The sequence below is a fragment of the Chrysoperla carnea genome, chromosome 5, assembly GCF_905475395.1.
Source record: "Chrysoperla carnea chromosome 5, inChrCarn1.1, whole genome shotgun sequence".
Taxonomy (NCBI): domain Eukaryota; kingdom Metazoa; phylum Arthropoda; class Insecta; order Neuroptera; family Chrysopidae; genus Chrysoperla; species Chrysoperla carnea.
Window position 1 is genome coordinate 8,305,795 of NC_058341.1, and position 217,757 is coordinate 8,523,551.

Sequence of the window (217,757 nt, forward strand, 5' to 3'; positions counted from 1 at the left end):
ATGCTCCAATTCGTCTCCAATTTACGATAAATTCACTCATCTAGATACACAAGCGAAACCAAATAAAGCTAATTTTTTTATTTATTTATTTTAAATAATTTATTTTATAATAATTTTTCGGCCAAAAAAGAAAAAATGCAACGAAATCATAATAAGATTGTGATTCGGAAAAAGTGTTGTGGAAATATGTTGTTTAATTGTGGATATATATTTTGTATTATATTTATTTTAATGTTATGTTGTTTGGTGACAAATGTGGATTCTGGACCAAATGAACGACAAACACAGGAATTATTGCTGTTGGATGCGTTAGGACGTAAACCAGTGCAAGGATTAAATTATGATGATCCATTAATTTCAATGTTAGGTCGAAGTAAGTGGTTTTGATGATTTTTCTTTTAATTTTTCATTTTTGATTTGGAGAGAATAATCGAGTACCATTTTTCTGGGTAGAAAGCTCTCTTACAACTAGGAAAAGTCAATTACAATAAGTAGTTGTTGATTAGGCTTGGAATGACAGAAGATACTTTGATTTTGAAACAACTGAGCTTATCTATCAGGGCCAGTATTTTGACCAAAGACTATGCTAATATACCATTTAATATAGAAACAATATACCCAAGTATATCAATGGGAAATGGCAAAGAATGATGACTATTTTCTAGATCAGTCGAAGAATATATGAATGTAGCGTGAGTCATATGAACACATAGTAAATGATTCATGATTTGAAAATTGAAAAGGAATTCACGCATTCAAATCGCAATTTTCCCATCATTTCATTCAGCGCTTCGAGGCAGAAGCAAGAAAATTGAACACCATAATATATTTCTCTTGATGTCGAAATGTATAACATCCTAAAAATAAATGTCACCATTTTAGTGGCATTGGCTGAAATTATTAAATTAACAAGTGAAAATAAACAACTGACTGTGTTAATTGTTTGAATACCCTTTTAGCTATCGTGCTTTACCTTTTTAGTTAACTTTATTTACTCTGAATATTACTTTGATATATTTCATATATAGTTAATACCCTAGTATGATGAATCACACGAAAATTGCGGCTTGAACTAAAGCTAAATCAAAATCAAGTCTCCAATTTGAAATCTTATGGACGTTCCCACAAAATCCCAAAAGTTTTTCTTAGGATCATCTTTAAATTATGTATATGCGTTAATGCCCTTTATATACAGGTGAATGTTTTAATACCCGTTACGGTGTTAAACTTATAGATTTGAGCTATTAAAGTTTGCGTTTTCAACATATAAATCCTATATTGAATTGTTTTTAAAGGTATGCTATAAAGGATACTTTTTTTCGTAAAATAAACCTGAAAAACTAATATTCATTAGTTAAAAGCATGACAAATATTTTCCTAAAAAGAAAATTATAGCAAGTGGCACTCTTTTTTCCATCAAATACACTTAAAGTGATGAAATGAATGGCATTTGTGTGTTATTTCTTCTATAAGTGATTTTCTCTAAATTTTTAGGAATTAATATTTCTAAAACTATGGTATATATCGAAAAATTTTACCTATTAATTTTCTCTTTATTTCAATTTCCAACAGAATCTCAAAATTTTAAACTTAAGACTACAATTATATCCTTTTTTGCAGTGTAAAGTTCTTACATGATCACACGAAGTTAAATATTTGTAGGTATATATCATATACACATGTATTCTAGAAAACGCATTGATATCTCTGACTGGATATTAGTATTTATCATTTGCTTTTCGAAGTCTATAGTCGAAGTTTTTGGTTATTTGAACTTATAATTACTTTTTTTTTAATATAAAATATCCAATATTTATATCTAAATATTTAATAATTATAATGAATATGTTAATTATAGATTAACTTCAATATATTTATGATAAAATACTTTCTACTTTCTTGCAAGTGCAACACAAGAACACTATAGTGGTTGGATGGTAGTGATATCTTTTCTTAATATCTATTTAACATATTAATTAATTATTGTTTATATTTATTTATTTATTTATTTATTTATTAAAAAGTTATTAATATTAATAAATAATCATTACTTTAATTTTTTTATTTTTTTTTTTAGTTTAAATAAAATTTCTAATTCTTTTTTATTTTTATATGAAAATAATAAAATCATATATAATTTTTATCTATTATTATTCAAAACCATTTTGTGTTACAATTTAATATAAAATATATAATAATTATTGTTTTATTGTTATTGAATATTTTCTCTTTTGTTTAAAATTTAAAAAAAAAAAAGGAAATTAAATGTGAGAATTATTTTTTTAGAAATAGATTGGTCACAAGAATTAACTTTCCTAATTATTTATATATTTCCAATTTCACGTTAATTTAAAAATTAGTCTGAAATCGATCCGAGAAATCGCTATTGATGTCCAGTTTTGGACGATATATCAGAAACTGTGCGTCTTATTATCAAATAAATGCGATTTTTGTATTTTTCAGGTTAAAATTACCTTACAAACTGAGTTTTATCGAAATTGCAGAAAAAAAAAGTTTTTCGATTTTTTGCAATTTTCTTAAGGGGTACCCCTTTGAAAAATTCGAAAAAAATCGAAAACAATTTTTTGCTCTGGAATTTGATAAAACTCGGTACTTAGACTAATTTTGACCCAAATAATACAAAAATGGCCTTCAAATAACGATTGGGCGCATATTTTGCATGGTATCACCTAAAATCCTTGACAATATCTTGAAAATTACTTCTTTATCCTTCAAATTAACTAAAATATTATGATTTTTAAATCTTTGCTCTAATTTGGTATTCTAAAAATAATGATAATAAAAATTTTGTAAGATATTTTTTTCAAATCGATAAAATTTCACAAATCCGGTATCGGTTTAATCGAAAAAATTATTAAGTTTATCTCATCATTCCGTGTTAATATTCGGTTTACATACAGTTTATAAAAAATTTATAAACTTATTCACAGAGAAAACAAAATAAACCTGAAATTATGATTTCAATGTCAATATCAACCAGATATTATAATAAAACAATTTTTAATCAGTTATCGATCTGCTTGTTTATCTCACAATAAATCACATACAATTTTTAACTGAAATATTTTATCGGTCAAATGTTTTATATTTAATAAAACTTTTAAGGGTTCAGGTTGGTTAATTTTTAAGTCTAGGCTAAGCTTTTTTAAGACTGTATTCAATGGTTTCATGAAGTTTAAAATAATATTTTTGAAGTGGATGCTAATTGAGTTGAAAGATTTCGTTTATTTAATGCAAAGATATTAAATCGTTAAAGACTTGATCCCAAAGCGTTTACTGACTCAAATCAGAAGTCGTAATTTTAGAAAAAAGACTTATTTTGACATAGATATCTTAAAAACGATGGAAAACCGTAATTTAACCATACAGATCTTTCAATTACCCAAATGCAAGAGGCTCTGTATGTTAAAACGTATCGCCGTAGAGTAGTATACCTCAAATCTGTTCAAAACCTGTTAATAAGATAAAGAACTGTCTTGGGTTACCCGGTAGAAACTATGTTCCTTTCATTACAAGCTATGTATTATTAAATAGCAAGCGCAATGAAAGAATGGTAATCAAATTGTATATTTAAAAAAAAAACTATTGACGTGTACAGGTTTTCAACATGACAAATTTTTAATTGGGTAGCGGGCACCCTAGAAACAAGACCATATTATCGCAGAATAGTATTCATATTTCAAAATAATATACTATAAAAAGTGGGGGACACTTCGCTTAACGAAAACTGGAACCACCCACAGCTCTTTTTCAGATTACTTGACCCGTGAGATCCAAGCCATACACTATATATATGTGGCAAAATGCTAGTGTTTGTCTTCACATGTAGACACAGCTGAATGATTTCCAAGGCAAATAATACGACTTCAACTAAGAATGATGGTAGAAAGTAAAAAGATTCCAACTAATGGGTTATGGAATCCTACAAACCCATAATATTTATAATAAAATAATAATAATAATATAATAAATATTTCGTTCTCTGAATGATATTAATACTTTTTTAATTGCACCCATATATGGGTATATTATAATGATTGTCATCAAGGTCACTACAGATATACATATAAATATTTCTGGTGTACGCGTATATAATGAGTCTAATTACTCTACTTTTTTTTTATTTATTTTTTAGTTCTGATGTGAAGATGTCTTACATATTTTTATTATAAAATATAACTTTTTTTTGGGTACACACAAAATGTAAGACGTATGTGTAATACAATTATGATTTAAAGATGATCATTTTAATAGCTCAAGTTAATGTTATGATAGTTTACATGCTAACGTTTTCATTGTATGATTCTCTCACGTGAATTCAACATTCTACTAGGGGAAGCCACTAATGATGTTACCCAATCTAAGATGGCTAGACCATTAAAAGGGTAGGCTATTTTTAATTAGACAGTTCATTCATACATTTGAACAGTATTGTTGTAAATTACTATAGTTTCAAAATATACATCTATTTATTCATCGCCTACTGCAACCTAGTTTAACCCAGTTTTATTTTAAGCCACCGGTTTTCGCAATAGGGGATAATCCTGATGTCGAATTGGCCATATTATCCATAAGAATGTAAAATTAGACTTGATTTTCCATGAAAATTCGAAAATGACATTAAAATTGATTAAAAAATGAAGAATTTATAAGCAATCGAAAATTGCATTCAAAGGTTGCCCATCTCCTTTTAGCAAAACAAAGTTTTTATATGTAATCTCTATGGCGATACCCACGTATGACGTCACTAGTGGGTATCTTCCTCTTTGTTTAATTAGGAATTTTAAACATTGATATCTTCCACACTAGTAATGGTTTTTAAAAAATAACTTCAATTTTCTATTCGTGAAGTGAAAATTCTTCATTCGAAGTGATAAAAAAATTTTAGTCCGAATTTTAATGATATTACGTTAGCGTGTGACTTGATACGGCATTAATTAAATAAAAACTCATTTATATTTAAATTTTTCAAATTATGAATTAATTATTCTACTCGTAATAGTTTTTCATAATTGTACAATTAAAATTTTGTCCCATTTGTATATTATGCCCTAATTAAGAAAATGGCACATAGTTATTTAACAAATTGGCTCGTTAAGAAATTAAATATCAAAAAATTCGTTTTCTTTTTTTCGATTCAGTAACGATTTTGTTACCGTGGTTATTTTTACTAACTAAATTCTTTGATAGAGCCTTAAATTGAAATATGGTTGAAAAGAGGAGATGATTTTTTCTGGCAATCGAAACTAAGAAAGTGATTATCCTATAGTTTGATTTAAGGTCCTGAAAATGGAAAACGTATTTTCGAATATGTTATTCACGGAAACTTCGATAATTGTATCTGTATTCTAGTCAACACTGAACTATATTTCAGCGCCATCTAAGTCAGAAAAGTCAGAAAATGACGTATATTTAATTACGGTTAAAAAAGGTGACATACATTCTTTAAATTCAATTCTATCTGCCTTACCAAATATTACAAAAGATCTTAGTAATGTTTAATCTACTTAAATAATTTTATATATAACAATACTCAAATTAAATAATTAATTATTACATAGAGACTTAATTATTTTTCTTTATGTCGAATTGTTTCACTCCAACAAATTCACAAAAAATCATTATTTGACAATAATTATTATCTCACCAATTTTTACGTTAAAATTACAAGAATTTAACGGCATCTGATTCATTCTCAATACTTAAATTTGTGAATCTATGAAATATGTGTCAATAGATATATAATTAATTAATTATAACGTAATTGTGAATTGATTGAACAAAAATTTATTGTTATTCATCCAGAAATTAAATCAAGCGATTTTAACAGAATTAATAGAATAAAAGAATACAGTTTGATCTTTTAAACTAAACCAGCATTTATTACGACATCTTGTTCTTCTTCGTATGCAGAGAATCGACTTGAAATTTTTACAGAACACGTATTAAACACTCATTAATTGTTACACAAAATTTCAGTTTTTTTGGTTACACTTTCGTTTTGGTATCGAAACACCTTAAAAGGGAAAACAAAAATAACTTGTTCGAAATATTTTGCCATTAACTTAAATAAATTCTTTGGATATCGAATTTATTTTGTATTTAAAAAAAAATTTATTACCTATTCGCACCGTGTGTGGGTTTTATTGGAGGCGTTTCCATGGTAACGATACACTACTTTAATTATAGAATTGTATGGATGCATATATAATTGCATGGATTGCATTTATGACTTATATTGAAAATTTAATATTATTGTCTCACAAATTTAAATAAATAATTATGATAATTTACATTTGAAAAATAATATTTGTGCAATTTGATTTCTTATTTTCACAATTTTTAATGCATTAAGTTTAATTAATTAGTGTTTTTCAATAATTTTAATTTGACATTTTCTATTACATTAACATGTAAAGAATTGCAAATTAGTCATAACAGCTTCTTTTATCGCAAAAATTTGTCACCGGAAGCGCTGGCATCGATTTTATTGTCCCTACCATGACAACGCACACAAAAAATACTTCTTTTAAAAATCTTTTAAACAAATATTTGATTTTCCGTCACCTTGTAAAGAGACTGAATTTACTTTTTTCTTAAAATTTAAACAAAGATTAATAACTTCCCCATACCAAAAAAAATAAAAAAATAAAACAATCCTTCTCTTTTTTCTTGGGAAAATCTTTAAGTTCAATAGCTTATTACTTACTTACGTTAAAACAAATTAATATAAAATTATACTTAAGTTTATAACAGTCAACGAACTAAAATTATAAAAAAAAATAAAAAATAAACGTTTGGGGTCGTTGTATATAATTTTCTTCCGGTCTTTGACAATCTCTTCAATTTTTTTATTATTATTATTATTATCATTATTTTCTTATAATAATAATTTTATGCATAATCAAATAATAAATAATGTAATAATCAGGGGCGTAGCTACCGCCATATCAGCCGTATCAATGATACGGGACTCCGGGCTAATTTTACGCAATGTATATTTGACCATGAAAACTCACAACAGCATATTAATGCATCCCTATCTTATAATAACTTGAAACAAGGAAATTCCATCCATATTTTATTGCTAAATGAAATCAATAGTAAAATTGCATTCTGGAGAGATGTATTGCATCGTTAATGTTATCATTACTTTGGTATCATGTAATCTACCTTTAAGAGACCATGATTCTGATTTTGAATAATTAATTTTACGTTTACTATCTAATTATGATGCTATCCTATTGCAAAAGAACTTCTTTTAAAACCGAAGGAGACTCAAACCTTAATTTGGGCCCCCAACTAATTTTGATACCCCTCCAAGGCAAGCTACGCCACTGGTAATAATCATTTTATAAATATAATTAATAATATTTTAGTAGTGAATTATAATTTTAATAATATGACCCAAATCAATTACATACAAAAATACAAAAATTACCCAAAAACACTTATTTTAAATATATGGATACATTCATAGATTAGTACTAAGGTAATTACGTCTAGATTGGGTCCAAAAAAATACTTAACCATCCCATGAAAGTCCCGATGGTGTTTTACATAACTTCCATTTAAAACAAAATTGGTTCACCAGAAAATAAAATAATTATGGTGGAAGAATTGGGAATATTCATTTGCATGTAAAATAGATATGTTTAATGTATTTATTTGCGCTCCCACCATAAAAGGCTTTTGTAGATAACAGAATATTTATGTAGAACATAAAATAAAAAGTTGAGTATTTTTTATACCATGCATATATGTAATATGCTAAGTTTAGTCCCAAGGTATGCTAAGTTTAGTCCCAAGTTTGTAACGCTTAAAAATATTGATGCTATGCACAAAATTTTGGGGTATAGGTGTTTATAAAATCACCTAATTAGTCCATTTTCGGTTGTCTGACCGTCTGCCCGTCTGTCTGCCAACACGATAACTCAAAAACGAAAAAAGATATCAAGCTGAAATTGTACGCTTTTTATAGCGTACTCTGGACGTAAACACTGAAGTCGAGTTCATAAAGGAGCAACATAGGTCCATTCGGTCTTGGGTCCGTAGGACCCATCTTGTAAACCGTTAGAGATAGAACAAAAGTTTAAATGTAAAAAATATTTCTTATAAAAAAATAACCAACTTTTGTTTGAAACATTTTTTTGTAAACATCACTGTTTACCCGTGAAGGCGCAAATTAGGCATAAATTATATAGTATGTATTATATGGGGATATCAATTATGATGCATGTGTGACATGTATGTATGTGGAATGTAATAGAATAATGAAAACTGTCTATGCATGGTATTTCAACAATTTACTCAGTCAATTGTTTGTTTTCATTTGTTAATGATGAAATCGAGTAATGAAGAGGATTTTTATGAAGAAATTCAGTGGTCACTACGAAAAATTATACGATTATACTTTTCACTTCTTACTCATGAAATCGTTTCTTTCACAAAGCCTTCTTAACTAACTCAGGACTGAAAATTACGTTACATTGATACAGGGTAAAACAGTTTTAATTATAAGAACCCGTTTTCTGATTTATAATATTTTTAAATAAAAATAAATTAAAATAATGGTAATTAATGATAATTATATCTGTCTGTGATACAAATGCATGCAATATATCATCATCCTACTAATTATATCCTTTTTTCTCAATCAACTGTCCGATGTAGCATGTTCAATGTCCTTTCATATCGGACCAACTGCAAAACTTAAAAATTCAATTATTTTAAGATATATTATATCATGTAGTGAAATATATCGGAACACATTTTCAAAAATTTTGTTCATTTTCAAACCACATTTAGATATTTAGAACACGCAATTACAATTCCAATTCATTTTTATTAACCCCTGGCGCAAAAAGGGTTGTTCATAAATTTGACTGCAATATGTGTCTGCCTGTGGCACCGTAGCCCTTAAACGAGTGAGCCGATTTGAATGTGTTTTTGTAATTTAACTTGTTTTTACTATGAGATGTAAGGCTCGTGGGATTATGGCTTTGTATAAATGGAATTATTAGACGATTGACCATTTAAGGAACATTTTTATCAAAATTTGGAACTTTTGACTGATTTCATCTTTAAACTTTTCATGACTTTTATATATATTACATAATAAATATCAGAAACGCCGTTGGTTTTCAACAGGTTTTTCGTATTATTAATAATTTCCAATAAATAATTATAATATATTATACTAAACGTTGAAACTGTTTAAAGGGTAAAACACTTTGCAATAATTGCTTCCAAAGCTTCCAAAGGTTTAAATTTTTATAATTTATGAAGTAGCATATTAATAAAAATTCTTTCTAGAACTTTTGTGGGATTTTTTCCCCGCTTGAATATACTTAAAGACTAGCCAATTTCTTTCAATATTTTATGATAAATTTTACGATTAATTTTTAAGCCTACGATTATGAAGCTTTTTAATTAAATTTTAATGATTTATTTGTTTGTTTCAGTGATACCACAAACATGTCGATACCGAGGCGAACGATTCGAATGTGGATTAAGTATAAGTTGTGTATTAGGCGGTGGTCGACCATTAGATTTGTGTTCTGGCGGAATGATTTGGGCATGTTGTGTAGATCGTGATACATCATCGAGTTCTAGCCATCATCGTCCCGAAGCAACTATTTTACCTAACGCTAGTAAGTTTTTTTCAAAATTTTAACCAGAATATATATGAACAGAAAGGTGATACCTCGAGAATCATAATTTGGAACGAATTTTAGCTGGTTTTTACCTGGCAAATACGATATCATCGGTTAAACTTCGTTCCATCATTTCTATTGAGATCCATTCAAAATAGGAATGCATTTACACTTTTTCAGATTTATTAAGATAGATTCAACGACAATTATAATAACTACAAAAGAGTTAAATTTCTAGCTAAATAATAAAATTTTGGAGTAATCATTTAATTTCAATTCAACTAAAACTGCAAAGAATTTAAACTTTTTTTTTAACCTGAGATATAATTAAACAAAATTGCTCTCTTTTTAAAAATAAAATCAAAAGAATTAAAGAATAAAAAACTTATATAATATTTTTTTTACATAAAACAATAAAAATTTTTAGTTTTATATACTTAAAAGTTAAACAATTGTTCTATTTGTTTTTTTTGCAAACTTTCATTTGCAAAAAAAAAAAAATATAACAATTTATTAAAAACTATACGCAAATGTTATTATTTCTGTCTCGCTGTGGGTTTATATGAAATTTTTACAAATGGTTAAGCACCATATTAAAAATGTTTATTTATAATTTTATATTGTTACTTTTTTCTTAACAATTTATAATTATATGGGATGTCTCACGTAAAATTACGACATTTCAAGAGTATTGAAAAATTTTAAGCCAAAAATGTACCATACCCTTGACCCATAAGCATCATGACACTTCTTTTTTGGGACAACTTCTTTTTGACAGCTAAATCGAGTAAGAATTTCATTTTCTGTCACGAAATACAATATACTAGCATTTTTATTCTGAATAGGTTTTCCGACTTAATAAGTATGCTAATTAGATAATTATTCAATATCTTTACCGCATTTTGACAGTTCTAAAATCTAATTTCTTTCACTGTTCAAACTTAATTAAATTATATAAAACTAATAAAAGAAACATAATAGTTTGAGTCTAGAAACTTCGAAAATCGCATTGTAAATCAATTATTTTATCATAAATTATCGTATACTTAATGCTTGAAAAGAAAGACGGCTGCAAAGAATGATAGCTATGAGAGCTTAACGGGATCTCCGTTAGGAATACTCGGAGTACAGAGTGGAAAATAGAGGCATGTCTAAGACACTTCGGACAGTAATAAATTTAATTGGATATGAATTCGAAAAAATTGTTGGCTAAAATAGGAATAGAAATACTGTTAACTTTGTTCTCGACTATCTTTTCAATTTATTGACTGAAGAAACTCAAAGACTAGACTCTCAGAAGCGTATTTTTTCGTGGGGGACACTCTGTACTTTTATATATATTTATTTAGGTATTTCATTATAATTTTTATTATTTACATTATGTTAAATTACTAGTTATTAATTTAATAAAAATTTAAAAATTATTATAATTTATTAGGGCCTATGAAATACTTTATTATTATTAAAATTCAAGAATAAAATTGGCAATATATGAACAGCAATCGTTTAATACAAAATTTAATATTACAAACAGTGTAAAATTCCGGATATGACAAAATTTTGGTGGTTATTTTGAAAAAAAAAAATTAGCAATTTTGTATTTACGATTGTTTATTACACGACTTGCCTGAATAATTATATGCCTGAAAATTAATGGCTTTTTGAATAAAAAAATGAAAAGTTTGTCGTGAGGCGGTTTGGTGGCTAAATCCGGCCCTGAAGCCTTATATAAAGAAAGAATTTGGTTATTTCCCGGCCTCAAAATTTCCTTTTTACAATTAATTAATACAAAATAATAAAAAATGATTATTCTAGATATTTCTGTCCATCAAATTATAAATTTTGCTAAAGTGAATGTGTTATACATCAAAAAAATGATATCGGTTCGTAAACCATGACGAAGAAGCATATTCTAGATACTCATATCTGATTATAAACTCATATCTGGGAGCCAGTTGGCATACGAGCTATCATAAGTTTTTCTACAATAACTACTATAATTGAGACATTCTCTTTAATGAAACCGAGAAAATTTTCAATCTCATAGACTAGCATAAAATTAATGAATATGGGCAGATGAATATGGGCAGATCATTGCATGCAAAAATTGTCTCAGACATTCTATAAAATGGGGTGTAGGATGTACTCCCTTTTATAAAAACGAAAAAATTTTCCGGGCTTGGAAAAAGAGTACCCCTTTTATAAAAAGTTATTAATTTCAAGAAATTTATCGATGTTATCTCATGCAACCAGGTTTTTAGCCACTGGCACCCAGACTATTATGCCAAAAAATAAACAGAAATTTTTGTAAAATATCAAATTCATTCATTCATTAGATGTAATGGATTTGATGTAATTATTTTTATATTTATTAATTGTATTACAAAATTAAATGTGTAACAACAATATGGTTTCCTAACAACAATTTTAACTTTTAAATTGCACACAGAAATTTTTTTTCTGGCTCGTTAACTAAATAAAACAAAACGCAATATAATTATATCATTCGATTTAAAATGAAAAGAGAAAAAAGTATTATGATTACTTCCTTAAATGATCATAAAATTTGATAACAGATTCACTTTTTAGATAAAAGGCGAATTTAAAAGTAAAATATAGATTAATTCAGCCAATTTGAAGACATGATTGAATGAAATTGTTACATTTATTCGAAAATCAATCCGTCCATAGTATAAAATGAAATCGCCACCCGCTTCTTTTTGTTTGTTTATCCGTCAACTCCTTCTAAGCCACAAAGCGGATTTTGAAACGGTTTTCACCATCATCAAGTAGATACTTTTTTCTAGGAGGTTTATATGTATAATACTTCTTAATTAAAATTTCGAATGATTAAAGAACAATACAGAGATTTTGGAATCAAGTCGAGAAAAAATTTACTTTCATGTAAATTTTGAGACCTTCTAAATTGTGTCCTTTTGTGTCTCCAAATCTAAAAACGTTGTAGACCACTTTCGCTTGGTGTTTCTTCTCAAAGTGAATTCCTAATCAGGGATAGTAAACTCGCCTCCGAAAGAAGTCCTATTAGTTACTGATAAACGAAAAAAACTGTCAAAATGACGATAAGTTTTAGAAATTTGAAAAAGTCCCATTGAGACCAAAAACACATGAAAATCTAAATTTATGTTGGGAAAATCCATAAGACAGTTTGGTTTAGACCTAAATCAATCAATAGATACAATGATTTATCTATTTTCTACATAAAATAGAAAGAAACCACTAAGGACGTCAACATTCCTCGGGTATTTACAGAAGAATGTTTGACGTAATCTTAAAAAGGATATTTTGGGAATTTTAAATATTAATCATTAAATGGGTCACGTCCAACTAAAAGAAAACTTTCCAGGCAGACAAAGAAAATATTAAGTGTGCAATTAGAACAAAAGAAAATTTTATTATGTTGTCTCTTTATGTTGTGAAATCCGTGTTGAAAGTGTTGATTGAGGAATGGTTTTTTCCACACCATTTTTCAACCCTTTTGACATAAAATTCTTTTTTTACCTTTTAACATAGTTTCACGTATTATGTAGTTATCTTAAAACGTACAAGAACAAAAAAACATTCGAATTCATTAACATAACACTCGGGTTATAGTACAAATCGGAATTTTTTTAATTTCCAAACTTACCTTTATCAATTCTCTAGAATTGCAGATAAAAGAACCAATGAATTTTCACTTCATTATTGCTTTTTGGTCTATAAATAAAAGCGTCTTATAAAACTTTTAAAAACTAATTTTAAGGGGCTTACATTTTTTCCACCTTGGTTATACTATTTTTTGGGAAATTATTTCATCAAATCTAATAAATATTATTAATACTAAAATCTTCTTTAACCCATTTGTCTATTTTTGGGCTATAACCTTACGCATGTTAAATAGTTTACTTTCATTGAATTAAAAATGTTAATCACAATAATAAAAATAAATAATAATAATATTAAATTTGAACAATCATTTTTACTTTCTTATGATATGAAGTGATGATGAAGAGAAAGCTAATAAATAATAATTTTATTTTAATTAACACCATTTAATTTTTTAATTTGCAACACAAGATCCTATAAATAAATATACGAACGGATTGCTATTGTTTTTTTTACCAAACAACCAAACTTTTTAGGAAAGCCTAGAAGATTTTATGTAATTTTCTTTACTATTTGGTAGCTAAACTCCCGGGAAAATAAGTTTTCACAACCCTTTCAGTATTAAATTTACAAGAGATTTTCGATTTTCCATAACATATTTAAAGAATGAATAGTTCTTTGTGCTTAAGGTAAAATTGGGGGATTTTGGGAATTAACTTTATTAGATTCTTGATTAAGATGTCGTGTACTGGAAAAATAAAATAGATATCTCTAAACCAATACTAAATCTTTGCTTGATTACCCATTTCGAGTCTAGTTCATCACTAAAGTCTAAACCTGAAAGATCTGAGGAAAGGACGGGTATTCAATCGCAGAAGCAAAATACTAAATACGGTCAAAATTTGAACAGTGAGTCGAATTTGAATGCGGTTTTCGGCATAGATAATATGCATTTTATAATTGCATTTTAAACGAATATACTAAATTCATAATTCGATTAATAGTGATGCAAATTATCGCTGGTCACCAATATCGCAGAATATCAGAATTTGTCTTCGAGGTACTCGGTGCCCTGAGTAACGGTATCCCCATCGCCTCCTGAAGTTTTCAGGAAATTCGTTATACAATCGTTCCAAACTCTTTACTGGGGGGTTTTTGGGTTCTCTGAGCACGAATGTCCCGGCAAAATTGATCTCCGAGGTACCTGATGCCCGATGTACCCAGTCCGATTTAGTCGCGATATTTGTGTTTAGACGAGGGAGATATCGTTTACCCTTTGCACCAAATCCAACAAACAAACTGTATATTTGAACTTTTTCAGATCAGCCTAGTTCTTGCTTTTATTGTTTTTTCTAATTATTAAATATTTTATTTTTCAGGATTTAAAAGCCTTAAGACATATTTCCAATATTTTCATTTTAAAAATAAATTATTAATTCTTTCCTAACCATACATATTAATTTTTAGGCGATACAATCCATTTGGTTGGTTATTTCCCACCAGATTTACGTCCAGATAATAATTACATACCAGAAGACAGTGGTGGTGGTGGAGGTGGTGGGAATGGAGGTGGAAGCATTGGTGGTGCCTCTAGTGGCAACAATTATTATCATAAACCATATAAACCTAATAATCATAATTACGATTTTGATCAAAATGTAAATAATAATAATAATGGCTACAAACCAAATTATTATGATAAACCATATGAAAAACCTTACGAAAAACCTTATGAAAAGCCTTATGAGAAACCTTACCATAAACCTCATATTTATTATGATGATATTGATCGATATAAACCACCCACATCATCATTTTCATCGTCATCGAATAATGGAAATGGATATTATAATAACAATAAACCTATAACTAACAATAACAATAATAACAATCCATCAACTTCGTATTTGGATCGACCATCCTCTACTTCAACGTCCATGAATCATAATTATAATCATCGGCCATCAAGTTATGATTTCAATACTAACAAATATTTATACAAAGGTTCATATACAAAACATATAATACCTCCTTATTTTCACATTATTACACATATTTTTGGTTTTTCCATTTTTTCCAATTTTATGGTTTTTTTTATTTCTTATTTTTCATGTATTAAGTTTTTGGTTGACAAACTGATCTGTTCAGATTTGAATGAGGAAATTTTCCGGGCACTATCTTCCAAAATTTCCCGCACTTAAAATAGACCCTTACAGACAACGTCACGTTATGATTTTAAATTTGGATTCTATGAATCTCTATATTTCGAGAACCACAATTTTAACCGGTGGTATTGTTTTTGTCAGGTTGAAATTGGTCTAAAATGATCTTGTCATGATAATTGAGGGAAATTGTATATTACGAACCTAGGCCAGAAAGTTGAGTTTTGCTTCGGCCTTTTTATTACACACGCCAGGACATCCAACATTCTGGTCGTGGATTTAATGCTATTTTTCAGTATCTCGTAGTTCAAAATTGTAATGGTAGGGGAGAACTCATTTTGACCAAGGTTAAGAACACATTTTATCGATTGATCTGATTCAATACGTGAGCAAGCTATTGGTCTTCCAAACCGTATATATTTCATAGCACGAAATGTGCCCAAAAAAAAAAAAAAATCAGTGTACAATCGGACCAAAGACGAAACCTACTTTTGACGATTAATTAAAGTAAAAAAATGGCAGTATGTAAGTCTTCCATTCGAAAAATGTTGTAAAATACGTCTTTCCAGATATTGCAGAAATTTCGGGAAAGATTCGGTATACAGAAAACATAAACTGACATTAGGAAGCACTAGCAGACGCTTCGCTTTGATCACTTAGAGCCCCACAAGAACATTATAAATGACCTTATTGTCGTACTTCATTCTCAAAAACTAGGTTTTCTCCGGCTCGAAATCAATGATTTTTAATTGGTATTATTAACCCAAAACTTAATACACCAAAAATACAACACTTTGGCAAAACTAAAACAAAACACTATCTAACATTTTAACTCTATTTATTTATTACTCTCTACCAAATAATACTCAACTTCTTTACTCATTTTTCAGCTCACATCGAATTTTCTAGAACTACAATTGAAATCTCATCTATTCGCTTTCTTATGCAAATCTTCTGGCAATTTATATTTATTTTAATTAATGCCACTCAAAACATGAATCAAATCAAATTAATTTATCGATTACTCTAAATTGTTTCAGGTTGTGGAGAATTATATACCAGAAGTAATCGAATTGTGGGTGGCCACAGTACTGGTTGGGGCTCACATCCATGGCAAGCAGCTTTAATAAAAACAGGTTTTCTTAGCAGAAAACTTTCATGTGGCGGTGCCTTATTGAATGACCGATGGGTGGTAACGGCTGCTCATTGTGTTGCAACGTTAGTTTAAATAGTCAAAACTATTCTATTCTAGGATATGGCGCATCAAAAAATCCATGAATCCTGAATTTCTACCGCGTAGTAAATAAGCTCCTGAGTCGATGGGGAGCCTTTTCTCTTGTAGGATCATTTTCGAAAGAGAGGGGGGAAGGGTGTAAATAAAATGAGTAAAATTTTCTCCTTGTCAAATTAGTTCCTTAATGGCCACATGGCCCACCGTGTATATGTCCTATGAGAGAAAATGCCACACATCGACTCAAAAGCATGGATTGTTTGACATGCCATATCCTACAGTTTGACAGTTTAGAAAAGATAGAAATTCATGTAATTCTTCTAATTTTATTTTCTAGCACAGCAAATAGTGCAATGCGTGTACGTTTGGGCGAGTGGAATGTTCGTAGTTCGGGCAACGATAATTCAGCAAGTTCTTTGGATACAGAACGTGCACCTCACGAAGAGTACGGTATAGAGCGAAAAGAAGTACATCCAGAATATTCACCCACCGATTTTCGTAACGATTTAGCGCTAGTACGATTAGATCGTCCAGTACGATTTAAGCAACATATAGTGCCAGTTTGTTTACCAGCACCTCAGGTAAGTAATTCTTTACGCCTTTGTCATGTGAGCTAACTTTTAATTTTTGAAATTTTTTTTTAGCTTAAATTGTCAGGAAAAATGGCAACTGTAGCTGGATGGGGTCGAACACGACACGGACAATCAACAGTACCGTCAGTGTTGCAGGAAGTTGATGTAGAAGTGATACCAAATGAACGTTGTCAACGATGGTTTCGTGCTGCTGGGCGACGTGAAACCATTCATGATGTATTCTTATGTGCAGGATATAAAGAGGTGAAGTTTGACTTTAAATGATACCTATCAAAGGCAGAAATTTGGTTAGACTAAAACCAAATTGACTAAAACCAGTTGACTTTTGAGTTCAACAAATTTTGTTGGAAACACTTTTCTGTATCTAACTCATTTTACAAAATATTTCTCATTAAAATGTAGCTAAGGACTTATGGAATAAGTTTTTTGGACAAGTATTGCGTACTTTCAATTTCCATTCTTGGTAGCATCGTTGCAGTTGTCTGATTTTCTCAAAGACAAGTCTAACACTTTTCAATTTTGCAATTATTTCATCAACACTCGTAATATTGACCTTTGTCCAAATTTCCACATTTAACAACATTTATTTTACAACCACTTAACATTTTTGATCGTAAATTTTTAGGGCGGTCGTGATTCGTGCCAAGGTGATTCTGGTGGACCATTAACAATGTCAGTTGATGGTAGACGTACATTAATTGGGCTTGTATCATGGGGCATTGGATGTGGACGAGAACATTTACCAGGTGTATATACAAATATTCAAAAGTTTTTACCATGGATTGATACAGTTGTGGGTTAAAAAAAAAATGAACTTATGTGAAAATGCAATCCAAAAAAATAAAAAAATAAAAACTTATAAGAAAAGACTGAATCAAGTCCAGTGGCATAAAAAAAAAACTAAGACAATAAGACAATTTTTATGTAGTAAATTATATTAATTGATAGAGTTTAAATTAAACTCTAAATAATTGAAGAATATTATTTTATTTTACAAATTTGTATGTTTTTGTTTGTAATTTTCTATAAAAAAAAATCAGTATTTTATTTAATTTCTATCTGCATGAGACGATCAAGTTCGTATTCGTCTAGAAAAATGATTCGGTTAAATGTCTGACGAAGGATTACAAGATTGTCCGTCGAATACTAACTTATCGTCAAAATGAATGTTTAATGAATGTCTTCAAAAAAAAAGTCGATCATAATTTTTGCATTTACTTATTCCAAAAATACAAATACAATGAACACCGAAATACAATTTCGGTTTGTAAAGTAATACGAGATCACTGCGGTGACGTAGGTAACGAAGTTACTGTGAAGAAACTTGGATTTCATATTAGAAATGAATACTTCTCTAGAAAAATTGGGAAAAACTTTTTACGAAACATTTTGGAAAAAATCTAAAAGTTTGTTCTTTTAAAAGATAATTTTGATCCTAAAATTTTCAGTCCATTTTAATTTAAACTCTTTGAAGCTGATATCTCCAGAAGAGTTATTCAGAAGCAATTTTAGCCGCGATTATCATCGTTTTCACTCAAATCAAATAAGCATATTTCAAAGTTTTCGTGACAATCAGAAATAAACATTTTTTAATGAAGAACTGAATTTCTGTTTGAACTCTATTCAGCGGACTTTAAAAAAGCGTCTGTTGGTTATTTATTCCGTCCAATTAACCACCTTAGAAAATTCCTATTTTCAAGTTCTTGTAATTTATAGTTACAGTTATTAAATATTATTGTATTGTATTTTTGAAAAACCAAAATAACTTAAATAAAATGCAAATCCTAAAAAGAATTTACGGCAGGGAATTTGATTGAGTAAATCGTAATTATTTATAACTAAATAAAAAAATGTATATATAATAACTAAATAAAAAGTAATTTTTTTAAAACCTAAAAAAAATATGAGGTTGTTAGAAAAAGTATGTATTTTTGAAATATAACACAATTTATTTAAAAAAAACTATTATTTGTATGTTATTTCAAACTTTTATACCACAAAAACGTAAAACTTCAGTTTAAAACCTCATAGTCGCAGCGGGATGAAAAAAAATGGTGCAGAAGAATAGACGAAATCAATTTCGTCTATCAATTCCATTTCATCAATGAATTCACACCACTCCTTTTCCCGAAGGAGTGAGGTTTTAAAATACAATTTTACTCACAAAATAAATTATAATCGATTAAAAAATGTAAGTACTTATTAAATATATCTAATTATTTTTAAGCGTAAGTATTTTCCAACAATATAATCTCAGTCTCTTTGGCAATAAAGAAAAATTAACTTACGAGATAATTATGGACTCTTTCTCAAAAGTTTCTCAAAATAAAACCTTTCTTAAAAACACATTTATGTCCTATTAATTAAAAAATAAAAATTAAGCTTGATTTAATTTAATTCTACGCAGTGTTATTTTACATTATTCAATGTTTCCAATACGCAAGTTCCTCGTTTCAAAATCTTTGCTGAGATAATACTGAACTAAAAGGTTCGATTTATACACTCTACTGCCGATTGATTAAACTAAGGTTTTCTCGCAGAAAATGCAATCTCAATAAAATTACAACCAGTTTAAACCTATTTTTTTCATTTCAATAAATTTACAAACAAAAAATCGGCAGTAAAGGATAATTCGAATCTTAACTATGACTTACATGAGTCGGTAGTACTGAAAAAATTTAAGTGTTGCCGAAAAGGGATGAAAGTGGGTGATTAAACGAAAAGGGTGAAAAGATATTTTTTTAATTGATCTAGTTTGGAAAAAACAGAAATATAGGTTTTAAAGAGGGTTGAATAATTGGTAATTTTTTCCGTTTAATATATGTTTAATCCGATTAATTTCAATCTTAATTCAATTGAATTTTTTTAATAAGTTTAATTTAAAGCCAAGGCGAGTTTGCAGCATTCTTTTTTGCAGCCACGAAAGTTTATTTCAAGATACTAAGAAGGAAATCATCCATTTTCGTCGGTTTGAAAAATATATGGTCAAGCCTCTTTCAGTTAAAATGTCCAACTCCTTGCAGTTCTAGAAAAATCGTAATTTTTCGACTTGTAAACGCTCCATAAATCCACAAAATGTATATTTAATAAATTATGTAATCACTCTTTATCAGCTCCTTGATTAAATTGAAATAATATCACCAAGTATGTTGTAACAGCTCCAGTGATCTGAAGAAGAAACATAATTTTCAATTATATTGCAATTTATGGTAAAAGCTAATTCTGTTCGGCTTTTGGTAGATACTAGTCGGTAGGAACATCGAATGTTCCTGACTTCTCAAACTATAATATTCGAGCAAGCTCGTTGTTGCTACTGGCAAGTATCTGGTAGAAACCGAAAACACTATAAATCAATTACACTTCATAGTTACCGCAGATATTAATCGTCGATCTAACGTACATAATCCACATGCTGTGAATTCAACCGTTCTATGAATTAATTGTAATGAAAATATTTCCAACTAGAAAAACATGAAATGATAATTTTAACAAAAATTCATTAGTTTGGGGTATATCGTTTTTTTATCACCTCTTTCCTAAGTTTTTCATCCAAATTTGCGCAACACAGTAAATTACACACTTGGACTTTGGTTATTTTTGACTAAAACAATGATAAAAATCACATGTTAGTAAAATACGATGCATAGAAGAAAAATTCGGATACTCGTTTTGTTCGAACTGGAAAAAAAAGTGATAAAGAAAGAGGAAAATTTTGTCAGTCAACAAAGAAAAGTCAGTTGAAAATGGACTAATAAAAAATATTGAAATTGGTAGGGCTGCCACTTATTCAGATTAGATTAGGAAACTCCAGAAACCGTGTAGTTTCTCCAGACTCCCGATACCAATATAAGTCCTCCAGAGTTCAGCAAATAAAGAGTTTTTTTATTATTTTTCGATGATATAATTATATTATTTTTAGTATTTCTCGACTTTCTGGTTGATCCCTCAACCTCCCGAAACTTTAAAGTGGCGTCCCTAAAAACTGATTACCTCATTTATAGCATCATTTGCTGGTTGTATAATAATAAAAATTCGTAGGGAATGTATTCCAATCCATAAAATTTGTATAATCGTAAACAAATGATCATTACGTCCCGTTATCTCTATTAACAAGAAATAAGGTGTTTCTATTAGATGTAATAAACAACTTATTAAAATAATCTAAAAACAAAATCATTGCTATTAATAAATTAATTAACCCTTTTTCCTCTGTTTATTAAAAAAAGATCCCCTAGATGGCAGGATATATTTGTGCCCCCCCCCCTAGTGTTGCCATCTAGTGGAACTTTTTTTAACCTTCAGAGGAAAAAGGCTTTCCAGCCTTCTATTCATTATACAAAAAGCTGTCTACATGGTTGCATAAACGTAGATGATTGACATAGTTACGATAATGATTTCATTGGTGTAATGACTAAAAAAGGGCTTAGGAACTCGTGAGAATTGTACTTACAAGAACACAAAATCCAAAACCTTCGTTTAATTGTATAACCGCTTCACATAAAGTACTATGCACTCGACATAATTGCAAAACATAATCTTTAGAATTCGTAATTAAATTATTTTCTGCAAAAAAAAACCTAATGTCATTAATTTTCCTAAAAAAATTGACCCTCCGAAATTAAACTGACCTTTGAAATTAAACAAATCATCATTTATTTTATTATTACGTGACAATAAATCGATAACACTACCCAAATGTCTTGGTTCCGTTGTCGACGATGTTGGTTTTACAGAAACTTTCCATGATTGTTTATTATTTTTATAATCTGATATTTTTACTTTTTCTATTTCATTTATTGCTAAATTTTCATTTAATCTGTAAACAAATGTGAATTTTGGAACATACCTTAAAAATACTTTTATGACATTCAAGGATTCAGAGAAAAAGAATAAAATATACTCCTACTGGCTTTGAAGAAGATAACTTTTGTATGGGAAAGTGTACAGCAAATTTCGCAGAATTATTCCCAAACATCTACAGGTAAGGTTCGAGCTCTTTTGAAAGATTTTCACAGTTTTTAGAAACTCAATCATTTGGGTAGATTTAGGGGATTCCGTTTCAATCACCATAGTGAAACACGATTACAAGTTTGTAATCTGTTCAGTACATTCTCGAATGCACAGGAAAGCAAGATTGGAATGAAAAAGAGCTAATGGCTTCTAATAGTATTGGTAGTGCTTAAAACTTTGCTCCGTTCAAAATCTTTGACTTTTTGAATCTCAAATAATAAAAAATACCCTTATATTTTCAAATTTGTATGCAAAAACGAAGTAAATAAGCGAAAAAAAATATGAAAGCTCACTTTTTAAACCGATATTCGATATGTTTCGCACCATGCGCATATTGTAATTCCAAAACCATAACCACATAATAACAACAATAAAATGGTAAATAATTTCGTACAACAAATTCACCTTCATTATTCATTTTAGCAAATCGCATCCATGCATATAAATCTATACCCAAAACGAATGTCACCAATAAAACTGTTCCACTCAAATAATAATAACTAAGATTACGAAATTGCTTTACTCGTATTGGTGGCAAAATACTATCAATCTAAAAGAAAAAAAAATCATCATCAAACAATTAGGAAAAAAGTTTAAGGACGTTCTTCGGGAAGGACCCAAAAAAGTCTCGTTTCTTTAGGAAAATCTTTAAATCGTGTAAAAGCATTCTCATTAATGCTCTTTCTTTATAAGCAAGTAAATTTTTGCATACCTCTTACGGTTAAGTTTTTTTACTTTAATTGATTTAATTACCTGAACTAAACTTTCATAGAATTTTCGGATATTCGGTAAACGAAACGGTGCTCCAAATATTCCAAGACAAGCTAAAAAAAATATCGATGCAATATCAGCAACTGTAACAATACGTGCTGTACGTTCCTTCATACGAATTGAATTATTACCAGCCCATAAATCATTTAATACGCCTAAAGTGCCCAAGACAACTGAAAAATAAAAAATCGATTAATGTTTAGCCAAAATTCTAAGCGCTTTTTTTGATACCTCCAAATGTTGCAACTGTAAAACTATAAATACAAAATATAGCTGATAAATTAAATGATATTTTTCGACCATCTTTTTTCTCAATTGAACATGGTGCTAAACCCAAAAAACGTGATATATAAAATATTGGTCCATCTGTGATCGCCATTTGTTCTGTTAAACTTGTGGGTGTTCTCATTTTATAAGTTTTCGCTTTTAATTTAGTATTAAACATCATTTTTCTTCTACGAGTAACTTGTCGTTTTCGTTTCATACACTGGAAATTAATGGAAAAATGTTTTTAGGACATAATAAAGATGAAAAAACAATATTTTATTTCAAGATAATAAAGCTTTTACAATGATTAAAGATTTTTCTTATCATATCATTTTAATCAAAATCAGGGGTTTTTCCTATTTTAATACATTTAAGAAAATTGTCAAGAATTGATTGAATGATAAAATTATTTTAAATTGAAAATAATTTGATTTTTATTTGTAGCAGATGAGCTGAGGAATCATTTCTTAATTTTTTTTATTTTACATAACAGTCTTCTAAAAATTTCCCTTCTTATTTTCTTGAGGCCATTAAAGGCCAGAAATCTGTACATAATTTATCGATGGCCTTAGAGAGGTGCATGTAATGCCACTGCATCGGACTTACTACACCGGAGAGGGACAAAAACGTAACTGATTCAAATTTTCAATTTAAAAGGAAATCTTTGACAACACTGAAAATTGCATCCTTAGGAGTATGATGTGCAATTTTTGAAAAACCAGCTTTTCTGACAGCTTTCTAATTACCTGATATCTTAGAAATGAATCTAGATGATGAACGAGGCTGATTTTCTCGAGTTTCGGGTGAAAATCACTTTAGAAAATGAGTTTTGAAGGAGTCTATATAATTATTGTTTTTTTCACAATTTTAAAATTTTTTAATATTTATTTTTATGATATTTATTAAATTTACAGACCTACAAAAAGTCCATCAACTTTTTTTAAACCAAAAACACTGAATAAAACTTCAAATAGACTTAAATTTTTTCGTTTAACGTAAATTAAACTTCTAGCAGAAGCAAGTTTAAGAAATTGTTATTTACATTTTTGAAAAAAAACTATATTTTTAATATTTTTCACTTAATTAACTATTTTCTTCAAAACAAACAAAAAAAAAAAACTATTTAAAATATAAATTACATATTTAATTACTAGTTAAAATAGACAAGTTAAACGATTCTGTTTTTGTTTATTTCATGTTAGAAAAGAAAATAAAAGTACTAAATTAAAATAACGAAAAACAAAATTGATTTGTTATTTGTAGTTTACAAGTTTATTCATTTAAGTTTATTTTTGTCCTTATAGAAAGCTACTACGAATTTCGAATAAGCTATTAAAACATATTCATAGAAAACAAATAACTTAATTCTATATAAATATATTTTTCGAATATATTCGTATATAAATATTATTGTCTTTAATATACCTACCTGTTCGAAAATAGTACAAGAGATTTAGATGATAATTACGAAACATCGAGGTAGTACACTAAACAAACCTAGAATTTTTTGATTCTTACCAAAAATTGTATTGCTGGGTGTATTGACTTGACGGTTTTTTGCATTGGCTTCAGAAAATTACCCTTAAAAAAAGTCTATATGGTTTAAAGCGGAATTTTTTAGTTTTAACCCACGCGCCATTGGGATGAAGGGAGTTTAAGTAAATCAGATAACTTTAAAGATTTTAAAATGGTGTGAAAGTGTTAAATTAGCTAGAATTATAAGATATTTTTTTATAATAAACTCTTCTTTGCACCTCCCCTTCCCTTTCAGAGTCTGAAAGACTCTCAAAATGAAATAAACCATTTCTTTGCAAGTTAAATAAACCATTAATTTTATGAAACGGTCGATGTTAAAGTTGACTTATTGACTTACTAAATTAATAAATAGGCAACTTGTATTACGTTAATGTTATACATGTATAATTGTTTTTCGATTATTTGACATATACGTGAAACAAGTTGCCTATATTCCAATTTTTTAAGTCGCCTTTAACATTTCAAAAAAAGCTGAATTTTATTTTTAATTTTCGAAAGATACCATTTCAATTGCACCCCCTTATGCCAATTTATCGCCTTTTCACGCCTTGACTACATTGTAATAGTAAAATAAACATGAAACATTAAGCGAAGACTTGTGTTAATGATTATGATAAAAAGGGATAAGTTGTTTTTATTATCGTGGTCAAGTGTAATAAAAACAGTGTCGTTTTTCATGAAAAATTCAACTTTCCATGAGCTATTACATTTATTTCTTTAAATACACTGAATGAGCTGGAAGAAAGTTTCGATCGTGGATAAGTTGGAGAACAGCACCGATTTTATCGAATCGAACTTTTTGTAGCGTATTTATAGGACTCCAAGGAACATTCATGCAACGTAATCTAGACATATAGTCCAATCATAGAGTTCATTGTAGTCCAAAATTTTTTCGAAATGTCTATTCTGGCCAAAAATTATTATCTAGTATGTGTTTTTGGTCGCTGAATACGAATCTGATGCCAGATTGCACGAATTCTGTCGCGTATCTTGAAAATCATGCCATTTTTTGGCACAAAATAACACACCCAATAGTACCTAGTAATATTGTCGTTGGAAATACTTAATTTTCCCCGGAGCGAGAAATTGTGGCATCCAAAATCTTTAATTGGAAGCGTACTTATCACTGCCTTAGAGTTAAACTATCAATATAGATGTCCGAGGTGTGGTTGAGAGGTGATGTTTTCTTCATTAGAAATAAATAATAAAATACGCCACTGATTGGCGACGCTATCGCGTAGTTAACGTGTGTGTTTACGTATATTTATGTTTTGTTATTTTGATAATAATATAAGTTAACCACTACAGAAACTATCAACAAATATATATAACATATGAGGGATCATTCATAAACAAGACAGAATGTCCCAATCAAAGTGTGAAAGGGGTAAAAAATTATTGTAAAGAGGGCTTCCATTTCGGGCTTCCAATCGATATCGGGGTTTCAACGGTAATACACGTTTTGAGAGTCCCTGATTCCAAAAAAGTGGTTTTTAAAAAATGTCGCGTCCGTTGGTATGTCGGTATGTTTGTTACCAAGCTGGAGCCTTCAATCTTCAACCGATTTTTCTCAAACTCGGTACATCGGTTCAGTTTGCTCATAATTCCAGACTATTTTTTCATTTGTTGCCTAAGCCTTTTTTTCAAGGGTACTTCCCTCTAGACCAAAATAGGATTTTTGGAGTTTTCTCAACAGCTCTATGGATTTCGATTAAACTGGGCACAAGGCTAGACCTTAAGATGTTCCTAGAATTGGTATAAGCCACATATGCGGGAAAATTCGAGAAAGCCCACACCCTAGGGAAAACCTTTTAAAATACAGGAAAATGGGATTTTCTAGAGAGAGGTTGAGGGGACAGCGGTGAAACTTCGTATCAGGGTTTATATCGACAAGGTCCTAGGTTTGATATAACTCCCCTCTGGGACCCCTCCCCCTGGAGCCGTGGAGCTGGTGAGGATGAAATCGTCAAAAGTGGTCAAATCAACCCTACCCAAAATTGATCAAATATTATTTATACTGCCTTTTTAAGTAACTTTTGTAACTTGATAATCTTTGCTTTACTTCACCCTTACCAAACTACATCCTTCTAAATGTTATATTAAAACCAATAAACACCTAGGCCTGTTCCTCATTACTTGTTTTTAAATAATTCTTACAATTGGCTGCTTTCAATAAAAATATTACAAGAATAATATATCAATTTTATGATATAATAAACTCTTGTCCGATGTTTCGTGCTGTCATCCGATAAGTGCTTTGAAGTTTGTTTTCTTTTGAACATTTTATATTCCAGATATTTGTGCTTTGAACACCTTGTTGGATTAAAAAAACAATACATGTAGGTATTTTGTTTTTTGTAATTAAAATTGTTTTTACAATGGTTATTAATCAATATGGTAAATGGAGACGTATTTAAACACCGTTCATAAAACTATTATTTTTATACAAAAAGTATAAATAATTAGAAATTATCAATAACATATTTGTAATTTATAATATTCTAAATAAAACTGTCTTTAATAAATTATGACTCAGTTTTACATTGATTCACCCTTAACTTGCACTGTGTGGAAAAGGTACACCTCTTAGCGTAGAATAGTAGGTTAGGTTAGGTAAGAGTGGCTGTCCTGGAGTGGGACACACTTAGACCACAGGGTCCGTTGTGATACCGTAAAAGGGTTGGCCCATCCCCGGTCACTACTCCATAACCATTTGGAGCTGTTTAAGAACAGCAGGAGAGCTTTAACGTCAACTGACTTTAGGTCGGGGAGGTCGCATCAAAGAGAGACTGGCTCAAGTAAGTCCATCTCCTCATGACAAGAGTTGGACAGTGGCAGAGAAGATGAGATATCGTCTCCTTCTCGTCAGCACTGTGACAGCTCCTGCAGTAGTCGTAATACACTGCAAGGCCGGCAAGGCCCTTGGAAGTGATATAAGAACTTCGGAACGCCTACTCAGACCATATCGTAGAATAGTACCTATTTATGAAAATTCCCGTAGGTCAATCTTTCTCAATAAATCATTATTGATAAAACTATGCAAGATGGAGCAATTTTGCACTGAATACTTTTTTAAATATCCTATTTTTTTAATTAAGGATATATTTTGAATTAAATGCCATCCAAAATTCATTTCTCTTAACACCAATTTCTTACAGAAATTGACATTCCTTTTATTAAGAAAAAGTCTTTCCATCACCCGAAAGCAAGTTTGAATTAAAAAAAAATTACAAAGTCTTTAATGGGATACAAGAGCAATCTTCATATACCTACCCACATAAAACTTTTTCCTCGCTGTCGACAAACTGTTGAGTGACACTTGACACCACGAAAAAGATATGAACATATAGCACCCTCCCGATGTAGATTGAATTGGGAGAAGAAAACGACTAAAGTGTGGTTTAAATATTTATTTATTTTTAAAACTAAATTCGTCTACGAAACTTAACTTTCACTGGTTTTTTCGTACGTAAAACTAAATCAACAATCATTATAATTGTGTCAGGTGTATCGACTGGTTCCAAAATAAACTCTCGAATTATTTTCGATGTAAATGATTTCATTTCTAACATTGCAAAACGTTGTCCTGTAAGAAAATATACAATCAAAAATTACTTCAACCTGTTTAAGAAAATATACAAGTTATATAATTTACCAATACAATTTCTGGAACCAGCACTAAATGGAATAAATGCAAATGGATGACGATTCTTACAATTTTCTGGTAAAAATCGATCTGGATCAAACTTATTTGGATTTGGCCAAAATTTTGGATTTCGATGTAAATCATAAATCATTATATTTGCAAATATGCCAGATGGCATTACCAATTTATCTGTAATAGTCAGAATGTCAGAAAATCGTTTGTATTAACAGAAAGAAATTGTTATCTTTACTTACTTTTGAGCACAATATCTTCATCTAAAGTACGTCCAATAATTGGAACTGGTGGATATAATCGTAAAGATTCTTTTATACAACGCTCCAAATATTCCATATTTTGTAAATCATCATAAGTGGCTTTACGCTTTGAATCGTTAAAAATCTTTAATTGTTCTTCATAAATTCGATTCTAGACGTAAAAGAAAAATAGAAATGGTTTCAAATAACCTTCACAAATGTGTATTTAATTACCTGTATTTCTGGATGGTTTGCTAACAACATTAACAAAAATGTCAACCCTGCGGAAGTGGTATCATGTCCCTAAAAACAATCAATAACATTACTGGAACTGTCAAAGATTTTATCCATAAAATATGTACGGAAAATATTACCTCAAACATGAATGTATCAACTTCTTCTCGTATCCCTTCATAATCAATACCACCACCTCGTTTCATTTCCCCAATTAATAAATCCATCATTGGTAAAATTTGTTTGCCAGAAGCTGAATATAAAGGCTGTTTACCTTCTAAACTCCAATTTAATAAGCGTCCCTCAATGACGCTCAACGTAAATTTATGCATTGCTTTTATTAATCTATCTTGATTTCGTTTTATTTCGGATAAATTGTAAATAAAATCTGCAGTTAACCAAGGTCGCATAAGACGACTAAAAAATACTGAACCAAAACTAAAAAATTAAGCAATACAAATTGTTTAATTCTGATTTCCTGAAAAGTGGTCCTTTTCCGCAATATCCCAAAATGAAGAGAGTATGGATAATTGCCATTCCTATTCCTACTGTTAATTAAATTCTCTCCTCATTTCCTAACACTTGAATTAATTATTTTATACTCAAAGGAGGGTCAAAAATTATAAATCCTGTGAGATTTTTTCTCCAGCGACCCCTTCCACTTCCCTCTGGATACCTTGCTGGACAGTCATTGCGAATACTTACTTGTGTAAAGCATCCTTATACTGCTTAATATCTGGATCTTCCATATTTACCGAAATTCCCATTGTAGTTTCTGAAATGCAAAATTATCGATTCGAGCAAATAAAATAAAGAGAAATTTTCTAGAGCTTTAACTAAAAGCTAATGGCTTACCACATAAAGAATGCATAGTATGGTCAACTGCAATTTCATTTGCATCCAAATCCTTATTGCAATTATTTTTAATATAATTCGCTGATTTTTCACTATTGTCTTCAAAAACGTTCACAAATTCATTTAAAATGTTAAAATGAAAAGCTGATGTTAAAATTTTCCTACGAACTTTCCACTTACTACCTATTCGAAAAATAATACAAAGTAAGAATTGAAAAAAATAATTTTGTTTTGATTGGGTCCATACTTGACAAAAATTTATTTGAAATGTAAAATAAAAAGAAAAATTGGACCTTACCAGAACTAAGTAATAAACCATTTCCAAGCCAATCATGCATATACTGATAGCCTTCACTTTTTGCTAAATTCCTTGTACTTAAAAGTAGAATCTACGAAACACATTAAAACAAATTCATTAACCAATTGCTCATATTGAATCATCTGAAATTCATATTTACTTCACTATCATCCGGTTCCAGTAAGAAAATACCACACCGATTTCCACCCCACAATCTATACATTTCTGGATATGTTTTAGCCATTTTGCGAAATTCATTCCATATATGGTCTAAAAATAAATATTTTTTTAAAAAATTCAGTATATTAAGATAAAATCTAATGTTTTTGAACAGGATTGGAACATTTCTACCCCGATAATTGTCATTCAAGTTCGAAATATAACGATTAAAACGTTTTTTTCGTAAATCTGAACGCCATTTATGCCATTATATTAATTATTACTAGTACAATGAAACTAGTAATTTACTTTATTTTTATTTATAGGCAATTTTATTACAGATATGATATTCAAGTTACGTAATGAACAAAGTTAAAATTATTTTTCTAGCCTGCTTTTTTTTCCTCAGCGGTAAATTTTTAGACCGTGAGTCTCTGTTATGTCAGTAGTCAGCAGGGGAAAGCTTGAAAATGAGAGGGAAATCGTGGAATTTGATAAAGGAATAAGAAAGATATCGAATAGACCGGAAAAAACTGGCAACTCCAAAATGGATACAATAATGTCTATAAAATATAATGAGAAAAAAATTGTCTGTACAAAATTTGTTTACCTAATGGTCCAAGCAGGGGTATCGTACATCCTAAAACGGGAATACACGGTGGTCCAGGGAAATGTTTAACATGTTTAATTATACGAAGGTTCCAATGCAAACGATGTGACCACAAATATTTTATAATAAATAATATTAAAATTATAACAAAAAAGATTGTCACATTTGATGCCATAACTGCTTTGATTGATACTGAAAAATTATTTTAATCTCTGCTTATTATTAAGTAAACATTTCAGTATATAAATAAATGTATTGTTCAGATACGAAGTGGAAAACTGGTTGAAAACAATAATAATCCTTTTTTTCCATGAAATATCAAGGTATACTAAGTTTAGTCCCAAGTTTTAACGCTTGATCCTGTGAACTTTTAATGTAGGTGTTCATGCAACCGCCTTATTAGTTCATTTTCGGTTGTCTGCCCATCTATTTGTCCGTCTGCCTGTCTGTCCATCTGTCTGTCAACCCAGGACATAAAATCTAATGGGTAAATTCTACGTATTCTACGGGTAAATTGTAAGTATTATTATGGATGTGAACCAAACTAATGAAAAAATATTCTAAGCAACTTATATCTCATAGTTTTTTTCGATATCTTTAACCATCTCTGAAGTTAGACAAAATATTAAGAATCAACCCTATTTCTCAATTTATAGTTGGGTGAGTTTAAGGCTCTGATTTCGGTTAAGTATCTTAAAAAATGTGTATATATATATACAAAATTTCAAATCGGTATTACTATTAATAACGAAAATATGAGGATGTCTTCATCTTAAATGCAACATACTGTATATGACATATCTCTATATTTTTTGAGGATTCAATGAGGATATCAAACAGAGAATTCTCAAGATAATCATATTAATATAATTGATAATTTGTTGATTGTTAGTTAAAAATTATTATTATTAAATATAAAAATATAATTTCTGATAAGCTTATAATTTATTATATTGTATGATGAACTTAAACTTAAAAAAGAAACTTAAGTTCACTGGCTTATTTACAAAAAGCATATCATGTTCCAACACGTGTCAGAACACAAGCTCGAAAGATTTACTCAACATCTTTACTAATCTTTAAAAATTAGAACTTAAATAATAGAGATTATTAAAATTATCGGAATATGCTAGAAAAGTTTTTATGAAGGGGGTCTAATAATCGAGTAACGATCAGACAACTCATTTATCGGGCTTTGTAAGCTAGAAAAATCAGGTAAAAAATAAATGAATTAATACTGAAACAATCAATTACAATTCCTGAAATGAGATATGGAAAATTTTTGCTTAATTTTATTACGTGCACGGCAATTGTTTTAATAATTTCTACTGATTGATTTCGCCTACGAAAATCGGCGAATTTTTCTATGTTCAAAAAGTCAAAAACGATTTAAAAAATAAATCTTTGTCTAGGATTTTAAAGGAGTTGAGGTAATTGATTTAATAAAAAAATTAAACTTGGATTAAACTAAAAAAATTTATTTAAAAATAACATTAAAACCGTCTACGAAATTTAACTTTAATCGGATATTTCGTACGTAATACTAAATCAGCCTGCATTATAATTGTATCAGGTGTATCAACTGGCTCCAAAATAAACTCTCTAATCAATTTCGATGTAAATGATTTAATTTCTAACATTGCAAAACGTTGTCCTGCAAGAAAAAATTTAATAGACGGTAAAATTATTTCAATTGAGTTTAGAAAAAAGAACACATAAATTACCTATACAGTTTCTGGAACCAGCGCTGAATGGAACATATGCAAATGGATGGCGATTCACACAATTATCGGGTAAAAATCGGTCTGGATCAAATTTATGCGGATCTGGCCAATATTTTGGATTACGATGTAAGTCGTAGATCATCATATTTACAAAAATTCCAGATGGCATAACATATCCGCCTAAAAAAATTAGGTGAATTTTCGATTACCAATTATACATTTTTTCTGTACGTGTTTCGATTAGTTTGAAATTTTTTAGATTTATATGAACGAGAGTAAAATCACTTATATTTACCACCGAAGTATCCAAATTCATGATTAACCCGTCAAGAAAACTTACTTTTGAGTACAATATCTTCATCTAAAGTACGTCCAATTATTGGAACTGGTGGATATAATCGTAAAGATTCTTTTACACAACGTTCCAAGTATTCCATATTTTGTAAATCATCATAAGTGGCTTTACGCTTTGAATCGTTAAAAATCGTTAATTGTTCTTCATAAATTCGATTCTGGACGTAAAAAAAAAAATGGTTAATGGTTTTAAATAATCTCCATAAATATGTTTTAAACTACCTGTATTTCTGGATGATTTGCTAATAACATTAACAAAAAAGTTAATCCTGTGGAAGTGGTATCATGTCCCTAAATAAAATTGAATTAGCGAATCAAATTTTTCTTGACTTTATACATCAAATATGTTCGGAAAATATTACCTCAAACATGAATGTATCAACTTCTTCTCGTATCCCTTCATAATCAATATCACCCCCTCGTTTCATTTCCCCAATTAATAAATCCATCATTGGTAATATTTGTTTACCAGACGCTGAATATAAAGGTTGTTTACCTTCTAAACTCCAATTTTGTAAGCGCTCCTCAATTACGTTCAACGTAAATTTATGCATTGCTTTTATTAATCTATCCTGATTTCGTTTTATTTCGGATAAGTTGAAAAATATATCGGGATATAACCAAGGTCGGGTTATACGATTATAAAAAGTTGTGCCAAAGCTATAAAGTAACAGATAATAGTTTAGCTAAAAGGTTTTTTTTAATGTTAAGAAAGTAGGTCAAATAAATCTATTAAAAAATAGCCCACTATATGAGTGGTCTAAACGTTTCATAGACTACACGGTAAGAAATTTTTTGTATGGATATCACTTTTTGTGGATTTAACCATTGAGGGAATAGTAACATTAGCAATAGTTATAGCGGACGAGTCAATGTAGTATGGACAGCAAGTCCATACTGATTAGCGATATCCACGATACTTCTGGTGGATAGCCCTATTCAATACTATAATATGACTTATGCTAACATAGATACTATAAGTATCTGTCTCTATACCATACCAGCATTGTAGTAAACGCCATACATTTCTTACCGTGTACTGCAGTTTTTTGTAGATTTAAGCCTACTTATGACAGATATATTTGATATACTAATATGTGGTTAAAATTTCAGCTTAGGTATCCGTGCAAATTTTTAAGAAAAAAGTCATTAAAAATCGATATAAAATACATTGGCTCTTATGGAGGAATCTCAAAAAACGACATATTTTGGAAGTTTTTGATAATTTTCATTTGGAATGAATGAAAACAAATTCAAAAAAAACTTTTTAATAGAAAGTAAACATATTAGCAATGAATTAGAAAAGAAAAAAACTAAGTGTCACCGTCCATATAAGGGATGTAAGAGCAGGGTAGATTAAGGGTTAAAATTATTTTTATCTTATTTTCAACTTTGATGATAAATTTTTATTATTACTTGACGATATAAGACGAAAAGTAAGAATAAAATTTTTCGATATGTGTCTTGGTTTTCGAAATATCGAAAGCTAAATAATTAAACAAAATTTTCAATTTTCGATATTTTGAAAATTAAGCCAGATATCGAAAAATTTTATTCTTACTTTTCGTCTTATATCGTCAAGTAATAATATAAATTTATCATCAAAATTGAAAATATCTATTTTTAAATTTGTGCCCCCACTACCATGCTCATACATCCTTAACGTGATTTTCCCAATAGGTACATAGGAGTTATTTCATACTTACTTATGTAAGGCATACTTATATTGCTTAATATCAGGATTTTCCATATCGATGGAAATACCCATTGTAGTTTCTAAGAAATGACAAGAGAATTTCTTGGATGAAAGTTTGATAATCGAATTTCAACTAAAAAAACTTTAATCTCTTACCACATAACGAATACAAACTGTGTTCAACTGCAAGATCGTTTGCATTCAAATCCTTGGCGCAATTATTTTTAATAAAATTTGTTGATTTTTCACTATTACTCTCGAAGACATTCACAAATTGATTTAGTATATTAAAGTGAAACGCTGGCGTTAATATCTTCCTACGCGATTTCCATTTACTACCTATTCAAAAATAAAAATTCTTTTGCATCCAAAAATCAAAAATTTTATATCTTAAGGCATAAAATATCATCTATACACTTTTCCTCAAAGACCAAGGACCAATAACTTTCTTTCCCAAATCATCCAAAAAAAGCATATATTGTCCAAATAATAAGCAGGACGTATTGTGTGGTTTTTCTTTTTCTAGAATTTATTTGTAACCCATCATGAGAGTCGAAAAGTGATTAACCTCGGAATTTAACAGAATAAGCTGAATTTTTGTACAAACCTTTATTTTGATAGTACAAACGTTGCCTCAAAAGTCACATATGGTCACATATGCGCGTGTTTTGACTTTCTAGATCAGAGATCGTGAAAATCAGTTTTTTGAGAATAGGTCGTTTTTTTTTTTAGAATATCACGAGACCATATGTGACTTTTGAGACAATGTTTTATTACTATCAAAATTAAGGTTTTTACAAAAAGTCAGCTTATTTCGTTAGATTTCAAGATAAAACCTAGATAATTGGAGTATTGGGACATTTTGACCCTCAATCATAAATGTATACTTAGAGGATACAATTGTGCTTACCACCACTTATCAATAATCCATCACCAAGCCAATCTCGAATAGATTCATAAGCATCATTTTTCGCCAAACTTTTTGTACTCAAAAGAACCATCTATGAAAAAGTTGATTAAATTAAATCATTTAAAAATTATTTGATTAATATATAGTTTTATAAATTTTATATTTACTTCAATATCATCCGCATTCAATAAAAATATTCCACAACGATTTCCACCCCACATTTTGTAAATGTCTGGAAATCTTTTGGCGGTTCTTCGTAATTCATCCCATAAATGTTCTAAAAAGTTGAATATTTATTAATTTGAGTATAAGTTAGAATTATTCTGATATACTTGAGTTCCCTAAGCTAATCTTTTGAGGATAAATTCTATTTTTTCGCAACGTTCCTTGCAAACTTGCATGAAAAAATCACGTGGAAAAGACAAAAAGGTGTTTACACAACTTCCCAAATCGCTTAAAATCAAATTAAATTTCATAGAAAAATGAACTTTTTTTACTCCTTTTCTTTTAACTCGTAGTGTCTGCATGTCTGATTTTAAAACCTTTTCACGTGATCCAATCGAGCTGAAACTTTTTAAGCAGGCTCGAGGCGACGATCAAAAAAAAAAAATTTTAATGAAAGGAAAATGATAAAAATTTGGTTTTTCTGGGTTAGTTTTTTAATCACCTAAAGACAAATTTAGACTTTTTTTAAATCACGTAAAGTGTCATAAATGTCATGAAAAACGATAGCGTAAATGAAAGATAGGGGAAGGTATGCAGCTATGGCTGACTTTCTTATTCAATTTTAGGTTCTTTAAGGAAAATGCTCATTGATTCAAACAAAAAACAATCACTACGTTTTGAAAACAATCACGATTACTCTAAAAAAATATTAATACACATATTTTGGAAAAACAGTTAGAAAAAAAATTTTACCTAAAGTTCCAATAAACGGTAACGAACATCCCAATAATGGAATATTATATGGTCCAGGTATATGTTTAACACACTGATAAATACGATAATCCCAATGTAATCGATTTGCCCAAAAATATTTTATTAAACATATGATTACAATTATAACGAATAAAATTGTAACGTTAGATACCATTATTATAGTTTAATATTTATCACAGAATTTCGATGTTTAATTTTGTAATTTTTGTAAAATTTACATTATACTGAATGTGGTCAAATTTGTAATCTAATTGAAGTGAGATACGTTTTCGTTCAAATAATGTATCAATATAGTAAGAATTGATTGAAAATGCTGTGCTTTTATGAACTGTAACAGATTTGTACTTAGACTATAGAGAAATATTTGTATAATCTGTTGATTAAAACTATAAATTAAAGATTAATTTGATAACAAAATTATATAAATAACAACAAAATGTAATTCTTTTAATGTACTTTCTGAGATAAGATTAAAATTCCAGCAAAATCAAGTATTTTGAAGAGAGGTATGCAAATCGTTCGTGTGTATGACTCCTTGTATGAACTCGCGATAAGAATATCGTCGAAATAAATGAATATCGAATCAGTATTTTTGAAAAGTTCCGCCATAAATCGAGAAAAAGTTCACCCTGTATTTCTCCCCCCGAAATGGCAGTTTTCGCAATGTCATTTTCTTCCATGCGAATTTGATAATAAGCTTTTCGTAAATCGATTTTACTGAAAAACCTTTTATCATGTAATTTATTATTGAAATCATTGAGAATTGGAAATATGTCAGGTATGCTCGAAAAGAACCGTCAAGAATTCTTTTCATAAGCTAAAGGTGAAGACCATTCACTATACGATCGCCTGCATACACCCAAATCTATCAGTTCTTGGAAATGACTTCGTGCAGCTACCAATAATGACTTAAGGGGAAAAAATTTTTACAAAATTTTAAAAATTTATAAAATTGTGTATTTTTAAAGATTTTCGTATTGATAACTAAGTAAAATAAAATAAAAAATAAAATAAATACACGTGCCTTGATATTGTTTGATTATTTAGTAAATTATACAAATACAAATTGCGATAACCAAAGCCAAGAGGACGACCAATTTAAGTAGCCCAGGACGGATTTAAGCCTAAATACGCCACTGCGGTTATACCACAAAACTTCAATAAGTAAATTTTTTTTTAGCACAAAAAGGTCAGTATTTAACATGTATAAATTGCAAATTTTTTTTTTTGGAGGTCTTGCATAAATATGTATTTAAACTTATCTCTTTTTTTTTACATACAAATTAAAATCACCCAATTTAATCTTGACCTAAACAAGATTAAAATTATTAAAGAAATTATTGCTGATTTTTTTACCACGAATAAATTTTTTATTTATCTTAATTCTTATGTAACTCTCAAAATTTAGGTACAAAGTATTCATTTATTCAGTTGCGTAGCTAGGTGGACAAAGGCCCCGGTGCATGGTGAAAAGAAACCGGGCCTTCACTTCCTATTTCCACGAAGCTTGAAATTATATTGACCAATTGGCTCTCAAACTTATAGCTAGCGAGAAAAGGTCACATTGACTTGAACTTATTCTCAGTCGGATAAAAACAAGTTCGAGGTTTGCTAGCTTCGGAAATTGGCAGCTCCTTTCTTTTCAAAGCTTAGGTGGCTCTCTGAACTTTGGGGCTTTGCTGTACAACACCATCTTGTCCTACAATTTTTGCGCCACTGCATTTGCTAAAATTACATAAATATACTTTGTTCGATTCATTAAATTTTCAATACTTCTACTTTTCTAACTATTGATAATTACAAAAAAAAAGGGAGAATACGACTCTGACTATACTCCAACGCTGCAATAAAAAATTTTTTTTTACATTTAGCATAAAAAGGTCGCTAATTTACACAGGAAATTTTTGTTATCTCTTTAAATTGCAATTTTTTTTTTTTTAAATTTTCGAATTTCTTTTTTTTTTTGAGTTATAATGTATCTAAACTTATCTTATTGAATCTTGACCTAAACAAGATTAAACATATTAAAAAAATAATTGCTGAATTTTTTACGACGCAGACAAATTTTTTCAAATATCTAAATTATTATAAATCTCAATTATAACCAAACTGCTTAGATACAAATATTGCTAAAATTACTTAAATATACCTTGTTCGATTAGTTATCAATAAATGGGTGGAGACAGTACCTATTATTAATCGTTCTAATCATAAAAGGATAAAAATTGTATATATTTTTTGTTTATGAAGTCTTATCTGTTCAAGCAATCCATCAAAACAAAATTAAGCACCAATTACTTAAAATTATCAACCTTTAATCCACGTTAAAAAATTAAAATTCCAATTTTAAATTAATCAACTTCAAAAAAGCTCTAAGATTCTTAACTAGATTTTCTTCCCATATCGAATTTACAACATTTTTATTACATATATCAAATTTTTTAAATTAAAACCATCGATAGTAGAAAACAAAGCGAAATTTGGGAAAATATAATTTGAGATACTATTTGGGAAAATCACGAATAACGTCAAGTAGTTGATTGCCATAATAGCACGCTTAAATTTAAAGCAATCAAAAAGAATTTCATTTATAACATTTGAACAGTATTGTTGCAAATTACTATGGTTTCTTAATATACATCTATTTATTAAACATCTGCTGAAATTCATTTTGAGCCTCTTACCGAAGTTCTGTCTAAACAACCGGTTGTTTTCTAATAGAGCAAAATCAAATTAATCATTTTACTTTGACAATTTTTTAATAACTTCCTAAATTTCATCATGAATTTCAAATCCGTTATATTTTTTTCTAAAAAGTTATCATTACTAAACCTAATACTGTTAATAAAATAAATAAATTATTTTATCATTTAAATTTTAAATATTATGGTCTCTAATAAGATCAATGTCAAATAAATTAGTTCATAACTTTATTGATTAAAATTTATTTTTTCTCAGGTCGACTATTTTGATAAACTTTTCAAAATTTGCAATACCCGATGCATTTTATTCCTAATATAAATTATAAATTTTTTAATTTCGATAAAATCAATTTATTATTCAATTTTAATTTAAAAATAAACAAAAAAAACTGAATTTATTCCTAATAAAATATTATTTATAAGTAATTTTTTTTAAACTTATCAAATTATATCATTTAATGCTTATATGTTATTATTGAATAATTTAGATTCGAATCAGCATAAATAATAATACGGTCATTGATCCAAATTCATTGTCCTTCATGTTCCAAAATCGCAAAACCAGAATTCAGTATCCCAAAGACATATAAGGAATTGGATTCGTAAATGACTATCAAATGTCCGTATCTCCACAGACTATAAATATTAGTTCATTTGATTATTACACAGATATTTTCTAAGTAATTGTCTTTAATCGATCTGAAAAATTGCTATTTGTATGAATTTTGGACGATACCTCGGGAACTATTCATTCAATCAAGGAATGAATTCGATTCTTGTATTTCCTGGATCAAAATTACTAAGTGTACTGAGTTTTAGCGAAATTAGATACAAAAATGTTTTCTCGATATTTTTGAAGGGATCTGGATCAAGTTTTTGTTTCGGAATTTGGTAAAACTCAGTATATAAGGTAAATATGATACGAAAATTTTTAGAATGAAGTTCATTTGACGATATTAGGTGACGATATAGTTTTCGAGAAAAACGTTATCTTGAATCGATTTTAAATCACTCAATTCTTGAATGAGCACGATTTCTGCATTTTTTAGGTCAAAATTATGTACAAAGAGTTAACAATAGACAAGAAATATTCAGGATAAAAGCTACTCCCCTACTTGGCTATTAAAGAAGAAAAACTTGATTCAATTTAATTCAAAAATTTTTTTTATTTGTTAACCAATTTTTACAATATATTAATAATTTAGCATTTAATTTAAGCAGCTGAAATTCTGTCAGGTAAATTACATTTTTATTAAATTATAAAACTAAATCATATTAAAGCTACTGCCACACTAAAATGAATTATTAGAATAATATCCGGTTCCATGTTAACAACGGGGAAACTGTCTGAGAATTTCAATTTATATTGCTAAAAAGATATGGAAAATGATTTTAAAATCTACAATTTTCTCAGCTTTTTTCGGGAATGAGTACTTATAAATGCAACCCTTCTTAGGTGCCACACTATAGGTATCCCCTTATACCATTTTCTTATTTAAATTGAAATAATATCACTAAATATGTTGCAACAGCTCCAGTGATCTGAAAATAAATAAATAATTTTGAAGGGTCATGTTGTACTTGGAATTAATTACAATTCGTAGTTACCGCAGATAATAATCGCCGATCTAAAGTACATATTTCACATGCAGTAAATTCAACAGTTCTATGAGTTAATTGCAATGAAAATATTTCACACTAAAATATGAAAACAAATTATTTCAAACGAAATTTTTTAAGACTAAGCTCTTTTTTGTTACCTCTTTCCTAAGTTTTTCATCTAATTTTGCATAGCAAAGTAAATTACAAACTTGAACTTTGGTTAATTTTGCCTAAAACAATAATGGAACAAAATTGATTTCATGGAGGAAAACGAAAAATTAAAATTTTTAAATATTTGCCTCTTTCATAGCGGCATTCGCTGGTTGTATTATAATTAAAATTCGTAGTACATGGACTCCAATCCATAAAAGTTGTAGAATTATAAAAAAAGGATCATGTCGTTCAGTTAACTCAATCAATAAAAAATATCCTGTTTCTATTGAATGTAATAATGCTCCTACTATGATCATCTAAAATTCAATTACTGCCGTTAAAAATCAGAAAACCAATTGTGGACATAGTATAAGAGACTTGTTTAAGGTCGCCCTTCACCCATCAGATAACCAGAGGAGACATATTTTTAAAGAAATTTTATTGATTTATAAATACGCCTGTCATTGTTTTTCTATCGAAAAGTGTACATGGCTATTTTCTATTTCAATTAATCAATTTTTCCTAAAACAGATTTTTTCCGGGGAAACCCATATCACCCTTTTGATAATTAAATTATCTTTTTTCTGATATCAATTTTGATTGGTCAGCAGATAGGAGGAAGTACTAAGAGTATTTTCTTCAGAAGCCAATCCAAAAAATAAACTATCTGGTTAAGTAAAATTCATACCGTAATATTAACGATAGATTTCTATACAAAAATTAAAGTGTTTCTTCTAAAAGTCATACCGGCGTTTTTTTACTGTTTTTTCGATGTTTTCTATAGGGTATCTTCAAAGCTCTAAATTCTATTTTTATAAAAATTTTACTTACTAGGACTATGAATCCAAAACTTTCATTTATTTCCACAACTGCTTCGCATAAAGTGCTATGCACTTGGCATAATTGTAACACATATTCGGTAGCATTCGTAATTAGATTTTTTTCTATAAAAAATTATTTTTATTATTATTTTTAAACAAAGATTAAACTTTTTTGGACAAAAACTCACCTTTTAAATTAAAAAAATCATCATTTAATTTATTATTTCGCGTTACATAATCTAAGACACTGCCTAAATGTTTTTGATCCTCTATCGAAGCTGTGGGCTTCACAGAAACTGTCCAAGGTTGTTTAGGATTTTTAAAACCAGCCGTTTTAAATTTTTCCATTACATTTATTGCTAAATTTTCATTTAATCTGTAAACACATGTATATCTACGTAAAAACAGTTCATGAAAATGTTCAAACTTTTTTCTGAACTTTTAAATTTGGTCCAAGTTGATTAATTTAAACCACGATAGCTTACGCAACTTATAGCAACGAATGAACCGATTTTGCTTTTTTTGGGTTTTTTGAAAGGTAATTTTATGGAGAATGTTTTCAGCTAAGTGCGAATTTAAAAGGCTCAGTTTGGAAAAGACTTTAAGAAAAAAGGCAATTTTTTTTTTGTTAAATTGAGAGTATTCTTAAATATGTTTCAAATTCGAGTTTAGGGTTCCGTACCCGAAAAATTTGTCGGGGGATTTTTAAATTTTGTTCATTTCACTTGCATTACCAACATCTTATTCTGGATTTTAACAATTTCACCCAAATTTGGGGTTTTTACTTTGCAGATGTGATTCATTACCTACCCAGACGACTGTTTTTAAAAATGCTTCAAAAACTTACTGCCTAAATCGATACTGAATATGCTTCGCTCCTTGCGTATATTGTAACTCCAAAATCATTACCACATAATAGGCACCATAAAATGGTAAATAGTTTCTGATTACAAATTCACCATGTGAATTAATTTCAGCAATTTGCATCCATGCGTATATATCTAAACTAATGACAATTGTCATCGATACAATTATTGAGCCCAAATAATAATAGCTTAGATTACGAAATTGTTCCACTTGAGTTGGCGGCAAAATACTATCAATCTAAAAAATTGATTAAGAACAAGGATCAAAATTACAGGTCTTGGAACTTTCTGAAACTGAAACAACTTGGAGCTTTCTGCGGCATTTTTTTATCAACGCTGTCTGAATTTATTAACGTCGACTCTCTAGATTCCCGCTCGAATACAAAAAGTCAATAAATTTCTGTACCTGGATCAAATTATTGTAGAATTTTCGAATTTTTACCAAACGAAACGGTGCACCAAATATACCAAGACAAGCGAGAAAAATTATTGATGAAAGATCAGCGCATGTAATAATTCGTCCAGTTCCTGGTTTCATACGAATGGCATTAACACCAGCCCAATAATCATTTAGCATACCTAATACGCCCCAAACAACTACAAAAACAAAAGTAGCTAAGAGTAACCCTTGTATGGAAATAAATCTGTACTTAGTTTGAAATTCAGAAAAAGAATATGTGAATTAAAACTATCTCGGTATTACATTGAGATTCATTCGAAAGAAATATTCCCAGTTACGACTACTTCTCTGAGTTACTCCTTTTCTGAAACATTTTTTAGTAGCTTAGAAATATTTCTTCCGAAACCTGAGTTCCAGAACAACAGATTTATTTACACAAGGGAACAGCCAAAAATAAAAAAAAGTGAGTAGACTTACTTAAAATTGTCGCAATTGTAAAACTATAAACACAAAACATAATTGATAAATTAAATGTAATTTTTCGACCATCTTTTTTCTCAATTGAGCATGGTGCTAATCCCAAAAAACGTGATGCATAAAATATTGGACCATCTGTAGTCGCTATTTGCTCTGTTAAACTTGTAGGTGTTGGCATACTATGCATTTTGTGATTTTACTTTCAAGTTACAATTATTTATCATAATTTGTTTTTAATACTACTTAAAACTCACTTTATGATTTGTACACTGGAACTGATTAGTTACTTTATAATTTCGAGCTACGTGCTACATTCGTGTAGCAATATCTTCAACTGTAAGCGACAATCAACAGAAATTCAGCCGAATATATAGCTGAATCTTTGGAATCCCTGAAACATTTTATCTATGAAACCAAAGCTCAAAAGAATTGACCCATTTCAAGATATGGAAGAAATTGTTCTTCTGACCTTCAAAAGGAGATTTTTAGACCATCTAGATCAACTGTAGTCCCTTTATTATTTGCAACATTTTTGTAATATTCAACGCCATTAAAATTAGTCGGATAAAATTTTGAAAATTTTTTCTTTTAATATTATACAAAAAAACATTCCGATCGCTTTTTCACTGATAATCTGCGTATGATAAATAATTTAAATTAAACCGAACAATGCTAAAAAAAAAGGGATAATTATTGTTTTTGTGACCGTGGTCAAGTTTAAAAAATAATTAACAGTGTCGTTTCTCTTCGAAAATTTAATTTTCTTTAACTTTCGTAATAGATTTTTGTACTTGTTTAAATAATCAATCATTGATATTAATTTTTAAATAAAAGAAAATCATTTTCTACCTAAAAAGAAAATTGAAGTATTTATTTATTCTTTATATTAAAATTAATAAAAAATACGCCACTGATTTGCGATGATATCGCGTGGTTTACGTGTATGTTTTCGATATTTATGTTAAACTATTTTGATAATAATACTAATAATTAACAGGAAAAATAAATTTTTAACATAATATGAGAATCGTTCACAAAAAGGACAGGATGTGCAAATTAGGGTGAATACAAATAAAGCTAAGTTTCTGATCAAGCAACATGAACCAACCCATGAAGCACATAAAATACGGCAATATATAATGTGCGTTTTTCAAAAACAAACATCCTTTGAAATATTTATTCCATAAACTCAATGGTTTTCCCAAAATTTCAAATCAAATATCAATATTTGTAAATAGAAAAATTCAAGCATTAATAAGCAATTCAGTATATGAAGGGTATTTAAACAATTCATTCTATTTTCTGTTATTTTCATATATTTTAACATGACTTTCTTGGAACACGCTGTATATACTGTTGCAATACAAAAACAATAAATAATTCATACGTAATTTGTTTTGATAGTAGCTTTTAACTTCGTATCATTTTCAACGGGAAAATCGAGATATAAATTTGATAAAAAACATAAAAAAATGTAACAGGAAGTTTGCCGAGGTTGAAGGAATGTAACAAGTGCACCTCATTTTTCACACTTTCCCTCAACGTAGTCTCCAGTTCCGGCATATTTACTAACATATTATGATTTTCTTCTGATTCTTTTGACTTAAAAATGGCAAACAAAGACAGTTGCAAAACAGTTACCGTTTCATTCTTAAGCTCTATTTCAAAAGCGGTTCAACGTATAATATAAGGTTCAGGCAAAACAAATTTACTTTCGCGACCTTTGACCTTGAATATCTAAAGTCGCGGACAATAACCATCGGTGACTTTTGAGGCAATATTTGTATATCAAATTGAAGATTTGTTCAAATATTCAGCTTATTCCGTTAGATTTCGAAGTTAATCCCTTTTTTGAAGAGATGAGTGGATTACAAACTTACCTTTATTAATCGTTCAAACGACAGGCCGAGAGAAGCATAAAAATTAGCACCAACAGATCCACTTCAGGCAGTAAATAAAACAATAATCTCTTTTATAGAATTAAATTTATTTTCTTACTTATTATATAACGATACAAGCCCATTTTTGATCATATTAAGATACTTTCTAGGCCAATATATTTTAAGAGAAGAGAAAATGTCACAAATCAATCAATAATTTTGATACTTTCTCTTGGATTTTACTGAGAGAAAGGTAACAATCTGGGAAGTTGATTACTTGCATGCGGGTTCATTACAGCTCAAGTATTTCAGAAACTAAATGGTTTTCGAAATTCGGAATAATAATTGAGCTGTTCACATCACATTACGAGGAAGATAGCAACGTTATTAATCAGTTACCGCCAGGAATTTTCTTATTTTCTCAATTAAGGTGAAATCTTTTGTAAATAAAATATTTTCGAGAAATGAAAATCATTAATCATCTGTTTTAAATTGAAACAATATGACCAAATATGTTGCAACAGCTCCAGTGATCTGAAATTCAAAAATTAAATGGGCAAATATGGGCAAATTAAGTATTACAATCCGTAATTACCGCAGATAATAATCGCCGATCTAGTGTACATATTTCACAGGCATGAAATTCAACTTTTCTATGAATCAATTGTAATGAAAATAATTCCAGCTAAAAAATTGTTATTTTAGAAAACTATTTTGAGTTTTCTAAGCTATTTTTCTTACCTGTTTCCTAAGTTTGTCATCTAAATTTACATAGCATAATATATTACATACTTGCACTTGAGTAATTTTTGCCTAAAACAATTATAATGGAATAGAAATTACAAAAATAAAATTTTTTTAATATTTACCTCTCTCATAGCAGAATTTGCTGGTTGTATAATAATTAAAATTCGTAAGAAATGAACTCCAATCCAACAAAATTGTAGAATTGTAAATAAGTGATCATTTCGTCCAGACAATTCAACCAACAGGAAATACGCTGTTTCTATTGAATGTAATATACCGCTTACTAAAATCATCTAAAAACAACGATCTTAAAAATCATCGTGAATTTGATTGAAAATCTAATAAAATCGATTACTCTTTCAGCCCCGACATCAGTAAAAATTTATTCTAAGACAAACAAACACACTCACACACACCTTCTTTTCATGGCTTTTATGAATAACTATTTAGAGAAAAAAAGACCAGTTCGTAAATGAGTTTGTTTTCTTCAACCTAAATAGATGATAATATGTTAAACTTGACGGCGAAACCAAAGCATAGTTTGTCAAACTATGAAACTACCCATTGATTTCAATAGAAGTCATAAGTTTGGCCAAATGCTTAACAATCTCGAACCAGGTTTGATCCAAATATTTGCTCGATTGTTAATGGAGGAAAGTGGAGGAAAAAATTGTTAGGATGCCATCAAATATAACGCTCCATGATTATGGACCGATGAAATTGTTTTGAAACTTTTTGGAAGTTGAACTTACTAAAACAACAAATCCAAAACCTTCATTTAATTGGACAACTGCTTCACATAAAGTACTATGTACTCGACATAATTGTAACACATAGTCCGGAGAATTGATTTTAAAATTATAATCTAAAAACAAAAAACATGGAAATTAAAACTGACCTTTTAATTTAAAAAATCATCGATTATATTATTATTACTCGATACAAAACCTTTAAAACTATCGAAAAGTTTTTGTTCCTTTAACGAGATTGCTGGCCTCACAGACATTTTTCGTGGTTGTTTATGACTTTTATAATCAGAATTTTCCATTTCACTTATTGCTAAATTTTCATTTAATCTGCAAGTTATAACATTGCAAAATTTCATGAAATAGTACGTTAGAGTTTTTGAGAGTTTATTTTAAGACGACTAAGAGTGGTTCTGCCGAATTAATTAACGTTACATTCTTTAATTATAAAACTAAATCATAGTAAAATAACAGGCACATTTTTATGAACTAAGCTATAACGGACATTATACCTTAAATAAACGAAAAATACATTGCCAACTTACTTTTTAAAACGAAGCTCAATATGTTTAGCTCCGTGTAAATATTGCAATTGTAAAATCATTATCACATAATAAGAAAAATAAAATGCTAAATAATTCCATACAACATATTCAGAATCCGAACGCTGTTCAGCAAAACGTATCCATGCAGATACATCCAAAACCAAAACAATGGTCAACAAAATAACTGTTACGCCCAAATACAAATAGCTATGATTACGAAACTGCTTCACTTGGATTGGTTGTAAAACTCTATCAAACTAAAAAAATGATCAATTATTAAAAGTATGAAGAACTATTTTTTAAGGTAGAACACTCGTGAAAAGGCTTTTCTGGGAAATTCAATAAAAGATAAGCAAAAAAAAAAGTAATAAATTTGCAGTTGTCTTTTTACATTGAGTATATGTATAGATACACTGTCTTAGTATTGTACACTGCTGTCAGAAATATTTCACGAATATAAGATCATGTTTTAATGTACCTGACTATAACGAGTGCAAATACCTTAAAAATAAATAAATTTAAGTACTTGTAACAAATTGTTATAGAATTTTCGTATATTCGGCAAACGAAACGGTGCACCATATATACCAAGACAAGCAAGAAAAAGTATTGATGAAAGATCAGCGCACGTAACTATTCGATCTGTACGTTCTTTCATACGAATTGATTTATTGCCAGCCCAAATATCACTTAATATACCACCATATGTTCCCCAAACAACTGTAAAAAATGTACAAACAGTTAGTATTTGCAAAAACAAACATAGAAGTTTTTTTTTTTTTGTTACCTGCAATAGTTCCAACTGTAAAACTATAAATGCAATAAAAAATTGATAAATGAAAAGAAATTTTCCCACCATCTGTTTTCTCAACTGAGCATGGTGCTAAACCAAAAAAGCGTAATACATAAAATATTGGTCCATCTGTAATCGCTATTTGTTCTGTTAAACTTGTTGGGGTCAACATTTTATATAATTTTTCTTTTAATTTACTATTAAAGCTCATAATGCGGTAGTTTTCTGACGACGAATTTGTCATATTACTCATAAAAATGTAAAACTAGACTTGATTCCATGACAAAATTTGAAGGTGAAATTAAAATTGAGTTAAAAACGAAGAAGTTATAAGCATTCAAAGATTGTTGCCCATCTCATTTTACCAAAACAAAGTTCCTATATATCATCCTCTTTATTTAATAAGGAATTTCAAACGTTCGTACTACAAACCAACTTCACTTTTTTTGCCCGTGCAGTGAGAATTCTTCAAGTGATAACAAAAATTTAGTCAACAAGCCTATTACTTTCTTCGGGAAATTTTCTTTTAATAGTATTTAAAAAAATTCAAAACACACTCCGAGACTCGAACCACGTACCTATCTGCTGTCCGGGCAGATTCTTCTAACCAACTAAAGGTAAATGATTTTATGCACATGTGCAAATTCTTTAATTATATTAAATTAGTTTTAACAAATTGTCGGGAAATTGATTTCCTATGTAAGTTTATGAACATAAAAGTATATATGTTCATTAAAAAGAATTATAATTAATTTGAAAAACATATATCGTTCTCGATTAGAATCTAGAAGTTGCTGACGTACAAAAAAACGTAAAAACTAACCAAAAGAATTTATAAATGTATACTAAATGTAAATCGATATTATATGTTATTTTTTTAATAAAATATCTGTTTGTATATATATACAAGATCTACCCTCGATTGAAAAACAATATATTATGAACATTTTACATAAAATAACAAAAAAATTTTCCAATACAGAGGATCCCAATCTTCAGTTTATAGAGCGTGTCATTTTAATCTATAATGGCTAATAGATCGTTTTGTACTTAAGCAATCAAAAAAGAACTTAAACAAAAGTTGTACAGTTTGATGAGAGACATCATATTCTGACATCAGATTGGACCTAATTCTTTGGGTTTCTTTAATAGATAGTCAAATTAGATCCTAAACGGTAAGAAATAGAATAATATACTTCAAATTCGAAAGTTTATCCTCACAAAAAACCGGGACCAGACCTCCACATTCTTGAAATCTAATAGAGCTAGGTTAATTTTGATCATAAATTTGAAAAATATGGCCTAAATTAAGTAGAATTTTTTGGATTTTGATGACGTCATCAAGTTCAAAAATTCGATTTTTTTAAATAACACAGGCAATTTTGATCCGATCTTATTGGAATTTTTTTTGAAATCCACTAATTTTGGGTCATTTTACAAGATGCCTCCTACGGACCCAAGGGGGTTTTTATAATTTTTTTTAACACTTGTAATCTATTAAATTTGAAAGCTAACCAAATACAAAAGTTGGATTATTTTAAAATCCCAAGGATTGAGTCGGATTTCTATGCCATACAAATCTTTATATGTCTATTGAGAATAAATTAATGTTACTTTTTTCGTATTTTTCAGTTTGTCTTGGGTACTTTTATCCTTCCGCTACTCGAGGGAGACTTGGAGGATGGATTGTAAGTTGAATTTTAATTTATTATCGAAAATCAACCAAGCAAGGTCGAAAAAGAATCCGAAAATATTATGAAACTTAAAAAAAACCATTGACGAAGTCCAATAAGAATATTTGTCTTCAAGTCATTTAAATTTTTTGAACACCTTGTACTTCTGTTGTTGTACAACAAAAACAACAAATATTCCTTACATATAAATATTAACAATCGTTATCAATTCTACTTGAAAGTTAATATATTCAACCCGAAAAAAACATATTCATGAATACTAAATATATAGACGCTTGGACATTGTAAAAAAAAAATGCAAAGAACTCGAAAACGGTTAACTTTCCACACAAAAAAAATGGAAAAGTTAAGAGCTAGATCTAATTTGTCATGACTAGCTAAAAAATCAATAATAAAAACACAAAATTTGTACTTGGAAAATCTCAATTTTCTATTTATTTATTTCAAAAAATTGTTTATGATAATTTTTGATATGACATTTGGGCCAAATATTTTCGTAAATCGGCTAATTTTATTACTATAATTTACTTGATTAGAAACTTGTTAATCTAATCTCCACGTGTCATAACCATCACGATTTATTAACTATTATTATTTTTACAAAAATAATTTATGAATAATTAATTATACAATGCTTCAAACAACACACACTCTCTCTAAAAATCAAAATATTTTGTTGATAAAAAACTTGAACTTTCTAATTGGTGTAAATCGATCATGTCCGATCGATTTGATATGTTTTCAGCACCCGATTTCGGTTATTCAAAGTCATTTTTCATAACTGGTAACAGAAAGGAATGGGTATGGGTATGGGTATGGAGGTTAGCGGGCCATGCTCGAGCATCGGGCCTCGAAGCAATGATTCAGAGCACCTAGCCAAATAGACCCTTGTACTCAATCCCCGCTACGCTTTTCAGTGGCTATTATAACCAACTGATGTACTGAAACCCAGGATTTGCCTAGCGCTGAGTTTCCTAATTTCTTCTGGTTCGACTATGGCCGGACCAAACCATTTCCTTCGCTGCTGTATGAGCGCCGGGCAGTAATAGAGAAAGTGGATCGATGTTTCTTCTGAATTTTCTCCGAATCTGTCACACGCGGGAGATTGTCTTCTTCCAATCTGATGTTGGGACTTGTTCAGGTTATCATGCCCTGTGAGTAACTCTACGATGACTCTAATATCAGCTCTGTTTAGTTTCAAGATCTCCTCGGCTCTGTTACCGAGCGAGTTTCCTTCACCCAACAGGCTTTTGGCGATTCGCCCTCCCTCGTAGCTGGTCCATGCCTTTAATTGTTGGTTTTTCAGATTATCTACTAATCTGTTAAGACCTTCTTGATATGGCATCCTCGCAAGCTTTTCTTGAGTGGGAGCCATGGTGGATCACAGTTTGGCCAGCTTGTCTGCTCTCTCATTACCGTTCCAACCACGGACACTCTAATTCCAGGTAATATTGACTTTATTGTGCCTCGCCAGGTTGTTTAGACTGTTTCTAACAGAAAGGAATACATCAAGCAGAATTCTATTGCCTATTTACTTTAGGCAAAGCTTGGTTTTTACCTTTTCGAAAAAAAATGACGCTTTTAAAAATTTCTATTTCTTTTTAATATATGTATTATGATTCTATCTCCCGACATTCTGAAACTTTGAAGTGGGGAAATTTTGAGAATTTCACACTAAAATGAATGTAGGAACTAGGAATGGTATATCAATTAATTGAAAATTCAATAATTACAAATTTTAATTTTATTATTTATTTTTTTGTAAAAATATTTTAAAATCGTCGACGGAATTTAACTTCAACCGGTTTTTTTGTTCGTATGATCAGATTAGCTGCCAATGTAATTGTGTCAGGAGTATCAATTGGTTCCAAAATAAATTCTCTTATTATTTTCGATGCAAATGATTTCATTTCTAACATTGCAAAACGTTGACCTGCAAGAAAATATACATAAGTAACATAAAACTATATTCATAGCAAGACCTTATAATTTACCAATACAGTTTCTGGAACCAGCACTAAATGGAATATATGCAAATGGATGACGATTTGCACAATTATCGGGTAAAAATCGGTCTGGATCAAATTTATGTGGATCTGGCCAGTATTTTGGATTACGATGTAAATCGTAAATCATTATTCCCATGTATACACCTGTTGGAATTGTAAAATTTTCTGGAACATAAATTGAAATTATTCCACTTTTAATTTAAAAAAAGACATGAATTTTCTAATAATAATTCCATTTTATCACTTTGGCTGTAAATATTTAACTGCGTTTATCTCAAACTTACTTTTGAGTACAATATCTTCATCTAAAGTACGTCCAATTAACGGTACTGGTGGATATAATCGTAAAGCTTCCTTTATACAACGTTCTAAATAATCCATATTTTGTAAATCATCATAAGTGGCTTTACGTTTTGAATCGTTAAATATGGATAATTGTTCTTCATAAATTCGATTCTACATAACAAACAAGATAATTTGGTTATAAAAAAATTTACCGCATTCATTCATTTTCCAAAAATTCCAATTACCTGTGCATCTGGATTGTTTGCTAACAGCATCAACAAAAAAGTTAAGGCTGTTGAAGTTGTATCGTGGCCCTATGAAAAAATACTTAATCAGAAATATTATACCAATATTTTGATTTTTTTAAGTCCCAAATTAAAGTTTATTTACCTCAAACATAAAAGTATCAACTTCTTCGCGTATTCCTTCAAAATCAATGTCACCACCTTGTTTCATTTCACCAATTAATAAATCCATCATTGGGAAAATTTTTTTACCAGATGCGGAAAATAGAGGTTGTTTCCCCTCTGTACTCCAATTTAACAAGCGTTCATGAATAACATTCAATGTAAATTTATGCATTTCTTTAATTAATCTGTCTGAATTTCGTTTTGCTTGCGAGAAATAGAATAATAAACCTGGATATTGCCAGGGTTTTGTGATACGATCGTAGACAATACCACCAAATCTAAAAGACAAAATAAAATCCATTATAAAGTTTATATTATTATAAATTTTATAGTTACTCATGTAATGCGCTCTTGTACTGCTTAATATTTGGATCTTCCATATTCACAGAAATTCCCATGGTAGTTTCTAAAAATACCATTAATTATATCTTCAAATCAAATGTGAAAAATCACTTTGTATCGAACTGATAACTGATAACTTACCACATAAGGAATACATGGTATGTTCAACAGCAAGTTCTCCTGCATTCAAAACTTTATTGCAATTATTTTTAATAAAATTTGCAGTTTTTTCACTATTTTCTTCAAAAACATCCACAAATTCATTTAATATGTTAAAATGAAATGCAGGTGTTAAAATTCGTCTACGTGATTTCCATTTACTACCTGTCCCAAAAATAAAAACAAAATTATATAAAGGTCAAGTTAAGTTCTTTTCTCAGAGTTCTAAAAAGCTTCACACATATTTAGAAAATCGGATCTCAGAAAATCGGATCTATTGGTTATATTTGACAGCTTTTCACGCAGAATTTTCGGCGATATGTCAAAAACTATTCACCGACTTGTTAAATAAACCCGATTTTTGTTCCTTTTGGGTCAAAATTAGTCTAGATATTTATAATTCCATCAAATTCCGAAACTTTTTCAAAGGGGGTAAGAATAAATTTCAAAAGATCTAGAAATTTGGATAAAAGTTATTTTCTAGACGACTTTTGACCTAAAAAACAACAAAAATCATCTTTTTGACGATTTTGCCTAAAATGGAAAATGAAGAGACTTATTCCGAAACAATTTAAGTCGATTTTTTGAAATATGAGACATAATAAAAATGCAATCTTACCGCTACTAAGTAATAAACCATCACCAAGCCAATCACGCACAAAATCATACGGTTCACATTTTACCAAATTTTTCGTACTTGTACTAAGTATCAGCTACAAAAAAAAAGTGCATTCTTAAAATAAAATATCTTATTATGGATACTTAAAGGATCCTGATTTTATTATTACTTCAATGTCATCTGGTTCCAAGAAGATAATAACACATCGATTAATACCCCATAGCCGGTAAATTTCTGGATATTTTGCAGCTGTTTCACGAAATTTATTCCATAAGTGCTCTAAAAAATTTTATAATACATTTTACGATTAACTTCACTATTAAACGATATTGTTTTTACTTCGATTATCGGGTTCGAATTTACATAAAAACGGTTAAATTTGGGGGAAATATTGAAAATTTTTAGTTTTGTTTGGGAAATACATAGCCGTTTTCTAGAAATTTTCTATGAAAATATTATCGTGAGCAAAATTCGTGGGAGGCTATAATCTTTTATTTTGCTTAATTGGATTAGGTAATAGGTAATTACTTTTACCTCCTATACTATCTTGCGTGTGAAAAGAGGTCCTCACAATGAATCCGGGTTTAAAATTCAGTATGTCAAGGTCAATTTTGAATTTGGCGTTAACTTAATAAATAAATCATATCCACTGATAAGAGCAAAATTTTAATTAGAATAAAAAATCATTATGAGTTTTTTTTTGTATTCTTCTAACTCGTTTTCAAGAAAATGTTTCGAACAAAAGTTGTTTTTAATTTAAAATTTTCTAATTTTTCTTATCTGTTATTAGCTTAAAATGCAAGTTCTAGATAAGATATTTCCTACCGGTTATTACAACTTTTGTTGGACCAAATTTAATGTCTTCTCTTTAATGATATATTATTGCTTTGTCAATACTTTCCCGATCAAAAAATTTATTTATAATCAACTAATATTTTCGCTTTTTATAATCAAAAACCATTTTGGTGTAACCGGTTTCTTAGAGAGTACAAAATCAAACATAGCTAATTTAATGTTTAAAAAAATATGTATTTTAAAATGTTTACCTCGAGTTCCAATAAACGGTATTGAACATCCCACCAATGGTATACACGGTGGTCCTGGTATATTTTTAACACATTGATAAATACGATAATCCCAATGTAAACGATTTGCCCATAATAATTTTATAATAAATAATATTACAATTACAAGTAATAAAACTGTTACAGATGCCATCACGATAATTAATACATCACAAATAATTATAAAACTTGTTTACTAAACTCAATTTTTTTTAAACTAATTTTCAGATTGAATGCGTGAATTGATTTATTTTTTAAAACTTTTGGTCACAGCCTAATCTTAGATTTAAAAAATTTATAGTACAGAAGAAAGTTGCACATTTTTAATAAGTTATGGAATCAAGAAAACAATTTGAACATTCCTGAATCTATTTTGATTATGGTGATCAGATTAACAATTTCTCAATGCATTTTTAGCCAGGAAAGCGTCCTTTTCTAGATACAGCGATCTAAAAGTCAAAAGCAACGATGTAGATATATGGGTCATCAACCCATTTCGAAAAAAATTTCCTATGATTCTTACTTTATTACAAAAAACAAGAACGCTATCTAATGCCCCATAATCGAGACACGCTACACCCCCAAACTCCCGTGCAAACTAATTTTCAGGAAAATCGTATAATTTCATTTCGCTAAATATCGATATTTTGATTGCAACGCAACCATCGCCATTAGCTAAATTTATTCATATAACACATTACATTCATCTTTTACAAAGTTAATGTATAAAACTTTAGTGAAAAATCATTGTAACACTATTTTATTTCGAGTATCGTGGTATTTATTTCAATAACTATATCTTCAATATATCGTCAACAAAAATTCATTTTGACATCAAATACTCACTTTGCCATTTTTGATATAAAGATAAATACTCAAAAAAAACAAAACCCTTGGAATTTTCCCGGTAGATAATCGAGAGCTTATTTTGGTGTATTTTTTAAATCTCCAATTTTATATTTGTTTTTTTCTTAAATTTCTAAGATTAATTGATAGATTTGTCACATTGTTCAACGAAATCTTATCGCTAAAAAGTGAATTAATATTATCTTAACTCTAAAGTATTGTATCCAATTCCTAATTTTAATTTTTATTTATAGCTTTCAGCAAAACAAAAGTTAATAGTAATAATTTCTAGATTAACTAATATTTCTGCTAGGCATAAAATCCGTACCAAAATATGGTAAGACAATCGGGCAATAAATAGATCGAAGATCAAATCCAAAAATATAATTTTAAAATTTTTCATAACGGATGAAGTTATATCCTCTTTACTAAGATTTTATAAAAATAAATATTTTGCCTTGAATATAATTAGTTTATTATTTAAGGTCAATGTTATCAAAAAAATTAGGACCCTGTTGTACCAAATACTTTCATAATCATATTATGATTATTATAGTTTGAAGATCTCTTTGAAACTGTTTGCAGTATGGCTTTATACATTCTTTTCATGTTAGATTCTTTTATCTGGAATAAAAAATTTTAACATATCTCGAATAAATCTTTCGTTATGTATGTTTAAATTTAAAGATTATGCTATAGATTAAGGTAATTTTTTTTTAAACTCACTAATTTAGGGTCATATTTTTCATTTTTCGTTTCAACTATTCGCTAAAACGAGTCATTCTACAAAATGTGGAACCCATGATAGTGTATTTATGAAATTTCTTGTAGAAACGTTAAATTTGATAAAAGATTTGAAAATTATGGCCCAAAATTAGTGGGATTACATGTTTGGTTTATAAAAATTGGATAAAATTTGGGTGTGATAGAGCAAAATTAAATTTTTGAATTTTGCTGACGTCACAGAGTTAAAAAAATTAATTTTTTTGATATTTGGGCTAAATTTTATCCAATTTGAATGAATTTTTTTTTTTGAAACCTACTAATTTGAGGTCATATTTTTTATTTTTCATGTTAGTTATTGGCTAATACTAACCTTTCTACAGAATGTGGAACCCATGTTAGTGTATTAATGGAATTTGTTGGAGGTACGTTAAATTTGATGAAAGATTTGGAAAATATGGCCCAAAATTAGTTGGATTACATGTTTGGTTTATAAAAATTGGATAAAATTTGGGTGCGATAGAGAAAAATTAAATTTTTGGATTTTGATGACGTCACAGAGTTTAAAAAATCAATTTTTTTGATATTTTGGCTAAATTTTATCCAATTTGAATGAATTTTTTTTTGAAACCTACTAATTTGGGGTCATATTTTCCATTTTTCATAATAGTTTTTGGCATATAGTAGCCTTTGTACAAAATGTGGAATCCATGATAGTGTATTTATGAAATTTCTTAGAGATACGTTAAATTTGATGAATTATTTGAAAATTATGGCCCAAAATTAGTGGGATTATATGTTTGGTTTATTAAAATTGTGTAAAATTTAGGTGTGATAGAGCAAAATTAAATTTTTTGGATTTTGATGACGTCACTGAGTTTAAAAAATCAATTTTTTTGATATTTTGGCTAAATTTTATCCAATTTGAATGAATTTTTTTTTGAAACCTACTAATTTGGGGTCATATTTTTCATTTTTCATAATAGTTTTTGGCATATAGTAGCCTTTGTACAAAATGTGGAATCCATGATAGTGTATTTATGAAATTTCTTTGAGATACGTTAAATTTGATGAATTATTTGAAAATTATGGCCCAAAATTAGTTTGATTATATATTTGGTTTATTAAAATTGTGTAAAATTTAGGTGTGATAGAGCAAAATTAAATTTTTTGGATTTTGATGACGTCACTGAGTTTAAAAAATCAATTTTTTTGATATTTTGGCTAAATTTTATCCAATTTGAAGGAATTTTTTTTTAAAACCTACTAATTTGGGGTCATATTTTTCATTTTTCATAATAGTTATTGGCTGTTACTAGTCTTTGTACAAAATGTGGAACCCATGACAGTGTATTTATGAACTCGTTGAGGATACGTTAAATTTGATGGTAGGTAGATTTTCAAAATATGGCCCAAAATTAATAGGATTACATGTTTATTTTATAAAAATTGTATAAAATTTGGATGTGATAGAGCAAAATTAATTTTTTTGGATTTTAATGACATCATTAGAACTTATCTAAGATTTTTTTTGAGTTTCGCATAAATTTTTTGTTAATTATGGTTAATTAGACAATAAATTCGTGATCCTTGTTATTAATATTAGCTTTTGTAGATAAACTTTTCAAATTTTGATGACGGTATATGTTTTTTTCCCAAAGCTTAAAATAGAAATGATTAATTTTAACTTTTCCACAATTTTGTTTATTTTCAATCAATAATCAGAATCAAAGTAATCTGAACTGAAAAATATAGATATATGACTCAGATAATTGCAGTCAGAAGAATAACAATAATATAGGATTAATAATAAAAATTAAGGAAATGGCAACGATAAATAACTTTAAACTTTGATTTTAAAACATTTTTATTTCTTTTAAACATTTAGAATCTTTTACGAAATCTAACTTTAATCGGTTTACTTGTACGTAAGATCATATCAGCTCGCATCACAATTGAGTCCGGAGTATCAACGGGTTCTAAAATAAACTCTCTTATCAATTTCGATGTGAATGATTTCATTTCTAACATTGCAAAACGTTGACCTACGGGAAAAAAAACATTAAAACAAAACTACTTCGATCGATTTTTAAAAATCGAAGATAAAAATTACCTATACAATTTCTGGAACCAGCACTAAATGGAATATATGCAAAAGGATGACGATTTACACAATTATCGGGTAAAAATCGGTCTGGATCAAATTTATTCGGGTTTGGCCAATATTTTGGATTGCGATGCAAATCGTATATCATTATACCTATATATATACCGGCTGGGATAATATAGTTTTCTGAAACGTACAATAAATCGTAAAAATATAATCGATATGAAAGTTTAACCCGAACATACTTTTGAGGACAATATCTTCGTCGATAAGTCGTCCAATAATTGGAACTGGTGGATATAATCGTAAAGATTCTTTTATGCAACGCTCCAAATACTCCATATTTTGTAAATCATCATAAGTTGCTTTTCGCTTTGAGCCGTTAAATATCGTTAATTGTTCTTCATAAAGTCCATTCTACTTGACAATAAATCAAATTATTTGTTTTCAAAATGTGATTGATTTGTTTTCAAAAAAAATTATGATTACCTGTACATCTGGATGATTTGCCAACAACATTAGCAAGAAATTCAATCCTGTCGAAGTGGTATCATGTCCCTAAAATAAGGTTACAAAAAATTATCAAGATTATTATTTATTTATTAAAATTTGACAGATCCGATATTTTCGTAATTTATACCTCAAACATGAATGTATCAACTTCTTCCCGAATTCCTTCAAAATCAATATCACCACCTTGTTTCATTTCACCAATTAATATATCCAACATTGGTTGTATTCGTTTACCAGACGCTGAAAACAAAGGCTGTTTACCTTCGTCACTCCAATTTGCTAAACGTTCATTAATTACGTTCAACGTAAATTTTTGCATTGCTTTAATTAGCGAATCTTGTTCACGTTTTTTTGATGTAAAATTGAATGTAAATTCTGGATAAAACCATGGTCTTGAAAGACGATAAAATACGAAAAAGCCAAATCTATAAAAATCAAAATAGGGTTTTTTCCATGAATTTTCCGAGAAAATGTTAAAATATTTTTATAACTGTCAATTTGTATTTTTGGTCAAAATTTTATGTTTTATTAAATGATTTTATTATGATTTTAAAAAATTTGAGTAGTGAAAGTTATCAGAAGTTAAAGATAACAGAGATAATTTTAAGTAAGTACAATGAAATTTTTCTGCTATGCCATAATAAATATCCTGATCAAATCAAATGTAATGTACTCACATATTGGGTTGACTACTAAATCAGAAGTATGTTCTTTTTTAAACTAATACCACAATTAAAACTGAAAGTAGCTATAAAATTAAATCACACAAGTATTTTATTTTTAAAATTAACACCATAAATTTCCAGAAAAATATCTTGTTAATAAAAAGTAAGCGCTACTTTTATAACGTACCAAAGTACGAAATAAATATAGTTCCTACCGGGTGTCCCACGACACCTCTCGTTCTTTTTTGTGATATATTTCATTCCGAAAATGTATTTCATTGTTTTAAGTTCAGATTAAAATTATTAAGGATATCTTTTCTGTCTAAGTCGAGATAGAATTGAAGAAAGCAAATATACTAAATACGGTTGCGATAAAGTTTTTGAGAAGAAAATTTTTTGCATACTAACTTATCTAAAGCATCCTTATATTGTTTAACATCCGGATCTTCTATATTCACAGAAATTCCCATCGTAGTTTCTAAAAATAAAATAACATTTACATTACTTTCAAATCAAGCGTAAAAAATTCACATGACCTTGAATTAAGACAAAAGAAAATTCCTTACCACATAATGAATGCAAGGTATGTTCAACGGCAATCTCATGTGGATTCAAATCTTTATTGCAATTATTTTTAATAAAATTTGCAGATTTTTCACTATTTTCTTCAAAAACATTCACAAATTCATTTAATATGTTAAAATGGAATGCTGGTGTTAAAATTCGTCTGCGTGATTTCCATTTATTACCTATTTAGAAAAATAATTTGTTTTATTTTGTCTTAAGTAATTTTCAATACCAAAATAGAAAATTATTTAGGTATTGTCTTAATGCTTACAAAAAAAAGCAGCCAGTAGTCATAGCAAATTAAGCCACTGGCAGACCAATAGGCGAACAGCGGAATTTTAGTGCCGTTTACCTTTCTCGTACGGTACCATAAAAAGTAAAAGAAATATTCGAAAAAAGGAATGGAAAACCTTACCGCAACTCAGAAGCAAACTATCTCCAAGCCATGGACGAGCAGTGTTATAAGCTTCATTTTTTTCTAAATGTTTTGTACTAGAAAGTACCATCTGCAAAGAAAAAAACCTGAGTCATCAAATTATCGTTTATAGAATTCAAAAATTTATATATTTTACCTCAACGTCATCGGGTTCCAGGAATAAAATGGCACATCGATTAAAACCCCACATTTTGTAAATTGTTGGATATAGTTCATTCATTTCACGTAATTTCTTCCATAGATGCTCTGAAAAATCATTAATATTAATAAAAAGATAAAAAAGTTTTCTAGGAATTAAATAAATGCAAATATGAAATATATGTCGTGGCTGGTGAAGTATATCCCGTGGTTTTTGGGAAGGAGTCTCTATCAAGTACACTTAGGTAAATTAACGCTTTTCCCAATTATTTAAAACAAAATTAGCATAAAATAAATGATTTTCATTAAAATTAAAAATTTTTTTTGCAATTTTTTATTTCACGTTGCCTTAAAAACGTGTAAAAATTTGATACAAAAAATTGTTATCCTAAATTTCAGAAAATCTTTTTTGATCATTTAAATCAGGCAAAAAGTCACCGACTAAAAGTTTCGACTAATCGTTTCATTTCTTTTTTACACTAATTTCCGTAATAAAACCCACAATTTCGTTTTTTTAACAAACATGGACAAACTTTCCCCTCTATAAACTAAATTAGTGAATATAAATTAATTATTTACCCAAACTTCCCAAAAACGGTAAACAACATCCCAATAAGGGAATATTATATGGTCCTGGTATATGTTTCACACATTGATAAATATGATAGGTCCAATGGACCCGATTTGTCCAAAAATATTTTATAATTAATAATATTACAATAATAACAGATAAAATTGTAACAATCGATGCCATGATGGTTTTAAAATAATATTCAAAAAAATATCAATAAATAATTTATAAATAAACTATTTATGTATCTTTTTATTTAAAAATTTTATACAAGGACTGTTGATAATTAATAATTATTATTAAAATGTAAATTATTGTTTATAAAAAAAATTAAAATTAGTACAGGATTATAACAAACTTTTATCTCATTTTTGCAAAAAAAACAAAGGTGTGAACTTATTAGAAACAATGGCACAATATTTCTAGTCACTTGTTGGACATATACAAGATATCGCAGCTTTAAATCAACGGATTTTCGATTGCGGACATATGATGCTGATATCTCGAGAAAAGTACGCCGAATTGAGTTTTCATTGACGGTATCATTTTCACTGAGGTCGAATTAGTCTAGATCCATTTTATTGTTGATTTTATCGAATTTTTGGGTTTTTTTAAGGGGTAGTACCCCTTTGTACAAATTTGAAAAAAATGGAAAAATTTTTCTTATCCGATTTTAATATGAACTATTTTCTAAAATAATTTTAACAAAAAATTTTCGAAAATCTCATTCATATCAAGTAAATTGATTTCAAGATATCATGACTTTACATCTACGGATTTTCGAATTGGGAAAAGTGTTGCTGATATCTCAAGAAGATGGAAGAAATTTAATCGAAGAATTATTTTCTAAGGTAATAATGACATTCCTATGAACGTAAAGTACATGGATTTCAAGATCTCACGATTTTCTGGTTTCTCTACGGAATCTATGGATTTCTGGTTTGAGATATGTGAGTCTGATATCTTGAGAAAAGTATCGTTTTAGCGAAGATTTCTATATTACCACGCGTTTATTAACTTTTTCTTTAACTTACAGGCATCCGAGTAGCTTGCAAATTTGCACTCTTATCAAGGAACAAATACAACAAATAATTTAACTTTATTCTAATTCGATAATGATCAATAGGATAATATTAACAATACTTCTAATACTTTTATAATATTATCTTGAAATATTAATTCCATTCTTAACGGTTAGCTAGTGAAGTGGCGACGGTATTCGCTCTTGATGCGAAAGGTCATGTGGTCGAAGCCCATGTATGTTAATGATTTTTTTTATTATACCCAAGCAGCATACAATCTTTTACCTCTCGAGACTGAAAATTAATTAAAGTTTATTACTATTTAATATTTAGTAAATAGGGTATTTAATAAAACAAGTGAAATTTCCCTATATCTTTATCGAGTCTTCCAGAATCTTGAAAAGTTTTTCCAGGTCCCTTGAAATTCCCTTTCAAGATTCCCAGAATCATTTATCTAAGAAATTTATCTAAGAAAATGCTATTTTTCCTTACCTAATGATGCCTATTTTATAAACATTGCTAAAACAATGATATAATTTTCCCTTATAACTTTCCGTAAATTAACATATTCGTGAGACTGGAAAAAACGTCGATAAAAAATTTATTGATGTATACGTCTAAAAAAATTTATCTATAAGACAATGATGCTATTTCTCCTCCTCTAATGCAAATTTTATAAACATACTAGAGTGATACCCATCCGCTTCGCTGGGTTTAAAAGTAAAGATTGATAAAGATTGTTCTCGCTTACCTCCTTTCTATAACACTCGATATAATGGTAAGGATTTGTTTTACAAAGGTAAAATATATGTAAGGTTTTCTATTTTTGAAATGTATAATAGTAATTATTCATTGAATATATCAGAGAAGATGGCCGTGAAATATTTCATATTGACTATTTTTACAGAAATCTGTAGTTTATGGTATGGTCTCTAATCTGTAATTTATCTTTATAAATTATATCATGTGTAATTCTGATATATCAGCTATATTGCTGTACAGTTTCATTAAAAACCATTCGCTAGTTTTAGCGTGAAAGCGTAGCAAACAAACAAACAAACATGCTTACTTTCGCATTTATAATATATAGAGATTATTAATAAATTTACTAATCAAATAAATACCAATTTCATGTACCTAGAAACGAAGTAATGAAGTTCGAAAAATTTGAACAGTAAGTCGGATTTGAATGTGTTTTTCGGCATTCGGTTCGTGAGAACGTCAAGAAATTTTGTTACCTAAATTGATTTATATGAAATTAAAAATATGCAATTTGCATAACTAATTGCTTGACCGTAAATATACTAAATTCACAATTCGGTTAATAGTGATGAAAATGATTCCAAACTTGTTATTCAGGGGTTTTTTTGGGATCCCATTATTTGTGAAAACTCCAGGAAACGACGGGGATACCGTTTATCCTGAACACCAGGTACCTTAGAGAAAAATTCTGATGAAATAATCGTATTCATCGACCCCAAACACCCTCGAGTAACAAGTTTGGAATCATTTTAACCACTCTTAATCGAATTGTGATTTTAGTATATTTACGGTTAATTTAAAATGCAATTATAAAATGCAAATTGCATATTACAAAATTTCCTGATGGTCTAACGAATCGAATGCCGAAAACCGCATTCAAATCCGACTTACTGTCCAAACTTAAGACCGTTTTTAGTGTTTCGTTTCTGCGACTATAGTAGTAAATTTATTAAAAATAGTAAGCGCCTTCGGGTATGATAAACATATTATAAATAATTTTCCGCAATAACTTCCGTAAAAATCACATTCAGATTTTTAGTAAATTTCTTACACATAGCAAGCGCCTTCGGGCAGGATAAATTTAAAAGCGAGGGATTTGTTTACAATCTAATCAATTTGGATTACTGTAGTCATTTATTAATATAACGATATTGATATAGACAAGTCCACTTTTTGCAGTCTATCAAGTTCCAAGGCTACACCAAAAGGTCAGCTTACTTTTTTTTTTGTTAATATGCAAATATCTATTTTTAATTATAGTTGCCAAAAAATCGCTATAAATAGTATTTAGCGAATTGCCAAAGGAAATGGAGTTGCTATTGCTTTTGTACTGATGATGGAAGGTGCTTAGTTTTCGAAATAAAAATTCTTGGAAAATTAAAAATGAAATATTCAATAATAAGAAAAATGTGTCATTTTTTCAATCTCTGAAGCAATTCGCTAACGCAGGTCCTGCGCTACGCAAATTTCAACTTCCCATTTTTTCTAGTTTTGTAGAAAGTTTCCACCAAAGTTGGAAAATGGAAAAACAGTGATGTTAAAAAAAATAGTTAAAACAAAATTTGTTTATTAATATAAGAAACATTTTTTATATTTAAATTTTTGTTCTCTAACGGTTTACAAAGATGGGTCCTATGAAATAAAGACCCAATTGACCGATATTGCTCATTTACGAAAGCAAAATCACTTTTTTCGTTTTATTTTCGGAATACGAGACAAAGTGCGTGTAACCTGACATCGGAATCGTATTCAGTGACGAAAAAGATATCAATTTTAAAGCAAAATAAGCATTTCAAAAAAATTTTGGGTAACATATGCCCACTACTTGGTATTATTGCCCTTCTATGACTAGATTAAGTTTACTGAATGTTCCTTGGGATCTTTTAAAAAAAGTTTCATTAAAATCGGTACTGTTTCCCAACTTTTCCAATGCATCCCGGCTTATTAACTGTACTAAAAATATGAATGTTTAAAACTCTTAATTAAACAAAAAGGAATATATTGATGTCATTGTATGATATGGCCATAAAGATTATAAAACTCTATTATTATTTAATTTTTGCAAGAAAGAAAAGGGCATCAATCTTTGATTGCTTATAACTTTATAACTTTGATTGCTTATTATGGGTATGGGTATGGAGGTTAGCGGGCCATGCACGAGGATCGCGCCTCGAAACAATGGTTCAGAGCACCTAGCCAAGTAGACCCTTGTACTCTATCCCCGCTACGCTTTTCAGTGGCTATTATAACCAACTGATGTACTGAAACCCAGGATTTGCCTAGCGCTGAGTTTCCTAATTTCTTCTGGTTCGACTATGGGCGGAATAAACCATTTCCTTCGGTGCTGTATGAATAGAGAAAGTGGATCGATGTTTCTTCTGAATTTTCTCCGCATCTGTCACACACGGGAGATTGTCTTTTTCAAATCTAATGTTGGAACTTGTGCAGGTTATCATGCCCTGTGAGTAACTCTACGATGACTCTAATATCAGCTCTGTTTAGTTTCAAGATCTCCTCGGCTCTGTTACTGAGCGAGTTTCCTTTACCCATCAGGCTTTTGGCGATTCGCCTTCCCTCATAGCTGGTCCATGCCATGATTGCTTATTATGTAAATTTTAATTTAATTTAACTTTCAACTTTCAAATTTTGTTTCGTATCAAGTCATGCTCTTACATTTTTATGGATAATGTGACACGTACGATATCAATGACCCAATTCACGAAAAAAAAGGTACGAATTAAACGATTAAAAAAAAATTATAAAACTATAGAATTTTAATTGATCTAAAATTAAACAAAAAAGACCTTAAAACAAATAGAAATATATTTTACATTTTCGTTAGAATTATTGTCTATTTCCTTCGTCTAAATTTCACTTTTACACCATTTACGGGTCGCATTACTAAATCAACTTTTAATGGAATCGTTTCTAATGTATCCACAGGTTCGAGAATATATTCACGAATTACTTTTGATACAAATGATTTCATTTCTAACATTACAAAACGTTGTCCAATACAATTTCTAGAACCGGCACTAAACGGAACGTATGCGAATGGATGTCGCTGTGCTGCATTGTCTGGTAAAAAACGATCTGGATCAAATTTTTCTGGTTGATCCCAATATTTTGGATTATGATGTAAATCGTATATTGATACATATAGATATGATTCTTTTGGTATAATATATTGTCCTAGAACAGAAAACAAGTTTTGTGTAAAATTCAGTAAAATTTAGTTCCTTAAAAATGTTTACCCATTTGTAAGTCTTCTTCCAATCGCCTTCCAATTACTGGCACAGGAGGACAGAGTCGTAAACTTTCTTTGATCACTCTTTCTAAGTATTCCATGTTTTGTAGCTCCTCATACGTTGCCATTCTTGTTGAACCATGAAATATGGAATTTTGTTCTTCTAAAATTTTATCCTGCAAAAAGAAATTCAACGAATTTTTAGCAAGCAATTCTAATTTTTACAAAAAAAATCAGATGGCATTCTAAGTTAAAGAAATCAAAAATGTTTTTGTAATCTTTACCTGTACTTCTGGCTCACTTGCTAATAACATTAACATAAAGCTTATCCCCATTGAAGTTGTATCATGTCCCTGCAAAAGAATAATATAAAATGATTAAGGTAGTTCCAGCGCTAAGGCAAGTTTAGACTTCTGGTTGAAATAATTTCAACTTTGATGATAAATTTGGTTATAACTTAAATACGAATGAAATTTTTCAATATCTGCCTTATTTTCGAAATATCGAAATAATTAAACAAAATTTTCAATTTTCGATATTTTGAAAATTAATCCAGATAAGTATATCGAAAAATTGTATTCATTCTTTTCGTCTTTTATTGTCAAGTTATAACATAATTCACCATCAAAATTGAAAATATATATTTTTTTAAATTTTTGTCCCTACTACCATGGATGGAAAATATTGATTTATAATAATATTTTTTTACGAGCCTTCTTGGGCCAATATATTTCTAAGCTGGGCCATACTTTTTTAGGTTAATTTGGTTTTTTATTCAGTTCTAGAACCACTCAAATATGACAACTTTAAAAAATTTATATTACCAGTAAATAAGTAATAATTTTACTGATGACATTTTTTTTTTTAATAATAGTAATTTAGAGAAGTTAACTGGATCCTAAATGGTTCCAGTTGGTACCTTGGGATTTGTTAAGCACTTTCTGTTTCATATTGACATAAATTTCGTTTAGATTTAAGAAGAAAATATTATTATTCTAGTTGCGTATAGATTCAATATTCGACCCATTTTCTGGCTATGAACTGATCTAAAAGATCTTTTTTTGAATTACCTCAAACATAAATGTATCAACCTCTTCAACTATCCCATTATAATCGATATTTGCACCATTTTTCATTTCTGTAATTAATATATCCATCATTGGTAATAATTTTTTACCCGATGCACTTTTAATCATTTGCTGATTTCGTGTTTCCCAATTATTTAAACGTTCATCAATCACATTCAATGTGAAATTCCTTAATGTTGTAATTATTTTGGTCGTGATTTTACCCATTGAGGATAGTTCAAACAAAAATTGTGAGTAGAATATGGGCTTTGTAATACGTTCCATAAATATTTCACCAAAACTGCAAAAAGTAAATGTTTCAATTTTTATGTCAGCTCATCGAATAATTATCGAATTCTAAACTGTCGTCTTCCGAGAGGCCAAGATTGTTAAGTGCCTTTATATTAGAAGTTTCACATTCTCCGTATAGAAACTCCGGTAGCCTTTTCTCCAAAACCGAAATTAGGGTTTCTTGTTTCTGAACCTTTAAAATAAAGCAAAAATTTAAAAATAATATCGTGTTTGTAATATTTAAAATTTCTCGAGAGATTTTCTAGAAAGAAACTCGAGAAATTTTAAAGTTTATTGGTATAATTTTCAAAATTTTGCTTTATAATCGCATCAATGAATGTTTTTACTCGGCAGTCCTCAATAGCGGATTCTATTTTGATGTTTTTTTTTTTTTTTTAAATGCTTTGAGAAGGGAGAATTAATCTGAAGAAGGAAAATGTAATGTCTTTGATGTTAAAGTTTTATTCTATCTCTTATTTTTTAGGATCTATATTGACAAAGCAACCCGAAGAACAAGGTCGAATCTGATATCAGAACATGATATCCCCCATCAAACTCTGAAACTCTGAAAGTTATTTTTTAATGGTTAACTGCAAAATCAGTTATTAGCCATAATGGATTAAAATGATGCACCCAGTTATAGCCTATGTGTTATTCTGATATATGAGCTAGATTACTGTAAAGTTTCATTAAAATCCATCTAGTAGTAGCTTTTCTCGACCTGAACTTGGAGTTACCGTAAATCTAGTTAGCTAAGTATGCGTTAAGGATGTATGAGCATGATAGTGGGGGCACAAATTTAAAAATAGATATTTTCAATTTTGATGATAAATTTATATTATTACTTGACGATATAAGACGAAAAGTAAGAATAACATTTTTCGATATTTGGCTTAATTTTCAAAATATCGAAAATTGAAAATTTTGTTTCATTATTTAGCTTTCGATATTTCGAAAACCAAGACACATATCGAAAAATTTTATTCTTATTTTTCGTCTACATTCATGAAGTTATAACAAAATTCATCATCAAAGTTGAAAATAAGATAAAAATAATTTCATCCCTTAATCTACCCTGCTCTTATATCCCTTATATGGACGGAGACACTTAGTTTTTTTCTTTTCTAATTCATTGCTAATATGTTTACTTTCTATTAAAAAGTTTTTTTTTAATTTGTTTTCATTCATTCCAAATGAAAATTATCAAAAACTTCCAAAATATGTCGTTTTTGAGATTCCTCCATAAGAGCCAATGTATTTTATATCAATTTCTAATAACTTTTTTCTTAAAAATTTGCACGGATACCTAAGCTGAAATTTTAACCACATATTCTTTGAGTAAAAGACTACCTACAAACAAATTTTGGGCCTTTAAATCAAACATTGTTGTCATGCTCATACATCCTTAATATATCAACACATCTGTTGAATTTATGATCATTTTTAAACTATATATTCTAATTTGCCCTCGTTGAGCCTAAAGCTAGATACGCGTATGAATCAAAAGATAAAATTAATAAACAAAAACAATAAACTTACTGATAAATAGCATTTTTATATTTTATAAATTCTGAGTTATTATCATCAAAGTTCATTTTTATTCCCATTGTTGTTTCTAAAAGTGATAATAAATAGACAAAATTATTTCTTCTTTTATTGATAATAATGATTGATTAATAATTAATGTTCATTTTTAATATTTTATAAATAATATAATGGCGAAGTCATATTAAGTTAATCCTTTTTTATTTGCTCGTGTTTGTAAAGAAAGTTAGTACTTTTGACGCCATGTAAAATTATTGGTAAAATTAGATGGTACATATTTAATATGCAGGCTTCGCAAAGAACTACACGGCTATTTTTACAAAAAATTTTCACTTAGAAAAAAGCATTTGTTATACCCAAAACATTTATTAAAAAATACTCAAAGATAAAAATACGAACCACATAATGCGCCCAACGCATGTTCTGTTGAAATTGGAATCACATTTGTAAATGGTTTATCACATTCTTTACGGATTATTTGAACGGTACGTTCACTTTGTTCCTCAAAAACGGTCACAAATTGTTTTAAAATATTAAAATGAAATGCTGGTGTTAAAAGTTTACGTCGTGATTTCCATTTGTCACCTATATTTAAATAAAAATCCAATTATTAAAGAAAATTCTGAACTTTCTAGCAAAGTTTTGTCCTAATAATTTTCACCCTCATGGATAAACAATGATGTTTACAAAAAAATGTTTCAAATAAAAGTTGTTTTATAAAGAAACGTTTTTTTAATTTAAACTTTTGTTCTTTCTCTTACGGTTTACAAGCTGGATCTTACGGACTCAAGACCCAATTGACCTTTGTTGCTCATTTAGGAAGTCAAATTTCAGCTTGATATCTCTTTTCGTTTTTGAGTTATCGTGATGACAGACGGACAGAACGACGTACAAGCGAAAATGGACGTATTAGGTGTTTTTATGAAAACCTATACCAAAATTTTGCTTGTATCATCAATATTTCTACGCGTTACAAACTTGGGACTAAAATAAGTATACCTTGATATATATTTCATATACACAGGGTATAAAAATAAGAATTTTGTTAAGGAAAATTAAATAAGTTTCTATAGAAACCTGTGAACAAAAACTAACTTAAAACTTATTCGTTCGATTATAATCAAATCATGAGATCGGGGCTTTAGGCACTTAAAATTTAAAACATTCACGTTTTTATAACAATAATATTCAATAATAAAAATAAACAATACCATCACTTATTAATAATCCTGATCCTAACCAAAGCTCTAAAAAGTCATATGCTTCACTTTTCCGTAAATTTTTAGCACTTGAAAGTAAAACCTAAAAGATAAAGTTTTATTTAATAAATAAAATCAATTTGAAAAGAAAAACACATTTATAAAATAAAAATAGATAACTTACTTCAACATAGTCTGGTTCTGAAATAAATACTGAAAACCGATTTAGTGTCCATACTTTAAAGATTCCATTATAATGGAGACTGAGTTTTCGAAAAATACGCCAAATGTGGTCTAGAACATAAAAATTTACTAATTTTACAAACTTTTTAGTGCATATTAATTTGTTTTGGAAAAGTTTTTCTTTTGAAGTCGGTTTTCTTTTTGTTAAAAGTTTTTTTATTTTGTGTTTTTTAGTAAACCTGAAATGCACTAACTAATTTATCACTAAAAAAAGAATCATCGAAATCGGTTGGCGTGATATTGAGTTATTCATCCTCTTGTCGTGTATACTGAATGCAAATTTAAGACTTTTATGATTTTCTCATGGATATCGTTATCAGAACTCGACCAAAATGAAATGGGACCACACGAGAAGCACTAGCTTTCAAATAAATAAAGAATTATCAAAATCAGTTCACCCAGTCAAAAGTTCTGAGGTAACAAACATAAAAAAAAATACAGTCGAATTGATAACCTCCTCCGTTTTTGTTTGAAGTCGGTTAAAAAGTTTATGTTATATGTATTACCTAGAGGTCCAAGAAATGGTATAAAGTTCCCAATGAATGGTATTGATGGCGGACCAGGAATATCTTGTCCAAGTTTATATATACGATATTTCCAATGTATCGGATATTTCCATATTATTAATAATATAGTAATAATAAACACCAATATTACACTTAATAATGCTTGTGCTAAAAATTGTATAATAAAATACATTTTTCACTTGCAACAAACGAAAAACAAGAGATTATTCAAATAGAGTACTAGAGAATTAGAAATAATTTACATTATTATGTATTCAAAGTAATAGTATCAATAAATTAATAGAATTCATGCTGATAAAACTTAATTATTTATTAATAAGATTTTTTTTTTAAATATAATTATGAATATAAAAAAAAATCTAACATTTGATAAAAACTATGGACCCGTAAGCTCATAGTGAATCGAAATTTCTATGATTCTTTTTGTTTGCGATTTGAATGATTGGTAATTGAAAAAACCAGTTCAAATTTTCCAATCTATATTTTTTGAACAGCATTTATAGAACTGGCTGAGTAATGCTTAGACTATTCATTCAATAAGATAATCATTTGACAAAAAAGGATGAAATATCTGATATTAGATCAATCATGAGATCAAATTACGTCACTGACACTCAGTAACAAAGTACGCATGTAAGTAATTAAAATATTATTTTTTAACGCAAGTTAAACTTCTATTATTGCGACACTGATTCACAGCAGTCTTACAAGTACATTTTTGGAACTCCTAGCTACCAAAAGGTGGCTAACTTGCTACAGTCTCTCTAAGAAATTAAAATTTCTGAAAATTCATCGCCATAATTAGGTTCCAACTTTTTTCAAGCCATGATTAAAAACGGATTTTTCTTTATAAGCAAACTTCCCTTTATGAATTAAGGGCAGGAAAAGAATCAATGACATTTCGCTTCATTATGCGCTCACGGTCTAAAAATTACTTCTACAATTTATTATAATCACTGAAAAGTGCATAAAAATAAATAGGGTGTGCCAAATAAAAATGTCATGTTACAGTGTGTCTCAATGTCTGGCTTTAATGTGGCTCAAAATACAAGACAACATTTTTCGGGAAAGGAAAATTAAATTCGGTATTTTTTATAGGGGTATTAAAAGGGTATTTTTTAAAATGTCTTCAGAATAATTCCGAAATAAGAACTTACCGTACAGGATTTTAGGCGATGTCTCAAAAAATATTCACCAAATCGTTCAATTTGCTCGATTTTGGTATATTTGGGAGAAAATTTCAATGTATTCGAAGTATTTCAAAGACTATTCACCCAACTGTGAATATGAACCTAATTTTTCTAGTTTTTGGGTCAAAATTACCTAATAAACTAAGTTATATCAAATTCCAAGACAAAAATTTTTTTAAATTTTTCTAAAGAGATTTTTCTCGATTTTTTTGCTGCTGATTTGGACAAAAATCATTTTCTTGGGTCATTTTAACCAAGACAATAAAAAAGTTGAGTTCATTTGACAATAGGGTGACTAGTTTCTGAGGGTGATATTCTAAGGGTGATATACCGAAGCAATTTCTTCAGTCGATACCTCATAAACTTGTTGTTATTCAATGGCAAAATTAATCAGATTTTCGTGTCTTTTATTTTTAAACTTTAAAACAACATTGAGAAATAGAGATTATATTAAATAATGGTGGAAGCATCGGGAAATTAAATAGGATATTACAATTATAATATACGGTTTAAGTACCCTGCGCTTCTACCATAATAGTAGTTTAAATCGCACTTGTATTTAAAAATATCGCATTGCTTCCATGCTCCGTTTAAACATGAAAAAAAGCATAAACAATCAATTAAAACATAAATTAACAAATAAACTGACATGCAAGTGAGATTTAAATGAAAATGTGTTAAAAAATATAATTTTTCTTCAATACTACCTTGAACTGAAAAATTAAAATAAATAATTCAGCTTCCCTTTAGGCTTCACGTGTCGTTTATGTAATTAGCACCTATGATAATTATTTAATTAATCTATAAATAAATAAAGTATGCAAATAATGTGACCTCCTATTTTCAAACTTGTAATTTTCTAGACACAAGAAATCTATTGAATTGAATAAAGTAAATAATCAGGCCTCTATTTTTCTATTTTAAATTTTCTAAACACAATTTTGTTATCTTTACAGTTGGGCACAACTTTTTTTATTATAGATCATAAAAAATTACGACCTTTTGAAAAAATTATCTATTCTATTTTTAAATCAGGACAGTTAATCTTAGTTTAACAGTAGCGTACTCATATGGGCATACCGAGGTAAGAGTTGATCAGTGAAGTTATTCTTTACTGAAAATAGATTTACCATTGATTTTGTTATCCAAGTATGTGTTATGGTAATCGGAAAAATTGACCCGGAAAAAATAGGCCGATAATTTTATAAGCCCGAAGTTAGTTGGGTTGAGTTTATCGACTATAGAGGAGTTGATTGGGTTCAGAAGTTTTTGGATTTAGAAGATTTGACCTCGTAATTTTATTTAAAGAAAATTTGAAACACAGTTTTATAAAAAAATATTTATTGATAATAAAAAATCTAATTTAAATAAAAAAATAAAATAATAAATAAAAAACCATTATTTTGAATTATTATTATCATTCCGTCTACGAAATTTCACACGTAAATTATCGTTTAACGGTCGTATAACTAAATCAATTTTCATAACCACTTTACTTAAATCATCCACAGGTTCTAAAATATATTCTCGTAATATTTTTGTTACGAACGATTTCATTTCTAACATTACAAACCGTTGTCCTAAAAAAGAGAAAAAAAAATTATCATAACAAATTTTATTTCGAGTATTGTAGAATTTTACAGACTGATTTGTACAAACCTATACAATTTCTGGATCCAGCACTGAATGGAATATACGCAAATGGATGTCGCTTTGCACAATTATCAGGTAAAAATCGATCCGGATCAAATTTATATGGATCTGGCCAATAATTTGGATTATGATGTGTATCGAAAACAACGATATAAACTTGTACATCCGCCGGAATTGTGTATGGTCCTAAATAAACAATTTTTCAATAACTATATGAATATTTTTTTAAAGAATTAGTAATCATCTTTTGAAACGTGTAAACCAAGAATAAAATTTAGTCTCTTCGGTTGTTATACTTTTTTAGCTACGGATGTCTCCAGAACAGCTTCCGAACCCTGCAGATAACGGTCATGGTCTAAAATACAGAGTGGAACAAACTGAAAGCATATGCACTGCAAAAATTATTGATTGATCACTTAAAAACTGCTAGTGTGTAAAAGCAGAAATTTTTCCTGGAAGTTACTGCATCTTTTATTATTGATATCATGAGATGAACAAGCAGATATAATTGTAAAAAAATTTTTGAGAAATTTATTAAATGAACATAAAATATTTCAAACTGAAGGTTAATTGCAATTTATCATGAATTTGCAATTTAAATTTTTTCGCATCAATAACTCTCTAAAAATAAATATCCAAAGTAATAAAATTGGGCATGCACAATCAGGAAGCTTTGGGCACATAAAGAACACGGAACTTCGGAAGTTTTTTTTTTCAATACCTACCTAGTTGTACATCCTCAGTTACTTTTCGGCCGAGTACAGGAACTGCTGGATATAATCGTAAACTTTCTTTGATAACCATTTCTAAATATTTCATATTCTGTAAATCTTCATAGGTAGCTATGCGATTGTCTCCATTAAATATTTGGTTTTGTTCTTCTAAAATCTTTTCCTGAAAATGAAAACGAAATTTTGTCGAGATTCACCAAAACAAGGCGTAGTTAATATGCCGTTTAGAGGACAAATATATATTTTGATAATTGAAATAGTAGTTTCTGAAATATCCACTAAATTTTTTCAAATATTCAGCTAATTCCGAGGTGAAAACTTAATGCGTGATTGGACTATACTGCGAAAACATTACATGAAATCATTTTTAAATGAAAATATCATTATCAAAGGTCTAAATTAAAAAGAAGTAGTATTTGATATCTTATACCGTTTTATTTGTATTTTAAATTTTCGTACCTGTACTTCAGGATGTTGTGCTAATAGCATCAATAAAAAGCTCAAACCCATTGAAGTCGTATCATGCCCCTGTAAAACAAATAACAACGAATATTACATCATCAAAGACTTTGGCTTTTGAAACTAAATTTAATTTACTTCAAACATAAACGTATCAACTTCTTCACGTATTCCATCATAATTAATATCACCACCGTTTTTCATTTCCGTAATAAGTATATCCAACATTGGATAAAGTTGTTTCCCTGACGCACTTGTCATAATTTTCTTTTGTTCGTCATCCCAACTAGCTAATCGTTCATCGATTACTCTCAAAGTGAATTTTTTTAATATGCCATATAATTTCTTTGTAACGCGTGCCATTGGAGTAAAAGAATATATCTTTTCAGAGTACAAAAGTGGATTTTTCACACGATCCATAAATAAATGACCAAATCTGAAAATAAAACAATTGAAAACAAACAATTAACGTAGTTATTTGTTTAAATACCATGTATAGACAGTATTGATTATCGAATGGTTTTTTTTTCATATTTTATTCAACTAGGCAATTTGTATGACGTAAATGTAATAAAATGCTATAAAAATATCGTAAAAGAACGAAGAATGATATTCTGGGATTTTTGATTATTCTAAAAATGATTCTTTGCCAAAATGGAGACAAAAAACGACTTCAGCTAAAAAATTAGCTAAATTTTAGTGTTTGTTCAACCAATCAAGGGGTTCAACGACAGCAAGCCAGAAGGGAAACACATTCAGAAGTACCTACAGCAAATGTTTAGAATCCACGCTTGTAAAAATACTTACTGATAAATAGCTTCTTTATATCTGTTAAAATCCTGTAAATTTTCATAATTATCCATTTTAATTCCCATTGTAGTTTCTACAACAAAAACAATATCCTGTTTAAAACCATACAAATTCATTTTTTTGCCATATTATTACCAACCACATAATGCGCACAACGCATGCTCCGCAGCCAAAGGAATCACATTTGTGTATGGTTTATCACATTCTTCTCGGATCATTTTTACCGTTCGATCACTTTGTTCCTCAAAAACATTTATAAATTGTTTTAAAATATGAAAATGAAATGCTGGCGTTAAAATCTTTCGTCGAGATTTCCATTTTTCACCTATATAAAAAGACAGTTTTGTGAATTTTTAAATAAACACTTGCGTAATAAATTTTTATGCTCACCGCCACTGATTAATAAACCCTGTCCTAGCCAACTTTCTAATAAGTTATATGGTTCACTTTTCTCAATATTTTTGGTACTTGATAATATAATCTAAAAGAAATATTCAATTAAAAATTTTGGAAAAAAAATTATTCATGACTTTTCTAACAATTTTCTTGAAAAGTATAAGGCATTGGGTTCTAAAATTATCTTTTTTTTTCATCCCGTTACAATAATAGGATATTTTTTAGAGAAGTGGTTTATTTCGGCAACCGTTTTAGAATTAATTTGCAAACTCGGAAAATGCTCTGGCAACCTCAAATTAAGTAGGCCACAGACATAACTTTTGAATTTTCTGCACGACCGGGACCATTGAAATGTAGTTACTAACCTCATTATAATTTGGATCTGATATAAATATAGCACAACGATTCCCAGCCCAAATTTTATACAATCCATCATATTCAATAGCTAAATTACGTGCATGTTTCCATATAACATCTGAAAAAGTAAGAAAAAATTAGCTTAAAAAACCTATTCTTTTCAATTTATTCTTGAAAATTCCACCCTAAAAATTGAAACGGAAGTCTCAAATAATTTCGTCACTTAACGAGGAACGTCATTTAGGTACCGGAAAATTTAAAATACAGTTTTAACACAACGTTATGAGAAAAAACCTAAAGCTATTAAGTCAATATGGTATCCCTCTAAATTGCGATATAATTGCCTATTTGTAGTTTTACCGTGATTCCACAACGCTTGAAAAGGTATTTAGTATTAATTACATGAGATAAAATTATGGTACGGAACCATTTCTGTCGAAATAAAGATGCGACTAGTGATGAAATATGATATGCCAATAATTAAAGTACTTTCGATTACACATTAAAATTAATTAATTTTTTTTTTAAGTTCAATAGGAAAAAAAATTCTTAATTACTGTTTTTTTTACTTTTAAACCACAAAAAAAGACAATAATAATAATTAACAGCAAATTAATTAAGTATTTATTTATTTATTCATTTTAGGCATGCCATTGTACATTTCAAAATAATCGGAAGTGCTAATTTATTTTTTTGACTTCCTTCACTAGAATATTTTTAAAAACCATTTTTATAGGTACTTAAAAATACGGGTATGCGGGTCGATTTTGTAATTCTGGTTGTCATTGGCACCCTTTTGGTATGGAGCCATAAAACCGTGATATTTATAAAAACATATCATCCATTTACCGTTTTCCCATAAAACCAATATTAAATATGCCTGCTTTTGAATTCATTCATTTATTTAAGCAATCGGGCAACCTCCCCCTAAAATTTTCAGGATTCATTTAGACTTAGTCCAACTACATATAAAATAAACAACCAAGCCTTTTATCCAACATTGCCCCTGCGCTAGTACATCCTTAAGAAGCCATGGTCAAGAATCAGCGAAGGTCTATCATTTTAAAAATAACTATCGTATTTAATAATTACATATATCTACTATTATTGTAACAATTAATTTTGTATAAAAAAAAGTTGTAAACATTATAAACAAAGTCCAGATTTACATTTGCATACATTTATTCTTAATACAAAAAAAGGAATACAGTGATTAGATATTAAAGCAATTTATCCTTGACTAATAGACAGGAGTGCAAAGTTAATCACCATAAAAATAAAAGACGCTATCAATTTTGCAAATGACATAGTCACATAGTTAGAAATATTTATTAATTCCTGTTAACAAAATCCATTACCATCAATGAATAATTTCTTATTTTCTGTCCAAAGCCTTGTAATTTTGTTAAGGCAGTACGAACGCCAAGGCAATTTTAGACTTGTGGTTGAAATTATTTGTAATTATTCTAAATTGTGATTATGAATTTTATTATAGCTTGATGAATGTTGACGAAAAATAAGAATAACATTTTTCGATATCTGCCCTTGGTTTTCGAAATATCGAAAGCTAAATAATTAAACAAAATTTTCAATTTTCGATATTTTGAAAATTACTCGAAAATATTAGATTCAAAGGCACATAGTTTATACTGGCATTTGGACAAAAATGGTCTTTATAGAAAAACAAACTGCTTTTATTGGATTTATGGGAAACATTTTTTCGAAAAGTGCCTGGATTTGCCAGAAACAATCATACGAAATAACAATTTTGATACGAAAAAAACAATTTTGGGTAAAACTTTTCAGTCCGTTTTTGTCTAAACTGTTTGGAACAATTATTTTACAATTTTAATCAATAACAACTTTCTAATTTAAAGTATTCATCTATCGATTACCAGGTATAGAATAGAGTGAGCTCTTCATTGAGTTTGAAAACGTAGGTCAAGTTTAATGTCTGCGTAAGATGTACGCCTACACGCCCAACAGTTTTCGCTTAATGTATTTTTATCAATAAAAGTTATTTTTCTAATTTCAAGCAAATGTCAACTTAAAAAAGCACCCACTGAAAACGCTTCTTATAAACATCTCAAAAATTTTAATTCCAGATAAAAGCTATCTAAAAATGGTTTAAAATATTAATTATATTCTAAAAAAAAAATGCATGCCGATTTATAGAAACAAAACTTTTAGAATCCGAAAAAAATAAATAAATAATCTAAAATAATTTACCTAAAGTACCCACATAAGGCAAAATATTTCCAACAAATGGTATTGACGGTGGACCAGGAATATCTTTTACATGTTTATATATTCGTAGTTGCCAATGTTCCCGATTCGCCCATAAAATTAACGCCAACACAAATAAAATTAAACCAATCACTAAATACATTATCCACGAAATTATTTTAAGTTTTTACTAAAATTTGTATTCTTAATTTGTTTATCAACATTTGAACGCGTCTTGCCTCTCGTGGATTATATGATTAATTAAAGGACCTTGATAAAAATTTAATTTTACTATTATTGGTTCTTTTATACTGAAAGATTATTCAAATTTTGTATCTATAATCGTGTGTAGATTTTTAAGTGGGATTAAAAAATAAATAAAATGTAGTGGAGTCACTGAGTAGATAAAAAATAACAACACATTTTTCTTAAAATCAAGTATTGCATTTAGACAAGAGTACTTTTATGCTTTAAAAGTTTAAACTGATCAAAAAATACAAAAATGTACAAAATTTTATGCTTCGCATCTTCCTCCCCTTGTTTATCGATCGATTTTTACTTATTAACGAACTTATGACCATTCAATTCTTCTTGGTACCAAATTTTATTCAAATCGGGCTTAAATTGCGACCGTTTAACGGTGGTCATTTTTGACATCTATTAAGTAGGATCGATGAATATTTGAGTTTCCTTGCGGAAAAAATTGAGGAAACTCAATTTGCTAAAAAGTGGAATACTTTTTATACATGTATATATGAAATATATCAAGGTATCCTAAGATTAGTCCCAAGTTTGTAACGCTTAAAAATATTGATGCTACAAAAGGTTATTAGGTTATCCGTCTGTCTGTCATCACGATAACTCAAAAACGAAAACAGATATTAAGCTGATATTTTTATAGCGTGCTCAGGACGTAAGCCGTTAGAGATAGTAAGCCGGGCTGCATCTTGTAAGCCGTTAGAGATAGAACAAAAGTTTTAATGTAAAAAAAGTTCCTTATAAAAAAATAAACAACTTTTGTTTGAAACATTTTTTCGTAAACATCAGTCTTTCTGGTTTTCTGCCGCTTGTATTTTTTCTGGAAGTCGATAAAATCGTTTAGACTTCCATAATTAGTATATAAAGTCGAAATTTTCAATATGGTTACTCATCAAATTTTACGCTCATAATACCTACAATTGTTATTTTAAAAATTATCTAATTCTTTGACTCCACTAATTAATTGTATAGAAAAAAACATTTCACTTTTAATTAATAAAAATACATCATTTTCCAACGGTAATTTTCCAACGGTATAAGTAGACACACGAAAGGTGGATTCAACTGAATGATTTAAGAAAATAATAATAAATGCTTTTATAAAAAGCTCTCAAAATTCAAATGTATCATGTATTTTTAATTCTTTTATTCAAATTTACATACAACATAAAACATATTAATTATAACCGGTTTTTTTTACCTCTATACTTGAACTACGTCGGAATATTAACCCCAATTCGTTTAGGTTTATTATTCTGTGTTAAAAACATCATGTATCTATATAAATATTTACCTAGAATTCGAACAAATACCTTTTTAACATTAAGTTTAGGAAATTTCTAACACGGCCTAACTAGTACCTATATTTACATGACAAATTGTCCATAATGTTTAAAAAATAATAAAAATGAGAAGGGTTTCAAAAAAGGTATAAAAATATTGGACTTTAAGAAGTAGGAGGTCATTTGCTTTCAAGGTCAAGGAATTATGTATTCTTAATTATAATCAAAGTGATTTGAATTACAATTAGTCTATGATTTTATGATTTTATTACTCATATATTATTTGTTATATATGATATTCATTACTCAAATGTATTGTAAGTTGCCTATACTTAATATCATATATTATTTATTATATATGATTTTCTTTACTCAAATGTATTGTAAGTTGCCTATACTTAATATCATATATTATTTATTATATATGATTTTCATTACTCAAATGTATTGTAAGTTGCATATAGTTAATATCAAAAAACATCCCAACTTTTTCTTTAAATTTCTAAATCATAGACTAATAAATATTTTATCCGAATATTTTCTCAATATTTTACACTTAATATTTTCTTTAACTCTCAATATTTTATCCAAATTTCTTATAAACTTATTAATTAAATATTTTTAAAATTGAATAATAATATTTACATTCTTGAAAATCATTCTGATAAAACGATAGATTTATAATATACATGATTCTATATAGAAGTTTATTATTTCAGTCTATGAATAATATTTGATTGTATTCCTACTCATATAATTTTCTTACTATTCAAAGACAATAGGTAATAAGTTATTCTGAATATTATGAGTAAACAGTAGGTCTGTTATTTCGAATATTTTCATTTAATTTATGACGTAACCTAGAATTGGATAGATTTAATTTTTCTCTTAATATTAATAAAGTATCTTCCTCTTTGTTAAATTAGGAGTTTTAAATGATTATATTTTGTGTATCATCTCATTTACTTCTCGTAGAACTCTTCACTAGTCGCTGGATGATACAAAGAGCATACACCTCAATGGGAAAACATACCTACCTATTGTCTCAGTATCGTGAATCCTATCAAATTTTTTACTTACCTTGCACGTGCACCTGTAAACAAACCTGCAAAAAAAAACAGCAAAAGTTTCGTTCTTGTTTGAGATTGGAAAATACAAAACCTATTATCTCCTTTCCTGTTATCAATTTTTGGAAAATGATTTCAAAATAAAAAGACATTCATGTGATAAGTATTGTGTTTATTAATCGAACAAAATTAATACAAAAAAATTATTTATGAGCAAAAAACATGAATTATATTTAATGAACCATTTCATTTTCCATCACTTTTGAAATCCATTCTGGCTCTGAATTTGATATTTTCTCGATAATTGAGTTGACTTGATAGCATAATGATTGTATTTGTTTATCCCATTGAGGTAAAACTTCTCTAGCTAAAATATAAAAAGAAAATGTCAGTTTTTATGACGATATTCAAACTTGTCGTTACGGGTTAAATGATCCCCTTTATATTGGTTAAAATGATCTCTATTTTGTGTGTAAGATTAAACTAATCAAAAGAAATTGGAATGCCAATATTGCAACTCTTGGCTGTAAATTACATTTTTTCCCCAGGGGGATTATTTTGAGACACCCTGCTCTACTTGGCTCATTTAATCCCTTTATGAACTTACTTTCAAAATGAACAATCGAATCAATCTGATCAATATAACCATTCATTCGAGATTCTGTAATCATTTGTGATGCAATTTTCTCAGCTTTAATTGGCGGTATCTCCAATAAAGCACCAAGCTCTTCAAACGTAATATTATTATACAATTTGCTGGCCGATAATAAATTATGTTCAATAATAGCCCGATCCAAAATTGTGGAACCATCAATTGTACAAGCTTTTTGATGTGGTTGAAGTAAAGCTTCAAATTCTTGTAGCTCAGATTTACGAATAATACGATCCAAATACATTTTCTCTAGGATGGAATACGCTGGTAATTGTTGACAACGTTCGTCTTTGAAAAGTGTCGCTAACATACGGCTTCGTTGTTGTCCAGCCGATGCTAATACCGTACAGATAAGGGCGTTACGTAAAGCGGTTAATCGTTCATCTTCGTGTATGATGACTCGATACGATAACTCATTGTATCTTTGAGCGGCTTCAATGAATTTTCGACGATAATCTAGTACACGAGCATAGCATACTTTGTAATATATTTGGAGTTGTTCATTTTTTGATTCGGCTTGAAGAAGTGATGCACGATTTATGAATGCTTCCGCTTGAACTGGATCATCGTCTTCTAAATATAGACGGGCGATTTTTAAGTAAGTGTCTAATTTATAATCCACGGAATATTGTCTGTAACATGAAAACGTTATTTTAAACAAATCATTTTTGAATAATTAAAGTTTAAAATTCATAAAAATCCATTTCTTTGACTAGTAGACAAATATTTTCTATGAAATAGCCTAAAATCGATTTGAAAAATCTCTCTTTATAATGGATTTTTGACGATATCTCCGAGATTATGTATCCAATCTTCAAATAAATACGAATTATGTTCTTTTTGGGGATTTTTCTTGAATAAATAGAGTCCAAATTCATAAAAATCCAGTTTAATTGTCTAGTAGACAAATATTTTCTAAGAAATAGCTTAAAACCGATTCGAATATTCTCTCTTTATAATGGATTTTGGACGATATTATGTATCCAATCTTCAAATAAACACGATTTTTGTATTTTTGGAGGTTTTTGTGGATAATTAGAGTCAAAACTGATAGAAATTCAGTTTGTTTGGCTATTAGACAAATATGTTCCAAGAAATATCCTAAAATCGATTCAAAAAAGCTCTCTTTACAATGGATTTTGGACCATATCTCCAAAACTAGGTATCCAATCAACCAATAAACACGATTTTTGTATTTTATGGGTCAAAATTACCTTAGACACCGAGTTTTATCAAAATAGGAGACAACAAATTTTGCTCGAATTTTTTGAATTTTCCTAAGGGGTACCCCTTTAAAAAAATCCAAAAATTCACAAAAAAAATTATTTGTTTTGGAATTTGATAAAACTTGGTTTCTAGAGCATTTTTGACCCAAAAAATTCAAAAATAGGATTCATTTAACAATTAATCGAGTATTTTCTATGATATCGCCCGAAATATTGAATAAAGTCATATATTTTTGATATTTTCGATGGTGCCTCGAGAACTACTGATCTTAAAGTCAAAGCAACTAGATTTTAGGGTTTATAATTCCCAGATAAAAACTTACTTTTGGCCTGTCTCCAAAGGTATTCCAACCAGAACATTTGCAGCTTCTTTCCAACATTGATTCCGTTCATAAATATTAGCTAAATGTTGTCGAATACTAGCCACCTGTTCCTCAAATGAAATAACCCGTGGTTGAACTTTATCCAACGTATAATGTGATACAACTTTCGATTCATTATCTGGTAGATTTGTTAACTGTGTACTAACATCGGTTAAAATTTGCCGTGAAATAACTAAACTCACATTCTCGTTTACAACTAAAACATTCAGAAAAAAAAGAGAAATCATATAACATTAATTTTCTTTATGTTTAGTTGTAAATGTAAATTACGTACTTGCTTCAATAAACACTTGCAAAGCCTCAATAAGTTCACTTCCTGAACTCGTTAATATCGATTCAAGAGTACTCCGGTATCTGAAAAAAAATTTATTTAAAACGTAAAATTTCACAAATATCTACTCCAAGATCAAAAAAAGGTTTTTGAAACTTACTTATCGGCTTGGTCTTTATGAGAACCTGCAGAATTGGCAATATTAATAAGTTGTTGTCTGACAGAATTTGCTGTCACTGCCATTTCTATTCGATTTATTTTTTAAAAAATAAATTGCATAAAAATATCATATGTAAACCATTGGGGTGCATTCAGATCAAACTCACTGTTTTCATTTATTTGTCTGTCATTCAAGCTTTTAACCTCAAGAAAAATACTAATAAAAGAAAATTATGAGAAATACATTTAATAGTATAGTTTAAATATAGAAAGTAAGAAAGTAATTTTATACTTTTCACAGGAATAGATTAATGGTCAATGAAATAAGTAAAAATAAGTTAAGAGTTATCTTGGGTGTTTGAATTACTATTCTTGTTTTATTCTTAATTTATTGACTGAACTAAAAGAACTGTCGCTGACTTGGCTAGAAAATATCAGTTTGACCCTCAAAAATTCAATGTTGTTGGCCTACTCTTTATGGTCTGGCAAAATCCTCACTGAATTAACCTACAAATTCTTAAGGTTTCAATTCGTATCTTAGACACTAATTTGTTCCAAGATGATTCAGTAAATCATCTCTTAACAAATCATGTTAACAAGGAAATAGAAAATTCCGATATAAAGAATTTTATTGGGGAAAGATATACTACATAAATGGAATCTAATTTAGAAGATCGGGCTAGATAGTCAAGAGATGCCTAATGAGCTTTATGGCTTAAAGTATGTCGAATTTGCTTTAATGCTTAGGTTAAATAAAATTTTCCAAGAAATACATTCTAGACGGCAGATTAGTTATCCCAAAATTTGTTCAACATTACACTACAAGATGGCTGATAAAATATTGCTAGTTTGGAATTTAAAAAAAAGATAACGATTGAAGACTTTAATCGAAACTAAATAGAAATAAAAGTATTTTTAATAATAATTAAAAATATGTAAATATTGATTAATAATTACAATATTATTGTAATTGTTTACATACATAAACCGTTAACGAACTCAACAGAATGCGTCCCAATGTATTTTTTTAACATTTTTAAGTTGGTGTCAAACATTTAAACGCGGCCCATTGGGATGAAAGAAAGCTTCAGTCAAATCAAAACATATTTTAAAAAATAATAAAAAATTTGTGCATAAAATCAAACTTGTGATTGAAATAATTACTTATTGTTATACATATTTCCTAAATTAAACATTTTAAATCGAATTAAATAGTGAATATTTTTAATTTTGTTTGATTAGAATATTCGATAATGGAGGGCGCGTGATTTTGAACTCATATTATTCGAAATAATCACAAATCTCTGTGGGCGGTAAATATACAATATAAATAATTTTTTATTTATATCCGAAAATATTGAATTGTGTTTTTGTGTTCGATTATTATTTTAAAGTTGTAAATAATCTTGTTATCGTGAAATCGTTTTTGTTCGATTTTAAACAAATTCCATATATGTATATGTTGTTGACTAATGATAATGCCAAAGCTTCATTAGGTTAAGTTAAAAATTTGTGTAATTAAAAATTAATCATTTTAATTTTCATTATTCGAATGAGGTACGTTTATTTTTCATTTATTTACTTTGAAAAAAAAAAATTTGATAAAAATAGTTTTTCAAAAATTTTTATAACATTTTGAAGTTCAAAATAGGAATAGATGTCGCCGCGTCATCTAAATATAATTGATAATTTGTAAATTAAAAATTCTTTCTATTCAAGTTACCTAATAATTATATTTATTTATTTAATTTGAATTTAATCACATTTTAATTATTATTTAATTTAATTTATTTTGTAATTAAAACTAATTAAATTGTCCCTGAAAGTAAAAACCTAACGGAAGGATATTATTATTGTATTATTTGAATATTTGAATTTTTAAAATTTTGAATATCGTTCAGGATCTTATGTGAAGTTTTTTTTTTTTACATTTTCAAAACCGTAATGTTCAAATCCTGAATTTGATATTAGATAGTGATGGAAATTTTTGTATTTTATTTTTAGTAAAATTTTCTTTCAAAAGTGTGTTAAGTTAGAAAATATTTTCAATGGATAATATGGAAGATAGTGGAATATCTGAATCAGAAGTGAATCTTACGTCTTTACGACGTGATTTAGATAATATTGCTAGTCTACAAGCTGAATTATTAACGATGAACTCCGAAGATGATGCAGGTAATTTAAAAGTTGTATTAGTCAAAGCATGAACAATTGGTTCACCAATTTTTTTTGTAAATTTTACAATCAAATTTAAGAAAATTTAAGTGTTTTCTATCCAGAAGTAGTCCTTCCATTAATTTATTATTATTATAAGTGTAAACTAAATAAAATGCCTTTATTTCTGAGACAATTTTTATGCTCAAAACTTAGTTTCAAATACAAACTTTTAAGCTTAAGTCAGATATTACTTAAAAAATTAAAAATGGTAATTTTATCATTTCTTGGACGATAATAATTTTTGTGTCAATTCTTTTAGGACACATTAAGACAAATTTTACATTTTTTAAGTGGTATTCTCGGTAAAATAATAAGTTTAAAATATCTGTTTTTTACTCAATTATTTAGCCCAACTCAAGAGGCTGATAAATTATCCAAAATGGGTGCATGTACCTACACTGTTAAATGGCTTAGAATTACTTTTTGGGGTACCAAAAAGAGCCCAATTAAAACTATAATAAAAGAATATATGGTACACGAGTCCAACCCCTCTTGGGCAAACATTCATAGCCAAGACTATATGTACAAAATTAATCTCACAGGAAACGATCTCTGCAGATTTTGTCATGAAGAGAAGAAATAAATAAATAACAAAATATAATAAAACATAGCGGGTGCGAGAGACCAGCAAATGGACCCCTAGCACCTAGACCAAGGTGTCCTCTGTACTCTCCTTAAGAAAATCCTGTCATCCGAAGGCAAGACGTCTTCGGATAAGAGATCCGTATCGAGATCTCTACCAGGATTGATCTGAACCTGACTACCTGTAGATTTCTGCATGTGCAAATAACATGCATGTAGGTTCCATCGTCCTCCATACAGGTCCTACAAGTGGGATCATTCGGAGAAAACTGTAATATTTATCCTGTGTGAATGCGAAAGCCCCACTCTCAAACGATACCATCACTTAAGATGGACTGATATCCAACCAAGTGAAAAAGTGTCGGCCACATATATCCAAAAGTTTATTTAATAAACTGACTTATATTTTGTTTTAATCGTTTCTTAGATACCAACGAAATGGAATTAGAAACTGAATCCACCCAAGAAGATGTAGTAATTGATGACGTTGAAGTTGAGATTGAAACAGAACAGGCATCTTCACCAACAGCAAGTAGTCCAGATATTAAAGAACAACAAATAAAAATTGTTACAACTGGTCCGACATCTACGTTAAAAGCGATTGCTCCAAAACCGATAACAGCTTCAATTGCTCAGAAAACAACGCCTAAAACGAATATTATAAATACTGGGGGACAGCAAATTGTTCTTATCCAATCTCCAGGTACAGCTTTGTTCAATATAGTTCAGTCAATATAACATTAAATTATTTATTTTTTTAAAGGGGGTACAGCAAATGCAGTAAGTTTGAGTACAGGACAGCCTATAAAATTAATATCACAAACGGGACAACCGGTTACGTTGCCCCAATTTCAAGCACGTCAACAACTGGTTAAAACCACTGATGGAAATTTAATTTTACGTACGGCTTTACCAAAAGGTCAAACATCTACACAAGCTACGTTAAAAACGAATCCTAGTTTGAAACGTATTGTACAAACGTCACCAATGACACAGAAAAAGATGTTTGTCACGACACCTGGAGCACAGACTATAAAGGTAAGAATTTTGAGACATTTGTAAATATTTTTAAATGAACCCTGAACTTTAGTTTGTTTTATCTACATATTGAAGGTAATTCTTTGGGTAAGGATTTCATAGTGGGAAAGGGTTTCTTTTTTTAATATTTCTAACGATCTCAATAATAAGAACCACTCAAAGAAGGGGGAAAGTGGCGTAAGTGATGGAGTATGGAACTCACGAATTGTTTTTCTTTTGCATTTACAGACAGAACCAACCACACAAATGGTAAAAATTATAACAAACACACCGGGTTCAACGTCCATGGGTAATCCCAGCAAAACAATTAGTTTATCTCAAGCCCAAGAAATGGGTTTATTAACATCCACACAAGTTCAACAATTGTTACCCCACACAGTTGGTAATAAAATTATAATCAATAAATCAGGTCAAACAAAACCTACCACACAGCTTGTGAAAGTGGCTACAAGTCAATTTCAAAAATCTCCAACAAAAATTTTACCAGCACCAAAATTTGTACAAAAACCTGGTGGACAACAAAAAGTTTTGATTAAACAGGGCAATCAATTGAAGACGGGTATTATTAATACGGGTCAACAAGTGTTGAGAATACCAGCAAGTCAATTGAATTCAAGTGGACAAATTCATCAGATTAATTTACCTGGACAAGGAGTAAGTATTTTTTTTATTCCTGTCAACCGAAAATGAATCATTTCAGAACGGCTGGAGATTCGAGAGGTCATTGTTAAAGCAGTGTCACAACTTTTTCCTCTACGAAAATATTTAGAGCTAGGAATAATAGCAATACATAAGAGAGGTTCCGCAAAGGGGTTCTGTGCACCCTTCTTGAAAACAACCTGTCACTCTAATGCTATAAAATTCTGTCGAGAATGATGATGAACCACCACTGGACAATTTGGCCTGTCACATGCACTGAGCAAAGTTCCAGTAATCAAAATAGTTCTGGATTCAATAAATGTCTGTGTTATTCAGTGCCAGGCGTTTTAGTTCCTCGAAGCATTCATAGAGTATGCTCAATTGGAAACTTGACGCCTCAAGGACCCGAAGTTCAAATCTATTAACTTCTCTTTCAAATTTGTTCAAATTTTCAGAAAATTTGTCAAATAATATTATTATTAAAATAATTTTATCAATCAATCAATAGGTTCAATATGTTCGATTGGTAAATACATCAAACAGTAATCAATCAAACACCAGCGCTGCCTCATCAACAGTTGTAACATCAACATCGGGCAGTACTTTAGTTCGTACCACAACCGCATCCGGCCAACAAAAGGTTCAAACAATTGTACCGGTTGCACTTGTTGATCGAACCGGAAACATTTCACAAGGACAAAGTATTGTTAAAGTGGTACCAATGAGTACAAATCAAACGGCAACGACAACAGTACGGCCAGTTGCTCCAAAAACAGTTACGACTTTGGGTACAACACAACGAACAATTGTTGCTTCATCGGGTAATACACAAGGAAAAATCGCTGCAGTGCCTGTTTCAACTGTTAATACAATTCAAGGTATTTAAAACTTTTAATACTTAACTTTTATAAAGGATTTTCGGAAAATCGGAGGTTTTTTTGTAATTTTGTAATTTCTTTTTTTACATTTTGCATTATTTTGTTTGCAGGTACAACAATATTACCAACCAGTCCAGGTAATTCAATTGTAATGTTACCAACCCAGTTTGTTCAATTACAACAACAGCAAGATATAAATCGTAACAATAATACCGTACCAAAAGTATCACCAAAAATAGAAAAATTAGATTCACCAGCAAAATTAACCACTGAAGCAATAATACAAGAATACGTGGGACGACCATCTTCAACATTGGAACCAAACGGTTTACGACCACGTAAACCATGTAATTGTACAAAATCACAATGTTTAAAATTATACTGTGATTGTTTTGCGAACGGGGAATTCTGTCATATGTGCAATTGTGTTAATTGTTTTAATAATTTAGAGAATGAGGAAGAACGACAAAAGGCGATTCGTAGTTGTTTAGAACGTAATCCGAGTGCATTTCGTCCAAAAATTGGTAAAGGTCGTGATGCTGGCGAAGCTGCAATCCGGAAACATACGAAAGGATGTAATTGTAAACGATCTGGATGTTTGAAAAATTATTGTGAATGTTATGAGGTAATTTTTATACCCTGTATATATTAAATTTAGCCTCAAGTTTGTAACGCTCAGAAATATTGATGATATGAACAAAATTTTGATATATGTGTTCATAAAATAACCGAATATGTCCATTTTCGTTTGTCTGTCCGTCCATCCGTCTGTCCATGAGTAGGATATCTCAAAACGAAAAAAAATGTCAAGCTTAAATTTTTATAGCATGTTCAGGACGTAAAAAGTGAGTTTGAGTTCGTAAATGAGCAACATAGGTTAATTTTACCTTGGATTTTGGGTTCGCATAACCCATCTTGTAAACCGTAAGAGATTAGAGTAATTTTGATCCAAAAAATACAAAAATCGGATTCATTTGATGATTGGATGCCTAGTTTTTGAGATATAGTCCAAAATTCCTTTCGAAGAACGATTTCTCGGTTCGAATTCAAAAAATTCTTTAAAAATAATTGTTTAAAAGTAAAATTTGAATTTTATATTTTTTTTAGGCAAAAATTGCTTGTTCCAATAATTGTAAATGTGTTGGATGTCGAAACATCGAAGATTCGTTAGAGAAGAAAAGTTTACGACGAATTGCACCGTTAATTAGTTTAAACGATAACAATGCGAATAATTTGGGTCTAAAACAAAGTACACCAACAAATAAATTACCTACGGCCATACCATATCATAAAGGTCGATATCTAGGTTACAACACACCAAATGTAGAAATTAATTTTAGACCAATGTTAGGAAATAACACAAAGTAAGTTAAAAAGATCTAAGGTATTATTTGACAGTCTTTACAGAACAGCTGGAAATTTGAAAGGTTGTTTAAGAACGATATTCAAATAAAATGACAACTGAAAAAATGACGGGTTGATTTTTTTTGGTTAAAACTGAGGTATTTCCTGCAGCACATAACTGCACTAATTCTTGTTTTTAATATTCATAAATTTGGAAATCTTCATAGAGAAACTTGTTAGGCGTAAAATTAAAAAAGGGTCTCTCAAATTTCCTAGCCGATTGTCAAGTATTACGCCTGGCTAAACTAAAATTCAATGATTTTCTAATGAAATTTAATATTTTCTTTTTGTAGACAAGCATTCGCATTTATGACAACCGAAGTAATCGAAGCCACCGTACAATGTTTATTAGCAAGCGCTGAAACGGCTGAAAAGAAAGGACTAAATCATAGTGAAGTAGAGTGTACGGTGTTAAAAGAATTCGGACGATGTTTGGTTGAAATTATCAACACAGCAAAAAGCTAGAAATAAGATTTTTTTTTGTGTAATTGTATATTTGCGGGATCGTATGTATGCGCGCGTGTACGTGTGTGTGCGTGTGTGTGTGTATTTTGGGGTCATAAGTAGAGCTATATTTTATTAGCGTTTAAAACAACAATATTTTTTAAATAAATAGATGTTTTATTATTAGAACAATTTATTAATTTTATATTTAATATATTTCACAATATTTCATTAAATATAAATTATAATTTATCATAAATGAATGGATGATGGTTCAACCATTTTAGAACAAATTTCATAATTTTATTTTATTTAAATAATTTGGGTATACGTAAAATGTATTTTTATTTTATTACGTTCGTCTCTGCTCTGTGATACCGATTAATTAAAAAGTTATTTTTAGAAACGACGCACTTACGAAACACGTAGCACCACTTGTATAGATAATATAGTCTAGAAAGTGCGTCGTTTCAGGTTAGACAGCAAATTACTTTCGTGAAGAACTCTATTTGAATAGTTTTGTGTCGTATGGGAGATAACCACGTAGCCAAGAAAGGGTAAGAGACTTTTAAGAGACGCTATTTTAAGCAAATAAAGCCTAACAATACAATTCTGTCGAGGTCAGAATTGATTAATTTCTCCAAGGATTTGAGCCCCAACATTTTAAACCTGACATCCTGCAGGTTTCTGCAAGTGCAAATAACCTGTGTAGAGACTTCATCGTCCTCCATACAGGCTCTACAAGTGGGATCATCAGAGATTTTGATATTATGGAGGTGATAGTTCAATTGACAGTGTCCTGCCAAAAGTCTCATCAGTCACCACCCTTCTCAATTATGATCTAGTAAGTTTCAGGCGAGCGCAGTCGAATGACTAAATGTATTACAAAGTACAAGTTTAAACAGGCTGACTATATGGATGGTTAGTCAACGTTTAGTTCTCCCGAAACTACTATATGGAAAATTTAGAAAAAAACGAGATGAAGCCTCGATATTTCTCGTTTATAATTTTAAAAAGAAGAATCAATCAATGTGCTTATTTTATGATCACCCTATAAAAATATCGAAACCAAACGGAATTTTATATCAACAAGTAGAAATTAAATGATGCACGGACTTACACCTGTGAGAATTCATATAAAATGTTGAATTTTGGCGAATAAATCTAAATTTTTCTTATACCCAATTCAACGAGTTTTGTGTCTTTATACATTCAAATTTTTATGCAATTGTGAATATATTTAAAATTATATTTCCCAAAATAATGATTGTTTTAAAAAGAGACGATGGTTTTAGTTTATTTAAAAAAAAATTAAATGTCTGTATGATAGCAGAATAGAAGAATCATTATTTTTTCAGTAATTAAAATCAATTTCGAAAATTATTAATATTAAATCGGCCTAATGATATATTTATTTTAATTATAAAAATTCTGGATTCTTGTTTTCAGTAACATTATTCTTTATTATGATATTGCAACGTTTCTCAATTCCGAAACATGAGATAGAATTCCATAATGAGTTCACTGGTATAGTTGCTGGCCTCCAATATTATGGAACTGTTGAGAAATAAGTTATTCAGAATTAATGTATTTTTTTTAAATCTTTTTAATATAAAGACATGAAACTAAAAAAATGATTTATAAATATATTATATAGATTTTTATTTTTTTTTCATAGATAAGAAATGAATGGTTTTATTTAAAAAAGGAAATGATGAAATATTATTTGCGGCAATAAATTATGCTATAATTAAATGTGATCATTTTAAAATAAAAATTTATTGTAATCTCTTTTTTTTCAATATCATAGTAAAACATCAAATCCTTTTCTATTCTAGTCCTTTTACACACAATATCTTGACGAGGCTATCAAACTGACTGATGCGAAAACAGATTTTGATTGAAAGAAGAGGAAGTGGTGGAGAAAAATTTCCAAAACCGTGTGTGAAATCTGAAACCAATATGACATGGAATTACAGAAGCAATTCTCGTGTCAAAATATGCTCAACGATCGAATGTACAGAGTGATTCAGTTGAAGATCATTTCAGGATCATCACAATCTACATTCATCGTCTTGTTTGTGGCACATTTACAAGATCAACTTTTGAATCATCGCAATATTTTTATCAAATTTTGCTTGATTCTTTCCCAACAAAATGATAAATTTTGATGAAGACTCGAAACACTCGATATTTTCATTGAAGATGCGTTTCCAATTGTCTACTAAATGCTTAACGTCCTGGTACAACTTTGGTTACAACTTTGCGTCGTCTCAAAACATGCCTTAAATCGACAATGTCTGAAGATTTTGATATAAATCGTACTCGAAAAAAGAGTTTGTTGTTTTTATTGACTTTATGGGTGAGTACCATTCTTTCAAGACTAGTGTGTGACTACGTTACGGTTTCTGTGACCTCTGATTGGGGTTAATAATTCGAGTATGGCTCAAAAACGGCAAATAGGACGATATATTTGACTGCTATTGAAAGCTTGATACTGGCACGGATTTTTTCGCCTCTCGAAATATTAAGGCGATTTTTTCGAGATTATTAATTTTGATAGTTTTCAGTTTTTTATTCTTAACTGAGAACTATCAAAATTGTTTGCTCACTGTGACCCTCAAAATGAATTTAAATCAGATCCAACTTGATGTTATTTTTCCAAAAGACAAAACTCTTAATTTCCTTACTCTATAAAGGTATCCAAGCCAAAAGCTTCCAAAAAAAGTCAAAATTAAAATAATTAAATGATTTTATTTCATATAAACATTTAATGACATAAAAAATACAATTATTATGATATAACAGTTTCAAAATTTAACTATTTTCGGTTTAACAATATTCGGTTTTGTAATTACTTTCGAACTATCGGGAAAATCATCTTCCACATTCGAAAATGACGTTATAGTATTTAATTTAATTGTATTTTCTTCTTGTTTCTGTTGAAATTGTGGACAATCCTTTTTCAAATGTGTAACATCTCCACACATTCGACATCCACCACCTTGCGGATACAAACCTTGTGGATTATCAGGACATTGACGGGATACGTGACCTTGTTCACCGCATATAAAACATTTCGCAAATTTGTATGTGTTATCCTTAACAACACGACAATTAAAACTTGTATGTTCCGTGGAACCACATTTGAAACAAATACCAGTTCCAGAGGTTTCAATCAGGGATGTCGCTTTATTACCAACTTGTGGACAATCTGATAATAAATGTCCGGCTTGTCGACATTGAAAACAAACTTTCTTTTTATCACGCGTTAATGCTTTTTCCGCTTTACGTCGTTCTAATTTCATCGTATGAAATATTTCATTTCGAGGTATACCTTTTTTGATCATTTCTTCTTTTAATTTTTGTAAACGTTCTGCATCGGATTTCTTTACGGGAAAACCAGAATACATAACAATTTCTTGTTTTTCGCCGTTAACTAAGACATATTGTTTTTGATTTTGTTCTGGTTTTCGACGCATTTTTTCTTTTTTACGCGGTTTTTGATTTTCTGATTTTTCTTCAGATTTGTTATCATTATTTTCTTCGGTAACGATATTATTACTAATTTGCAATTTTTTATTCTTTTTAGGCTTTTTCTTTTTAATTTGTAAATCGATTTTTTGCTCGGTATGTACAATTGATTCTTCAACTGGAGCGTCATCATCGGAATCCGTCATATTTTCATTAGTTTCCGAATTATTTACTTGATTTTGTTCCTCAATACTGTTGATATTTGGATTATCTTGGCTATTAACTTTGGAATCCAAATTTTTCGTCTTATTCTTTTTTGTTTTGGTTTTTTTGCCATTTTCCAAGCTATTATTGTTTTCCACTGTTGAGTTCCCTTTCTTTTTCTTCTGATTATTATTTTCAGGTTTGGAATCTTCAGTTAAAATTTGACTTGATTTTTGTTTCTTCTGGTTTTTATTCTTCATATTATCATCATTTTCTGATAATTTTCGCTTTTTTGTATTTGATTTTTCTTTTGTTTCAAGTTTATTTAAAGTTTTTTCAATCTTTTTCGTTAATTTTTCATATTTAACATTTTCTTCTGAATCGATTTCATTACAAAATTTATCAATTCCTTCTTCATCCAAATTAGTACTTTCACTTGCACTTGTATCGTCATCGTCCATTTCTGAATCATTTTCCGTATTCAAATTAGAATTTTCATTTGATTCTTCATTATTTGATAAATTTTTCTTCACTTTTTTCTTAGACTTTTTCGTTTTCAATTCAATTGTGTTAGATTCAACTTCTTCATGCGATCCAGACTCACCATTCTCCTTAACTTTATTTCCATTCAATTTTTTATTCGACTTTTTCGTTTTTAATTTAATTTTCGAATCATTTTCCGTATCCAAATTAGAGTTTTCATTTGATTCTTCATTATTTGATGAATTTTTCTTCATTTTTTTCTTAGACTTTTTCGTTTTCAATTCAATTGTGTTAGATTCAACTTCTTCATGCGATCCAGACTCACCATTCTCCTTAACTTCCTCACCATTCTCCTTAACTTTATTTTTCTTCAATTTTTGCACTTTCTTCTTATCAATCTTATTTTTTGATTGATTTTCATTATTATTTGTTTCGTTATCTGAAAATTCTGCCCATGCAGGTTCTGTAAACGGTTGTTTTTGTTCGGCTAAAAATGCTTGATAGTTTTCCTGTCGTTTTTTCTCAAATTCCTTTCGTTTTTCCATTTCTCGTTTTTCGTTTTCGGTTTGTACCATTTGTTGTTTCATAACAGACCATTGTGTTCCATCTTCTGGTAATCGTTCATTTGAGGCCTTTGAACCTTTAGCTCGAGCAAAACGAGTCATTTCGTTGAATGAGTAAATAAATTTTTAAAATGTAAATATTTTAACCTCATTTAACCACATGTCATACAATTATGATCCGGCTGTTTTTATAGATGTCACCAGAGTCGATCTATCATTCCCGAAAGCCGCATTCAAAAGAACTTAGTAAATAGTTAAAATTAATTTTTTTGCATGAAATTACGAAAATCAAATCCTTCTGGAACCTATGTATTTCAGAATATTATTCCGATAAATCTTTACCCGATTTCGGTAAAAAATTTAAAACGTTATTCCGAATGATTTTATATTGAACTATTTTTCATTCATATTTATTTTAGTTGAAATATGTATGAATACATATAATAAAATATCTTTTTTATCAATTTTTCTGGTTTATTTATTATTATTCAATATTATACCTACCTTTATCATTTATCCTTTACATCGATTTCAGGAATATCAAACAGAACCTACATTTTTAACAAAATATTACTACAATTATTCATTTATAGGTAAGTTATTTAATTAATTATTATGATGTTACAAGAAGTTAATTAATTAATTATTATAATGCTACAAGTTATTTTTTGTTTCAGAAGTAAAAATTTTAAAATTTGATGTGTAAATTGTGCAAAAATATCATATAGGCAAAGCACGTTACAAGTTATTTTTAGGTTTCCGAAGTAAAAATTTTAAAATTTGGTATCAGGAGAATATGTTAAACAGGTGATATATAGACGTAGCAGATTTTACATGTCTATGGATATTAAAGTATAAAAAAAATAATAATAATAGGAGGTGTGTCTTTAATATAAAATTATAAAAGAGTAAGATATATAGATATTGTATTGAACCAAAAAGAGACAAAGTATATTAGTAATATCAGTGCTGGCAATCCAACGGCACTAGAACCAAACAATACCAACCTTAGATAATTAAAATTTATTTCTTACATATTCTCCTGTTACCAATTCTTATAAAATTTTATTATTTTAATCAAATAAACGTCTAAATTATGAAAAAATATCATATAGGCAAGGCACGTTACAAGGTATTTTTAGGTTTCTGAAGTAAAAATTTTAAAATTTGGTATCAGGAGAATATGTTAAACAGGTGATTAATAGACGTAGAAGATTTTGCATGTCTATGGATATTAAAGTATAAAAAAAAAAAAAATAATAATAGGAGGTGTGTCTTAAATATAAAATTATAAATGAGTAAGATATATAGATATTTTATTGAACCAAAAAGAGACAAAGTATATTAGTAATATCAGTGCTGGCAATCCAACGGCATTAGAACCAAACAATACCAACCTAACATAAATAAATTTTTTCCGTGCGTTCTCCTGTTACAAATTCTTATAAAATTTTATAAAATAAATTTCATTACATATTAATTATTAATATAATAATTAAATTTATTTTGTTCATGTTCTATAATGTTAAAAATTCTTCTGGTTCTAAAATTTTATGTGAGATAAGGAAGATTGTGAAAGAAAATTTTTACTACAATTCCACTTACGATAGTTTTTCGAAAAGGATTACCTATTTACGAAATAATGAACGATCGATCTATTGATTCGTATGCATGAAAGTGGATTAATTGATTTTGAGTTTAAAGCACTTTTGAGTAAGTTACCTGCAAATGATGTGCCAGAAGTAAATATGATTCCGATTATTTGAATGCAACCTCTGCATTTGTCATTACAGAGGGCTCTGATAACACTGACAGAAAAAAAACCGGGAAAATTTTGTTATGATGGATTACGAAAAGTACAAGAAAAAAGTTCAAAATGCGTTCAAATTAAGTGGTTATTCAATTAAAACGTAAATATAAAAAATCTTATTAAAAAATGGAAATTCTTATTAAATAAATTGATTGAAATTTCTAGTGAATTATGTAAAATTATTCTTGAAAATTGGAATGATGAAATAGAATTCGATCAATGGATCGATGCAGTAATCGATAATATACAAAATTTATCGTTATCTCACTCAAATTTAACTGAAAATGATATTGAAACGGCAGTGAGGGTAAGTGGAACAGTTTAATCCGTTAAAACTTAATTTATTATTAAATATTTTTCTATTCAAAGAATTCTTTACGTTCCGGCCAAGATGACACGGAAACAGTTTTAACCGTGATAAACGCTTTTGATACACCAAAATTTTCTTACGATATCGAACGCAAAAAATTTGTCAAAGATGATACCAAAAATTTATTATATTTTCCGAACGCCGATGCAAAATCTGAATTGTTCACTCGCAGGTACGTAAAAAGAATTCAGTAAAAATAAAACAGGGATAAGCTAATCTTTTGAATTTCATTTTTAAGGTATACGATAATATTACAGCGTGTTCTACGAAATGAATTATTTAAACCAACATTACTGGGTGATAAAAGTCAAGATGTACAACTGAGCTCAATCGAACAATTGTTAAGTGCGGGAAATAAAAAGAAAAATGCTATTGTTTTAGGTTTACTGACACAAGTTAATGAAGGGAAATGGTTTATTGAGGATCCCACTGGAATTTTACAACTAGATTTAACAAATGCTAGGTAAGTAAGGTTAATGGTACGAAACTGCCGGGCACAATAGGCATCCAGGAGTTTCGTTTGCGAACTTCAAGCTACTCCTTAAAGAAGATAGCTTAGGTTAAGTTAGAGTGGCTGTCCTGGGATGGGGCACACTTAGACCATAGGGTCCGTTGTGATACCGTAAATGCGTTGGCCCATCCCCGGCCACTACTCCATGAACCATTTGGAGCTGTTTAAGAACAGCAGGAGGGCTTTGACGTCGACTGACTTTAGGTCGGAGAGGTCGTCAAAGAGAGTCTGGCTCAAGTAAGTCCATCTCCTCAGGGCAAGAGCTGGGCATTGACAGAGAAGATGAGAACTCCCGGGTATTTATTGATGTTTGTGTCCGGCAGCATTGTGCCATTTCTGGCAAGTTCGTCGGATTCACAATTTCCTGGAATGTCCCTGTGTTAAGGACGTACGGCAGTCCTAAGAGGAGATCTTAAAAAAAGGCCAATCTTAGATGGAAAGAGAAAAGTATTTGTGGTATTATAAGACAGATATGGCCTGAGTACAATCGTGGTCGTTCCGAAGGTCTTATATCGCTTCCAAGGGCCTTTGTTAACAAAAGTGTATCACGACTATTTTCGGAGCAGTCACAGTGGGGAGAAAGAATAAACGATGTCTTATCTTCTCAGGTCTTGCCCTGAGGAGTTGGACTCACTTGAGCCAGCCTTTCTTTGACTATCTCTCCAACCTTTATTCCGTTGACGGCAAAGCACGCTGCTGATTTTTCGGTATCACAACGGACCTTATGGTCTAAGTGTGTCCCGTTCCACCTCAGGATAGGCACTTTACCCTAAACTACTTGAAACTTCAATCATGTCTTTAGTAAGCTAAACATTTTGGTTTTTTTTTCCAGATATCATGTCGGTTTATTTACGGAAAATTGTATTGTTCTTTGTGATGGTACTTTCGAAGAAAAAACTTTAATTGTCCAAGGAATGGCACATCCACCAGTAGAATTAAGCATAGACAGCAGGTATTTCTTGAAATTAAACTCAAATTCATAGGGTTTTTATATTTTTTTTAATTTCAGAGAGTATTTTAACGATATAAATACATTCGGCGGGCCGTCAAAAACTAGTTTAAAATTTTCCAAACGTCTATCAGATATCGAAAAGAAAAATCAAAATGGTATCATATTTATATCGGACGTTTGGTTAGATAAAATCGAGGTAAAATATTTTAAAAATTGATAAATAGTTTATAGTATTATTGTTTTAAAGGGGTAGTTAAAACGATAAGGAGGAAATTGTCGCAAACTGTCGATAGCAGTTATGTAGAGATTTAAAACGGGTAGTAACAGGGTCGGATTAAGAACGAGCCAAGAACCCCATAGCTTTCACCAATTCGATAAAACTAGAAAATTATCTTTTTTTGTTGTTGTTCTTTGATGAACGATTTGGTTTCTTGGCTGAAATAACTACAATAAAATCTTCACAGCTAAAACTGAGGGCTGAGAATCTTGTAAAGATTTTAAATGTACAAAGCACCCCGATTTTAAATCTATAAAGCACCAAGAATAAACGTTTGAAATGTATCATGCATGTTATCCAACTTGGGTACACTTATAGATAAAAAGTTTAAAGGGTTCATACCAAATGTTGGCCCGATAAATTCTAAATTCGACCCTAGGTAGTAATAAAAATAATATGATATAGTGGAGGTTTCCGCAATCTGATCCGTAGTACATAAAAAAATCAGTTTCCCGTAAGCAAGGAGACCTTTTTATGACGAGTAATTTGACTTTCTAAAAAAAATTAAAAAACATACTTTTGTTATGAAATTATCCCTCTTTCGTGCCTATAAACTGTTTTCATATGTTTATAAATTAATAATTAACATATTTTCTTAGGTTTTACAAAAATTAAAAGTATTTTTCCAAGGTTTCAATGATGTACCTCCAATAGCTTTTGTATTTATGGGTAATTTTCTATCGAACGATAAAGGATGTGAAAAAGCTTATGAATTAAAAACATTATTTAAAGGATTAGGTGAATTAATTTCTAGATATCAAAATTTAATTGAACAAAGTACTTTTATATTTGTACCAGGGAAAAATGATCCAAATGCAGCGAATATTTTACCCAGGTAAGTATTATATATCAATTGAAAACAAATTTACGAAACTAATTGGAACTTTTATTTTTAGAGCTTCGATATTAGATTTTATAACAGAGGATTTTCGTAAAAAAGTACCGAAATCTATATTTACAACGAATCCATGTCGAATTCAATATTGTACTCAAGAAATTGTTGTGATACGAGAAGATTTGTTGACCAAAATGTTTAGAAATACAATTCATTTTCCTGAACATAATGATAATATTGCAGACCATGTAAGTTAAACTCGGATTAGTTTTCCGTTTCAGAAAAATGATATTGAATTTCAAAACAAATTCATGATAAATACTTCAGGTTAAGGCCTTCAATAATTACACCGACTTTTACACCGCTCTTTTTCGGTAATAATCGTCAGGATAATAATTGAATATCCTGACGAGTTATATTATTCGTTTAAACGTTAAATTATGGAGAGTAGATCATCTTAGTGTATCAAAAAGTGTCCGACGAAAAGCATTAAATAAAGATGATGCTACTTTAGCAAATTGGACATTTTAAAAGAAGTAAGCTCCAAGTAATAAGAGATGATAAAGAACTCAACAAGTTCTTAAAGAAGGATTGAGAAGTTCACATCAAATCCCTTTTGTTACACAAGCGCCATTCTAGTCAGTTCTAGAACTGTTGTTTAATGCTTTCAGCTGAACCATTTTTTAAGACGGTTCTCCTTACCTCTACCCTCCATACGTTATAAATGGTATTTTTTATTAACAACCATAACGAGTATACCACCTTAAATGTGCTTAATTCAACATAATTTTATGCAAAATATTGTTAAAAGATATTGATCGGCTTCATTTAATCCTATTACTCGTCCTTAAAACTCACCTGACATGTTTCATCGTTGCTTTTTATTGTTTAAATCGAATGCTATAAATTTTGATTATATTTCTTGCATAGAGAGTAGAACTGTCACGGCCTGGTACGACGTCGAAGGTAATTTTGCCGTCGCAGACCTAGAGAGCTGAATACGCCAAGTGTTCACTTAAAGGATCTTAGACCAATGTTATTCGATTTGAAGATAAATTAAATTCTGAAATATATTTTTTTTTAAATTTTTGTTTTAGTTTACGAAAACAATATTAGGTCAAGGACATTTATCACCATTTACATTGAATGTTTTGCCAGTTTATTGGAGTTACGATTATGCTTTGTCCTTATATCCATTACCTGATTTAATTGTTGTAGGAGATAAATTTAAAGCATTTACGCAATCATATAGAGAATGTGATGTTATAAATCCGGTAAACAGATGTGAAGTCAAATTTACAAGGAACGAGTAGAAAAAATTATTAATGATTCTGTATTTTTTAGGGTCCATTTTCGACAAATGATTATTCATTTAAGGTATATTATCCAGCTACTAAAGAAATTGACGACAGTTACATACCAGCTGATTTATAAGCAAGCCTCCTGTACATTTTTTTAATTATATATCCAGATTGTTTTTAAATAAATTATTTTTTAATATTTATGTGATTTTTTTTTAACTAACCCATTAGAGTGTCTAAAGTTTTCAGTGCGATAACTATGGTAAGTAGTCCAGAACTCATTTGCCCCACTTATGGCAGCGGATCAAAAGTGGTATCACCGCTCCAGGTGCTGTTTAAGTTGCGCAGGTAGAACGGCAACGAATTTAAAAATTATATGAATATTTGACAAATTTTCATTGCATCCAACAATTTATGGATGAATAACTATCGCGGCGAAAAATCAACTAAGCAGCAACAACTATCAAACTGTCTGATCTTATAAATTTTCTTAATTACGATCAAGCATGTTGGCAGACGTAGCTTTAGTAAAATCTCACATAACCCTTAAATTTTGATAAGGCGACTCCTGGTCGTACGTTAAAATGAACCAGATAAATGTAAATTGTGCAAAAATATCATATAGGCAAAGCACGTTACAAGTTATTTTTAGGTTTCTGAAGTAAAAATTTTAAAATTTGGTATCAGGAGAATATGTTAAACAGGTGATATATAGACGTAGCAGATTTTACATGTCTATGGATATTAAAGTATAAAAAAAATAATAATAATAGGAGGTGTGTCTTTAATATAAAATTATAAATGAGTAAGATATATAGATATTGTATTGAACCAAAAAGAGACAAAGTATATTAGTAATATCAGTGCTGGCAATACAACGGCACTAGAACCAAACAATACCAACCTTAGATAATTAAAATTTATTTCGTTCATATTCTCCTGTTACCAATTCTTATAAAATTTTATTATTTTAATCAAATAAACGTCTAAATTATGAAAAAATATCATATAGGCAAAGCACGTTACAAGGTATTTTTAGGTTTCTGAAGTAAAAATTTTAAAATTTGGTATCAGGAGAATATGTTAAACGGGTGATATATAGAAGATTTTGCATGTCTATGGATATTAAAGTATAAAAAAAAAATAATAATAATAGGAGGTGTGTCTTTAATATAAAATTATAAATGAGTAAGATATATAGATATTGTATTGAACTAAAAAGAGACAAAGTATATTAGTAATATCAGTGCTGGCAATACAACGGCATTAGAACCAAACAATACCAACCTAATAATTAAATTTATTTCTTACATATTCTCCTGTTACCAATTCTTATAAAATTTTAATAGATTTTGATATTGTAACCAAATTGTCCTATGTCAAAATGAACCTAATTTTTGATTGATGATAATCAAGGAGGTTTAAATCGAAAAAGATAAAAAATTTGATAACTTCTTTTGTATCGAACTATTGCAAAAACTTTTAAGCTAATTTTTACTCACAATGCTAGTTGCAAATCGATATGGTTCGTGGTTTTACAGATATCGACCCCATAGTCAATTAGGAATCCATTAAGTTGGCCCTTAAGGATTGAGTTTAATTAGTTTCATTATAATCGCAATCTGCGAATTATACTATCAATATAATATAATATTTATAATTTACTAAGTAGCCCCGTCAAAGTCGACAAGTAAAATTTACAAAATTTAAAAAACCTCCAACCATGCGGTTTTGTTTTATAGCTCTCCCGATTTCGCAGAGCTCATCGATTCTTTTTTAGTTGTTTCTATTATGAAATCCTTAACATAGTTAGGGAATTTGTGAATTATTAAATTGGAAAAATCAGGGAATTTTATTTAGGAAAAACAGTGACCATCATACAGACAAACAGGCACACACACATAGCTCAACACACACATAACTCACCCCTTTTTTGGTTTGGGGGTTAATAAATCGCATTACAATACTTACCTTTAAACATTATAAATTAATCACAGGTTTACTATTTCGAGGTATAAAAAAATAATCAAAATTAACATGATTTTCCAAATAAATTTATTGAGAAAGCATCAACAATTAAGACAATAATTGTTTCTTTTTTACAGATTTGTTTTTTTTTAATGTAAATAATGACTGTGCACAACAAATCGTTGTCTTCGTGATGGTAAAATTGATCTAAACGCTATTTTACTTAAGTTTTTCCAAGTAAAATTATTACACATACTGTTTTTCAAATTGTTTTCAATCCCATGCTTATTGTCCCTCTCGTAATCCATCACCCATACATTCATTGCAAACAATTACAAAAGCAATTCAATACAGGGATAAATTATAGAAATTGAACAAGTATGGAATTCAAACAATTTTCTTTAAGTTTTATTTTCGAACTATATACTAGAAACAATTTTCGAAATCGATATACAATCAAACTTATTGATAAAAGGGAAAAATTGTTTGAAGCACATTTATTATTAATAGAAGTGATTTTCTTGCTAAATTATTACACGTATCAATTGTTTTTTTAAATTTTCTGACATATTAAATGAAAATAAAAAAAATTATTTTAAAATTAGTTGATTTTTTTTTAAATTCCAGCATTTTTTTTTTTTAAATTAAAATAATTTTTTTTAAATAACATTTGATACACCGATAATTTGCTTTATTTTTTTTTAATATTTTATCTTATCTAGAGCAAACCTATTTTAATATATTTTCACTGGAATTATCTTTTGAATAAATATAGGAAAATTCATTTTGAAGAATGTTTTTAAACACGAATAAAATTCCCAAGAATTAAAACAATAAAAAAAACACGAAATTAAAAAAAATGGAGGTAAAAAATCTTCCAAAATGATTTTTGGGGGATGTTTTGATTTGCTAAATAGTAAATAAATCTTTTGGTTGAAATAATTATAACAAAAGAAGAAAAATTAATCGAAGAAAATATATTTACATTTACATAATATTAGTTTTCTAAACGCCATATTTGATTAAAACATTATAAAACTTGAGAATAATTCTAAATCTTGAAAATATTTACGCGTGGTGTGTGTAAAACATTCAACATTTATGGTTTTGGTTGCTTTTATTCAAAGTACCGTTGTTTACGACCATGATATCTATGGCAACCCTCTCCCCCACAGACAATAAAGAAAAGAAACTTAAAAGAAATTAACGCCATAAAAATCCAGCCTTTTAGGCTTCGATTTCTAATGCTACACCCACTTTATGTCCGCCACTGTTAAAGTTCTTGCCGTCGATTAATGCCGAAAGTGTTAAAAGAATTCCTGGAAAGAAATAAACGATTATTAATAATAATATAACGTTAATTATAAAAAAAAAATAATTTGACATTAACTAAGTTTTAACAGCCCCCTTTTTTTACTCGGGTGTTAAAAATTATCAATACATGAAATTTTTTGAATAAATACGTACCATCACGTAATTTCTGTTGATATCCTAAACCAATTTGACTGTGATTATTAACTTTAGCCCTTAAAGAAGCATTAGCATCCAAATTGTACTTGCATCCAATACCAAAACGTGTATTATTGCTGCCTGATGACCATGCTAATGTGATACCGGTTTCTAATGCATCATTCACTTTTTGGTAAACACTTCCACCAAACTCTTGACCATCATCGCTATAAATCAAATTTATTTTAAATTAATAATCAGATAAAATTTTAAATATTAAAAATAACTTACACGTTAGTGTGTAAAACAAAATCACCAGTACTGTAACCTAATGCGAAATTATTTTTTGTTAGTCTGCCTTTGTCTGTATCTAAAGCAGTTTGATAACCAGCAAGCCATCCTTGATGTCCAAGCACGACAGATGCTCCAACTACTGGACCATGTAAAGCAAGATCCATACATGATTCGAATGCAACTTTATCATGTTTGTATTCGGTTTTGAAATGTCCCGATTTAACACCGGTAAGTGGTGCGAAGGAACAGTCTACAGCAAGTCGTAATCCTTTCGCAAGTTGATCTTGGAGTGATATTTCAGTGGCTAAAGTATTGTCTGTATTCCATTTTTCTCTAAATGTTAGACCATATTCTGACACTTTGTATTTTGTTTCAAGTGTTCCAAAAACCTACGAACAAAGAAAAAAAGATTAAAATCATATTTCTCTAAATTAATATTCAAGTTTTTTGCAAGGAGTTTGAAGGTAGCCACATTATATCAACGTTATATTCTGCAGGACAACATCTTCTTTGTTAAATGATCAATACATATTTGAAACTTCGTGACTGGTCCTTCGTGGAAAGTACTTCGTTTTCAAATGAGCATAATAGCGCGTCATATTTAAGCTATCGATATGAAAAAACGTAGCAGGGAATTTGTCGGACACTAAGACCACTTGAGAACATAAATAATTACTAAAAAATTCAGAAAAAGTGAACTATTTATGTATTGAACAAAAATACAAAAGTACGGCGTGTTAGAGGTGGTAGAAAAGCTAATCAGTACATGCAGTATTTTTTGCCGGACAATATATTGTATTGTTTGATAATTATTAATTAGCCCGACAAATTTATAGCTTAAAATATGACGTTATCATGCTCATTTATTTGAAAACGCAGCACTCATGAAGGTTCAAGTATGTATTAATCAATTAACAAAAAGGGTACTGTCTCTCTCGCAAATTGTCATTCGCAGCTTCATGTCTAATACAAATGCAACAATGCATGGCCAAAAATTGCAAATGATTTCATATTTTTCTCATGACAACATGTTGAAATGATTAAATTGTTATAATTTTTTAAAATATGTTTATATCATTTAATTGACCCCTTAATTTATTAATTAATTGATTGATTTATTAATCTCTATAAAATTGTGTATTTGTTTCACATATTATGCTTATTAAAACAATTGATCAATCTTTTCATAATTTCGTTTCTCAGTAATTTCAAATGGGGGATTTTTTTGGATATACTTATAGATAAAGAAAAATTAGAATTAAGAACAGCGAAGTTTTATGTACGGCGATCAGATATAGTACTTTTATTTTCCCAAAGATGAAATGATATTCATATAATGCGAAAATTTCACATTTGATTGAAAAGTTTGTCAAAAATTACCTAATTCTCAATTATTTTTAAAAAGATGACACTTTTTAATTTGTTTTTTGATAAAACTAATTCAAATTAATACTTTTGAGCACCTTGTACATAACTTTTCCGTAACTGAAGAAAAATGATATCACTGCTAAAAAAAATGTCTATTTTCTAAATAAATTGTTGAGTGGAAGAAATTGCTCCTAAGGTCAAAGAGCAATGATAACAGATTCATAACAAATAAATTTTCTATTTAAAACTTGACAGCATATTCAAATGACGGATAATTGTTTACAAAATAATCTAATTTGATATCATGTAATCTATATCAGTTACAACCAGTTGATTAGAGAACGTTGATTCCAAGGTCATCCAGGTATACATCCCACAATTTTTTTTTATATTAGATTACAAATTATATAATAGATGTTTGTTTACATAGAGTCAAGAATACAATATAAATCCGCTCTCAAACCGGTTTTCTACACCAAAATCCTACCTTTGTATCTTTTGGATTATCCGAATTTGAGGCGAACTCAATTTTAGAAATATAACAACCATATTTTTCAGTGTCGAATTTCATTTGACATGATGTAACTACCTATATTTTAAGAATAATTCGGGAAAATTAATTATAATGAAAATTGAATTTCACATGCTCATACAATCAGTCAATTTTTTTAAAAATATGCTCTATTTACTTAACCGAAATATTAACACGTCTGAATTTTGGATATTTAATTTCTTATTGAAATAAGAGGGATGAAGTGCGTCTTGCAACCGAAAGTGGTTGCGTTAACTAACGAAGAATTCGCTCTGATAAAGCAACCTAATTTCAAGTGTGGCAAATAAAATTATTTTCTTGAATTATAAAACTTAATCATACTAAAATTACAGCCACACTAAAATGAATTGAATACGTTTTTTAAAATTATAAGAATAATTTTTAAAACAGTATCAGCAACGTGGAAAAAACATGGAAAATGGTTAAGATCAACGAATTAGCAGCATTTTTCTGTGAACGCGCACTATCTCAGGTGCCAGAAGTACTTCAACTCTACCTAATCTAAAATCCAGTCTCTTGAAATCAACTTTCGTGCTCTTACAGCAAAAGTTGGTAAGAACTGTCAAATATGTCACCTGATCTAAACCTGTAAAGTATATGCCATGAAGCATTTTTTTTATACCTCACACCCTTTTTGAGATCACCTTCCTTAAAGAGCAAAGTATCGACAAAAAAATTTGTTAAAATTTCTCTTACGCCCTTATATTACCCTTATTTAATTGGGAATTTAATGTTTATCTTTTACTTAGGATGAAGTTTTCTATTAACGCTAATTTTTTACTCCAAATTATCTTAACGTGAAATCCTCGCTAAACACACGATTGTGCCAATAAATCATTTTCGTAAAAGTGAATGTAATTTCTTTTATAATGGCCATTCAATTTTCACTTAGAAATAATAGGGGCTTCTAAATTGGGTACTAAAAATAAATAAAAATTATACATACTTTTCCAGTTTCTTGATTTGAAACACCACCAGAGTTGAATTCAACTCCTGATCCAGTTTTAGTTCTTAAGTCGAGTTTGATTAGACCAAAATGATATCCTCTGTTGAAAATATCAAGAGCTTGTTTTCCCAAATCATAATAAAGTGGTGGACCCATCTAGATAAAAAAGAAAATCGTAAAATATTTATTACAATAAAAAATGTTCAATGCCAAAATAATATACGTTTAAACTTTGCCAGGTATTTATAAAAAGTCTTTACTTATATAGAATAGATGCGCATATACAGAGTGATTAGAAAAAGAATATATTTCAGCTAATTTGAAGATACTGTGAATCGAGATTAAAAAATGAGAAAGGACCCCGAACCACTGTATTTGGAAAATGATTTTCAGTCAAATGTCGCCAGAATTTTACTGAAAATATTCCTGTCATTCTTAAAAAATGTCTCAATTGGCACAAATCTCACCAACAAGTCGTTTTCGAGATATTCCATGTCAAAGTTCTCGATTTTCATTGAATTTCAAGAGATTCTAAATCATATGCAATCGCATAGTTTACCCCTGAAATTCAATGAAAATCGGAAGCTTTAACATAGAATATATCGAAAACGATACGTTGGCGAGATTTGTACTCATTGAGACATTTGTTCAGCATGACAGGAAGAATATTTTCCCAAATTCTGGTCACATTTGATCGTAAGTGGTCCATTTTCCATATATATCGGCCACATTGACTTTTATGTACTGATTTGGATGAAAATCGTATATCGAACATTCTAACAACCCCACCCGCGACGCGATCGAAATTGGTGCCAGTATAGCCCTTCTGCAATTAAATCTGGTGGGCGAAACAGGCATCGTTCTGCTTTTAACCACGGACAAACTTTTTAAGATTTTTAGGGCGAAGAGAATTCACTCACTTCCCACTGATTTATAAGAGTGTCACGTCATAGATTTTGGAGTATTATCCTTTTTATTCAGAAAATTAACTAAAACTCATTGCTATTCATAATGTTTTTTTCAAGATTTTTGAATATTCGAATGTCATAGCAATCCTGGGAAAATATTGAAATTTTAAAGCCAAATATATAACATTTATTATTGAATAATTTATATAATTTGGGGCTATATATTATTGAGGCTGAAATTATGGAAGCATGTTCATGACTTTTGAAAATAGTTTCATTAATCGAAAAATATCGTATCGAATAGGTTTGGTTAATATTAATTTTCAATCAACAGCATATTTCCAACCGCATGTACATTTGTTCCAAATTAAATGAAATAAAAAATTTCTGTCAAAAGGTACATCGAATTATCAATCATCCTCTATATATATAGAAGATAAAATTTAACGAAGAGAGCTCTATAAATTTATCGATTAAAATTATAATTATGTCATACTAATACAATAAAAATTGCAAATCCGATTTTGCTTCCCTTACAAAATATCAATAATAATTTTTTTCTAAAAAAAAAAATATGATAATCGAATGAAGACGTCTTTAATTGGAAACGATCATCTTGAAAACGAATGAACATTTTCGGGTTATCAGGTGACTTGGAATTACCGGTAAATAATATTGTTCGATTTATTATCGAATATAAAACTTCAATTGCAATTGAAAAATGACATACGTCAATAGAAAAAAAAATTCCGATTTGTTATGAAAATGATGTAATTTACTTACTTTTTATAAATGTATTCGAAAGGAAATTTTTTTGATCTAAATTAAATTTGGGGAATCACACTTTTAGCAGAATTACGTACACTGCTGTAATCACTGAATGAAACTTTTCTTCTACGTAAGAGGTCCTTGCCTAAGTTAATCTCGATACCAAAATCGTTTTGTATTTATTAAATAATTGAATTTTTATATTTTTAATAAATTTACAATAATAAAATTTAATAATCTATTTTATAAATTATTCCAAAATACTTTCGATAATGTTTTTTCCTTTTTAGAAACTTTTAGTAATATTAAAATTTTAATCTCTTGTATATATCTCATATATGTTTAATTATTATTGACGCATATCCTCATTTTATTTTAAAATAAACCGCCAATTGTATAATTTTGTTAAATAAAATTTAAAAATAATAATAATTAGGGAAACCATACACTTTTTTTTTTAATTTCAGTAATTATTCACAATAGTTTTATTTTTTTAATACCTTAATTTCTATTTTAAGTATTTGATTATATAATAGGAGTTCCTAACAAATTGTACAAGGTGATTACCGTAAAATTATACAAGTGTTTACTTGAAAAAGATATAAGCAAAATTAAGTTTCCCTTATCATCACTATCTTTTTTATCTTTATACTTCCCTTAAACCAACCGCAAATGGTGCTACGTATCTGATATTCGGCTAATCTAATACTCTTGCCACCAATATAATCAGATAATGAATCAAAGTCGATCGTAAAGGGTGCTACGCATCTGATATTCGGCTAATCTAGTACTTTTGTCACCAATAGAAGCAGATAATTAATCAAAATAAACTGAATAGGCAATTTGGTGTTAGGAACACTTAACCAGTCCAGTCCATTTTCAACACCCCCAGATTGAATAATAGGCCCAGATGATTATTGCCGCAGTCGGTTAAGACACAAAACTACCGTTATTGTTTGCCAATAAGCTTGTATAAATTGGCATATGTAATACTTATATGTGACACACCCGGTATAAGATAATCTATTCATCAATTCAATTTATAATAAAATTGTTTATATTTTTAAAACTTATTTCGATTTAACATAGGTGGAACTAACGATTTCAATACAAATTTTCTCTTCCCTAGTTTTCATACATACAGCCTTTGATTTGCTTAGATGGGAAATGACACCATAAAATTATACCTATGCATTTTTTTTGCTTCAGCCGGGCACAATTCTTTGAATTAAATTAAGGGATTATTCAGTTTTCCCAAATATATTTCGAATGTAGGAAACTTTCGCTATCTTCAATCATCATGTCTATAAACGCAGTAGACCTTGCAAAGTTACATCAGTGATCCGCGAGTAAAAAGATATGGAGCATGAAAAGCATTATATTAGGTGCGTTTGGCCGAACTGACCGCTCGGTTAGTTTACAGAAATTCTCCATGTTATTAGCACCCCATGTATGGAATAACTTTGGCAGAAAGTGTATTAAAGTTATTAAAATGGTTTGAACTACTGGTTATAAATGCATTTTTTCTTATTTTGCATATTTTCGAAGGTATATTTACAGTTTTTTTCTTGGAAACGCATAAATAAAAGCTTCAATTTGATCAAAAATTCAAAAGTTTTATTTTTTTATAAATAAAAATTTAACATACCCATTCTTTGGCTTCCTCTTCACCTTCAGGAACATTTTGAACTTCGACTAATTTAGGTAGCTTTGTAGGTGTTGGTTTATTTCGTGTAAGAATTATTTCCTCTTGTAAAGTTGTCGGAGTTTTTGCAGATTGTTTTCGAGATTGATTATATGTTTTTCCGAAAAAATAATCTTCTGATATAGTGTCCATTCTACATCCCGTTTTGCAAATGTATACAAATTATAATAAACTTAGGTAAAAATATAGGATTTTGCAATTAAATAATATTTTTATGACATTTTAGAAAAAAATATTCCTGGTATAAATAAATAGCTGTACTTATTTTTGTGAATTTTGAATTAATTTTGTTTTCAATTTTTTTTTTTCGTTTAGCCTCCTATATTCCCAACAATAAATTTTACATTGTCGGGTTTACGAAATTTTTTTATATAAATGTCAATAAACAACATAACAATTTTTTACAAGAAACTTCCAAGGAATTTGGGACATAACTTTCTAGGAATAAGGAATAATTTCACGCTAAATTCTATAACTTATCGAAATTGAGTTATTATAAGGAGTTTGAAAAGAATCGCCTCATTTGTTTCAGACTAATTGTGTAGGTTCACATACTTACGCTAGGTTCTTCAATTTCCCACAAGTATTTGTCGCGGATTAGAAACATTTTCGAAATACCGTACTTTATAATTTACAGAAAATAGCCTGTTTTTTCCTATCCGTGCGACATCTTCCAAATTCCTTTATGAAATTTCATGATTTACCCCTCATATTCATTCTTATCGGTGCTGGCTATTGACATTAAATAGACTCACGGTCTAAAAACGAACCGCTTAGGGAAAAAAAGGAACATTTAATTCTGTTCATTACGTAATTTGCATTTCATATCTGTAATGTAATTGCCTATAAATAAAAATAAAGTAACATAATTACTCTAGCCTACTTTTAGCCATACATACCGCGCTATACACTACGAGGAATTCTTCACGAGTCGAGCTAGTATGTCTAACTTTTACAGCCGATTCTGAATATATCTCAGGCATGCAATCGAAAATTCTAAAAATAACTTTATATGACAAAAACTAGAATAAATAAAAATTGCTTGAAATGTTATAATATTGTTAAGAGACGAATTAAGAATTTTTTTGCCTACACGCAGTTCAAAATTTGATACCCCAAAGGAAATAAGTTACGATTATTATTGGCCATATGCAAAGGGAAAATTTTAAAATAAACATTAAATAAATTTCTTATTGAAATAAATTTTCAATTGCCAAAAACGAACTTATTTTAAAATTACCAGTATTGGGTTTTTTAGGGAAACAATTTTTTATATTCTAGCATTATTCGATTCGAATTTCGAATTGAAACTATTAAAAAATTTGAATTATTAGAAAATTAGATTCGAATAGTGAAATCAAATTGGGAAAACATTATTCGCAAACTGATATTATTTCGAAAAATGTTTGATGTATAGTAATCGATATTAAATATTAATAATTAAAAAAAATGGGATCATAATATTTGGCCTCGTAAATTATTTAAAACGTAATATTTTTTTATTTGGGAGCGATTCAATAAAAAGCAATAATAATAATTGTATTGTGATTTTGTAAGAATTTCTCGATTCTTTCATAAACAAGTAAATAAGTTTTAAAAATAGAAATTTCCGAAAGTGATTTTTGAACTAACTCACCATACCGCAACAATACAAATAAAATCAAAATAAATAGGTTCTAAAAATAGTCTAGACTAAAGTTAAATATACATTTGCCAAACAGAACACTCAAGATGTTTCGAGAACGAAAGTATTCACTGTATAAAATAACGCTTGCAAAATTCTCAATGGCAGTAAATAAAAAACATTTGATTGAGACAAATCAAAAAAAAAAACTTAAAACTTTAAAACTTAAAATTGTTTTTTTGAAAAATTGTTGAATTTGCTTGTGTAAAAATGGGCGGTGATACTAAATGTTATAAAGTTTGTAAAAATGAAAAAGTTGGACGTTACGCTGTAGCTACGAAAGCTCTGAAAGCGGGAGATGTAATTTTAACAGAAAGTCCATTTGCAGTCGGTCCAAAAGTAGGTAGGTATTCATCAATTGTGTTTTTTGTTGAATTGTGGTAATGATTTTTCGATTACTGACCTTTCGCAAAAATATTTTGTGTTTATGTATTAATTTCGCTTAAAGTTATGATAGGAATTATAAGAGTTTGAGAATATATGAAATTATCGAATTATTTGTTAATTAATTGAATTATTAAATTCGAGTTTCGACTGAGTAACATATTCGGAATTTCTTTATGATTATTTTGCAACTAATCATTTATTTACTTTTTATATTAAAATTGAATTGTTTGAAAATAATTTGTATTTGCCGAAAAAAATTCGAATTTTTTCGAATATTTCTTATACACCGTTAATAATTTCAAAACTTTTTACCACTTAGGAAAAAACAGGCTAGAGAAATAATTTTAAGATTTAATTTTGTTTATTTAGCAATTTGTATATCATAACTGTAATAAAATTGCCTATAAATAAAAAGAAAGTAAATTACTCACTAAATATTATTTCTCTATCCTATTTTTAGAACACTTTAAAACAATTCAAAAATTAATAGATATCCAATTAAAAACAGGATATTAAAATAACTACCTCTTTTAATTTCTTGTATACAGCATAATTTTCATTCTTGCTCGTAAATTTTCAGATTCCCCACCAATTTGTCTAGGATGTTACGCCTATGTTGATGGATTAACATTATGTTCCAAATGTAAATGGCCAGTATGTCGTACAGAATGTGAAAACATTGCCCAACATGCCAATGGTGAATGTAAAATATTCAGCAAAGCTGGTGTTGAATGGCAAAAACCTGAAGATATTTCATTACCAGATCCACAATTTGATTGTATAACACCACTTCGAGTACTGCTAGCTAAACAAGAACATCCAAAACAATGGGATGAAGAAGTCGGAGTAATGATGTCACATAACGAGAAACGTCAGCAAGGACCATACTGGGAAGCAGAACGTGTAAATGTTGTTCAATTTTTACGGGAACGTTGTAAATTGGGCGAACAATTTAGTGAAGATTTAATTCATCAAGTTTGTGGAATTTTGGAAGTGAATGCATACGAGGCACGATCTGTTAGTGAGACAAATGTACGGGCATTGTATCCACAATTAGGAATTATTTCACATTCATGTGTTCCAAATACTGCACATTCAATTTTGGCTGGACCTACACAAGATCCTTCTCAAGATTTCAAGTAAGTTTCAAATTTTAAAAACTTATTGGTTTCCGAAAGAGAGGTATGAAGGGATATTTGCCTTCTCGGCTAGCAAAGCATATTAACCCCCTGTCACGAGCCCTCAGGCGCGAGGTTACAAAAGAGCGACGTGACAAAGAGGGTTCGGAAAGACATTATTTCTTCGTTATCTGGCCGGGAAATATAAGTTACAAATAATTTCAACTAGAAGTCTAAACTTGCCTTGGTGCTCGTATTACCTTAAGTAGATTACTTAACAATTTTATTTTCTTAAATTTTCCAGAGTAATTGTTCGAGCATCCGTTCCAATTGAAAATGGCAACGAACTATTTTCATGTTACACATATGTACTATCACCAACAATTATTCGACGTGAAACACTTGCCGAAACAAAATATTTCGATTGCACATGTTCCAGATGTTTAGATCCAACCGAATTAGGCACACATGTTGGATCTCTCAAGTGTACCAAATGTGATAATGGACTTGTAATATCAACACAACCAACAGATTCAAGTGCAATTTGGAAATGTACACATTGTGAGTTCCAAACACGCGGTGAAGCTGTTAAGAAAGCATTGTTAATGATGCAAACTGAATTGGATGCATGTGATGAGTATGGTTTATCACCGCAAGCGATTGAAATGCGAGAACAATTGGCCAAGAAGTATCGTTCGATTTTACATCCACGGCATTATATTCATACATCAATTCGGCAAGCGTTAACGCAGTTATATGGACGCGCTGAAGGTTATATGTTGGATGATTTACCGGATTTGGTACTTGAACGGAAAATTGAGTTGTGCCAACAAATTTTACAAGTTTTGGATAAAATCGAACCTGGTTATACACGATTAAGAGGTAAGTTATTTTATTATCCTGTCTCCATTCACCTTAAGTATTTAAGGTAGTTCAAATTTAAATAAAAAGCTTGATTTTTTTTTATGAATTTGTTTCAGGTATGACTCTATACGAGCTTCATGCACCCATAATATACCTTGCAAAAAGTCAATATCAATATGGAACAATTGATACAGAACAATTACGAAAGAAGCTAAATGAAGCTGCTCAAATTTTAGAGGAATCAGCCACAATATTATGTCTGGAGGATCCCAATAGTCCTGAAGGTGCATTAGGTCTTGGTGCCAAAGATATGTTACAACAATTCCGTGATAACATGGAAATGATGATTGCTTCATTGTAAAAATGTGATTAATTTTTTTATTTATTGTATTTATTTTTTAATAGTTAGAGAATTCCTGGGATATTACCCATTTTTGTGACATGTAGAGAGGTCATGGATGAACAGTTAATTAGCAGTCCTGGACAAAGTAATAACCGTGTTATTGGAATCTATATTCTAAAAAGAAAGATTTTTTTGCAGACAAATATGGGTACATTCCCAGAAAATAGATTTGAAAATTTTAGAAATTAAGCAAAAAATCAAAAGTATTATTTATTTAAGAGTTTTTTTTTTGTAAACAATACGAATGTAATATTTGTATTTTATATGTAAAATTTGTATATTATAATAAAATTTTTATAAAAAATTTGATAATTATTTAAATACTCTATATATACTGAAATTTATTGAGATTACGAAATACTATTAGAGAAAAATTATTTCCCCTTCGGCCCAAAACTTTCGCTCATTAACGAAATTGCTTTTTCAAATGCCAAGAGCAATACAGACACCAAATCGGACTATGATCCAATTTTAGATCAATCAATTTTTAAAGATTTTTGATAGTTAAGTAATCTAAATATTTTTTGCACTAATATTCAGTATAGTATTGGTGATAGGCGAGATCTTGATTACTGAAATTTCCACAACTAGACCATTTGAACTAATACCATTCATAATTTGAATATCTCAGACAATGCCACAACTAAATTATTTGCATCCAGAATATTTGGATGAATAGCTTTGATCCCATTAATCTTGTAAAATCGAATATTGACACAGGCAAATGTATCCTCTATTGCCCTTGACAACTTTTGGCTATAGCATTTTTAGCGTATTTTCTTTCGATTAAATGCAATATATTGACATCTTTTTAAGTCGCATTTCCTCCCAAAGCAAACATTTTTCGAAAAAATGTTTTAAACAAAAATTGTTAGGTTTTTTATGAGAATCAACTTTCTAACTTAAAGTGTTATTGTATCTTTTAACGGATTTAAATTTTCTATTAAAGAAGCCCCAAGAACTAGGCCCAATCTGATATCAGAAAATGATATTCCCCATCAAACTCTGCAACTTTTGTTTAACTTATTTTTTGATTGGTGAACTACAGAACAAGATATTTAGATGTATAAATTAAAATGACCCACTCTGTAGAGTTAAATGTATAGAGATTTTCATATCGCAGTTTGAAAATGGTTTATTTATATACTTCACATAAAAATAAAACATTGAACAACGAAATATAATGAACTGAGTCTGAATATTCGCATATAATTTATAAAAATATAGCTTCTACACCTCCCATCCATACCTAACTATACAAATTAAAAACATATCACTCAGTAAAGTTAATTTATTACATGTGTATAATATCAATTAATTTCATGTGTGTTTTATAATAATAATAATGATTATATTTTTAATGAAAGTAGAGGAGTAGCTTCATAATTTTTTAAACAATAATATTTATTATTTAATAAAAAATTTTATTATTAATATTACAATAAAAGTTTTAATTACCTGGTATATCGAAGTATGAATGATCAAAGTGATAAAAAAATGTTACCTTATCAAATCAAACATAGTGAAATTCTTGGGCGGTTAGTTTTCATATTTTTATTTGCGTTGATTATATAATCTAAATAATTTTAATTTCATAAAAAAATAAAGCACGTGGTTTAAGTATTTGTATATTTTATTGTAAGTGATGATTATTAAATATAAGCCGGCTTTATTTTAAGAACAATTTAATCACTTGTTAGAACTAGTGATAATACTATTTACTATGGATTATAAGTGTAATTATTATAAAGATCTGGGAGCTGGTAACTAATTATAAGGAGCTGGTAGCAAATTATAAGCAGAATATTAAGTATTTCAAGACTTATAAAACATATATTGTTAACGAAATAATATAATGTTATTTTGTTCATTTGATTAGGTATATTCTCAAGGTCCCAAATACCAATGTTATCAAATATATAGGGTGAACCATTTAAATCTGTTATGGCTAATATCTCGTTTTGTAGCTACAACCAATCAAAAACTAACAAACAAAGGTTTTGTGCTTCATAAGTCGATTAATTTGGCGGTCAGATGAATCGAGGTACCAGCGAAAATCTCTCCAAAATATAGGGTTTCATATAAAGTTTTCGGGCGATATCATAGAAAATATTCGACTAATGGTCAAATGAACCCGATTTTTGTATTTTTTTTAAGATAATTGTGACTCAAAAAACTCAAAAATCGTTGTACATCATAATTCGGTTCATTTGACGACCAGATGAATAGTTCTCGAGATACCAGCGAAAATCTCTCCAAAATATAGGGTTTCATACAGGGTTTTCGGGCGATATCATAAAAAATATTCGATTAATCGTCAAATGAACCCGATTTTTGTATTTTTTGGGTCAAAATTACTTTATAAACTAAGTTTCATCAAAATCTAAAACGAAAAATTTTTCCCGATTTTTTCGGTTTTTTTTAAAGGGGTACCCCTTAAGAAAATTTCAAAAAATCGAGAAAATTTTTTTGTTTCCAATTTCGTTAAAACTCAGTATATAAGCTAATTTTGACCCAAAAAATTCAAAAATCGTGTTTATTTACTATAAATCCAAATAGTTTCGGAGATAGAGCCCGAAATTGGTGTGATATGAGCGGTATCTTAAAAACTATTCGCCCTATCGTTAAATGAATGCAATTTTTGAATTTTTTGGGTCAAAATTACTTTATAAACTAAGTTTCATCAAAATCTAAGAAGAAAAATTTTTTCCGATTTTTTCGATTTTTTTTGAAGGGGTACCCCTTAAGAAAATTTCAAAAAATCGAGAAAATTTTGTTGTCTCCAATTTCGTTAAAACTCACTACATAAGGTAAGTTTGACCCAAAAATTACAAAAATCGGATTAGTTTGATGATTGGAATCATAGTTTTTAAGATATCGCCCAAAATTCCATACGAAGATCGCTTTTTTGGATCGATTTTAGACCATTTTCGAAATTACACATAGCATGAGATATAGTAAAATAAAAACCAGTTGCCTTTCGCGTTTCATACAAATAGTTATTAATAGATCAATATAATTCTTTTCAGATATTTGGTAACGACCAAAGAATTAAAAGCTGGTGAACCGATAATCATTGAAACACCTCTAGTAATTGGACCCAGAGTGGACAGTTCACCGATATGTTTAAACTGTTACAGATCATTATTCGGATTAAAACCATATTTTTGTCCAAATTGTAAATTAATACCAATATGTGATTCGAATTGTAAACTTGTAAATTCATTATTAGGACATTCTCAACTTGAATGTAATGCATTTAAGGCTGTATCAAATTTAGTACATCCAAAAAATATTCTAGAAAATTTACAAATCATATTACCATTTCGATGTCTATTATTGAAGGATAATAACATTGAATTATGGAATGAATTTATGAAATTGGAAAGTCATCTCGAAAAACGCCGAAATACAGCAATATGGGTTAATTATGAACATAAAATAATAAAGGTAACTAAAGGAATTTTTTTGGTATAATCTTCAGCCCTCGGGGATCATTTTTGGGCCAGTAAGTTTTGGTTGGTGGCGATTAGGGGGTCTAAGAGTTCAGAACTCCCACGAATCGAGTGAACCTGGGATCTTGCCCACAGAAAACAATGTTGTATGAATTTCTTAAATTGAAATAAAATTTGATTGTCTCTTTTCAGTTTTTACGCGAATGGAATTTAATAAATGAAGATGTACCAGATGACTTAATTCAGAAAATAATGAGCATAGTCGATGTGAATTGTTTTGAAGCTCGAATTCCACGATTAAATGATTTTGGTGATATGCTAGTCACTAGCGACGATTGTGTTAGAGCTTTATACTTAAAAGGAGCACTGATGACACACGATTGTGTATCAAATACTCATGTCTCGATCGATGATCAATTTAATTTATCTGTACGATGTAGTGTAGACTTAAAACCGGATCAATCAGTTTATTTTAATTATACTAATGTACTAATGGTAAGATATATTTATGTGGAAATTCTATTTGATATTTTCCTAACTACGACCTTATAATCATTCAAAGATTGTTGCCCATCACTTACCTATATCTTCTTCTTTGTTTATTTTAAACGTTCTTATTTTGCGTACTTCTAAAGGATTTTCAAAAACCAACTTCACTTTTCTGCCCGTAAAGTGAGAATTCTTTACCTGAAGTGATAAAAAAAAAATTTAGTCAACATGCCTATTAATTTTATTATATTTTTGTTTAGGGAACATTCGAAAGACAAGAACATCTACGTGAAGGGAAATATTTTGAATGTAGTTGTGATCGTTGTTCGGATCCAACCGAATTAGGAACTCATTTAAGTTCAGTTTTATGCACAAAATGTAAAACGGGTTATGTAAATCCTATGGATACGAGTTACTCAAAACGATATACATCTAAATTAAATTGGAAATGTGCAAATTGTGAAAAATTATACTGTGGAAATTTGGTACGGACAACAATGGATGAGGCTAAAAATCAATTTGAAAATATAGGTGAGTTTTTCAGTGAAAATCAACGGAATAGATTTACGAACTGAATCATTTTGAGAGAGAAAACATTTTATTTTTCAGACAAATCAGACTATAAACAGATTGAAACATTTTTAAATAAAATATCAAAAACTTTACCAAAAGAAAATTTCATAATTATTGACGTCAAACAGAGTTTAATAGCTGCATATAGAGATGTTTTACGTCGTGACATTAAACCATCCAAACATGTGTTACAAAGAAAATTAGAATTATGTCATGATTTGTTACCATTGTTGAGTAAAATCGAACCAGGAATTTCTAGACTAAAAGGTAATTTTCGTAGTTTAAAAACCTTAATTGAAATTTTGATCGAATATTTTCTTTCTAGGTATAACTTTATACGAAATGCACGTACCATTAGTAATTCTTTCGAATAGGGAATATGAAAATGGTGATATTACAGCTGATGTATTACTATCGAAATTAATCGAAGCTGATCAGATGATTCGTGATGCGATTCGTTTGTTGTTGTATGAACCAAAATCTTCACCAGAAGGTCGTTTGGCACGTCAAGCATTTGACGAGTTACGTATGTTAGGTGAAAGTATTGCAAGTGTGAAACAAATTGTTCATTTTAATAGTTTGAATAAAGATAACAATAAACTGAAGAAAAACAGAAGAAAACACAATAAATAATTAAGTAATTTATAATTTTCTGATTTTATTTTAATTTAATGAAACGTGTTATTTAAAAAAATAAAATGTTTACGTTTTTTTGTTGTTGTGATTTCCAAAAGTAAATGTAGTCAAGCCCGGATTAATCCATGCCGGGCCCATAGACAAAGGAATCCTCCGGAACCCCCAGGCAATGTGACAATCAGATACTCGGCGTCCTTCCCGTAAAAATTTGGCTTTTTGTCTTTTGACTTTTTCCTGAGGCCCCCTAGGCCTACTGGTTAATCCGTCGCTGGCTGTGGATGGAGACTTCAAAATCCGCAGTTCAATATTATGTACGCATTCTTAGGGTTATCGAGTTATTCATGGCTGTTCAGATATAAATGGGTTTTACATTGAATGATTAAAAAATTGCATGTTAACTGAAACAATTTTATTTAAAACTAATTTATAAATGTCACACCAAAAAAAAATTTTCTTTCGTATTAATTAAAAATATATAGCATGAAAAATCACAAAAGACAAATAAAACAACTAATTGCCATTAATAATATAACAACGAAAATACAACCATATAAAAAATATAATTAATTTATTTCACTCAATCAAAATAAAAATGGAATTTTCACATGTACTAATTTACAAAAAATTTTGGTCATAAGCGAAAAAAAGATAATTTTTTATAATCCTATTATATTTTTATTTCATGTAGGACTTTGATTTGTGTAATACTTCTAAATAGCACCGTAAGAGACGACATTAAATTGTTTTAAATTATCAAAAACAAATTTTTAAAACAGAGCGAATACATTTTCAACTCAACATATCAAAATAATGTCCTCCAAACATCATATCAAAATCCTTTTATCCAAAATCAATATGTGCACAAGTGGCATCCAAATTTAATATGACATTCTGAACACAGCTTGTAGAGGCTTTGAAAAACCACTTTTGGACAGCTCTCACTGTGTTTTTTCACAGATTTTTTCGGTAACACGAGTACGCTAAGAATAACTAATCTGTCTGTGGCCAGTTAAGTTGCATTCAAGAACATTTCAAGATATTCCCGGGTTATTTTAGAGAGGCCAACTTTGGGAACTTCAAAACATTTAAACTTGGATTCAACTTTGTAAACATTAGATCTTTTTTAACAACTATTGTATGACCCTTTTTAAATTTGTTTTAATATTGCAACATATTCTTACACTTCTTTTAAATATATTGAACATTAATTAGTAATTAATGTTCCTAAATTGATTAATTAATAAATAGCAGATATAATATTTTTTTGTTTAATAATTATTCTAGACAAAAATACTTTTTTTTATATACATACAATTTACTATAAAACGTGATAAAAATTATCACATTTTTCGTATCAAAAGTTAAAAACGTGTGTATTTTCAATTTTTTTATTTCATTGTCAATACAATTCGAAAGGTATAAAAAAGGTTTGGATAAAATTTCAACTTGAAAATCGCTGTTTACTTACACGATTGGCGAATTTAGGCTAACGCTTAAATTAAGACATTTGTTATAGATTAACTCGCTTCGCTGAATAATTCCAATTTTTTTCTAAAATAATACATGAAAATAATGTAAAAAATGAAATCTTGTGGTACTTTCTTTTCCGGTTAGTACTCCTTTTTAACCACCCCCCGCCCCGCTATGGGTGTGTGTCTGTCTGTCTATCTGTGACATCGTAGCTCTAAAATGGGTGAATCGATTTGAATGCGAGTTTTTTTTATTAAGAGGTAATTTGATCGAGAGTTTTCCTATGTTTCAAGAAAATCGGTTTAGTTTGTAGAGAGCTACCAGGAAAAAACCGCATTTGGGTTTTTTATATTTTGTAAATTTCACTTGTCAATATCTTAAACTAATTTCATCCCAATAATGAAAAAAATTAATTGAATAAATTCCAAATCTACCCAAGTTAATTTAACCAACTTTACCTGTGGAATTTGATTAAGCAATTTTGGAATTTTAAAACTATAAACAATGATCTAAAAGTTGAAAAATTATCCAAAATCATTAGAAAAATAATTACAAAAAATTCTACTAATCATCAACCTTAGTAACGTTTATATGTTTTATCAGTTTCAATTCAATTTAGTTATCCCACAGGCCTGATGGAAAGTTTAAAAATAATAACAAAATGAAACTTGTAAGCACATTTTGGAAGACTAATATGTCCTATGGTTTAAAAAGATTTTATATTTTTATAAAAAATATAGGCCTTAAAATTAGGTAAACCTTGTAAATAGAGATCGGGCAACGATTTTGTTCACAGTATTACAGCTCGATTCGGATTTTTTTGCCTGATATTACGCAAAGAAGAATCCATACGAAAATGAAGAATCCATATTTTCATATACGTAAGAAAATCCATGAAAATAAACGGTTTTTAATGATAACAGCAAATGTGGTCGGATTTAAATCTAAGAACGTGACAAATATTATCGCTTAAACATCAAGGAGCTGAGGATTATATCGAAGAGCGCGTATAAAAATGTGAAATACTGGGAAAAACACTGGTACCATGAAAGTTTGTAGATTTATTTGATATTTTTATAGGCTTAGGCTTCTTAGGCAATTTTTCATCAAATAATACGTTTCTAATTACCCAGATGTTTTTAAAGGGGAAATAAAACTGTAAACAATGTAATTGCCGATTTTAGACCATTAAAAAAATGATATTCCTCAATAAAATAAGTAGAGGCTGCCCTTAATTGAATTTTAACTTTTCAAAATAAAATCATATAAACTGTTGACAACGAGGTAGACGATATAATTTTTAAAAATAAACTAAGATCTGATTCTAATTGTTTCATTTAAATTCGAGTTGAACTGTATTCGCATTGTTCATCTTGAAGACTATTTCCATTTAATTTTTGTAAATATTATTTATTTCAAATAGTAAAAGCAACTATACATACTTGTTATTCTGACGTTAAAAATACAGCTTAAAATTTTATTTAAATTGATGAATTTTATGAGTGATACGAAAAAATTTTTGTTTGAATAGATTTTTATTAGTTCCAAGAGTATTTTTAGTTAACACTTGGAAATAATTTGTTTTGTTTGTTTTAGTTAACCTGAAATTAGTAGGAACTGGCTTTAAAATTTAATTAAAAAGTATCAAAAATAAATTAAATATTTATTGTTGGTAACTGAATTTAAAAAGATTAATTTTGAAGAAAATTCATCCCTGAAATATTCTGTAGTTTTAAGCGATTACATCCACTTTTGAAACCGCGCCCAAAATGTTAAATTTACATTATTACTATCAATATTTAATGAAGGATTCATTTTATTTTGTTCCATATTTATAAATAGCTTAAAATAATCGCATTCAGCAAGTTGCGCAGCAACTATGTTTCCTGATTACGATTATTTTGTGTTCTAAAATTATAAAATGATTAACACATTTTAATAATTTCTTGAAGATTATCGTGGTGTAATTGCTTAAAATTTTTCTTGGCAAAAAGAGCATTCTTCACAATTTTTGTATCTTTAGTTCAATTTCCAAGTACAAAAAAAGCTTGAATACACAACTATTAAAATGTTTGGACAATATTGTATTTAAGTAACTAACTATAATCTTTCATTTAGATAACACTGCAATATTAACTAATACCTGAATTTGTTTTCATTAAAACAAGGAAAAATAGAAATTCAATCCAGAGAAACTATTTAAAAAAAATAAGCAACTGATAAATCTTCTCAATTATTTTCAAGGTTAACGCGCGTATACATAAATTTATTCAAAGCGTTTCATTAAAGCTGTGACACAATGAGTTTGTGTCACTAATTTTTTTTTATTGAAAAACTTTGTTTAATCATAATATTTAGGAACATTGGTCTTAGAAAAAATTATGAAAATTTTGAACCAGATTTCAATGAATTCCACATATTTGTGATATTAAGTAAAGCTTAAATTAATAATAATAATTCCAAGATTTGATCAGTCATAAATAAAGAATAAATGAAATTTTTATGTTTGCATAAAATAGAGCAAAAAATTTACAGTTCAATTTTTATTTATACAAAGTGTCTCCATCAAATATCAAAAGGACTGAAGTCCTAATTTTTTAATGATACTTTCTTTAATTTGACCATCTCCGAATACGTTAGTTTCGGGGGACCCCCTGTAAATGAACAAGAATAAAATTTCTCCTGAATATTAAATTAAAAAAAGTAATATAAATAATAAATTCGAATTATTTATTCTAAAATCACCTTACGATAAACTTGACACATCTAAATGCACATAATCACTTCGTTTCATCCCTCTCCCCTTCAACTTCATATTGCAAGTAATATAAACTCTATTTTTTATACCCTGTGTGAAGTGCACTCTGAATAAATAGAAACAATTTATAAGAAAATCGGGGGCTTATTACAATTTTTGGAAGTGAAATTCGACCCTTTTGGTGTTCCAGGTTGTCTTTTCGACGAGTGAACTTTTTTCCTTTGAGAAGAAGAGATTTTACTTAAAAGAGTCACCCCCTAATAATATTAGATCAATAAAATACCTCTTAGGAAGATACTTATTCCGGTAACCTACAAAAGCCAAATATCTTATGACGGAGTAAGTCTATTCTTAGTGGCAAAACTTTTCAACATAAATTATCTGCAGGTTATCATTATTCTAAACAAATCCAATAACTGTAATAAGCTCCTTGTACCATTTTAACTTAACGGTTTAATATATTTAAACACTATATAACTTATTTTCCCAGTTTATAACCGATTTTTTTTCTACACAAAAATTAAAACGAATACTTTGTTTTTTGTAATAAAAATAATTATTTAAATTTATTTTTTTAAATTAATTTATACAAAATAAAAATATATAACTCTTAACAAAGAAAACTTATTACAAACAAAATTCTAGATTTTTTTGCTTGTGTTCCTTTATTATAGCAGCATGCTGGCTGGTATGCTGGTGAAAGTTCTTGAAGACTTTGGTATTCAACCAACATGTTCCTATAATAATGAAACGCAAGGTTTTCGTGGGTGGAATGATTATAATGATAATCTATAGATTCTCTAATACACACAAATATTTATTGGAATGATTTGGATTTTACTCTAATTTACAGTTATAATATTTTTGATTCAATTTGTACAGTCAAGGAAACGAAAATGATAGAGAAAACGAAGAAAAAAATGTTTTTTTTTTCTAAAATAAATGGATGGTTTACACTGAAATATTTTGTTTCAAAACTATTTCTGGATTATAAGTATATTCTGAGAATCTGAAGTAGGCTGATGTTTGAAAATACTGATAAATATTATCAAGTCATTAATTCAGGATTGCCATAATATACCGCAAGACTTCTTAAACGAATACTTGAAAATTTGAAGTATAATAAAGTCACAATAACAGTACTTGATTTAAGTACAGTTGTGATAAATAAGGCAGGTATTACGTAACCAAACTTTTATCGATTTTAAACCGTTATTACCTTTGTATAAAATAATTGCGTAAAGATCTCATGATGACGCTTGAAACTGGCTTTGAGCGTCAAATTAGATATCCATATAGCTGAAAAATATAGAGTTATATCCAGCGTCAAATTGTAAAAATGAGCAACGAAAAAGTTTATTGTTTAAAATTGTCTGCAATATTTTAAATTGTTGTATCTATTTGAAAATACTGTCAAAATCAATCCTGAGAATAAAAGCTAAACTATGTTTAGCTTTTTATGATGTGACCTTGCTAAGTTTTTCCCAGATCCCAGCACGGTCTAAGCTGAACACGTGACCTAATTTAACGCTCAAACTCAGGGTCAAGCGTCAGTATGAGAATACACTTTAACTCTTCTGCCATAAATAATGAGAGAAGATATATTTTGTTAATCTTCTAAGAAATTATAAAACATCACAAATCCATATCTTCAGTAGTTCTTGCTTTACGTTCAAATGGGCACAAAAGATGCCATGACTTTGACTGCAAAAGAAATTTGAAGTTATTTCGGCTTAAACAGAGGCAATAGCATTTTTTCTACTCTGAATTTGAAATATTAACAAAGTTTTATTTGTGAGCTTTTCATATAGTACGCAAGCTGTGTATGATTAAAATATTTTTATGATTTTTCGTACGGATATTTGACAATCCAATTTTTCCGGTTCCATAATCCAAAATTAGTGCCAGAATTACACAAATTTTTTTATAAAAAATGTATACGAAATAATAGGCGTTTGATTTTTTTTTTTTTTTTTTGCAAAGCAATTAATAATAAACACATACATAAAGCGAAATTGTTCGACATCATTTTAGACAATTTTTTTAAGGTTTATTTTATATAATTTCAATAGAAAAACTTGTCTAATCAATTTTATCATCAATTTTACATAAAAATTACAAATTTAATATATTTTTAAAAAGGCACTTTCTTATATAAAAAATTTTACTTTGCATAATATATCTGTGATTAATTATATAATTTTAATAAAAAATAGAGAATACCTCAATTTTTTTTTAGTTTTAGAATTTTTTTTTAGCACATCACTTGTTAAAGATCACTTTTAATAATCGAATCATCATTTGGAATGAATTTTGAAATTCTTAGACCAATCAAAAACATAAATTTTTTTGATATGTGTAAACGAAACAATTCATTAATTCAGAATCGAAACATTTCATTAATTCGGAATTTCTATAGCCTGTTGTCACATCGCGAGATCTTCCTAGAATACTGCACTGCGGTATTCTGCACGGGTCGAGCTAGAATTTTTAAAACATGACTGTTTGATATTGGAAAGCGTGACCGATAACGTTAGGATTGACATTCTCTCAAATCGATAGATAATAATTCTTAAAGGTCCAAGACCACGTTGAGATATAAATGTAGCTTTGTCCTATTTTATTATTGTCGCAAGAGTTCGATAAGGTAAACCTGATTATTTTTGGTTTTTTTATTTTAAGTATAGAGTAAATCAAAATTGGAAAATCCATTTCTGTTACATGGTAACTTATTATTTTCGACATTTCGGAGCAAATTTTCGGTGTCAATAACAAGTGAAAATGTGTAAAAAAGTATTTGTATTAAAAAATATTTGTCCAATAGATTATTATTATTTAATTATTAATTTCATATTCCTCTTAGGATTAATATTGTGTTCCACACCTCAACTATTTTTAATTCGTAATCAAGTTTTCTCTATTTATACTTCCGTAATGATGTCGTGATTCGAGCGTGCTCCGTTGAGATGGATCCGTGTACAACAAAGCAGTAGTTGTATTGATAGAGGCGATTGGTTCGACTGTTGTGGATGATTCGGGTCTGTGCTCACTACTATCTCGTTCTCTCCCAACGGCATCACTACCGTCTCGTCGTCGACGGAATTTGCCTTGCATCACGCCTAAATTGTAATAAATTTTGATTAAATATTTAAATAAATTTAAACATCCATTTTTCACATCAAGTTTTTAAGAAACTATCGATAAATTGAAGTTTAATGGAAATGTAAGCGTAAAATTTTTATGCTAAAAAACCATGTTTGAGAAATATATGTAGAAAATTTTTGTGATTTTTATCGATTTAAAAATCGCATAAACTTCAAAAATCGCGAAAATTCTGTCCATTTAATTACTAAGCAAATAGTTTTTAATTAATTTACTGAAATCGATTCGAGAAATCGCTCTTTGCATGAGGTTTTGGATAATATCTCGTCAACTGTGTCAATTGATCCGTTTTTTTTGTTAGGTCTATGGTATTATCACTATGGCCTTATCAAAGGCTAGAAATTGTTTCCAATTAAAAAAATATTCTTCATTATAGTTCTCAAACATGTTTTGTGTTTTGCATGGTTCCAGAAAGAAACGGTTGTATGAAAACAAAGGATGTTTCGTAATTTTTATAAAAGATAGAAAAAAGAGATATACTTTGTAACCATAACCTTTGTGTTTTAAAAAAAACGTGTATATAGTGATGAATTGCAGAGCAATAAGATTTAAAAAAATTTGATATAAAAATGCCCATTTGCCCCCATCACCTTTATTTACAATTTATAAATAAGCCAATAAAAAATCATAATTTTTGCATTTACAATAAAAAATATTGTATTCAAATCAAAGCCTTACTCGATTTAGTGAAGTTTCTTGCATATTACTTCTTCCAATTTTCCTATGATGTTCGGCTAATTTTTCTTTATTAATTGATGCACCTAGGGGAAAATTATTAATATGCTCAAAATTACTTTTCTTTAAGTTTGTTTTCTTGAAATTTTATCCACGTATTTTTATTCGTTAAAAAATTTACTAGTTGTTAGTTTTCCTAGTGAAATTAGGAACTAGTCACATTTACATATATACATATACAGGGTGCGTCATTTTTTATGTCGGTATGCAAACATTGAATAACATTGACATTTGTCAGCCGATTGAGTTCATTAGACAATTTTTTGAAATGTCAATTCAGTAAAATTTTAACCAGGAATCATTTTCTGAGGCACCGTCTGAATACACCATTGGTCGTTTGATGTCAAATTTTTTCAATTTCCAATGAACTGATTTTAATGATTAAAAAGTGCGTCGCCCAGAACCCAAAAATAACGTATCGTCACCAAATAGTCGGTCAAATGGTTGACACTGAACCGCATTTTTTAAACAAATTTTGATGACTTACGAGGCCCTATTTCACATTTTCTGGCGGCGTTTATGAGCAAAATTGCCGCATTTGGAGAACGGAGATTTTACACGAGAACTATGAATCGCCATTGAATGCCCAAAAAGTGACTATTTGGGCCAAAACGCAAAAAACGGTACATTTTTAGCTAATAGAGATGGCCCCTTGATTGATGTTGAAATCAAACACTAGATTATACTTTAAAGGACCAAGTTGAATAAAAATAGAAATTGGTTGTTTTTTTGCAAAGTTATAAAATTTTTACATATCGACATAAAAAATGGTGCAAGCTATATAGCGGCGATTATTCAATCTATACAAAGTTGGGTTTAGTTTTTGTTTAAACATTCTTCTTGGCTTCCTTTAATTTATATTTACATGAGACTAGTTCCGTAAAATAATCTAAAACGATAAATTTTAAATTTAAGATGATAATTTTGGAATTTAGAAAAGTTTTAGAGCTCAAACTATGAACTCAAAAAAAAAAATAGGTTTTTTGATTCCACCCTGCAATAACTCAAAAACTATATACATTTTAAAAGTAATTATGTTACAAAATTAAAATCGCCAAGACGCATTAAAATATGATGGAGCTGAGTAAAATGGTTTCATTCACATGATTCGAGTAGTTAACTTTTGAAACAAAATTTAATGAAACAAAAGTATAAAGACGTTGTTTCTAGGTTATGTTAGATAAGGATAGAGTGGCTGTCCGTAGATTCGGAGATCAGTATGGATGCCAACCGTTGGACTTTACCCAGTACTATTTGGTGGATTTCCTTTTCTAGGGCTGTCCACAAGACTAGGCATCCTTAGAATGGGTCTAATGATCCCAAAGTATAGTCACACGCGAATATAAACGAATTAGTATGAAATTAGGCACAGTTTAGGTACTTATTATACTTAAAAAAAAGCTCCTGAAATTCATTATTGATTACAGAAATGAAATTGCATAGGTTTTTTATGTAAACAAAATTCCCTATTTAAAGTATCATCTTACACTGAAAAAAAGAAAATGAAAATTAAAAAATTTTAAACCCTGTTCTTACCTATATAACTTAAAAGTACTGGTAAAAAGATGAGACCATGCATTGCACCAATAATAACAATGCCTAAATACATACGAAAATAGAACACTTGAAATATTTGACTATTTGCAAAACCTAATACAATAATTCCAGCAAATTTCGTTAACGTAATACCCGAAAAAATCGAACTACCCATTTTAATTAAAGATTCTTTAGCACGTTCAACACGAGTCTCTTTTACCGATACGGCAAATGAATGAACTAAATGTGAACAAAATTCCACAGCAATACCAACAGCCATCACTAAATTCACTAAGGAGACAGCATTCATTGATATATTCCAGAAGTACATTAAACCACCTAAATTCACCACAATCATTGTAATTGTAACTAACACCGTTAACGAGGAGAAAAAGTCAAAACCCATTAATAAAAATGTCACTACAAATATAGCACCTAAACTAATTCCTAAACTACTTAACGCATCTGGCCACATTGTTAAATACTGTTCGTAGAACACATAAAACACTGAGTATGGGAACACTTCAACTGTATTCGCATCAGTTAATTGTTGCATATCACTTAAATGTTTGTTGATGGTATCGGTGATATTTTTTGCAACGAATCGTGCACGACGCATTGCTTCATAATAATCGTATGATGTCTTTAATACGGTGTGATATGTCATGAAGTATGAACTGCCCACTGTTGATAAACCATTCGGATTGTTGTCTAAGATGTTTACACCATGTCCGTATGCAGCATGACCACCTTTTGGACAGGATTCATCTGGATTATCCAATAAGAAGTAGGAGACATATTTTGCAAAATCTTTTGGTACTGGACGTTGAATTTGATTTTGTTCGATTTCACAACTCATACAATCATAATCTACAAAAAAAAAAACAATTTGAAACATGAACTAAATTTTTGTTTCAGTTTTTTTAAAAATTATGAAAAACACTTACTTTCATGTGGACAAAAACTATTATTCGACGGGAAATATTTACAACATGCACTCGATTTCGACCAATCAAAATAATCATCAATCCAACTGGAACTTGGCCGTGCAATAAACGTATAATTTGGTACATGACTAGCTTGATACAACTGAACAATTAACGAATCATCGTTACAGTGTTGTCCACCACAAATTAAATTTTGATGTGTATCCATGGAATAATTCAAACCATTCTTCACAACAAAATAAACTGGTGGTCCAATACTTAAATAATCTTTTAAATATTTAAAATATTTTAAAACGAATGAATCTGCAGGCATTGATAGTTCTTGATCCAAACCAATATCGATGCTACTTAAATGCGCTGTCGAAATAACAAACCATCCCACAAAAACCACCATAACAAATGTCCGTGTATGTTTACTCAATAAAAATGGGGCGTAGACTGCTTTAAAAAACTTATATAAAATACTTTCACTCACTTCGATACTAGTATCTTTTTTACGACCTCGAATAAAACAACAGATATCGAAACGATTTGCGGTTTGTCGTATTGTATCCAAATATAATAAACTTACAAAACATGATATTTGTAACAAGAAATCGATTAACAATGCAACTGCTGCGTATAAAGCAAAAGCTCGTACTGCAGGCATGTCGGATAAACTTCCCAAAAAGAAGCAACAACATTCCGAGACACTTGTTATTAACATCGATGGACCAACTTGACCCAAAGTACGTCCAATATGTTCAGCATGTGTTTCATTTGGTTTACGAGGCTCACGTTGATGTGTTTGAACCAAGATAAATATGTTATCCACCCCAACGGCTAATACTAAGAAAGGTATGACTTCGACGATAATTAGTGTTGCTGGTACACCCAAGTATCCAAATATTCCAACGGAGCAACCAACTGATGCAAGAACGATAACAACACCACCTAAACCTAGTGTAATCTTACATTCGATAAAAGCACGATGACATTCGTTAACGTGACCCAAGGCTATCGCAATATACGCAAACATTAATAAATATGATATTAAAATCGTGTAAACATCCGATTGACTTTCACGATCCAATTCATCTTCAATTGATCGTTCTGATGTGAATGCGATATCCATAAAATCGGGTTGCTCAAACATTGTATAGTTTTTCATAAATGCAACGAATTTTTCTTCCCATATTTTTGCTGGTAATAATTTTGTTTTGTTGTGATAATTATTTACAACGAATGTTAAAATAACGGCTGTTGCTTTCTCGTATTGATTGTTGTTTAGAAGGGTATCATCTTTTTGTAAAAATCCACCAAGTGCAATAGCAGGATCGATTGGACCTCCATATGGTGCCATACAATTCCAAAGGTAATTATTTCTGTAAAAAAGGAAAATTTGGTGTTTAAATGCAGCATAGCGAAATGGCAAGGGTTTATTTAACTGAGACCAGGAGAATTCATTAGCCCTTTATAGTTTTTCTAATCAAATATTTGAGCAAAGCTACTCGATAATCGCCAAACTAGTTGATAACAAAATTTTATGACGTTAAAACTCTCAAAATCATAGTATAAAATAAAATAAAATACTTACTGTGAACATTCGATAAAATGAGTTAAATAATTGATGGCATATCCTTCTGAATCAGTATCATTTGTAAGGAATGTTTCCATATCATCCTGATAATATCCCCAAATACTTTGTACCACACATTTCGTAATATCTTTTTCTGTGGAGAATGCAGATTCCAGAGGCATAAAACATATATTTGCCAAACTTTCACCAGTTTCAACACCAATTTCCTTAATTCTTTGTTGTAATTTATAAACTTCCAATAAGAAATCCATGTTAAATGCTGGTCCAAATTGTACCGGACCAGAACTTGTATTCTGTACGAAACTTGGTAAATTCACTGCACGTATAATAACTTGTTCGGTACGATAAAATGGTTCAAAATGACTATCAAAGTATTCACGTTCAATTCGAGAGCGGGACGATGGAGATGCCCATAATTCCACTGGATCGGTGGTGACTTTTAAACGTATGATACCATGGCATAAACCACACACAACCATGAAACCAATGAACAACACTAGCCATGGATATTCTGCACATTTTGTACCAAGCTGTTGGAAGAATTGTTGTAAATTTGTTTCTGTATTTGCACCAAAACGTTCCCAAATAGATGATTCTGGTACGTCATCGATTGCAGTATCTCCAATCGCGTGAGTTGGCATTTCATGTTCATTATCGGCGATTACACCTAAAGTGGGATCATTTTCTAATAAATTTTTTATTTGGGCTAACTACACTGATTGTGTAATGTCACAGAAAGTGAGATATAAATATTAGGCTGAGAATATACATGCTCTATAAATAGCATGCTCGTGTATTGCTCTAATTATAGTGCTTGGAACAATTTTTCAGATAAAATACGTTCGATAAACGCGATTAGATATAAGAATTCGCACTGTACTATCGAAAAGCTCTCTAGGGTACTTGGTTTTTCGTATGCATTTACTAATAGCTGCTGCTAGAGGTGTTCTTACTTGGAAATTTGCAAGCTTACGTGCTAATAAACAACATATATATTCTCAGCTTTATTCAATGACTTAAAGAAAGTGTTAACTTCTTTAAAACTTTTTAGCGTCTGAACAATGTGTTAATTCATTGTACAAAATATGTTTTGTTCCGAAAAGTTAGCCATCTTTAGACGTAAATTTCGGAAGAATGACTGAAGTATTATTTCGTTAAAAACGATTATTGTTTTAATTCTCTTTTATCTCACTTTCCGTGACTCTTAGCTTTTTGTGTAACTACTTAGTCAAATTTAATACAAATTAAGGGTAAAACGAAGTAATTTAAGTGATTTTTTTTTATTTGCACAAAAATTTAGTCCCCCAAAAAGCGAAAACAAAACAAAATTTTAGTCATTATCAATATTCTGATAAAATGATAACTTTTTATTATTTTTGGAAATTTTTATTAGGGTTTATTACTTTTTTTTATTTCGCTATAATTTTTAGTTAAAATTAGAAGTGTAGTAAATGATATAGACCTGTAGACGGACAGCCTACAAAAGGCTTCTAGAAATCATGAATCAGGAATTTTTTTGCCAAAATTGGGCAAAGATTATTTTTTTGATAAAAATAACTTCAATACAGGTTTAATCGTAGTATTTGGTAATTATTTCAAATCGCCTGAAAATTTGTAAGGACTGTAGCCAGGGTCATGGCAAGACACCGGCTAGACATATATTTAAATTTCTAATTTACACTTGTCCGAATTTATGAATAGTTAATAACAAAAAATGATTTGTTTTTAGTAATGTGAGATATGATTTTTATTAAAAATAAAAATTATTATTGAAAATTAGTAAGCAACATATAATTATTGAAAGCAAATAAATATATTAATATTTTTAGTAAATTAAAAAAAAATGCAAAAACACACACAATTACTAAAACAAAAATGAACGAAAAAAGCAAAATAGAAAAATTTTCTTGGCACAATTATGATTTATTAACCAAAAAATTATTTTTAATAAAAAGTCTAGTCATTATATTACAGAGAAGTTTATTTGTTTTTCACAATGGACGCAATGAACCTTAACTAAGATCAATGTACTTTTAGAAGAACAAGTCAAGATATTGATTTTCATTTTCTTAATTCGAGTACCGTTCAATAGACACCTAAACAACATCTTATGGTAGTACCAGCACCAGGGCAAGTTTAGACTTGTGGTTGAAATTATTTGTACCTTCTTTTCCACTTTGATGATGAATTAATTTTTTTCTATTACTGACGAGTCACCCTCCTTAAAGTTGGCTTTCAGCCAAATCGAAAAATTTGTCTGAAACTATTCATCCAATCGTTAAATAAACCCAATTTTTGTAGTTTTTGGGTTAAAATGAGTTTGATCGAAATTGGAGATAAAACATTGCTCGATTTTTTGCAATTTTTATTTCGGAAACTGATAAAACTCGGTTTAAAGAGTAATTTCGACCCAAAAAATTCAAAAATCGGGTTCATTTGATGACTGGGCGAATATTGTTTATGACATCCCTCGAAATCCTACATCTTGTAGAGATTTTCGGCTGTATCTCAAGAACTAATACATAGTCGTCAAAAAAACTGAATTTTTGTGTTTTCTTTGTCATCTTTATTCCAAAAACAGAAACAATACAGAATCTCAAAATTCAGCTATCAGGATAAACATGTCTGTTCGACGAAAGCTTATTAAAAATGAAATATTATAAGTAAATCGAAAGTAAAATTCAAATATTTTGTATTAGTATGCAAAGATTTTAATTAGTATAAAACATCTCCCAAAATTATCCCAAACCCAACTTTACTCCTTAAAAAATGTACATTGATATTATTCAAGCATTTTCTCACCACTTCCAGAACGAGCAAACAAAAATTAACGTAGACGTTTTATTAACGATTCAATGAACTCTTACGTTCCTTTTGTTGGCTCAATCTGAAAACAGCTTTATACAAACCAAAAACATCTCTAGAACATACAAATAGACTTTTTACGTAATACAGTGGCGTATTCACGATAAACTTGTTACTGGTTAACGTTTTTTGAATGTAGTAAAACAATTTTCAAAAATAACAAAGACACTTCCTTCAAGTTTTCCCCAAAAAATTTAGACATCACAAAAAGAATAGACAAACGTAATCTTCCCAAACATATATATTAAAATTTAAGCAAAATTAATCGTTTGAATTAGGTATATAAAATATAATTTAAGAAAACCTACTCGAACGATTTGATTGTAAAGGACTATCCTCTTGATCAGCACCAAGCGCAAGTCTGGATGATGAATGTGGAACTGTATTTCCCGCTAATCTACGTCCAACTTGTGCTCCGCGTGTTTCTATAGTGTCCACTGTAAAACGATACAACAAAATTCCATGTCACATACGATGCGTCCCAAAAAGTTCAACCACCGTTTTTTTTTTATTTATTAATTTAAAAACTTACCATGCAAACAATTTTAATTTTAGTGTTTTTTTTTCATTTATCCTCAGTTTTGTGGATTGAAACATTTCAAAATGAAAATATATTATTAATAAAAGGAATTTTGTATTTTTTGTAATACGATTATAAATTATGGATTCTTATTTTGCGATGAAAAAATTTATTAATCTTTGATTTGATACGTGTCTACAAAAATACAATTTTAACTTGGAGAAGATTTTTCCCGTAAGGTTAGGGGGTGATTTTCCAAACAATTTTTCTCTTCAAAAAATCTTCGGTAACTATCAATGGGTGATAAATGGTAAGTAACCTGGAACTACTCAAAACGGGTCAATTTTCCGTTTTAATTAGTACGAATTACTATCGCCAGTTGGCAGGGTTCCAACTCCCAGTTATCAATACATCATTTGGATACCAGCTCTAAATTTTATTTCATTCTTATTTCAATGGATAAACCGTTTTATTACAGTTTTAAAATAAGTAATATAAAGAAGCGAAAAAATTAGACAGCTGTCAAGAATCGAACCCGAGTCTTTAGGTATCCAGTATAGTGTTTTACCATTTATGTTTTATCTATGACATGATAAGAAAAGTGGACATGTATCTTTCAAGATTCACTTTAATTAAAAAAAAAAATGTTATTAACATTTTAATGCAGTGCAGAAACATTTCAAAACTCTCCCCCCCCTTTTTTTTTGGCTATTTTACACCTCCCTTTTTTAACTTATATAATATTCTAATTCAAAGAGACGATGTTCGAAAATCTACGTACCGAATATAAAAATAATCCATCTTTCAATTCATAATATGAATTTTATTAGCGAAAATAATTACTGGAGTCGTTGCAAGGAGTATAAAGTTTGTTTGTGGCAGTCTTGTTCTTATATCACTCCCTGAATAACTCTAAGCTTTGGCTGGATTAGATAGTACAAGTAAGAAATTCAATTTTGTACAAACTTCTTTCTTAGACGGTTTTCTTTCAATGCATTTTTGTTTTTGATAGGTGGCTTTATAAATTTTTAGCAATCGACACATAAATTTTCGAAACTTTCGTCTCCTAGACTATCTTTATGTACATCTTTAAGAATCATAGATGACAATCACCGGATGTTTATGTGTAAATTGATCCCATAACCTCATTTACGAGTAATAAAAATATTTTATTATGATAATTAATTTTCAAAAATGTATGCAATTTAACAAATGGAAAAAATCTGTTCATAATTGATACTCGATTCATACTTTATACTGTAGAGTTTTTAGCAAGGGGGGCACATAAAGTACACTTGGATTCCTGATCTAGAACCTCTTGAATATTTTATCTTGGCCCACCTCTCTAAAAACGCAACAGCTTTTTTTATACCATCACCAATAAAGGTTATTTTTATTTAAGGAAGATTTCTACTTTGTAGATGTTTTTTTTTAATCAATTGTTTCAGAAGAAGGATCAGATAAGACTCTAATACTGGGGTAAACCGTGAAAAATGATGAAAGTTTAATAAGTACACTATTGCGGAATCGAAATTCTTGAATATCCCGAAACGAATCTCAATTTCGCCAATTTATGAAATCCTTACTCTGGTTATAACCTGTCACCTCTTTCCTCTTTTACAAATGCAAATCAACGCAGACGTTTATCGCAATAGTGAAAATTTCGCTTTATATACAGTAAAAAATAAGCAAACAAGCATTGTGAGATGTTATTTAAACAGAATGAAGCTTGCGTAAATCTTACTAAAAGTGCTCGTACGTAGAGAATTTCTTTATGCGACTCCGAGAAAAGAACCAAAGTAGAAATCTCCTGTTTTTCAAAATTCATCCCAAAACAAACCAATATTTTGAATTTTTACAAATATTAATTTTATTTTTAAAACTAAGTTCTCCATTTTTTTATTGCTAACCTTGATTTTTTTATCATTTTAGCATATTATAAGGCAGTACAATCACTGGACCTAAGGAGGATAGGCATTCAGCTCAAATATATACAGCAAAATTGTTTTTTTGAAGAAATTTCAAAGTTTTTCTTGACAAAAAGTAAACTTTAAATTATTTTGACACAAAAAGGGTTGCTAGAGTCTATATTTTTCAAAAGATTTAAAATGAATTTTGAAACTTTAAAGTGTGACGTGACTCCGGTGATTGTATTACCTTAATTAAAATGCTTTTTACTTTGATAATTATCATTTAAAAATAAAATTAATTACTTTTTTAATAAAAACTACTTAAATTCAACACCATTTTTGAAAAGTTAATGCACACAATTTTATAATAATTCATGCATAAATTTTATTTGAAAATCTTAATAAATCTAAAAACAAAAACCTACTCCATCTTAATTTGTGTTGTTAATTATATATTCAAGTGATTCTTATTCTCAAGTGATTTATTAAAAAATTTTGTGAATTATGAAAAAATTATTTTCTTTTGTGTATATAGCTATAAATAATGCAGACATTTTCACTATTCACGTGATTATATCGTATCACGAATATTTTTTAAAGAGTCGTTTACCCTTCTTATTGTGTTTTATTACGTAATATATTTATAACATACGTTAAATATCAACCTAATAATTTATGTATAAAATAATTAAAATTTTATATTATTCGGATAATTGAACAAATTTTTATAATTGAATAATATATATTAATTTCAATCGAATTTTTCAATTTGTAACGTGAACAAACTTAAAAAATCAAAAAACCCGACTGCGTTAAATAAAAAAACAAGTTCAGTAGTTTACTTAGCGACTTTAACAGTCGGGACTCATTATTGAGAAGATTTGAGTCGGTTCGGTTTTCTCATGCGTTTGGTCACTAGAGTGCCGTAAAGGAACAAACAAATACACATACATAAATAGACTGATAACCATATTCACTCCTTTGCGTTACGCAGTCGGGTAAAAAAGAAGGTAGTTTTCAGTATAAAGATAATGAATTTCGTTTCAAATAATGAAGGCCCATCGATATTGACATATCGTTTGTAACAGCTGCCCATTGCCAATTTTCGGGCTCCATGAAAAAGGATGCACGCTTTTTTTACAAGAAATTTTGAGAAAATTGTACATCGGGATTAATAAACTAATGCAAGGAGTTCGAGACTGATACAGATTGTGTATCTTCTCTTAAAAAAAATTATAATAAAATCTTTAAATTATTTAAATAATAGACGGATAACCAGGTCAAAATATTTGCATAATGCCTGACAAGTGTACTCTTGACATTAAAGAAATTTTGATAAATTTAACATAAAATATTTTTAAAAACCTTCTGACATGAACACATTTTAACTTCCGTTTACAACTATAAATACGGAAAACAAATATTTAATAAAATGACACTGAAAATTTATTATTTCCATAAAGGTTTGTTTACCTCCCCGTAGTAAATATTGTACCAAAAAATATTAAAATAAATAAATATAAAAGAATTAAAAATATTAAAGAATTTAATTAAGTCATGCATACAATTAAAAAATTAATTTTTTATATAGAAAGAAAATAAATTGTAGCAAACATTTAGGAGAAATAGTTTTCTAATGACTTGGAAAATATTAAGAATTTAAATTTGATTTTTAATGTTCTAATTCTAATTTAAGGGTACATACTTTTTGAAATTTCGAAATAATTTCGTGATGACTTAACCCTAAACTATTTAAATAAATATATTTTTGAATTCTTTTCCCAAAATTCGTAGAATTTAATTTAAAATTTTTGAAAATTAAATCAATATTCTTTAAACAAAGCCCCAAAGGATTTTAAATACAGGTTGTTCCAAAAATACCACAATGAAGAAGGGCAGGTTAATATTACTTTGGAGTTTTTGAATCCAATACATCGAATTCCAAAGTAGCAAAGGAACTTTCTTCTTAGAATTCCGTTCTCTAACCTGAAAAGTTATGACTGTTCTCCTGTTGCGATAGTTTTGAAACACACCATATAAATATTTAAAAGTGATTTTCTTAAATTCCCCCATTAACAAACTTCACTCGCATTATTTTCCCAAATTCTTAGAAATTAATTCACAATTATAAAAATAAAATGGTATAAAACTTACCAACTGAGCCTTGTTTACAACAATACGAACACGAAAGAAAAACGACGACAAAAATGGCGTATAACAATGTCAGCAAAAATGAATAACCATTAAAATTGAGTATTACAAATGGTTCTGGATCTGGAGGATATTCTGGTGGTTTTGGACAACTGTATTCACAATCCACACAACTGCAAGCTGAACTGTTTTCCTGAAAAATAACAAAATGAATAAGATCGTACATTTTTAACCTCCGAACTAAATAACAGTACCTATAAATGTACTGTTATAATAATATCACTTAGAATGGTTCAAGTTTTGCGTTTTTTTACTTAGAATGTATGTTTGTACGTATTTTCAAAATTTGCGTCAAAAATAGAGTTATAATAATGAAATATACTTACATCGATTGCCAAATTACATGGTGTTATTTTTGGATCAAGTGGTACAAAATCTTCTACTGGTGAGCTTGTATTTACATAAGTGATTTGAAATGGTACAAAAGGATTATCGGCACTTGCACTACCCATAAATTTAAACCATCTGGCTGGTGTACAACCAACAGCTCCGTATGGTGGACACATCAGATCTAATGCCCGTTGTCCAGTACTTGGGACGGATACTTGTTTGCATGAATCATAGGCACCATTTAAATATTCGTTTGTAATAAATATTTCCACAGCAAGAATATATTCTCCACCTAAATAACAAAATTCGATTAAGACTCTAGACCGAAAAGTCGTTGAAGATGTTTTGTAATTATCTAACTTTATATTCGAAAATCGTTCTTCATACGGGACTTATCGAACGATATATAAGAAAATATGCCTCCAATTATTAAATAAACTCGGATTTTATATTTTTTGGGTCAAAATAAACTTATAGTACAGTCATTAGGTTTAAAAAAAGAGTTTACCATACAAGTTTTCCGAGATTTTTGAAAATGATACGAGGTGACAAAGTGGAAATTCGAAAAGCACCTCAAAATATTTAAATCACCCATTTTTAAAAACTCTCGGAAAGCTTTCCAAGTAAAACTACCAGATGACTATATTATTATGTAATGAGTTTTATCGAGATTGAAGGCAGCAAATTTTTATCGGTTTTTGCAATTTTCTTAAGGAGTACATATTGAATTAAAATTGATTTACATACCTGTTGCATTCTTTTGTGTTTCCGTAACACTCATAAATCGTGATTGATCCGTGCCACATGTAAAGTCACATAAATGATTTGCCAAATTTCTCATACACGAGGGACATCGGCCCAACAAATTTTCAGCGAGTTTAATCGATGTATCAAAATAAGTAAGTTGATTTGCATCACAGCATGTTTTAATACCCTCTCCATCATCTTTAATTAGATGTGGACACCATTTAGCTAATAAGGCCTGGAATAAAAAATAAAAATTAGAAAATTTCTAGCGTTTGTTGGAATTATAGTACTTAATAATTTAATCCCTAATCCATACGGATAGGATTCAAAGCTCATGCAAGCTGTTCATTTTCAATATTCATGGTAATCTGGAAGTGGTTATCTGAGGAACGAAATACAAGTACGCTAATAATAACCCGGATCAGATCATTCTGTCGCCAGATGATTCGAATTGAAGGGCAGTTGACGAGCCGTTTAAGTAACTAACAGATGTTGATACTGCCCGGTTTTCCCGGATTTCTTGTATTTGAAGTCTAGTACAAGTGGGATAGTTCTCAGCTGTATTTTCCCCAGATTTTCCGTAAATTCCTCCCATAAATAAGTTTGTGGTTTAATGTCGTGGAAGTCTTGGTGAAAGCATAAGAAGAACAAGTTACACCACATTATTCCATAGTTGGTTAAAAATATAATGGCCTGATATAAATACGCTGTTATGATGTCATAAGTAAGTCTTATATCTATCTTAATCATAAGTATTCTTAATTAAATATTGTAATCCAATCTTATATAAAAAAAAATATTATCAGCATATTTTGCGTCATACCGGATTGCATGAATCAGAGAAATTCTAAAATTGTTTACTGTTTATTTATTTTCAAACAACTAATAGATAATAAATTTATGTTCGCGGTTTTTCCTAAGTTTTTGGATATTGATTTTTATTTTTATTCCTCGAACCAAAAAAAGGGGTGTTATAAGTTTGACCGCTATGTGTGTGTATGTGTCTGTCTGTCTGCGGCATCATAGTGCCTAAACGGATGAACCGATTTTGATTTTTTTGTATCGTTTGAAAGGTAATTTAATGAAGAGTGTTCTTAGCTATGTTTTAAGTGCGGGCTTAGGATTCCGTATCCAGAACAACTAAAAAATAGGCCATGATCCTCAAAATCGGTTCATTTTGGAAGAGGCTTTAAGGAAAAAGATAAATTAATGGAGAATGTTATCATCTAAAGTACGAGTTTAGGATTCCGTACCCGAAATTTGTCGGAGTCCTTTAAGTCCCCAAAAAGGGGAAACTCGTTAAAAGATCAACACTATGTTTTTCTCAGTCTAATTTTCGTTGTCTATGAAATCTAAGCTCAAACCATTATGATTTCTTATCTGGAAACTATTCGGAAATAACTACTTCTAACTTTATCGTTCAGGTGTTTTAGAATATTTTTGATTATCTAATTTCACATTCAAAAAAACTATTATCGGTATCTGATAAACTATCAGTTTTTTAATAATTATTGATTTTAAGCCATAATTTTCTTGAAAATTCTTGTTTATAAAATAATTTATTAATATTTATTAATCAAGGTTTATTATTTCATATTTCTAGAAAAATCACTCACAGAGAAAAAATAATAATTTTTACATTCTCTACATAATCAGAAAGTTTTTATTGACCTACTTTTTATATCTACGATTATATATTATCCAAAAATATATCATAAATTGATAAATTTTCAATTCTAATATTTAAAACATTCTAGGAAAATTCAACATACCTGAGCATTAGTATCATTTAAGGGTTTTGGAGGCCCATTGTAAACACAATTCTGCATTCGGCCCATATTATCTTTGTTACATTGTCCATACCACACACATTCATACGTATTATTGTCAGCTGCTTGTATCTGGAAAAAGGAAAATAAAAAATTTAATTAATTTTAAATTAAAAATCTGAAAAATAATTAGAGCAATAATTATTTTATATTTCTTAAAAGAATCTCATTTGTATATTTCTAACTCGAGCAACTCTTTCTCTCGTTAATATTATTGAATCGAGTAAGCATAAAAAATAAAATAGGTTTTCCTGGAAGACCCGGGGAGTCAAAATGTATGATACTTTCAGAAGTACCGCGATTAACTTTTTTTCTGTTTAAGATAGAATAAATTTTGAAACGAAAGTCCGGTTTGACATCTTTATTCCTACACTTTACCTTTTAAAATCCCAGGTTATTTTAGAGGCCAGACCATCTTTGAAAAAACAAAGTAAGCAAAAACTTACTTTGCTTTTTCAGAGAGCTTTAAAGCAAACAGTAATTTAACTGGTTCGATCTAATGTACTAATAGGCTCGAAAACACACTTTGAAGTTATCAAGGTTAGCCTCTCTAAAATAATCCAAATAAAAGGGTCAGATTAACCAAGAAGCAGAGTAGGTAATTGCCTTAGAGCTACGCGGAGAAAGGTTAAAAGGGAAGAAGATTATTTTAAGAAACTATTAATTAACTATAATGTCGATTATGTTATAAGTCACGTTTTAAATTTAATCGGCGACTCCAAAATATTTTTTATAGTTAAAATAAATTAATTTGCATGTCAAGAATTAATTATTAAGTAAATTAATTATTAGCTTAAAAAAATCAGTATAAATAATACAATTATGTGAGATGGAAATTTTATTAATGGAAAACAGCATAGTTTTAATTGCAAATTAAAATTACTTCTACGTGAGTTTTACTCAAATTCTTTATAAAAAAATCGATATAATAAAAGAATGCATAAAATAATTTTATTATAAATATGTTAAAAGACGAATCAGTCTTACTTACAGACAGTTTTAGCTTCTTTTTTTCTAAATTGCAAGAAATGATAAAAGAATCGATTAAAGGAAAAACCTTTTTTAAAAAAAGTTCCATACAAAAGTTGTTACGTTTAAACTTTTATTCTATCTCTAACGGTTTACAAGATGGGTTCTATTGACCCATGATCTTGATCTATGTTGCTCATTTATGAACTTAGCCTCAGTTTTTACGTCCTGAGGACGTAAAGCGTGTGTTTCAGCTTGATTTCTCTTTTCGTTTTTGAGTTGTCATGTTCACTGGCAGTTTATGAACACATGTACCAAAATTTTGTTCGTAGCATCAATATTTTTAAGCGTTACAAACTTGGAACTAAAATTAGTATACCTTGATATATTTCATATATACATGGTATAAGTGTGTTCATTTTCAAAAATGCCTTTTCAAACGTATCACAAGGTAGGGAATGCCATTTGAAATTTCAAAGTAGGGATGACTGAGGACGAAGGGATGAAACAGAAGAATTTCTAAGTAACATTTTTGAACTTCCCCCTCAAAATATAAATCGACGTGTTTTCTTTTGAAATAAACATCCTGTATATTAACACATATGAGAAAAAAAGTCCCGCTGCAGTTGTTTTTTTTTGGACGTGTTTTTATAAAGTTATAAAATCTTTAAATTATAATAAAATTTTCCATAACATAAACAAGATGTTATGTTATTAAAATATATTATGAATTAAAAAAATTAAAATATTCATCTAAACATATTAAATTATAAAATGAATATCCTTTAATATCACGCTCTTCATATTATAATAATAAAAAGTCATGATATGGAAATCATCTTCATCATAATTATCATTAAGAATATTATCGTCTACGTGCGTTGTTGACTATTAACTATCATCAAAATCACTTATAGAGACATCGATTATAACGATTACAATGGAATCTAGATAAACGACAGTTCAAAGCATCGCAATCTCTTTTTCGTTTTGGATGTTTTTATACCATGTATATATGAGATATACATAGTATATTAAGTTTAGTCCCAAGTTTGTAACGCTTAAAAATAATGATGCTAAGAAAAAAATTTTGTCATAGGTGTTCACTAAATCACCTAATTAGTTCATTTCCGGTTGTCCGTCCGTCCGTCTGTGGACACGATAACTCAAAAACGAAAAAAGATATCGAGCTGAAATTTTTACAACGTACTCAGGACGTAAAAAGTGAGGTCAAGTTCGTAAATGAGCATCATAGGTCAATTGGGTCTGTAAACCGTTAGAGATAGAACAAAAGTTTAAATGTAAAAAATGTTCCTTATCAAAAATTACACAACTTTTGTTTGAAACATTTTTTCGTAAACATCACTGTTTACTCGTGAGGGCGCCAATTAGGCGGAAATTTTATAATATGTACTATACTTGATTATCAGTTATGTATGTGTTACATGTTTGTATGTGTAATGTGATAAAGAAATCAACACTGACTATGCATGGATTTCAACAATTAACTCAGTCAATTGTTTGTTTTCACTTCTTTCTAATAATTTATTTTAGTATCTTTAATCATCCCTTACGATGTAAGTTCAAATTTCGCTTAAGTATCTTAAAATCTGACCCGTCACGCTGAATGAAAATACATTGGTGTCTTCATCTTAAATGCGACACACTGTTTATAATAAAACAATAAAATTCAAGATGGTAATCATTATAAAATATTCTTTATCAATTATATCATAAATTTTAAATTAACAGATTTAATGACCCGATTCGATATTTACAATAAATTTAATAATGCATAAAGTATCTGGAAAAAAAATAAAAGTAATTTGTTAATCTAATATTGACCTGTATATATACAACTAGCTTTTGCCCACGGCTTCGTTCAAAATAAATCTGTTACAATGCAATTTTTAATAACTCAGTAGGAGAGATTTATTTAAAAATAAAATATACTTAAATATATTTTAAATATTCAAAAATGACCCGATTCAAAATAGATTTTATTTTAATAAAACATAAGTTTCTGGAAAAAAGTAAAATCAAATTTGCTTAACAAATTTTTCTGACCTGCATATTAAGTTATTCAGATTTAAAAAAAAAAAATCTGTCTAGGAATCAAATTTGAATTTTATGAAAAATAAAAATTTGGAATATTAAAATAATATACAGAGTGTCCCAGTAGTGACGGGCCCCCTTGTTGAATTACGTAGAAAATAAAATTCTAAGACGATATTTGTTAAAAAATATTAATTCCGATAAAACCTTATAAAAAAATTGTTTAATTTCCACTTCGAAACAGAGTGTTATCTAGAAAGGTTACTACGCTTTGGAATAAAATAGGAAATAAACTTTTACATTGTTTTAAAATAATATTTAAAAAAAACCCCGTATCAATTTGAGAAATCTACAAAAGTTTCGAGGTTAACCACTTTTGTTCATATTAAAAATTCATGTTGGAATAATTTGGCATAACATTGACATTGTATTTATTACAACTATATCAAAATTGATTTTTGCAAAATTTAAAGAAATATAAATATATAAAGAATACTTGAATTTTGTACCGGATGGTAATGAATCATTCTAAGATAATTCAAAAATCAAATAATTTTATTTTGAAAGAAAATTTATTTTAATTATCAAGTGATTCTATTTATTTTATCAAAATATTTAAACTTTTCATTTATAATAACTATTTTTAACAAGACTTTCAAGTGAAGACGACCATTTCAACCATCCGATTGATATTCGCACCGTGCGTGAGTTTTATTGGAGGCGTTTCCATGGTAACGATACACTACTTTAATTATAGAATTGTATGGATGCATATATAATTTTATGGATTGCATTTATGATTTACATTGAAAATTTAATATTATTATCTCACAAATTTAAATAAATAATTATGATAATTTACATTTGAAAAATAATATTTGTGCAATTTAATTTCTTATTTTCACAATTTTTAATCCATTAAGTTTAATTAATTAGTGTTTTTCAATAATTTTAATTTGACATTTTCTATAACATTAACATGTAAAGAATTGCAAATTAGTCATAACAGCCACCTTTATCGCCAAAATTTTTCACTGGAAGCGTTGGCATCGATTTTTTTTGTCCCTACCAAGACTACGCACACAACGAATATCACAATTTGTGAAGATTTAACAAAAACTTATCTATTTCTTTTGAAAATATTTCTACTTTATTAATAAAACATCCATTATTGCATGTACTTTTATTTATCCTTGTGAAAAACCATAAATTTATTTCCATAAAGTATTTAATTAAAACTTATAATAATTTTTTTTTAATATTTTGTGTCTAACGTTAGCAATGTGGCGACAAAAAAACTAAAGGAAATGACATTTTTTAACAAAGAGAGATAATGAAATACAGACGACTTTATGCATTTGTCTTTGATTATCAGTTTCGTTGTATTTCTCAAGGACAATATTTAAACTACGTTGTGATATTGAAATGATGACATTCTTCCAGCTTTAGAGAGTTAAGTTTTTTGTACATTTTTTCGTCAGACAGCTTAGATTTATAATTACTATACCTTGTCTGGTCGTCTAGGTATCCTTAACACTTTTGACCTTCTAAATAAACACAGAGTGATACAGGTTACAACAGCAAGATGTTATCAAATGCTAGCTAGATAACATTAAAATAATGACAAGTTTCTTTATTGATTCATTTTCGGGAAAGTAGCTGTTTCTAGATACAGGGCATTGTAATTTTGGGAGAAAAGGGATACTTTTATGAATATTTCCAAAAGGTCTGATTTGAAATTTTGGAAATTTGACAGTATGAGCTAAGGATTCTTTATGATTTTAGGCTTATTGTGTGATAAATAATGAACCAGCGGTAGAGATTTCGATGTGCCATCACCCATTTTGAGAAAAGAAGCTCTGGCACCATTGGCTATAGGAGATCGGACTAAATTTTTTGTATCACTTCTGGTGAAGAATTCTCACTGAACGTGCCGGAAAGTGAAGCTGCTTTTAAAAAATCTTTACTAGCATGCAAGAGGAAGAGGAAGACACCCACTAGTGACGTCATACGAGGGTATCGCCATAGAGATTACATATAAAACTTTGTGTTGTTAAAAAGAGATGGACAACCTCTGAATGCAATCTTTGATTGCTTATAACTTCTTTGTTTTTAAAACAATTTTAATTTCAGTTTCAAATTTTGTCATGGTATCAAGTCTAGTTTTACATTTTTATGGGTAATATATCCAATTCGACATCACGATTATTTCCTATTGCAAATACAATAACATTATGTAATTCTCCATACTTGAGGCTTTGTGTGCTAAAATTTTCCAATTTTTCTAAGCAGTTGGTTTATGAAATATTTGCAATACTATCCTTTTTTCTAAAATTTAAACATTCTGTATCTAGAAAAGGATACTTTCTGGGCCGGGAATTGTCATTAATTTAACATTATCTAATTTGATAAAATCTTGCCAATATAAATTAGTATCAATGGGAGCAGCCTGTTTTTTTTTTTTTTTTTTGCTACTTAATTGCGGAATCCGAAATTTATGCATTGGCGAAACTCACTGAGTCCATTTTATTGAAAAATCAAATTTATTGGTATTTCCAGAGAAGGTATTTCCAAAAATTTACTAAGAAGAAATTACCAAGGTTCGAAATTATCAACTGTTTTTTTTCCTGTTAAAAATAATTTATTAAAAATGTGAATTTATTAAACCTTGCAAAAAAAGGGAAAGATGATTTGAATTTACTAAGAATTTTGTTATTTTTAAATAAATTAATTTAAAAATAAATAATTTTTTACATAAGTTAATGATATAAAATCTACGTTTAAATTATTGCAAATGTATTCTCTCAGTAACACCTGCTTATTCATAAACAGTTTTTTTTTTGTAAAAAATAAAAATGGAATCGGTTTCAAATAAATACATTTCAAACTACAATATTAATTCAAATTAAATATTTCTGTCAATAGTTTTCTTATGTCCCTTTTTTCAAAAAAAATTCCAAGAGGAATAACTTTTCAATTCGTGAAAACTACACTGAAGTACAATTAAAAACACTTTGTCATGCGACAATATTCAATTACATTGAGCTAAGAGCATCCTCCTTTTTTGGAAGTCGATTATAACGTTTTTTTAAACCACAATAATTAATCTCACGGTTAATCATGAAATTTATTTTAAATTTGAATCTTGAAGGTTAAAACTATTAACACAAAGTTCAAAATATTCTGACAAGGTTTGTACGGAATGCATTATAAATGAATACGAATTGAAATGCGAACAAAAAATTTCCTAATTGGTTAACTACAAAGCGAGCTATTAACCATAAACGATTAAAATATGGTCCACCCTGTACATTATTTATAATACATAATTATACCATGTATATATGAAATATACATAGTATATTAAGTTAAGTCCCAAGTTTGTAACGCTTAAAAATAATGATGCTAGGAAAATTTTGTCGTAGGTGTTCACTAAATCACCTAATTAGTCCATTTCCGGTCGTCCGTTCGTCTGTGGACACGATAACTCAAAAACGAAAAAAGATATCGAGCTGATTTTTACAGCGTACTCAGGACGTAAAAAGTGAGGTCAAGTTCGTAAATGAGCATCATAGGTCATTGGGTCTTGGGTCCGTAGGACCCATCTTGTAAACTTTTAGAGATAGAACAAAAGTTTAAATGTAAAAAATGTTCCTCATCAAAAATAAAACAACTTTTGTTTGAAACATTTTTTCGTAAACATCACTGTTTACCCGTGAGGGCGCCAATTAGGCGGAAATTTTATAATATGTACTATACTTGATTATCAGTTATGTATGTGTCACATGTTTGTATATGTTATGTGATAAAGAAATCAACACTGACTATACATGGTATTTCAACAATTAACTCAGTCAATTGTTTGTTTTCACTTGTTCGAAATTATTTGGTTTCAAATCACCTATAAACAAATATCTATTTATAGATATAAGTAACTAATGAATACAATTATCAATAGAAAATTTAACACTCGGATGTTCAGTAAGATGTTACCACTATTCGGCAGAAAAATTGTATTCTTATTTTTCGTCAACATTCATGAATTTATAACAAAATAAGATAAAATAATTTCACTCACAAGTCTAAACTTGCCTTGGCGCTCATACTACCTTAAAAAAACTATAGAAGTAATAACATAGAACCGTAATGTGGCCATCAAAACGATTAATCGTTATAGAGAGAGACCTAAAAAAAGTATGCGATATTCCCGCTTTGTCAGGCTGCATGACAAAGCGGGAAGATGGTCCCTTTTTCGGTCTCTTCAGTAATTCACTTATTGCGTTTCCTAAGCTTTTAAGCCTCTATGTTATATAATGTCTTTGTGTGTGTGTGTGTTGAGTTTATGTATACACACTACATCTAAGTATTACGTTATATAACCTTACTGTTGTCACAAATAGTACACCTAGATATGAGCATGTTTTTAACAACTTGACTATAATGGCCAAACTATGTTAAAACATTAAAGTGGTAACATCTTACTGAACAATCCTGTATTTCTTATAAGAATCTTAGCTATTTACAAATAATAATAATAATAATGACTGTTTTAAAGAGTACAAAGTAACTACAAAATACAAAACAGTAATTGTATTATATTGAATTATAAGAATTATATAATAATTAGTATTCATTATTATGTATTAGTATTCTACTTCAACTGTATAATTTTATAAATAAAAAAAAAAATGTTTTTTATGGTATATTTAACATTGAACAAGTAAAAACAAACAATTGATTGTGTTAACTGTTGAAACACCATGTATAGACAGTGTTGATTACGCAATGGTTTGTTTTTATTACGTCATGTAAGTAAAGAAAAATAGTCGACACTAAGTAATAAGACAGAGTTTATACAACTAGAGAACATCAGGGCATAAAAAGACACAAAATCTCTATGCATCATATGATTATGACAAGGACATAGGGGAACTCACTGACAGTCTTCTCTCATTCATCATATCCCATCCAATTACAGGCTAGAAGATCCCTAGGGTTCTCTATGTATATAAACTCTTTGGAGTAATCTTTCTGCTCACTTCCTCAGTGTACATCGTAATAAACAAACACATACATGTATCGTTTTGGTGAAAATGGACACCCAAATTTTGTCCTAATTTGAGTCCTCACAGGTAAACAGTGATGTTTACGAAAAAATGTTTCAAACAAAAGTTGTTTATCTTTTTAAACGGATCATTTTTTACATTTAAACTTTTGTTCTATCTCTAACGTTTTACAAGAAATTTGACAAGACTCAATTAACCTAGATTTCTCATTTACAAACTCGACCTCACTCTTTACGTCCTAAACACGCTATAAAAATTTCAACTTGATATCTATTTCATTTTTGAGTTATCGTGTTGATGGACGGAGAAACAGACAAACGAAAATAGACTAATTAGATGATTTTATGAACACACGTTACAAATTTGAGACTAAAATTAGTATACCTTGATATATTTCATATATACAAAGTATAAAAATATTTGTGATTCTTATATAATAAAATGAATACAATATGAATCACTTTTATTTACGATGAATTGAAATTCTTTTGTTAAATTCGTGCTACCGATGGGGATCCTTTAGATTTGCGTATCCATCACTCTAGATTTAATCGGTAGACTCCAGAAATGGTGTAGTTTCTTCCAACTGCCGGACAACAACACAGACAGAATACACAATTTTCTAAAATTTATTCTTAGAGAAATTTTTAATATTTATAGAAAATACTTTCCACTTACATTCTTAAAATATGTAAAAATAAAAAAATTGGAAAATTTCATTTTCGTATGTATATCTTGCATGCAATTCTAATGGAATTTCTGTTATGTAAAATTATTTATTACACAGCAAAGATGTAAAATATACATATTTTATTAAAAGTTTGCATAGCACATAGTACATCAAACAGTTTTTTATTTTCAACGTTTTTTTATATAAAAACTTGCTTTTATACCCTCGAGTGGTCTCGTGTTTCCTGTTATGAATAAGTTTAATCAATGCATAAACTATATAGTCCCATCAAGTAAGGAGAAATTTACTGAAGTTTTGGTTACAGCAATGCCATCTATGCGAATTTTTAGCTTTTTATCTGAAGAATAATTTTCATAAGCGCAGAAAAAAAAGGGGATTTTGGAAAAATTAATAATTTTCTACGTTTTTCCACAGTTTTATGCGATATACTCGAAAACTATACAATTTAGAGAAAAAATAGGCCAGTCTAAAGTTATCGAACATAAAATTTTCGATCAATTTGTACATATTAACTTTTTCATATTTTCTGGAAAAACATACATCAATATACAATTTTCTGGTGGTTCTTTTAATTTTACTTAAAAACTGTGCAATTTAAGGGAAAAAACACTTTGAATAAAAGTTGTTTTTACGTAAATAAATTCTTTTTTACATAAAAATGATTCATTACATTCTTTTCTTTGTTGTGGTACAGAATCCTAAAATCTAAAAGGCCAATAAATAAATATAACAATAAATAATAATACCTGATTTTAAATCAAATAAAATCATTGAATTATTATTAAAAGTAAATTTTAAATGGCTACATTTATAAACATATGATACATTAAATCATAATAAAAACACTTATATTACAATGAAATCATTAACTATTGAGAAAATTTTCCATAATTTGCCAATTAATGACTTAAACTAAAATTCCCCTTAACGTGTAACATTTATAGATGGCCCTTTTCGTTGTGTACGTAGTCATGGTAGGGACAATAAAATCGATGCCAGCGCTTCCAGTGACAAATTTTGACGTTACGACTAATTTGTAATTCTTTACATGTTAATGTTATAGAAAATATCAAATTAAAATTATTGAAAAACGCTAATTAATTAAACTTTATGCATTAAAAATTGTGAAAATAAGAAATCAAATTGCACAAAATATTATTATTCAAAAGTTAATTATCATAATTATTTATTTAAATTTATGAGACAATAATATTAAATTTTCAATGTAAGTCATAAATACAATCCATACAATTATATATACATCCATACAATTCTATAATTAAAGTAGTGTATCGTTACCATGGAAACGCCTCCAATAAAACTCAAGCACGATGCGAATAATAAAAAATCTGCGGTAATATTTAATGCATTCTAATTAAAATTATATCTAAATTAAATAATAATCTAGATTATAAAAAAAAAATCTAGATTACATAAATATTTATTTGAATAAAAGATAATTCAAAACAGATATTTAATTTACAATAAAGATTAGAAAAAAAAATTGGTAAGCGCTATATAATTATTATTAAATGAACTTTGAATTGTATTACAATAAAAAATATTTATATTCATGATCATCATATCGCATCGACGAACGACTAAAAGGTAATTATTTTTATTTTTTTAACTGATAAATAATTATAAAGTTAATTACTTAGAAAATTCCTTCTGTATTATTATTATTATTTCTCATTTATTGAATATATTGTGAATGTCATTTTTAGTTTCATAATATTAGTAATTATAAAATTATCAATATAGTTTTTTTATTTTTGGACAATATCACTTTCATTATTATTATTATTATAAATATGTTTTTGTTTTTTTTGTTTGAATAATGATCAATTAAGCGATAAATAATTTTTTTCCATTAAAAATATTTTTTCATAAAAATATGAATTGTTAGATATATATTTTGGACGATTTGTTTGATTCTAATAATCGTCCTTCGATGAAAACAATCATCGAACAAAGGAATAAAAGGCTTGATTTTTTATTATATGAAGGACTAAAGTGAGGGGGAGAGGGGTGGGGGTTGTCCGATTATTTAAATAAATGAATTACTTCAAAAGTAGGATATGTTTCCATAGATTTCTCCAAAACTAGTCGGTGGAAATTAAAAAAAAACTATTTAAATTAAAGTTAAAACTTTAATAAATTATTGAAAATAAAAAAACCTGTTGTGTCCGACTAATTAAGGATGTATAAGCACAGTAATGGGGGCACAAATGAAAAGATATATATATTTTCAATTTTGATGATGAATTATGTTTTAACTTGACAAAATAAGACGAAAAGTAAGAAAACAATTTTTCGATATCTGGAGTAATTTTAAAAATATCGAAAATTGAAAATTTTGTTTAATTATTTAGCTTTCGATATTTCGAAAACCAAGGTAGATATCGAAAAATTGTATTTTTATTTTTCGTCTACATTTATGAAGTTATAACAAAATTCATCATCAAGGTTGAAAATCAGGTACAAATAATTTCACCCACAAGTCTAAACTCCTTGGCCCATGTACTACTTTAACCATTTTCCTTTCAATAATTACGTAATTTGATCTATTTTATAAATCGCTCGTCATACGAAAAAAGATTCGGAAATGTGTCTCTAGTATCTATCTCCAAGCCAAAAAAGAGTCGATAAATAGAACAAAATAAAAGAAAAATCCATATTTCTCGGTCTATGATTCTACTTTAATTTTCAATTCTTCCGGTTGAACGCCACTGTGTTATATTAGAAAGAAAATTGAATAACAGAAGCAAAAATCATTTTCACAAGAAAAAGCATGATCACGTGAACGAAGGTTTTTTCATTGTCAATTTAAATTTCACTCAAGAAAGCATTGTCACGTGAATATGTATTGAAAATGAAGTCATATCTCAATGAAAACCTAAGGAAAATAATTATTATACAATAATATATGGTTTCACCATCTTATAGAGTATTTCCTGTTATACGCGACTTCATTGCGTGCTCTTAGCATGTATTTCCTAGTTTTGTTTTAATTAAAAATAATGAAATTACGTTGGAAAAATTTGTATCATCTTTCTCTATACGAAAATTTTTATTACCAAAGATTTTTTGTCAGGAATTAAGCTTATTTTTTTGAAAAAATGAGATTATGACGAATTCTGGTTGCAATAAATGAATACTGTAGGTTCAATTTTAATGAAATACTTGAATATTCGACATAAACTCCAAAATAGAACGAAAGAGCTCGTGGGACATCCGGTAGGAACTAGGTTCCTTTCGTTATATTGAATAACGCGCAAAATGAAGGAATGGTAAAAAAATAACGCGCTTTAAACAGAATAATAAACAGCTGAATGACCTGAGATCTTAAAGATATTCTCGGATACAGCTTTTTAAAATTTTATAAAAATTTTGTGACCTTATTTTTTGATGACAAATGCATTTCTTGGTAAAATTTTTTTCGAATTTTAATTAATACATTGAATCAAACCTCTTCAAAAATTATCAGATAATATATGTATTTTAAACAAATAATGTCATATAATGTTCATTTTTTATCATTTTTATAGGTAATTTCTGAGTAAAAAAAAACCAGATAACTGCCTGATGTGATCATGACTCATTTTTAAAATGTAAACTCTATCCACATACAGTAAAACAGATAGGTATAATGTTTATATAAATAGCAACAAGCACTAATTAATAATTAGTACCTGGTTGTAATTAATTGAATTTTATCTACGGTTTTCCATTAAGATTTGTCATCTAAATTTTATATAAAAACCCATTTCTTAATTAAAACTTAACTAATGGATGTTTTCCTTAAACATTTTCAATCAAAATTAAACACATACAAATAAAATTATCATTACAGTCGGGGGACCTATCTGTGGAAAACTTTTTAATTTTAAAGGTCCCCTGACTATAATTACAATTTTACAATTGTTTATTTCATTCACAATTGAAATGATAATATTTTCTTGTAAATTACACCTAAACCTTATTTCATACTTTTTAGACCGTGATTTTGTGTAGTCGGGATTTTAAAAGATCCTGATTTTGTGTTCGTCGGTGTTTTAGTTTTGAAAATTTATTTTAATAAAATTATTTTGGAGTTTTCTACATGGTACTTTGATTTACATACAGTCTAACATTATTGTGAATAATTATAAATAATATAAGACTGTATATAAATCAAAGAACCATGTAGAAAACACATATAAATTAGGCAATATTTTATTTATAAATTATTTGCTTTCGTAGTAAATATAAATAATTTTTTTAAAGCCTATAACCAGCGTACGCTCAAGATGCTTTCAATAATACCTTATTTATCAAATTATGATCATAATTTTCGAAGTTATGAAGGAAAAGATACACAACGGTCAAACATATAACCTTCGCCGTAGTCGGGGTAAAAAGTAATATAATTCGTCATGACATTGTGTTTATTGGAACTTGTAAGGGTGTATATCGGCATATCGTGTTCGTTGGTCGGATGAAACCTCACTTTCTTTGGAAAAAGTGTCGCTATATTACGCGAATAACAGCCCGAATATTATTCTAACGCCAATTGCTGTAGAATTACTGGCGTAAATTTTATCTTTGCTGTAGCCTTACGGGAAAAAATCTAACGGTATTAAACCACGATTCGTTTTTCACAATTTTGATGGGATAGTTTTTACTTCAAAACAATCAAAAATAACATTCATATCTTTAACAGCACAATATTGATGCGAACTTTTAAACTAACACCTCTTAATGGAAAACCTTCAATTAATACGTGGGTAAGTTAGTTAAGATGTTTATATTTAATAAAACCAGTAATATTCCAATAAATATTACATTTTCCTTTAATAAAATTATTACGTTGTCAACTGGTTTAACTAAATTATTTACAAGAAATATTCAAGGGGAATAGTAGGGTGTGTTTTGACTGTTTAAAGGATCTATATCATGTAAAACTTGTAAACAACCATCATCAGTTTCTTATTTATTTTAATTTCTAACTTACATATTTACCGTAATATTAATAGTTCAAAAGTATTAGATTTTTTTAAAGAAAGTGAAAGTACCTCGATAATATTAGATTTAAGGTAATACGAGCGCCGAGGCAAGTTTAGACTTGGGGGTTGGAATGATTTGTACCTTATTTTCAACTATGATGATTAATTTTGTTATAACTTCATGAATGAAAACGAAAAATATGAATAAAATTCTTCGATATCCGCCTTGATTTTGGAAATATCGAAAGCAAAATAATTAAACAAAATTTTCAATTTTCGATATTTTTAAAATTACTCCAGATATCGAAAAATTTTATTTTTACTTTTCGCCTTATATTGTCAAGTTATTATATAATTCACCCTCAAAATTGAAAATATATATTTTTTAAATATGTGTTCCACCGACTAGTTTTGGAGAAATTTATGAAAACATATCATTCATCTGCCGTTTTACCATAAAACCAATGTTATTTTTCGGGCAATCCCACCCTTCTCCTTAAATTTTCAGAATTGATTTAGATTCAATCTAACTTCATATAAAATTCTGCATAAAGCTCCTTCGTTGAACGTTCGGATATCTAAACAATATTGAACTTATAAGGATGAATTTTTGTTGAATTCGAGTTGAGACATAGTTATTGAAATAATTTAATAATAAATTAATTTATTTATTTCGAGTATCGTGGTATTTATTTCAATAACAATATTGAAAACTTGTTATTTGAGAATCTTTCAGAGAAAAGAAAGTTGACTGTTAATGATAGATAATGAAAAATAAGCATGTGTCTTAAACAACCGATGTTTTTTATTGTAACAATAATAATTCGCAGACCTAGAAGTTACAATAAAACGCACTTATAGCCCTGAACAATTCAATCTCAATGTATTTTATTGAAGAAACAATTGAATAACTAGATAATATATAATGCGTGTCTCAAAAAAAACAATTGAATTTTTTTTTTTCTATATTCATGTGAAAACTGAATTAATAAAAAAAAAGAAGATAAGTAGATAATTATAATAATTATTAGAAATAAGCCGTGCTGGGGTTGATCCTTAGGAGACAAATCAAAGATTGTCTGAATTGTTGATTCTATTATCGTATTGACCAAAATATCCAAAATTTTTAATTTTGCACTACCACACGCATATTTTATCCAATTTTAATTAATCAAGTATATAATCCAACCAATTTTGGGTCATTTTTTTCAAAAATTTTGTCAAATCCAACGTATCTTCAATAAATTTCGAAAATGCAGTATCATGATGACCACATTTGGTATAAGGGCTAATTTAAACGACTAACTACTGCGAAAAATGAAAAATATGACCCAAAATTAGTGGGTTTCAAAAAAAATTTCATTCAAATACGATAAAATTTGGCCAAAATATCTAAAAAATTGATTTTTTGAACTTTATGACGTCATTAAAATCCAAAAAATTTGATTTTGCTCTATCGCACGCAAATTTTGTCCAATTTTGATCAAACAAGTATGTAATCCAATTAATTTTGGGTCATACTTTTCAAAAATTTGGTCAAATCCAACGTATCTTCAATAAATTTCGAAAATTCAGTATCATGGTTACAATATTTGATATAAGGACTAATATAAACAACTTACTACTGCCAAAAATGAAAAATATGACCCAAAATTAGTGGGTTTCAAAAAAAATTTCATTCAAATACGATAAAATTTGGCCAAAATATCTAAAAAATTGATTTTTTGAACTTTATGACGTCATTAAAATCCAAAAAATTTGATTTTGCTCTACCGCACGCAAATTTTATCCAATTTTGACCAAACAAGTATGTAATCCCACTAATTTTGGGTCACACTTTTCAAAAATTTTGTCAAATCCAACGTATCTTCAGTAGATTTTGAAAATTCAGTATCATGGTTACCGCATTTGGTATAATGGCTAATAAAAACAACTTACTACTGCCAAAAATGAAAAATATAACCCAAAATTAGTCGGATTCAAAAGAAATTTCATTCAAATACGATAAAATTTGGCCAAAATATCAAAAAAATTGTTTTTTTGAACTTTATGACGTCATAAAAATCCAAAAATTTGGAAAATAAATATCATATGATTTTTCGAAGAGGAAAAAGGATATTGGAAGGATTCAAAAAGCAATTTAAAGAAAGAGAAACGGAAAATGAAGACTTCCAATTTATCATCTGAGAAAATAATTACATAGTGGTGTTACGGTTCTCTGATTTCTTTAAAAGGAATCTAAAAATTCCCAATTTGTGCCCAAGTAATAAAAATTTATAATTTTTCTCCCGATTTTCGGGATGAGAATACATACTTATACATACTTCCTTATCAGGAAATTAAAATAAAAAAAAGAAATATAATTTTAAAAGGTATATAATTTTAGTGTGACACATCCAATTTTATCTAACTAAAGAATACATTTGGATTCATAAGAAATCGTACATAGGGCATATATTTAATTGACCTTTGATTAATTGTCGTGAGTGATTAGGAGTAAAAAAATATTAATAATAATAATAATAATAAAACATTCTATTAATAAAAACCGACTTCAATATATTCTCTCATCATGTTCGCTACAAATCTTATATTACTTCAAAAAAGTGAAACCTGTTGAACAATCAACAGTACAATCACACTTGCTTTTAACCAATTCAATTCTTTATCACATTACACATACAAACATGTGACACATACATAACTGATAATCAAGTATAGTACATATTATAAAATTTCCGTCTAATTGGCGCCCTCACGGGTAAACAGTGATGTTTACGAAAAAATGTTTCAAGCAAAAGTTGTTTATTTTTTGATAAGAAACATTTTTTACATTTAAACTTTTGTTCTATCTCTAACGGTTTACAAGATGGGTCCTACAAGACCCAATTGACCTATGATGCTCATTTACGAACTTGACCTCACTTTTTACGTCCGAGTGCGAGTACGAGTACGCTGTAAAAATTTCAGCTCGATATCTTTTTTCGTTTTTGAGTTATCGTGTCCACAGACGGACGGATGGACGGACAACCGGAAATGGATTAATTAGGTGATTCTATGAACACCTATGACAAAATTTTTTTCGTAGCATCAATATTTTTAAGCGTTACAAACTTGGGACGAAACTTAATATACTATGTATATTTCATATATACATGGTATAAAAATAGTGCAAGATGTATTCTCTGCGGCGTAAATTTTGTAAAAAAAAATCAGCTGACATTGGACAGGTAAGCCGCAAGCGTTTCTTTCAAACAAAACTTTAACTTTCTATACTACTCTTGATCGAACAAAGGCCATAGGACATTCAATATTATAGATAAACACGCTAAATATTATAAAAATATATTATGACTGTCTACTAAACTCCGAAGAGTATGTCTACGTTGTTGATTTAATTAAATGCGATATAATAATAATGGATAGGGGTCATTAGATTTGTATCACGTTTCAAATTCAATTTCTATTATAAACTACAGGAATTATCAATCATCGGTGTTTTTATTCTTCCCGAGACTATTTTGCTTATTCCGTCATAATTTTTAATCATTAAATGATTCCATAGGATTCCATAGGGTAAGGGAACCTTTGCTTTTACTATTTACATTCGTTGTTTACAAAATATATCTTTTGCGGAGAGTAATTTGAAGTACGAAGTTTAGGCTTTGAATCAAGGAAGCGTTCCTTTGTTGATGACGGTAAATAACGGCAAATTTTTCAATCAAGAACTAACTATAAATAATTCTAGGGCCATCCCCAAAATAGTCAATTCGATTTGGATACCGGGCTGTGTTCCACACCATTATATCAACACTATCATAATTGCAGGAGATTCCAGGAATCAGATACAGAATATTTTGAATTCAAAACCTATGACCCATTTGTTTTGGATCTACCTCGATCAGAAATAACTTGACCTAGAACTCTGGTCAACCCAGCCCAAAAAATCAGTACCTCAAGTACCTAATTGGGAAGTATGTACAGAAATAATGAACCATCACTCTTGTAGAGAGCAATTTGAAGCAAGTTTTCCTCGTGAAAATCGTCCTAACGCACAAATTTCAATCGAAAACTAACTACAATTAATTCGAAGACAGTGGATAGTGGACATTATCGATAGAACTAATAATATTTTACTATTTACGACCGTTCCCAAAAAAATGAGTATGCAAATATTTATGACTCACGATTTAAACTTTTGAGAGTGGATTCTGTTAGAACTTAGAAAATTAAGCGTAAAATTTTTCGATATATACCATTGCTAAGAAAACGTGATTTTCTGGGAACGTCCTTATCCTTATCTTAATTTCGGATGATTCTACAAGAATTATGAACCATCACGGATGTCCTAAATTCCTACTTTAATCTGTAAAGCAGGTTTTTCTGATGAAAATTCTCAATTACAACATTTTCAGAAACTTTCGTAAGTTTGCATGAATTATTCGTTTTTCTAAAGTAAAACTACGACTTTATTTTTAAACATTTCTATTTATTAAAGTGTACAACAGAACCATTTATGCACAAACAAATCAAATTCAACACTTGATCGATTTTAAATTGATTTTAATAAATCTTCCAAAACAAAATAATCAATTGTGAAGGTGACGTTTTCAACAAGTTCACGAAATAGATTTCATTCATTCATTCGGGGGAATACAAAATTTATTTTTAAAACAATAATACATCAAAAAACAACATCATATTATATATTTTTAAGTTACGAAGTCCAGATATTTTGACCTTCAAATTTTTGCCCATAGCCTACTGGTCGATATATTTTTTATAATAATTTTCTTTTTAATTTCCTAGTCAGCAAATACTTTTAAATCACGAATCAAAGAATGTCACCGACAATTAAAAATAATTAATAATTAAAAGTTAAAAAACAAAGATTAAAATTATGCTACCTTGTGCTTAATAAATTTTTTATAATGATAATTTTATTCAAGAATTATCAACAAAAAATTTCTTTATATATCAGATCTTTCTTGCCGACACCTTTTTAAACATAAAACAGTTTTACATCAATTTTAATCCAACCTGACATAGCATAAACAGATCAAATAAATACGTCAAAAAACTATTTACTTTAAAATTATTTCAAATTTTATTATCATGACTAACAAATTTCCAAGAATTACACAAATTTCGGAAACAATTTTATTTATTTTATATTTAAAATTTAAATGGCGTATAAACGAAGAAAAAAAATGAAAACTTACCTTAATTAGCAAATATAAGAAAATAAAATACTGTAAAATTTGCTTCATTTTTAAAATAATTTTTTTTTTAACACTTTATAATATAAAACACGAAATTCTAATAAAATTTTTTACAAAAAACTCAAGTGCTTTCGAAAAGCGTATTTTGTTTTCCTATATCACAAAAAATCATTAATCAATGAGAATTTTTTATATATAAGTTTAATTGATTTAAATAACAATCTTTATTAACAACCATTATCACTTTCACAAGAATTGTTTTTATAATATTTTAGAGTCTTTAAAACATTTTATTTACTATATCGACTCATCCATTTTTAATAAATTTCACTAGTTTTGTGTTTTATACACTGAAATGGGAACCCATAATAAATAAATATGGCAATACGCTGTCAATAAATGTGTGATAATGATGACGCATACGAATATACACGAGCTCCGGCGATTCAAAACGGATAGATAAACACGTAAGGTTGATAACATACTTGCTACCTAGGGCTAGCAAGTTATGGGGGCAAGATTTGCCCGAAATCCTTAGGCCATAAGGCGAAATCACAACGAACGCGACGAGAGACTGACGAATATTGATAAAACTGAACAATAAACTCCTAAAATTCTGACTGAACCGTATATTTTGTATACCCTACATATGAAATATATCAGAGTATATTAAGTTTAGTCCTAAGTTTGTAACGCTTAGAAATATTGATGCATTTTGGTATAGGTCAGGTCCATTTTTGTATGCCTGTCCGTGAACACGATAACTCATAAACGAAAAGTTATCGAGCAGAAATTTTTATAGCGTGTTCAGGACGTAAAAAGTGATTTTGAGTTTGTAAACGAGAAAAACAGGTCAATTGGAGCATGGATCCGTAGGAAACGAAAAAATTATTACAAAACTTTCTGCTTACTAACAAATAGATACTTGTTACCAACAGCAAGTGTATTCTAAGTTTTGGTAGACATACGTTTATAAAATATTTATCAACATAAAATACTTATATTACTATTTAATTCCACTATGAACAAATATTTGTATAAAAAACCTTGGAATTATTAGAAATTTTTAATTCAAAATCTCGTTACATGACATAAGAAAGTTACCCATCCAAAATTTGAATCAATTCGAATGACGAAACTCAAACCGCATAAGTAATGCACCTCTGGTGCTTAAAGAAAGTAACTTATAGGGTGGGTAACTGATTTTATAACGGTCATTTTTATTTACAAAAAAGTATTTAATAATATTCACGATGCTAACCCCAAGAATGACCATTCATCGAAGTCGACATTTTGGGTGCAAAAATTGATACAACAATCGTCTTAAATTAAATTAAATTGCAGTTTTCGCTCGAAAACTACAAAGTTAAGAAAGAGAATAAACTTTAGAGCACCTCCTCTTTCCGCAATTTCGAGCCTTTAAAAAAGGCCAAGGGGTGAACAATTTCTCTGAATTGTTAATATCAATTTTACAGAAAATTTGTAAAAGTAATATAAATGTGGAAACATCAAATAATAAATTAAAGTCCTGTTAAAATTGGTATTTATCAAGTAAATCGGAGGTGAAAAATTTGATTTAACCGAGAAAACGAATATAATAATGTATCGCCCTTATAAGTATCAAAACAAAAGCATCGATACTCGAGAAGCCTGATTTTTATCCAATTAAGTATTCTATGTTCTTATTTGAATATCGGCCTCAACAAATACTCCCCAATTTTAAACTTGCCAGCAATTAAAAGTTTTCTAATCCCTCTGAAATGTTTTTTCCCCCCGATTTGCTTAGTAAATATCAATTTTAACAAAAATTGGTATCGGTCTTATTTTACAATTTTTTAGATTTTATTTCAAACATACTGTACAAAAATAAATAAGTATTAAACAACAGTACTTAAGAGGTATTATTATTTAAAAAAATAAAAGTTATACTAAAATTATGTAGGCAAGTAACGGTAGAACTAAATTATCTACTTGATCAGTCTTAGCTTCAACCAACGATGTGAAAACGATTGCTAAAATCGCTTTTGGAATATCTCGTTCAACGATCAAATCTAAAAAATACAAATTAGTTGATTTTTTACAAAAAATAATACATTTCGCGGGATAGCACCGTTTTTGTTAAATAATTAATACATACTTGAAACTTCGTGAGTGGCTTCCTTTTGAGGAGCCCTTTTTTCGAAAGTTGCATTTTCAAATGAGCATGACAAGAAGAATTTATCGGACACTAAGATCACTTGATAACATTATTTATTAAAATCGAAAAAAAATCGTAGAGAGAAAGTTTGATAGACTCGCCAACAGGAAGCCACTCACGAAGTTTCAACCATGTATAGATCATTTAACAGAAAGGGTACTGTTTCGCGGACTAATTAGTAATACTTACCGTAATGGAATAATCCATACAAACAACAAATTTGTACTAAAATAGAGCCAAGTGTACCTTCAACTGTTTTTTTAGTCCCTAAAAAATAAATACAATAAATAAATTTTTAATCGTAAGGTTATAAATTTTGAGAAAATGCATATAAAAGATAAAATGCATATAAAAGAATTCATATTTGATCGGCTTACAGCAAGATCATCTCTTAGTTAAAATCCGGCTCTGGTACATAAACTGTAAAAAGTTGATAAGTGAAAATTAAAATTTTTCGTTCAAAATATCTTAAAACGAAAGATCAAATTGATGCATGATTTCAAAAATGAAAAAATCCATAAATTATTTTGACGCAATTGACGGATTGTTTTTGACGCAATTGTCTGACATTTTCTTGATTTTTCCAGTATTTTTGAAATTCCTTGATCTTTTTATAGGTTTTCCCGCTTTTCTAGTTATGTGGTCATTACCAGCCATTAAAAACAAGAAAATTTTAGTGTTATCATTGTTCTAGGAAACGTTTTGACATTGTATCAAAACACAACTACTGGAGAAGGAAAAATAAAAAATAAAGGAAAAATTTGAGTTTAAATACAGACCGATTTGGAGAATTAATTTTTTTTAAATAAATGCTTCATAGTTTTTTTGAGTTATATTACCTGTAGACGGGTTACGATTACGAAGGGAGCCGATCTAATATGAACTTTCTTTTCGAGTACCCTATATGAAACTCAAAATATCAAAGATTCTAACAGCCCGAATAGACATCTTACCTGGCCATGAATGTTTGCCAAGTAACATTCCAAATATACTAGCAAATGTATCTCCCACACCAATTGTCAACAAACCACTGCAGAACGGTAATAATTGAAATCCCGCCGAATCAGTTAAATCACAACCAAATGGATGTATCCAAAGTGGTAATGATAATCCAATCAATAGATACAACGGCGATAAAGAGATTCCACCAGCACTATCCTTTTCATCCACAAATATTAAGAAACCATCATGTAAAATTGGTCCCAATGGTGGAATATCCAATATTCTTATCACCTAGAATCGTAAGATAAGTTAAATTTTTGATAAATTATCGATTTTTTTCATTTGTGACCATTCTTTTATAAACAGTCTGCTCAAGTGAGACTGAAAACCAGGACCCATAGAAACTTACCTCCAGAAAAATGAAAACACCCAAAATAACACCACTTGCCAAATATATAAAAGTGCATTCGTACAATAAGGCAGGTAAATATACCATAACTGCTAAAATATGAAAAACTTTCCGTCTCGATGTATTTGCTCTTTTCTTTTGTTCAATTTGATATAATAATGCTTTTGCTCCAATTATCATACAAAACCCACAATAAAGAATGAAATAAATCTAAAACAATATATATATATATTTTTTTAATATCTGATATACAGTGGAACCTCATTAAGTCAGGTCAATTGGGTTCTTTAATAAAAAAAATCACGTAAATATAACCCAAACATGAGGTCCTATGTGAATTTTCACTTAGTTGTTTTCTTTAAATTACCCAAGGACCTAAATTATTAATCAAAAATTTACCCTTCGTTGTGAATTAAATATATAATTATAGATCCAAAGTACAGCATCTTTACGTAATATTAAAATCATTGGAAGTAGAATTCCAAAACCAATAACCAATCCACTTACGATATAAAATGGATAAACTCTTTTAAAAAAATTGATTTTTCCAACCAAGATACACAACAATAATATACCAAGTAAACCAATCTGAAAAATTATCGTAAATTCTCATTAATTTACACATATTTTTATTTTCAATTTTACAATTTTATAAAATTATAAGAAAGCGTGTCCAATTTCATTCAAATTTCGATAATTCAAGTATCTTAAACCTATCGAAGAATCCTGATTATATTCTTGTTTTCTTTCGATTAAATGCAATAATGATTTATTCTTAAGTCGCATTTTATCCGCAAACTGACGATTTTCGAAGAAATGGTTTAGATGAAAGTGTTATTCTATCTCTTACTGTTTAGGATCTAAATTGGCTATGAAAGAAACCCCAATCTGGTGTCAGAGCATGATGTCCCTCATCGAAGACTGCAACTTTTGTTTAAGTTATTTTTTGATTGGTTAACTACAAAACGAAATATTTAGGTGTATATATTAAAATGGATGGTTTTGTGTCTGAAATTAATCAGACACAAAACAGAAAATTCCAAGACGACTTTGTGTGTTTTTTTTTTTATTAACGAGTAAGGTAACAAGATGCTTGGGAAATTTAACTTTCAAAGTTTGAACGAAATTGATCAAATTTTTAAGATTTGCGTGAGTTTATTTATTTTGATGGAAGAATACATGTATTTTTGATAATTATGCAAAAGCGTGGTCGAATTAAAGAACAAAATTGTCTTTTTCTTCAAGAAAATTTCTTATTTCTGCATGATTATCAAAAATAATACGTATTTATTAATTTAAAAAAATTAAAAAATGACTAACTTGTATGATAAGCGTAGAAATTTCGCTATCTGTAACAGGCACATGCTTAAAATGATGAATGATATTTATACCCGAAGAAAGTAAAAACATAAGTAAGCCTTGTGCAAAAAGTGCTGCTTCGCCACAAGAAAAACATGATGGAAAATTATGCATTAAAGATGTATATACTTTAGAAAATAAAAATGCCAATAATCCAGAAACTATATTAAAAGGTATTCCTAAAAAGTATGCAAAATTCATATATCAAAAACTAAATATGTAAGAATATATTTTTAATACATTCGAATTTCGATTGAACGACAAGTTTTTGTCCGGAATATGACCTTTTGCATAGGATTTTAGTCGATATCTAACAAACAACTCGTTCAATCGTCAAAAAGACCCAATTTTTGTATTTTTTGGGTTGAAATTACTCTAGAAAATGACTTTTATCCAAATCAGAGACAAATAAATGTTCTCGATTTTTTTCATTTTTCTTAAGGGGTACCCCTTTGAAAAAATCGAGAAAATCTCAACCAATTTTTTTGTTTCGGAATTTGATGAAACTCGATATATATATGGTAATTTTGACCCAAAAAGTACAAAAATCGCGTTTATTTAACGATTAAGTGAGTAGTTTTTAAAATATCGCCTCAAAACCTACACTCAAATTTCATATTTGGGGGGCAATTCTTGAGATACCTCGAAAAACACTCCCTTAACCGTCAAATGAGCTAAATTTTTGTGTTTTTTTGAGTAAAGTACCTTTATTGCCTTTAATAATTTCTCTAGAAAGTGATATTATACCAAAGCCTAGGCAAACATTTGAGAAAATTTCAATTCATGGTGATATAATGGCTACAAATTAATCTACTTTTTTACTCCTTATATTTTTCGAAGGAATAGCTATCCCTTTCAAACTTCAAGCTTAATTATGTTGGGATTATTTGGATAATTGCTTCCCTTCCCTAACATTTACAGTTTAGAAAATACCGATAAAAGTAAATAAGTCAATTTTTTTAAAACCTGATTTACCTGCATTGTTTAGTGAGCAAATCAATAAAACTCCAGAAATCAATACAAAATTTTTATAAGTGAATATACTTCTCCGATTACTACTTTGCATAAATGCATATCCTGCAACCATTAATTGACCAGAAAATAATGTCATACATCCATACTGATAAGAAACGTGAACTAATTTAAAGGTACTTAAAATTATGCTTAACGGTAGCACAAAAAATAACCATAAACCACAGCTTGCATTGGGTCTAAAATAAACCGGAAAATTATATCAATAATTTGTTTTTTAAATAATATTTATATTTTATGGTTTACCTTGTTTTTAATTTATGATTTTTCACATATTGCCGTAAATTATTTTCCAAATCACCATATATAAAATTATCTTGACGATTAGGAGTCATTTTTCAAATTTTAGTAGTTATTATAGCTTATCAGAGGAGACAAGGTCTAATTTATTTTATTATACATGTCTTAAGAATCTGTTCATTTATCATCTAAAACAGTAAAAATTAAATTAAACATGTGCAAAAAAATTAAATAAAAGTTTAATTTAATTTTTTCTGCAAACACTTGAAATTTTTTTCAAATAACATGTCCAAAAGTTGTTAGTTACTTTCAAATCATATAAAGAAACTTTCCTTAACAACAATTGTTATTGTTTAAAAATATTTTTTTTTGTGAATCGAATGTCAGAATTTAAAATTTTGTATGTTTTAAAATATGTCAAATAAGTTTTTTATATATTTTTAAATTTTAAAAATTAATTTTACAAAGTTAAATAATAAATTACCTACCTTGAAGAGTTTAATTCTGCCGATTAGATTTCTACTTTGAAAAATCATATGCAGATGACTTTTCAACTGTAGACTGGGCGCTAAGAAACATAAAATCAATCTCATGATTTCTTCTAAAAATGGCAATTTCTTTAAAATAAACGGAAGTTATCATTGTTACTAGTTAGTTACTATTTTATTTTTGATGCGAAAAAGTTTCCACGATTTTAAATTTTGTATACAAAAATAATTTTGGCACATTTCACGCGTTTTGTAAGACACACCATAGACGTACTTGGTACGAATTGGGCGCCTGTCTGCCCTATAAGATTGTTTTGCCGGAATCTTCTATTCTTTGGATCCTATTAGAACAAATGAGTGTATAAGATACAGATAGGATCCTTAAGAATTTGTAGACTAATTTTGGTGAGGATTCTGCTAGATAAACCAAATTCAGCAAGGACATTTCATGTGAATGTAGGAATCACTCCACTAGCTCCAAAGAGTAGGCCAACAAATTTTTGAGGATTAATCTGATATCTTCTGGCCAAATCCACGACACAGTGTTCATAGATGATAAATTATGCTCTATTCTCCAAATCAACACACCAGACTTAACAGCCACAATGTTACATCTTCTGGTTGACGAGTCCTCAAATATGAAGCCGATCTCTTCATCCACACTGCATCCAAGTCTCCGCAGTTTTTAAGCAATGGTACTTCGTACAATGTGATGCCAGTGATGCCGAATATTAAGAAGTAGTTCATTCCTGAGACAAGAACCATACTTACAAGTAGTACTTAAGATTTTGTAAAATTGATTCTAAGCGCCTGTAGTATTTATCTGACAAATTTATCCGGCAGTATGAATTTAAAAAACTTCTCGATTTAAACACATTTTTTATTAAATGTATACTAATATAAATCATTTAAAAATACTTTAAACAATTTTATATTTATATATATTTATAGTTATATATTAATTTAAATTTTTAATGAATTTATTAATCACAATAATTAATACATATAAAATAATTAAGAGGTTAGGTTTATAAGTAGTAAATAAACCTCGAAAATGAATGAGAATAAATTAGTTTCTAATTTTAAAAGTTATTTGGCCGTACGAGACTTAGAAGTAAGTACCGTAAAATTATTTCCAATTACATATCAAAATATTTACAATTCTTTATGTTTGTTTAGAATCCAGACTTGGATGTAAGTGATTCGAATGGACCAGATTTAAGCCCAAAACGATTACCAGGTATAAATTTTTTCATTGAAAATTATGTTTTAAGCTAATAATGTTCTTTTATTTATAGGAGAAATGATAGTTGCTGAAGCTCCAAATGCGTTAATGTTTGCTCCAGCTAGTGATAATAATTTAGGTGTTTCTGGGCAGCTTACAGTCACCAATTTTAAATTATCGTTTGTAACTGCTAGAAAACGACCCGAAGAAGTTAGTACAATATCATTTTATAATATTATTATATTGGATATCCCTGTAAAATTGATCCTACATAAAAAGACGTCTTATACAATTTACATGATACTGGGAGTCGATGTTATCATTTCTGGGGTGCTAAGTTTCGATGATAAATTCTGTTAAAATAAACAAATTTTAAGTTATTTTGTTTACTTTTCGAAATATCTTTAGTTAAAGCTTTCAAAGTTCAATGTTAAAAATGAAAATGTACAATATTTATAAAATCTCCGACAAAAGCGGTTTTTTCCTAGTAACCTTTTCTCCTTGTTTCCTCTCAAAACTGTATCAATTTCTTATATCACACCCTTTTTTTAGTTCCGGGATTAAAAATGAACTCCTAAATCTAAAGGTGTTAAAGCTGACCACAGTAAATTCTCCCTGATATCACTAAAGTTTAATTTTAAAATTTATAATTTTTGGCATCTTCAAGGAAACAGAAGTTTTTATAAGTTCGGAAATTGGGCCAAGTCTAGAAAAATGGCCTCTTTCGGTTAAAATGTTTTAAAGATCACAAATATTGTTTTATCAGGGAATTTAAGTAAAGGAAATATATTCCCCAAATCAGAATTGAAGTTCTAATCTCATTATAACGATTAAAAACCATATGAAATTGTCTTTTACAAATAATAACACATTTATTTGAATCAATTTTCTTATATGGGCAAATTCAGTTTTGATAAAATAGGCAAATTTATTAGAAAGTTTGAACAAGAAAATAATTTTACCTAATTTAGAAAATTTCCATATTGATAGTTGATTTAAATGTCAATTTGAATTTGACCTAGTTTAGATTTATTGTATTAGGCCTGGAGCCAGGAGGGTTTAATTTTACAACTCATTTTCTCAACTCAACTCTCATAGTCGGGACTCGGAAAATTTGTGCACGTCGAGGTTAAAGTTGATTCATATTTATTGATGATATTTAAATAAATTAGATTTGATTTGAATTAGTCTTCGAAGATCTTTTGTACTGCGATCAGTTTGATCGATTGTACCTACTTTGCTTCAAAGGTGATCCAGAAGCCCTACAGTTTTGATAAACTCTAGGATAATCTACGACAACACTTCCCAAGTGATGGTACCATTTGGGAGAGAGGCTTTCGCATTCACATAGAATTTGAATTCCAATTTCCTCATCTTCATGACAAAATCTGTAGAGATCGTTCCTTGTGAGCTTATTGGGTTTATGTTTGCCCAAAAACGCTTGGTTGTATTGTACTTTTTGATACTTCCAAGAGACAGTTCTGGGCCATTTAGTGTAGTACATCTACCCATTTAAGCTAATTTGTCACCCTTTTAGTTTCCAAAAATTCCTGTATGTCCGGGCACAATCGTGGCCTTAACACTAGCTTGTCGAATTTTCGTCCTGAATAGAATGAATTACAGAATATGTCTTGGAGACACTGTATAAAAATGTTTTTTTTTCAGGATCAATGTTTTCAACAAAGTTTTTTATTGGGTGAACAAGAAGTTTGTTTACAAGCAATAGATAATATTTATCACATAGTTGATAAAAGACGACGTTTATTGCCCAGTCAACAGAAAGTACCTGATAAAATTAAAGAAATTGTAGTTGTATGCAAGGTATTATTTAAAATTGGAGATGTTTTTAAAAATGTGGAGGTTTTAGTCCAATAAAATAAGCCTTTAAATTGAAATTTGATTTAGAAGACATAATTTTTAGTTTAATTCATAAATCGGGATAATCGAGAATTATTAGGGAATAGCATTGTTTGGGATTTATTTTGGAAATCAAAAAAATCGTTAGATATCGCCAAACTAAAAATTATCCACATTTTTTAAGGAACATTCCCATATAATGTCGAATTCGAATAGATTTTCATATAAATTGTGAAATATTTACAGAATTTCAGAGTGTTAACATTTGGTTTTAAATTTTCACCGATTGGTAGCGGTCGAAAAATAGCAAACGCGTTATTACATCATTCCTTACCAACACGACATACATTATTATTTGCATACGAATTTAAGGAACCATATTATCGTGGTAGCGGCAGTTTTGTACGAGATTTTCGTGATCGAATCGATTGGGAACGTGAATTAGAACGAACTAGTGGAAAAAATCGAGTGAAATGGCGTATATCAACTGCAAATGAGAACTTTCAAGTCTCACACATCTTACCCCGATGTATTGTTGTACCGGCGGATATTGTTGATCATCAACTGTACGAGGCAGCTAGACATTTTCGATGTGGATCTGTTCCAATTTGGGTATGTAATCATCTCCGAGCTTATATTTTTGAATTTAATTATTATTATTTCTATTAGGTTTGGTCGTCTAAAAATGGAGCTGCTCTTGTACGAATGGCCGATATTCAAGCAACAATTACAGATCGCGTTCAAGAGAACATAATGTTAGAAAATGTACGTAAATGTCATCCAACAATGAAACAACCAGTAGTGGTCGATCTAACAAAAGATATGCCATCAGCCAAAGATGTTTATAGTAGTTATTTAAGGTTACGTGAATTATGTGCACCAGAATCATTACGACAATTTTGGACACAAGATAGACATTTTTATGCATTATTAGATTCAACAAAATGGTTAAGTTATGTTTCACAATGTTTAAAGAAGGCTTCGGAAACAGCGAATTATATATCAACTGATACAACAGTCGCAATTCAAGAAGGTAAATATCGATGACATAGAAAGTACTCAACTAATCGTCAATTTATTTTGGAAAAACAGTGACCATTATGATTAATTCCTTTTTTTTGTGTAGGTGATGGATGCGATATGTGCTGTTTAATATCAAGTTTAACACAAATTTTATTGGATCCATTTTGGCGTACAATATTAGGTTTTCAAACATTAGTACAAAAAGAATGGGTAGCATTAGGACATCCATTTGATAAACGTTTAGGTTTTATTTTATCAAAAACTGGTAATGAACGTTCACCATTATTTTTATTATTTTTGGATTGTGTTTGGCAGTTATTACAACAATATCCATGTGCATTTGAATTTACTGAGACATATTTAACAACTGTATGGGATTCAGCGCATATTTCGATATTTGATACGTTCTTATTTGATTCAGAACGTCGTCGGTTAATGGCTACTGAGGTTTGTCAATCCTTTTTATTTTTTTATTTTGTTTTATTTTATAAATTTTGAAGAATTTCTCCCAGGATTGATGGATAAAAGGGATCGGACCCAAACATTTTAAACCTAGCGCTATACAAGTTGCTCCAGTTGCGAATAACATGCCTGGAGGTTTCATTGTATTTCATACAAGTCTCACAAGAGGGATATCAGAGATCCCCATGTTATGAAGGTGGTAGTTCAATCGACAGTGTCCTGCCCAGTGTCCTACCACCCTTCTCAACTGTGCTGTAGTGAGTTTCATCCGAGCAATTTGGCCTGTCGAGTCCCAGTAATAAAGATGGACTTGTCGTAGCCATTCCTTGATTCGATAAATAACGGACATCTTGCTATGGCTCAGATGAAAAGTGCGTTTGAGACTATCTCTCTCGTGCTAACAAGTCCGCTGATTTATTCCCTTTAACGCCAGTGTGGTCCGATACCCAGATCAGTCTGTGTTATTCACTGCCAGGTGATTTAGTTCTTCAAAGCATTCATAAACTATCCTCGATTGAAATCTTGACGCCTCAAAGGCCCGAGAAGATGCTGATGCGACGCCCCCCCCCCCATAGTAATATTTCAGGTTACAGATCTAGGTACCTCTGAACATGGCGAAGATTTCTGATTGAAAACCGCATATTGACCAAGAGGAATTAAAAATAATCGTAATTTCTTTCTTTTTTTCTAGGATAAATCAAATCCAATAACATTACGTAGTGTATGGGATTGGAATGAACAATTCTCTGAAAAAGACATTGCACTATTTCGTAATCCATTATTCGATTCAACATATGTACAACGTATTCAACCAGAATGTAAAGTATTATTTTTAGAAATATGGGCATTATGTTATTTCCGATGGATACCACATTTAGAAATACCAAAAGGTGGTCCACCACAAATCGATTTATTTAATCGTGCCATTGTAGCAGATATCAATTTATTACAACAACAAATATTAAATTCATCATCATCATCACAAACACAGAATCAAAATGATTCTGATTCAGATGAGGTGAATAATTCGAATGATTTTCATGATTTACGAAATAAAGTTAATTCATTCTTTCCATTTAGCCATAATGATGTTTCAATGAGTACAGTTTTAAGTTTAAATAGTAGTATGCTTACTGGAGGTGATGGTATGACATTAGATACACAATCCTTGTTGAACGCACCCGATTAATTCATAATTTGAGTGCGTTCATTTAAAAATATTAATAATTTCTTTTTTATTTAAACAATTTATTCTTTTAATTGTATAATGCCATTGATATTTATTTTTGCAAAAAAAGAAAATCCAAAAAATTTACAAAATTATTTATCCATCAGTATTAAAAATATAGCAGTTTTTTTAAATGAATAATTTTAAAAGTTAAAACGTACTTCATCGGCTCTTGGTATAGCGGAGACTTCTCTTTCAAGGAATGTGGAAAGTTTTTAATTGAACGGAAAACAAGGGTGGATTATGAAATTATGCGTCCGTAGGCAGTTTTAAAAATTAGCGCCCGCCGTAATAAAAATCTATCAATAAAGACCTTTTATAAGTTCTTTAGTTTCAAGTTCTTATTTCTTAGAATCTGTAAAATAACGTTGGTTGTTCGGATTCTAACGGGTTCTTAAAGTTGGTTGTAATTTTTTTTTAAACTTCTACACGAGCGCCCTTTTGCAACCACGTGCTTCTCGCTACATGCCTATTTTGCCATATGGATATTGTGTCCCTGCCGATGAGCTTTTAATTGTACTCCACGACCGATTTCCTGATTTTTTTCGTTCTCTTACGATATCATAACTATTTCACTTTTAAGATTATTCAGTTCATTTAAATCATCTTGTTGACTGGATTACTTACAACGAATTTTAGTTAAATATCACATACATAAATCCTCGTATTATTAAAGTCGCCAAAAGATTAGGAAAATATTTCACTTCTTTTAAAATTTGACAAAATTTTATTAAGGAAGGAAAATATTAAGATTTTTATCAATAAAACATGTCCGTCCAGGTTTTGTAATTTAGGAATTGAAAACATCAAAGTTAAAGTTTTTAGACAATTTTTCTAATTTCTATTTGTGATTGTAATTTTTAAAGTTTTTTTAAATAATGAGTTAGCAATTAATAAAGTAGATCTCTCTGGAGAATATAATCTCGATTAGCTAACTCATATATATAATAACTAAAAAAGATCTAAAAATTGTGGAAGATTGTAAAAGTTTAATTCTAAGAGGAATTACAGGACGTGAAACATTACCACTTTACCAGTCAATATCAAATATATTAAAAAACTGCTTCTTCTCGAAATCAATAATATGAAAACAAAATATTTGTTTAATTTTTAGGATAACTTGCTACTATTTTAAGAATAGTTTTAAAATATTCAAATAGTCTAAAATATTTGTTGTCTAAAGAAGATTAAATCGTTTTTCTAAGACATAGAGTGATTTTGGACATCACTATTTTTATCCTTTGTTTAATATTTAACTTTACAATCTAGCATTCATAATGGGGGTGGAGAAATGGGCTAGGGATTGGAAAGTTATGCGTCAACGATTTTTTATAAAAACTATACCGACATTGTATGGAGTCCGTGAAGGAAGACCGATACACAAAATTTTTACAAGCATAGCCAGTTACTTCGACAAAGACAGTTTGATTAGTCAACCTCCTTCTTAATTGTGACTCTCATCCACTCGGCGATTGTAAATTTAGCATAAATTTATAAAATAAAAGAATTTGATTTGTGAAAAATATATGTATTAAGAAACGAAAGCATGGTCGAAAATGTAAAATAATATGCCCATCGAGTTCGACCATATTGCTATGTATAATATATTTGCACTGCGAAATATCTCTATGTGCCTTAAAATTTTAGGCTAGTAGAAATTAATCTTCTTAAAGATAGCTTATTGTTAGACAAAAAATAAATTTTACGTAAAAAAATTATTTTTAAATAAATTGGAAAAAAAAATTAATATGCATTCTCGTAAATAATGGACATTAATAACTATTTTGATATATTTTTTAAAGTATGATTGTTTAGTGTTGCAAATTTTACCAAAAAACAAAAATGACAGTGCATTCTATTTAAAAAATAACCCCATAATCCAATTATCTTAGTGTTTCACTTGTAAATCTAACGAAATAAGCTGAATACTTGTATAAACCTTTATTTAGATACGTTGTCTCAAAAGTCACATGCCAGCGTCCTTATGTATTCAAGATATTTTTTGAGAATATCTCGTTTACTTTGCCTTCAATCGTATTTATATTTATTATAAAAGTTGTATAGGATAAAATTCTCCACAAATTTTATCTAAACCGTTTTTGAGATTATTAAAAAATATCGTTTTGTTCTTCTGCTCTATTTCAAAAATGATTTTAGACGAAATTTGTTGAGAATTTTATCCTCTACAACTTTAATAATAAATGTAAATACAATTGAAGGCAAAGAGACTTTGACTTTGTATCTAAAGACGTTGACATGTGACCATATGTGACTTTTGAGACAGCATTTGTACTATCCAAATAAAGGTTTGTACAAGTAATCAGCTTATTTCATTAGATTCCGAGGTTGACTCTTTTTTGATTAAGATGAGTGGATTACCATAAAAATCTAATGTACTGATATGCAGACTGTTTTGGGATAATTATTCCTTGTTTTAATCAGGAATGATAATGATGGGCAAGAACGGGGAGTCGTTTGTAATAGGGCTCGGGTGAGGCTTAGTTTATCATTGTCATTTCAGAACGACTGGAAAATTAAGAAGCTTCTGTTAAGGCCGTTTCGTAGAGAAAAGAACTTTTCCTCTGCGAAATATTTTCATAGCCGGAGACTCAATCAGAAAGTCTGGAAACGCGGAAAAAGTTGTTAGACACGATCTGGACAACAATCTCCGAAATTTTCAGCCGTTTTTGAAATGATTGTCAATTAGCCCTAAAAAATGATCAAAAATATATATTTGCACTATCGCACAGTTAGCCTAAAAAAATCTGAAAGTCATAAGTGTGTGTTTAATGTATAAGTAGCGAAATGGAATTTTGTAAGTGTAAAAAACAATTCATAATACGTACATTCAGTAAAATTTTAAAATGTATGCGTGTGATTTGAAGTAAGTTTGGAACTAGACTGGAGATCCCAATAATGCGAATTTCCGATTAGTCTCTGGACAAAAAATTGAACATCGGGAAGTGGGCTCTATTTGAAATTCCAAACTTAGAAATTAGAATTATTATATTACCATTTTTTTATTTTTACATATATAGCTAGAAGATAATTACTTGCATACTTAGATTTTAACTAATGGCCTGAGAGATGTACGAGAAAAAACCGCAAGAGATTGATTAGTCGAAATTTTAATATTAGTCAAAGCTATCATCATATCTGGTGTTTTTCATCATTATTCGATCTAATAACCCTTAATGAAAGTTATAATTTCGAAGCAACTTTTTCGACATGGTTGTATCGAAAAATATCAACAAATTGTACCCTCCCCTCGGTACATCCATGATCTATCTGACACATCTTTCAAAATTATTTTATAAGAATACAGACGAGAAAATTAAGAACGCTATCAATATTAGTATTTTATTATTGGTTACCAGATTATTTAAGTTAATTTTAATCGTTTAACATTCCGTTGCAAAAAAACATAAATCTTTATGTTTAGAAAATGTAAATAAAGAGTATGCAAGTGATTATTAACAAAATAATTAATTTAGGACGATTAATTAAGAAAATTTTTAAAATTAATAATAATACTCTTTGTACAAAATGGCTAGGTCATTACGGTAATTAAACCAAAAATTAATATTCTATGTGAATAATATTAAAAGTATATACATATAATATAAAAATATATAATTTGTCTTAAATTATAAAAAGCTTTAATTACAAAAACAATTAAATCATAATTATTTAACTCATTTATTTTTTCAATATTATTTTAATATGTTTTAATTTCCTCGAATCCTTTTTATATCCTGTCGAAAAAATGGAAAGGATATTATATTTTCAATTAGCTGATAAATGCTAGACAATTCTATGCCTTTAGGTAGAAAGTGTTTCTCTTTTCTTCATTAGGCTTATATTCTTAAAGGTGTATTTTCATGATGACGCTTGACGAGGAGATTGAGCGTCAAAATAGGTCACGTGGTCAGTTTAGGCCGTACTGCCATCTCTATGAAAAAACAACTTCAGCAGTGTCAAATCGTAACCTGTCTATATTTCATATAGGTCTGTGATATTTAACAGATGACAGCTGATTGAATGTGTTCAAAATTTGCAGCCGAAAAGAAAAACAAATGCTAACCCGGCTGCTTTTGCATAAAAGATAACCATTAAAAGAATGAAAAATGTTTGATTTTGATAAAATATGTCGAACTTGCTCAAGTGAGGGTGAACTGCAGTCACTTTTTATTACAGATCCAATCCTCATTTCAGATATGTTGTATCAAATTACTAATTTAAAGGTATTTAAATTTAGGGTATTTTGAGGGTATTCGGACACTTGTGTGTCTAGCGTGAGTGTCACGCTAAGGTAATTTGGAGCAGATGATCAGACATAATTCTGAGGATCAATGAATGACCGCAATCCGTAGACCCGTGCTACCTTTCCCCATTAAAAGACAGGCCAGTCCGTGGATCAGGGAATGAACGCATCATATCGAAAAAACTATTATTTTTTCACCAGCTCCGCCAACGGATTCGTAATCTACATAAAAAATGCTTTAACTTGATGACACATGATGGTGTCCGAATAGCCTTACCGTTAAATTTAATACCTCTACATTTTCACAAACTTTATAAAATGGAATTTTTCCAGGTTAATAAAGATGACAATTTTCCACAAAATATTTGTACATATTGCGTGGATCAACTGAAAACAGCTTACTACTTTATGCAACAATGTCACGACGTAAACACCAAATTAATAGAATGTCTAAATCAACAAAATGATTGCAAAATAGAGGAAAATGATGAAAACATTATTGAAAAGAAAATAGAAAATGAATCCGAAAAATTTAGTTCATATACTACAAATTTCGAGTTTTATATTGATAATACAGATTCGATGGAAGCGGATAATTTAAATATACAAAATGATTTAATCAAATGTGAAATATGTTTAAAATCTTTGCGTCCAGATAACTTTCAACGACATTTAAAAAGACATACAGCAGAACCTCTTCATGAATGTTTTGCGTGTAAAAATAAGTTTATATCAAAAATGGAATTAAAAGTTCATTTACGGAAGCATACGGATTTTAAGCCATTTGATTGTCAACATTGTGATAAATCATTTAAGCAACGTAGATCTTTGTTACATCATCTGAATGTGACCCATTTTGATATAATTAAAGAAAAATTTCCAATCAAGAAACGATTAAAAGTTCATAGAACTGTTGAATGTAATATATGCTCGAAATCTATTGGTTCAAATAATCTTTTACGACATTTACAAACACATAATCGTATACGACCGTTCAATTGTTCTATTTGTGGTAAAAGTTTTACGCAAAAGGTATTGTTGGAACTGATAGTCATACAGGTGTCTCTGAAATGCCTTTACAACGCTCTACTACATATAGCTTAGCTCAAAATTAGTCCACTTGGCTAGTAAAACCTTTACTTCCATGGGCAAAAAATTAGGAGGTTTTAGCTACCAAAAACTCCACATTCTTCGCCCATGAATTGATATTACTTATAAGATTAAAATGAGCTGTTTTGTATGAAAAATGGTGTCACTATACTTAATTTCATCTAAATCGCGCTATCCGATCCAAAGTTATGAAAAAAAACCGGTTTCAAAATAGCAACTTCAAGAGTGTATAGCGCCAAACGGAGCAACCTTTACCAGGGCAAGTTTAACCAGATCGACTTATTTTGAGCTAAGCTTTGACTGCAAAATAATTACATGTTTTGATATTATTCTCAACAGGTACAATTACAAATTCACACGAGAATACACACGGGTGAGATGCCATTTAAGTGTAATCATTGTGATAATTCGTTTAAACAGCGAACATCGTTGTTGTACCACCTTAAAGTGCATCATAAAGAAGAAATTAAACCATCATCCACCGGAAAATTTGAATGTAATAAATGTGAAGAGAAATTTTCGAATAAAATCATTTTAGCTTCCCATAAAATGTTTCACGCAAAAGAAACAAGAAAGACAAATAACAGACCTACAGTAAAAACGCATTTATGTAATTATTGTGGTTAGTACAGTAAGAATAATTCGTACAGGTTTAGCTGTAGGTGGAAATGATGCTTTTTGGGTCGGAGGTTAAAAAGGCACATTTCAGCTTCCACGAGAGGGAAAATGGGCAAATCTCAAAGGTTGCCTTATCGATTTTCGTTTCTCGATATTAAAATGCACTATTTTACACCTACAACTTAAAATGTACGATTTATTCCGACTAAAAATTTTATTTTTATTCATCTAGGTGCTGCATTTCTAACGATTTCTCAATTACAAGATCATATTGGTACTCATACTGGAGAAAAACGTCATAAATGTGATGTTTGTGGGAAATCATTTGCTGCATATTCTTCACTCGATGTACATCGTAGACGCCATTTAAATGTTAAACCGCATATATGTAAATTTTGTGCAAAATCATTTGTAACTAACAGAGAATTAAAACGACATGAATTGATTCATACCGATGAAAGACCGTTTACATGTAAAATTTGTGATAAAAGTTTTCGACAACGAACACATTTGAAGTATCACAGCTCTACACATACGGGTGACAAACCGTATATTTGTAATATATGTGCCAAGTCATTTGTGACTAGCGGAGAATTACAACGGCATGGATTGATTCATACCGATGAAAGACCGTTTACGTGTAAAATTTGTGATAAAAGTTTTCGACAACGAACACATTTGAAGAATCACAGCTCTTCGCATACGTCGAGTGATAAACAAATCACATGTCCAGAATGTGATAAAGAATTTTACGATGTTCGTAGCATGAATCAACATAAGAAAACACATTTTAAACATTTAATACTTAACGATACTGAAAATGAACATGCGTATGTTTAACAAATATTGTATTAAATGTACCTAGTTTTATATTTATTAAGGTACTAGCAGCCAAACCCAGCGCTGCTCGAGTTAAAATACATCGCAATACAATGTTTAATGGTATAAATAATATTTAAGGATCCATTTTCGGAAGAAGGCCCAGAAAGTTTGTGTTCGGTTCTGGCTTGATAGTTCTACTGGTCGTTCAGAGATGGCGATAACAGCTCTCGGTGATCATTTTAAAGTTGATCATGATTATAGTTGTCGGTTTAAACCAACTTTTAGGTCAGTCAACAGGTCTGAACTATATGTAAACCAGAAATGATCAAGCAAAAGAAATCTAATATAAAAATATATAAAATATTATTATTAATATTAATTTTTTTTTTACTCATAACCAGCCTCCTGACAAGTTTTTATATTCCTTACGAGAAATATTAAATATAATAAAACCAACAGTAATTAATTTTTCGAAAATCTGAAATGTTTTAAATTTTACTGGTTAATTCTGAAAAAATCTTACACTTAATTTAGCCAAATTTTTATAAAATCTCTGATTAATTCTGAAAAAGTCTTCTTACTCATTCTTCTAGAATTGATTTTCAGAACACTGCAAGACTAAATTAGATTATTGGCAGAACATATTTCCACCAGGGGCGGTTTTCTAATAGATTGATTCAAGAGGAAGGTTTTTATGTGTATAGAGTAAGGGACTGAAATAAATGTGCTTCAAAAACTTAAAAAATTGTGCATCGATTAAGCTCAATTATCGACAAAATATACAACCAGCTCCAAGGATTGTTTTTATCTATTTTTAGCCTTCGGGGGGTGGAAAGTGCGGATGAATAATCGAATATTTTTAAATATACCCAAGTGGGGTATCGAATAAAAGAGCATCACGTGTACATTATAAAACTGTAACCTCTACGGGATGTGGGATAGGAGTGAAAGTGGGGATGTTGCCCGCAAAGCAGGTAGAGTTCATTAACTAGTTTTCTAGTACATACTTAAATAACAAGAAAATACTACCTAAAAATTTATAAATAAAAAATTAAATTAAATTAATAAATTTTTTACTAACGATTTATTTCAAAGAAGTACATTTTATTATTTTATAAATAAATATTCAATCTAGACCACGTACTTTATTTTGGTCACGTCTAGAAATTGTATTAAAAAATAGCTCTTATTTAAAAATTAATTTTCCCTTATCAGCTAAACATAATTATGATCTTCAGTACTGTGTACATTAATTAAATGACTTTTTAAAATACTTTTAAAAGCAAATTGTTTATCACAATATGAACATTTATACGGTTTTTCCCCGGTATGTGTATAACTATGATATTTTAAATGTGTCGATTGTCTAAAACATTGATTACAAACCGCACATTTATGTGGTTTTTCACCTGTATGAATAAATTGATGTTTATGTAAAGTCTTATTTGATGAAAATGTCTTTTCACATTTATCACACTTAAACGGTCGTCTCCCATTCGAATGTTTTAGTAGTTGATGTTGTTTTAAATCACATGATCGTTTAAATGTATTCAAACATTTATCACATGTAAAGGGTCGTACATTTTCATGTGTAATTATATGTGATTTTAATAAAGATACTGATGCAAATACTTTTCCACAATGATTACATAAGGATTCTGATAGATTTTCACAAGATAATCTATGTTCGGAATATATGTTTTCATTCGGGAATTTCTTATAACATCGACCACATTTAAATTCGTTCGTTAAGTTTAAAGTATGAAACGTTTTCGTATGAGAATTTAAGTAAATACGTTTCGTAAATGATTTTTCGCAATACATACATTTAAATGGTTTTTCATCGGCATGCTTAAATAAATGTATACGTAGACTTTCTTTTTGTATAAAACCCTGCCCACAAATTGTACATAAAAATGGTCGTTCACCCGTGTGAATTCTCATATGACGCGAATAATTTCGTTTTAATAATTTTTTCGAACATATTTCGCATTCTTTATGAGAACCATTTAAATGTGCTTGAATGTGCCGTGCGAAAACTTCGTTAGCGATTTTTTTTAAACAAATATTACATTGTTTGAATCCTTTAGAAAAATGTGTTTTTCTATGTTGTACGTAACGCTTTTTATGAATTTTCTTCAAACAAACATTACATTCTTTGTACACATCGAATTTCGATGTATCCAAACTTGTGTTATCAATATGAAATTCTAAAGCGGTACTAGAATCAAATGTTAATTGTGGAATTTCAATATTTTCCGTTTTAATTAAAACTTCAATTGGTTGATAATCGCTATCAAAACTTTCAACTAAAACATTTTCGGGGTCACTGTTTAAATTATTTAAATGTCCCTCAAGTTTATTTTTTACAATTTGACATTGTTCGATAAAATAATAAGCTGTTTTTAGTTTTTCCACACATATTTTACATATATTTTGTGGAAAATTATCATCTTTCCTAATCTGAAAAATGTTTATTATTTATTAATATATATTTAAATTTTTTTTTTGGAAATGTTTTTGGTTATACCTTCAAATCGATAATTTGATTTAGTATATCAGCAATAAGAAATGGATCTTTAGTAAAAAGGGATTGTAATTCGTCTTCTGATCCTTCTGATGAACATGTTCGACAAATTTTTTCAAAATTCAACATTTTCGTTCACTTTAAAGTTCCTATAGTAAGAGCAATCATAAAGTTTTTCGCCATATTTGTTTAGCTAATGAGCTAGCACTGAAATGTAGAGAGATCACTCTATATTTTAGTGGGGGTTTCCCTTGGAAAAAATCGAGAAAATCGCTTTTCGTAAGGAATTTTGGAGAATATCTCAGAAACTAAACATCTAATAATCAAGTAAACCTGATTTTTGAATTCTTTGGGTCAATTTTACCTTATTTATTGTGTTTGATCAAAATTGGAAGAAAAAAAAATTTTTCGATTTTTGGCAATTTTTTGAAGGGGTACCCCTTGAAAAAAATCGAAAAAATCGAGAAAAATTTTTGGTTTCCGATTTCGATGAAACTCAGTATATAAGGTAATTTTGACCCAAAAAATACAAAAAACCGGTTTATTTGCCGATTGAATGCATAATTTCCGAGAAAATCGCATTTCGTAAGGAATTTTTGAGAATATCTCATAAACTAAACATATTATCATCAAGTAAACCTGATTTTTGAATTTTTTGGGTCAAAATTACCTTATATACTGAGTTTTATCAAAATTGGAAGAAAAAAAAATTTTTCGATTTTTGTCAATTTTTTGAAGGGGTACCCCTTGAAAAAAATCGAAAAAATCGAGAAAAATTTTTGGTTTCCGATTTCGAAGAAACTCAGTATATATAATAATTTTGACCCAAAAAATACAAAAACCCAGTTTAAATGTCGATTGGATGCATAATTTCCGAGAAAATAGATCTCGGAAATTAAAAAAATCAATAAAATCGACCCAGGCGTTTGATCTCGTACAAAGTACCATAAAGGACCAAACTTACAAACATAGGCTAAAAATGAAAATCGAACTATCTTAAGTGGGCTATCATCTTTAGCTGAGGTGAGCTATCATCTTTTTTAAACTTTTTTTTAGCAGCCCACCTCGCTGAACGCAGCCATTTCTGACTGCTCTTGGACTGTCCTGAACACAGCCAGAATCCCCAATGTTACTACTTAACCTAACAACAAATGAACAAATAAACAGTCAAAACAAATGTCAGTTGACAAATCACTGAAAATTAATTTAATTTTAAATGTAGAATGAAAAAATGATTAATTTTAACAAAATATGTCGGACATGTTCATCAGAGGGTGAATTACAATCACTTTTTGTAGAAGATCCAATTTTACTGGCTGATATGTTGAATCAAATTGTTGATGTTAAGGTACCCAAAATTTCTATTAAGCGCGTTTAAATGGTCCTAAATATTATATAAACGATTTTTCAGGTTAATAAAGATGATAATTTTCCACAAAATATATGTACATATTGCTTAGAAAAACTAAAAACGGCATATTATTTTGTACAACAGTGTCACAATGTAAACATTAAACTAAAAGAATATATGGAAAATGGTGTAGAAATTACAGAGGTTGATATAAAAGATGAATCAATTGAAGAATATAAAGAAGACTTTAGTTCGTACACACAATTAGAATTTTTAGTTGATGGCGAAGATTTCATAGGCGAGACTGAAGACATCAAATCGGATAATTCAGAAGATATCGATAATTCAGATAAAAATTCTAGTACAAAAAAGAAAGTTAAGTTAATTGAATGTGACATTTGTTTAAAAACTTTACGTCGGGGTAATTTTCGCAGACATTTAAAAACTCATACCGGTGATCGTCCTCACGAGTGTTCGTTTTGTGATAAAAGATTCATACAAAAAACGGAATTAGAAGCACATGTCCGAAAACATACTGGTGAAAAACCATTTAATTGTAATCACTGTGAAAAATCATTTAAACAACGTATTCAGTTATTCTATCATATCAAAGTGAAACATAGTGAGGAAATTAAACCATCGCCAGCAGGTAAATTTGTTTGTGATATTTGTGACGAAAAATTCTCGAATCAATTAATTTTATCATCACATAAATTATTACATAAAAAAATCACACCTAAATCTCATTTATGTAATCATTGTGGTAAAGCTTTTTATTCGAATTCTAAATTACAAGAACATATTCGTATACATACCGGGGAAAAACATTATAAATGTGAAATTTGTAATAAAACATTTTCATTATATTCGGTTTTATATTCACATCGGAAAACACATTCGTTGGAAAAACCGTATAAATGTAGTTTTTGTGAAAAGTTATTTTCAACGAAATTAACATTAAATGTACATGAATTAATTCATACCGGTGATAAACCATTTAAATGTGAAATTTGTAATCAACGATTTCGACAACGGAATCATTTAAAATATCATAGTTATACACATACGGGTGAGAAACAATATAAATGTACATTTTGTGATAAACAATTTGCGTTGAAAGGTAATTTAACGGTACATCAGCGTACGCATACGGGAGAAACACCTTACGTTTGTATAATTTGTGGTAAGGGATTTTATGAGTCGAGTAGTTTGAAACGACACAGATTGAAAAAACATTTAATTGTAGATAATGTTAAAACTGAACAAGTATCTAATTAAAAAAAACAATATTTGCTATTTAAAATCAAATGTATAAAATTATATATAATTATGTTACGCTTGGCAACGTTACATGTGTGTTGAAGATATGTCATTGTATTGTTAAAAAATCATGTTTCTAAATAATTGTAAATTTTTTAATATTATAAATATATAAATTAATAATAAAATAATTTTGTTTAAATTTAATTGACCTTTTCACGAAATTAATAAAATTAAAGCTTCAGATCATTGCAGCTAAACACAAATATATTTTATGTTACGGAACCCTAAATATTAATTTCATTATCTTACTTCTTTGATGTGCAAGATAGGTACACACTTGATTTTTTTTTTTTTTAAATGGCACCATTTTCAAATCTTAAAGAATCAAATGACAGTTAATAGGTTTTATGTTTTTTTTTACTAATGTGGGATAAAAAATGATTAATTTTGAAAAAATATGTCGTACTTGCTCATCGGAGGGACAATTATTATCACTTTTTATCGAAGAACCAATTCCATTGGCCGATATGTTAAATCAAATTGTTGATTTTAAGGTAACCAAAAAATTTATTATTTTCGAATTAATACTTTAAAAACTCTGATCTCAAATATTTTAAATATTTTCCAGGTTAATAAAAACGATAAATTTCCACAAAACATTTGTACGTGTTGTTTGGGAAAACTAAAATCCGCATACTGCTTTGTACAACAATGTCAAGATGTTAACACCAAACTCAAAGAATATGTAGCTACCGACATTAAATTAGAAGAAAATTACGATGAAATTAAAATTGAAACTGATTCGATTGAGGTATGTAGCGAATTTGTAAATACAGATAATATTCGTAAAGAAGAATCAAGTGAAATGAAATGTGAATTGGTTGAGGAATGTAACAATAGAGAATTCGAATTAGATGGCGGTAAAAACATCAAGTTAGACAAATCGGATAAAAATACAAAGATTAAAAAACGTAGAAAACGGTCAAAAGCTCCTCATAAATTCGTTGAATGTAATATATGTTTAAAATCCATGCATGAATGTAATCTTCCACGACATTTACGAACACACAACGGTGAACGACCTTACGTTTGCTCAATATGCGATAAAGGTTTCGTACAAAGATTTTCATTGGATGTACACATGCGGAAACACACCGGTGAAACACCATATAAGTGTAATCATTGTGAAAAATCTTATAAACAAAGTACACATTTGTTAACACATATCAAATGTAAACATACCGCTGAAATTCAGCCTTCTGCAAACGGAGAATTTGAATGTAAGATATGTAATGAAAAATTTTCTAAACAAAGTATTTTAGTATCACATAAAATGTTTCATAAGAAAGGTACAACAAAGTTATATAATACAAACAAGGATAAATTATGTAATTATTGTGGAAAAGCATTTTCTTTGAATTATCAATTGCGAGAGCATATTTATACTCATACAGGTAGGCAAATGAAAATAAGATATTTAGTCGAAATAATTCGTACAGGTTTGTATGTGGATGGAAATAGTGCCTTTTGGTACAGAAAAACAAAAAGAAAACCTACGGGAATTGCTGGCCATAGACCTTTTCCTTTTAAAAAGTGATTGGCTCTTTGTCTAACTTATTACTGTTTGCCCGAAACAATAATGAATCGTATTTGAATTGAAAAGGTCTATCTATTTCTCTGACGTTATGGAAAGTAGAACAAATTATTACTGAAAAACCCACCAAAATAGCGCTAGCCTTCTTTAACAATTTATTTAGATCTTTATCTTACTCTTATTACTTTGAACACTTCCTTTAAAACTACATTTTTGATACAGTAGCTATTATATCGTTCTTAACGTGGCGTCATCAATTTGCTGCTTTTCCATGGACTACTTTTTGTATACAGAGATGGTTCTCATTATCTCTGTTCTCCATATCTAGCGGGAATATCACACGATGGACGAAGAGCAAAATTTTAGACCATAAAAATTTCTTTTTATTGGTAAAATGGAGGTAACCCGATTGATTTTCTATTTCGCCATCAAAAGGCTTTATTTCCACCTACAGTCAAACCTGTGTGAATTCTTGATTCATAGACCTTAACACATATATTTGTTGTACTTGTAGGAGAAAAACCGTATAAATGTGAAAATTGTGATAAATCATTTACGGCATTATCGTTGTTATATGGACATCGGCAAATACACGTTACGGAAAAACCGTATAAATGTAGGTTTTGTGAAAAATCGTTTGCAATTAAATGTGGATTAAAAAATCATGAATTAACACATACAGGCGATAAACCGTTTAAATGTGAAATATGTAATCAAAGTTTTCGACAAGTAGCACATTTAAAATCGCACAGTTTTACACATACGGGTGAAAAACAACATAAATGTAAATATTGTGATAAAAGTTTTGCACTTAAATATAATTTAACAGTACATATGCGAATGCACACCGGAGAAACTCCATACGTTTGTTCAATATGTAATAAAGGATTTTATGATTCAAGTAGCATGAAACGACATAAAAGAAAACATTTATTACCTGAAACTAATGAAACTGAACAAGCATCTAATTAAAAAAAAAAACTAATGCATTGTACAATTTTGTAACTGAATAAAATTGTTAAAGCAAATGAAAAAATTATTATTCATAAATCTCTCCCAAACTGAGTTATCATATCAAAGAATTTTGTTAATCGTATAAATTTAAGCTTGGCGCTGAGTTTGAGAGTCAAACTAGGTCACGTGGTCAGTTTAGGTCGCACTGCTATGTGAAAAAAAATTTAGCAGAGACGCAAAGGAGTGGTAATGTGTTTATCATATGTATGTTTGTTCCTTTTCGGCACACTAAAGATCAAACGCGTTGGTCAATTTTTCACAATTCTATTCTTTTTTTAACACAGAGATTGTGTTCCTCATCTTTACATTCCATACATAAGAGATTGTGTTCTTTACCTCTACATTCCATACATTCCATATTAGACTAAACATTTCACGTTTAAAGCGAACTAAGCAAAGAAAATTGGAAGTTTCATTTCTTCAAATCCTAAATTATGGAGTTCCACAAATTAAAAAACTCTCTACTTCTTATCTCACGGACGTAGATAAAAGTTTATAATCTCTCTATATTTAGTATAAGTCTATATGAAAAAAGTTCATCATCGATGTCATGTTTTAAATTATGAAAATAATAAAATATAAAATATAAGTGGACTAAGCAAAGAAAATTGGAAGTTTTATTTCTTCAAATCCTAAATTATTGAGTTCTACAAAGTAAAGCTCTTTACTTTGGGGAGCGTAGATAAAAAGTATATTAACCGTCTATATTTAGTATAAGTCTATATGAAAAAAGTTCATTATCAACGTCATGTTTAAAATTATGAAAATATTAAAAAATAAAATATAAGTGGACTAAGCAAAGAAAATTGGAAGTTTCATTTCTTCAAATCCTAAATTATTGAGTTCTACAAAGTAAAGTTCTCTAGTTTTAAGGGGGTAGATAAAAAGTATATTATCTGTCTATATTTAGTATAAGTCTATAAGATGGCAGAAGCCTTAAATATTTGACAGAATCGTAAAATTTGTAAATAAAAAAATCATGAAATTTGAAAATATATGTCGTACATGTTCTTTAGAGGGTAACTTACAATCATTATTTAATAATGAACTCTTTATTTCTGATATGCTCACCGAAATCGCTGACATCAAAGTAAATTTCTAATTAATCAATTTTTTAACTACCCCAACAATTTTTAATATTTCCCGTTTTCAGGTAATGAAAAACGATAATTATCCACAAAATATATGCACGAATTGTTTAGATAAATTAAAATCCGCATACAGTTTTAAGAAACAATGCCAAGAAGTGAATAAAAAATTTGAAAAATACTTAAAAACCAATGAAAATTTAATCGATTCAGTTAAAGTGGAAAATTTATCCAGTGATGATTCAAATGATGGATGTGAAACTGAAGATTTTCCAAAATTTTTAGAATATGTATCAGTTAAAGATGAAAATTCACCACCACAAACAGATTTAATAACTGATGATAATTTACGATCAATCAAATATGAAAGCGATAATGAAAGCATTGAAGTTGATCTATCAGCGACGAAATCTGATTCGGAAGTGATTCGAACTAGTGAAAAATCAAATTTAGTAAAAGAAAAACGAGTTCATAATGGAGAAAAATCATATTTATGTGAAACTTGTGGTAAAACTTTTTATCGAAAACAACATTTAATTAAACATACACGTATTCATACCGGGGAAAAACCATTTTCATGTGATATTTGTAAGAAAACTTTCACGCAACAGTACATTCTGGTTGAACATAAACGTATTCATACCGGGGAAAAACTATACTTGTGTGATGTGTGTGATAAAACATTTACACATCAGACAAGTTTAATTCAACATAAACGGATTCACACCGGCGAAAAACGTTTTGCATGTGATGTTTGTGAGAAAACATTTGCTAATCAATCGGGTTTAGTTCAGCATAAACGTACACATACCGGGGATAAACCGTATTCTTGCGATATTTGTGCTAAAACATTTACACAACAAGGTTCTTTAGTTAAACATAAACGATCTCATGCGAAAGAAAAACAATTTCGTTGTGATGCATGTGATAAAACATTTAATCAACAGAGATGTTTAAATAAACATGCTCGAATTCATGCTGGAGAAAAACCATTTTCATGTGAAATTTGTCATAAAGCATTTCCTACTAATTATAATTTAGTTCGACATAAACGTATTCATAATGGAAAAGCATCTTTTTCATGAGGAGTTAGTTGCAATGAGGGGGGGGGCAGGGAAATGTATTTGCGCCTTCCTAAAAATTCGAAAATTGTATTGTACGATTTTTAAATCTGAGCCGAACGTTGAAAATCATAAGTCTATAGGATTCTGCAACATTCTTTGAAGTTGAAAATGAAAAACTAGAAGATCTGTTTAATAGAACTCGAATTTCTGATTGTAAAAAATACGGCCTTACAACCTCAAACATTTGATATTGTCTGTGACTGGAACAACAGGAACTGCTAGATGGGGCTGTTGTAGCTAGAGTGTAAGTTTAAATAAAAAGTAATAAGAGTAAGATAAAGATTTAAACAAGGGGTTATAGAAGGATAAAGAAGTTAACATAATAATAAAAATAATAATGGGGGTTTAACCTCCATATTTGGGACATACGCCTTATCACAGAGGCCACCCACACCATTATTTGTTAGATTATAAATTTTTTGTTACAAAAAGTTTACTTCAAACACCTTTTGCTACGTTAGCGCTATTTTGATGGGTTTTTGAGCTATAATTTGCTGCTTACTGGTGGATACTTTCAATTTGTTCACCATATAAGATAGTTCACCTTATCTTTACCCTCCATAGTTTGAATGTAAATGTTAATATCTTCCTTTAATTTTCCCTATCCCTCTTTTATGACATGTTCTGTACAATGTTTGTATTAGTTTTTAGAAAAGGAATAAATTGAATTTAATTAAATAGTTTGTCATAATCATTTTCATATAAAATAAGTATTCACCATAGAGATAATATCATAGTGCTGCATAGACATCGGAAACACAATAAGTGAATTCTTGACTGCAGTGAGAGAAGTAGAAAGAGGGAGATTGTAAGCCAAAGGCGTATAAGAGTGACGAAGACAGCTATACGAGTCTACTTTATATGTCTCTTTACAGCTATCCGCACCTACTTTATTGTACTCTGTCTACTGCGATCAATCGCTTGGTGGTGACTTTACAGCTTTTTTGGTATTCATGATAATTTGTACTTTGTCAATCTATTTCATATATTCGTCTATGACTAGAAACACGAACCCATATAACAAAGACGTGAAACCCGAGTGGGAAGGGTAGCAGGCTGTCTTTTGTTTTCAATTAATTGAACAATTTCAATTGTGTAAACATCGCTTTCTTTATATTCGAGAGAAAGACATCTTGAAGGGTAGTACAAAGCACGTAACGACCGATGACTAGACTCCACCCAGATGGACGCCGTAAATTTTGCCACAAGCGCTTCTAGGCTTTCTAGTTCGGCATTGGAGTTTCACGTCCTTATAAGATGGGTTCGTGACTAGAACATATTGCCGAGGACATTGATAATTTTTAGCTAAACATGAATTGTGAAAATATATGCCGTACATGTTCTTTAGAGGGTGACTTATCTTCATTATATACAAAATTAGACTGCAAGAGTCCGATTGTATTCAAGGATTAAAAAAAAAACATCAGTTTAAGTATAAAAATGGTTATTATTATTAAATACTATTTACAATAAATGAGATAGTTTAATCAATTGTTACATCTGGTACCGGACTATTTCCAATATCAGTAATATCATCATCAAATGGTTCTAAACCAAGATCTTCTACATTCGTGGCATCATCACTCGCTTCGATCATCGATTTTAATTGATTCACACTAGACACAAGTACATAAAATTGTTTCCGTCTCATATCTAATTTCGCTTCTAAATGTTGACTTTTCTCTTCTAAAAGTTTTAATTCTTTCTGTAATTCATTTAATTTTTTATCGGTTTCTTTACGATCCGGTTGTTCGTTAATTACTTTCGCCAAAACATCATATTCCATTTTATTTTTACGAACAGTCTTTGCATGTTTTAAATCCGTTTTACTTGTTTCGATTAATGCTTTTACATTTTCGATGTTCGTTTCAATCTCTTGGGAGATTACTTCGTAATTTTTTAATTCACGGGCGCTCATTTTTGCTGAAATTTGTGATTTTTTTACAGCAAATTCACATTGAGCCAATTGTGCTAACATTCGATCGAGTATTATTTGACTTTCACTGTCGTTTGGTAAAGTACACCATTTGTTGAAAGTCTTTAAAAGAACATTTAATCGTCGATCGTCTCCCGTTCCATCTCCGTCGATTAATAATCGTCGTCGAATTACCTCTTCTGTAAATTTTTATATTTTATTAAATACTAATATTTGGCTTAATCAATAAAAAATGATTCAACATACCATCCGTCATTATGAATTTTCTTGTTCAAAATTGAATTTTCTTAATTTTCAGTTTATTTGCGATTATGCCGCTAGCGTTTTTCTAGGTTATGTTTTAGAAAACACAGAAATAATTCACAGACTTATATATTATAAACACACATAGTTATATTAACATATATTTTTTATTATAATATTTTATAAATTACACAGGTCTGCGACTAAAAAACTGCATAGGATTTTTTTACATTTTCGTATAGATTTTGACCTCCCAAAAACAGGAAAACTATTCAAAACATTCTATCACATAGCTTTTTTTAGATATTAGTAACAACATAAACTAGTCTTAAAGTAGTATTATATGATATTTTATAGTAATATTATATTAAACTAGTCTTAAAGTATTATTATTGCACAATGAAAACAAATTAGCTTCGCTTCCAATGGGGTATTCTGTGCATATGGAAGAAAACTAACTGTAATAATTTGGCCATTATCCTGGAAAGAATCAAATATCAGGACCATCAATGGAAGGTTTGTGGGGACTTCAAAATACTCATGATACTTTTGGGTCAGCAGGCAAGCTATACTAAATACCCATGCTTCTTATGTTTATGGGATAGTAGAGCCAGAAAACAGCACTGGACTAAAAGTGATTGGCCATCCCGAGAAACTTTAACACCTGGAGATAAAAAGGCTATCAATACTACTTTGGTGCCACCAGAAAAAGTTTTGTTGCCACCTCTCATATCAAATTGGGGTTGATGAAACAATTTGTAAAATCACTGCAAAAGGATGGAGACTATTTTAAATATCTATGTACAAAATTCCCGAAGCTGTCAGAAGCAAAATTGAAAGAGAGAGTTTTCACTGGCCCCCGACATAAGAAGGCTTTTAACTGACACCCTCTTTGTGGAAAGTATGATTGAGAAGGAAAAAGAAGCTTGGGTATCGTTCAAGGATGTAGTGCGAAAGTTTTTGGGAAATACTAAGGATCCTGACTACAAAATCATTGTTCAACTAGCAGTATACGAAGCTCAAGGTTGCAAGATAAGCTTGAAGGTCCATTTTTTACACTCCCACATAGAATATTTTCCTGAAAACTTGGGAGCTTACAGTAAATAATAGGGGGAGCGATTTCACCAGGATGTCCGCGATATCAAGAGACGGTACCAAGGAATATGGGATGTCACTATGCTTGCAGGCTACTGTATAATTTTTAATAAACGAGTGCTTTCACCAATTTTTGTTTGAATTTGCAAAAAAATCTTACGTGCTAGAAAAAAATGGCCATCATGCAGAAATATCTCATGCAGCTGAAATTTTGTTTGCAGACCTGTGTTATAGTTAAATAATATCTAATAAGCGTAACCTTCTGTCTGAAGTATTTTAAAACTGCTTCATAATCGATTATATTCAGTTCTATATAACATTTTTAGCGTCAAGTAAATGATACCAGCGTTAATTAATTGAAGTTCATATATTTTCAGTTTTATCTCTGCTTTTTAACTATATGGCACTCTGATCGAATTTATATCATGTGATCAAATTTGACGCTAAAAGCTTACGTTAAGCATCAGCATAAACACTTTTTTAGATTTTGATAACGTAAAAAATATTTTCTTTTAAAACAGGTGTTCTGGTCTATATTTAGTATAAGTCTGTGTGATAGCTCATTTAATGTTGACAAATATTAATGTAACCTTTAAATATTTGACAGAATCGTGAATTAATAAAAAATTTGTAAATAAAAAAAAAACATGAAAATTGAAATGAATTTTGAAAATATATGTCGTACATGTTCTCTAGAAGGTGATTTACAATCGTTATTTAATGCAGACACCCTCTCAATTTCCGATATGCTGACTGAAATCGTTGACATCAAAGTATACAGTTATAAAATCAAATTTTCTGAAATATATCTTTCTTAACGATTTTATGTTTTGTAGGTAATGAAAAATGATAAATATCCGCAAAATATATGCTCGTATTGTTTGGAAAAATTAAAATCTGCATACTTTTTCAAGAAACAATGTCAAGAAGTCAACGAAAAATTCGAAAAATATTTGAACGCGAATGAAAATTTAATCGATTCAGTTAAAGTGGAAAATTTATTTAATGATTCAAATGATGATGAATGGAATGATGATGAAGATGAGTTTAAATTAATCTTAGAAGATGCATCGATCAAGGATGAACGATCCCCGATATTATCACCAGCATCAAACAGAAAAAAGCCACGTAAACGAAAAATACGTAACAAATATAAAAAACGTATTGAAACCAGTGAAAATGGACAATTTCAGTGTGATAAGTGTAACATAAAATTTGAAACGAGTGAAAATTTACACGCACATAAAATTACACACAATGAAAAATCATATTTATGTAATCATTGTGGTAAAGAATTATCAAGTTTAATTGGATTAAAAGCGCATATTCGTACACACACCGGTGAAAAACCATACAAGTGTAATATATGTGAAAAATCATTTTCAAGCGATTCCGTTCTTATTGTTCATACCCGGACCCATTTAGGTGAACGACCGTATAAATGTACAATCTGTGAAAAATCATTTTCACAGATTGCAACATTAAATCGTCATAAATTAATACATACCGGTGATAAACCGTATAAATGTGATATATGCGATCAAAGTTTTCGACAAATACCCCATTTAAAGTATCATAGTTTAACACATAGCGGTGAAAAACCGTGTAAATGTACGGTTTGTGAAAAGAAATTTACGAATAGTTCGGTTTTAACAAAACATATGCGTATACATACGGGTGAAAAACCGTATAAGTGTACAACATGCGATAAAACATTTAGACATTTAACATCACTGTACAAGCATAAATCGGTCCATACGGATGAAAGACCATTTACATGTAATATTTGTAATAAAAGTTTCAAACAAAAGAATCATTTAAAATATCATTGTCAAACACATACGGGGGAAAAACCGTATAAGTGTACAATTTGTAGTAAACAATTTTCATTGAATGGGACGTTAACGGTACATATGAGAATTCATACAGGTGTCGTTGGGAATGGTGGAAATAATGGGAATGATACACAAATGGAACAAACATTGGATTCAAATCAAACAGTTTGAAAATCCATTTTCTGTTGAAATTTTCAAAGCAGAATACAGCAGCTGTAATTAGATCAAAGTATTTAAAAAAATTTCATTTACGATAGCTTTTATTAAAGCTTGATTTTTGAAAAATTGTGGGCTTATCTTCGACTATTTTAAATATATATGGGGGATTCAAATCAAACAGTTTGAAAATCATTTTCAGTTGAAATTTTCAAAACAGGATACAGCAGCTGAAATTAGATCAAAGTATTTTTTTAAAATTTCACTTACGATAGCTTTTATTAAGGCTTGATTTTTGAAAAATTGAGGGCTTAGCTTCGAGTATTTTAAACACAAATGGGTTTTAATGCTAAGAAAGACTCTGTCTAACGAAAGAAAAAAAGAACTATTAATCTCTGCTTTCTAAAATATTAATATTCAGCTATTCACCCTTGACTTTGAATGTATAGGGTGATACATATCGAAAAAGTTAGACAGGAATGTTAATGGTTGCTTCGAAATGTAGACCATTTAGAAAAGATAATAAAGAAAACGGTTCAAGAAATCACTCATCTTTTTTACACATAGATTTTAAATAAATGGTGCCTTTGTAAATAAACTTTTATAAAAGTAAACAAAAATTAAGTCAAGAATCGATTCAAATTTTTTTTATCTTAATACGTGATGTAAATATTTAATTTGTATATTATAGAAAATAATAATTATGCATGAAAATTACAACATGATTAAAAATAAAAAATTACACTTTAAATCAATAAGATTGTTCTTTTTGTAAAATCAGAAATTTACACTTTGTACATCGAAAGAATAAAATAAAAAATTCACTAATAGCGAATGAAATAAAGAAGTCACTATAGTTATATTACTCTCCCAGAGTCAGAGTAAAAATGACTATCAGTAAGAACTCTCAATAGTCAATAAGGACTATAAAAAGGATACAAAAAGGACTCGAAACAGAAAGCTCATACCAGGAATCTGACCGGAAAACATTCAGAGTTACAATATATAGTAATTATAGCCATACTTGTGGTTGAACTTCAAAAGAGGCGAATTGTACAGCAATTTCTACAGTAAATTTTCCTTTTCATCCAATTTGGTCGATTTGGATACTGTACAAGTTCAAAATAGAACAAATATGTTAGTAACGATATGTATTCTGGTGTTTTAAAAAAATGCTTTTTTGATGTATGTATCCATCTACGTTCTTATTTACCAACCATAGCTCGAGCCAGAGAACTGCCCTTAACAACCAACGTGATTTTACAGCTTCTAAGAAATGAAGAACTTCAAACTAAAGAACTAAAAAAGGTTTTTCATTATTGATAGATTTTTTATACGAGAAAAAATAATAGAAATACCGACCTAAAAAGGGTTACCGATCCGTTGTTTTTGAGATACCTTGTATTATAACATATATTAAACATTTTATATTTACCCTTACTAATCCTATCCTGACCTACTTTTATCAATTCGATGTTCATAATGACCTACTTATTAAATATGTTATTGAATATTCGAATACTTCTAGAAAAACAAACGGAAGACACACCCGCAATTTTCTGTTTATAATAAAGAAAAGTTATTACTTTTTACTTTTATATACGTATACTATAGCCTTTTTTTAGATTGGCCTTGATACGACCTTGACTTGACCTTTAGGAAAATAACTTCAGGGTAAAAGTAAATACCTTCAGGACAACTCCAAAAACCCATATTAATTCGAACCCATTAAACTCTTCACCTTATGAGGACGAATGCCAGAGTCTCAGAAACGAAAAATGCGAATAACGAAATGAATACGTGAGTAATAGAACTAATATTAAAACTCTTAATGCTCGAATGTTGAAAAGATTTCGAAATTTTTACAATTTCGGTTCGAGATACTATAAGTTTTTACTAAAATTGTTTTAAAAACAACAAAGATAGCAATAATATTTTATGAAGTTGTATAATATTCTTGCTTCGGAGAGAAAAGGACAGACTTTTTACCATATGCTAAATAACAAGAACAGTCCTTACACTTTTCTTTTTTTTACCTGAAATTTAAATTTCTAAGAATGTTTTAATTTTCAGATATCGATGTTATTTTTATTTAAGATAAAATTGTTTAATAAACAATTAAAAGTTAAAATTTGATTCTTAATTTTGAAATAAAAATGTATAAATGCATAATTAAATAATACAAATTTAAATTTATTGAAACTCATTGAAAAATCAATACTACTAAGCTGGTCTATCTCTAATAGATCTATTATTGTATTTTCGTTTTTCAAATCAGTGGGAAAATTTATTAAAAATCAACTTAAAAATTATTCAAAATTCTTATTTTGTATATAATAAAATATGTCCACTGAGGAAGATGAAAAGAAAAATTACTCTTATTTACTTTGTGTGTAAGAGTGACTCTCTTTCTTTACTTATATGACGTAAAACAAAACAAACGATTGCGTAATCAACACTGTCTATACATTTCAACAATTAATTCAGTCAATTGTTTGTTTTCGCTTGTTTTTAAGTTTTTTGAAATAAAAAAGGGCCCTAAGACTTTTCGAAAACCTTGTATGTTTGAAATAATATCGAAAATAGGTACACGCAATAGGCTTTTTCATCATGTCATAAGCGCAAGTGCAGAGTTTATTTTTTCGTACTGACAGCAATAAGTAGGACTAAGATAGAAGATATTTGTTATTCATTTTATCACATTGGCTATAAATCATTTAGTACGAAACAAATGTGAATCGTGATTTTAAAATGAAAAGCCCTATATTCTTTCATTTCTTTTAAAGTTTTAATAAGATATTTTTGACCGGGCACAGGACATTTGAGAAAATTCTTTGATGATTTTCCAAAGTTTTAAAATACTATTGTTTTCAAAGTTTGAATTTTTATGAAATGAATAAAACGATTAATTAAACTTGAAATAAACAAATTGATACAGAAATAAGGGGGTAATAATAATGAAACAATTAATTAGCATATTTAAATTTTTATGAATCATCAAAAGAAAATTAATCATCAACTTTCTTAGGTTGGTAACCTGTATAATAAACGTCAATATTTATTGTATTTTATATAAAGTACAAATTTCAGTGTTCATGTGGCATCCGCGTACAAAAATAGTACCGATATCAAATATTTTCCGGATATTTACATAATTTCTTTCAATTTTTCGTTCGATAAACATATTTTTTTCAATAAATATTTTCATTATTTTCTATGTGATTTCAATAGTTTTAAAATTACGAAAAAAAAAATTCGAATAAGTGTTTAGTCGGCATTTAACCCACTGTGTATGAAAAACTATATTGTCGACGCCATGTTGGGTGTCGTACGCTAAATTGTTCTGAAAGAGTGAAGCCTGTCATTACACTATTGTCAAGAAAGCAAGTAATGACTTATTGAAAAAACGAAAGTACACCACCAGTTTTAAATTAGTTGCATCAAAGGTTTTTCAAATTTCTGTCTAATTTTGGACAGTTGTTTTCAATATAGTTTCAACGGAGTCAAATACTCCTTTTTTCAAAATGACTACGCAATTGCTACCGATTCGATTCCAAGAACATTTACAGGTATGTACGCCCCTTTTTTTGATATTTTTTTCAAAAGTTATTTCCTATTTTTAAATATATTTCACATTTGATTTTTATTTAAACTAATTATACATTTAAAAACAATTTAATCATCCGCATGACATCTATTAGTAAATGCTCTAATTCACAAATAGAACGATTTTTAGAAAATTTTCTAATCGTGTAAACAATTTAATACGATTAATCGTGATTAAATAGTTATGTAACCGGCACATTTTTTTATATCATTTAGTTGTCAACTGTTGGAATATCGCAGGCCAATGTTTCGTTTAATACGCTTACGATGGAATCAGATAAATTTATCTGTGTCCGTGAGAAAGTTGGTGATACCGCACAGGTAGTTATAATCGATATGAACGATCCAACAAATCCTATACGAAGACCAATAAGTGCCGATTCAGCGATTATGAATCCAGCATCAAAAGTGATCGCTTTAAAAGGGAAAGCTGGTGTTGAAGCACAGAAAACATTACAGATTTTTAATATTGAAATGAAATCAAAGATGAAAGCACATACAATGTCGGAGGATGTTGTATTTTGGAAATGGATATCGTTAAATACATTAGCATTGGTGACAGAAACATCAGTGTTTCATTGGTCCATGGAAGGTGATTCAACACCTGTTAAGATGTTCGATCGTCATCAATCTTTAAATGGATGTCAAATTATTAATTATCGTACAGATCCGAAGCAAGCTTGGCTTTTGTTAGTGGGTTAGTATTTCTTTTTATTTAATTTTTTTTATTGCATAACTTGTCGATAATTAAATTGCTTTAGGCTAAATATTGTAAATTATGTTAATTTTTATGGAATTTTTCCATTTTTTTAATAGGGAATATTCATGTATTTTTTTTATATTTTTAATTCATTGTTTACACCGTTATAATAAAGTAAAAAAATATAAATACTGCTTAAAAATACTGTATTTAAGTATAAAAAAATATTTAAAATACATTCTAATTTTGAGATATTTAAACGCAATTTTTTGGCGCTCTCTGTTGATGACGTATAAGTACGTGATCTGTCAATTGGTGACAGTTCAATGTATAATTTACACTTTAAAAAAAATGAATTTAAAACAGAATTTACACTCGTTAGCATTAAGTTTTCTAATAAAAAGCCGTAGAGTAATATAATTTAATGAAATATCATATAAAATGTAATAAATATCATACAGTATGTCAACAAATTTGACAAGCCCGTACTTTGATGTCACGTCCATATAAAAATTTGAATTTCCGTTTTAGAAATTTTTAAATGCCCTCACTGAATTTGTACTTTTATTAATTAATTTTAAGTAATTAAAAAGATATTAAGTACTAAAATAATGGTTTAGTTGAAATGTCCAGTCATTAAAGTTACGGAAGAAAATAGAATAGATAGAATCTAATTCTATCTCGAACATGAATTGCTTCTAGCCATATTTTTTTACAATAAAAATATCGAGACTTCCCAAACTTTTAATATTTTACTAAAATAAGGTCAATTGTTGTCACTTTATCTTATCAATACAATGTAACCAGATAGGAGGTGTAATTTTTGGGGCAAAAGACAGAGTGTCCCAAAGAATGTATACATTTTTTGTGCCTGTCATTTATCTTTAAATATATTTATACTAGCTGTTAACCACCCGCTTTGCTAGACAACTTCAATTTTAAATACAAGTTAAAATCTTCATTTCATTTGCCATCACTTATCCTCCTTTTGTTCATAATTTCGTTGGTTTTAATTTTTTGATACGGAACCCTAATTTTTTGAAAACAAGTAGTTTTTCAGTTGATTTAATGTATCCATAAACTTTCATTCTCTTTTTCATCACCGTAAGAGTTAAATTTTTAAAATCCTTCCCTAGTGCCCACCTACAGTGTCAAAGAAACCCACATGCAAATTTTCTCGAACCTAGTGCAAAGAGTTTGGACTGTGTGTTGATATACACATAACGCAAACTTTAACAGCCTAAATCTTTAAAGGACCCCGCAATATTAGATAGAAAAGTGGCTTTCTGTGAAACTTTTTTTAACCATCTCTAAAATGTTCTTTGGATCATTCTGATCAAAGTCTCTCACGGCCTCAAAATTTTTTAACGGGTAGTTTTCAAGCTAAGGGTGATCAAAGCTACACTTACATTATAGTACTATAACTCGTAGCTCGGAAACTACTCGTTAAAAAATTTGGTGGTCATGAGAGGTGGGTAAAGGAGCAGGCTCTACTAGGCCCTTGAAATAGGGCACCACAAGGGGACCAAGTGCTTTTATGAAGACTAAAAAGGGAGGAAATTTGTATAAAAGTGAGTGTACGACAAGAGGGCACCAACGAAAATTAAAAAAAAAAACTTCTGTATATAGATTTCGCCTACTGGGTCTTTTCCGTTAAATCCGCCACTGTTTACTTGTAAACTCGTGTAAAAATATGGACAAAAAAGTGTAAAACTAATAACATTGTAAATTTTGTGTAGGTATCTCAGCACAACAAAATCGTGTTGTCGGTGCAATGCAATTGTACTCCGTTGAAAGAAAATGTTCACAACCAATTGAAGGACATGCAGCAAGTTTTGCAACATTTAAATTAGAAGGCAATGCTGAACCATCAACATTATTCTGTTTTGCGGTACGAACATTACAAGGTGGTAAATTACATATCATTGAAGTTGGACAACCGCCAGCGGGTAATCAACCATTCCCGAAAAAAGCTGTTGATGTGTTTTTCCCACCAGAAGCACAAACAGATTTTCCAGTTGCAATGCAAGTATCATCCAAATATGATGTTATCTATTTGATTACCAAATACGGTTATATTCATATGTACGATATTGAAACCGCTACATGTATTTATATGAATCGTATTTCTACGGATACTATTTTTGTAACAGCGCCACATGAAGCTAGCGGTGGAATCATTGGTAAGTTAAACATATTTTTTATTTACAAATTTTTAAAGTTCCTAAATATTGAAAATCGGATAAATCAAGCTAGTTTATCATCCAAAATTTTAACCAGATGAAGCTGAAGGATTCTGTCGAGGCTCGATGCCAAGCAGAAAATCCATAGCTTTTCCGCCGGGATTTCATCTAGGATTGATGGATCCAAGGATTCGAATCCAAACATTCCTAACTTAACGCCCTTAAGAAGTTTTTGCAGCTGCAAATAACTTATATGGAGGTTTCATCGTCCTCCATACAGGCCCTGAAGGTGGGATCATCAGAGATTTCCTGCCCAAAAAAATAATATGTCAGACCGTTTTGCTTTCCCCCATAAAATATGCCACTTTTTTGGATATTAAAACAATAATTTATTTTATTAGGTGTAAATCGCAAAGGTCACGTGCTATCAGTAACCGTTGAAGAAGACAATATAATCCCATACATCAATTCCGTATTACAAAATCCAGAATTAGCTTTACGTATGGCTGTACGTAACAATTTAGCGGGTGCTGAAGAATTATTTGTACGCAAATTTAATTTACTTTTCCAAAATGCTCAGTACGCTGAAGCAGCTAAAGTTGCTGCAAATGCACCAAAAGGTATATTACGTACACCAGCAACAATACAACGTTTTCAACAAGTTCCTGCCGTTGCCGGACAAACAAGTCCACTATTACAATATTTTGGCATACTACTTGATCAAGGTCAATTAAATCGTTACGAATCATTAGAATTATGTAAACCAGTATTGTTACAAGGCCGAAAACAACTATTAGAAAAATGGCTAAAAGAAGAGAAACTAGAATGTTCCGAAGAATTAGGTGATTTAGTTAAACAAGCAGATCCAACCCTCGCTTTAAGTGTATATTTACGTGCGAATGTACCAAATAAGGTTATACAAAGTTTCGCTGAAACTGGCCAATTCCAAAAAATTGTTTTATATGCTAAAAAAGTGTCTTATACACCAGATTATATATTTTTATTACGTCAAGTTATGCGAACCAATCCTGATCAAGGTGCAAGCTTTGCTAGTATGTTAGTTGCTGATGATGAACCATTAGCGGATATTAATCAAATTGTGGATATATTTATGGAACAAAACATGGTACAACAATGTACGGCATTTTTATTGGATGCTCTTAAAAATAATCGTCCCAGTGAAGGACCATTACAAACACGTCTTCTTGAAATGAATTTAATGTCAGCACCACAAGTTGCTGATGCAATTTTGGGTAATGCAATGTTTTCACATTACGATAAAGCTCATATTGCACAACTTTGTGAAAAAGCTGGTCTTTTACAACGTGCTTTGGAACATTACACCGATTTATATGATATCAAACGTGCTGTGGTGCATACACATTTATTACCAGCCGATTGGTTAGTTGGATTCTTTGGAACATTATCCGTTGAAGATTCACTAGAATGTTTGAAAGCTATGTTAACAGCAAATATTCGTCAAAATTTACAAATTTGTGTACAAATTGCAACCAAATACCATGAACAACTTACAACAAAAGCTCTTATTGATTTATTTGAAAGCTTTAAAAGCTACGAAGGTTTATTCTACTTTTTGGGTTCAATTGTGAACTTCAGTCAAGATCAAGAAGTACACTTCAAATACATCCAAGCTGCGTGTAAAACTGGACAAATTAAGGAAGTTGAACGTATTTGCCGTGAATCCAACTGTTATAATGCTGAGCGTGTAAAGAACTTCTTAAAGGAAGCGAAATTAACCGATCAATTACCTTTGATAATCGTTTGCGATCGTTTTGATTTCGTACACGATTTAGTTTTATATTTGTATCGTAATTCATTACAAAAGTATATCGAAATTTATGTGCAAAAGGTCAATCCTTCTCGTTTACCAGTTGTTATTGGAGGATTACTTGATGTCGATTGTTCTGAAGATATTATTAAAAATTTAATTCTTGTTGTTCGAGGACAATTCTCAACTGATGAACTTGTTGAAGAAGTTGAGAAACGTAATCGTTTAAAATTATTATTACCATGGTTAGAATCGCGAGTACATGAAGGATGCGTCGAACCAGCAACACATAATGCTCTAGCTAAAATCTACATTGACAGCAACAACAATGCTGAACGATTCTTGAAAGAGAATCAATGGTACGATAGTCGTGTAGTGGGAAGATATTGTGAGAAACGAGATCCTCATTTAGCATGCGTAGCTTACGAACGTGGACAATGTGATCGAGAATTAATCGCTGTTTGTAATGAAAATTCTTTATTCAAATCATTGGCCCGTTATTTAGTACGACGTCGTGAACCTGAATTATGGACGGAAGTTTTATCTGAAAGTAATCCATTTAAACGACAATTGATTGATCAAGTTGTACAAACAGCTTTATCTGAGACACAAGATCCTGAAGATATTTCTGTTACTGTGAAAGCATTTATGACAGCAGATTTACCAAACGAGTTGATTGAATTGTTAGAGAAAATTGTATTGGATAATTCGGTGTTCTCCGATCATCGTAATTTGCAGAACTTGTTGATTTTAACTGCGATTAAAGCTGATTGTAGTCGTGTCATGGATTATATTAATCGTTTGGATAATTATGATGCTCCAGATATTGCAAATATTGCAATTAACAATCAATTGTATGAAGAAGCTTTTGCTATTTTCAAGAAATTCGATGTTAATACATCTGCTATTCAGGTAAATTAGTTTTATTAAACCATTTTTTTATTGATGCAACCCCGCCAACATGACTGGCTAAAAAGTTCTTAACTTTTTGCATTTTCAATCAGTTGGTGACATTTCAGACCTTTGAGTCCGTCTGCCTAATTACTCGGAATTCTTCTGTATATTTCGAAAACAACTACATACGAAGAAAACTAGAAGATAAAAATTCCAAACAACTTGAAGGGCAGAAATTTTTTTTTATTCAATGATAAGACTCCAGACCTTTTGTAAAGGTCGAATACATCTGTCAAATCTCCCAGGCCTATTCTGTACATCCATATGAAAGAGTAGAAAAAATTAAAAGTTCATAATTTGGCACCTTCAATCAGTTGTTATAACTTTTTTAAAGGTCGAGTCCGTTTGTCCAATTACCCAGGTTTCTTCTGTACACTTCGGAGAAGAAGTACATATTAAGAAAGCAAGAAAAAAAATTTAAATTCACCTAAACTATTTTGACTGGTAGCTTCAGGGACATGAAAAAAGGGATGAAAGTTATATAAATGTCAAATATGTTTCTAGATTATTTTTATACTGCCTATTTTATACATTTTTTAATTTATAATTGTTTTTGTTTTTTTTTTAGGTATTAATTGAACAAGTAAACAATTTAGATCGGGCCTACGAATTTGCTGAACGTTGTAATGAACCAGCTGTATGGAGTCAACTAGCTCGTGCCCAATTAAATCAAGGATTAGTTAAAGAAGCAATCGACAGTTACATAAAAGCAGACGATCCATCAGCATACATGGATGTTGTAGCAATTGCAAGTAAAGCCGATAGTTGGGAAGATTTAGTTCGCTATCTACAAATGGCACGTAAAAAAGCTCGTGAATCATACATTGAGAGTGAATTAATTTATGCGTACGCTCGTACCGGCCGTTTAGCTGATTTAGAAGAATTTGTTAGTGGACCGAATCATGCTGATATCCAAAAGATTGGTGATCGTTGTTTCGAAGATAAAATGTACGATGCTGCAAAATTATTATACAACAATGTCTCAAACTTTGCACGACTTGCAATCACTTTGGTACACTTAAAAGAATTTCAAGGTGCTGTTGATGGTGCCCGCAAAGCAAACTCTACACGTACATGGAAAGAAGTATGTTTCGCATGCGTTGATGCTGAAGAATTCCGTTTAGCACAAATGTGCGGTATGCATATTGTAGTCCATGCAGATGAGCTCGAAGATTTAATCAATTACTATCAAGATCGTGGACATTTTGAGGAATTAATTGGATTATTAGAGGCCGCACTTGGTTTGGAACGTGCCCATATGGGTATGTTCACTGAATTGGCTATTTTATACTCGAAATATAAGCCAGCACGTATGCGAGAACATTTAGAATTGTTCTGGTCTCGAGTCAACATTCCAAAAGTGTTACGTGCCGCTGAACAAGCACATTTATGGGCTGAACTTGTTTTCTTGTACGATAAATATGAGGAATATGATAATGCAGTACTTGCTATGATGGCACATCCAACTGAAGCATGGCGTGAAGGACATTTCAAGGATATTATTACAAAAGTTGCTAATATGGAATTGTATTATAAAGCTGTGCAATTTTATTTAGATTATAAACCGTTGTTGTTAAATGATATGCTTTTGGTTCTTGCACCACGAATGGATCATACTAGGTGAGTTTTCATTTATCTGTTTTTATTTTAGCTAATTTCTATTTTGTCGATACGTGTTTATTTTGTTTTTGTTTGATAATCGTCACTAGTCAGCAACTCTAATAGAAATAATTGACGAAATATTTAAAATAGAAATCTTAATTATTCTAGAAAATCAACAAACATGTTCATTTGACCATTGAATTTAAAATTTTCGAGATAACGCTTAACATTTTATATGTAGAAAATGAAATAAATCAATTTTCTTTGTTCAAAAAATTAACTAATCTATATCTATATGAATTTTTAAGAAAAATAGGGAAAAAGTATGCCCAATTATTTCATAGTTTGTTCTAATTATGTATATTCGTGCTTTTTATAGTTTGAAATTAATAACTTGTATTTATTTACAGATCGGTCACTTACTTCACAAAAACAAATCATTTACAACTTGTCAAACCATACTTACGTTCAGTACAAAGCTTAAATAATAAGGCAATAAATGAAGCACTAAATGGTTTATTAATCGATGAAGAAGATTATCAAGGTCTTCGTACATCAATCGATGCATTCGACAATTTTGACAATATAGGTTTAGCTCAAAAATTGGAGAAACATGAATTAACAGAATTTAGACGTATTGCCGCATATTTATATAAAGGCAACAATCGCTGGAAACAAAGTGTTGAATTATGTAAAAAAGATCGTTTATTCCGTGATGCAATGGAATATGCGGCTGAATCACGACAAGGTGAACTAGCTGAAGAATTATTAGGATGGTTCTTAGAGCGTGAAGCATACGATTGTTTTGCTGCATGTTTATACCAATGTTACGATTTATTACGACCCGATGTTATATTAGAACTTGCATGGCGTCATAATATTATGGACTTTGCAATGCCGTACATGATACAAGTCACACGAGAGCTAGCGACAAAAGTTGAACGATTAGAGCAAGCGGATGCACAACGACAAAAAGATGTTGCCGAAGAGAAACCACAAATGATGATGCCTGAACCACAGTTAATGTTGACAGCTGGTCCTGGTATGGTATATCAACCTCAGGTAGCTCAAGTACCTGGTTACGTTCCAAACATGTCCTATCAAGGTTATGGGGGCATGTGAGGATTCGTAAATCCCACACCTTCTTCTAGGTCATCACCTTATTTCACGTTGCCTAAACATTGAATAATAAAAAAAAAAGAGAGCATAATAAAATTTAAATTTATTTTATGTTTCGGCGAGGCAAAAGTATATAATTCCTTTAAGATTCGCGCTAGAATCGTAATTTTTTTTTTTGTGGAAAGAAAGCTTTACATATCTGGACTAACATCTAACGGAGTAACATATATAATCTCGAATTATATACTTTTCGCGTCCACAAAACGAAGGTATTTAAATTTGTTTCTATTTAAACAAAATTTTTAGATTTATTTTATCTAAAAAGATTTAATGCTTTTTTGATGAAAAGTAAACTTAGATAAGTAGATGCATATATTTCTAGATGAAAATTTATTGTATGAATTGCTTCATTATAGAAAGTTCTAGCTAGAGAAAACGTATATATAGATTATTAATTCGTCACAAATTACAAAAAAAAAACTTTCTATAAAGAAACTTTTATTTAGTTCGGAAACAAATTTTTAGACCTTCTGTTTTTTTTTTAGAGTATAAAAAAAATGAAATGATAATAAAAAATTCCGTTCCCAAACCCTTGAGTGTGAGAGTGGTCTTATAAATAAATAAAAAAAATATTTAGGACGAATTTAGTATTTGAGCATTCCTCTGGTGGCCGCGACAAAAAAAAAACGTAGTTTTTCAGTAATTTATTTATAAATAATTAATTCCGTACTGAGAAGATTGATTTTCAAACGATTTTTATTTTTTTTTGATTACGCTAAAAATTTACATCGTGGATTGAATTTGGGGCTGATCATATTCATTGTTGTTTTTAGCAAACTTGTATCATAATATTTAGTGTGAAAGCCATTTAAAAAAAAATTCAGTCATTCCAAAGTATTTAATTTTAAAATTGAGATTTTGTAAATCGAATTCGATCTAAGATGTAAGTAAAAATGATTTAACGTAATTGTTTATCTTTTTTTTAATTATTACACACTTATATATTCTTCTTTTTGTTTGTTTTAATTGTTGTGGAATGTAAGTGAAAAACTAAAAAAAAATTAAATTAAAAACCACTGTTATCGTAAATTTAATTAAAAAAAAAAATGAAAATGTTAGATAAAATAATATATATTATATTCTCAACTTTATTATTATAAAAAATATATATATTGATTTATATATATATTAATTGATTGATTGATTGATTCATTATTGATTAAATATTTACTATTATTATTTTTACAGTTTATTTTGTACATTTCAATCTTTGTCTCTGTTTTAAGCCTTTTAATTAAAATTAATAAAATTTCACTGTAAAATATATATTATTTATTGTTGGTTTTTATTTTAAGAAAAAATAAATCTGTACTCCGAAATGGTAAGGGCATCGTGTCCATTTTTTTCAAAAATATGTTAAAAATATTTTTAATTTAGCGATGGAAGGAAAATGACTTACAGACCGTAGACAATATAAAAAGAAACAATCCTGTGGAGAAACTCGAGCGCGTCAGTATCTTTGATTACGGAAATATAATAATCTGGCGGTTTGGGTAAACGTGTGGACGGGTTAGAAATGGAAAGAAAAAAAATAGGTCGGGCGCATCATAATTTCATAGGGGATGTTATGTGGGCACCAACGAAGCTTTCATACCTTAGACCGACGACTTGGAGGTGACGCAAGCTCATGAAAATTTATTGAAAATCCAAAATGTGTAGTAATTCGAGTGCATCAGATTTTCATATTGGAGGTTCAACTTGATGCCTTGGTCTTGCTATACAGGGTGGGTCGTCGTTTTAATCCATAATGAATAATAGTTCGTTTTATAGTTAACTAATCAAAAAATAACTTAAACAAAAGTTTCCGAGTTTGAAGGGGGGCATTATGTTCTGACATCAAATTGGACCTAGTTCTTCGGGTTTCTTTATTAGTCAATTTATATCCTTAACAGTAAGAGATAGTAACACTTCAAATTAGAAACTTGACTTTCATACAAAACTGACATTTTTTATCAAAATCTTTTTCGAAAATCGTCAGCTTTCGGAGGAAATGCGACTTAAAAATGTCATTGTTGTATTTAATTGTCAGTTTCTTTTAAGATATTTAACTTCTTATTTAAAGTGTTATCCCATCTCTTACTCTTAAGGATCTAGATTGGCTATTAAAAGAAACCCAAAGAGCTAAATACAATCTTATATCCCCTGATTAAAACTATGCAACTTTATTTATTGATTGGTTAACTACAAAACGAGCTATAAGCCTTAGTAGATTATAATGAATCACCCTGTGTACCAATCTGACAAAATAACCGAGTTTTCTCGTTAAGTTTCAAATAGATTTGACTTTAGGCATTTTTTTAGCTGTACAACCCCCAATTTTTTCCAAATTATGTTTACGTAAAAACAAGTTTTCTCCTAATAATCTCGTTGAAATATCCCGGGCGGGTTAATTTTAAACTACATTGCCTGTACTTATCGATGCTATCAAAATTGAATATTTACATTAGCAATCTTATTTTGATCATTAAAACGAGAATCAAGCCATTAGTACCCTCCGAAAAACAACCAGTATCAAATCCCCTTTCAAGAAATATTGGAATATAGCTTTTTTTACTATCAGGCGACGACATATAATTTAGGAATAATAGAAAAACAAAAAAGTTTAAACTTATATCAAACGTTTATTTGATAAACAAAATAATATAAAATCATTATTACATTTGTACATAAATTACGAATGTTTGTAAGTTTAATCAAAGAGACCGAAGCCCATATCGTCATCTTCTGATTCAGATTCAACTTTCTTCTCTTCTTTCTTGGATTCTGTAACAAAAGAAATATACAAAATATAAATATTTGTTTTACAAAATTAAATACACTAACTGTAAAATAAAATTGATACATCAGCCAGAAAATCTACATCAATAGCATTTCAGTCGAAAGATGGTGTAAAATTTATTCATCATTAAAAAAAAAAGTACATTTGATCCAGAATATTTCAAATCCAATGAACTAAGACATAGAATCATTCTTTTAAGAGCTTTCAAATGTATTTGTTGTTACAAACACGTGTTTATATCTAACCTCAATTCAAATTCTAGGATTGGACAAGAACTATTCTGGTATTAAAATTTTGAAAAGAAAACTTACCTTTCTTTTCTTCAGCAGCTGCTGGTGCTGCTCCACCTCCGGCGGCAGCTGGGGCAGCAACTCCACCTCCTGCTGGCATTGAGCTAAGTTTTTCTCGGCCTGTAAATAAAATTAAAAAACAACTTTAAATTAAAACGAAAAACAAAGCTATAATAATAATTTGAATAAGAAAACGCATCAGATAAGAAAGTTAACGTCATATTTATCTCAGTCGAAAGATGGTGTTAATTTGGAATCATCATTAAATGTGGTATAAATGTTTTCGAATTGAATCTTTTACTTGAATTAGAATAAAAATCATCCTACCTTGAGCAATCAATTCCTCGATGCTTTTGCCTTTAAGTTCACTGATGACTTTGTTTAATTTTTCACTGTCGGCTTCAATACCTACAGAGCTTAAAACTTTTTCAATTTCTCCAGCTGAGGGTGAGTCTTTGCCTCCAAGGGCGACCAAAAGGTAAGCGGCTACGTAACGCATTCTATAAACAAAAAATTTGATGTTACTTGACTTGCATCGATACAACGTAAAATATTAATCGAAACACATCTTGGAATTATGAAAAATAATATTATTTTTTTAATAATATAAATAAAAAACAAATATTTAATTTAAAGAATTAGTCAATATTTTTAAAATTTAATTAAAATTAATAATTACTTTTAAGTCCTGTTCGACACGAAACGTGCACAACTAACCAAAGAAAAATGTTACTTTGAAAGAGTAAACTACGGAAATGAGACAGTTGGTCAAGAACTTGGGAAGTATTTCGATTCACTTATGCCGGTAACATCACAAGAATAATTCCGAAATTTATTAGAATCTGTATTTAGGATGCAGTAGCTCCGAATTCTATTAAATTATAAAGATATAAATGTTGATAATTTTTTAAGGGGAAAGATCTTTAAATTGGATCAATACTTTTATATCCATAGCATTAGGTTTTTCATTAGTTTTGGCATTAGGTCACATATATATTATATTTTCAATAATTTATTCTTTGCATGGTAGGTAATGTTTAAAAACATTAAGTTATAGTTTAATCATAAATAAAGGGAAATTTTTTTAATTATTAAACCACATTAATAAAAAAAAGCCTTTTATTTATGATTAAACTATATCTTAATTTTTTTAAACATTACCTACCAAATACAAAGAATAATTTATTGAAAATATAACATACAAAATGATTTTTCATGAAAATTTAAAACTTTTCTTTTGTTATGAATAAATAAAAATCGTTATATATTTTAAATTTTGTTTTATTTTTAAATTTTCTATCCTATTTTTTCTTTCAGAACAAAATTATCAATTAATTATTTATTTAGTAAAGGTAAGTATTAAATTAATTATGTCTTATATATATATAACTCGGTTAGCTGTGTGGGTATAGCACTTGCCTATGAAACCAAGGTACGCTGGTTCGTATCTTGAAGGGGTTAACAATTTTTACTTTTAAATTAAATGAATTTTTCTTTATGTTTCAAAATTTCCCCTCATTTTTTTACTATTTAAATTATCTATATACCCCGCCTTCTTGTTATTTATGACATCAGTTATACATATGTCATAAATCACTATTCTGTCAGGGGGTGTAAGTTTAAATAATCATAAATCAATCTCACTCTTTAAAATCATATTCTCCTATTACAAAATATTAAAAATTTGTATAAAATAACTTGTTATGATAAAATTTGAAATTTTTTAATAGGAGAACATGTCATATAGTTAACCTGCCTCATATTCTCCTATTACAAAGTGTTAAAAAATTTGTATAAAATAGCTTGTTATGCTAAAATTTAAAACTTTTTAATAGGAGAACATGTCATATAGTTAACTTCCCTCATATTCTCCTATTACAAAATATTAAAATTTGTAGTTCTAAAATAAAAGTCGCTAGTTTAGGCTAAAATTTTAAATTTGGTAATAGGAGAATATGTTATATATTTTATCTTATTTTTTTTTTGTATAACATATTCGCCTATTACAAAATATTAAAAAAATACCTATTTTGCTTGCGTTTTGGTTGTACGTGCTAAAATTTATTGTAAAATGATATTTTATAAGATTTTGTAATAGGAGAACATGTTATTTCAAAGAAATAAATAATAAATTAATTAATAAATTAACTAAAAAAATGAATTTTTAATTTTATTTTAAATTAATCAGGACAATGCCAGATTCGAACCGAAGTACTCTATATTCACAAGCGAGTGACGTAGCCACTACTCCATCTTTGACATGATATCATTATCAATAATCTAATATATATACCTTTTATCCACATTTTGTCGATAAACTTTTTTTCTTAATAAACCTAGTATTATTCTTTTGCTTACCTTTCTTTACTCATTAAACTTACCCATTATTTCTTTTCACTCACCTTTTAACTTACCTATACATGAATAATTGTAGTAACATTTTGTTAAAAATGTAGGTTCTATTTTAAATTCCTGCAATCGGGATAGAAATTTGGATAAAGATAAAAGGGTAGGTATAATATTGAATAATAAATAATTTAACCAGAAAAATTGATAAAATGATATTATATATTATAAATATTTTTACATATTTCACCTAAAATAAATTTTTTCATAATTTACACGTTAACTTGGTTAAAAAAATAAAATTTTATAAGAATTGGTATTAACTATTTCATTGAATGCTATTCAAGTACACAAAAAGCAATTATTTAAACATATAAATAATATAATATAATATATTGTTTTGAATAGAAACTTTTAAAATTTTTAAGTATAAATCGAGATAAAATGTTAGTTTAAGTAATTAGCGACAGATGGCACTACCATCGAAATTAATGTTAGTTCAACAGGTTTATCATAGATGGCAACACGTCGGAATTAATGTTAGTTCAGCAGGTTTGTCATAGATGGCAACACCATCGAAATTAATAGTTCAATATATTTACCATAGATGACACTACCATCGAAATTAATCGTTAGTTCAATATAATTACCATAGACGGCACGTAGATGTATTTTGAAATCATTTAAATTTTTTGCCTGAAATCATTTTTAAAATTACATTATTTTTTTATCTTTTTTTGCCACAAATTATTAAATTGATTTTACCTATCTTTCTTTTTAAATAAATGCTTGATTTGGGAGCTAATGCCGGTAAAATTGTTATTATTGAAATGAAAATGAAAATTTAATTTCTGTTCTGCTACCTATACGCTTTAACTAAAAGAAAAACTAATTATTTACGCGAAAAGTAATCAGTCCTTGATAATAAAATTATATTCCTAAATTTTTTTAAACGAATCCCAATTGAATAAGAATTGTTTTAAGTTAAAATAAAACTTAACACTTACATGAATTAAAAAAACAAATTTATTCTAAAGATAATTTCTATGAATTATTTTTAATATTATAAATCTTCTCAGATAAAATTGTATAAGAATTTGTTTGTATCATCAAAAATTTTAATATTTGGTAACAGGAGAATATGTTATACAACTGATATTACCATAGACATAGAAGATTTTACATGTCTATGGATATTTCAGCATATTAGGTTGGTATTGTTTGGTTCTAATGCCGTTGTATTGCTAGCACTGATATTACTAATATACTTTGTCTCTTTTGGTTTCAATACAATATCTATATATCTTACTCATTTATAATTTTATATTAAAGACACACCTCCTATTATTATTTTTTTTTATACTTTAATATCCATAGACATGTAAAATCGGCTACGTCTATATATCACCTGTTTAACATATTCTCCTGATACCAAATTTTAAAATTTTTACTTCAGAAACCTAAAAATAACTTGTAACGTGCCTTGCCTATATGATATTTGTTCATAATTTACACATTTTTTGGTTAAATTTTATAAGAATTGGTAACAGGAGAATATGTAAAAATACATTTAATTATGTTAGGTTGGTATTGTTTGGTTCTAATGCCGTTGGATTGCCAGCACTGATATTACTAATATACTTTGTCTCTTTTTAATTCAATACAATATCTATATATCTTACTCATTTATAATTTTATATTAAAGACACACCTCCTATTATTATTATTATTTTTTTTTTTTTATACTTTAATATCCATAGACATGCAAAATCTTCTACGTCTATTAATCACCTGTTTAACATATTCTCCTAATACCAAATTTTAAAATTTTTACTTCAGAAACCTAAAAATTACTTGTAACGTGCCTTGCCTATATGATATTTGTTCATAATTTACACATTTTTTGGTTAAATTTTATAAGAATTGGTAACAGGAGAATATGTAAAAATACATTTAATTATGTTAGGTTGGTATTGTTTGGTTCTAATGCCGTTGGATTGCCAGCACTGATATTACTAATATACTTTGTCTCTTTTTAATTCAATACAATATCTATATATCTTACTCATTTATAATTTTATATTAAAGACACACCTCCTATTATTATTATTATTTTTTTTTTTTTATACTTTAATATCCATAGACATGCAAAATCTTCTACGTCTACTAATCACCTGTTTAACATATTCTCCTAATACCAAATTTTAAAATTTTTACTTCAGAAACCTAAAAATTACTTGTAACGTGCTTTGCC

The 217,757-nt window shown here is 29.2% G+C and overlaps 21 protein-coding genes and 1 non-coding gene across 27 annotated transcripts; 8 read left to right on the top strand and 14 right to left on the bottom strand.

Annotated features, from left to right (window-relative positions):
- The first annotated feature begins 345 nt into the window (after positions 1-345).
- LOC123299889 (serine proteinase stubble) lies at positions 346-18,068 on the top strand. Its single transcript, XM_044882294.1, has 6 exons — positions 346-373; positions 9,486-9,674; positions 16,483-16,660; positions 17,011-17,254; positions 17,318-17,509; positions 17,892-18,068. The coding sequence occupies exons 1-6, from the start codon at positions 361-363 to the stop codon at positions 18,066-18,068; spliced, it is 993 nt and encodes a 330-aa protein (XP_044738229.1). The 5' UTR covers positions 346-360.
- A 2,259-nt stretch (positions 18,069-20,327) lies between these two features.
- Positions 20,328-23,456, bottom strand: LOC123300425 (gustatory receptor for sugar taste 43a-like). The gene is made up of 9 exons (XM_044882998.1): positions 23,279-23,456; positions 23,030-23,220; positions 22,601-22,826; positions 21,895-22,032; positions 21,717-21,829; positions 21,257-21,427; positions 20,796-20,867; positions 20,638-20,727; positions 20,328-20,434 (listed from the first exon to the last, which is right to left on the bottom strand). The coding sequence occupies exons 1-9, from the start codon at positions 23,454-23,456 to the stop codon at positions 20,366-20,368; spliced, it is 1,248 nt and encodes a 415-aa protein (XP_044738933.1). The 3' UTR covers positions 20,328-20,365.
- A 4,799-nt stretch (positions 23,457-28,255) lies between these two features.
- Positions 28,256-36,784, bottom strand: LOC123300427. The gene is made up of 21 exons (XM_044883000.1): positions 36,509-36,784; positions 35,758-35,867; positions 35,591-35,681; positions 34,837-35,019; positions 34,691-34,760; positions 33,347-33,644; positions 33,207-33,275; positions 32,971-33,142; positions 32,631-32,810; positions 32,407-32,560; positions 32,161-32,165; positions 30,907-31,098; positions 30,298-30,407; positions 30,138-30,228; positions 29,840-30,022; positions 29,690-29,759; positions 29,125-29,422; positions 28,985-29,053; positions 28,751-28,922; positions 28,506-28,685; positions 28,256-28,436 (listed from the first exon to the last, which is right to left on the bottom strand). Exons 1-21 carry the CDS (start codon positions 36,681-36,683, stop codon positions 28,276-28,278), a joined length of 3,033 nt encoding a protein of 1,010 aa, XP_044738935.1. The 5' UTR covers positions 36,684-36,784; the 3' UTR covers positions 28,256-28,275.
- Positions 36,785-46,001: 9,217 nt separating this feature from the next.
- Positions 46,002-48,433, bottom strand: LOC123300431 (gustatory receptor for sugar taste 43a-like). Its single transcript, XM_044883003.1, has 8 exons — positions 48,256-48,433; positions 47,995-48,188; positions 47,469-47,725; positions 47,135-47,253; positions 46,930-47,042; positions 46,300-46,470; positions 46,172-46,243; positions 46,002-46,115 (listed from the first exon to the last, which is right to left on the bottom strand). Exons 1-8 carry the CDS (start codon positions 48,431-48,433, stop codon positions 46,002-46,004), a joined length of 1,218 nt encoding a protein of 405 aa, XP_044738938.1.
- Positions 48,434-51,684: 3,251 nt separating this feature from the next.
- LOC123300432 lies at positions 51,685-61,601 on the bottom strand. The gene is made up of 20 exons (XM_044883004.1): positions 61,418-61,601; positions 60,837-60,946; positions 60,680-60,770; positions 60,264-60,446; positions 60,106-60,175; positions 59,160-59,457; positions 59,009-59,077; positions 58,765-58,936; positions 58,526-58,705; positions 58,303-58,457; positions 54,826-55,036; positions 53,949-54,058; positions 53,780-53,873; positions 53,143-53,325; positions 52,996-53,065; positions 52,640-52,937; positions 52,495-52,563; positions 52,249-52,420; positions 51,950-52,129; positions 51,685-51,888 (listed from the first exon to the last, which is right to left on the bottom strand). Exons 1-20 carry the CDS (start codon positions 61,590-61,592, stop codon positions 51,728-51,730), a joined length of 3,051 nt encoding a protein of 1,016 aa, XP_044738939.1. The 5' UTR covers positions 61,593-61,601; the 3' UTR covers positions 51,685-51,727.
- A 4,405-nt stretch (positions 61,602-66,006) lies between these two features.
- On the bottom strand, positions 66,007-79,420 carry LOC123300433. The gene is made up of 19 exons (XM_044883006.1): positions 79,138-79,420; positions 76,917-77,026; positions 76,546-76,636; positions 76,295-76,480; positions 76,153-76,228; positions 75,484-75,781; positions 75,346-75,414; positions 74,881-75,049; positions 74,162-74,341; positions 73,904-74,082; positions 71,292-71,475; positions 70,727-70,836; positions 70,555-70,645; positions 69,743-69,928; positions 69,338-69,413; positions 67,511-67,808; positions 66,725-66,793; positions 66,448-66,616; positions 66,007-66,385 (listed from the first exon to the last, which is right to left on the bottom strand). The coding sequence occupies exons 1-19, from the start codon at positions 79,295-79,297 to the stop codon at positions 66,045-66,047; spliced, it is 3,042 nt and encodes a 1,013-aa protein (XP_044738941.1). The 5' UTR covers positions 79,298-79,420; the 3' UTR covers positions 66,007-66,044.
- Positions 79,421-81,897: 2,477 nt separating this feature from the next.
- LOC123299905 (COP9 signalosome complex subunit 4) lies at positions 81,898-84,571 on the bottom strand. Its single transcript, XM_044882315.1, has 5 exons — positions 84,435-84,571; positions 84,278-84,357; positions 83,944-84,199; positions 82,350-83,026; positions 81,898-82,109 (listed from the first exon to the last, which is right to left on the bottom strand). Exons 1-5 carry the CDS (start codon positions 84,515-84,517, stop codon positions 81,976-81,978), a joined length of 1,230 nt encoding a protein of 409 aa, XP_044738250.1. The 5' UTR covers positions 84,518-84,571; the 3' UTR covers positions 81,898-81,975.
- Positions 84,572-85,907: 1,336 nt separating this feature from the next.
- Positions 85,908-91,803, top strand: LOC123300593 (protein lin-54 homolog). Its single transcript, XM_044883186.1, has 9 exons — positions 85,908-85,990; positions 86,438-86,608; positions 87,660-87,935; positions 87,996-88,270; positions 88,499-88,924; positions 89,418-89,787; positions 89,898-90,412; positions 90,895-91,151; positions 91,485-91,803. The coding sequence occupies exons 2-9, from the start codon at positions 86,482-86,484 to the stop codon at positions 91,654-91,656; spliced, it is 2,418 nt and encodes an 805-aa protein (XP_044739121.1). The 5' UTR covers positions 85,908-85,990; positions 86,438-86,481; the 3' UTR covers positions 91,657-91,803.
- A 2,634-nt stretch (positions 91,804-94,437) lies between these two features.
- On the bottom strand, positions 94,438-96,554 carry LOC123300594 (myb-like protein X). 4 transcript variants are annotated; one of them, XM_044883191.1, is made up of 2 exons: positions 96,143-96,554; positions 94,438-95,917 (listed from the first exon to the last, which is right to left on the bottom strand). In XM_044883191.1, the coding sequence occupies exons 1-2, from the start codon at positions 96,459-96,461 to the stop codon at positions 94,446-94,448; spliced, it is 1,791 nt and encodes a 596-aa protein (XP_044739126.1). In that variant the 5' UTR covers positions 96,462-96,554; the 3' UTR covers positions 94,438-94,445. The 4 variants fall into 4 exon arrangements, with proteins under 4 accessions (XP_044739126.1, XP_044739123.1, XP_044739124.1 ...); XM_044883188.1 differs by having other exon boundaries at positions 94,438-95,951; positions 96,117-96,554; XM_044883189.1 differs by having other exon boundaries at positions 94,438-95,935; positions 96,107-96,554.
- A 1,526-nt stretch (positions 96,555-98,080) lies between these two features.
- LOC123300595 (DNA polymerase epsilon subunit 2) lies at positions 98,081-102,573 on the top strand. The gene is made up of 10 exons (XM_044883192.1): positions 98,081-98,269; positions 98,335-98,476; positions 98,539-98,711; positions 98,778-99,002; positions 99,883-100,002; positions 100,060-100,198; positions 100,879-101,114; positions 101,176-101,362; positions 102,212-102,388; positions 102,459-102,573. The coding sequence occupies exons 1-10, from the start codon at positions 98,199-98,201 to the stop codon at positions 102,546-102,548; spliced, it is 1,560 nt and encodes a 519-aa protein (XP_044739127.1). The 5' UTR covers positions 98,081-98,198; the 3' UTR covers positions 102,549-102,573.
- Positions 102,574-105,131: 2,558 nt separating this feature from the next.
- Positions 105,132-110,817, bottom strand: LOC123300596 (voltage-dependent anion-selective channel-like). The gene is made up of 5 exons (XM_044883193.1): positions 110,685-110,817; positions 108,994-109,149; positions 106,124-106,515; positions 105,851-106,059; positions 105,132-105,702 (listed from the first exon to the last, which is right to left on the bottom strand). The coding sequence occupies exons 2-5, from the start codon at positions 109,147-109,149 to the stop codon at positions 105,611-105,613; spliced, it is 849 nt and encodes a 282-aa protein (XP_044739128.1). The 5' UTR covers positions 110,685-110,817; the 3' UTR covers positions 105,132-105,610.
- A 3,329-nt stretch (positions 110,818-114,146) lies between these two features.
- Positions 114,147-121,980, top strand: LOC123300434. The gene is made up of 10 exons (XM_044883007.1): positions 114,147-114,401; positions 115,026-115,584; positions 115,868-116,445; positions 116,544-116,784; positions 118,279-118,368; positions 119,860-120,280; positions 120,478-120,780; positions 121,035-121,305; positions 121,384-121,614; positions 121,673-121,980. Exons 1-10 carry the CDS (start codon positions 114,269-114,271, stop codon positions 121,978-121,980), a joined length of 3,135 nt encoding a protein of 1,044 aa, XP_044738942.1. The 5' UTR covers positions 114,147-114,268.
- Positions 121,981-128,634: 6,654 nt separating this feature from the next.
- Positions 128,635-163,743, bottom strand: LOC123301866 (NPC intracellular cholesterol transporter 1). 2 transcript variants are annotated; one of them, XM_044884804.1, is made up of 11 exons: positions 163,574-163,743; positions 144,526-144,654; positions 142,754-142,988; positions 142,003-142,298; positions 141,620-141,809; positions 137,344-137,472; positions 134,168-134,837; positions 132,592-133,955; positions 131,645-132,514; positions 130,052-130,134; positions 128,635-129,330 (listed from the first exon to the last, which is right to left on the bottom strand). In XM_044884804.1, the coding sequence occupies exons 1-11, from the start codon at positions 163,619-163,621 to the stop codon at positions 129,325-129,327; spliced, it is 4,020 nt and encodes a 1,339-aa protein (XP_044740739.1). In that variant the 5' UTR covers positions 163,622-163,743; the 3' UTR covers positions 128,635-129,324. The 2 variants fall into 2 exon arrangements, with proteins under 2 accessions (XP_044740739.1, XP_044740740.1); XM_044884805.1 differs by lacking the exon at positions 137,344-137,472.
- A 1,743-nt stretch (positions 163,744-165,486) lies between these two features.
- On the bottom strand, positions 165,487-170,291 carry LOC123300528 (dolichol kinase). Its single transcript, XM_044883112.1, has 9 exons — positions 170,241-170,291; positions 169,759-169,940; positions 169,456-169,691; positions 168,442-168,659; positions 167,521-167,709; positions 167,122-167,331; positions 166,724-167,003; positions 165,960-166,037; positions 165,487-165,624 (listed from the first exon to the last, which is right to left on the bottom strand). Exons 2-9 carry the CDS (start codon positions 169,845-169,847, stop codon positions 165,497-165,499), a joined length of 1,428 nt encoding a protein of 475 aa, XP_044739047.1. The 5' UTR covers positions 169,848-169,940; positions 170,241-170,291; the 3' UTR covers positions 165,487-165,496.
- Positions 170,292-171,240: 949 nt separating this feature from the next.
- On the top strand, positions 171,241-177,521 carry LOC123299783 (myotubularin-related protein 10-B). 2 transcript variants are annotated; one of them, XM_044882134.1, is made up of 9 exons: positions 171,241-171,354; positions 171,420-171,480; positions 171,539-171,675; positions 173,131-173,286; positions 173,569-173,934; positions 173,992-174,355; positions 174,449-174,792; positions 175,499-175,825; positions 177,150-177,521. In XM_044882134.1, exons 1-9 carry the CDS (start codon positions 171,295-171,297, stop codon positions 177,168-177,170), a joined length of 1,836 nt encoding a protein of 611 aa, XP_044738069.1. In that variant the 5' UTR covers positions 171,241-171,294; the 3' UTR covers positions 177,171-177,521. The 2 variants fall into 2 exon arrangements, with proteins under 2 accessions (XP_044738069.1, XP_044738070.1); XM_044882135.1 differs by having other exon boundaries at positions 177,305-177,521.
- Positions 177,522-180,881: 3,360 nt separating this feature from the next.
- LOC123300435 (zinc finger protein Xfin-like) lies at positions 180,882-188,074 on the top strand. Its single transcript, XM_044883008.1, has 5 exons — positions 180,882-181,331; positions 181,749-182,031; positions 182,260-182,861; positions 186,608-186,724; positions 186,788-188,074. Exons 1-5 carry the CDS (start codon positions 180,882-180,884, stop codon positions 188,003-188,005), a joined length of 2,670 nt encoding a protein of 889 aa, XP_044738943.1. The 3' UTR covers positions 188,006-188,074.
- Positions 184,039-185,564, bottom strand: LOC123300745 (zinc finger protein 501-like). Its single transcript, XM_044883389.1, has 2 exons — positions 185,380-185,564; positions 184,039-185,312 (listed from the first exon to the last, which is right to left on the bottom strand). The coding sequence occupies exons 1-2, from the start codon at positions 185,503-185,505 to the stop codon at positions 184,065-184,067; spliced, it is 1,374 nt and encodes a 457-aa protein (XP_044739324.1). The 5' UTR covers positions 185,506-185,564; the 3' UTR covers positions 184,039-184,064.
- Positions 188,075-188,340: 266 nt separating the features above from the next.
- Positions 188,341-198,138, top strand: LOC123300437 (zinc finger protein 184-like). Its single transcript, XM_044883010.1, has 6 exons — positions 188,341-188,544; positions 188,619-189,444; positions 190,099-190,554; positions 191,900-192,756; positions 196,726-196,857; positions 196,921-198,138. Exons 1-6 carry the CDS (start codon positions 188,428-188,430, stop codon positions 198,088-198,090), a joined length of 3,558 nt encoding a protein of 1,185 aa, XP_044738945.1. The 5' UTR covers positions 188,341-188,427; the 3' UTR covers positions 198,091-198,138.
- Positions 194,238-195,099, bottom strand: LOC123300233 (THO complex subunit 7 homolog). The gene is made up of 2 exons (XM_044882766.1): positions 194,993-195,099; positions 194,238-194,925 (listed from the first exon to the last, which is right to left on the bottom strand). The coding sequence occupies exons 1-2, from the start codon at positions 195,000-195,002 to the stop codon at positions 194,294-194,296; spliced, it is 642 nt and encodes a 213-aa protein (XP_044738701.1). The 5' UTR covers positions 195,003-195,099; the 3' UTR covers positions 194,238-194,293.
- Positions 198,139-201,182: 3,044 nt separating the features above from the next.
- Positions 201,183-210,945, top strand: LOC123301016 (clathrin heavy chain). Its single transcript, XM_044883729.1, has 6 exons — positions 201,183-201,644; positions 201,898-202,378; positions 204,121-204,564; positions 204,966-207,265; positions 207,876-208,927; positions 209,320-210,945. Exons 1-6 carry the CDS (start codon positions 201,600-201,602, stop codon positions 210,029-210,031), a joined length of 5,034 nt encoding a protein of 1,677 aa, XP_044739664.1. The 5' UTR covers positions 201,183-201,599; the 3' UTR covers positions 210,032-210,945.
- Positions 210,946-212,696: 1,751 nt separating this feature from the next.
- On the bottom strand, positions 212,697-213,943 carry LOC123299873 (60S acidic ribosomal protein P2). The gene is made up of 4 exons (XM_044882272.1): positions 213,837-213,943; positions 213,485-213,657; positions 213,179-213,277; positions 212,697-212,851 (listed from the first exon to the last, which is right to left on the bottom strand). Exons 2-4 carry the CDS (start codon positions 213,654-213,656, stop codon positions 212,778-212,780), a joined length of 345 nt encoding a protein of 114 aa, XP_044738207.1. The 5' UTR covers position 213,657; positions 213,837-213,943; the 3' UTR covers positions 212,697-212,777.
- On the bottom strand, positions 212,924-212,999 carry LOC123301916. The gene has a single exon (XR_006535472.1). It is a non-coding gene; the product is annotated as a small nucleolar RNA Me28S-Am982 (small nucleolar RNA).
- Positions 213,944-217,757: the final 3,814 nt, after the last annotated feature.

Coding starts and splice junctions, on each gene's coding strand:
- LOC123299889 (XM_044882294.1), top strand. Junction 9,675..16,482: donor AACTATTTTACCTAACGCTA/GTAAGTTTTTTT, acceptor AAATTGTTTCAG/GTTGTGGAGAATTATATACC. Junction 17,255..17,317: donor TTTGTTTACCAGCACCTCAG/GTAAGTAATTCT, acceptor ATTTTTTTTTAG/CTTAAATTGTCAGGAAAAAT.
- LOC123300425 (XM_044882998.1), bottom strand. CDS start 23,456: ATGAGAACACCCACAAGTTTAACAGAACAAATGGCGATCACAGATGGA. Junction 21,830..21,894: donor TGATTTGTTTAATTTCAAAG/GTCAGTTTAATT, acceptor TTTTTTTTGCAG/AAAATAATTTAATTACGAAT. Junction 20,435..20,637: donor ATCGACGATTAATATCTGCG/GTAACTATGAAG, acceptor TTTCTTCTTCAG/ATCACTGGAGCTGTTACAAC.
- LOC123300427 (XM_044883000.1), bottom strand. CDS start 36,683: ATGGTATCTAACGTTACAATTTTATTCGTTATAATTGTAATCATATGT. Junction 32,811..32,970: donor TGAAGATATTGTACTCAAAA/GTAAGTTTTCTT, acceptor TAATTTTTTTAG/GCGGATATGTTATGCCATCT. Junction 30,408..30,906: donor ACCCCTGCTTGGACCATTAG/GTAAACAAATTT, acceptor ATTTATTTTTAG/ACCATATATGGAATGAATTT.
- LOC123300431 (XM_044883003.1), bottom strand. CDS start 48,433: ATGTTGACCCCAACAAGTTTAACAGAACAAATAGCGATTACAGATGGA. Junction 46,244..46,299: donor CAAATTCTGCTATGAGAGAG/GTAAATATTAAA, acceptor TAATTGTTTTAG/GCAAAAATTACTCAAGTGCA. Junction 46,116..46,171: donor ATGACAAACTTAGGAAACAG/GTAAGAAAAATA, acceptor ACAATTTTTTAG/CTGGAATTATTTTCATTACA.
- LOC123300432 (XM_044883004.1), bottom strand. CDS start 61,592: ATGGCATCGATTGTTACAATTTTATCTGTTATTATTGTAATATTATTA. Junction 58,937..59,008: donor CAAATCATCCAGATGTACAG/GTAATCATAATT, acceptor ATTGTCAAGTAG/AATGGACTTTATGAAGAACA. Junction 52,938..52,995: donor TACAAGAGCGCATTACATGA/GTAACTATAAAA, acceptor TTTGTCTTTTAG/ATTTGGTGGTATTGTCTACG.
- LOC123300433 (XM_044883006.1), bottom strand. CDS start 79,297: ATGTATTTAGTGATTGGTTTAATTTTATTTGTGTTGGCGTTAATTTTA. Junction 74,083..74,161: donor TGGATCCAGAAATTGTATAG/GTTTGTACAAAT, acceptor TCTCTTTTTTAG/GACAACGGTTTGTAATGTTA. Junction 66,794..67,510: donor TTGATACATTTATGTTTGAG/GTAATTCAAAAA, acceptor ATTCTTTTGCAG/GGACATGATACAACTTCAAT.
- LOC123299905 (XM_044882315.1), bottom strand. CDS start 84,517: ATGGCAGTGACAGCAAATTCTGTCAGACAACAACTTATTAATATTGCC. Junction 84,358..84,434: donor CATAAAGACCAAGCCGATAA/GTAAGTTTCAAA, acceptor ATTTTTTTTCAG/ATACCGGAGTACTCTTGAAT. Junction 84,200..84,277: donor GCAAGTGTTTATTGAAGCAA/GTACGTAATTTA, acceptor TGAATGTTTTAG/TTGTAAACGAGAATGTGAGT.
- LOC123300593 (XM_044883186.1), top strand. CDS start 86,482: ATGGATAATATGGAAGATAGTGGAATATCTGAATCAGAAGTGAATCTT. Junction 86,609..87,659: donor GAACTCCGAAGATGATGCAG/GTAATTTAAAAG, acceptor ATCGTTTCTTAG/ATACCAACGAAATGGAATTA. Junction 88,925..89,417: donor TTAATTTACCTGGACAAGGA/GTAAGTATTTTT, acceptor ATCAATCAATAG/GTTCAATATGTTCGATTGGT.
- LOC123300594 (XM_044883187.1), bottom strand. CDS start 96,461: ATGACTCGTTTTGCTCGAGCTAAAGGTTCAAAGGCCTCAAATGAACGA.
- LOC123300595 (XM_044883192.1), top strand. CDS start 98,199: ATGATGGATTACGAAAAGTACAAGAAAAAAGTTCAAAATGCGTTCAAA. Junction 98,477..98,538: donor ATATTGAAACGGCAGTGAGG/GTAAGTGGAACA, acceptor TTCTATTCAAAG/AATTCTTTACGTTCCGGCCA. Junction 101,363..102,211: donor ATGATAATATTGCAGACCAT/GTAAGTTAAACT, acceptor TTTTTGTTTTAG/TTTACGAAAACAATATTAGG.
- LOC123300596 (XM_044883193.1), bottom strand. CDS start 109,149: ATGGGTCCACCACTTTATTATGATTTGGGAAAACAAGCTCTTGATATT. Junction 106,516..108,993: donor CAAATCAAGAAACTGGAAAA/GTATGTATAATT, acceptor CTTTGTTCGTAG/GTTTTTGGAACACTTGAAAC. Junction 105,703..105,850: donor TCAACAGAAATTACGTGATG/GTACGTATTTAT, acceptor ATTTCTTTCCAG/GAATTCTTTTAACACTTTCG.
- LOC123300434 (XM_044883007.1), top strand. CDS start 114,269: ATGGGCGGTGATACTAAATGTTATAAAGTTTGTAAAAATGAAAAAGTT. Junction 115,585..115,867: donor GATCCTTCTCAAGATTTCAA/GTAAGTTTCAAA, acceptor TAAATTTTCCAG/AGTAATTGTTCGAGCATCCG. Junction 121,306..121,383: donor AAATCAATTTGAAAATATAG/GTGAGTTTTTCA, acceptor TTTATTTTTCAG/ACAAATCAGACTATAAACAG.
- LOC123301866 (XM_044884804.1), bottom strand. CDS start 163,621: ATGAAGCAAATTTTACAGTATTTTATTTTCTTATATTTGCTAATTAAG. Junction 132,515..132,591: donor TAGTTTTTGTCCACATGAAA/GTAAGTGTTTTT, acceptor TTTTTTTTGTAG/ATTATGATTGTATGAGTTGT. Junction 130,135..131,644: donor AGTACTTTTAAGTTATATAG/GTAAGAACAGGG, acceptor ATTTTCCCCTAG/GTGCATCAATTAATAAAGAA.
- LOC123300528 (XM_044883112.1), bottom strand. CDS start 169,847: ATGACTCCTAATCGTCAAGATAATTTTATATATGGTGATTTGGAAAAT. Junction 167,710..168,441: donor TTTCTACGCTTATCATACAA/GTTAGTCATTTT, acceptor ATAATTTTTCAG/ATTGGTTTACTTGGTATATT. Junction 167,332..167,520: donor TATTTAATTCACAACGAAGG/GTAAATTTTTGA, acceptor ATATTGTTTTAG/ATTTATTTCATTCTTTATTG.
- LOC123299783 (XM_044882134.1), top strand. CDS start 171,295: ATGAATGAGAATAAATTAGTTTCTAATTTTAAAAGTTATTTGGCCGTA. Junction 174,356..174,448: donor AACAGTCGCAATTCAAGAAG/GTAAATATCGAT, acceptor TTTTTTGTGTAG/GTGATGGATGCGATATGTGC. Junction 174,793..175,498: donor GTCGGTTAATGGCTACTGAG/GTTTGTCAATCC, acceptor CTTTTTTTCTAG/GATAAATCAAATCCAATAAC.
- LOC123300435 (XM_044883008.1), top strand. CDS start 180,882: ATGGAAGCGGATAATTTAAATATACAAAATGATTTAATCAAATGTGAA. Junction 182,862..186,607: donor CTGAAAATGAACATGCGTAT/GTTTAACAAATA, acceptor TAGAATGAAAAA/ATGATTAATTTTAACAAAAT. Junction 186,725..186,787: donor ATCAAATTGTTGATGTTAAG/GTACCCAAAATT, acceptor ACGATTTTTCAG/GTTAATAAAGATGATAATTT.
- LOC123300745 (XM_044883389.1), bottom strand. CDS start 185,505: ATGTTGAATTTTGAAAAAATTTGTCGAACATGTTCATCAGAAGGATCA. Junction 185,313..185,379: donor ATCAAATTATCGATTTGAAG/GTATAACCAAAA, acceptor AACATTTTTCAG/ATTAGGAAAGATGATAATTT.
- LOC123300437 (XM_044883010.1), top strand. CDS start 188,428: ATGATTAATTTTGAAAAAATATGTCGTACTTGCTCATCGGAGGGACAA. Junction 192,757..196,725: donor AACGTATTCATAATGGAAAA/GCATCTTTTTCA, acceptor TGTAAATAAAAA/AAAAACATGAAAATTGAAAT. Junction 196,858..196,920: donor CTGAAATCGTTGACATCAAA/GTATACAGTTAT, acceptor TATGTTTTGTAG/GTAATGAAAAATGATAAATA.
- LOC123301016 (XM_044883729.1), top strand. CDS start 201,600: ATGACTACGCAATTGCTACCGATTCGATTCCAAGAACATTTACAG. Junction 202,379..204,120: donor AGCTTGGCTTTTGTTAGTGG/GTTAGTATTTCT, acceptor AATTTTGTGTAG/GTATCTCAGCACAACAAAAT. Junction 204,565..204,965: donor AGCTAGCGGTGGAATCATTG/GTAAGTTAAACA, acceptor TTATTTTATTAG/GTGTAAATCGCAAAGGTCAC.
- LOC123299873 (XM_044882272.1), bottom strand. CDS start 213,656: ATGCGTTACGTAGCCGCTTACCTTTTGGTCGCCCTTGGAGGCAAAGAC. Junction 213,278..213,484: donor CGAGGAATTGATTGCTCAAG/GTAGGATGATTT, acceptor TTTTATTTACAG/GCCGAGAAAAACTTAGCTCA. Junction 212,852..213,178: donor AGCTGCTGAAGAAAAGAAAG/GTAAGTTTTCTT, acceptor CTTTTGTTACAG/AATCCAAGAAAGAAGAGAAG.